The sequence below is a fragment of the Hemiscyllium ocellatum genome, chromosome 11 (genome assembly GCF_020745735.1).
Source record: "Hemiscyllium ocellatum isolate sHemOce1 chromosome 11, sHemOce1.pat.X.cur, whole genome shotgun sequence".
Classification (NCBI taxonomy): Eukaryota; Metazoa; Chordata; class Chondrichthyes; order Orectolobiformes; family Hemiscylliidae; genus Hemiscyllium; species Hemiscyllium ocellatum.
In genome coordinates this window covers 20,052,464-20,318,283 of record NC_083411.1, presented here as the reverse complement: position 1 = coordinate 20,318,283, position 265,820 = coordinate 20,052,464, and the positions used below count along the sequence as shown (strand labels likewise).

The following is a 265,820-nucleotide window of genomic DNA, read 5'->3' as shown; positions in this document are numbered from 1 at the left end:
TTCATACTCACTGTCCTGGTTTTTGTGTCATGCTGATGGAAGTTGATGAATATGATGATCTATAAAATAGAATAATACTCATAATACACCATTAACATGAGTATTTGTCTTTGAATATAGGTTATCAATAATAATATGTAAATCAACAAATCTTTACAATATTAATTATGTATGCTTTCTCGATAATCCTCAGGACAGAGTTAGCATAAGCACAAACTTGGCGAAAGTGAGTACTGCAGATGCTGGAGATTAGAGTCGAGGGTGTAGTACTGGAAAAACACAGCAGGCCGAGGAGCAGGAAAATTGACATTTCCGGCAAAGCCCTTCAACAGGAATGATGCTGGGAGCCTCGGGGGTGGAGAGATAAATGGGAGGGCGGTGGGGCTTGGAGAAAGGTAGCTGAGAGTGCAATAGGTGGATGGAGGTGGAGGTAAAGGTGATAGTTCAAAGGGGAGGGTGGAGCGGATAGGTGGGAAGGAAGATGGACAGGTAAGACATATCATGAGGACGGTGCTGAGCTGGAAGGTTGGAACTAGGATCAGGTGGAGGGAGGGGAAATGAGGAAACTGGTGAAATCCACATTGATATCATGGGGTTGGAGGGTCCAGAGGCATACCTGCACTCACACCTCCCCCCTCACCTCCGTCCAAGCCCCCAAAGGAGCCTTCCACATCCATCAAAGTTTTACCTGCACCTCCACATTTACTGTAATCTGTTGCTCCAGATGTGGTCTCCTCTACATTGGGGAGACAGGACATCTACTTGCAGAACACTTCAGAGAACACCTCCAAGACACCCACACCAAACAACTCCACCCCCCGTTCCCAAACACTTCAACTCCCCCTCCCACTCCACCTAGGACACGCAGGTTATGGGGCTCCTCCATCCCCACTCCCTTTCCACTCGATGCCTGGAGGAAGAGCGTGTCTTCTTCCACTCGGGGCCCTCCAACTCCATGGTGTCGATGTGTATTTCACCGGTTTCCTCATTTTCCCTCCCCCCACCTTATCCCAGTTCCAACATTCCAGCTCAGCACCGTCCTTATGACCTGTCCCACCTGTCCATCTTCCTTCCCACTGATCTGCTCCACCCTCCCGTCTGATCTATTACCATTACCCCCATCTCAACCTAACTATCGCAGTCTCAGCTAACTTCCCCCCAGCCCCAACCCCCCTCCAATTTATCTCTCCACTTCTTCAGCTCACAAGCCTCATTCCTGATGAAGGACTTTTGCCTGAAATGTCGATTTTCCTGCTCCTCGGATGCTTTTCCAGCACTGCCCTCTTGACTATAAGCACCAGCTTGAACTAACGGTTGTCTAGGGTGGCAAAGGTTTGGGCTGGAATGATGACAAAATACTGTCAGCCTTTGTTAAAAAGGAGAATTGAAAGTTGGCTGGATTTCTATCAATGAACAAACAGCAAACATGTTTCTACAGTCCAATGCATCAGGTAATTCATACTAAACAGAAGGGATTGTGATCACTGCTCTAGCTGTTTTTCCTTTTAGAAATAGCAGTATTACTTTATTTTGATCCCGACTTCAATAGTCTTTCAAAATGAGTTGTGGCATCAACTGGGCTATCCAGCGTGGTCATTGTCAGCATGCCTTAGTGTGTCAGCATCCTTTGATTAGATAAACCAAACTACCATAGATGCTGGAGATCTGAACTAAAGACAAAATGCTGAAGAAATTCGGTAGGTTTGACAGCACCCATCGAGAAAGAAACAGGGTTCACATTTCAAGTCTGATAAGGTTTCTGCATAAGCAAAGTACTGACTCTGTTTCTTTCTCCACAAATACTATCAGGCCTGCTGAGTTTCTCCAGCACTTTGTGATTTTTATCCCATATTTAAATACATATTGAGGCATCTTGCAATCACAGTCAATGCACTTTAGAAAAGCAGTTAATGTAATGCAAATTACATACACATGGCCATAAAACCTAATTCTAATTTTAATTCTACAATACTCTCATTGCTAATAATTTGCACTGTCTGGAATTAGCTTTTTGATTGTCTTTGTTGCTAAACTCAGTTGAGTAATTTATTTCTCTTCCACAATAGAAGTAATGGAATAGAAGGGAACTGAGTAGAGAGAGTGCAATATTTCAGAACAGGAGAGAACAGTGCTACTGGATTTAATAACATACAGAAGTGAAATGGAAATATTTAAAATTAAGTTTTTGACAAAATGTTCAAAGTTTAGCAACTCACAATATTTGTAAACTTATAACATTAAAGAATGCTTTTCTATTTTGAATGATTACTAGCTTGGCACAGTACTGATGGAGTGTGGCAATTTGATACTATATTTTTAGATTTCCTATTAAATGACAATTAAAGCTGTGTACTATAATTTAGCTTAACCACTATATTAAAAGTTGTGGTGTACAGAGCTGCCAATATATATGCATTTACTTGCATGTTAATGTAGTATAATATATTTCATTATTGATATTCTAGCTATAACATTCTTTATTATCTCAATGTCTGCAAAAATATTATTTTGTTTTAACTCTTTATGCTGTTTGTCTATTCAGCACATAAAGGAAATAATCAAATGTTGTTTAATCAAAAATATCAGTTCCACATTTTCAACCACTGAGATGTGTGGAGTATAACAGTTACTCTGGTGAACAGTGGTGAGGGACTGTGGTGCCACTGAACAACAGGCAGGACAATATTACCTGTGAGTAATTCATTTTGAAAGTTAATTATCTTTTTCTGTGTGTTTTAGGGGTGGAGAGGGGTACAGATAGCTGAAGTTTCGCCTAAGGTGATAAATGCTCTCATTTCACTGACTCTGCCTGAGTGGTGCATGTCAATGGTAAGGATTGTAAAATATCCAATCTGATATTCAGTAGCAATACAATGAAACACACTGAAACTGCAGCTCAGAGTTTAATTTGGATTGACTGGTATAAAACTGGCCTACTTGTCCATCTTCCTTCCCACCTTTCCACTCCACCTTCCCCTCTGACCAGCGCTCCCCTATCACCATCACCTGCTACCTGCATCGACCTATTGCCTTCTCAGCTACGTTCCCTGCAGCCCCACCCCAATCCTCCTATTTATGTCTCAGTCCGTTTCTCCCCACAACTTCACTGATGAAGGGCTTATGCCCGAAACATCGATTCTCCTGTTCCCCTGATGCTGCTTGACCTGCTGTGCTTTTCTAGGGCCACACTTTTTGACACTGATCTCCAGCATCTGCAGTCCTCACTTCCTCCTGGTATAAATCTAGTCAAGTGAACATCACATCAAAGAACATCCAAATGCCTTATTAGCTGGAACCACTTTAAAAATTTTCATTGAGTCTTTTAAATGGCTTGACAAGTGGTTTGTCATTCCTTTCAGAATTTGACCAGTTTATTTGGACCTCACTGGAAATAATGATTGTAGAATACTGATGGATTAGAGACTCACATAGTAAACTGAACACTTGATTTTGATACTGGTGTGAGTTTCTTAGACATGCTGAGGCCTTGCTGAAAATGAAGTCTTATTGACTATTCACTCTTTGTGACATTCTCAGTATAGATTTGCATCATTGACAATGGATTGACTTTCATCAAGATTATTAGAGAAAAGATATTCTGCACCATGTTTCTCAGGAGCATCTTGAATACTTGAATATTTGCTTTGAGGTGGGCGCTTCCAATTGTTTATGGCAGTCATGTTGCTCTGGCAACGTTTCTTTCACATTAATGTGTGGTCTGAAGATTTTGAGAGTGATGCTGGAGGCATCACCATTCTTTCTATCAAATGGCTGATAGGGAATCTATCCTGCTGTTACTGTTTGCCATTGACATATGCTGCCATGATTTGCAACGTGACAATCAATCTGTTTGGCTATATCAAAAAACACATCCCAAAAAAGCATTGTGCAATGCTCCAAAATCTGTTTCTCTGATGTTGTTGCTCCATCCTTTTGTCCATAATGTTGGAGTGATTTAGTATGCTAATTTAAATATAATGTGTCTTTTATGTACATTGAAAATACGTTGCTGTGTCCGAGATGTTTTGTTTGTTGAATTTATGGTCAGCACATTGTGTCTGCAGGTGCAACTATTTCTGTTGGGCAAACTCAACTTTTTTTTTGACATTTGGGGGCTGGGTTTTAAATCTCTTGCTGGTGTATGTGCTTCATTAAGCATACTGCACGATTGATTGCACTGCTGCACATTCAGAGCTGTGTGAGGTTTCATTATGAAGCACCAGTCGTGCTTATTGCATTTGACTTGGCTCCAACGAGCATCTGGGTCGCTTTAGGCGAAAGTGGGGTCAGCTGATGCTGGAGAGTTAGAGTCGAAATGTATGGCACTGGAAAAGCACAGCAGGTCAGGCAACATCCAAGGAACAGGAATGCTGAAGGGCTCATACCCGAAACGTCGACTCCACTCCTCAGATGCTGCCTGGCCTGCTGTGCTTTTCCAGTGCCATACTTTTCAACATGTGTTGCTTTATGTTGAATCATGGAGGTGGTGGCTGATTTTTCTAATTGGTCAATACATTTTCCCATTACTCTGAAACAGTCATCTAATTGCTCCTTTCTAGGAAGGTTTTGGCAATTTTAAGTGTTCAGTGTTTACCCTATCCATTGTGGTGCACATTTTTTTAGATTAGATTCCTCACAGTGTGGAAACAGGCCATTTGGCCCAATCAGTCCACACCAACCCTCTGAAGAGTAACCCACCCAGACCCATTTCCCTCCATTTACCCCTGACTAATGGACTAACCTACACACCATGGACAATTTAGCATGGCCAGTTCACCTGACCTGCACATCTTTGGACTGTGAGAAAACCGGAGCACCCAGAGGAAACCCACACAGACACGGGGAGAATGTGCAAACTCCACACAGACAGTGGCCCGAGGCAGGAATCTATCCTGGATTCCTGGCACTGTAAGGCAGCAGTGTTCACCACTGAGCAACCGTGCCAACCCTTGACGTATTCTGGATGAATGTCACCGCAGGAAGGTGCAGGTCATTGTTTCTCTTGTGGTTGTTGAGTGAGTGACTGACGAGTTGCCTTTAGATTAGCATTTGTCATTAGCCACATGTCTCCTGATTTTTATAAGATCATAGAAGCATGGACAGCAAAGGACAATCCCATATGGTCCATCATGTCCACTCCAACTGATATACCCACCTGGAATAGTCCCACTATCCTGATTCTGCCCTGTAAGCTTGTTGGTGTTTGCGCTACAAATTCTTACCCAAATTCTTTCTAAACTTTAAGTGGGATTCTACCTCTCCAACTTTTCAGGCTGTACATTCCAGGTGCCCATCTCACTCTGGGTGAAAACTCACGTAATATCTCCAAATCTGCAGCACACACAAAATGGATGGAAGGGTGAGCTGTGACGAGGATGCAGAGGTGCTTCAGTTTGATTCGGACAAGTTGAGTGAATGAGTAAATACATGGCAGACAAAGTATAATGTGGATAAATGTGAGGTTATCCACTCCGGTCTCAAAAGCAGGAAAGCAGATTAGTATCTGAATGGTGACAGGTGGGTAAAGGCAAGAATGGTTCTTATACACCCAGTCACTGAAAGTAAGTACGCAAGTGCAGTAGGCAGCTAAGAGAGAAAATGGGATATTGACCTTCATAGCGAAAGGTTTTGAATACTAGAGGAGGGATGTCTTACTACAATTATACAGGGCTTTAGTTAGACACTGCCTGAAGTATTGTGTGCAGTTTCGGGAAGAATGGTTTGGGCTATGGAGAGAACATGTCAAAGTTTTATCAGACTGGTTCCTATGTGAAGGGACACTGCAACGGTTAGAACTGTATTCTCAGCGTTTAGAAGAAAGTAGGTGTTTTCAAAGAAACTTCGAAATCCAACAGGACCAGACAGGATAAACACAGGAAGGATATTCCTAATGACTGAGGAGACCAGAACAAGGGGTCACATTTTAAGGATACGGGGTAGGCCATTTAGGACTGACATGGGGAGAAATGTTTTCAGCCAGGGAGTGCAGACACTGTGGAATTCTCTGCCACAGAAAGCAATTGAGGTCAAAACATTGAATATTTACAAAAAGGAGTTAGATATTGTTCTTAGGGCTAAAGGAGTCAAAATGTTTGAGTAAAGCAGGAACAAGATACTGAGTGGGATGGTCAAACATGATTATATTGATTGGAGAAGCAGGATCAAAGGGCCAAATAGCCTGCTCTTATTTTGTGGTTTCTATATTTCTAACCAAACACATATTACCAAGATGGTAAAACTAGCAAGGAAGAAATGATTAAGAACATGTGCAAACACATAAACATGATGAAGTGTACTGGTGACCTGTTAAAAGCTATGTGATCTAACTTTCCATTTAATTAATTTCATACCTTTTGTGGACAGTTTAAGGCAATCTGAAGGTTTTTGAACCATTAACATTATCTGTCTTGAAAAGGCTGGATAACATACCCTCAAAGGTGAAAATTGACAGAGGATCTAATGCAACACATTACTACCACACAGGTAAGAATTACAACCCATGAATTACAAATTACAACCCATAAAAGGTAGAGTCACAGTGGTCAATCCATAATTCTGCAGAGTCACAGAGTCACAGTACAGTGCCAACACACAAGCTTATTGTGGTTTCTCAAAATCTTCTATCTGGTAGATACCAGCAGTTCAGCAGTAGCAGGATTACCAGTTGGCACAAATCTCTATACAGTCACAATTTATGAGATAGGACCCATACCCATTGTGGTAGGACAGAGCACACATGACACAATCAAAATAGTTGAGGATGGAGAGGTTCTTAAGGTAGATGTGTTGCACTTTGTCCAAAACCAGTGTAAACAGTTGTAATCAGCAACTGCCAAAAATGAATAATTCTCAGAGTTGTTAGAAACCATTATCTAGGGATCAGTTGACAGTATTAAAGAAATTCTTGAGAACATTGGATCATTGCAGCCATATAAAAATGAACTTGGTGTATTATGACAAGTAATTGTTGAGACAAACATGTCCTAATTCCAGAAGCATTACACTAGAAACCCATGACATGTTACACCAAGGACATATAGCTATTGAATGCAAAAGATGGCTAGTACATATGCCATTGTATATGTTATGGACCAGGCCAGACCTCCTCAAAACAATTCAAGAACATAGCCCAGCCCCTAACTTTGCTAGTTGTTTTAATCAGGTGTAACGTGGATGTTCCAGGTGGCATGCAGTTGGTCAAACCACTTAGCTTTAAGTGAAACAGAATTTATTTACAAGATTACTGAATAAAACACAAACAAAAGAGAACAGAATACCAAATAACAACCTATCCAAAAACCCAACAGAGTATCCCAGCTTAATGATGCTGTTCACAATACTTGCAACAATCCCCATAAACACCCTTTGGCACAAAATGTAAAATCAAACCCAGGGTCTTACAGGAGAGATGGGAGAGAGAGAGAGAGAGAGAAAGAGAGGACCAGCATGGATCTGCTTCTTGGGTCCAGCAGCTTCACAACTACCTGACTGCTTTCAGTGAACAGCCAAACTTTTTCCTGAGACAGTATCTGTTAGGTATGGCCCTAAAACCCATCAAAATTAGAATTTTCAGAGTCTGTGTCTTTTACAACCTCTCTGAAAAAGAAACCAAGACAATATAACCTTGTTAAAGGAGCAGCATCATTAGATTTGAATCAGAACATGTAATGATTCGTGAATGTGTGTGAGGCTTCAAACATATCAATCCCAATGGCAGAGGAAGCCTCCAATCCACATGATGTTCCTTGTGCTACGTGGTTGAAAATAGCAACAGATTTATTCACAGAGTATAAGGAAGATCAGAATTTGTGATGAATTGCATCTCCAAATGCAAAGAGTACAACTGTAGTTGACACTAAGGCCACTATTTTCAGTTTACTCGGTGCCTGAGGACAGCACAGCTCAATGTTGAACTATGTATAATCAGTGGGGAGTGACCCATAATATATGGTCACTCTACTATGTGTGCTGAAATATCCAGGCTGAACATGTAATACATCCCATCAAATCAAACATTTTTAAGTGTTGAGCACTGAAACACTGGTCAGTCCCATTGTCACAATGAGCAAGCTTAAGAGAACAATGAAATTGCATATTGGGCAGGGAGTGAGTCAGAAATGCAAATATCAACACTTGGATAACAGCAACACTTTCTCGATTATGCTCCAAGCCTACATTATGCCAGGTTGCCACTAATCATGCTGTATTGTAAAGAAACAGAAGCCAGCTCAGGCCAATGACTGGTGCACCTAATAAACACACGTGAGTGAGGATTCTGAGTGACAGCAAACAGCAGCACAACAACCAAGCTGTCAACCAAGAGCAATCAGGTTGTTGGTAAAATTCGAGAATCCATCATTAAGGATGAGGTTTCTAAATTCTTGAAAGAGCAGAGTCTGATTAGAACAAGTCAACATGGATTTAGTAAGGGGAGGTCGTGTCTGACAAACCTGTTGGAATTCTTTGAAGAGGTGACAAGTAGGTTAGACCAGGGAAACCCAGTCGATGTGGTCTATCTAGACATCCAAAAGGCCTTTGATAAGGTGCCACACGAGAGGCTGCTGAGCAAGGTAAGGGCCCATGGTGTTCGAGGTGAGCTACTGGTATGGATTGAGGATTGGCTGTCTGACAGAAGGCAGAGAGTTGGGATAAAAGGTTCTTTTTCAGAATGGTAGCCGGTGACAAGCGGTGTCCCGCAGGGTTCGGTGTTGGGGCCGCAGCTGTTCACATTATATATTAATGATCTGGATGAAGGGACTGGGGGCATTCCAGCGAAGTTTGCTGATGATATAAAGTTAGGTGGACAGGCAGGTAGTACTGAGGAAGTGGGGAGGCTGCAGAAGGATCTAGACAGTTTGGGAGAGTGGTCCAGGAAATGGCTGATGGAATTCAACGTGAGCAAATGCGAGGTCTTGCACTTTGGAAAAGAGAATAAAAGCATAGATTACTTTCTAAACGGTGAGAAAATTCATAAAGCCAAGGTACAAAGGGATCTGGGAGTGCTAGTCCAGGATTCTCTAAAGGTAAACATGCAGGTTGAGTCCGTGATTAAGAAAGCGGATGCAATGTTGTCATTTATCTCAAGAGGGTTGAAATATAAAAGCACTGTTGTGCTACTGAAACTTTATAAAGCTCTGGTTAGGCCCCATTTGGAGTACTGTGTCCAGTACTGTGTCAGGAAGGACATACTGACACTGGAGCATGTCCAGCAGAGATTCACACGGACGATCCCTGGAATGGTAGGTCTAACATATGAGAATGAGGATCCTGGGATTGTATTCACTGGAGTTTAGAAGATTAAGGGGAGATTTAATAGAAACTTACAAGATAATACATGGCTTGGAAAGGGTGGACGCTAGGAAATTGTTTCCATTAGACAAGGAGACTAGGACCCGTGGACACAGCCTTAGAATTAGAGGGGGTCAATTCAGAACAGAAATGCGGAGACATTTTTTTAGATTAGATTAGATTACTTACAGTGTGGAAATAGACCCTTTGGCCCAACAAGTCCACACTGACCCGCCAAACCGCAACCCACCCATACCCTTACATTTACCCTTTACCTAACTCTACGGGCAATTTAGCATGGCCAATTCACCTGACCCGCACATCTTTGGACTGTGGGAGGAAACCGGAGCACCCGGAGGAAACCCACGCAGACACGGGGAGAATGTGCAAACTCCACACAGTCAGTCGCCTGAGGCGGGAATTGAACCTGGCTCTCTGGCGCTGTGAGACAGCAGTGCTAACCACTGTGCCGCCGTGCCGCCCAGAGAGTGGTGGGCCTGTGGAATTCATTGCTGCAGAGTGCAGTGGAGCCCGGGACGCTAAGTGTCTTCAAGGCAGAGATTGATAAATTCTTGATGTCACAAGGAATTAAGGGCTACGGGGAGAATGCTGGTAAGTGGAATTGAAATGCCCATCAGCCATGATTGAATGGCGGAGTGGACTCGATGGGCCGAATGGCCTTACTTCCGCTGCTATGTCTTATGGCCTTATGGTCTTATCTGGTGACCTTTAAGCGCAATTGGATAGGTACATGGATAGGTGCTTAAGCTAGGACAAATGTTCGGCACAACATCATAGGCCGAAGAGCCTTTTCTGTGCTGTATTGTTCTATGTTCTATGTTCTATGTAATATTATCCTAGATACTCAAAAGTCAGTGACTGCAATAAAAGTAGGAAGGTTACATAAGACACTGGAATGCTGTGAACTGTTTTGAGCCCCTTTTCTCAGAAAAGATACACTGCTATTCAAGGCAATCCAAAGAATGTTCACTAGTTGATACTAGGTATGGAGGAATTGCTTTATGAGGAGAGGTGGAGTATATTGAGCTCAGATGAATTAGAATTTAGAAAAATTAGTGCTGCTTTTATTGAATCCTGTCAGATTTTTAGGGGACTTGACAGGGCATATGCACTTTCCTCTTGTGGGAGAGACCAGGACCAGAAAGCATAATCTCTGAATAAAGGGTTGAACATTTAAGAAAAGGATGAGGAGAAAGAGGAGATGTGCACCACTGTGGCTCACAGTGCCAAGGGCCTGAGTTCAATTCCAGCCTCAGGCGACTGTCTGCATGGAGTTTGCACATTCCCGCCATGTCTGTATGGGTTTTATCCAGGTGCTCCGGTATCCTCCCACAGCCCAAAGATGGACAGGTTAGGTGGATTGGCCATGCTAAATTGTTCCATAGTGTGCAGTTAGGTGGATTAGCCATGGGAAATGCTGTGTCATGGGGGTGTTCTTTGGAGGGTCAGTGTGGAATTGATGGGCCAAATGGCCTGCTTCCACCCTGTCGAGATTCTGTTTTTCCAATTTCTTCTCTCAGAGAGTAGTGAATCTGTGAAATTCTTTGCCACAGAGAGCTGTTGAGGCTGAGTGAAGTGCTGTTTCTCAGTGATGTTAAGGGCAGACCTGGTCAAATTTGGGTTGAACTATACTAATGTTCCATGCATTGTATGCCAAACTAAATTCAGGTTTCATCTTCCCTCCCAGGCAAACGTAAAAAACTATCCAGAGATTTACTTTGAAGAAAAGCAGACAAGTTCTTTCTCGTTGGCTTGCTCAATATTTGTACCTCAATATACACAACACAGATCACCTTTTCTTTTCCTTTATTTATTCATAGGATGAAGGCATCACTGCTGATTTCCAGCTCATCACTAATTGCCTGGAGGGCAGTTAAGAGTGGGCCACATTGCTGTAGGTCTGGAGTCACATGTAAACCAGACCTGATGAAGATGGCAGATCTCCTTCCTTAAAGAGCAGGAATTAACTAGATGTTTTTTCTTTCTTTTTCAACAATCAGCAATAAATTCTTAATCATCATCAGACACTTAATTCCAGTTTTTATTGAATTCAAATTCCACCATCTGGCTGCGGCCAGATTTAAACCCAGGTTCCCACACTGGGTGTCTGAATGTACATCTCAGTGGTAGTACCACGAGGCTGTCACCTCCCTGTATCTATCGCAGTGCTGTCTGTTAAGCCTCTCCACCCTGTAAATTGTGCCCTTCCCTGTGGTGAGGTTGATGGCAGAGAAGGCATTTAATCAGGAGAGAGGGTTACAATTCAAGACCTACCACCCTCCCATCTCCACCGTGATGATGTTCGTGGCAAACAGGCACATGGACATCCTTGATGACCTGGCCCCAGTTGTTTCTAGGTTCCAGAAATGGCTACACTTCGAAATAATTATTGTTTGCAGAATTCCTGGATGCTTGCTGAGACTGTTTAAAAAAAACTGTGTGAGATGCAAGATCTTCACTTGCAAACTATTTTTCCACTGTGACGGCCAAGAAAAAGCAGTTATCAACAGGCTGTAATGCTTTAATGGCACTTAGTGAGAAATAGTTTGAAATTTCACAATTGTATATTTAATATCTAATGGTTTTAATACATACTATTAATCTTCATGAAAGAGAAAGGACATGTATTCAAAACATAGCTCATTTTGTTTTGAAAACTCACCATGAGGTACAAACGTTGATACGTTTACTACCAAGTGGCAAATAGAAAAAATGCTTCAAACTGATTTTCATAAACACAGTACAGCATTTTGCATCTGAATAATTAAAATGATTTTGTCCAGAAATGTTCTAGTAAACTACATTGACTTGTAAAATTCAGGTTAGTGTTAAACACATGAACAAGAAGCAGGAGGAGGTCATTCAGCCCCTTGTGTCTGCTCTCATCACTTCTAAGACTTTGCCCTGGTAACCTTTCACAATATTGCTTAAAAGGAATATAACAAACTGCTTTAAAAATATTCGGGTGGCAATTGTGGGTGCCAATCAAGTGAACTGCTTTGTCCTGGATGGTGTCAAGCTTCTTGAGTGTTTTGGAGCTGCAACCTTCCAGACAAGTGTGGAGTATTCCATCACACTCCTGCCTTGTGTCTTGTAGATGTGGACAGGCTTTGGGGGGGGTCAGGAAGTGTGTTACTCACAACAGTATTCCTAGATTCTGACCTGCTTTTGTAGCCACTGTGTTTATGCGATAGCGGGGATTCAGTGATGGTAACGTTATTGAATAACAAGGGGCAGTGATTAGATTGTCTCTTATTAGAGATGGTCATTGCCAGGTATTTGTGTGGTGTGAATGTTACTTATAATTTGTCAGCCCAAGCATGGATATTGCTCAGATCTTATTGCATTTGATCACGGACTGCTTCAGTATTTGAGGAGTCATGAATGGTGCTGAACATTGCACAATCATAGGTGAACATTTCCACTTCTGGCCTTTTGATAGAGGCAGCTGAAAATGGTTGAGCCTAGGATACTACTCTAAGGAACTCCTGCAAAGGTGTCTTGGAGCTGAGATGACTGACCTCTAACAATCACAATGATCTTCCTAAGTACAAGGTATGATTCCAATCAGCAAAGAGTTTTCCCCCTCATACCCATGAATTCCAGTTTTACAGGCACGCCTTGATGCCATCCTCAGTTGAACGCAGCTTGATGTCAAGGGCTGTTACTCTCACCTCACCTCAGAAATTCAGTTCTTTAGTCCATGTTTGAATCAAGGCTGCAATGAGGTCCAAAGCCGAGTGGCCCTTGTACAACCCAAAACTGGGCATCGCTGAGCAGGTTATTGCTGAGCAGGTGCTGCTTGGTTGCACAGTTGGTGACACCTTCCATCATTTTACTGATAATCGAGAGTAAACTGATAGGGCGATAATTAACTGAGTTGGATTTGTTCTGATTTTTACATACAGGACATCCTGGGCAATTTTCCACACTGTTGTGTAGATGCCCATGTTATAACTGTATTGGTAGAGTTTGGCTAGGGGAGTGGCAAGTTCCGGAGACAAGTCTTCAGTACTATTGCCAGAATGCTGTCAGAGCATCCAATGCATCCAACCATTTCTTGATATCACGTAGAGTGGATCGAATTGTCTAAAGCCTGGTGTGGGTGATGCTGGGGACCATTGGAGGAGGTCAAGATGGATCATCCACTCGGCACTTGTGGCTGAAGATTGCTGCAAGTGCTTCAGCCTTATTTTTTGCACTTTATTACAGTCACCCATAAAACATAATGGTGCATTGTGTAATGACCATGTTTTATATTTGAATTATGGACTAAATTTACCACATCTACATGGGATTCAGATATAAATTCCACGTGCATATAACTGCTTTGTTCCTGTCACTCGTGTGACTCTTGCATAGACCTAATTCAATATATGAAAATACTACAACATCAACAATTTGTCTTTCTATATCACCCTCTCAGCATACCAACATGTTTCAAGGCACTTCACAGGAATGTTACTAAACAAAATTTGACACTGAGGAGTCATTAATGTAGATGATCAAATGTTTGGTCAAAGAGGCACATTTCTTGGAATGTCTTAAAGGGGAATGGAAAGGAGGAAAGGTGAAGAGGTTTCGAAAAGAATTGAAGGTTGTAGGGGCCTAGGTGCTTGAACATTGGACTGAGTAATATTGGAAATATGGAATCAACCCTAATCTGATGAGCATTTAGGTCTTGGAAGATTGTCGTGCTGGAGGAGATAACAGAAATAGGGGAGACATGAGGCCATCAAGGGATGGGCATTTCGTAATTGGGGAGTTTTGATTCTAGAAGCCAAACAAGTGAATAGGCAGATGGAAGATGGATGAACAGAACCTGATGAATTGTGGAAGAAAGCAGAAGAGTTTCAGATAATTTTACATTTACGGGTGGTAGCCCCTGAGAGGCTGACCTGATGTCCATTGGTTTAGTCCAATGTAGAGTTAATAGTTTCAGAGAAAGGATTCAGAAGCAGGGAAACTGCTAAGTGGGTAGGGTGGGGAAATGTTTTGGAGGTGAAAATCAACAATGGTGGTGGTGAAGCAGATTTTCAATCAGAAGTGCATCTCAAGGTCAAAGACAACACTGGAATTGCATATAATCTCATTGTTTACCTACCCTTTGCATATGTCTCTTTCTCTGGGCTCCATCTCCATCTATCTATTCACTTCTTCTTATCTCAATCCTTCTGCAAACTGTGGCTTCAGCTGAAGCACCACATTTTCCTAACTGCTAACAGTTCTGATGAAGACTTTCTTCCCACAGATGCAACCAGACCAGCTGAGTTTCTCCAATAATTTCTGTTTATGTTGCACTTAGTCTTGTTTGGCCTCAGACAGTAGCTAGGGAGAGGACTGGAGTTTATGACACAGGAATGGAGTGTCTGTTGGGGAAATGAAGGTGATAACTTGAGTCTTCTCACTATTTAGTTGGAGACAATCCATCTGGTAACTGATGTTGGAGAAATAGTGTGACAAGTTTAAAACCATGAAAAATTTGAGCTGCGTATGATTGTGATAATGAGTATGGTGGCACATTGCAGATTTCCATTCATGTAAGTGGTAAACTCAATGTTGAACTGCAGTTATGTCAATATAGATATATGTTAATCTTCATCTTGCATCATGATATCATGTGAACACTGAAGTAAATTGAGAAAAATGGACTTGTCTAAATGTTCTATCCTTTCTGTTTCTGGCGTTCTGTTGCTGATTCCCATTCCTATGATTTATATCACATGTTGGCAATGGAATTCCACAGAAATGTTGCTTTTTTTGAATTAGCACCAGCAGTGACCAATGGGACACCAGGGGTTGGGAAGGAACTCTGCTATTCCAGCAATTTTCTGAAACGTCTTTGTGCAGGGTGAACAAAACAATGGTTATCAGGGGATTGTAATGTTTCCAGGAACAGACAGATGGTTGAGGTAAGGTGTATTGAATCTGTGGATGTCTGGTAGTGGACTCAACTTAAAAAACAGTAATCCTGTAAACATTGGCAGGGAGAAATTGCATAGGCTTCTACCCCACAGATCTGATGCAAACTTTACCAACCCATGAAAGGGGCTGCTTTCCGATCTTGGATTCTTTTTGTTTTCTGTAAGTACTATTAATCCTCAAATGTAATCCAACACCAGAATATTCAATCATTGTCAGATATCCACAATTTGATTCCTTCCTTTCCTCTGAACTACTCATATTCACTTACATATGCATGTTTTGTAAACCATTATCCTTGTTCAACCTCCAACCTCAAGCCTACTTTAATACAATTTTCCTTTTTTTTTCTGCTTTATCAATGCTATACTGGCCACTGGTTCCAAATGCATCAAATTCATCATGGTCTTCGTCCTCACTATATCCCATGTGTTGAAAACACCAATGAATTCAACTCAGTCTCTTCCTTGACCTCAACACCCATTTTTTTTGATACCTTCTCTTCTTATAACGTATATGAGTTCAACAAACAAAATTGAATGTCACTTAACCAATACTTAATTTGTCTTGTCTCTGTCCTGCTGTTTCCAACCTTTAGAAAGATAAAAGAGGATGCATTTATTTGGGAGTAGGTTAGCTGAATATACACAGAGCATGAGTCAGACCTATTTTGAGAGTAAAAAAAAATGTCATGTCTTAGGATATAGAACAACAAAAATATAATTAAAAGAAAATGTATCCAAAAATCACAAAGTAATATGTTATTATACAGTCCATGGGTCGAACTTTACTGTAATGATTACATTGTAAGGGTGTGAATAATTTGTGTTCCTGGTACTTTTTTGTGTTAATCAAAGTTATAAATATCAATGTTTAGAACGCAAACTTTGTTTCTTTGTTCATTGGATGTGAGCATCCCAATTGCCCTTGACAAAAATCATTCAACCATAAGACATAGGAACAGAAGTTAGGCCGTTCAGCCCATCAAGTCTGCTCCAATCACGACTGATAAGTTTCTCTTTCCCATTCTCCAGCCTTTAGTCTGTAACCCTTGATCCCTTTGACAATCAAAAACCTATCAATCTCAATCTTTAATACACTCAATGACCTGGTCTCCCACATGCTTCTGTGGAAATGGATTCCATAAATTCACCATTCCCTGGCTGAAGAAGTTTCTCCTTATCTCCATTCTATAAGGTCTTCCCTTTACTCTTAGGCTGTGCCTTCGGGCCGTAGTCTCCTTTATCAATGGAAACATCTTCCCAACATCTACCTTGTCCAAGCTATTCAGTATTCTGTATGTTTCAATTAGATCCCACCCCCCCCCATCCTTCCAAACTCCATCAAGTATCTACCCAGAGTCCTCAAACATTCCGCATCTGTCAAGCTTTTCATTCCCTGGACTATTCTCATGAACTTCCTTTGAGCCTCCTCTGGACAAGGTGGTGGTAAGTCATCTTCTTGAACATAGGAGTACATGGTATAGGTACACCTACAGTGCTATTAGAGTGGGAATTCCTAAAAAGCTTCATCTAACAATAGTGAAGGTGCAGTGACATAGTTACAATTCAGGATGGTGAGTGACTTAAAGGATTAAGTGGTGGTGTCCCCATTTGCCTGCTACCCTTGTTCATCTCAGTGGTGGAACCCATGGTTTGGAAGGCATAATCATGGGAGCTTTGGTGAGTTGCTACAATGCATCATGAAAATAGTGCACACTGTTGCCTCGGTGGTGGGGCAAGTGAAGTTGAAGATGATGGATGGAGTATACTTTAAGTGAATTGCTTTGTTTCAAATGGTGTTAAAATTTCTTGGCTGGAGCTGCAGTCACCAACAGCACCACCATCACAGTGTCCTCAATGGCACAGGAACATTTACCTCCCATGGAACAATTGATTACTTCTGTCCAAACTTTTTACTACATGCTTCAGTCTGATACCAAACTGATTATTTAATGAGTTGTTTTTAAAAGAATCAACTTCTGAGACTTTTTCCATGCTTTCTTGTGTGGCATTCTCCTGCAAGATAAACAAACTAAACCCAACAGTTCCTGCATTGGTTTATTATGAACACATGGTTTTAGTTCTGAACTGGATTGCTTATGCATTCTTTTCAATAGTTAAAAAAGGGTCTCACATCCTCCCCCTGCCTCGTGACCCAACTCTCTTCTCAAATTCATTTCAATGGGTCTTTCATCATGATTTATGTCTCTCTCTAATCTTTGTAATTTTTCTCTCAATTCTCTCTGATGCATAAAACTCTTTCCAAGTCGGGAGATTCAGTACTGCACATTAATGTTTTTATTAATGGCCTCATCAGTAGTCCATGTAAGGGTTGAGTTACATATTTTAACTTTGAAATGCATCCAAGCATTTGGCTCACATTATTTATAGCAACTTCAATCAAAATATGTTGCTAACGCATTTCTAACGCATGTTTAGAATTGAACAGTTGTTATAAGATTGTAGTGAAACTACAGGAACAAGACATTTGACTAAACACCTGTAACCCTTGTCTTTGTTTTCTGTCCTGCAGTTTTGTTTCCAGATTTAAACAATCTCGATTACTTCAAAAATTTCTTTCGCTTGCTGAGGGCAGTGATAATGCCAGGTACAACTTGCCAGAACAGATTTCTGCAGACTTTTTTTGTTAAGTTAGCTCAGATGAAAACTTCTTGGATGATAATCTGACATTAGAGTTCACATAACTGAAACTTGATTGATTACATTTCATAGATGCTATCCTTAAGTCCTTTTAAGACTGCAGCTATCATATGCCACAGAGTTTATCCTGACCACCTTAAATCAGTTTCATAACTGGATGTTGTCCTGAGTTGGTACTTGTGGAGTGAGAAGAAAAGGTTTTTTGAATGTATACACGAAGCATTCCAACAACAAGATGCAGCCTCAGATAATTAGAAAACAGGAGCAAATGTCTCAAACATTGGAAGAGCATGATTGTTAGCAGCACATGCAGGGGCACTTGGTGATGCTGGAGAGTGGGGAATGCCAAATGCAAAAGATACATTGGAATATTGTTGTAAACGTGAAGGAGCTCAGCGCTCCTTTGAAAGGAAGGACAGGTCAAATTAAGAGGAAACAAAAAGTTACGAATCTCATTCAGGTGTATAAGCAGCAGCATGCACAGAGCACAGTCCGCAAACGAAGTGGCGGAATGCTACTCTCTCATTTGGAAAGAGGCATCTTGCCGTTTGTCCATTTTAATTTATGCCAGCTTTCTTCGGGCACAACCAGCACTCAGTCTCTACCCTGTCCTCCTTGGAGTGGGATCAGATCTAAGACCTGCCTCTTTTGCAGGACTGTTCAGAACAAAGGAGAAAGATTACAGGCAGGGGGGGTTCAGATTTAATTGCTTTACAGAGAGAGAGAGGTAAATAGTTTTAATTGCTACTAGAATGGCGTCATATTCTGTATAGACAATAACATGCAGTTTCAGTAAATACACATATCATTACCTTGACGAGTTTTTTTTTGACTTCACGGGTGGATAATGTTGCATCGACTTATTCCGACTGTAACAATCCCAACGTGTCTCCAAATGTCACACTTGGTGTCTGCTTTATAGCCTTGACCTCCCACTCAGGAGTGCAGCTTGCCTCGACACTGTTTTCATTCGAATCCTATTAATTTATTAACTGGATAAAGTTTGTGTTATAAATAACTGCCTGCTTCAGAGCAACTGAAGAGTTTTGAAGAGCCAGAAGAGATGCAGAGATTATCCTGGCACTCAGTGAAATGACTGAGGACAATCCACAAAGATTAATCAAGCGTATTACATTGTTGCAATGTTATGTATGCCACACAGTGTGTGAAACCTGGACAGGTTTCAATGACAGTGCAGAAAGAGAGATTTATATCAAGGATACTTTGCCCTTTGGTTGAACCAGACAAGGACATATATTTAAAACATATGGTTTTTGTCTACTGGTTAGGTAACTCACTGAAAGGTTAGGCAGCATGTTCCTTGGATGCTGCCTAACCTGCTGTGCTTTAACCAGCAGCACATTTTCAGCTCTGATCTCCAGCGTCTGCAGACCTCACTTTTTAACTCACTGAAAGATCTTGCATCTTTAATCTTGCCTGTTTATTTCATGAGGAGGGCTGCACTGTTGGAGCTGCATCTTTCTGGTGAAGTATTAAACCAGGCGGTGCCATCCGAACACTAAAGTGGATGGAAAAGTGCCCATGATATTTATCTCAGGGGACTTCTCCAGCAATATCTTGTCCAATCCTTGCCCCTCAACCAACTTTTGTGTTTTTTTTAATCATTCTAAACTTTTACTGTCTATTTCATGTAAAACTCACAGCTCTAAGATCAGCAATCAGTAATTTGACTAAAAACAATGAAAGCAAAACACTGTGGGTGCTGAAAATCCAACAAAAAACATGGAAAATGCTGGAGAAACTCAGCAGGTCTGCAAGCATCTGCGGCGAGAGACATGGAGTTAATGATTCAAATCCAGTCATGATTCTTGACTCTAAGCCCTAATTCTGAGAGTCATACAGTTATAGTCGTAGAGATGTTGGTAGGTTGGTAAAAGGGCACTGTTGGTATGATCAGCAAGTTTGCAGATGACATGAAGATCGGTGGAGTAGCAGAAAGCATAAGGGACTGTCAAAGAATACAGGAGAATATAGATAGCCTGGAGAGTTGGACGGAGGAGTAGCAGATGGAGTTCAATCCAGGCAAATGTGAGGTGATGCATTTTGGCAAGCCTAATTCTAGAGCAAATTATACAATGAACAGAAGATCCTTAGAGAAAGTTGATGGGCAGAGAGATCTGGGATTGCAGGTCCATTGTACCCTGAAGGTTGCTGCACAGGTGGATAGAGTGGTCAAGAAGGCATATGGTATGCTTGTCTTCATTGGATGGGGTATTGTGTATAAGAGCTAGCAGATCATGTTAAAATTGTACACGACATTGTTTCGGCTGCATTTAGAATACTGTGTGCTGTTCTGGTCGCCACATTACCAAAAGGATGTGGATGCTTTCGAGAGGGTGCAGAGATGGTTTACGAGGATGTTGCCTGGTTTGCAAGGTGCTAGCTATGAAGAGAGGTTGAGTAGGATAGGTTTGTTTTCATTAGAAAAAAAGGAGATTGAGGGGGGATCTCATGAAGGGTATAGGCAGGGTAGATAGACATAAGCTTTGTCCCGGAGGAAGGATTCAATAACGAGAGGTCACGCTGTCAAGGTGAGAGGTGAAAAGTTTAAGGGGGATACACAGAGGGTGGTAGGTGCCTGGAATGTGTTGCCAGCAGATGTGGTAGAGGCAGGCACAGTAAATTCATTTAAGATGCATCTGGGCAAATACATGAGTAGGTGGGGAGCAGAGGGATACAGATGCTTAGGAATTGGGCGACAGGTTTAGACAGTTGATTTGGATCGGCTCAGGCTTCGAGGGCCGAAGGGCCTGTTTCTGGGCTGTAAATTTTTTTTGTTCTCTTTGTTCTATGTATTACACAGAAACAGACACTTTGGTCCAACCAGATTATCCCACCCAATCTAGTCCCACCTGCCAGCACCCAGCTCATATTCCTCCAAACCCTTCCTATTCATATACCCATCCAAAGGCCAGAATAGCCTCCTCTTGTTTTTTTGGCTGTATGTCACATAATCCTGAAGGGTAGATAATTTTAATCCAACTGTTTAGAATGGTTATGACTCTAGAGAAATTGAGTCTTGAATCCAGTTCTTTTGGCCCAGAAATAGAGACACTACCTCTGCACTTAAAGAGCTCCCAATCCTAATACAGAACACAGAACAGTACAGTACAGGTACAGATCACTAGGCCCATCTACTCTGTGTCGACCATAATGCTGTTCTAACCTAATCCCATCTGCCTCCACGTGGTCCATTTCCCTCTATTCGCTGCCTGTTCATGTGTTTGTCTAAATGCCTCTGAAACATTGCTATTGTATCTGCCACCTCCCTTGGCAGTGTGTTCCAGGCAACTACCATCCTTTCTGCAAAACAAAACTTGCCTCATATATCTCCTTTAAACTTTCCCCCTCTCGTTTTAAACCTATGCCCAGTAGTATTTGACATTTCCACCTTGGGAAAGTGACTCCCACTATTGACCATATCCATGCCTCTCATAATTTTATATGCCCTATGAGTTCACCTCTCAGCCTCTGGCAAAAAATATCCAAGTTTGTCCAACTTCTCCTTATAGGTAATATGTTCCATTCCAGACAATATCCTGGTAAATACTTTTGAACCCTTTCCGAAGCCTCCACATCCTTCCTAAAGTGTGGCAACCAGAAGTGCACACAATACTCCAAATCTGGCTTTACTAAAGTTTTACACAGCTGCAACATGACTTGCTAAATTTTATACACAAAGCCCTGACATGCAGTACGTCTTCTTTCCCATCTTATCCACCTGTATTATTATCTTCAGGGAACAGTGTTCTTGCACCCCAGCATCCTCCTGTATATCAATGCTCCTAAGGGTCCTGTCACTTACTGTATACTTTCCTCTTGCATTTGACCTCCCAAAATGCATCACCTCACACTTGTCCGGATAAAACTCCAGCTGCCATTTCTTCACCCAACTTTCTAACTGGTCTATATCTTGCTGTATCTTTTGACAACTTTCCCCACTAACTACAATATCAACAATTTCTGTGTCATCTGCAAATTTACTAATCAGATCACTGGCATTTTGTATCCATATTGTTTATTTAATTATAAACAACAGAGATCCAAGCACTGATCCTTGAGGAACATCGCTGGTCACAGACCTTCAGTTAGAAAACACGCTTTCACAACCACTCTCTGTCTTTCTGACCAAGTCAACCTTGTGGGCAAAAATAAGGACCGTAGATGCTGGAAAACAGACTCTAGATTAGAGTGGTGCTGGAAAAGCACAGCAGGTCAGGTAGCATCCAAGGAGCAAGAAAATTGACGTTTCGGGCATTCCTGATGAAAGGCTTTTGCTCGAAACGTTGATTTTCTTGCTCCTCGGATGCTGCCTGACCTGCTGTGCTTTTCCAGCACCACTCTAATCAAATCAATGTTGTATCCAACCTGCCAACCCACCATGGATCCCATGTGATTTAATCTTCTGGGCCAGCCTATCATGAAGGACTTTGCCAAATGCTGTAGCAAAACCCCTGTCGACAATATCAACTGCCAGACCATCATCAATTAACTTTGTTATTTTGTCAAAAAGCTTATCAAATTTGCAAGGCAACATCTTCCCTACAAAAAGCTACACCAACTATCCCTAAAGAGTCCATTCTTTTCCAAATGTAAGTAAATCTTGTCCCTAAGAATCTTCTCCAATGATTTCCCTGCCAATGATCTAAGGTTCACCAGTCTATAGTTTCCTGGGATTATCACTGCTGCCCTTCTTAAACAAAGGAACAACATTGACTATTCTCCAGTCCTCTGGGACCTCACCTGTGGCTAAAGAGGATACAAAGATCTCTGTCAATTCCCCCACAATCTTGTCGCCTTTGGTGTCATGGGAGACATTAATACATTGAAAAAGAAATCTCCATCTCCTTGGAGAACGTATATGGGAGCAAAGCTTTAAACAATTTGAGGGTCAGATATCACTTTTGGGAATTCTTAACTCATGTCTGGACCGTAAAGGCAGTTCTCCACAATCAGTGATACCGTCCATCCCAACAGGTGCAACCTAACAGGAAAGATACTTTCATATTCTCAATTCATGTGATTCAGACAGAGGAGAGAGTATTGGAACATGGAGAATCTTAGATTTGGCAAAGAGTAGATTCACACCCATGATATAAGCTGAATGTAATGTTGCAATTGTCCTTCTGTCAAATTAGAGAGAGATGACTGGTAGTGGTTTTACCTGAGGTTCACCATGCCTCAGACAAAGGGTTGAGATGGAGAGTCCTTCATGGTAAATACAGCCAATTATCCTCAGCTTTGTTGACTTTTGAAAGTATCTGGCAGAGAAGGCAATGCTCACCCCATATTTGTTCCTGTTTATCTATTGATTCTTATCTATTGATAGGTTACATGGGGAAACAGATGGAGCACAAATATTCATCTGCTACATTTTATGTTCATAGTTTGTATGTGTAAGTAATTGCCAGTGTTGAAAAAGACATATTTTCATATCTTCTTACCAGGAGACATTTCTTCGAAAATGGGGTATGAAGATTAGACTGAAATTTCAGTAACAGCATTAATCATTTTGCATTCCATCTTTACCCTGACTCAAGTAGCTAATGGACTGGGTCTCTAACATTATATTATCTGATGGACGAATGGGTGATATATGCAGTAGCCTCAGTAAAGTGCCTCCATGAATTTTTGCAAGCTAATGTTTCACCTAATTATAGAAAGTCAAACAGTGTTCAAGCAGACCTTCCATTGTCACATGCAAAGTCAGGCAGTCTTTGGCATTGGTGAGATGGATCTCTAAATTAGAATTTGTTGATTCAGTCATGAGGTACAAGGTGTCCTTAGAAGCTTTGATATGTGATTTTATGCCTGACAATGCTACAGCTTAAAAATAAAACCCAGACAATTTATGTCTTGTTCAAAAAAATTCAAAAACTGGGACAGATACAAAGGGAATAGACAAGTATGAAGGAGAAATATTGTAACTACAAAGCTTCTATTTAATTGAATTGTAAATAATAAAAGTTTGAATTACAGACAGTTAATATCAGAAAATATACAACAAGGCAGTCATAGTTCAGATGAAACATTAGTCACTTCTATGTTATATAATACTTTATTTAGGTCTAACATATTGGTAAGTACCACTTATCTGATGTTTTATCAGCTTGCTCCAGTTGCTATCATGGCAGCTAGAAATAACTATGGTTGTGCTTTCTCATTTACTTGAATAGTTCAAGAGGAATTGAGGTTGGCCACTTGAGCACTTAGTAGGGGTGTAGCCCATCTGCACCTGTCTCTCTGAAAGGTAAGCTGCCAGTGACTCCATGATTCTTTTTGTTTCCTCTTCCATTGTGGGAAAAGTCAGCTCTAGGAGGGATATGGTTTCCTGACGGTGACGTTAGTCAGGCACCACCCAATGCTATAACACCTTCAACAGATCAATGTGTTTCCATTTCAGTTAGTCTCAATTGGGTTCAGTTAATTCCAAGCAGGCAATAGTAGAGATACTGCGTCTGATATTAGCAAATGGAAAATATAACCAAGCCTCACAATATTGATGATAATTGAATCAAGCACAAGAAAGGATAAAAGTTTTTTTTATTTAAAACTCTTTGAAATATTTAATCTATCTAACATGAATATATTTTTGCTTTAATATTCAGAAATATATTATCTTTGATTAAGGATGAGAGGATAGATATTTTCATCAAGGTGACCATGATGGGTAAATCATTTTATCCATTTGTTCAGACTAACGTGTTTCCTCTAACTAAGCCTCTTGTTTCACAATCCCGAGCATGAGATGAATGGAGCTCAAAAAGAGACAGATGGTGCTTGTTCTATCTCTAATTAGCAATGATTTTTCTTAATCCTCTTAGTGCATCTCTGTAAGCTCCTCCACTCATATGCTAACTCAATGCTTGACAGTTCTGTAATTGTTCAAGTCATTTATTCTGAGATTGGTACATTAATGAATTGGTCGGAAAATATTCCTCTGGCTTTTGATGAACAATGTATGTACTATAAGGGCACCATATGTCAAATAATGGAATGAAACTAAAGCAATTTAGCAGGCAAAGAGATTTTATATGCTCATATTTAATGCAGGCATTCTAACATCACACAGTGTCATTTCAAGGCCAAAAAGAATCAATTATTTCCATTTCTTCAGCCGACAGAATAAATCACTTCTGGCTCATTTCTCTAACTGTCAGAAGGATTAATAATAGGTTTCAAACTTAGTTTTCTGGATTCTGCCAAATATTTTGTGGATGCTTTCCCTTTTATAGTGAGATTTTCATCTAGTTTACTTCACCTGCCAAATCTTACTCCTGGAGGTAAGTGTACAACAAGCCAGGGTCCTCTTGCTGTCCACCAAATGAAATTCAGAAACAATTCTCCTCATGAAGAACACCTTCAGGATAAAGCATTGAAGTTGAATTTAATAAATATATGGAATTAAGAATCTAATAATGGCTATGAATTCATTGGAAAAGCCTAGCTGGTTCTCTCATGTACTTTAGAGAAGAAACTGCCATTCTTACCTCATATGAACACTATGTGACTCTAGACCCACGGCAATGTGGATGACTGTAATGACCCTCTGGTATGGACAATAAATGCTAGCATAGCCAGCAATATCTTCACCACCTTCTGCATGAAAAAGTTTCCCCTCAGGTCTCTTTCACATCTTTTCTATATCACCTTAAACCTATGCCCTCTAGCTTTGGACTCCCATATTCTGGGAAACTACTTTGGCTGTGACTTTATAAACCTCATTAAGGTCACTTCTTAGTCTCTGATGCTCCAGGGAATAAAGAGACCTGAGTCTATTCAGCCTTTACCTACAGCTCAAGCCCTCCAATCCCAGCAACATAATTTTAAATCTTTTCTGAATCCTTTCAAGTTTAATAATATCTTTCCTATAGCATGGTGACCAAAACTGTCTGCAGTATTCTAAGAGTGGCCTCACCAATGTCCTGTACAACCACAACATGACATCCCAACTCCTATACTCAGTACAATAGACAATAGACAATAGGTGCAGGAGTAGGCTATTCTTCCCTTCGAGCCTGCACCACCATTCAATATGATCATGGCTGATCATTCTTAATTAGTATCCTGTTCCTGCCTTATCTCCATAACCCTTGATTCCACTGTCCTCGAGAGCTCTATCCAACTCTTTCTTAAATGAATCCAGAGACTGGGCCTCCACTGCCCTCTGGAGCGGAGCATTCCACACAGCCACCACTCTCTGGGTGAAGAAGTTTCTCCTCATCTCTGTCCTAAATGGTCTACTGCATATTTTTAAGTTGTGTCCTTTGGTTCAGCACTCACCGATCAGTGGAAACATGTTTCCTGCCTCCAGAGTGTCCAATCCTTTAATAATCTTATATGTCTCAATCAGATCCCCTCTCAGTCTTCTAAACTCAAGGGTATACAAGCCCAGTCGCTCCAGTCTTTCAGCGTAAGGTAGTCCCGCCATTCCAGGAATTGAACTCGTGAACCTACGCAGCACTACCTCAATAGCCAGAATGTCTTTCCTCAAATTTGGAGACCAGAACTGCACACAATACTCCAGGTGTGGTCTCACCAGGGCACTGTACCGTTGCAGAAGAACCTCTTTGCTTCTATACTCAATCCCTCTTGTTATGAAGGCCAGCATGCTATTAGCCTTCTTCACTACCTGCTGTACCTGCATGCTTACCTTCATTGACTGGTGTACAAGAACACTAAGATTTCTTTGTACTGCCCCTTTACCTAAATTGATTCCATTTAGGTAGTAATCTGCCTTCCTGTTCTTGCCACCAAAGTGAATAACCATACATTTATCCACATTAAACTGCATCTGCCATGCATCTGACCACTCACCTAACTTGTCCAGGTCACCTTGTAATCTCCTAACATCCTCCTCACATTTCACCCTGCCACCCAGCTTAGTATCATCAGCAAATTTTCTAATGTTATTACTAATACCATCTTCTATATCATTAATATATATTGTACAAAGCTGCGGTCTCAGCACTGATCCCTGCAGTACCCCACTGGTCACTGCCTGCCAGTGGGAGCCGTTTATCACTACTCTTTGTTTCCTGTCAGTCAACCAACTTTCAATCCAAGTTAGTACTTTGCCCCAGTACCATGTGCCCTAATTTTGCTCACTAACCTCCTATGTGGGACTTTATCAAAAGCTTTCTGAAAGTCCAGGTACACTACATCTACAGGATCTCCCTCATCCCTCTTCAGAGTTACATCCTCAAACAATTCCAATGAGGTCAAGCTTGCCAATGCTACCCTATCTACCTACGGCTCTACTTTCAAAGAACTATGATCATGCTTCCCTAGGCCTCTTTGTTTGGCAACATGCCCCAGGGCTTGGCCATTAAGCTTGTATTTTCAAATAACTCTGTTGGACTATAACCTTGTGTCATGTGAGTTTTAACTTTGTTCACCCCAGTCACCTCCACATCATTAACATACCATCAAGAAAGTTGCAAACATCTCCTACCCTTTGTGTGTAGAAGTGCTTCCTAACATCTATCCTGAACAGTCTGGCCCTGGTTCTCCGAAGGATCTTTTCCATGCTGTTCATCTCTATGGCTTTATGTCCCCGATGTTCTTGAATCTCCAATCAGTGAAAATAGTTTGTCTTGATTTATTCTGTATTTTCCTGTTAATATCTTGAAGCCTTCAAATAGATCACCTCATAACTTTCTAAATTTGAAAGAAAATAGGCCTGATTTATATAGTCTCTCTTTATAACTAAACCCCTGAAGTCCAGGTATTTTTCTTGTCCACCCACATTGTATTATCTCCAAGGCAAATATATCCTTCCATACCTGTGGTGCCCAGATCTACTCCAAGTGAGATCTACCCAGAGTTTTGTGTAATTGTAATATAACTCCTATATCCTTGTACTCCAGTCCTCTAGACATAAAGACCACCCATTAGCTTCCTTGATTATTTTCTGCATCTGTTTATGATATTTTGAAGATCTATGCATCTGAACCTCAAAGTGTCTTTGGATATCTATTATATTTGAATTCATACGATTTGGAAAGTGTCCTGATCTAAATTTTCTTGGTCCAAAATAGGTAACCTCACATTTGCTTACATTGAATTCCATCTGATACAGTTTTGTCCATTCACTTAACATATCAATATCCCTTTGTCTACACGATCTAAAATGCCACCTAACTTTGTGTTACCAGCAAATTAGGACAAATGATTTTCTATTTGATTTGTTTTATTGTAGTCACATGTACCTAAGTACAGTGAAAAGTTTGTTTTGCAGGCAGTACAGGCTGATCAGAAAAAACAAGGACATACAGATAATAATAGTGAGGCAAACAAGGTCATGACTGCGCAGGATGTGCACAAAAGCAAGGTCAACATTAGATTTGAAATTAGACAGGTCCATTCAGAAACCTAATGACAGCAGGGAAGAAGCTGTTCTTGATCCTGCTGATGCACGAGTTCAAGCTTCTGTATCTTCTGCCTGGAGGAAGAGATAGTAAGAGAGATTACTGGGATGGGCGGGGTCTTTGATGATGTAGGCTGCCTTTCTGAGGCAATGGGAAGTATAGATGGAGTCAATGGATAGAAGGTTGGCTTTCCTGGTGGTCTGAACTGTACACTCAACTTCCTGTAATTTCTGTGCCATGATTTATTAATAGTTATTAATAGATCATGTGAATAATTGAGGCCCTAACACTGATCTCAACTGGACATAACAGGTCACAGCCTGCCAATTTGGGTACCCACCCATTAGCTCTACTTTCTGTTGCCTGACACTCAACCAAGTTGCCAAGCTTGTCAGTATTTTGCCCTCAATCCCATGGGTTTATACCTGAGTTAACAGTTTTTTTTTATGTGGGACTTTATTAAGTGCTTTCTGGAAATCGATGTACACAACATTCACAGACATTCCCCTGTCCATAACTGTTGACACTTTTTCCAAACATTCACTGAGTTTTGTCAGGCATGGCCTATTTGTCATGAATCCATGCTGGCTCTCCATGATTCACTGAAAAGGTATTCAATTGCCCAGTCCTTGGGTTATGGACTCCAACAATTTCCCTCGGTTTCCTCTTTTGCATTCCTTAACAAGTGGAGTAATGTGCAATTTTACAATCCAGAAGGGTGACTGCTCCATCTACAGATGGTGTATTTGAAAGATTATAGTTAGGGCATCTATAATGTGCTCCTATACTTATTTTAATACCTGGGATGGGAATATCGGGTACTGGAGTTTTGTCACTGTTTAATCAATTACTTTCATAATTACCAATGCTTTAATTCTGTTATTATTCAGTATGTCTGTTATTTCCCCATAGTCATTATCAGTATCCTCACTTTCAGTTTTTATTGGGCCAATATTGTTCCTGACCCACTTTCACTTTATGCAGCTATAACATTTTTTATTGATAGCGAGTTTTGAGAAAATTTGTAGCTCAGGTTGAGGTTCTGAACGTAGGCTTGCTTGTTGAGCTGGAAGGTTCAATTTCAGACGTTTCATCACCGTACAAGGTAACGTCTTCAGTGGGCCTCCAGTTAGGGCTTCGTCCAGATGCTCACTGAAGATATGACCTAATATGGTGACAAAATGCCTGAAATTGAACCTTCCAGCTCAGCAAGCGAACCCACATCCATTTCTTATTGATTTTGATGTCCCTAGCAATTTTCATTTCATTATCCCTTTCAGTGTTTTTAAAAAACTGCTTTGTGGCTCTTTGCTGGTCTTTGTATCTTTCCCATTCTGCAGGACTCATGCTGGTATTTTTTTGCATTTTTGGAAGCTCGTTCTTTTGTTTCATGATGTCTCTATCTCTTTAGATTTCCATCACTGTAGTTTCTGTGAAGTGGAGCTTTTCCCTCCCTGGTTTTGTGTTATTTTCCATGTTTCTTTAAACATGCTCCTCTATTCTTCAGTTATTTTACACATTAGCAGATATTTCCACTTTACTGTGGACAGTCTGTCTCATTGCAGTAAAATTAAACCTTAAACAGCAGTAGCTGATTCATGCTTTTTGCTTTCAACTGCTACATTGAACTTAATCATGTTATGATCTCTATTTGAAAAATGTTCACGCACAATTAGGTTACTAATCGAATTGGCTCCTTACTGTGTTCAGTTCTGGTCACCACAGAATAGATAATTGGATTGCACTGGAGGGGGTGCAGAGGAGATTCACCAGAATGTTGCCTGGGATGCAGTAGTTTAGTTATGAAGATTGGCTCGATAAGCTTGGGTTGTTTTCTTTAGAGCAGAGAAGGCTGATTGAATTGTATAAGATTATGACAAGCATGGGCATGGTGAATATAAAGTAGCTCTTTCCCTGAGTTGAATGGGGCATAATTTTAAGGTGAAAGGTAGGATGTTTAGGGGGCATTTGAGGAAAAATGTTTTTACCCAAAGGACAGTGGGAATATGATGTGTACTGCCTGGAAGGGTAGTTTAGATTAGATTTCGTGCAGTATGGAAACAGGCCCTTCAACCCAACAATTCCACAGAATAACCCACCCAGACCCATTCCCCAACCCTACATTTATCCCTGACTAATGCACCTAACACAATGGGCAATTTAGCATGGCCAATTCACCTATTCTGCACATCCTTGTGGACTGTGGGAGGAAACACAGGGAGAATGTGCAAACTCCACACAGACAGTCGCCCGAGGCCAGAATCGAACCCGGGGGTCCCTGGTGCTGTGAGGCAGCAGTGCTAACCACTGAGCCATCATGTCACTCAGTTGAAGTGGGAAACCTCACAACCTTTAACCACTGCTTAGACGAGTGACTGAAATGTCCTAACATTCAGGGCTATGAACCAAGTTCTGGATGGTGGGACCAGTGTAGATTTTGAGGAGATTTTGTCGCTGCTAAAAGAGCCTCTTCTGAGCTGTATGATTCTATGATTCTGTGACTTTAACTTCAGAAGGATATGGGCAATTCATTAGATGGAGCAAACAAGAAATTTAATGCAGGAGTGTGTGAAATGATTCATTTCAGTAAGAAGATCTTAGAGAGACAAAATAAAGGGAAATTCAAAAGGGAATGCAAGAGCAGAGGGTACCTGGGTCTGGATTTAGTTATAATTGTGGTAAGAAGAGGCAAGCAATATTCACCTTTCATCATTGGCCTTTAATGTCTGAGACTTTCATGGAGTAAAAATGCTTTAAAGGAAGAATATTACTGATCTAAAATGGCTTCTGTGTTGACTTGATAAGCTCAGGAAAGTCACATGGTATATATGAAACCAGCTGCATTAGAATGACCACTTCAAACATGATACACTGAAACTCAGTAAGGCATCAAGATTTTTGCATCTCTTTCGTTACTCACTGATGAATTCACAAAGTGGAGATGAAAAGCTGCCTACAACCCTCCTTTTTGAAATTAAACAATGACACAACACCGTCATCCAGAAAGCATATCAACAGCAGTCTTTGAGCAAAACAGCAGAGAGAAAGCTCACAGTAAGCATACCTGAAAGCTCTTCTTTCCCTTTCTCTGTCAATAACAGAAGCAAGGAAACGTAGAGAAACTACCATAAGCTGAGAAAGCAAGGTTATCTGCTCACTCCTGAGAAAACAGGACAACAGTAAAATGGTTCAGGCTTCATTATTGCAACTCAAGTATTTTAAAACTTTAAACTGCAACTGCCTTTACTGTCCCCCCAAGACACTTTCTCCCTTCTTTTTAAACTTATCTCCTGTGTTCCTGTCTGTTTGACATCACACGATATTGTTGTTTTTGTCTTTTTACTCAAGTTATTCTCTATATGAAATTTTCATCCAAACATGATACCTGCATGGTAAAGAGGATTGCCAGCAAACAATGGAGGTTTAAATAGAAATGAGCCGCTTCCTCACCTGCTAGTACCAACATGCATAAATCATTGAACATGATATGATATGTTGAAAGATTTATTAATAAAGCCTGTAGCATCCTGGGCTTTATCAGTAGGGAATAGAGAACAAAAGCAAGGAGGTTATGTTAATGTGTATGAAAACAATCACTGGCTTGATCTCAGCCAGTGCTGAGTTTTGTTTACCACACCTTAAGAATTACAAGAATATTTTCAGAGGTAAGAAACATAAGTTATGTTGACAAAAATACAAGACTGTGGATGTTGGAAATCTGAAATAAAAACAGGAAGCACTGGAGAAATTCAGCAGGTCAGGCAGAAATATAGCCATCTTATGGCATTATCACTCCAAGGTTCCTTCAAAGTCCTTGTTTTCATTTGCTTGTCTTCTTGGAACTGATGTATTTCAGTCACTTATGTTCCAGAATGACTTTCTGACCTTTTGTTTTAGAAACCTCCTCACAGCACCAAACCACATTTATACACTTCTCTTTTAAAACAATGGAAGTTCCAAAAAAAGAGGTGATTTACTTAGTACTCCTTTCATCACAAAGGCATCTGGTAATGTGGTCCAAAAAGTGACCAATGTTTTGATTCTTTGAACCAATAATATGTTGTTTTTCACCATAAAAACATGTGCGATGTATTGTGGACTCACATACAGGGTTTTAAAGCTGAGGCCCAAGGAGATTTATGTCCCGTTGATCCAGTGACTAGCCATTTACTGTTTTGTGGCAGATGTGCCATGCATGTTACTGTCCTATACACATGCTGGGTGGTTATTTACAATCTGGTGATTGTATGATATTTCAAAAGATTAATTGCAGACTGTGTTACATTCTGGCCTATCTTTGATGGGAAATTTTGATACTTTTTTCAAAGCTCAGTCCTTCTGCCAAAAAAAATCATATATTTCATTTCTGAGGATTTGTTTTAAATGCCCTTGACTGTCATTCCATACTTTCTCGAGAGTTTTAAGCTATTGGGGTTTTCAGGAAAATCCCTCCTATTGGCTAGGTTGCAGGTATGGGCGAGAAGAAAGACAAGTTTGGGTGGAAGATACAATGGAAAAGGGTTGGGGGATTGGGGAGAAGAAGCCTTAATATTTTCTTGTGGAAGCCAGAGGGATACTCTTCCACTTTCACAGGGAATCTGGGTTTTAGATTGTTCAACTTTGGATATAAGTAAGAATGGGATGGGCTGTTTTCACTGCTGTGAACATACACTATCTGTATTTGCATGAAAGATAACTATTTGAACAACAAAGGTAATGGAAAGCTCCTCAAATTCAAGGAAATAAACTGGAGCCGAAGTTGACATATGCATTGGAAGGGGAGATGCAAAATAAGAGAATCGGTAAGTTTATCCTTCTTAAAAATGTGGCTCAATTCCACATTTCCATGAATTCCCATGAATTCAATGGCAGGACTGGGTTCTTTGTGTGGATAGAATATTGTTAAAAATCACACAACACTAGGTTATAGTCCAACAGCTTTATTTAGAATCACTAGGTTTCAGAGCACAGCTCTTACAACCATCTGTTGTGCGATTTTTAACTTTCTCCACCCCAGCCCAACAGCAGCATCTCCAAGTCGTGGATAGAATATGTTGTCTATGGATAATGGGTCATGGAAACAAAGATGATGAGTCTTTAATCAATCTGTTGAAGTATGCATAGAAAGGAAATTAATTCAAGCAATACTTTAATCTCTTTATCTGAATAAGTAAATCAACAGATCATTCTAAATTTATAACCCACACAGCCTAGATGAAGAAAAGTAGCAGATGTAGTGGAAAAGCACCAGCTGCAGGTTCACATCAAACTCATACTCTTTCCTTAACTGAGATAATATTACTGTTAATTTATTATCAAAGTCCTGGAACTCCATCCTGAACAGTGCTGTGGAAATATGTACAGCAAATGAACTCCAGTAGTTCGTGAAGATGACTCACTACCAACCTCTCAAAGGTGATTAGTGTAGCGAATGCTGGTCCAAGCATGCCCACTTCCCATGAGCATATCAAAAGGAATAGATGGACAGCCTACATTAGTTTGAAAGTAAATCTTTAAGTTGTTGGGCCAATTGTTATTTGTTTTAAACCATTTTGTTGAATAGACAGGATAGAAAAGAGACAATTGCAGTTCCCTTTTAAATTTGGTATTCTTGCTTCTGGTCCTGCTTAATGCAAGACAAAATCTATGGCAGCGTGTCTGTTTTCTTCAGCAATTGCCAAGTTTTGAATTACCAAGCTACTGTTTTTCTCATTTGTACTTTACTGATGACTTTTTTTTAATAAACTCATACCAGCTGAAGAATGGTTGAATTGAGAATAGAATATATTCTATTCCAGAAAGTATATATCATCATTTTGCTTTCATTACTTCAATTCCCCAAAGCCACTTGGCCCACACTCCTTAGCTGCTGGCCTTCCTCCCATTTATTCAATTGCTTGTAGAAGAAATCGGGATACAGCATCAATCAGCAGGGGCCATGAGAGTCAGCATACATCCACCATTATAGATTTCATACCATTTAAGGTAAAGATAATTGAACACTTCTTGACAGGCTGTGGCTGGAGGAAGCAGAGAGTTTGGTAATGTTTTGCCAAGGGCAGGATAGTGCCTGAGCATCTATATTGCTGGTCTAACCTCCGTATGATGGTTCACATCAATGGAAGATTTTACGCTCCCTCTCTGTCTGAAGGTGGCAAATCTCTGAGATATTGCCTTCCCTCCCTGTACTGGGAGACACAGGAAGAGGAACATGCTGATAATTGAGAGGAGGAGGGGAAAGCACAGAGACTTTTGGCAGAATCTCATTGGTGTCTGAACTAAGTGGGCTATGGCAAGATGTGGTAGAATTCAATAAAAATTCTAGCAAGACTTCATCTGTTAAGTGTTGCTGTCTGGGCAGCGATGAGTTGCTAATTAAGCTCAATGATAGTTTTTTTTGTTAAATGCCCAACTCACATCATTAGTATTCAGTTTTCTCTGTTACTAAGTTAGCCATTGAGAAGACTCAATTTGGAAACTAGAGTAGGGGAAAGTGAGGACTGCAGATGCTGGAGATCAGGATCAATAAGTGTGGTGCTGGAAAAGCACAGCCAGTCAGGTAGCATCTGAGGAGCAGGAGAGTTGATGTTTTGAGCATAAGCTGTTCATCACCTAATGAACTGCTTATGCTCAAAATGTCAAGTCTCCTGCTCCTCAATACTGTCTGACCGGCTGTGCTTTTCCAGCGCCACACTTTTTAACTTGAATGGCCTGCCTCTGATTTTATTTTCTGTGAAAATTCAGTAAAAGCATGGGTTCTTTGTGTGGATAGAATATTGTTAAAAATCACACAACACTAGGTTATTAGATTAGATTAGACTTACAGTGTGGAAACAGGCCCTTCAGCCCAACAAGTCCACACCGACCCACCGAAGCGCAACCCACCCATACCCCTACATTTACCCCTTACCTAACACTACGGGCAATTTAGCTTGGCCAATTCACCTGACCCGCACATCTTTGTGACTGTGGGAGGAAACCGGAGCACCCGGAGGAAACCCACGCAGACACGGGGCGAACGTGCAAACTCCACACAGTCAGTCGCCTGAGTCGGGAATTGAACCCAGGTCTACAGGCGCTGTGAGGCAGCAGTGCTAACCACTGTGCCACCGTGCCGCCCAACAGCTTTATTTAGAATCACTAGGTTTCAGAATATATAGTCCAACAGCTTTATTTAGAATCACTAGGTTTCAGAACACAGCTCCTACAACAACTTGACTAACTGGTGTTGAGTGATTTTTAACTTTCTCCACCCCAGCCCAACAGCAGCATCTATGCTTATGCTCAAAATGTCAAGTCTCCTGCTCCTCAATGCTGTCTGACCTGCTGTGCTTTTCCAGCGCCACACTTTTTAACTTGGAAACCAGAGTGACTATCTGACAGATTTAGGTTGCTACTTGCCACAAATGACCTCTGTGTTGGACTCTGGGCTCCAACATATCAGGGCACGCTCCTTGGGCACCGGCCAAGTGGACCCCATGCCCATGGACATTGGCATAAGAAAGGTTAGAAACCATGTGGCATATCTTCAGTCCACTTATAGGAACCTTCAGCACTTCAATGTTTGCACTTTGGGCTGCACCAGCCACTATCATTGAAATGCTGCAGCAAAGATGCTCTGCTCAGGTCACACATCCAGTTCATGGGCTGGAACAGGCTGTATCTCCAGGTTCTTCACTTACTTTCATAACATTCACTTACTTTGACCAAACTGTATGCTCACAGCATCCCTGCCTTGTGTTGCCTTGCCTTGTCTTTTTGCAAAGTAAAATCCAAAATAATTGCGGATGCTGGAAGTCAGGAACAAAAAGTTAAATTACTGGGAAAGCTCAGCAGCATCTGTGGACAGAATGCAGAATTAAGGTTTTGGTTCCGGTAATACTTCCCTGGTTCTGAGGAAGGATCGCTGGATGAAACGTTAACTCTGATTTCACTCCACAGATGCTGTCTGACCCGATGAGCTTTTCCAGCAATTTCCATTTTTGTCCTTGGCTTTTTGCACTTTGCTGTCTGAGTTAGATGTACCAGGCTCAAATTACTTCTGTTTCTCCTTGCCATTTAGTGCAGACACAAAACCACAGGGAAAGGAGCAAGTAGAGGTTGATGGTAAAGCAAAGCTGAACCTTATTGCAAACATTTTATTGATGGAAAAATCTCAAGGAGATTAAGGAATGGTGGTTGAGTTTGGTGGCAGTTTAGAGGTGTCTATTGAGGGGATTTAGGATTCCTGCAGTGACTTGTCTCTGTTGTGGAATAGTGTTATTGACAGGGATTGTATTGGATGGCAGTGGGAGTCTTTAGATGTGTGAGCTTGCTGGGCGAATTTTCTCTCTGACTGAAAGTGAGTAACAGTGTCATCTGCCTTAAAGGCTGGGAAATGTTCAAGTGAAACATGGTTAGATTAGGACCCAGCCTTTCTGCTTCTCACTGAGAGACCTGGCAACTCATTCAATGATGTTACAGACAACCTGCTACAAAAAAGCCTTACTTTTATACAATAGAATATTTTCCTAAACAACAGCGTTATGACACATGAAGTTGAACCATGTAAAAATCTTGCAACTAGTGCCTACTTCCTGTTCGTCACATTTCCTATCATCTGACTGTAAAAATGTTCTCTCATATAAACTCTTCTTAGATTTCAGTCTGCCAACACTAGATGGAGTTACTGCTTCCCCCAAATCAAAACTAGAGTAGCCAATCCCTCCAAATACTATTGTAGATATTTGACAAAGGGTCAGTTAGACTCAAAACGTCTGCTCTTTTCTCTCCTTACAGATGCTGATGACCTGCTGAGATTTTCCAGCATTTTCTCTTTTGATTAACTCAATATTGTTTACTTTTAATATCTCCATTTGCCTTCAGTTAAGCATTTTTTTTCAAAGCAATGATTAAATATTTTCCATTGTCATGGGACAGCTTTGTAACATGTATATATATTTGTTCTGCTGAATTGTTTCTGTCTTAAACAATTGTTTACTCATATTTTGGTCCACATTTCCCGACTGGAGTTCCAATGTGCCAAAGGGTATAGACTGCCGACCAACCCCTCTGCTCCCCTTCCCCTCTCATCAGTTCTAGAATTTGCCACTTTGTTTGTATTGCCTTTAGCCTACTCTATTTCCCATTCTGCACCTCCTTAGTCATTCACCTGTCAGCAAGACCATTTTTCTCCAGTGCAAACAAGAAACGTCCCTTTCTGTTAGCCAATCTCAAGGTTCCTCCTTTGTACTATTAAATGTCAGGACCCTAATCACTTAAATATGTGCAGTGCAAATTGACTTATTTCTTATTTATAAAATTAACTTGGGAGGTCAAGCACTGCAAATTTAATAGTTTTTATTAGAGATCACAAGATCTTGCAATTCAACACAGGAATGACACATATCCCCTTTCAAAGCTCACCTCTACTTATATTGGTTTTCTCACACCAAGGAGGTGATTGCTGATCACTGCCACTGAGGAGTCCCACCACTGGAGGGCCTGTGTGACACACAGGACTGCTAGTGAACAACATGCATTGCAGGCATGCGGGAAAGCTCATGATTGAAGCAACAGGACAGACAGACGAGGCTATCTCCTCAGAAGCTGCAGCGACAGAGGAGTTGTCCAAAGCCTAAACACCAAGCAAGCAACAGGGCAAAAGGGTAAGTGTATGGCTTCATCACAAAGAGTGCTGTTCAGTGAAACTCTCGCTTCATACATTTGCTTTTAGATAAAGGACATGAAAGAATGGAAAGTATTATTTATGTTCAAGCTAGGTTTAATGAATATGCTTCACATAAGACTTTTAACATCAGATGGTTGTAAGACTGACTCTTGTGTTTCTGTTTGGTTGGATTCTTAGAATAAAACAGTTTCTGTTTGAAGTAGATAACATTGTAGAGATAAATATCAGACATGTTGCACTCTGAAAGTAACAAAGACGTTCGCCTCAGTTGTCCACCATGTTGATCAATACCGATTGTTCTTCTGCGTCAGGGTATGGATGGTGTGTGACATGCTTTGTTGTGGGTTACTAGTGTTTGGGAAAGAATATTGAGTTGCTACACTTTTGTCTTTTGGATTTAATAAAGAATGCTTTAATGGTTAGTGCTCAGCCTCTCACCAAGTAGCCATTTGGTGAAGTGCAATTTTACATCCAGTGTTCTTTCACTTTGACAACAATTATTAAATTCGTATCAGTTTCATATTTTTCCACGATTGCTTTCTGATTCAGCTATTTCATTGTTTGGCATTTAATTTTGCTAGATTTTGGAGATTCTCACTTTTCAAAAAAATATTTTGATTGCCAGTTTGAATGTGACCTAATGAAAACTGACCGTGGTATTTTGTGACTCTGTGTAAAACAGATAATGCAGAATTTTCATTGACTTCAATGGAAGTATAAAATTGGGAGCGATGTAACATGGGCTGCTAAATCCCCCGTCAGCAGTTTGCCACGGTTGTATGACATTGAGATCTATCTCATTGGGATTCCCCATTGATTCTTCAAGATTATCAAGTTTAAACTGCAAAATAGAGAGTCCCAGATTCCACACTCCTGGTTGATGTTGAGTTAGCTGATTGCAATCGTGGTCGTGACAGGGATACTATAATTGGTCTACACAGGTTTGAAGTGGAAGAAAAATGAACTGCCAAGATTAAAAGCAGACCTGAGGGGCTGAATGGTCTTCCTCATTGTACGATTCCATAATTAATATCATTGACACTGCCCCTCCAACTTACTAGATGATGCCCATACATGGAAAGTATCTATGATACTCTCTGCTTGACAATTGGTTACTTATATCGAACATGATAAATGGTTACTCAGGTAAGTGGAAATACACACAAATCAATCAGCATTAATGGATGTTTTAAGGAGCAGAGAGAATTGCAAAGGATAAACAATAATCCTTCTTTGATTGTTTGTTAAGGATCATATCAAGAGTGCAACAGCTTTCACTTAATTGTTGATAATACATGAACACACACTGTAATGGCGACCTTTAAACCCTACACAACATTCAGCACCAATAGTCAGAAATTAATGCCAGTGGGAAATATGTTACTTCAACCTGTTCAATTCAGAGTGTTTTTGACCCCTTGATTATTGAGTTTCACAAATTCTGAAATAGTTAGGATGCACACCATGGATGGTTCTGTCACCACTTGATTTATATATTTGACAGCCTGGTTGATATCTTCCATTTCTGCAGTCCTGTGTTAAAGAGTCAGATAGTCACACAGCACGGAAACAGACCTTTCAGCTCAGCTTGTCCATGAAGACCAGGTTTCCTAAACTGAGCTAGTCCCATTTGCCTGCATTTGGCCCATATCCCTCCAAACCCTTCCTATCCACCTACAAATGTCATTTGAATGTTGTAATTGTACTCACCTTTCCTACCCCTGTCTGGCAGCTCGTTTCATATCCTCACTAACCTCTTTGTGAAAAGGTTACCCCTCAGGTCACTATTTGCCTGTTACATCCTTTTCCTCTCACCTTAAACCTGTGCACTCTATTTTTGGATACTCCAACGCTGGAGAAAATACCTTGGCTATTCACTTTTTGTATGCCCGACTATAAACCTCTATAAAGTCACATCTCAACCTCCAGCACTCCAGGCGAGACTATCCAGAGAAATCGTGAACGAAGTGGTAAAACGATGGGATTGAAGTTCTGGGCAAGGCAATATTAAAGCAGACAAGTTGATGTATTTGGAGCCATTCATGACAGGTTGCTATAACCTTTGTGGCAAAATATTGTCACAGCAATTTCATCACATGAGACCCTTCCCAGTATGCTTTTACTTGCTGGTACGGTCGAACTAAAAACAAGTGGAGAAAGGGAAAGCAACTACAGGTATAGTTCAACAAGGGAAAGGAAGCACTCTGGCAGGGCAGTTAGAGAGGATGATGAGCAGACAGAGGGGTTCGAGTCTTTCACACACATGGTCTTAGTGGTGAAATTGGCTGAGAGGAATATCCAGACTTTGAAATCTGCTGTTGAAGTAAACAGATCATTTTTTCAATTTACGAGTCCTTTATGTTACATATTATTATCAATGTTTCAAATAAATTTAATCCACAGTAAAAAGCTTAGCCTTAATTGCATCCTTTCCTGCCTTCTGCTTAAACAGACCAATAGCGAAAAATCAAATAATTGGAATTGTAATTATTTATCTTTCAGACTCTGCTTGAACAGTCTCTTTCATATTGTTCTTTAATATATTTTATAATAGATATTTCATAGAAAGTTATTTTATTGTCCTGTTCACCTGATAATGGCTCTGAGAGTACTTTGTCAATCAAATGCCCAACACTTGGGTAGCCTAATGTGCCTTTAGTATTAGACTATAAATCTTCCATTTGTTTTGAGGTTGTGTATCAGATGCCTTGATTGTTCACTTGACATTTTAATTACTAATTTTATAATCAGGTTTCAGAGCATAAAATCAGAAGAGTAGGAACAGAAGTCGGCCATTTACCCCATCAATTTCACTCCACCATTCAATGACATCATGGTGGATCTGAAAATCCTCAATTCTGCTTCCTTGCTGTTGTCCATAACTTTGATTCCTTTACTGATTGCAAATTTGTTTCTCTCTGCCTTAAAGATACTTAAAGGCTCACCTTCAATACTCCTCTCCAGCAAGTAATGCCAGATTCTCCACCCTCTGAGAGAAAAAAAATGTCCTCCTCATATCTGTCTTACACCTTACTTCTGACAGAAGTCACCTGATGAAGGAACAGCGCTCCAAAGGCCTGTGATTTCAAATAAACCCATTGGACTATAACCTGGTGTCGTGTGACTTCTGAATTTGTCCACCCCAGTCCAACACTGGCACCTTCACATCATCCTTATTCTGATATTATGTATCCTGCTTGTAGAGTCTTCCATAAAAGGAAGCAACCTCTTGTTATCTTCCCTGCCAAGGCCCCTACAATTAATACATATTTCAATGAGGTGACCTCACAATCTCCTAAACTCCAATGAGTAAAGGCCCAACTTGCTCAACTATTTGTCATAAGGCAGACCTGCCATTTCCAAGTTCAATCAGTGACAATGCTGTCACTTTAATAAGGTTATATTGCCCTTGGGTTTTTTTTAAGAGAGGTTGTCAAGGCAGAGGTGCGGAAATGTCTGGAAAGACTCTAGGTTAACAATGGCAGGGGAGTGGCCAGATCTCCCAATTCTTTTTCTCTATTTTGGCTTAGTTGTAGCAGAAAAGCTGCAGAAAAGCAGAAAACATGCTCCAACAGATGATTCTTGACTGGCTTCTGTCTCTGAAATCAGTCCTGCCTGTAAGAACCTGTGTTTGAATTGACCTTTCCCAAGGGATGTTACTGGAATAGGAACAGCTCCAAGCCAACTGCAGCGATTCAAGAAGGCAGTTCACCACCTCCTATCAAGGGCAAATAGAGATGGGCTACCAATGCTGGCCAACCGGTAATGCCCAAATCCCACAAATGAATGAAAAGAAAATTTAAAATTAAGTTGCTGTTTTGGGTCGGTTGAATTTTCCAATAGTTAAGCTATTCTAGATTTCATTTTCTTTTGTTCGTTTTTCAACTGTTTTGCTTTGTTTAAAGCCGAGTGGTTAGGCCAGTTGCATCACACCCTGAATATCCACCTCACATCTGCCTTTAAAATAAGAAAAGTTAGGGTCTTCTTAAAAATATTTTGAGGGGGGTCTGGCTTGGTCAACAACAGATCTAATGAGCCTACTCCAGACTGCCTCAATATCAGTGCATCTTTCCTTAGATAAAGGGAGTAAAACTGTTCACAGTATTCCATCTGTGACCTTGCATAATTTTAGCAAGACTTCCCTTTGTACACCATTCCCTTCGAAATAAAGAACAACAGCCCATTTTCCCTCCCTATTACCTGCTGGTCTTTTTGTGATGGAATCCCCAAACCTTTTGTGCTGCAGCTTTTCTATTCTTCCTGCCAAAATGCACAATCTCACATTTTCCCATAATATGTTCCATCTGCAAAAATTTTCCACACTCACTTCATCTTTCTATATTCTGCTGGAGAATCTATATGCCATCTGCACTACTTGCCTTCCCATTTTCTTTTATGCCTTCCAAAAACATAGCTATAATACATTCACTTCCATCATACAAGTCATTAATATGTATTGTAAATAACTGTGGCCCCAGCACTAACAACTGCGGCATTCCAATAGTACTGTGTTGCCATCCTGAGAATTCTCCTTTTATCCTAACTCTGTCTTATATTAGTTAGTCAATCCTCCATTCAAGCTAATTTACTACCCTAACACCATGTACTTTCATCTTATTAAGTAGCATTATGTGTGGTGCCTTAACAAATACATTTTTTGAAATCCAGATGTAATACATCTACTGGATATCCTTTATCTATCCCACTTGATACCTCCTCAAAGATCTGTAATAATTTGTCAGGCATGATTTCCCTGTAATCATACACATACAGCATACAGACTTTGCTTGATTATGCTGTGTTTCTAAATGCTCGGCTATTAAATCCTTTGAAGATCAGTTTAATACATATCCAATGACAGATAATAAGCCAACTGGCCTATAGTTACTTGTTTATGTCTCTCTCTCTCTTTTTTAATAAGAGTATTAAATTGTTGCTTGGTTGTGGTCTTTCAAGGTTGTTTGCTTTATGCATTTAGAAACAGTCTGAGATGCAGCTCACTCTTGTCTATGTAAAACAGGACAGCTCTATTTATAAAGGGTAAAGCAAAAAACTGCCAATGCTGCAGATCGGAGACAAAAACAGAATTTACTGGTGAATCTCAACTGCTCTGATAGCATCTGTAGGTTGGAAACAGAGTTTATGTTTTGAGTCCAATGATTCTTCATCGGAACCCTTCAGAAGAGTGGCTGGATTCAAAATGCCGATTCTGCTTTCTTCTCACATTTATAAAGGAAATGGATGGACTTGTGCATTTGGGGTTATCTCAATGTCATGATAGTCAATCACATTGAGCTCATTGAACAAAATAATTGTGGAACATAGCTCAAAAGCTCCTGGAAGTAATGAGTTCTCATGTCCGTGTAGGCAGTCAGTGAAAGATTAATTATGTGAGACTTGTGTCTGATGGATATTGAGGAAGTTAGCTGCTTGTCTATTGAAAAAGCAGGTTGATAGTGCACAAACATGTCCTTAAAGATTAAAGACAAATGTAGAGTGAATCGTAATAAAAATAGAAAGTACTGAGATACTCATTTGATCTGACATCATCTAGACAAAAAGAGTTAATATTTGGAATCCAATATGGTTCTTTTGCAAGAGCTAAAAAAAATGGAGATATCATCTTTGCTGGTGACACAAAAGTTGGTGAAGTTGTGGATAGTGTGGGTGGCTGGTGACCAGTGGTGTTCCACAGGGATCGGTTCTGGGACCTCTGCTCTTTGTGATTTTTAAAAATGACTTGGATGAAGGAGTGGATGGATAAGTTAGTAAATTTTACAATGACACGAAGATTGGTGGAGTGGTGGGTTCTGTGGAGGACTGTTGTAGTTTGCAACAGGACATTGCAGGATGCAGAGTTGGACTGATAGGTAGCAGATGGAGTTCAACCTGGAAAAGTGTGAAGTGATTCATTTTGGAAGGTTGAATTTAAATGCAGAATACTGGGTTAAAGGCAGGATTTTTGGCAGTGTGGAGAAACAGAGACAACAGTATATGGGCTTTCATTAGCGGGGGGACTGAGTTTAAGAGCTGCAAGGTTATGCTGCAGCTCTATAGAGTCCTGGTTAGACCATAGTTGGAATATTGTATTCGGTTCTGGTTGCCTCATTATAGGAAAGATGTGGAAGCTTTAGAAAGGGGGCAGAAGGGGTTTACCAGGATGCTGCCTGGACTGGAGGGCATGTATTATGAAGAAAGTTTGAGGGAGCTAGGGCTTTTCTCATTGGAGCAAAGGTGGATGAGAAGGTGACTTGATAGAGGAGTACAAGTTGTTGAGAGTCATAGATGGAGTGGATAGCCAGAGACATTTTCCTTGGGCAGAATTATCTATCACATGGAGACATAATTTGAAGATACATGGAGGAAGGTTTAGGGAAGATGTCAGAGGCAGGTTCTTTACTCAGAGAGTGGTGGGTACATGAAATGCACTGGCAGCAGTGGTAATAGAGTCAGAGACATCAGGGACATTTAAGCAACTCTTGAATAGGCACATGGAAGTTAGTACAATGAAGAGTATGTAGGTTAGTCTGACCTTAGAATTTGATAAAAAAAAACGGCACATCATTGAGGGCCAAAGGCCCTGTACTGTGCTGCACTGTTCCATGTTATATATTCTATGTTTTCCCATGTTATATTTGTTTTAATTTAATGGTCTATCAGTGTTGGATAGAATAGGGAATATAGCATAATGTACATCTTAGTATGTTCGTTATATTATTTTGGCAATTCTATGTTTTCCCATGTTATATTTGTTTTAATTTAATGGTCTATCAGTGTTGGATAGAATAGGGAATATAGCATAATGTACATCTTAGTATGTTCGTTATATTATTTTGGCAATTCATGTTCTAATTCTCTTGCCCTAGACCATTCTACTACTGGAAACAGTCTGTTTTTAGTCTGAAGGAGATGAACTAACAATGCACACATGAACTACCCTGGACACTTTACAGTTCTAATTTCAAATAATTGGCAGAAGGACACATTCCAAAGTTTCTCAGGGTGATTTAATCACAATGAATTATGAAGAGCCTGATTAGGAAAGAATAAGGAAGACTGTTGCCTAGAAGAGAGGCCAATATCTTGGACCATTGATTTAAAGTAGTTGGTGGAAGGATTTTACAGAATTGAGGAGTAACATTTCACCCAAAGTGTGGTGGAGGTCTGGACTCAAAGATTAAAATGGTGGTAGAGGCAGAAACTCTCACTATTTTAAATATTAGAAATGCCATAACCTTTAGGTTTAAAAGCCAAGAGGTAGATGGCACTTTTTTTTTAGTTGACACAAAAAATGATGGGCTAAATAACCTCTTATGCTGTGAATCCCTATGATTGGATACTTTATTGCCACAGTTGTATGTTATTATATCCATCAATGATGTGTGCACTGCCTTTTTATTTAAACAACCTAAATTTGTGTTGGTGTCTTGCTGACCAGGATGGAAAAGATAAAGAATATGGTTTGATCAACATCACAATGCACTGTTTTTTTTCCACTGTGCAAAGTCCGAAGCTTGTTATGTCTATGCTTTGCCAGACTACTGTTTGCAAACTCTGACCGTACTTTCTGTAAGGTTGCAGAATTACATAAATATGGCAAATATTATTCAAGCAATCTAAACTCATCCGTCCAAAAGATGTCGAAGGGCTGCAATCATAGTTTCCCTTTGCTTATTGAATAGTTCCAGGGCTCTTGTTTCTATATTCTATCTGAAAGTCCAGATAAATTGGTCACTTTTTAATTGCAGAAAACTCATAACTAAAGTCGTAGGATTGTTCGTTATGAGTTTAAAATTGTTCTTGTTCTCTGCTCTCCCAATTCAGCCCGTAGCCATTTTGCAGATCTACCCTTTCCATCTCATCTCCATTGTTTGATACCTGTTTGTCCCTCAGAGTGTAAAACCTAGTTCTTTCCATTATTTTCCCATGAATCAGATCTTTGATACTTGGGATAAACCCTGTCGCTTTTCTCAGAGATGCATCATGTATGTTCATTTTTCTCCGTGGTTTTGTGATCAGACGTAACACTTAAGATTGAATTTGACCAGAGGACTATACAGCTTGAACATTCAGGAGAGAATGAAGTTATTATTCAAAAAGAAAAACTGTGCAAGGTTACAGGGAGAAGGTAGGATTAGTTCACAAAGCCAGCATACATACAACAGGCCAAATGGACTCCTACTGTGCTGCAATGATTCTGTAATTTTGTCTGGCTCATGCTACGTACTGGATGACCTTCACCTCACACTAATCACAGGAATGTTCAAGGACCTTTCCTTGCTCTGGTTGTGTGAGTCTTACATGGATTGAACTGTGGCACCTGGATTTAACTCTGTCTAATAGTTAAAGAGTTAAAAGATATAACGAAACTAGAACCAGGCTACATAATGAAAGTGGAAGCAGGTCTTTGTGATGGAGAGATTAGGTGGAATTTAAAGAGAGGCTGTGAGGCATGTCATTTGTCATTACAGGCACTGATGTATCCACTGAGAATTTCTAGATGTCGCATGGGGATTAGTTCCCGAATTGACAGTGGGAATCCTATCACTGGGATTCTTGAATTCTCATGGATATTTATTCCCAGGACTTGCCCCAGTGTGATGGAGAACGTGTCCTAAGAGCTCCCACTCAGTCAGACATCAATAGCTGTCCATTAAGGATAATACGACCGGCACCGGTGCCCACTGCTGGTAATTCACTTCTGCCTGGAATCACTGGAGAAAGTTAAGTGAGAGCAGGGTGGGGCCCGTGAGAGAGGGTCACCAGCAGTAAAGGGGAGGAGGTAGGGCAAGGTGAGAGCATGGGATCTGAGGAAGTGGCTTTCAAATGCCTGTCGCTTAATAAGTCCCCCTCTTCTGATACTGGTTCCCTCATTCAAGCCTTTTATTAGCCCCACAAATCTGTCAGCAAAGCTGATGGGGTCCCAGGGTGATCTCAGTACTTAGTGAATCCACCCTGTTAGTCAATGGTTGAGTGCCACAAGAGTTGCTGTCACAGACTTAATCAGAGTGAAGCAGGAATGCAATGCGATCACCTCTGTATTGATCATTCAGACAACACTCTCCTACACATTCTGAAACAGAGGGGGCACTGATCTCTGCCCAACAGCATTGAATACATTCTGGCATTCATCACTTTTGCAGAGTAAGAGATTTAATTAGGTGACACCATTTCTTATTAAACAGATGCTCATTCAAAATGGGATATGAACTTGGATTCTTAAGGCTAAAGGGATCAAAGGGTATGAGATTAAAACAGGAATAGGATACTGAGTTAGATAATCAACTATGATAATGTTGAACGGCAGCATGGTTTGATGGGCTGAATCGCCTCCTTCTGTCCTTTTTTTGATTTGCTGAGCAGACAATGTACGAGTGACAAACTCCAGGCCGAGTCAGCCTTAGGAGTGGAAATGATTACCATATAATATTACAGCCAGTAGCATATTCTAAAAAAAAGGCCAGAACCTTTATAGGATTAAAACATGATACGTCCCAGATTGGAATTCACTTGGCTCATTGTGTTTGTGCTGGCTCTGTGAAAGAGCCACTGAATTAACCGCATGGCCCTGTTCTTTCCCCACATTCCTGCAAATGTTTCCTTTTCTATTGAATTCTCATTTGCCAATAGCTCTTTAATCAGTCCCACCATCCTTTCACACAATGCATTCCAGGTCATAACAACACAGCGCATGAAAAAATTATCTCCTTCTCTCATCCTTTCACCAACCATTTTAAACATGTCCTCTGACTACCGACTAACCTGTCAATGAAAACAGTTTCTTCTTATTTACCCAACAACATACCTTTACATATTTTGAACTCTCTATTGAGCCTTTTGCTTTCTTTAGTTTAAGGAGAACAATCCCACCTTTTCCAGTCTCGAATGTAAATAAAGGCCCTCATCCCTATTCTAGTCTCATAAAAAATTTGTGTGCACTCTCCAAGACCTGGTTATTTATCCTAAAGTGTGGTGCTTGAACAAAGAACTCTAGCTGAGATCTCATTTGTGTTTTATAAAATTTGCATATCATTTCCTTGCTCTGTATTCCACCCCGATGCTTATAAAGCCAAGGCTCTTATATCAGTCCTCTACAAGTCAATTTATTTTCCCCACTCTTCAGTCTTTCTTTCCAAACACTGCACTGCATCTCTCTGTACTAAAATTCATTGAAATGTTCCCATCTATTTCACTTGTCTGTTTTTTTTCAAAACATTGAGTAACCTGAGTGAACAGTGAAAGTTTGAGGGGCTGGATCATATGGGGTGCCACAGTCCATACTTTTGTGTTGGGTTGCCAACTGTGTTTGGATGTATTCATGGACGTTTAATCACTTGACCTACCTTCATGCTCCCAGCTATTAGTTGATGATTATAAACATCTTTGCCAACTTTAAGTATATTTAAGTTGTCATTGGACAAGCATATGAACATACATGGAATAGTGTAGGTTAGATGGGCTTCAGATTGGTATGACAGGTCGGTGCAACATCGAGGGCCAAAGGGCCTGTACTGTGCTGTAATGTTCTATGTTCTATATATCCCTGTGACACGCTATTTTGCTCCATCAATTGGAAAGCAAAATTTCTCATTACACACAAGGCATGAACATTAACTGCAGACCAAGCAGTTTCTTTGTTCCCACCAATATCCAATATCATTTGCCTGGTAAAGAGAAATGTTCTAAGAGAATGACAAAAAAAAAATTAATGTTGCCATGACCTTTTTAAATACACTTATGGGATGTGGGCTTCCTTGCTGAAAAATGCATTGGTGGAAAAACGCAGCAGGTGAAGCAGCACCCAAGGAGCAGGAGAATCGATGTTTCGGGCATAAGCCCTTCTTCAGGAATGTGGGCTTCCTTGGCCAAACCCAGCCATAGTTGCCCTGGAGAAGGTGTTAGTGAGCTGCCTTCTTGAACCACGGTGATGCCTGTGCTGTGGGTAGACCCATAATGCCATTAGGGAGGGAATTCCAGGATTTTGAACCAATGAAATTGAAGGAATAGTGATATCTTTCCAAGTCTTTCTCCACAGTCTCACAGACCAATGTCCTGAAGGTTGATTTTCAATTCCTGGAGACTCCAGGTTGGCACCTCTACTCCCAAGGCCACCTCACAATCCTGTAAATGGCCTCCCACCCAGGTAATCCTGACAGCGGAGCTCATTGCTTTTAGACAAGACTTCCAGTATTAAATTATCAATCAGGTAGCTGGCAGCTTTGAAGTGTTAACAGAGCAAGCTGGGAGAGGTTTACTACAGAAAGCATCACCTTGATAAGGAGGCCAGGTAAAACTATCATCAAGGATGAAATAGTAAGACCTCTAAGTAGAAATTGTCCCATTGGGCAGACGCAGCTTAGGTTAATGAAGGGCAGGTCGTGCTTGACTAATTTTACTGGAATTCTATGAAGATATTATGAATGTGGAGAACAATGGGGACTGATGTGGTGTATCTGGATTTCCTGATTTTTGCTGCACAAAAAGCTGCTGCATAAGGTAAAGGTGCACGATGGTATGCGCAATGTATTAGCTTGGATAGAAGATTAGCTATATAACAGGAAGCAAAGAGTGCGGATAAAACAGTGTTTTTCTGGCTGGCAATCAGTAACTACTGGTGTGCCTAATGATTATAAATGTGAACCTCCATTTTGGTTTGTATAACAGTAAAAAAGATTATTATTTGAATGGTGAAAAATTGTAGCATTCTGGTATGCAGAGGGATCTGGGAGTCCTAGTCCATGAATTGCTGAAGGTTGGTCTGCAGGTACAACAGGTAATTAAGAAGGCCAATGGAACTTTGTCCTTCATTGCTAAAGAGATTGAGTTTAAAAGCAGGGAGGTTATGTTGCAGCTGTACAGGGTGTTGGTGAGGCCATACCCGGAGTACTGTGTGCAGTTTTGATCTCCTTACTTGAGAAAGGATGTACTGGCAGGAGACAGAGTGCAGAGAGGTTCACTAGATTCATTCCGGAGTCAAGGGGATTGGTTTATGAGGAGAGCCCGAGTAGACTGGGATTATATTCATTGGAATTTAGAAAAATGAAGGGTATCTTATAAAAACACATAAAATAATGAAGGGAATAGTTAAAATAGAAGTAGGGAGGTAGTTTCCACTGGCAGGTGAAACTAGAACAAGGGGGCACAAACTCAAACTAAGGGGCCCATAGGTGCCGACCGGACCTTCCAGTCACCTCCCATTATAATTCCCCTTCCCACTCCCTTTCCGACATGACCATCTTTGACCCCCTCGATTGCCACAATGAACCAAACCACAAATTGGGGGAACAACACTTCATCTTCCACCTGTGCAGTCTACAGCCTGGAGGACTCAACATTGAGTTCTCCAATTTCAAATAAACTCCCTTCCCTTCTTCCAACTCCCTTCCCAGCCCCTCCTCATCCATTCCAATCCTCCCAACCACCAACTGGATTCATTCCTCCCATCAACCAACCAGGTCATACCCTCTACCTGTCTTCACTGATTCCCCACCTCACTAACCTGGGTCCCCTCACTACCTTTATCTGAGCTCCCCCTTACACCCACCCCCAGCCCTGAAGAAGGGTGAAACCTGAAACATCAACTTCTCCACCTCCTGATGCTTCCTGCCTTGCTGTGTTCTTCCAGCCCCCTGCTTTCTACCTTGGACTCCAGCATTTGCAGTTTATTTTTGTCTCTAACAAAAATAAGGATGAGCAGATTTAGCACTGAATTGAGCTGTAACTTCTTGCCCCAAAGAGTTGTGAATCCCTGCTCAGTAAAGTGGTTGAGGTTTCCTCATTGCATGTTTTTAAAGCTTAGATAGATCATTTTTGAACAGTCAAGGAATTATGGGTTATGGTGAGAGGGCAAGTAAGTGGAGCTGATGCCACAAGAAGATCAGCCATGATCTTATTGAATGACAGAACAGGCTTGAAGGGCCGGATGGCCTACTGCTGATCCTGGTTCTTATGTTCTTACATTCCTACTTTCTTCAGACTAAACCATTCTGACACCATAATCGTTTGTGGTGTTTACATCAATTCAACCAAATATTAAGCTTTTCAGTCTCTCTCAAACCCAGATACAACATGTACCAGAGGGGAAGACCTGAAATATTTGGTTTCTGTCACACTTTCACTTAATCTACATTCCCTACAATTGATGGAGGCATTAAAATTTAACCTAAGTGCAGTATATATTTTCCTTTGATTTTTCATGAGTCATTTTTCTGGATCCCAGCATTCAAAGACAAGAAAGAGTGCTGAGAGCAGGTAGATGTTGGAGATTGATGCTTGCTCCTTTTGGATCAAGGGGACTGCCAATGAGAAAGTAAGTTGAAAATGCCAATCTTGGCCAATCACAGGAGTAAGGGGTTGGAGGTCATTGAGAAACATGGAAAACAGGAACAGGAGGAGGCCATTTGATCCTTCCTCATTACTGGAGGCTGATGGCCCAACTGGGGTTGGAAGGGAAAGAGGAAGATCAGTGGCCAATTCTTTATAAGTTGACTTTTCATGAGGTGATGCACAACCAAGGGTCCGACATTGGATCATGAAGTCAAATATAATTCACAGGAAAGTTAGAGGGAAAGACTTGCATTTATATAGCACCCATCACAATCGAGTGCTGGCCCAAAGTGTCATATAGCCAATGAAGTACTGTTGTAGTAAATTCACCTCCATTATGTAACAAAATTGCGCACCAATTTGCACACAAATAACTATTTGGAAGTAACCAGCCAATCCATCCCAGTAATGTTGGTTGATGAATAAATATTAGCTGAGACACCAGGGAGAATTCCATTGCTGTTCTTTGAAACTGTGATATGGGACTTTTTGCATCTATCAGAAAGAGAAGAAAGTCATCCTCAACTCTACAACAGTAAACTCGATTTTGTCCTCAAATTGTCTACCTATAACCTTCTTACTCTGCAACAACAGTGCTATCATGTGAACCATAATGACAGCACCAGTTTACAACTATTTACACACGTTCATTAACATCTTGCTGATGGCTTTTTTCTTTCCTTCCAGGGTTTCGCTGATTGGTTTGTATTGGGTGTGGTCAGAATGGCTACAGCAGGTCCACCATGGTATCACTTGGACATTAGCCGAGCTCAAGCTGAGGAACTGCTCGCCAAAGCTGGAATGGATGGGAGCTTCCTGGTGAGAGGCAGCGAGTCAGTGGTTGGAGCGTATGCACTTTGTCTGCTGTGAGTATTACTGAGCCTATTGGTGAAAGTACTAATGGTGATACAGGAAACTTCCAAAACAAATATTCTGATGTCTTGGCATCCCCACTTTGGATTTAGCATGTGAGGATTGGTGATGTTCATGTGGGGCTGATGAGTTGACCTCTGTTGTCTTTAGTTTATTTTGAAGTATGAGACTAAGGAAAAGCAAACTAGAAATGCAGGAGGAACCTTTAACTGAAAGAATGGTTTGGGTGATGAGACAAGAGATCTTTGTGGGTTTCGAGAACAAACTGAATACAATTTGCCAACAAATGGAGAAACATCAGGTGATCACTTTGGATGGATGGGATTGAAGAGGTCATGTCTACAATTGTTACTCAAGTTGTTGGAGTAGAAACTTGAGATGAGAAAATTGATTGGATATTTATTTATTCATTCAATGGATGTCAATTTTACAGTTTGGGCCAAACTGTAGCAGTATACTGGCGATCTGAACAGCTGCAGCCTATGTGGCATCATATTCCCACATTTTTCTTTAAAAACAGATGCAGTGAATAGATGTAATAATGTGAATAATTTATCAGTTAACAATTAGTGATTGTGCAGTGTAAATGCCATTCAGTTGATTGAGCAACACAGGGTGGCCTGGTGACTCAGTGGTTAGCACTGCTGCCTCACAGCGCCAGGGACCTGGGTTCAATCCCAACCTTGGGTGACTGTCTGTGTAGAGTTTGCACATTTCCCTGTGTCTGTGTGGGTTTCCTCTTGGTGCTCTGGTTTCTTCCTACAATCCAAAATGTGCAGGTCAGGTGAATTGGCTATGCTAAATTGTCTCTCGTAGTGATAGGTGCATTAGTTGTTCATCCCCAAATGCCCTGGATGATGTAGTGGTGAGCTCCCCTAGAGCAGAATCTTTGGTTTCCTTTGCGTGCTCCGCTCGGTGGTCAAAAAGTGCAGAGACACCCAAACTCTCTCTTCAGGATATCTTCTTCCTATCAGCAGTTGAGAGGATACTTCTGGGTCTTTCTCCACAATCCAGGAGAGAGAGAGAGAGAGGTTTCAGTGGTATGAGTTAACATGGGAGAGGGGGGTTTACAATGTGTCAGAAGCTCAGCAGAGGTGTCCCCTTGCTGACAGCTCCTTGCCCATTGCCCATGCCTTCAATCAGCTACTGAGTGTGTTTTATTGACACATCCCTCCCTCCTCTCTCAGGCAATGTGCTCCACATTGTTTGGTCAGTCATGCAGACCACTTATCATTAGACCCGCCTGGAGCTGGGTTACTCCCAGCAATGGCAGGAAGACATCATTAAGTAACAACTTAGAGATGACGTAAGAGACCATTTACAGGTCTCAATCAGCATTGAGCTGGAAGGGAATCTACTCAGAATGTAATTCTAGTAAAATCAAAATGGTAGTGTGGTTCAGGCACACCCTCCCATACCATCTCATGAAACTGCTTTCTCACCTCCAGCTATGCCACCACTGGGAGCTCAAGATTCAAGACGCCCTTCCTTTACATTCAGCAGTATGTCCTTTACCCAGCATGCCCCTAGCTTTCAAAATTATTGCCTTTTATGTGTTCCACTTTCATAGGGAGAGGGGTTTTCAGGTGTGTTGTAAGGGTGGCACAGTGGTCCAGTGGTTAGCAGTGCTGCCTCACAAAACCAGGAACCCGGGTTTGTTCCTACCCTCGGGCACCTGTCTGTTTGGAGCTTCCATGTTACCCTCATGTCTGCATAGGTTTCCTTCGGATGTTCCAGTTTCCTTCCAGAGTCAAAAGATGTGCAAGTTCGGTGTATTGGCCATGCTAAAGTGTCCAGAGATATGAGGCTAGGTGGATTAGCCATGGAAAATGTAGGGATAGGGCTGGGTCTGGGTGGGATACTCTTTATGGGGGTGGTGGTGGTTCAATGTGCTGAATGGTCTGCTTTCATACTGTAGGGATTCTCTGATCTTTCTTTCAATACCTCATCTTCGCACTTTTGAAATCAATTTATTTTCAATCATTCACACAGTGCAGATGTTGCTGATAGAGCATTTATTCAAATCTTGTTGTGGTTGCAACAGATTGCAATACTGGACAAGAAATGTTCTAGGTGAAACATTGTTTGATAGAATTTAATGGAATTTTGCAGTTGGTTATTGTGGTGGTTAGGTTGAACATGCATGAAATTGCAAATGTTCTTTAACAAAAGGACAGTCTATTGCATAAAAGAAAAATAGTAAATTTATACTACTTTTTTATTTAGTATTTATGAAAATGATGGATTGGAAGATCTTAACACTTGTATCAAAACAGAGTTTCAATCTGCTTCCAAGGAATATCCTTTCACAGGTGCTCTATCCCAGAGAGATAGCACTCCTATCTGCTACCTTTATTTTCTTGGTTGATTGACTATTTCCAGTTCTCCTCCTTGGAATGATGAGGTAGCTTTACAATTTGAAATTCCTATTCAAACTCTCATAACTTGGAGTCTTCTCCAACTAAATCCCTTCAATTACAGTGACTGATCTCCTGAAATAGAAACTTGATTCTTCTGCTATGACTGAGGAAGATTCTCTTCTAAACTGAACTCCTGAGTCATCCACAACAAGCTTTCTTGGACTCTTCATGTGGATGGACTGGTTACAAAGACCCAACAACATCTCTTCTTCCTCAGGTAGCTGAGGAAATTTGGCCTGATGGTGAATATCCTTGCCAACTTTTATGGGTGCGCCATCGAAAGCATTCTGCCTGGATGTATCACTATCTGGTTATGTAACTGTGCCATTCAAGATCGGAGACGATTACAGAGTGTGGTGAACTCTGCCCAGACAATCACCAAAGCTGACCTCTCATCTATAGAATCCATCTACCAGGCCCGCTGTCAAGGAAAGGCCATCAGCATTTTCAAAGATTCATCCCACCCTGGAAATGTTTTTCTACAACCTCTACCATTGGAGAGAAGGTACAGAAGCCTGAACTGGTTTCATAACAGTTTCTACCCCGCTGTTGTTAGAATACTGAATGGACTCACAAACTCTTAACATTCGTCTGTACCTGTGTTTTTGTTTTTGCCGGTTTACCTGTTATTTACTATCTATGCTACTTAACTCTTGATCAGCCTGTATTGCTCACTAGACAAAGCTTTTCACTGTGCCTCAGTACACGTGACAATAAATTCAATTCAATTCAATTCAACTCAATGCAATTCATTTTAATTTAATTCAGTTCAGAACCAAAGTCAAAACTAACCTAATAGTCCCGATCTGTTCTCTTCATTGCAAATGCAGCAAAGTAAACATTCCATAAATTAAGACCACATGCATCCAACTGAGCACTTAATATGCTTTCTTGGAAATAAAGTATTTAGGCCACTGTTCCACAAGACTTTCTGACCTGTTTAAAAAAGCAGTTACCTTTACAGAACTGAAACCAAAATCCATCCATCTTTTAAATAATAGATTCCCAATGGTCACATACATTATACACATTTATTACAATCCCTAATTGTACCTGCAAAGTTGGTGGTGAGCTAAAGTCTTAACAACTGAGTGGTTTGCTATGCCATGTCAAGGGACAATTGATGGTCATTAATCCCTGATTGTGAACGTAAACCCTGGAGTCACAGAACAACCACACCAAGTAAGGGTAGCAGATATCATTCATTGAAAAGAGACAAGAGAATCAGACAAGCTTTTGTAAATATCTGATAGCTTTTTTTCTTTATTCATTCAGAAGATGAGGGTCTCACTGGCTAGGCAGCATTTAATACCCATCCCATGGCAGTTAAGAGTCAACCACATTGCTGAGGGTTTGGAGTCACATGAAGGCCAGACCGGGAAAGGATGTCAGTTTCCTTCCCTCAAGGACATTAGTGAACCAAATGGGGTTTTTCCAGACATTCAGCAATGGAGTCATGGTCATCATTAGATCCTTAATTACAGATATTTATTGAATTCAAAATCCACCATCTGCCATGACGTGATTCAAGCCTGGGTTCCCAGAACATTATCTGGGTCTCTGGATTAACAGTCCAACAAAAATACTTTAAGACCATCACCTTCCCGTTAAATACTCACCATTACTGATAATAGTATTTTATTAACATTGTGGTAAATTTAAGCTCATGACTCTACTCTAAGCCTCTAGATGACCAGGACCATAACACAACTTATAGAATCATGGAGCCACACAGCACAGAAACAAACCTTTTTGTCCAACCAGTCCATGCTGAACATCAGCCCAAACTAAACTAGTCCTATCTGCCTGCTCCTGGACCATATCCCACTAAATCTTTCCTATTGATGTTCTTATCCGAATGTCTTTTTAACATAATTGTACCTAAATCCACCACTTCCTCACAAAGTTCATTCCACACATAAAACATCCTCTGCATAAAAAGAAATTCCCTCTCATGTCTTTTTAAAATCTCTCTCATCTCACCTTAAAAATGTGGTACCTGGTCTTGAAACTCCCCCATTCTAAAAAAAAGACAACTACCATTAACTCTATCTATACTTGTCATTATCTTAAAAATTTCTATAAGTAGGCACGGTGTTCAGTGGTTATGGTTAAGGTGCTCATGGTCCTTTAGGATGGCACAGTGGTGCAGTTGATTCATGTTTCATCATGTAGTTTAGGATTCATGCTTGTGCTGTTGTACACAAAAGGCTCTGGACTTAGAAACTGAAGGAAGAACACAACACGGTGGCACAGTGGTTAGCACTGCTGCCTCACAGCACCAGAGACCAGGGTTCGATTCCAGCCTTGAGCAACTGTCTGTGTGGAGTTTGCACGTTCTCCCTGTGTCTGCGTGGGTTTTCTCCAGGTGGTCGCGTTTCCTCCCACAGTCCAAAGATGTGAGTTTCGGTAGATTGGCCATGCTAAATTGCCCATTGTGTTCGGTGCATTAGTCAGAGGGAAATAGGTCCGGGTGGGTTACTCTTCGGAGGGTCAGTGTGGACTTATTGGGCCAAAGGGTTGGGAATCTTAAAAAAAAACTGCTCTCGGCTATTATCTCCATTTGGGATACAAACTGCACATAGTGTTTGCCATTGTTATTTCCTTATTTATTTACGTTGTCCTTGATAGTGACTAGCTAAGGCAGCCCTGACTATGTTCTCCTACATTATTTCAAATTTTTCATCATAATATTCCACAATCTATCAGCAGCAGTTTCACTGTTTTAGATTACTTACAGTGTGGAAACAGGCCCTTCGGCCAAACAAGTCCACACCGACCCGCCGGAGCGCAACCCACCCATTCCGCTACATTTACCCCTTTACCCAACACTACAGGCAATTTAGCATGGCCAATTCACCTGGCCTGCACATCTCTGGACTGTGGGAGGAAACCCACGCAGACACGGGGAGAATGTGCAAACTCCACACAGTCAGTCGCCTGAGTCGGGAATTGAGCCCGGGTCTCTTGTGCTGAGAGGCAGCAGTGCTAACCACTGTGTCACTGTGCCATGTTCTTCCTTCAGTTTCTAAGTCCAGAGCCTTTTGTGTACAACAGCACAAGCACGAGTCCTAAACTACATGATGAAACATGAATCAACTGCATCTTTGTGTATTTTAATGATATAATGAACATACAATTAGCAATCAGCATCAGCTCACTTAGATCATCATTCTATAAGACGTCGGAACACAAGGAGGAGATTCAGCCCATCAAGTTCACTCCACCATTCAATGAGGTCGTGGCTGATCTGATAATCCTCTAGTCCACGTTCCTCATTTTTCCCCATCGCCCTTAATTTCCTTACCATTTGACTTTTCCACTTTGAATATGGCACAATGACCCTGCCTCAACAGCCCTCTGCAGTAAAGAATTCCAGAGATTCAATTTCCTCTGAGATAAGAAATTCCTCCTCACGTCTGCCTTAAATGAGTTACCCCTTATTCTGAGACTATGCCTTCTGGTCCTAGACTCTTCCAAAAGAGGAAACAACCTTGCTGCATATACCCTTTCATGTCCCTTTAGAATCCCTTAAGACCATATTTTAACAGTCTTATAAACTATCTCAAACCCCGAGTCTTGGCTATTTCACCCTCCTCCAAAAGGCTTTCTGTTCCTGTCATCACAGTCCCTTCAGTTCAGCATGCCATCATCTGCAGGTGTCAATTGTGGTAGTTTATCATATTATTTTTCAACCCCCTTGCATACCACACCCTTTGCAATTCTAGGGTCTGTGCTTTGCCTGGATTTTTTAAAGTTTCAAGTTGAAGAAAGACTTAGCTGTTGGAAATCCACATTTCCTAGTCTCAATTATGATTCTGAATTCTTCTGCCATTACAGTGTGGCCCTAAGTTGTAGCCTGAGCTGAGATCAGCTACGCACAGTGCAAAGATCGAAACTGAGTAATCAAGCCCTTAACTTGTTTTAAGGAGTTTTTGCAAAGTTGAGCTGAACTACATTAATAATTATTTGATTTAATCCTCTCAAACAGTAACAGCAATGGTCAGATTAGAGTCGTAGAGCTAGACAGCATGGAAACAAACTCTTTGGTCTAAGTTGTCCATGTCGACTAAGTTTTCCAAAGTAAGTGAGTCCCCTTTGTCTGCATTTGGTCCATATCCCTCTAAACCTTTCTTATTCATATGCCTATCCAAATGTCTTTTAAATGTTGTAACTGTATCGGACTCCATCAACTCTTCAGGTAGTTCATTTCACACAAAAACCACCCTCTGTGTGAAAACATTTTATTTTTTGCAAACTCACGAAAATAAGACAAGTCTTTCTAATTTCCCATATTTGTTGTGGTCAAAAGTTTTTTTTTTGGATGCAAGCACCAGTTGCTGCTGCTGGGAAATTGAGAGTTACAGGAAATCCAAAGAAATATTTTCTTTGGGAAATTGTAAACTGTAAGTCCCGCTATCTAACCAGAGTAGTAATTGTGCATGCTGTACAGTATTTTTCTCAGTGGAGACAGTACACCAACACAGTTTTGAACACTCAATGGTATTGAACATTGACTGCTTTTTGGGCCTAATACTTCCTGTATATAACAGAGATTGTCAGCGATGATAACACTTTGCATTTCCTCAAACAATTGTCAGCAACAGCTTCTAACTGTTGATCAGTTCCTTTTTATCACTAATTTGAATAAACCTCAAGCAGGCACAATTTTTTCATTCTCCCCAATAACAATAATCAATTCAAGCTTGTCAAATGCATTATGTAATCATTGTAGAAATTTTAATTGCGATCCAAGCTGTTGCATTGGGAAACCAGAGCAGTCCACCTGTGCTCAGTAAGATTCCAAAGACTGCACATCGACAAGCAGAAATATTAACCTATACAACTGGAAAACTCTTTACTTAGAATAGTATCTTTGGACTTTTACATTGATGAGACATGGCTTCAGTATATTTCATCTGAAAGACAGCATCTCCAACAACTTTCAAGCTTCAATATAAGTCTAGATCGAGATGTGAAAGTGCTCTTAACTAAGCTGTGGGGATTGTTTAGAGTACAAAGGAAGTCAAACGACTGCAAGTATTTCACTCACAGTTGAATGGAAAGGATGTGGTCATTTTAAAATGTGTTGAATGTTGCTTCCATTTAACTGTTTCCACGCTGGCACCTAGAATTGGTATGTCTTTGCTAAAAGTTTCCATTTCTCTTGCAATTGGTTAGTACTGTCATAAGAATCATTTACTCAGTAATTGGTATTTTAGATCGGCATTAAAAACATACAGGCAAGAGATTATTTATTTAGATTATGTTTTCAGATTATTTATTTACATTAAAACATAAATTGAATGCACAAATTGCATTCTTGCAAATGATACAGTTCCTCAGTATTTTTGTACTTTTTTTTGTCTCTTAACTGACAAGATTAAAGTAAAATTAAAGTGAGAGGCATAGATCAAAGCAACTTCGACATTGCAATTTAAAGACAAGTCTGGCTTTTTGTCTTGGAAGTACTTTGCATTTGGTTTAAATTACAGTTGAGCTGATCTCTCAAACCGCAGTCATATTGTGTTGGAAGAGAATGGAGAGTAAATGATATCAAATTGACTTGCAACTGAATTAGAAGCACAAGATTAAATCAATGTTTAGCACACTTGGTGGAGATCTCAGATAGCTTTTTCAGATGCTGTGTTTTTATTTAAAACACAAGTTCAGATCTGAAGCAAGAAAGGGTGGAGTGCACAGAACATTGACAAGGCAATTTCGGCCAACTTTGTCTTGCTGTTCTCCTTGGATTTACAAACAGCAATGATATAATTTAACTGGTTAACTTACCATAAACCAGTTAGTGACATAATCATAATTTTAGCCGAATCCTTTTTACAACCATTAAAAGTTTTTTGTTCCATTGCAGCTATAATAGTTGCAATAGTACAAAGATATCATGAGTCACAGATTTGATAACATGGCAGCTGAATTATTTGAATAGACTGCAGTTCTGAGAACTTGACCAAACCCATCCTCATGAATAGAATGATGCTCCTTTAATGGATAAGATCATAAGACCATAAGACATAGGAGCAGACATTTGGCCATTCAGTCCATCAAGTCCGCTCCGTCATTCAATCATGGCTGATAATCATTTCTCAAACCCATTCTCCAACTTTCTGCCCATGACCTTTCATCCCTTTGACAATCAATAATCTATCTACCTCCATCTTAATTATACTCAATGACCTGGCCTCCACAGCCTTCTGCGGCAGTGAATTCCATAGATTCACCATTGTCTGGCTGAAGAAGTTTCTTTTCGTCTCTGTTTTAAAGGGTTTTCCCATACTCTAAGGTTGTGCCCTCAGGCTTAATCTCTCCTTCTAATGGAAATATCTTCCCAATGTCCACTCTGTCCAGGCTGTTCAATATTCTGCAAGTTTCAATTATACACCTTCTAATCCTTCTAAATTCCATCAAATATAGATCCAGAGTCCTCAACCATTCCTCATATGTTAAGCCTTTCATTGCTGGAACCCTTCTTATGAACCTCCTCTGGACCTGTTCCAGGGCCAATACATGCTTCCTGAGATATGGGGCCCAAAATTGCTAACAGTACTCCCAATGCAGTCTGACCAGAACCTTACAGAGCCTCAGTAGACTATCCCTGCTTTTATATTCTAGTCATCTCAAAATAAATGCTAACAGTGTATTTGCCTTGCTAACTGTCAACTCAATTGGCAAGTTTACCTGAGAGAAACCTAGACTAGGATTCCCAAGTCCCTTTGCACTTCATTTTTCTGAATTTTCTCCCCATTTAGGAAATATTCCACGCCTTGATTCTTCCTATCAAACTGCATTACCTCACACTTTCCCACATTGTACTCCATCTGCCACTTTTTTGCCCCAATTTCCGAACATATTCAAATCTTTCTTCAGCCTCCCCACCTCCTCAATACTACCTCTCCCTCTGCTGTCTTTGTATCATCTGCAAACTTTACAAGAATGACCTGAGTTCCTTCATCTAGATTGTTAATGTATAAAGTGAAAAGTTTGTGGTCCCAAAACTGAATCCTGTAGAACACTACTTGCACTGAATGCATCCTGAGAAGGACCCTTTTTATCCCCGCTTCTACCCATGTTAGCACCTTGCCTCTAACACCATGAGCACTTATCTTACGGAGCAGTCTCCTGTGCGGCACCTTGTTGAAGGCTTTTTGGAACTCCAGTTAGATTATATCCATTGGCTCTGTTTGGCCTAACCTGCTCATTACCTCCTCAAAGAATTCTAACAGATTTGTCAGGCATGACTGCCCCTTGATCAAACCATGCAGGCTTTGCCCTATTTTACCTTGCACTTCCAAGTACTCAGAAATCTCATCCTTCACCATGGACTCCAAAATCTTACCAACATAACTGATGCTTGTTTACAAAGTTGTTTCTCAACTTCCCACTGACTACTGGGGGTCTTTAGTTCAATCCCAATGAGGTAATCATCCCTTTCTTACTTCTCAGTTCCACCCACGTAACTTCCCTTGATGTATTCCCAGGAATATCTTCCCTAAGTACAGCTGTAATGTTATTTTTAATCAAAAATGCAACACAGCCCTTTCTTGCCCCCTTCTTATTCTTCCTATTCCATTTATATAACGGACTTAGATAGGAGGTATGGTTAATAAGTTTATAGATAACACCAAATTGGAGATGTAGTGGACAGTGAAGAAAGTTATCTCTGAGTATAGTGGGGCGTTGATCAGATGGGCCAATGGGCAGATGGAGTGGCAGATGGGAATTTAATTTAGATAAATGTGAGGTGCTGCATTTGGAAAGGTAAATCAATGCAGGACCTTTACACTTAATAGTAAGGTCCTGGGGAGTGCTGATGAACAAAGGGACCTTGGAGCGCAGGTTCATAGTTCCTTGAAAGTGGAGTCCAATGTAGATAGGATAGTGAAGAAGGCATTTGGTATACTTGCCTTTATTGTTCAGTGCATTGAGTATAGGAGTTAGGAGGTCATATTCTGGCTGTACAGGACATTGGTTAGACCACTTTTGGAATACTGCATGCAGTTTGGGTCTCCATGCTACATGAAGGACATTGTGATACTTGAAAGGGTTCAGAAAAGATTTACAAGGATGTTGTCAGGTTTGGAGGGTTTGAGCTATAGGGAGAGGTTGAATAGGCTAGGGCTGTATTTCCTGGAGTGTTGGAGGCTGAGGGGTGACCATAGAGGTTAATAAAAACATGAGGCGCATGGATAGGTTGAATAGACAAATTCTTTTCCCTAGGGTGGGAGAGTCCAAAACTTGATAGCATAGGTTTAGGGTGAGAGGAGAAAGACTTAATAGGGAACTAAGGGGCATCTTTTTTCATGCAGAAGCTGGTGATGTATGGAATGAGCTGCTAGAGGAAGTGATGGAGGCTGGTACAATTACAGCATTTAAAGCATCTGGATGGGTATATGATTAGGAAGGATTTGGAGGAAATGGACCAAATGCCGACAAATGGGATTAGATTAATTTAGAATATCTGGTCGGCATGGACGAGTTGGACTGAAGGGTTTGTTTCCGTGCTGTACCTCTCTATGACTCTATTAGACCGATGTGTTTATTTTCTCCCTTGGACTTGGGCCATCTACAAAAATAAGCTGCATTTTACGAGTTTCTAATGAAGTTATATGTTCCAAACACTTTCATGGGTGCATTATCAAACACATTTTGCAACTAGCCAGCTAAGACAAATTTGTGAAGGAGATAGTATTTAAATACCAGAAAGGTTCAGTAAGGCAAACTCCCAAGTTGAAACATCTTATTCTGATTTCTCCTACAAGGACAGAGTCACAACAGCACTGTCTGTGTTGCTTTCTACATATATTTTCAGAATATAGAACAGTATAGCAATAGGACAGGCCCTTCAGCCCACCCTGTCTGTACCAACCATGATGCAATTCTGTAGTAATCCCCTCTGCACCTTCCTCTATTTTCGTGTGTCAGTCTAAACATCTCATAAATGTTGCTCTTGTACCTGCTTTTATCACCTCCACTGGATGTGTTTCAGACATCTACTATCCTCTAGCATAAAAAAAATTGTTTTGCACATCTACTTTAAATTCTACCCCTCTCACTTTAAATCTTTTTCTCCTAGTATTTGACATTTCCACCCTGGGATAAAGACTCTAACTATCCACCCTCACCATGTCTCTGATAATTTTATGTATTTCTATCAGGTTGCTCGTCAGTCTCCAATACTCTAATGAAAACAATCCAAGTTTTTTCAAGCTCTCCTTACAGCTAATACACTCCAATTCAAGCAACATCCTGGTAAACCTCTTTTGCATCTTCTCCTAAGCCTCCATATCCTTCCTATAGTGTGATGACCAGAATTACATACAATACTCCAAATGTGGCCAAAGTTTTACACAGCTGCAACATGACTTGCCAACCTTTCTACTCAATGCCCTGACCAATAAGGTAAGAGTGCTGTATGCCTTCCTTACCACCTTTATCCACTTGTGTTGTTACTTTCAGGGAACTTTGGACTTACACTCCAAGGTCCCTTTATTTGTCAATGCTACCCTGCCATTTACATATAGTTTCCTCTAGGATTTGACCTCCAGAAATGCATCACCTCACACTTGTCCAGATTAAACTCCATGTGCCATTTCTCCACCCAAATTTCCAACTGTTCTAGACCCTACAGCATCTTTTGACAACCTTCCTCGCTATCTGCAATCTTACTCATTTCCATATTGTCTGCAAACTTACTGAACAGACCATCTACATTTTCATCCAAATCATTTGTAACTATCATCATTTGAATCTTATAATCTATGTTGATGAAAATAATTGATATGAAATGGAACACTTTTCAATAATTAATTACACAAGAAATAAAACAAAGTCAATTCACCAATTGGAGGATAAGGTATTTTCCTGAGGAAAACCAAAAGTTCCCTGTAGGAGTAGGAAAAATTGTTGCCTTTTGTTAACAAGAACTCATTGGATTCAGGGATTTCAGAAGCATTCAAGTGGATTGGATAGCTACAAATGTGATACCACTGAGCTGATCAGGAGGATTTAAACTAGTAAGGTGGGGGTGTGGGACCCAGGGAGATAGTGAGGTAAGAGATCAGTCTGAGACTGGTACACTTGAGAATCAAACAGTCTGGGCAAGCAGGGACAAGATACGACTAATAAATTAAACTGCATTTATTTCAATGGAAGGGGCCTAACAGAGAAGGCAGATAAACTCAGGGCATGGTGAGGAACATGGGACTGGGATTTTAGATTTTATTCCCTACAGTGTGGAAATAGGCCCTTCGGCCCAACAAGTCCACACTGATCCTCCGGAGAGCAACCCACCAAGACCTATTCCCCTACCTTTATCCCTGACTAATGCACCTAACACTATGGGCAATTTAGCATGGCTAATTCACTTAACCTGCACATCTTTGGATTGTGGGAGGAAACTGGAGCATCCGGACGAAACCCACGCAGACACAGGGAGAATGTGCAAACTCCGCACAGACAGTCATCCAAGGCTGGAATTGAACCTGGGATGGTGGTGCTGTAAGTCAGCAGTGCTAACCACTGAGCCACCATGCCGCCTCAATTACAGAAACATGGCTCATTCCTCAAAGCCAATTAAGGGACAATTAACCCATATCCAAAAGAAATTGGATTGAATCTGCTTAAATGTATTCCTTACAGAGGTCCTGACAGCACAGAGATGGAGTATGTTTCTAATCTACAAGAGGGCAACAGATATGAACCCAAGTTGAAAGGTCAAAGGCAATATCTAACATTAGCGCAGTGTAAGCTTTAACGGAGCCCACTAGAGTGGGCAAGGTGACAGACAAGCTTGCATAACTACAGACAGAGTCATGCAGTTTCTTCCTGCAAGTGAGAAAAGTGATTCCTCTTTAGTCAGTAGTGAGAATGCAGGGAATCTACCTGCTGGTTAAAGGGTTATTATTGGGTCACTAAAAAGGCCATTATCTCTAAACTCACAGGGATTTAGTGGTGGCTCAGGGAATCTTTTGAACTGGGACAGGGTGCCCCAAGTTAGATTTCCACTCCGGGGTGGGGATGGGGGGGGGGGCAGCGGTGGTAAGAGAAGGGGTATTTGTAGTCAGGTTGGGTGACCCAAGAAACACTGTGGAGGACACCAGGTGCATGACCAGGCTAACCCAACTTGACACAACAGTTGTCTTTTGAGGATGTGCAAAACAACCTCCACAAATCAGCCCTCATCTAAAGCAACAATTCACCTCCCCCAGACACTGCCATCTTAAGCCCCCTCCCTCCATCATTGCCTTTCATACCTTCCTTGCTGATCTACACATCTGTTCCCACCCTCGAGGCAACATCTTGACACCAAGAACAGCAATGTAAGAATCCTACTCATTGACTACAGTTCAGCCTTCAACACTATTACCCCTCATGACTGATTACTCAACTTAGTGATCTCAGACTAAGCCCCACGCTCTGCAACTGGATCCTCAGTCTCCTGACTCACAGGTCTCAATCAGTGAAGATTGGGGACAATATTTCATCTCTCTAACACTTAACACTGGAGCACACCAGGTGCTCAGCTCCCTACTATACTCACTGTATATCCATGACTGCGTTGCCAAATACCAGACTAATGCCATTTACAATTTCGTCGCCATCTGAGATTCGACCACCATAGTCGATCAAATCTCAGATGGCAACAAAACAGACTACACACAGGAGATGGAAGACCTGGAGATATGGTGCACTGAGAGCAACCTAGCTCTTAGTGCTAGCAAAACCAAGGAACTTATTATTGGCTTTCAGAGGGATGTTACTTATGCCCCCTTCACATTAACAGCACAGAGGTAGAACAAGTGGAGAGTGTCAAGCTTCTGGAGTGGTTATCCACAGGTTTTCATGGACTCTTCATGTGGATGCACTGGTTACAAAGGCCAAACAATGTCTCTTCTTCCTCAGGCAGCTGAGAAAATTTGGCATCACGGCGAATACCCTTGCCAACTTTTATAGGTGAGCCATCGAGAGCACTCTGTCTGGATGTATCACTACCCGGTATGGCAACTGTACCATTCAAGATCAGAGACTATTACAGAGAGGGGTGAACTCAGCCTGGATAATCACAAAGGCCAACCTCCCATCTCTCGAATCCATCTACCTAGCCCACTGTCAAGCAAAAGCTGCCAGCATTCTCAAAGATCCATCCCACCCTGGCAATGCTTTACTACAAACTTTACCATTGGGGAGAAGGTACAGAAGCCTGAAAACACTCACCAACTGGTTTCAAAACAGTTTCTACCCTACTGTTGTTAAAATACTGAATGAATTCACAAACTCCTAGCATTCGCCTGTTTTTGCTGCTGTTTATCTACTATTTACTTATTTGTGCTATTTAACTCTGTGATCAGCCTGTATTGCTTGCAAGACAAAGCTTTTCACTGCGCCTCAGCACACGTGACAATAAATTCAATTCAATTCAATATACTCTTGTAGTCACTCCCTTTTCCCCTTATAGTCTCATATGTGACAACAAAACCTAATTCTACTTCTGACTCTGTGACTGGCCTGACACAGCCCAGTTCAATGCCTGATTGCACTTGAGTTGGCTGTTCTCCGTAAAGGGACATGGGTTCCCAAGCAGTTTTTCCACAAGTCCATTGAATCAAATAACCCCCTATATTTTGATAAAGTCAGTCTTGGGATGTGGGCATCACTGGCTGAGCCAGCATTAATTGCCCATCCCTAATTAACCTGAGAAAGTGGTGGTGAGCTATCTGTGAAACTACTGCCCAGGATTTTAAAATATGTCCCAGGACTTCACAAGTTAATGATGTACCAATATCTTTCCTTCCAGTTGCAATCCACAGTAAATTTAGAACTCATGTTACTCCCCAAGAATTAATATTTCTTTATCTCTCATCTTTTGTACCTTGGAATGTTGAATTTGAATCTTTATTCTGTATCTCACCAAAAGATGCTGTGACTTGGTAAACTGCCCTCCCACTGGAACAGAATGCTTCTAAACCTTACATCATGATGTTTCATTGTAGAATTCTTCAGCTCTTCCTCATCCAGAAAGAGTGATGGTCCCTTTAAGCTGAGGAACACAGTCAAGTCTCTTCTGATTGAAATACTGATAAATTGAGTAATTTATTTTTTTCTCCAATAATTTGCATTAATTGAATTCATTCATTCGGGGGCGGCACGGTGGCTCAGTGGTTAGCACTGCTACCTCACAGCACCAAGGACCAGGCTTCAATTCCAGCCTTGGGCGACTGTCTGTGTGGAGTTTCCATATTCTCCCTGTGTCTGCGTGGGTTTCCTCCCACAGTTCAAAGATATGCAGATCAGGTGAATTGGCCATAGTGTCAGGAACACTAGTCAGAGGGAAATGGGTCTGAGTGGGTTACTCTTCGGAAGGTAGGTGTGGACTTGTTGGGCTGAAGGGCCTGTTTCCACATTGTAGGGAATCAATCAAAAATCATCTTGAATATGAACTTGTTTTAACTTCAAAAGTGTATTACCGTTAAGGGCAGCTTCCCCATTTATGCTGATAATAGAACCAAGGAAAAAGATTAGGAAGAGCAGAGAAGAGAGTAACTAAGAGTGAGGTGAGGTAAACAAGAGGGAATTGGATTGTCTCCTGGAAAGGATGAACTTGCAGAGTTATGGGGAGGAGGTAGGGAATTGCATTAGTTACATTGTCCCCCAGAATGCCAACACAGATATAATGGACTGAGTGACCTCCTTCTATGCTGTAACAATTCTGTATACTTAGCTTTACCTGGTCTGCCCGCACATTGGTCTCATGACCATCACTGTACACAGTAAAAGGGTTCGCCCATCAGCAAGTCAGATATGGAATCACAGAAGTGTACAGAACACAATGGGGCCACTTAACCTGATCTGGCTCTTTGGTAAAGTTAAACAATATGTTCACTGCTCTTGCACCACCTCCACTGCTCCCCTGCTCTTTCCCCATCACCTTCTAAATGTTTTCCGTTTAAGTTTATATTAGTTTTCTTTTAAATGTTGTTACTGACACTACTTTCACTATCAATTCAGGCAGTGCACAACAATTCACAATATAAAGGAAACCTTTGTTGTGTCACCTCTGGTTCTTAAGGCAAAGCACATGCTCAGTAGTTATTATTAGAGTAAAGGCTTGGTTAACCTTTACCTTACAAGAGAGAAACTTTAAACCCTATAACCTACTTATCAAAGAACCTGCTGACTGCCATCTTCTATTATTATTCACTGTCACAGAAACTTTTGTTCATGTTTTGTTCAAGTCCATCAACACTTCCTTTGCTTTCTTCCAAGAGGATGTGTACAAAGCCATAAAGCCGTATGGTCATGTCCTACCTTAATAAAGTAACCTACTCAAACATTACCCATGTCCTTTTGTCCACTTTGTAGCTCTCCATGTATTCTCCAGTTCCCTATCAGATGAAAAATCTTTGAGCAATCCTGACTGTACACCCTGGGACTCTCCCCAGCTTTCAATTTGATTACTCCCTCCTTATCTTTAAAATCATCTTCAGCGCCTATTTCTTCAAACATATATTTGGTTAACTTTTCTTTCTCAACCTGACATCTGTTTTTCCTCTTTGAAATGCCTAAGGTTACTGAACACATTGAAGAAGTTTTATCAATGCAAATGATGTTATTAATTTGGTTAAATAAAGTTGCAAGGGCTGTGCAAATTAAATCAAAGTGGAAAGCCCCTTTTATCCAAAGGAAGTTAGAATCTGCATTCATTCAAAGCCTTAGCAAATGCACATGAATTCTCAAAATGTTTTACAATAAATAGATTACTTTTGACATCACTATTATTATTATGTAGAGGATCCCATTAGCCAGTTTGTAAAAATGAATTAATAATGAGTGCCATCCTGTAATCTTGACTGGATGTCGTAAGATTCACACAGTTCGACAATGCCACAAACATGAAATTCTAGTCAGTGAACAAACCTTGTTTTCCTTGTCAAGGTCAGATAAAAATCTTAATCTGAAATCCTGAGAAAGAAAAGTGGACTCAGAATACTGTGAGAATTTCCTGTTCTGCTTCAGAAGAAAAGGGCAAACGTTTTGGGATTGAAATTCTATTGCACTTTCATTCAGGCAAAAAGAAATCTGCAAATGATTTTCAACACAGACACTGCCAAAATCTTCAGAATCAGAGAAAGTTGGCTTCATTTAAATGAAGGCAATAGATTTCTGGTTCGTTAATAGTATACATTAAGAGCACTTCTGAAGTCTTTGATGTTCTGAGATTGAAAATCAAAATGACAAGCCTGGGGCCTGAGATTTGGTGTGCTTACTCTCCTGAAAAGATCAAGAAAACTCATCCAATGACTCCTAAATCATTAAATAAATAAAGTATTTTTATAAACTTCCCAGATCATCCATACAATTAGCGTAGGCTGAATTGCATACATCATAGTGCACCACGATACACCACAAGAATGGGCCCAGGAAACCCTCTGACTGAGAATCTTTACTTCCAACCCGGCTTCCCCCAGCCTTTTTTGAACTGCATGGTGACTCCACCCAGAACAAAGCATCTCTTACACTTCAGGGGAAGACCCAACCAGAAATAATCGTCTTTATTCAGTATCCTTCAATGGCATTTTGAAAATGATTGTCTCATTATTAATGTCATGAGAGGAACTGAATTATCCACAACACCCAGCTAATACTGAAGAGGATTGGCTATCCCCAGGGATGGGACGAAACTACCAGGTTGAGAAAAGTACTCAATTAGTTGTGATTTTTAGTACGAATTAAGCTATGTGAAAATCATTTTCGCACTGCACATTCTCTGGAGCAGAATCCATCTGTAAAAACTGCTCTCAGATCTCAGTTAGAAAGGTAAGAGGAGCTATAAGCCGTTAAGGTGTTGTTTTTGGATCTCTGCTAATTCAAAGCAGGGTGGGTGGGTTGTGGTAGGCGAGGATAGGATGGGGGAGTAGACATGATTCTTTACAATGGATACCAGGAAACTTTCCGGTCTGCAGCAGACAGCACATTTAATATCTACCATTCTTTTCGTAAAGACCATATGAATTGGGGACAAGAATAGGCCATTTGTTCCCTGTAATCCCTTTAACCCTATGAATTATATCACAGAATCCGCACAGTGTGGAAACAGACTATTTGGCCCAACGAATCCACACTGATCATCCGAAAAGTAATGCGCCCAGAACCATTCCCCTACCCTATTATTCTACATTTCCCCTGACTAGCCTACGTACCCCTGAACACTATGGACAATCTTTTAGCATGGCCAATTCACCTAACCTGCTTGACTTTGGACTGTGGGAAGAAACTGGAACACCCAGAGGAAACCCACGCAGATACGAGGAGAGTGTGCAAACTCCACACAGTCGCCTGAGGCTGGAATAAAATCTGGGTCCCTGGCACTGTGAGGCAGCAGTGCTAATCACTGAGCCACCATGCCGTCAAATCTCCTTTTAAAATTATTCAAAGTTTTGGCCTCAACAGCTTCTGCGGCAGAGAGTTCCCCAGGCTTACAACTCTCTGGGTGAAGAAATTTCTCCTCTCAATCCTAAATGGCCTAAATCATATCCTTAAACGGTGACCCTTGGTTCCGCACTCTCCAGATGACCAGAAACATTCTTCTTGCACTCATCCTGTCAATCCTGTTAGACTTTTATAGGCTGCTAAGACATTCCTCCTGCTCTCCACTCCCATCATTCTTTTAAACTCCTGTGAATATAATCCTTATTAATCCAATCTTTCTTCACCTGTCAGTCTTGCCAACTCAGGAATCAGTCAAGGTTCAATGGTGTATTCCGTTTATTTTGTTCTTTTTTTAATTTCAAAAATATACTTTATTCATAAAATAATTTGATGGCCTGTACAGTTGGTCATGCCATACAAATGTAAACATTTACAAACAGAGATCAGAATTTATCATTTTTATATACAGATCTGTACATTTTTCAAACATATGTCCATATATTGAGCTGAGGCGTCAGCAGAGCCCAAATGACTGTGTGGGCCCCCTGTTCTTTGTTAGGCAGGCAGATGTTACACTGTGGGCTTTCCCCACCGCGCCTTGGCGGCAGCTGCCCCAAGCTTCAGCGCGTCCCTCAACACATAGTCCTGGACCTTGGAATGTGCCAGTCTGCAACATTCAGTTGGGGTCAACTCCTTCAGCTAGAAGATCAACAGGTTTCGGACCACCCAGAGAGCGTCCTTCACCGAGTTGATGATCCTCCAGGCGCAGTTGATGTTCGTCTCGGTGTGTGTCCCGGGGAACAGGCCGTAGAGCACGGAGTCCCGCTTCACGGCGCTGCTCGGGACGAACCTCAACAAACACCACTGCATTCCTCTCCAGACTTCCTCTGCATAGGCACATTCCAGAAGGAGGTGTGTGACAGTCTCGTCCCCCCCGCAGTCACTTCGAGGGCAGCATGCGGTGCGGCAGAGAGTCTGGGCATGCATAAACGATCTCACAGGCAAAGCCCTTCTCACCACCAGCCAAGTCATGTCTTGGTGCTTGTTGGAAAGTTCTGGCGATGAGGCATTTTGCCAAATGGCTTTGACAGTCTGCTCAGGGAACCGTTCGATAGGATCCGTCCTCTCTTTTTCCCGAAGGATCTCAAGGACACTACGTGCTGACCACTTCCTGATGTACTTGTGGTCAAAGGTGTTTTTCTTCATAAACTTCTCCACGTAGGACAGGTGATACAGAACCGTCCAACTACTCGGAGCGTTCCGCGGCAGTGAGGCCAGGCCCATCCTTCGCAACACCGGGGACAGGTAGAACCTCAGTACGTAGTGACACTTGGTGTTTGCGTACCGGGGATCCACGCACAGCTTGATGCAGCCACACACAAAGGTGGCAATCAGGGTGAGGGTGGCATTGGGTATATTTCTTCCCCCGTTGCCCAGATCTTTGTACATCGAGTCCCTTTGGACCCAGTCCATCTTTGATCTCCATATAAACTGGAAGATGGCCTGGGTGACTGCAGCGGCACAGCTTCTGGGAATAGTCCAGACCTGTGCCACGTATAATAGCAATGACCAGTTTTTTCCCCCGATGGAGAGCGACCGTAGCTTCCATCTGCTTAGTTTCTGCCTCACTTTGCTGGTACGCTCCTCCCAAGACTTGGCGCACGCCCCAGCGCCCCCGAACCAAATGCCCAGCACCTTCAGGTGGTCGGTCCTGACAGTGAAGGGATCGAGGATTGGTCGGCCCAGTTCCCAAAGAGCATGGCCTCGCTCTTGCCTCGGTTTACCTTGGCCCCCGAGGCTCATTCGAACTGGTCACATATGCACATGAGTCTGCGAACGGACAGTGGATCCGAGCAGAAAACGGCGACGTCATCCATGTACAGGGAGGCCTTAACCTGCAGGTCCCTGCTGCCAGGAATAGTCACCCCTCTCAGGCTCGCATCCTTCCTGATGGACTCGACAAATGGCTCTATGCAGCACACAAACAAGGCAGGAGAGAGAGGGCAGCCCTGCCTGACTCCAGATCTGACTGGGAAGCTATCTGATTCCCACCCATTGATTGAGACTGCACTGACAATGTTGGTGTAGAGCAGTCTGATCCAATTGCAGATTCCCTCCCCAAAGCCCATTTTGGAGAGAACATCTCTCATATACCTGTGTGATTTCCTGTCAAAGGCTTTCTCATGGTCCAGGCTGATGACGCAGGTGTCCACCCCACTGTCCTGCACGTAGGTGATCGTGTCCCTGAGGAGTGCGAGACTCTCAGCGATCTTCCTGCCCGGTACAGCACAGGTTTGGTCGGAGTGAATCACCGACCCCAGAGCAGACCTGACCCGGTTGGCGATTACCTTTGACAGAATTTTGTAATCCGCATTCAACAGTGAGATTGGTCTCCAATTTTTGAGTTCCTTCCTCTCCCCCTTCCGCTTGTAGATGAGGGTGATGATGCCTTTCCTCATGGATTCACTCATGGTACCTGTCCGAAGCAGACTGACATACACCTCCAGCAGGTCCTGGCCAATCAAGTCCCACAGAGCGGAATAGAGCTCGACCGGTAAGCCGTCGCTTCCGGGAGTTTTATTCTTTTCGAAGGACTCGAGCACCTTGGTCAGCTCATCCAGAGATAGCGGCTGGTCCAGCCTCTCTCCTGTTCTGTCGTTTAAGACCTCCGTGTTGGAGGACAGAAACGACTGGGAGGCCGCACTGTCGGTCAGCTTCGTGTCATACAGACTGGCATAGAAGGATTTACTGATCCTCATGACGTCAGCCTGAGATGACGTTATCGAACCGTCTTCTTCCTTCAGGCTGCTGAGCAGAGAGCTCTCTTTGTGCACCTTCTGGAAGAAGAAACGTGAGCATGTCTCGTCCTGCTCCACCAGCAGACCCTGGACGGAAGATTATTTTGGAGGCCTCCGAGGCAAAGAGCGAGGCTTGCTGGCCCTTCACCTCTTTGAGGTCCTCCGTGACATTGACTTCCATCGTCTGCAGCAGGAGCAGGTTCTGCATACTTTCCTGGAGCTGGGACAGTTTTCCCCGCCTCTCTCTCATCTCCCGAATACCTTTGAGGATGAAGAACTTCTTGATGTTCCCTTTTACTGTTTCCCACCAGTCCGCTGGAGACTCAAAGAGGGGCTTCACGGTTCTCCAACCTCTTGAGCTCCTCAATGTTTCCTGGGGTCAACAGCTTTGTGTTCAGCTTCCGCGTTCTCTTACCTGCCCGCTGCTCGTCCTGTAGGTGACAGTAGGCCAGCAGGAGGCAGTGGTCAGACAAGAACACCGTTTATTTTGCTCTTGTGTAAAGGTGGAGGAAGAAGCCACTATGTTCTCTCTGAATACAGTGAAATACAAAAAGTGTGAAAGTGACTTTAACAGGTCATCCTACAGTACCACTGACTGCACAAATGTGTAACTTTCGGGTTATCCTACTGTCTATAGAGGAAGTCACCACTAGGGCAAAGTCTGGTTGACATGTGAGCAGGGCACATTACGTTGGTGAATGCGCCTTATCCTGATTGTTTTTATTCTGTCAATGTATTGTTGCCTCAGTCATACAGCGCTATGGTCAAATCAAAAGCCAGCAGCTGTGCTGCAAAGGCCATCCTCCCACCGAGCAATCCCCATGTGAAACATGATAGAGCAGACCATTGGGGTCCTGTAAGAAAGGCTCTGCTGACTGTATCATTCTGGAAGAGGCCTGATGTATTTGTTGGAGTCAGAGTGTCATGATTCTTGTGGTGGTCTGGTGTATCCTTCAATATCCTGGGTGGGAGGTTTGCTAGATTTCTTCAGGAACATTTAAACCAGTTTGGCAGGGGGATAGGAACTGGAGCTATGGTTCATAGGATGGGGTGAGCAGGCAAATACAGCAAGCAGACAGTCTGTGAGGAAGGATAGGCAGTTGATAGGGCAAAGTTGCAGACAGTGCAATGGGTTAAACAAGAAGTGTCAGGAAAAAGGGTGATGAACTTCGAGAATGGTTCAGTACTTGGAGCTACGATGTTGTGGCCATTACGGGTATCACAGTGTCAGCAATGGTTGTTGGATGTTCTGGTGTTTAGATTTTTTCAAAAGGAATAGGGAGAGATGTAAAAGAGGTGGGGGAATGGCATTGATGATCAGGGAGAAAGGGAGGGCATCGAGGAGGGTTTGTCTACTGAGTCAGTATGGATGGAAGTCAGAAAAAGGAAAGGAAAAGTTACTTTATTGCAAATTTTCTGTGGACCCAGCCCAAGAGCAGCACAGACATGGAGGAGCAGATAGGGAGACAGATTTTGGAAAGGTGCAGAAGTGACAGGTTTGTTGTCATAGGTGACTTCAACTTCCCTAATATTGATTGGAACCTCCTTAGTGTGGATAGTTTGGATGGAGCAGATTTTTCAGGTGTGTCCAAAAAGGATTCCTGACTTAAAATGTAGATAGCCTGACGGGAAGAGAGGCCATATTGGATTTGGTGCTTGACAACGAATGAGGTCAGGTGTCAGATCTCTCGGTAAGAGAGCATTTCGGTAATAGTGATCACAACTCCCTGACCTTAACGATAGTCATGGAGAAGGGTAGGAGCTGGCGATATGGGGAAGTATGTAAGCGGGGGAGGGGGAATTACAATGCTATTAGGCAGTAACTGTGAAGCATAAATTAGGAACAGATATTCTCAGGGAAATGCATGTCCGAAATGTGGAGGCTTTTCAGGGAGCACTTGCTGCAAGTGATGGATAGATTTGTCCCACGAGGCAAGGAAGGGATGGTAGGGTGAAGGAACCTTGAGTGATAAGGGATGTGGAACATCTAGTCAAGAGGAAGAAGCAAGTTTACTTAAGGCTGAATAGGCAAGGATCAGACAGGGCTTTGGAGGGTTGCAAGGTAGCCAGGAAGGAACTGAAGAATGGAGTAGGAGAGCTAGAAGGGGGCATGAAAAAGCCTTAGCAGGTAGGATTAAGGAAACCCAAAGTCATTCTACACTTATGTGAGGAACAAGAGGATGGCCAGAGCGAGGTTAGGGCTGATCATTATAGTGAAGGGAACTTGTGCCTGGAGTCGGGGCGGTAGGGGACATCCTTAGTGAGTACTTTGCTTCCGTATTCACTACTGAGAGGGACTTTGTCATTTGTGAGGACAGCATAAAACAAGCTGATTAGCTTGAAAAGGCTGATTTTAAGAAGAGAATGTGCTGAATACTTTGGAATTCATAAGGATAGATAAATCCCCTGGGCCAGATGGAATATACCCAAGGTTACTATGGGAAGCAAAGGAAGAAATTGCCACACCTTTGGCGCTGATCCTCACTGTCCACTGGAGTAGTGCCAGATGGTTGGAAAGTGACGAATGTTATTCCCTTGTTCAAGAAAGGGAATAGGGATAATCCTGGGAATTATAGACCAGTCAGTCTTGCATTTGTTGTGGGCAAATTATTGAAGAGGATTCTGAGAGACAGAGTTTATGATTACTTGGAAAGCCATAGTTTTATTACAGATATCAGCGTGGTTTTGTGAGAGGCAAGTCATGCCTCACAAACCTTATTGAATTATTTGAGGATGTCACAAAACACATTGATGAAAAGAGAGTGGTGGCTGTGGTGTATATGGATCTTAGTAAAGCATTTGATAGGTTTCCACATGATAAGCTTATTCAGAAAGTAAGAAGGCATGGAATACAGGGGAATGTGGCTATCTGGATATAGAATTGGCTGGCCATAGAAGACAGAGGATGGGAGTAGATAGAATGCATTCAGCCTAGAGCTCCGTGACCAGTGGTGTTCCACAGGGATCAGTTCTGAGATGTCTGCTCTTTATGATTTTCATCATGGTTTGGATGAAGAAATGGAAGAATGGGTTAGTAAGACTTCCCATGACATGAAGGTTGGTGGAGTTGTGGATAGTGGGGAGGACTGTTGTAGGTTGCAACGGGACATTGACAGGATGCAGCACTGGGCTGAGAAGTGGTAGATGGAATTCAACCTGGAAAAGTGTGAAATTATTCATTTTGGAAGGTTGAATTTGAATGCAAATTACAGCGTTAAAGACATGATTCTTGGCAGTCTGGAGGAACAGAGGGATCTTGGGGTCCATGTCGATAGATCCCTCAAAGTTGCCACCCAAGTAAATAGGATTGCGGTATGTTGGCTTTCATTAGCAGAGGATTGAGTTTATGAGCTGTGAGGTTATGCTGCAGCTCTATAAATCCCTGGTTAGACCACAATTGGACTATTGTGTTCTGTTCTGTTTGCCTCATTATAGGAAGGATGTGGGAGCTTTAAAAAAGGTGCAGAGAAGATTTACCAGATTGCTGACTGGGCTGGAGGGCATGTCTTATGAAGAAAGATTGAGGGACCTTGGGCTTTTTTCACTGGAGCAAAGAAGGACGAAAGGTGACTTAATAGAAGTGTACAAGATGATGAGAGGCATAATTAGAGTGGTTAGCCAGAGACCTTTTCTCAGGGGATGAAATGACTATCACAAGGAGGCAAAATCTTAAGGTGTTTGGAAGAAGGTTTAGGGGAGATGTCAGAGGTGGTTTCTTTACACAGAAAGTAGTGGGTGTGTGGAATGCAGTGGTAATGGAGGCAGATACATTGAGGACATTAAAGCCCCTCTTGGATAGGCACATGGATGATTGTGAAATGAAGGGCTTGTTGGTTAGTTTGATCTTAGAGTAGGATAAAAGGTCAGCACAACATCAAGGGTCAAAGGGCCTACACGATGCTGTACTGTTCTACGTTCTATGTTTTAAAACCTCACGATCAAGAGGGCACTACCCTTATCACCAAAAATCTGGAAGCATTTCAGGAGAAAGGGAAGGGAAAGGGCAGTGGCAGCTGGCATATTCATGTTCAGTTAGTTGTTCATGATGCCTTAATTCAACAATAGTTTCCAGGAACATGATCCTAAATATCATTATACAGTAGGCTTAGACTTTAGCATCCCTCTTCATTGGAACACTGCAATGTCCTATAATACCACAGGTGGCACGATGGTTAGCACTGCTGCTTCACAGCACCGGGACCTGTGTTCAATTCCCACCACAGGCAACTGTCTGTGTGAAGTTTGCACATTCTCCCTGTGTCAGTATGGGTTTCCACTGGATATCCTGGTTTCTTCCCACAGTCCCAAAATGTGCAAGTCAGATGAATTGGCCATGCTAAATTGCCTGTAGTGTTAGGTGGATTAGTCAGGGGTAAACATAGGGGAACGGGTCTGGGTGGGTTGCTCTTCAGAGGGTTGGTATGGACTTGTTGGGCTGAAGGCTTGTTTCCACGCTTTAGGTAATCTAATCCTCTCTGTTATAATACTGGAAGAAAGGCCACCCCAAAATATAACTTCTAACTTTGCTATATCCAACTAACCAGAAAAATTTCCACACAAAACTCAACAAATATCCCTTTTGTATTCATTGAGCATCTGATATCTTTCACTGGAACACCACACTGACCACTGACACAATGCTATCCTACTGGTTACAGCAGGTTGCAAATGTTTCGTTTGACAACCTCAAGTAACTTGCAGTCAATATCAGTCTGTATAATCTCAGTTTAGGGCCAACTGCAAGAACACTGCTAGAGAGGCAGTGCTGGAGGGGCAGTGCTGGAGGAGCATTGCTGAGAAGACAAATGCTGTCCCGCTGGCGAGGTCAGAAGACTTGAATACTATGGAGATCCTGCCCTTTCCCTGATGCCTGCCCAACCTTCGTAACCTGCTGAAGGCCAGTCTACTGGACTGTGATGAAATGTTGAAAGCTCCCTGAAGCACCAGCAATCTGAGCCTGCAAGGCAACACGTTGAGAGTTCATGTCTCCCGTGTGAGTTCTCACTGCAACACTTGGAGATTGTGTCGAATCTTTGACTATCATACTGTGTGTCATGTTCTCACAAGTGTTTCCGGGGAATTGATAACATTCCAAGTCTGGAAAAGATGGGCTCAAATCTTTGTGCAAAACCCTTAGCTAACTGGGAACTATGCTGTTCCAAACTCCTTGATAGTGAAAGCATGCTTTCTGGTTGATCTTGCTTGTTATTTATTCAGTCACTGGGTAGTTGATGTCATTGACTATATATTGCCCTTCCCTAATTACCCTTAAGGAGCTTTGATGATGAATTGTTTTCTTGAGCCACTACAATATCTGGGGCACTGTGGCATCTACAAAACTATTGGCAGAAGCGTGGGGATGTTTCAGGATTTCAACCTGTTAATAATGAAAGGATGGCAATATCATTCCAAGTCAGGATGATGTGTGATTTTGAAGGCAACCTACAGGATGTGGTATACCTCACGTCTGCTACCCATACCTTTATAGGTGGTAGAAAGGTCTGGAAAGTACTATCAAAGGAACCTTGGTGAGTTGCTGCACTGTATTTTATCTACAGTACACACATCACTATGCATCAGTTGTTTATAGGGTAGTGGATGTGAAGCTGATCAAGCAGCCTGCTTTGTCCCAGATGGTGTCGAGCTTCTTCAGTGTTATTGGAGCTGCACTCATCCAGGCAAATTAGAAGTATTCCCTTCTGCAAACATCAGTGCATATTCCCACTTCTGGTCCGAGCATAACAGGAAGGTCATTGATAAAGCAAATGAAGCTACCAAAACCACCAGCATCTCATTGTGTTTTCACATCAGAAGTCTCGTGAACGTTCCCCCATTATAACGTCATAATGATAAGGGAGTTTTTGGTACGAGTGGTGCTTGATTGAAACTGGAGGGGATGTGGTGAATTAGCAGTTCAAGTCTGTAAGGCCAATGGTGCAGTTGTGACGAAAGTGTTGTGTACAGTTGCATTCACTGACCTTAACCACATGAATGATATTAATTAACATTTTGCAAAAGTATATAGAGTCATAGAGTCATAGAGATGTACAGAATGGAAACAGAGCCTTTGGTCCAACCCATCCATGCTGACCAGATATCCCAACCTAATCTAATCCCACCTGGCAGCCCACGGCCCATATTCCTCCAAACCCTTCCTATTCATATATCCATCCAAACGCTTTTTAAATGTTGCAATTGTACCAGCCTACACCACTACAGCTCATTCCATACATGTACCACCCTCTTCCTTGGAGTTCAGCTGCTGTCATTGAGCACAAAAGCTATTCCCACCCATTGCTTTTATAATGCCTGACTGGAGAGTGTGCTAGGCACCTGAGGAAAAATGCCTTCTCTCCTCCTGTCCTCCACTGTGACCTCCATCAAAGACTCTTGGGAATGCTCTCCTGCCAGTTTCAACTCTTTTCTACACGTATCAACTCTTTTAAAAGAAACAAAAGCTGCACCAGCTAAAATGGACCTTGCATTTAGACGGGACAGGCTTGCTTCAAATACAGCAGGCTGGCTTTAATGGTAGCAGCCTTTCAGCAAAGGCTCCAAGCTGCTGAGGTCTACATGCATTCCACAGCACATCGACCAATGTGGGTTGGAAGCCACTATCATTTAAATTAATAAGCAGAATGAAATATCGATGTTGAAGGGCATGCGTTGTGATCCCTTTGCCTGATTACCAGCCTTATCCAAGTGTTCCCCTTCATAACTTTTACAGTTAATGGGATGGAAATTAATGAAAAATAATGATAGATGATAGATGAACAGTACTAGCAAATATTAGTTCATTCTAAAGATCTAGCCATTTGTGTTGAAGAACAGTACACTGAATTGTGACAAATTGCAGGACAATTTGTCTCCACTTTTAGCCTCAGCAACATTGACAGAAATTACGATCTCTCCCCACTGGAGAGCAAGGAGTGCCAGGAAATTGTTGGATTTACAGCATTAATAAAAAAAAACACATTGTTGTAACCATTTAGGACTGTTAATTCATGCCATAAGGAGGTTGTCAATAATGTGATGTATGACCGTGACACAACACTTGAAGGTTCTGAAGGGAATCAAGGTGAGATGTCACCCCAACAGCAAGTGAATTATTTCCAGATATTATTTACCTATTATGACATTGTGTCATTTTTAGATTAGATTCCCTACAGTGTGGAAACAGGCCCTTCAGCCCAACAAGTCCACACCAACCCTCCAAAGGGTAACCCACCCAGGCCCATTTTCCTCTGACTAATGCGCCTCACACTATGGGCAATTTAGCATGGCCAACTCACCTGACCTGCACATCTTTGGGTTATAGGAGGAAACCCACACAGACACAGGGAGAATGTGCAAACTCCACACAGACAGTCACCCAAGGTTGGAATTGAACCCAGGACCTTAGCACTGTGAGGCAGCAGTGCTAATAAATGAGCCACTCTGTCACCCTTACCAAAGGTTAAAGTGTCATGGGAAATTAAAGCAACAAATGATAAAAACTCCGAGGGTGCTGTTACAGATGAAACAGATGTTTTTGGCAATGGAGTCATCCCATTTACACGTGGTCTCTTTGGGATGACAACTGTGACATATGCAGCCAAAAGGCATATTAAGAGGGATATTAGGAGGTTCTGAACCAAATCCAGTAACACACTCAGGATTCTGCTAATTGAAATACAGAGGTCTGCCATATCTTAGAATACAGCTGATAATTGATAAGGTAGCCCAACAAAGGAATATGGAAGGCTAGATCTGTCTTTGAAGTTGACATTTCCCAAATATCTTCACTGGTTGGGTGATACTAATTAGATGAGCTGGGGCAGTTTGTCAGTGCTCTCACTGGTAATTGAGGTGCTTCTTTCTAATTAAACCCCTGTAGAATCTGTGTGCACACTGAGAGGCCACAAAGCCCTGTCTTGACAATCTGCTGCTAAGTCTAGGTTTGATAAGATGGCAATGTCCATAAGACACGACATGCCACGTTCTGACAAAGTGAAACAAAAGTAGATTTTCACACTGTTTACCTCACTGTCACCAGAAGGGCAAAGCCTGGCAGTCTCTTTAAACATATGCAATAGTGAACTAGGTAACCCTGCTCTGATATACTGTGTTAATTCACAAACAAAATATTCTTGGTTTCTGCATATATCCCACAGTTACTGCAGATGCTTATAAGTTTCGTTCAAACTCATTTAAAACTTTGTTGAAAACTTTAACTATAATAGCAAGAAAATAAGATCATTAACTTTAAGTGAATTATTAGAAGAAACGTTTATCAGTTAATAGGGAATAATCAGCTCTCGCAGCTCATTCAATTCTGGAACCCAATCCTGTTATTATTTATTATTAAACCAACTTGCTGCCACATTATGCTGTAAGCATAATGGCATTCATAGAAGCCCTATGGTGTGGAAATGGGCCATTCAGCCCATCAGATGCACACTGAGCTTCCCACGATTATCCCACACAGACCAACCCAATCCCTGTAACCCTGCATTTTCTGTGGATAATCCTCCAAGCCTGCTCATCCCTGGATAATATACTATAGCCAATCCAGCTAATCTGCACATCTATGGACTGTGGGAGGAAGCTGGAGCACCTGGTGGCAACCCATGCAGGCACAGGAAGAATGTGCAAATTCTACACAGACACTCGCCCGGGGCTGGAATCAAACCCTGGTTCCTGGCACTGTGAGGCAGCAGTGCTAACCACTGAGACACCCTGCCAACCTGTAGCTGGACTGTTAATCCAAAGGCCCAGGTAATGTTCTGGGGACCTGGGTTCAAATCCCAAGCAGCATATGGTGGAATTTGAATTCAGTAAAAAATCTGGAATCCAGAGTCTAATGATGATCATGAATCCATTGACAATTGTTGAAAAAAACCATCTTATTTACTAATGTCCTTTCGGAAAGGAAGCTGCCTTTCTTACCTTTTCTGGCCTACATGTCACTCCAGATTCAAAGCAATGTGATTGACTCTTAACTGCCCTCTGGGCCATTAGAGATGGGCAATAAATGCTAGCCTAGCCAGTAAAGCTGTCATCCTGCGAATGATTTTTTAAAAAAAATCAGAATAAATACATTATGTCGACCATATGAATTTCAACAATTTCCCATTAATATGTTGAGACACTGTGCCAATTGGCAAATGGAGTCATGACCCTCCCTTAAGGCACTTCCCAATGTAAGTGATTAAAACACAGAGCACAGATTGTATGTCTTGGAAACTCATCTGTAATTGTCAATCATGTTTGATTCTGAAAGACAACCTTATCATCTTTTGCTCCAGTGTGGACTCTGAAAGTAACAACAGTTTATTTTGGAGTCACATATCATGACTTATTTTCAGACTCTGCTCTCGTGACTGTAGCAAAGACCACTGTGAAAATCCAATTTTACGTGTAACATTCTGGCTGAAGTTGCAAATTATGAGTTTCTGGATGTTTATAAATTAGAAATAAGTGTAAACTGCTTTTGAAAAATGCAGAGATTCCTTTGCACTTTCTACTGAAATCCATTTTGTTTGGTATTTTCATATTATTTTTATATCATTGAATAAAACTCATTCCATCCCCCCAATTTAAGGGATTAGTGCATACCAAAGAGACAGAGGTTATGCAGCACACTTTTTTTTCCCATCGATTAGTTTTAATTGATTGTGATTTCAACTTGCTGCAGTAAATACCATGCATGTACTACCCTCTGCACCAATAGACCCTATGCATTTAAGGTGTGTCAGCCCTATTTTGTTCAATGTAAAATTCAATAATTAAAGTGATCAGGTGTTCAGTAGAAAAGGCAGGAAAGCAGAATTGAGGATTATTAGATCAACTGTGATTGCATTGGATGGTGGAGCCATAGGATAGGCCAAAAGGCTTTCTTCTCCTATTATGCCTTATGGTCTTAGGTAAAGACGTTAATAGCAAATGGGCATATTAACTGAGACATTATCTTGCACATCTTGTTGATTTTCAGCAAATGCTAGTCTTCCTTTGCTTTCAATAACCCACGTCAATAATATATCCACTTCAAAAATATTTCATTGGCTATAAAAACAAAGTACTGCATTTCTGAAATTTCTTTCTCTCTCAAAAGGATGGTGCAACTAGGAACTAGATTGCTGTCTATAGTGCATTGCAGAGAAAGCAACGGGGGAAAAAGACGAAAAATAAATTCAAAGAGGTTTCTTTCCCATCGTCTGAAAACAAAACAACATGAAATGGAAGCTTCCCTGATGCAATCTGATATTTAACCAAAGCATGCATCTGCTCTGATAATCAGCGTGGTTTTCTTATTATTTTTATGTGTGGCTGGGACCGTGTCTCTACTTTCAAGAGAATGTGTCATTTTCCTAAAATAACTGTACTATCATTTGAGGAGACATATCATTTTTGATGAGAAATAAGAAAAAATGTGCAACACATCAAAAAATATATTAATTACACAGGAAGTGGATTGCAGTTGAGTAATCCGAGCAGACATCATAACAGAAAGATCTTGGCCAACAGTTATATAGTTGATTTTTGTTTTGAAGGGCTGGATGATGATTTAATAGCTTCCTTTACCTCTTACCCCTTTATTTGAAACAATTTATTGGCAATTCCACTATTTGCTATTCTGATCAGATCTTTCTGAACTTAAGCTTAAGAGCAATGTAGCACAGATGCTGGAAACCAGAAACAAAAATAGCAAATTATGAAAATGCTGAGCAGGTCAGGCATCATCTGTGGAGAGAAGAATCGTTATGTTTCGGGTTGATTTTCTGTTCTGTTTCAGAAAGATTATATATTGTTCCTTTGATAGAGCAATACATTTACTGAGATTGGGGTGGTCTGGTAGTTCAGTGGTTAGCACTGCTGCTTCATAGCACCAGGGACCCAGGTTCGATTCCAGCCTCGGGTGACTGTCTGTGTGTGGTTTGCACATTCTCCCTTTGTCTGCGTGGGTTTCCTCCGGGTGCTGTGCATGTTAGGTGAATTGGCCATGCTAAGTTGCCCATCGTGTTCAGGGGTGTGTAGGTTACATGCCTTAGTCAGGAGCAAATGGAGTGTAATGGGGAATGGTTTTAGGTGGGTGACTCTGCGGAGGGTCAGTGTGGATATGTTGGGCTAGTGGGCCTGTTTCCACACTGCAAGGATTCTAATTCTAATTCTGACATTAATTCTATCTGCCAGTACAGGTTCAAATAATGTAAAGCACATTGAAGAAGGATGCAGCATCCATTCTTTGAACTTTGTTTCTATAGAGACAGCTGTTGAGTGAGATTTCTCAATGGAATAATGTCAGATGTGACAGAATTGAGACAGATTGGGAAAGTGTGTCCACTGTGTAAGGCTTTCTGATCAATGTAATTAAAGTAAGCTTTGTACAATATTGCAAGGACAAATGACCACAATGAAATTGCAAAATTATTAAAAGTAGACATGGTATTCAGATATGATTAAGGACCGAAGCTTGGGCTAAGGTCCAGTAGTGCAAAATCAAACCAGGTTCTCTTGAAGCCAAAGTAGTTGAAGTCAGATGGCACATTGAAATGAAATGGGTTATTATCTTGCTTTAGGTCTTAGATTTAATATAATGGATTGAGATACTTTTATTCATGGAAACTGGAAGATGCAGGTACAGTTCATATCCAATCCTAATGGAGCATCATTCACTAGTTTTGGTCCCTATTATTTATTGGTCAAATTTCAGCAAACTTTTTCGGTAATTCTACGTCTGTGCAGAGGTATGTTAGCAGCACCCACAAATTTGTTCCACTTGACTCTTCTACAAAAGAGAAGATGCAAGCTTGAAAAAGAGGAAGACAAAAAGAAAGATAACTGACTTGGAGAAGGCAAAGAGAAGGCAGAGACATTTTGGTGTATAGTGTTTGAAATCAACTTCATAACTCAGAGTTGAAAGGACTGCACTGCCTGTCTCTTTTACATGCTGATCCTTTTCAGTAAGTTAAAGTCACTTTTATCATAGCTAATCAACAGTACCATGTCTGTTCTTTCCATACAGGTATCTAAAACAAGTTTATACATACAGAATTTTGCAAGATGAGGAAGGGTTTCTGGCTGTACAGGTAAGTTGAATGTCATAGCACATTTAAAATAACACACTTCACTTTTTTCTTATTCAGCACGTAGTATTCAGTTTGCCTCTGTTTTGTGTATTTTTATTTAAATCATTCACAGAAAGAAGGTATGGTTCGCAAGACCAACATTTATTGACCTTGAGAAGATAATGATGAGGTGTCTTTTTGAGCTCTATTATGAAAGGACACCCACGGTCCTATTAGAAAGGGAGTCCCAGGAATTTGACCTAGGGACAGTATGACCAGACTAAGAATTACTAGCTTTCTTTTCCTTCTCGGTAGTGCTGTTAAAGTTATATGGCACATTGCTGTGATGCATCTTGTAGCTGATACACATTGCACCACAATGGCAGAGGGAGTGAATGTTGAATATGGTGAATACGCTGCTGATCAAGCAAGCTGATTTGCCATCAGTCGTGCTGAGCTCTTCGAATACTGATAAATCTGTTACTTGATGCAAATATTCAGCCCTGAACCACCTTTATATCCACCCACCTTTATTTATGTGATCTGTCCAGTTAAGTTTCTTATCAATGGTGATGGTGGGGAAGTCACTGTGAAGACAACTGTGCTGAAAATCAAAGTGAGGGGTCTTGACCTACTCTTATTGGGGATGGTCATTCTGTGGCATTTTGCATACTATTTAGTACTTAGCATCCAAGCCAGAATGATGTCAATGTTGTTGTGGTTCTATGTTTGTTCAACACAAACTTACCAATCCTACATCAGGACCAAATCTAGATTTTGTATTTGTGAAGATATTTTGAAGGGCTACCCAGCAAATATGCTCACAAGAAAGGTTCACCTACTATTTTTAACAGAAATGCCAACTATACCCCCTCACACAACATACAACCAGCAAGTCTATGCAGTGGCTGGGAGTCACATGTTCTACATCCTGGTACTTGCTTATTATCATATTCCCTCTTAAAGTGTTAAAATAACTCATCTTTTAGCAAGTGGGCACAAACATTTATACAGGCATCAGTATAGATGTGTTTTATGTAAAACTGGAAATAAAGAGCAGGACGTCTCAAGTACATAAATAAATACCATTTGATATATTTGGATGGCAACAAATTAGTTTCTTGCAGATAAGAGATGCAAATTATTAGAAAAATAATCATTTTGACGAGCAAGTTCTTTTGGAATTAACATTATTGCTTGCTTACAGTATTTATTTCCACATGCAGGTCTATAAGCATTTGCCCTTAAATATCATCTTTACAAGTCTGCCATGCTGACCAAAAACCCAAATTTCCTCAGAATGGATTTCACTAGAATTCACATTGCATGGTGTTGATCAGTCTTCAATTTCACCTGCAAAATTGTGAAAAATATAGCACAGAATGAGGCCATTCACACCATCATGCCTTTGCCAGCTCTTTGAAAGTATTATTTGAATTTAATGACACGAAGATTGGTGGAGTGGCAGAAAGCATAAGGGACTTTCAGAGAATACAGGAGGATAGTACTTCATACAGAGAGTGGTGGACGTTTGGAATGAGTTGCCAGCAGAGGTGGTAGAGGCAGACACAGTAGATTCATTTAAGATACGTCTGGACAGATGTGTGAGTAGGTGGGGAACAGAGGGATACAGATGCTGAGGAATTGATCGACAGGTTTAGATAGTACATTAGGATCGGCTCAGGCTTGGAGGGCCGAAAGGCATGTTCCTGGGCTGTAAATTTTCTTTGTTCTTTGGTCATTTTAAAATTCTTCAATTAATCCCACTGTCCTACTTTTTAACCATAACCTTTGTTTTATTTTAAGGTATGTATCCATTTTAATTTTAAGCCTTGTTGGCTCTGTTACCTGATTCCCTGCCTATCCTTAAGTGTATTTTGTGGTTTTGCCAAGTGCAGTGCCTTTGGCATGCAAGTCTTTTAAGGAGATAGTAAGCAACAAGAATCCTTGCATACATCCCACATGTGACACCCAGGGAATGTATTCCCCCTGTCTTTGTCTAGATCTGTCTGAAAACTTGTGTCTCACGTTTGAGATGTGTAGTCACTCCAAATACTCTTTTCATCACTGCTGTTCTAAAAGGAAGATGTTAGCTAGCATCAGTAATATCACAAGACTATAAAATAATTGCTCAATGGAACTCAGCAAATTCAAATGTCAAATTGATAATTAAAGTGTCTTCACGTAGGCTTGTACTTGCATCTGAGGCTCAAATTGAACATTCCACTTGAAACTGCTGCTGATATCTAGTTGCTTTGCATCAGACAGAAAGATGCAAGGGGAGTCAAACTCAACTTGCATGGTAGAGAAAACTAACAATAATGAATAAGCAGCCTATTATATACCGTCTCTGCTTTACTTCCATCAGGAAAAGAAAGTTCAGAGGAACGGAAGGCAGACTTATGATTCCTTTTCACATGTTTTTCAACTTCTCCACCATTATGTGATTTGTTGTGTTTGGTACGTCCTTGTGGAACTATAGTGTCCACAGTGGGTTGAGGCAACTAGGCAATAATGTGATAGATAATAATATATTGGACAGACAACCATTTGAAGATAAGGCAGGCATTGACAACTATTTTTTGATTCCCTGCTCAATGCAAGAGAAAGCTGAAGAGAGATACAATTCGGATGTCTAAATATTTCCAAACTCCTTAAGAGAAATTGGCAAATCAAGCCCAGCCATCATGCAACATGATCTAGGAGAGACCATGTGATTGAAGCTTTCAATCCAGAAGGCTCAAGAATTGTTTTGAATAACATACCTTGTATAGAAGCTGATGAATATATATAATCCACATCCAGGAGATGTTGAAAAGTGAAAACACTTCAGGAAGAATTGGATATTTGAGTGAATATATTTTTTGATTGGCCACAAAGTCTTTTCAGAGCTTGTACCTCCCCAAGTTCAGTGGAATATTTTAGGTAGAAACATTATCCAAACACATATGTTTTTGGTTGTTTGAACTTATATATTAATTAGACATTCAGGAATAGACTAGTATTGCTGTTTGCTTTAAGGTCTGTGTTTAATACTGGAGACATGTTTCACATTGATCTGAGAAAATTAGCCAGTCTACGGTCAGGATTTTTCACTGATTTCAAATTACTGCCTTTAATGGGCAAATATTTGCGGGCACACAGAGATAATTCTACCCAAACCAATGGTTATGGTCACCTGCTCAGACACAGTGTTGTTCACTGGAGTCTTGAAAGTAGGAAGATTTCTCCGGGGCAGCATCAACAGCTTCAACAAGGCATTTTCTTTTAAGATTAGATTACTTACAGTGTAGAAACAGGCCCTTTGACCCAACAAGTCCACACCGACCCTCCGAAGAGCGACCCACCCAGACCCATTCCCCTACATTTACCCCTTCACCTAACCTGCACATATTTGGACTGTGGGAGGAAACCAGAGCACCCAGAGGAAACCCATGCAAACACGGGGAGAATGTGCAAACTCTACACAGGCAGTTGCCTGAGGCGCGAATTGAACCCAGGTCTCTGGCGCTGTGAGGCAGCAGTACTAACCACTATGCCACCATGTGTTGATTCAATCCAGCCTCAAAGCTAACTTAAAACCAGGAACTGAAATGAATATTCCTGGCTATATTATGTAGTATCATGACACACAGTGCATTTTCCCATTAATACAACAAAAAAAATCCAAATTTTTTGAAGTGTTTTGAAACATTTTTAATTTCAGTTTTGTACCCCTGGGCTGAGGAGCAGAAAACCAGCTCCCAATTCCTCCTCAAAATGGTGCAAGTCTGGATGTCAAAAGGCTGAATAAAATAGCTTTTAGTCAGCTAATGTACTGTCCCAGTCTGTGATCTGGGTAGATGCTCATTGACCAGTTTTGTACACAAAGAACAGGTCAAGCAACATTAGGATGCACAGTATCCCAACAAAAAGGAAGCCCTTTTAACAGGGAGAGGAAACTTATTTTCCGTTTCATTCTGCTTTCAAGCCAATTATTCTTTTTTGTACGCCAGCTCAGCAAGAAATTTCAAAACACGACAATCCAAACCTTCTTTGGGATTTTAAGACTTTAGCTTGGCTAGGACTTTTTTAAATTACAGAAATGCTTAGTCACCACAGTTTTCAGTCCACTCCCATCCCATCCATGTATGGCACTGCCTTTGCTGCAGTTTGGCAGTGGACAGATGCCAGGTGGCACCTATAGCACTGCTGTGCTGATTAAATTCAAACATTAGAACATGCAACTACCATCTAGAACCAAGCAGTGAACAAATAAACACCAGTGATTCTCAGAAACTTAATTATAAAGTCATAATCAAAGGGATGTACAGCACGGAAACAGACCCTTCGGTCTAACACTTCCATGCTGATCAGTTATCCCAACCCAATCTAGTTCCACTTGCCAACACCCGGCCTCTATCCCTTCAAACCCTTCCTATTCATATACCCACTCAGATTAATTTTAAATGTTGCAATTGTACTACCCTCCGCCATTTCCTCCGGCAGCTTATTCCATACACATACCACCCTCTGAGTGAAAACGTTGCCCCTTAGATCTCTTTTATATCTTTCCCTCTCAACCTAAACCTATGCCCTCTAGTTCTGGACTCCCCCACCCCAGTGAAGAGACATTGTCTATTTATCCTACCCATGCCCCTCGTGATTTTATAAATCTCTAAAAGGTCGCCCTTTAGCCTCTGATGCTCCAGCGAAAACATCCCCAGCCTATCCAACCTCTCCCTTTAGCTCAAACTCTCCTTTCCTCGTAACATCCTTGTAAATCTTTTCTGACCATTTTCAAGTTTCACAACATCTTTCCAAAGGACGGAGACTAGAATTGCACACAATATTCCAACATGGCCTAACCAATGCCCTGTATAGTCACAACATGACTTCCAAACTCCTGTACTCAATACTCTGACCAATAAAGAAAAACATAGCAAAGGCCTTCTTCACTATCCTATAAAACTGCTACTCTACTTTCAAGGAGCGATGAACCTGCACTCCAAGATCTCTTTGTTCAGTGACACTCTCTTGGACCTTACCATTAAGTGTGTAAGTCCTGTTAAGATTTGCTTTTCCAAAATGCAGCACCTTGCATTCATCTAAATTAAACTTCATCTGCCACTTCTCAGCCCATTGGCCCATCTGATCAAGATCCCATTGTAATCTGAGGTAACCTCCTTCATTGTCCACTACACTTCCAACTTTAGTGGCATCTGCAAACTTACTACCTCTTATGCTCACATCCAAACATTTATATAATTGATGAAATGTGTGGACCCAGCACTGATCCTTGTGGCACTCCACTGATCATAGACCTCCTGTCTTCCAACTTTGAGCCAGTTCTGTATCCAAATAGCTAGTTCTCCCTGTATGCCATAAGATCTAATCTTGCTAACCAGATTTTCATGGGGAACCTTGTCGAACGCCTTACTAAAGTCCTTAATAGATCACGACTACCACTCTGCCCTCATCAATCCTCTTTGTTACTTCTTCAAAAAATTCAATCAAGTTTGTGGGAAATGATTGCCCATGCACAAAGGCATGTTAACTATCCTTAATCAGCCCTTGCCTTTCCAAATGCATGTACTTCCTGTCCCTCAGGATTCTCTCCAACAACTTGCCCACCACCGACGTCAGGTTCACTGGTCAATCGCTCCCTGGCTTATCCTTACCACATTTCTTAAACAGTGGCACCACATCAGTCAACCTTCAATCTTCTGGCACCTCACTTGTGACTAGCAATGATACAAATGTCTCAGCAAGAGGCCCAGCATTCACTTCCCTAGCTTCCCTTGGAGACCTAGGGTACACCTGATGAGTTTCTGGGGATTTATCCACTTTTATGCATTTCAAGACATCCAGCACTTCCTCCTCTGTAATATGAGCAATTTTCAAGATGTCACCATCTAGTTCGCTGCATTCTTTATCTTCCATGTCCTTTTCCACAGTAAATACTGATGCAAAATACTTATTTAGTATGTCCCCCATTTTCTGCGGCTCCGCACAATGGCCGCCTTGCTGATCTGTGAGGGGCCCTATTTTCTCCCTAATTACCCTTTTGTCCTTAAGGTATTTGTAAAAACTCTTTGGATTCTCCTGAGCTCTTTATGCCAAAGCCGTCTCATGTCCCCTTTTTGTCCTCCTGATTTCCTTCTTAAGTATACTCATCCTGCCTTAATTCTCTTCTAAGGATTCACTTGATCTGTCTTGTCTATACCTGACATATGCTTCCTTCTTTTTCTTCACCAAACCCTCAACTTCTCGAGTCATCTAGAATTCCCTACACCAACTTTTAGATCTGGTCTTTCTTTTCTATCAGTATTTGAAAACTTTGTTTTGAATTAGATGTCATATCTATTCCAGAAAACCTATTTGATGGGCGACACAGTGGCACAGTGGTTAGCACTGCTGCCTCACAGCGCCAGAGACCCGGGTGCAATTCCCGCCTCAAATGACTGACTGTGTGGAGTTTGCACATTCTCCCCTTGTCTGTTTCCTCCGGGTGTTCCAGTTTCCTCCCACAGTCCAAAAATGTGCAGGTTCGGTGAATTGATCATGCTATATTGCCCTTGGTGTTAGGTGTGGGGGAATGGGTGTGGGTCGGTTGCTCTTCGGAGGGTCAGTGTGGATTTGTTGGGCCGAAGGGCCTGTTTCCTCACTGTAAGTAATCTAATCTAATCTAAATACTATATTTACTTCAGAAGGCTTTTTGAATTTGAACCAAATGTCAATCACATGGTATGCATTATATATCAGCATCTTCATTTATAAGCAGTAGTGGCTTCTAGCATCTGATATCTGGTGTGTTAAAAAACAGGACAAGACACTGAATAAACTTTCCCTACTGCACACTCAAACGACTTCATCTCAAGTGCAGAATTCTGTAGAAGTAGAATAACACTCCATCTCTCACCTGTGAATAAGCACTGCCAATATTTAACTACTGAGTGAATCTTCCTGTAGCCTAACAATACATTTTGACTCCTACTTCAGTCAGGCATGACCTACTAAATCAGGTTCATGTTTCTGTCTGTCTGACATCTCCCAGCAGTTTCACTTGTGATTTCTTTGAATGTGATTGCCAATTTAGCAGGCTTCATTACCCATACCCATGGTTTCTAATATTTATAGAAATAGAACAGGCAGGAGAAGGGAAGATAGTTTCATCATGCCACTGAGGATCTGAGTCAAACTCTGATCTCAGCTGAAGTGTGAAAGAGTAAAACTTTAATTCCCTGCTGTCTTCTTCCATTAAAAGTATGTTTCCATCTGAATTTGTTTTTAGTCTCTCATCTCCAGTGCCTGCCTTTGTTGTGAACATTCCTTAGCACAGCTCTGCCTTTTCGGTGATAACAATGCAGCCACTTGACAGATGCATTTCCTACCAAGATTTTAAGGTTTGTTTTTACACAACCAAGTGTTGATGTGCCCACAGAGCCTGATGTATTTCCTCTCAGATCAAACAGTGAACATCAACCGAGCCACTTTGCTACTTGCTGACTTTATTGAAGATTCATAAAATTAAATGCTCATTTTTACTTAAAGGCAACTGCTCCAGAAATTATAGCATTGTCTGTGTAAAATATATGTGTAATTATAAATTATTAATTGTCAACGGTTTAAGGAAAACTTCAAATTTTACACCCAAAGAAAACTGCAATTGCAGGACTCCTCTTTGCAGGGAGGGCTGGTTCCACCCAATAGGTTTTATTGTGAGTGTAGGTTTGCTCGCTGAGCAGGAAGGTTCATTTTCAGATGTTTCGTCACTGTACTAGATAATATCTTCAGTGAACCTCTAGACGAAGCTTTGTCCAGAGGCTCACTGAAGATGTTACCTAGTATGGTGACGAAACATCTGAAAATGAACCTCCCAGCTCAGCGAGCAACCTACACCAGTACCTCAACCTGAGCTACAAACTTTCTCAAAACTCTCTAGGTTTTTTTGTGATTACAATGAGTCCAGTAATGCAAGGCATTGCAAAAGTTATTCTGCAAAATGTGTATTGCTGTTGTTTCAGTTTCAAGCAAAGTCTAAAACTTGAATAATTGATCAAAGGCATGGAAATGTGTCTGGTGGCTTTATACAATGATTTCTTAGTTGAAGCTGTTGACGAACAATAACTTACCCTTACATTCCACCATGCCTGCTGATGATTGTTTCAAAATTCTTAAATGGGCCAGGCAGTGTCAGCTTTGTTGGAAATGAGATGAGAGGGATGGATAGAGCAGTTTTAGGGAGATTTTTGAACAGAGGGAGAGGTAGTGAGGCAATTTTCACAGAATTACAATATTGTTATAAGGGAGAAGGAGGCCATTCAAACCCTTATGTCTGCTTTAGTTATCTAAATGAACACTTCACCCAGCCATGTTCTTACAATCTTTCATGATTTCCTATTAAGTCCTGATCTCTTTTGAATGCTTCAATTGAACCTACATCCAGTAGACTTTCAGCAAGTGCATCTCAGTTTTGAATCAATTGCTTTGTGAAAGAATTATTCCCCATGTCAGTTTTGCTTCAGTTACCAGTTATTTCAAGTCTGCGTTTTGTTGTTAATCCTCCTTTCATGATTGAGAACATTTGTTCCTGATCTGCTCTGTCCAAACTTCTAATGATTTTGAACACATCTATCAAATTTCCTCTCGGTCTCTGAGGAGAAAGTGAGGACTGCAGATGCTGGTGATCAAAGTCGAAGAGTGTGGTGCTGGAAAAGCACACCGATCAGGCAGCATCAGAAAAGCAGGAGAGTTGATGTTTTGGGCCTAAGCCCTTCATCAGGAAGGACAATAGTCCCAATGTCTACAACTTGTCTTCATAACTGAAGTTCCTCACACTTAGAATCATTCTTCATCAATCTGTTCTTCATGCTTTCCAATGTCTTCACATCTTTCCCAAAGTGAGGTAGCCAGAACCTGATGTAAAACTCCAGTAGAGGCTGAACTGATGTCTTAGACAACACACTTCAACATGACCTTCTCACCCTATACTCTTATTCAGTGCAGCTCACATGCTGTGCATTGATTTGAGGATCACAAGCTCAGGGTCAGGGGTTTCTACCAGGTCTCTTCAGGTGCCTAAACAGGCTGATGTTAACCCACAGATGTTGGGCCGAAGGACCTGTTTCCACACTGTTGGGAATCTAATCTAATCTAATCCAAAAGAGACAGGATTTCTTTTATCATTATTTTATGGGATGTGGGTGTCTGACTGGACCATGCTCAGTTGCTCCTGAGAAGGTGATGGTGAACCACCTTCTTGAACCGCTGCAGTTCATTGCTAGCGATGGACCCACCTTGCCATGAGAGAGGGAACTGCAGGATTTTGACCCAGTGACACTGAAGGAACAGTGATATATTTCTGAATTAGAATAATGAATGCTTTGGTGGGGAACGTACAGCTAGTTCCCATGTTCCCATGTATTTGCTGCTTGCATCCTTCTAAATGGTTGTAGTTTTGGAAGATGTTGTCAAAGGAATTTTAGTAAATATTTTTGGTGCATTTTGTAAATGGAACCTCCGTAGGAGGTCAAGATGGATCATCTGCTTGGCACTTCTGGCTGACGATTGTTGCGAATATTTCAGCCTTATCTATTGAACTGATGTTCTGCGCCTCTTCCATCATTTAGCGCAGAGATATTTGTGGAGCCTCCTCCTTCAGTGAATTGTTTAGTTGTCCACCACCATTCATGACTGGATGTGGTAGCACAGCAGAGCTTAGGTCTGATCCATTGTTGTGGAATTGTCTGTCTCTCACTTGCTGCCTATGCTAGGTGGCACACAAGCAGTCCTGCTTGGTAGCTTCAGCAGGTTGACACCTCATTTTTAGATATGCCTAATCCTGTTCCTGTTATGCCCTCCTGAACTCTTTATTGTACCAGAATTGATCCACTGCATTGATACTGATGGTAAAGAGCATACGCCAGGCTATGATGTCACATATTGTGATTGAGTATATTTCTATAGTTGCTAATGGCCCTCATGATTATCTACTGCTGAGTTACTATATCTGTTCAAATCTAACCCGTTTAACGTGATGATAGTGCCACACAACATGGTGGAGGGTGTCTCCAATGTCAAAACAGAACTGTACCTTCACAAGGACAATATGATGGTCACTCCGTCTGTCCCATGACATATTTTGACAATTTAAACAAAAAACTTGTTTCAGGTTGTGTTCAATATGCTTACTTCGTAGTTTAAGGTGTTACAGCACTAAATCCAATCCTGACATTTTAAAAAAATTATTACCATAATATTTGCATTTACTCAAATCAATACAGTATGTGACTTAACAACCTGAAAATTTGAAAACAAAATTGACTGAATGTTGTACCTTTTAGCACCCTAAAAAAAAGACTTTTTAAAAATTTGTGGGATGGATGCATAGTTGACTGGGCCATTACTGGTGAGACAGGTGGATTTTCCCAACGGTTGACTATGTTTTTTTTGTCGTCATTAGACTTTTAATCCAGATTTTTATAAAATTCAAATTCCATCATCTGCCATGGCAGGATTCAAAATCCAGTCCCTGGGAACATGACTTAGTTCTCTGGATTAATAGGCTGGTACTCATACCACTAAGGTCAACACTGCCCCTTTTAATTCCTGCTTATCTTATTTTCTCTACTTACAGTTTTTTGACCAAGCGTTAATGGAGGCAGATTGTTAAACTCTCAGCTTTTGCTGTACTACAGGTGGAGTGATGAGTTCCATAGAATCAGAGAACCACAGACAGATGATGTGCAGTGAATTTAATTTGAGAGTCACCGAGCTTTAGGTGAGATTGAGAAATTGGGAGCTTCATGGTGACCTTAGCTAGTATTGGAGTTGAGTCCGCTCTGTTGGCATGACTGTGTATTGAAAACTAGCCATCTATCCAACTGGGCTACCTGACCTCTATAAACAGCTGATAGATGATCACTAACAGAAGGAAATTGCAATTAGGTAGTATCTTATCACATCGTCAGGACATTTCTTGAGGCTTCATTAGCAAAGAATTATTCTTGAAATTCAGCGATTGTTAAAATGCAAGCAAATGTGACTGCCATTTGGGCACAGCGAGCTCCCACAACTGAGGTGACTGACCCAAAAATCATTTCTTGTTGACGCAGGTTATTGAGCAGGCTCAGAGATGAGTCATAGAGTCATAGAGATGTATAGCATGGAAACAGACCCTACGGTCCAACCCATCCATGCCAACCAGATATCCCAACCCAAACTAGGCCCACCTGCCAGCACTTGGCCAATATCCCTCTAAACTCTTCCTATTCATATACCCATCTAGATACCTTTTAAATTTTGCAGTTGTTCCAGCCTCCACCACATCCTCTGGCAGCTCATTCCATACACGTACCATCCTCTGTGTGGAAAAGTTGCCCCTCAGGTCTCTTTTATATCTTTCCCCTCTCACCCTAAACCAATGCCCTCTAGTTCTGGACTTCCCAACCCCAGGGAAAAGACTTTATCTATTTATCCTATCCATGCCAGTCATAATTTTGTAAACCTCTATAAGGTCACCCCTCAGCCTCCGAAGCTCTAGGGAAAACAGACCCAGCCTGTTAAGCCTCTGCCTATAGCTCAAATCCTCCAACCCTGGCAACATCCTTGTAAATCTTTTCTGAACCCTTTCACAACTAGAAATGTGGTTAATAAACCTGGATGAGAAAGCTAGCACCAGTGCAGGTGACTATGGATTGTTGTAAAAACCCCATCTTGTTCATGATTGCCCTTAAGGAAAGGAAATCTGCCTTCCTGATCAGCTCTGGCTTTTGTAGTACTCCTAGCCCAAAGCGATGTGGTTGACTCTGAAACTGTTCTCTGAAATGGTTGAGCAATCCATTCAGCTGTCATAAAGGCCTTATCAACGACCTTATCAACGTCAATTCAGAATAGGCAATGACTGCTGGCCTAGCCAGTGACGCTAATATTCTAGGGCTCTAACAACAAAAGATGTAAATGGTAAACAGTGGATTGTTGCGATTTACTTTTTTTTAATTCCCTGGCTTTTTGTGCAGAATAGGTTGATCTGTGAAATGCATAGTTGCACTTAAAAGTAACTGCAAAAGCTTACAACTAGGTCAAACATCTTTCCACTGTTCACAAGTGCAATATAAAATTAACATTGTGGTTTCATACAATTTCTCTCCTGATTTGTTGAGTTGAAATGTGGTCAGGATCTTCATTTTATTTCTCCGTTGCTATATTTTGTTAATTTTTGAGCTGCAGTATTTTGTTGAAGTGATATTTTTAGTTGAGGATATTTGCATTTCACTTTGTTGTTGCAGTTTAGGGTTAGTAGTTTATCAATGTGCTGTGCCATTTCCTGCTAGAAAGCTCCAGCACAGAGAGTGACTATTCAGGAGATGTTCAAATCAACTGAACCCTCGTAATGAAGTAAGGGAGACCAAGATTATTGCCAACACTTCTGAAAGGAAACAAAGATTGCCCCAAAGATAGAGGATTAAAATTTGATTGTTTTGGAAAGGGGTGCAATTTTCCCTGCCTCAGATGGTAAAAAGGGGAAATGGTTAGGCAAGTTGTGATATCAAGTGGTTGATCTCTGGAAGCCATGCATTGGGCTTTGCATCAAGCCCCTTGATAACACCTTTCCACACCATATTATCTCCACAGGAAGAGAAGGGAAAAGAAAAAGGCCTCCCATGTTGCTGTTGGGTCTCCTAAGGATTAAGTCTCCATCAATGATTTTCATAACACGGAGGCTGCCGGACTCTTACTGGCTGGCACCTTCTGGGAAGCTGGGACACCACTAACGAGACCTGTGATTGGCCAAAATGTTCACTAAATCTCTCCAGGTTCTCAACAAGCAATGTTTGATTGAGTTTTCGTGGTGATGGGGCGAGACAAATTAGTTTTTTACTTTGCAGGCCCACCTCCACACTTCACCTCAAACAGGGAAAATTGTGGCTGCTATCATTTTAATTTTTGATAAATTATGTCCTTCTCTAATTTTGATCCAGTTTTAGTTGTTGCAACTGTCTACTGGTGTTTCCCTTATCTAATCATTTATCGTATGTGATTTAGGAAGTGTTTTTTTGGCCAACATTTATTTCACTGTCAGGCCGCTTGTGTATACAAGTTTTCCTTTACCTTTCTAGCCACTTCAGCAGAAATCTGAAGGATTTAGAATCAACTTTAGCACTGATCTAAAGGAGCTCTTCACCTTGTGGCTGTAATCAGTTCTGGACCTGAAACATTATTCACCCCAAAATTTCACTTGCCCTAACTCTGTACTCTGCTGTGCCCCTGCCTCCTTTTATCGATGATATAGAGGAGCCAGTGTTGGACTGGGGAGGACAAAGTTAAAACTCACGCAACACTCAGGTTATAGTCCAACAGGTTTATTTGGAAGCATTAGCTCTCAGAGCACTGTTCCTTCATCAGGTAGCTGTGGAGCAGCGCCCCTAAAGCTAGTGTTTCCAAATAAATCTGTTGGACTATAACCCAGTGTTGTGTGATTTTTATCTTTTTATTTCACCATTGATAAAGGAGCCTTCAACTGCCTCAGACCCATTTTCAGGAATTCACTCTGAATTCATCTTAAGCCCATAAGACCATAAGAAATAGGAACAGGAGTAGGCCATTTGACCCCTCAGGAATGCTCCACCATTCAGTAAGATCATGGATGTTGTAACCTCCCGCAGGTCCACTTTCCCTCCCTCTTCCTGGAACCTTTGATTGCCTACTGATTCTCCTGAATAAGAATCTATTGATTTCAGTCTTAAAAGTACACAAGGACCCAGCCCCCACAGTTCTCTATGGCAACGAGTTCCAAAGACTCACAACTCTCTAAGAGCGGAAACTTATCCTCATCACAGACTTGAATTGGTGCACCTTTATTCTGAGACCATGTCCTCTGATCCTAGACTCTGCCATGAGGGGAAATATACCCTCAGAATTTACTCAGTAAGCCTTCACAAATCCAATATATTTCAATGCCTCATCTTTCAATAAGGGAACCAAAACAGCTCACAGTACTTGAGATATGGTCTCACCAGCACCTAGTATATTTGCAGTAAGACTTCTCTACTCTTAAACTCCAAGGTCCTTGAAGTAAAGCCAAAATTCCACGAGCCTTTCTGATTATCTTCTTCATCTGTGTATCAGCTCTCTGTGCTTCATGGGCAATAACACCAAGTCCTTATGGGTTACAGCTTTCTACAGTATTTTTTTCTCTATTTAAGTAATATCCTGTTCCTATGTTCTCCCTTCCAAAATGAACAACTTTGTATTTTCCCACATTATACTCAATTTGCCAACTTTTTGTCCATTTATCTAACCTATCATTATCTCTCTAAACTGTTGGTATCCCTCTCACAATCTACCTTTCTACATATTTTCTGTTGTTTGCAAATTTGGTTAAACTGCATTCACTTCCTCCCTCCAAGTTATTAATACATATTGTAAGTAGGTGTGGTTCCAGCACTGACTCCTGTGGAACTCGACTGGTCCTAGGTCACCACCCAGAAAATTTCCCCACCTGCTGTTTCCTGTCCATGAGTCAATTCTTAAAACATGCTAATATACTGTCTCCGGCACCATGGATACTTACCTAATGACTTAATCTTTTGTGAGATACCTTGTCAAACGCATTCTGAGAATCTAAATACAACATATAGAGATTTATAAAATCATGAGGGGCATGGATAGGATAAATAGACAAGGTTTTTTCCCTGATGTGGGGAGACCAGAACTGGAGGGCACAGGTTTAAGGTGAGAGGAAAAAAATTAAAAGATACCTAAGGGACAACTTTTCCATGCAGAGGGTGGTGCACGTATGGAATGAGCGGCCAGAGGAAGTGGTGGAGGCTGGTACAATATAAAGGAAGCAGGAAATATGTTAAACAAGGAATTGAGAGGGCAAAAATGAGCCATGAAATTTCCTTAGCAAGTAGGATTAAGGAGAATCCCAAAGCACTTTTTCTGTGTATTTGGAGCATAGCAAAGGAAAATGTAGGACCACTGAAGGACAAATTAGGGAAATTATATATGGATCCAGGGGAAGTGGGTGAGGTCTTTAATGAGTACTTCACATTGGTAGTCACCATGGAGGAGGACATGGATGATGGTGAGATTGTGAAGGGGGATATTGATGTTCTAGGGCATGTCACTAGTTAGATAAGGGGTAGTTGAGTGTCTTGAAAACTTTAAAGTGGATATGTCCCATAGTCTTTTGGGAATATTCCCAAAATATTAAGAGAGACATGGGTGGAGATTGCTGCGGCCTTGACAGAAATCTTTGTATCCTCTTTAGCCACAGGTGAGGCTCCAGAAAATTGGAGAATAGCCAGTGATGTTCTTGTTTTTAAGAAGGGCTACAGAAATAATCCAGGAAATTATGGGCCAATTTATGTCAGTAGAAAGGAAATTATTGGAGAAGATTCTTAGGCATTTGATTTACTCACACTTGGAAAAGGATGGATTTATTAGGGATAATTAACACGGCTTTGTGTGGAGAGGTATTGTTTCACAAACTTGTTTGAGACTATTTTAAAGAAGTGACAAAGAGGATTGATGAGGATAGGGTAATGGATTTTATATACGTGGACTTTATGTATGTAGAAAACATTTGACAAGGTCCCTCATGGTGGTCTAGTCCAGAAGATTAACATACATGGGATCCACAATTAATTGGAAAGAAAATTGGCTTGATCAGAGAAGACAAAAGGTAATTGTGGAAGGGTGTTTTTCTGACTTGAGGTGTGTGACCACTGGAGTTCTGCAACAATCAATGCTGGGATTTCTGTTGTTTGACATGTATCTGAAGAATTTGAATGAAAATGTAAATGATTTGATTAGTAAGCTTACAGATGAAACAAAAATTGGTGGAGTTGTGGACAGGAAGAAGAGTTGTCAAAGATCACAGCAGGATATAGATCAGCTGTAAAGTTGGGCAGGAAAATGACAAGAGGGAGTTTAATCCAGACAAATGTGAGGTGATGCATTTTGTGAGGTCAAATGAAAGAGAGAAATATGCAGTTAATGGCAGGACCCTTTAGATGATTGATATACAGAGAGATCCTGGAGTGCAAGTCCATAGTTCCCTGGAAGTAGCAACACAAGTAGATAGGATGGTAAAGTAGGTGTACGGTATGCTTGCTGGCATTGAGTAGAAAGGTTGCAAGCAATGTTGGAGCTGCATAGGACTTTAGTTGGGCTTCATTTGGAGAAACATGTGCAGATGTGGCTGCCACACCATAGGAAGAAGGTACAGGCTTCAGAAAGAATGCAAAGTGCTTTATCAGGGTGTTGCCTAGATTGGAGTGTCTTAGTTATAAGGAGAGGTTAGATAAACTTGAATTGTTTTCATTGGAACAGCAGAAGCTGCCAAGTGAACCTGATAGAAGTAGCTAAAATTTTGAAAGGCATGGATATGGTATCATTTTCCCAGAGTAGAAATGTCAAATACTAGAGGCACAGTTTTAAGGTGAGAGGGGGAAAGTTTAAAGGAGATGTGGAGGACGGGAAAAATTTCTGGCTGTAAGAGCTGCTCCTTTTTTTTGAGGTATTTTAGGTGCTGGAGGTGATTTCCTCAAATTACAGGAGCAGCAATCACTGTTTTATATGCTGTTGCATTGTTTTGGAACTTTGGAAAAAAAAGTCAAAACAACAGCAGTTTTAAAAGGGAGAAGAACAGACAAAGGAAGCACATAGTGAGGACAGTGCAGGAGAGAGAGAGAGAGAGAGAGAAAACCTGCACAGTTACTGCCTTTGCTGTATCACTGGACATCGGAGTGCATCTGGGAAAATTAACAAACAGTGAAATTCACAACTAATCTTGGAGGAACCGGTTTGGGCGAAGTTCACAGCACAGAATCAGATAAATTAATTGTTGTTTTAAGTCTGTCCAAGAGAAAGGCTGTATTAGTGAGCACAGTGGGTTCTTTCTTGATTATATATTTTTGGAAATAAGTCTCTTGATTAAACTTAAATTATAAACCATAGCTACTAATTTAAACTGGTGCAATGTTTTGTAGAGGAATAAGATAGTGTTATTTTCTGGGTCTGTAGATTGTGAAGGAGCAAAAATGGCCTTTGCAGTGATATGTACTTCTTGTCAGATGTGGGAGTTTAAAGAGAGTTTAAGGGTTACTGCGGATTATATCTGCCATAAATGCTGTTGGATGCGAATCTTACCACATCGAGTGGATTGGATGCAGACAGACAGATAGAAGCGATGAGGAATTTGCAACAGCAACAGTATGTGATGGATGGCAGTTATAGGAAGGGGGAAAAGTCTCAGATACAGTCACATAGATGGGTTAACTTCAGGAAGGGTGAGAGAAGTCGGCACCTAGGGCAGGAGTCTTTTGTGGATATACCCATTTCAAACAGGTATGCTGTTTTGGAAAATGTAGGGGGTGATAGATAGCACGAACAGCCACGTTTCTAGCACTGAGACTGGCTCTAATGCAACGAGGGGTACGTCGGCTTCCACGAGATCAATTGTGTTAGGGGATTCTGTAGTCAGAGGTACAGACAGATGTTTCTATGGCCAGCAGAGAAAAAGCAGAATGGTGTATTGTTTCCCTGGTGCCAGGATCAAGGATGTCTCAGAGAGGGTGCAGAATGTTCTCAAGGGGGAGAGGGGCCAGCAAGAGGTCATTGTCCGCATTGGAACCAACAATATAGGAAGGGAAAAGGTTGAGATTCCGAAGAGGGATTACAGAGAGTTAGGCAGACATTTAAAAAGGAGGTCCTCAAGGATAGTAATATCTGGATTACTCTCAGTGTTACGAGCTAGTGAGGGCAGGAATAGGAGGATAGAGCAGATGAATGCATGGCTGAGGAGCTAGTGTATGGGAGAAGGATTCACATTTTTGGATCATTGGAATCTCTTTTGAGGTAGAAGTGACTTGTACAAGAAGAACGGATTGCATCTAAATTAGAAGGGGAGTAATATACTGGCAGGGAAATTTGCTAGAACTGCTTGGGAGAATTTAAACTAGTAAGGTGGAAGGGTGGGACCCAGGGAGATAGTGAGGAAAGAGATCAATCTGAGACTGGTACTGTTGAGAATAGAAGCGAGTCAAACAGTCAGGGACAAGGTAGGACCAATAAATTAAACTGCATTTATTTCGATGCAAGGGGCCTAACAGGGAAGGCAGATGAACTCAGGGCATGGTTAGGAACATGGGATTGGGATATCATAGCAATTACAGAAACATGGCTCAGGGATGGGCAGGATACAATTGCTGCAGGAAGGACAGAGAGGGAGGCAAGAGAGGAGGGGGAGTGGCATTTTTGATAAGGGATAGCATTACAGCTATGCTGAGGGAGGATATTCCTGGAAATACACCCAGGGAAGTTATTTGGGTGGAAATGAGAAATAAGAAAGGGATGATACCCTCATTGGGATTGTATTATAGACCCCATAATAGTCAGAGGCAAATTGAGAAGCAAATTTGTAAGGAGCTCTCAGCTATTTGTAAGAATAATAGGGTGATTATGGTAGAGGATTTAAAATTTCTAAACATTGATTGGGACTGTCATAGTGTTAAAGGTTTAGATGGAGAGGAACTTCTTAAGTACGTACAAGACAATTTTCTGATTCAGTTTGTGGATGTACCTACTAGAGAAGGTGCAAAACTTGACCTACTCTTGGGAAATAAGGCAGGGCAGGTGACTGAGGTGACAGTGGGGGAACACTTTGGAGCCAGCGACCATAATTCTATTAATTTTAAAATAGTGATGGAAAAGGACAGACCAGGTCTAAAAGTTGAAGTTCTAAATTGGAGAAAGGCCAATTTTGACAGTATTAGGCAAGAACTTTCAAAAGCTGATTGGAGGCAGATGTTCACAGGTAAAGGGACGGCTGGAAAATGGGAAGCCTTCAGAAATGAGATGACTTTTTTATGTAATTTTTTTATGTTCTATGTTTAACTTCTTTGCCATTTCCTTGTTCCCCAAGACTATCTTCCAAATTCATTTTTGAAGGGATCTATGTACACTTTGACCTCTCTGTTCCTTTCTACATATTTAAAGAAACTTTTATTATCAGTTTTTAGAGTTCTCACCAGTTTGCCCCCCTAGCTTATTTTCTCTGTCTTTTTTTAAAATCATTTTCATCCTCCTTTGCTGGATTCTGAATTTATCCCAGTCTGCTGGGCTATCTTTGAATTTAATCTATGCGTCCTCTGCATGAGTAGTCATGGTTGGTTTATCCCACTTTTTGAATTTTGTTTCCATACTGGGATATATTTTTATTGAGACTCATGAATTACCTCCTTAAATGTTTGCCACTATTTGTTCAGTCATTCTTGCTGATCTATCCACCTAGTTCACTTTAGTTAACTCTCTTCCCATTTCATTTCAATTCCCTTGATTTAAGCTAATCACAGTTGTTTACAACATAGGTTTCCCATTCTCAAACTGAATATTAATTACTTCCTAGTGGTTCTTTTACTCAGAGGTCATTCATTAAACCTATCTCATTGCTGATTACCGCATTCAAGATAACTGGTTCCCTGGTTGGTTCCATGATATATTGTTTTAAGAAACTATCCCTCATAGACTCTATGACTTTTTTTGTTATAGCTACCCTTTCCAATCCAATTGACATGAAGATTAAAATCACCCTTGACTATTGTTCCATGATTTTTACCTGCCCCTATTACTTATTGATTTGTAACCTTTCCTACAGAGTGGCTACTGTTTAGGGGTCTGTACACTACCCCTATCAATGTCTTCTTTCCCTTCTGTTTTAGTGCCTCCACTCAAATGGGCTCTACATGTCCTCATTTCATTTCTTATTAACAGTGTTATCCCATCACTGTTTTTATCCCTCCTATCTCTTCAAAAAGTCAAATATCCATGAATGTTAGGCTCCCAAGTCTGGTCTTCTTATAACCATGTTTCTGTAATGGCTATGAGATTGTATTCATGTAATTTGATTTGCACTGTCAGTTTATCTACCTTATTCCAAATGTTTCAGGTATTACAATACAAAACCTTTATGTTTGTTCTATTATTGCATTTCCCTACACTTTAGGGTTCCTTGATACAACATGGCATTCACACATTCCATCCCTTATTTTTATTTTCTGGTAACAGTCAACCCCATCATTAACTTATAATTCTGCACTCTCCTTCACGTTTGGCATTCTAATATTCCATACACACTCCCTGCCCCCTTCCCTGCACACTGTTGTGTTTACAACCCTATCTACAACTTTAAATATATGATTTGCCTCAGGAAAAAAATGAGGGGAGCATCTCATAGAAACCTACCAAATTCTAACAGGGCTCGACAGGGTACACACAGAAAGGATGTTCCCGATGACCAGGGAGTCCAGAATTGGCTAAGGAGGTGGGGTAGGCTGTTTCGGACTGAGATGAGAGTGGTGAGCCTGTAGAATTCTCTGCCACAGGAAATAGAAATTATTTTCAAGGAAGAGTTAGATATCATTCTTAGGGCAAAGGGGATCCAGGAGTGTAGGGATAAAGCAGAAGCAGAGTATTCATTTGGATGATCAAGCATGATCGTATTGAAGAGCAGAGCAGGCTTGAGGGGCTGAAAGACTTCCTCCTGCCCCTATTTTCTGCATATCTATGTTTCTAAGTATTTTACACTTGGCATCAGGTTGACACACCAGCATCTCTTTCCAGAATCCCTCTGCCGTGTGATCTCTTACACCACAAGTGATATAGGTGACTGGAGATATTTGAGTATTAGTCCTTTACTGTAAATAAATATTAAGGGTGAAAGAGAATATGAGTCTGTCTGTTTTTGCCCCATTCCCCTCAGATGTTTCAGGCTAGCCCTGTCACAGCAGGTGGCTTACAGGACATGGCTAATTTCCAGGTCATAATTTGGAGGTGCCGGTGTTGGACTGGGGAGGACAAAGTTTTAAAAAAATCACACAACACCAGGTTATAACACTGCTATTAAGACTAGTAAAAATTTTTACTGGTCTTAGTAGCAGTGTTGCTCAGGTGAATTCATCAGAAGGAAGTTTTGAACTGGAATTTTGCCTTTGTCACACTAATTAGATACATCAGCCTCGAGATTTGGATTTACGAGCCTGAAATTTAACATTATTAGATTGCAGTCAAATGCTGGAAAGTTTATCATCTCACCTAAAGTAAACTTTCTTCATGTGCCACATGCCTTTGATTAACTAGGATTTTTATGTGTGAAGTACAGGTTACCTTTTAAGGTAACTGTTCTGTATGACATTACAAAGACCACAATAGTTCAGTCAGCACAATGCATTTTAGAGTAGAGTAAAGTTCATCTGTTGACAGTGACCACATCCTGGTGACTTCGCTGTTTAGAGAGACCTCAGATAGCATGAGAATGGACTGAAATGGGCTGAACCTGTGAGTTTCAAAACTATGGAGGAGATTCTCTTGTAACTGACTCTGTCACACGGAAGTGGTAATAGGAGAGTGTGTGAGTCCATCATCTGCCCAATGGGACAATAGAAAGTCTCTTCACTTTTTGCGATTGAGCCATGCGAGAATAATTCCGGAGAATAGGCAGCACTGGTTAAAGGCTGAGAGTTAAGTTAACAAGATTTCATGTATTGTCAAAAAGTGTGGTGCTAGAAAAGTGCAGCCGGCCAGGCAGCATCCGAGGAGCAGGAGAGTCGATGGTTTGAGCATAAACTTTTCATCAGGAATGCCGCCTGACCAGCTGTGCTTTTCCAGCGCTACACTTTTTGACTCTGATCTCCAGCAGCTGCAGTCCTCACTTTCTCTAAGGTATCATTTATTGCATTTTAGCAGCTAGTTACAGATGACATTGATGTGATGACATTGGTACAGAGCCATAGCCGAAGATCAAATGACAGGTCTCAGTTCTTTGAGATCCTGGCTATTCTACCCAGCACTCCAAGTAACATCAATATTGGGGGCAATGCTTATAGCACTCTGTAGCATTAATTCTTCCAAACTCATACTCAACATCTTCCTGCAAGCTTTTTGTTCATAATTTTAATTCTTATTTTGTGTATATAATTACCTTTACCACTATCCTATGTCCCCACAAGTCTGTAACTTTACAAATTCAGGTAATCTGGAGGTTTCTCTCTTCTCCTTGAACATATTCTCTTTGGACTAAGAGAGCTTGTAGCTTTCTGGGTGGAAAACCATTGACTTTCTTCTTCTTTCTGGCTGTCTGAAATCTGGAGGAGCCTTCCTTTATAAAGTTCTCCATTGGCTTTCAGGCCTATTCTACCATTCAGTCAAATCCTGGCTGAAACAAACAGAGAAACTCAGCAGGTCTGGCAGCATCTGTGGAGAAAGACAACGAGTTAACGTTTTGAGTCCCGTGACATTTCTTCAGAACTAACAGTAGTTAGTTAAAGGAAGTATAAATGCCACAGATACAGAGACAAAGGGATGGGTGATAAGGTCACAGAATCCTGACACTGTAGAAGCAAGCCATTCGGACTGTCAAGTCTACACTGACCCTCTGAAGAGCATCCCACCCAGACCCACTCCATCCCTGTAATGCTGCATTTCCCATGGCTAATCCACCTAATTTGTACATCCCCAGACACTATGGGCAAGTTAGTATTGCCAATCCACCGAACCTACACATCTTTGGACTGTGGGAGAAAAACAGCATATCTGGAGGAAGCCCATGCAGATACAGGGAGAATGTACAAACTCCGCACAGACAGAGTGGAATTGAACCTGTGCTCCCAGTGTTATGAGGCAGCAGTGCTAGCCACTGAGCCACCATACCACCCCAGGCTGTGTGCAAAGGAAAGAAAAGCTGATAATAGGGACAATGAGTAGGCGAAAATGTGATGGCTGTGCTGAAAACAGCGTAAGTCATGACATGGCCTGGGGTGTGTGTGGGTAAAGGGCGTAGAAGAAGGTGTTCAGGTTCTAAAATTATTGAACTCAGTGTTGAGTCCTGAAATTGAGTCTCCTGAGCATACTAGTATCTACCTTTTATCTGTCAAACCATTGTTCTCTCTCTCTTTGGTCTCCATCTCCACCTAACCATTCACTCCTTTACTCCCCAAAAACCCCACCTTCAGTATAAATACCACCCTTTCCTAGCTACTATCAGCTCTGAAGAACGGTCACTGGTCTCAAAGCATTAGCTCTGTCTTCTCTTCATAGCTGCCGCCAGACCTGTTGAGTTTCTCCAGCAGCTTCTGTTTCTGTTTCAGATTTCCAGCATTCGCAGTTACTTGTTTTATTTAATGTTAACGGTTATAGAGTCATAGAGTCATAGAGATGTACAGCATGGAAACAGACTGTACGGTCCAACCTCATGCTGATCAGATATCCCAACCCAATCTAGTCCCACCTGGCAGCACCTGGCCCATATCCGTCCAAACCCTTCCTATTCATATACCCATCCAAATGCCTCTTAAATGTTGCAATTGTACCAGCCTCCCCCACATCCTCTGGCAGCTCATACCATACATGTACCACCCTCTGCGTGAAAAAGTTGCCCTGTAGATCTCTTTTATATCTTTCCCCTCTCACCATAAGCCGATGTGCTCTAGTTCTGGACTCTCCGATCCCAGAGAAAAGACTTTGCCTATTTATCCTATCCATGCCCCTCATAATTTTATAAACCTCTATAAGGTCACCCCTCAGCCTCCGATGCTCCAGGGAAAATAGCCCCAGCCTGTTCAGCCTCTCCCTGTAGCTCAGATCTTCCAACCCTGGCAACATCCTTGTAAATCTTTTCTGAACCCTTTCATGTTTCACAACATCTTTCCGATAGGAAGGAGACCAGAATTGCATGCAATATTCCAACAGTGGCCTAACCAATGTCCTGTACAGCCGCAACATGACCTCCCAACGCCTGTACTCAATACTCTGACCAATAAATGAAAGCATATCAAACGCCTTCTTCACTATCCTATCTACCCGCGACTCCACTTTCAAGGAGTTATGAACCTGCACCATTAAGTGTATAAGTCCTGCTAAGATTTGCTTTCCCAAAATGCAGCACCTCGCATTTAGCTGAATTAAACTCCATCTGCCACTTCTCAGCCCATTGGCCCATCTGGTCAAGATCCTGTTGTAATCTGAGGTAACCCTCTTCGCTGTCCACTACACCTCCAATTTTGGTGTCATCTGCAAACTTACTAACTGTACCTCTTATGCTCGCATCCAAATCATTTATGTAAATGACAAAAAGTAGAGGGCCCAGCACTGATCCTTGTGGCACTCCACTGGTCACAGGCCTCCAGTCTGATAAACAACCCTCCACCAACACCCTATGTCTTCTACCTTTGAGCCAGTTCTGTATCCAAATGGCTAGTTCTCCCTGTATTCCATGAGATCTAACCTTGCTAATCAGTCTCCCATGGGGAACCTTGTCGAACGCCTTACTGAAGTCCATATAGATCACATCTACTGCTCTGCCCTCATCAATCTTCTTTGTTGATCTGTTTGTGGTCTCAGCTCCACTTTCCTGTCGGCCCTGAAAACATTCTTGTCCATCAAAACTCTCTCTAACGCAGCCTTGAATAAATTTAAAGAGCTAACCTCTTCTCCCTTCTGCAGTAGAGAATTTCACACTCATAATGGCCCTCTGAGAGAAAATCTTTCTCTTCACGTCTATCTTAAATGGGAGACCTCTTATTCATATCTATGTCCCTAATTTAATATCCTCCATAAAAGGAACCATCCTTCTGGTAACCACCTTACCCAAGCACCTCACAATCTTATGTGTTTCCACCAGATCACTTGTCATTCTGCTAAACTCTGGCGTATTAAGGCTTAATTTATTTAATCTTTCTTCACAAGATAAGCCCACAGGGTTGGGTTTCAACAGCTTCAAAAACAGTAGTACTTTTTTTGTTTCAAAATAAAGAGATCAAACTATACGCAGTAACCCAAACATGGTCACACTGACACTCTGCAGAACTTCAGTGAAACTTTCTTACATCTTTTCCATTTCCCTTTGCAATAAGTGGCAACATTCTATTTGCCTCTGAATGACTCACTGTATGTGTATCATAACTTTGTGTTTCACGCGCCAGGTCACTCTGTACTCCTGAGTTCTCTAACCTCTCACCATTAAATTAACACTGTATAATGCTTTTCAATTCCTCCTGCCAAAAGTTCACATTTCCCTACATTATCGACTCATAGAGTCATAGAGCTGTACAGAATGGAAGCAGACTCTTTGGTCCAACTTATTCATGCTGACCGGATATTCTAAATTAATCTAGTCCCATTTGCCAGCACTTGGCATATGTCCTTCTATATCTTTCCTGTTCATGTACCCATCTAGCTGCCTTTTAAATATTGTAATTGTACTAGCCTCTACCATTTCCTCCAGCAGCTCGTTCCATATACGCACCACCCTCTGCATGAAAATGTTCCCCCTAGATCCCTTATAAAACCTTTCCCCTCTTACCTTAAACCTATGCCCTCTAGTTTTGGCTCCCCTACCCTTGGAAAAAGACCCTGGCTATGCACACTCTCCATGCCCTCCATGATTTTATAAGTAAACCTCTGTAGAGTCACCACTCAGCCTCCAACGTTCTAGGGTAAATAACCTCAGCCTATTCAGCCTCCCCCTACAGCTCAAATCCTCCATTTTCCAAACTTCTGACATGTAATTGTTTGTCCCTATCCCTTTCTTGTTATCTTTCTATCTACTCTTAATAACTTGATAGATTCCCACTTTGTTTTTGGTGTCATTGGTAAATTTAACCATCATACATTCTGCTGTTATTACTGTGATAGTTGAGGTCCCAGTACTCATCTTGACCTGAGATTCAAGAAGACCCCTTGACAGGTTCTGAAGGGCAAGGAGGGATGAGCAACAAATGCTGACTTTCCCACAATATTCACATAAAAAAAAGAACAAAAATCCCTCCAGAATCAGACTTTCTGCAAGATTGCTGTACCATTTGTTATTCATTAACTAATAAACTCAATGGAACCAATAAGTATCCTTAGTGACACATTGTAATTATATTACAGACTGAAAAGGGTGTCCCAGTGAGGAAATTCTCATGTCTCACCGATCTAATGTTAAACTATCAGCAACCCTTTCAAGGGCTGGTCACACCGCTACAATATCCAGTGGAGAGAGAAAATGAAAAAGAGATGATGGATGATTTTTCAGGTAATTTTTCATAAACTTGACTGATGTTTGGGTCTAGTTTGATTTGTCAGCACGAGTGCTGTTGATGCTATCAATGCGATATTTGACTTGTATTGCAGTCAGCCCTGTATCAGTAACTCGCAGATTTAATACAAGCAAGATACAAAGTAATATTCCTTCAGTATGATTCAATGAAACTCTCATCCTTGACACTGGTATCGGATAAATTAGTCACAGGATAAAGTCAGCAGACTTTTCATAGGGTATGCATGAGATTGGGCACCAAACAGCTGCTGAGAAAATACAACTTAGTGAAACTCTAGGTATAGCACACAGTTTTGGTCTTATTGCTGATCTCCATAATTTGAACTTGCCTGTAAGTGCAAAATAAAACAGCTGCAAGCTTTGCAAATACTAAATGCATAACAAATTTTATGAAATCGTAATTGTGGGCTCTATGTTTCCAATTGGACTGGAGATGTGGAATGCACCGGTTGACGCACAAGGGCATGTTGTAGGATTGCTCAAGGCCTGAGGGAGAGGGCACGCATGTTCTTAGACTGGGTACTAGCAGTCTGACTGGTCTAGGATCAGAGTGCAAAAATGCTTGAGTGCACTTACTCTCTCTCTCGTGAAAGAATTTGCAATATCAATGTTGCCAACATATTGGTAAGTCCTGAGAAAGTGTTCCAGAAAATCTCAGATGAGTTTCAGAGATCCTCCACATAATCACAACAGCAAGGGAAGATGGAATAAGGGACGACACTTGACTAATGCAAGAAATAAAGGCCTGTTTACTCCATCAACTGTCCATTGTTAAGAAGGAAGTCAATTCAAACATCTAACCAATAAAATGCCATGTAACCTCTTTAATGAACAAACACAGGTATTCAAGTGAGTCAGCCCATTCATCAGCATTAGGTAATCATTTCTAGCACAACCTTTAACTGATATACCAGTTTTGTCTCTATGTTACGTGCAGGCTGATCTGATATTTAACTCAGAACTTCGGTTATTTAAAGATTTACTCAACCAGCATTGTTATCACACACCTCTGGATCTTCAACCCAAGCCTCCAGGTCTAGAGGTAGGGTTATTACCTCTGCACCACCACACAACTCCGGAATTGTCAGCTCACAGGATCTTTACCATCTGGACACACAACTGATAATTATTCCTCCAACACCCACTATTTAGTAGAACAGCAGTTGTTACAAATCTGATGGGAGAAATGCCCTAAGAATTAAGTCCCATTACTCCATGAGCCACACAATAATGTAAATGCTTCGTTCATTCACTAAAATGGCTGAATTGTTTCGCTTTATTCCTATCCTCCAGAATAAAAAAGACTTCACAACATTTCTTTGATAAACTTAAGAATAACTGGCTTATTGTAAACAAAGCTTATTCTTTAAACAATTGGCAAAACCATTAACAACTAAACTATCATCTGAAATTAAACAATATTCCCTAATTCCAAACAATTAGATTCACATGACAAGCAAGATATATGGTACTGCAGAGATGGTATAGTTTTTATAAGAAGGGCGCAAAAGGGGGAAAAAAAAGACCCTGTGGGCCAATGATCAAACTCAAATGATAAAATTGGACGATTTTTCACTGTTTCCTGACTTTCCTGCTGAAGAGGTTGAAATGCTGACCATTGTGGAGGGATTGAAAGTCTTTAGATCAGCTTTCAGTTCAGGTGAAAGGTCAGTTAAACTTAGGTCTATGAACAGAAATAACAGCTCAGCTTTCGGAATTTATCACATCTTCAGATGCTGATATTTGGAATTTTCTCAACTTCTCAGAAATATTTCAGTGAGAGAGAATTCTGCTGCTTATGCTGCTTTTGGACTTTTCTGACTTTTTCCTAGGGTGAGAGAGATTTGCTAACTCCAAACTTGGGAGGCCTTTGACTTTTACTGACGCAACCAGGTGCCCTGGAAAGACAGAAAACAATCCACACTAGTATTGCTTGGCAACTTTTAATACATAAGCCCTGTCTACTCCAATTGCGTTTGTCCAGCAACGAAGGCAATGAAGACCAATTCTTACTTCACAAAACCTTTGCTTGTCTCCTTTGCAAAGTTACTTCAACTTTCAGTAATGATCAGTTTCAAGTAAGCCCTTCAAAACATCCCTTCAAAACCTTAGAAACCCGTTTTTAAAATCTGGAACACATGAGCAGTTCCATATTCCAGTACTTCATGGGCCTCATCTCTAAATATGAATTCTCAAGCAGGAGAATTCCTATTCACTCATTGGCTTGTAGCCATTTTAATTTTCATGTTGGTCAGATGCCAAGTAATTCCCTTGAGAGAAACACTTCTGATATCTGAAACGTGCAACCACTATATAGTTGAGATTGATACTTGGAAATTTCTGAAGATGAAATTTAAAGAATTGGTTTTTAGAACTGTGAGATAGGTAGTGGGTAAGTATACAATGGAAATATAAGACAGTTCCATATAACATTGTTTATTTTTCTTGTAAAATAAATTCAGTTGATAGTTTAGCTTCATGTGCGCTATAAGTATGCCATTGATAGTTAGTGAAAGTTTCATCATCTCTGTTGCTGAGATAACAATCCAACTCCAGATTTATTAATTGAATTCACCTTCCATCAGTGGGCATAATGGAGTATGAACCCATGCCCCAAGCCATTAGCCTTAGCCCCTAGAAAATGTTGAATGTCTAGTAACATTACCACTGTGCCCTGTCTCCTTCATTACATGTAACAGTCTCAGAGGTTATACAGATGTCTTCTTATTTGTAGATGGTGAGGATGAGAAACCAGCCTTGCCTCCTCGTCCATTGAGTACCTCCATCACTTCACCAGAAGCAAAAAACACCTTAAGTCAACAGCTACAGGAACGTTTACAGGAGGGGTCTTTGAAAAGGTAATGTTGTGAGACATGGGTGTTTAAATATCCACGTACTAACTGGAACAGAGAGGGAGCAAATAAAGAAAAAGGGGATGATGTACTTGGAATGTATAACGGACAATGTGACATTTGTGGTTCTATAAGGGCAGGTGTGTAGTTAAATTTGGTTATGAGTAACAAAATAAGTCAGATATTGAGTTATGTGTGTGGATATTTCAGCAAAGTAATGATTACAGGACATTAATGTTTGCATGATAATAAAATATCAGCGACAAAAGGAGCAACAAACATACAACACTTGCGTTTATATGGTATCTTTAATATGGAACCACAAGAGCATGATCAAATAAGATGTAATACCCAGCCATATCAAAAAAATATTAGGACAGATTGCCATAAGCTTTGATCAAGTCACAGAATTATTACAGTGCAGAAGGAGGCCATTTGGCCCATCGTGCCTGTATCAGCTCTATTATCTAGATTCAATCTTCTCTGTTTCCTGTATCCCTGAACATCACCACTGTCCAAATGACTAAGTACTGCTGTTTGAATGCCTTAATTGAAACTGCCTGCAACATATTGTAAGATAATGCATTTCATAACTATCAATATTGTTAGTGAAGATTTTTTGCACATCGCCTCTGCTTCGTTTGCACATCACTTTAAATCTATGCTGTCTCCTTCCTGTTTGCTTACAAGCCGAAACAGTTACACCCTATCTACTTTGTCCAGCTTCATAGGTTTAAGGAGCATCTTAATAGAGGAAATGAGGTAGAGAATCGGTGAAGTTCAGGAAAGGAAATCCAGAGCATAGAGTGTGCTAGCTGAAGTCAGGACTATGAATGAAAGAGTGGTTATAATTAAGGATGTAAGAGTTGGGGCAGAGCAGATATCACAAAGGACTGGAGGACTACAGGAATTTACAAGAATAGGGAGTAGGGAGGCCATGGAGTGATTTGAAAACAAAGATGAATATTTTAAAATTGAGATATCGCTTAAACACGAGCCAGTGTGTGTCAGCAAGCACACTGGGAATGGGATTTGGCATGGAGAAGAACGTTTGGATAACCTTCAGTTTAGAGAGAATATTGAGTTTGGTCCGTGCAGTTGAGGTTGGTCACTGATCCTAGAATCCCTACAGTGTGGAACCAGACCATTTGAGTCCACATCGACCTTCCAAAGAGTATCCCCACCTGGACTTACGCAACTAGCCTATCCCTGTAACACTGCATTTCCCATGGTTAATCCATCTAATCTGCACATCTTTGAACTGTGGGAGGAAATCAAAGCACCGGAGGAAATCCACACAGACGTGGAGAGGTTGTGCCAACACCATACAGACAGTTGCCTGAAGCTCAATTGAACTCTAGCCCCTGATGCTATGAGGCAGTAGCGCTAACTACTGTGCTGCCCATGATGAAATGCCCAAATCCCAGTAATAGCATTGCCTTGGCTGTTCAGGGAATTCTGGCTGAATGTTTGGTCTGCCCAGCAAGATATTAGTTATATTGAGGCTCCTGGCCCTTTTGAGGATGAGATGGGCCTCTCAGAGCTAATGGCTAATTGGAGGGCTGGGGGTTGTTTAATCTCAGCAGCGCCACTAAGAAGAGTGGTCACTGCCAGGATTACACCCAAGTGAGAAGAGTCTGTGATGATAACCAGGACAAGGTGCAGAAGCATGATTACATACAGTGATAAACCTTGGGGGGATGGACAATAAAAGAGTAGGGAGTGTAGAAATTGAGTTGTGTGGTTCTACTGGGTAATACTGCAGGACTGGAAAATGACCAGTGTCTTACCTATTTTCAAATAAAGAGATGGAAATAATAGAGATCATTCAAAATCAGTGAGTTTAATAGATGCAATGGAGATAATTTTAACATCTCTAGATCATGATGCAATATTAAGATATATACATAATTAGAAGCATTCAATATCTCAGAAAGGAAGATATGTTTGGCAAACCTAACTGAGTTCCTTCAGGAGGGGGAGGCCATGGTTGACAGGGGAAATGCATTTTTGCTGGTGTACATGGACTTTAAGATAACCTTTGAAAAGGTATCTCACAGACACTACTGAAGTAAATTAGGTACTAAGGAGGTTGAAGAAAAGATAAAGTCACCATCGTCCAGCTCTCTCATTGGGGTGAGGAGACTGGTGGTGGTTTAACTTGAAGGTCACCATACCTTAGGTAAATGGACAGATTGAGAAGGAACATTTTTCCTGGTAACCTCAACCTCTATAGGAATTGAACTCATGCTGTTGGTATGACTTTGCAAGCCAGCCATCAGCCAACTGAGCTAACTAACCTCCTGCTAAGGCAATAGAAGGGAGATGCTAGAGGAAATAGTGATAACTTTTATCACCAACAATTATAAGTGACAAAGAACTGGCAGCCTGTTTTACATTTCCACTAATTTTTTTTCAGCTTTAATAGTGTCAAGCCAGTGAAATGTCAACTAAATGTTACAGCCAAGAAACTGAAGGAACAGGAGGAGTATAATGTTAAGCATGGTGGCAGAGTTAACTTTTCAAGAGGATCTGGAATTGAAGACAAAAGTGTTAATTCAGAGAAAATCTAAGGTGGGAGGGAAGACAGGGAAGAATGCAGGTCAGGAAGCAAAATTTAATATTAACAAGACAATTTGATGTTGACGGTGACAGATCGGGCACCAGCAATAAGCATACTGAAGAAAGTGTTAATTTTTGATTATTCATGTGATGCTGCATTACTGGCTAACCCAATGTTAGTTACCCATGAAGCTGCCTTCTTAAACTGTTATAGTCTTTAGTGTGTAGGCACACACAATGCCGTTAGCCAGAGAGTTCCAAGATGTTGACCTCTGCTAACAGTGAAGGACTTGTGAAATATTTCAAGTCAAGTTGGTATGTGATTTCGAGGGGAAATTGCAGGTAGTGTGTCTCATGCATTTGCTGCCCATGTCCTTTGAGGTGCTAGAGCTTGCAGATTTACCAATGAAGAAGATGCAACCCCGTCCATGGTGAAACAGAAGAAAATTCAGTTGCTAGATGTTCTTCAAATTTAGATGGAGGAGGTGTTGGGTATGTTGTTTATACTTTAGGTTGAAAAGACACCAGGACCAGATAAGATGAATCCAAGAAGACTGAAGCAGTAAGAGTCAAAATTGTGAGGCAATGGCAAGAATTTTTCCATCATCTTTAGACTCAGCGATGATGGCAGAAGACTGGAGAATTGTAACCATTATGAACTTGATCAAAGAGGCAGTAGCATAAGCCACTGTAGATCAGTCAGTCCAAATTCAGAGACTGAGAAACAATAATTCAGGACAAAGTTAATAGTTGAGCAAAAGAAGGTTAATTAAGGAGAAGCAGCATGCATTTTTTTTCATAGAAAATCAGGTTTAACTAACTTGCTGAAGCTTTTTGAAGATGGATTGGAAAGGATTGATTATGGCAATGCTGTTAAGATAGTCTACATGGACTTTCAGAAGACATTTGATGCAGTACTGCATCATGACCAACAGGCTTATGAGCAAAGTTAGAGCTTATTGAATAAAAGGGATTTTAGCAACAAGGATACATAATCGGCAAAGCGAAAACAAACAGAGAGAAATGGTAATGGCTATTTTCTTGGGCTCGGAGAAGGTTTGCAATGGAGTTCTCTATGGATCTGTATTTGGACTCCTGATTTTTTTTTACATATATTAATGATCTAGATCTTGGTGTAAGGGCACAATTTCAAAATTTGCAACGGATAAAGAAATTTGCAAATATTATAAACCATGAGTGGACAGTTTGCAATGTCAAAAGGATTAAGACAAGTTGGTGGAGTCTATAGAAAGGTTTCAGGTGAAGTTCAGTATGGAGAACAGGGAGATGATTGATCTTGGTCAGGAGAACATGAGAAACAATGTACAATAAGTGGTACAACTCAAAAGGGAGTGCTGGAGTAGACAGCCCTGGGTATATATGAGCAGGAAGTTATTAAGGCTGGTGGCACAGATTGAAAGAGCAGTTAATAAAAGATACAATATTCAAGGCTTTGTTCTTCAGGACAGTGTACAACAAAAAGGAAGTTATGATCAACTTGTATAAGACACTAGTTCGGCCTCAGCTGAAACAGTTCTGGGCACTGCACTTTGGAAACATGTGAAAGAATTGGGGAGTGTGCAGAAGACATTTCTGAGAATGGCTCCAGGCTTGAGGAATTTCAGTAATGAAGATAGATTGGAGAAGTTGGGACTACTCTGGAGAACAGATGGCTGCCATTAATAAAGAAGCAGAATTGATATGAAGAGAATGTTTTTCACGGAATGGTTTGTTAGGGTCTGGAATGGTTTGCCATGCAGTATGGAGAAGGCAGTGAATTGATGATTTCACAGGGGCATTCAGACTATTATTTAGGAAGGAATCTGTTCTGATGAAGTGTCACCAGACTAGAAAAGTTAACTCTGCTTTTCTCCCAATAAGATGCTGCCAGACCTGCTGAGTTTCGCCAGCAATTTTGATTTTTGTTTCAGATCTCCAGCATCTGCAGTTCTTTGTTTTATTTGGGAAGGAAGATATTCAGGGTTACAGGAAAAAGCAGGAGAATGGCAGATAATGAGATGTTCATTTGAAGAGTCAGTGCAGATATGATGGGTTCCCTTCTGCACTGTGAGAATTGTGTAATTTTGTGAAATGTGCGAGTTGTTTCGATATCTGAGGACACACAAATTGAGCTGAAAATTGTGCTTTCATCGCCACTTCTGACCTTTTAGTTGAGTTCATTGATGAAGCAACTGAAGATAGTCAGGCCGAGGAGACTGCCCTGAGAAAATTGAAAGTCATTAATGGTGCAATGGTAGTGCCCCTATCTTTGATCCAGAAGCTCAATTCCTACCAGTACCAGAGATGTTTACTAATATGTCTGAACAGGTTGTTTTGTTTTTAAAAAAAGAAATGCCCCAAGAGCTGAACACTGACTGAGTTGGAGCAAAGGGACCTTGGTGATAAATAAAATGCAGGGTTTGAAACTCAAACCTTGGTTTAGCAGGATCTATTTGTTTTTTATTAGGAGAAAGTGAGGACTGCAGATGCTGGAGAACAGAGTCGAGAGAGTGTTGTTGGAAATGCACAGCAAATCAGGCAGCATCTGAGAAGCAGGAGAATCGACGTTTTGGGCATAAGCCCTTCATCAGGAAGGGCTTGTACCCGAACTGTTGATTGTCCTACTCCCCAGATGCTGCTTGCCCAGTTGTGTTTTTCCAGCACCAAAACCTTGGTCTTTATTAGTCTGACTCAGATGGAGCATGTGGTAAGAATAACGTTCAAATTAACAACAAGGAAGAAGAGTACTTGGTCTGTAAAGGAATCAAAGGCTTTGATCTTTCTGAAGTGTATGGGCGCATTACCCATTTCACAATGTCAATCAAAACAAAACTCAGTAAATTAAAATGAATTTTTATACTGATGCACTTATACTGTCAGGTATCTTGAATTGATTCACACTGAGCAGCTTTTGGACTAGATTACATCTGAACATTTACTGACTATAAATGCTTGAATAACTAATGATCTTTGGAATGTGACAATGTTGAAAATACTTAATAAGTAGTCTAAGCTTTTGAGGGTATGTGAATGTATTTTGTGCAGTAATACAATTGCCTTATTTACTACAGTGAGTGTGCTGCTTTGCTGAGTGATTACTTGAAGATGAGTCTTCATAAAGACCTTGATGCTATTGGTGCAGGGAACATAGCACTGGTACATCTCAACAAGACCATTATGAAGTTATGCAAAGACCTGGACAGGTAAGTTTCAGACCCTGCCTAGGCACTCGCATCCTTTTATATTATGGGAGTAGTGCTATGGATCAGACCAGTACTCCTCAGAATATTTTAAGAAGGCATCCTAGACCCTAAATTTTTTTTTATTTTAAAGGCAAATTTAACTTATTGTGTTATAGATGTAATTCCCTTGGTCAAACTACTGTACATTAAACAAAATACAATACATTTAAACATTATAGTTAAAATAAATCACAAGAAAGAAGAACTTAGAATAACTTAACACTATTGGAAAACTTGCCAGAATAAAAGATAAAGTAACTATTACTAATTAACAGTTCTAATATCGCATACATACACCCCTTGGCAAAAAGGCAAATTCAGAAAAAATGACTTGTCTGACAAATAACCCAGCAGCAGAGAGAAACTTCAGTTTCTTACAGTAACCAAAAGAGGGAAAAATAGTTTTGACTTTTTCAAGCCCACAACAGCAATTGCTTAAATCTAAACCTAAAAATAAAAACAAAAGACTGGTCTGAAGAAATCCTGGTCACACCCATCTAGGCTGCTTCTATTGTTCCAACTTTTCAAAAAAACACCGAGGTCCCACAAGCTGTTTACTTCAGTGGTTTTGGTAGACTGCTCTAAACCTCTGGCTTACAACATCTCTTTAAAAAAGAAAGCAAGGACAAAATAACCTCTTAAAGCCACAGAACCGTCACAGTAGTAAACACCAAAATAAGATTATCCATTGAATTGAAGAGACAGATCCAAACATAAAGCAAGTTTCAAATATCCTAAAATAAATTTGAAAAGCAGCAAATTCTTTATGCTAACATAAATATAGAAAATTCTGGCAATGCGTGGATAGTTCATCAGTGCCTAAAAAGTAAAAAAGATAGACTATTTATTTTGAGGTATAACAACATTATGTTCCAACAATGATTCTCTGCGTGAGCTAACAGCCAGTCTTCTGTTTCCTTTTAGACTGCTATAATCAGAATCAGGGTGTCATTACAGCACAAAAAAAGACCATCATGGACTATTGATTCCTACTGTTTATTACCAAGATCAGTACACTTAACAGACTGACTCTTGATCTGCATAACAACATAATAGACCATAAGAATTTCAGAAAAAGCAGCAGAAGTTGACCTTTTGACCCATCGATCCTGCTGTGTCTTGCAAAGATCAGAGTTTCATCTGATTGTGACCTTCACACCATTTTCCTGTCAACACGCTCATTACTTTTGATTCCCATCCAAAGCAACATTCTGTTTCACTCGACTTTGAATATATTCACTGACCTAGCCTCTATTCCTGGGTTAGTGAATCCTGTCCTGTGAGGAACCCCTAAACCCTCTCTTACTCGGGAACATAACTTTGGGTCACCTGTTAGGAAATGGAACAAATTGGCAAAGTTTGTCCAGAAGCTTGTTGCAAAAAGTTCAAAAATTAAAAACACACAGAGACTATTCCTTCTACTGTCTGTCTTAGATAGGAGACTCCTTATTTTGAAACTTAGTCCCCTAAATCTCATTTACCTCATTAGATGAAAACTCCCCTCATCATCAACCTTGCCAGGCACCCCTCAAGATCTTATATGTTTCATTAAGATCACTTCTAATTCTTCTAAACTACAATGAGTATAGGGTGAATCTGCTCTTTTTCCTTCAAACAAGAACACCTTAGTCCCAACAATCATTCTCTGAATTGCATCTGCTGTAAGTATATTCCCACTGAAATAAGCAAATCAAAACCAAATGTAGTTCGCCGAACTGGTTTTCAGTCTTGCTCTATGCAGTTGTTACAAACTTCCCTACCTTTATACACCTTTTCCCACTTGCATTAAAGGAATTTGATTTCTTAAGAATTTGCTGTATCTCTATGCTAAGGTTTTGTAACTTGGCCTCTGAACTACAGCATTCTGTAGTCTAGCAGAATTAGATTACTTACAGTGTGGAAACAGGCCCTTCTGCCCAACAAGTCCACACCAACCCTCCGAAGAGTAACCCACCCAGACCCATTTCCCTCTGACTGATGTACCTAAATGTGGGCAATTTAGCATGCCCAATTCACCTGACCTGTACATCTTTGGACTGTGGGAGAAAACCAGGGCACCCGGAGGAAACCCACACAGACACGGGGAGAATGTGCAAACTCCACGCAGACAATCACCCGAGGCTGGAATCGAACATGGGACCCTGATGCTGTGAGGCAGCAGTGCTGATCATTGAGCCACCGTGCTGCCCTTGGCCCATCTTGGAATATCTTGGACCATCTTTTCCAGCATGTCCTTTTAGTCAGAGTTATTACGTACGACTTTCAAATTTGTCAGAGAGACATGATGATTGATGAAACCACAACGTTGTCTTACCAGATATTTATGTTCCAATTAAGCTCATAAGACCATAAGATATAAGAGCAGAATTGGGCCAATTGAGTCTGCTTCATCATTCGATCATGATTGATATATTTCTCCATCCCACTTGCCTGCCTTCTCCCCATAATCCTTGATCCCCTTACTGAACGGGGAGGAGATGGCCTTGTAGTATTATCACTGAACTGTTAATCCAGAGACCCAGGTAACGCTCTGGGGACCTGGGTTCAAATCACGCCATGGTAGATGGTGGAATCTGAATTCAATATTAAAAAAAATATTGAATTAAGAATCTTTTAATGACCATGAATCCATTGACGATTGTTAGAAAAGTCCCATCTGGTTCACTCATGCCCTTTAGGGAAGGAAGCTACCAACGTGTTAGCCCAGAATCAAGCAATGTGGTTGACAGCCCTCTGGATAATTAAGGACAGGCAATAAATGCTGGAATATCCTGTGACACTCTCATCTTGTGAATGTATGACTGAATAAAACAAACATAAAGAAATTAATTGAGGACTAATTTAAAAAAGGCATTGGCTCATTTGGTATTGAAGATAACTTGCTTCCACTATGGTTCAATTGATCTGAGGTAGCTGATAAGTCCAATGCCCGACCTGAAGACTCTACCACAGGTGATGCTGGATAGATTGGCTGGATAGGCTGTTTGGAGAGTTTCTGTACTCCCTCCAACATTTTGACTTTGCTCGTGTAACTTTCCATCAAGGTCTCTTGACAGATTTGGTGCTTTCCAGATATCTCCATTTTACCCAGCTTCAAGACAGGGAATCCCATGATTTGATACTAATGTTGATCACTTTAGGGGAACTTTGAAAGCATCCCCAATTGTTAAATGCTTCAGAGATTCAAGTTCAGGATGAACCTTTTAGAATGGACTAATTACGATTTTGTTCCTCTATCTGTTTCAACTCACTGTCAGTTTCTCTCACCAGGGAGATAGATCTGGTGTACAGCAACCTTGAGGCAATAGTGCAAGTGTTTGGTGGGAATACCCATTTCAACACAGCCAAAAAAGAGGTAAGGTACGAATGGCACTCAAAAACAATGACCTGAAGTTCAATTCCAAATATAATTTTTCCATTCAGTTTTTACTCTTTTAAATGCTGGGGCTGTGATCGGGGTGCTGACAGATTTTTCTGTCCTCAGCATCTCCCCCACGCACCCCCCCCCACCAAACCCACCCCCCACCAGTCACATGTACATTGTTTGCCTGTGACACTTCTGCACTGTCCAGGATACACTGCCTTTCACATGCAGCACAGTTCCATGTGAGTACCAATAGACAACCTAGAATCTTTGGAAAGAAAGTAGATTGGTTGCAGAAAGAGGATTGATTATCATTTCATTGAGACATGCACCTTGAGTTGACCCTGAGGAAATTTGATGCAACATGATGAGAAAATGGGGCTGACATTAACTCAGTCCCACTTTGTGTAATGTAACTGGAAAAGCTGTGCAATTGTCATATAAGCGAAATTTCTGCTGAACTTCCAGTGAAGCTACTCCAGTGGCGTAGGAGCATCAGTCCTGATCTTCGGAAGTGTTGTGTCCATTACATTTCTTGCATTTGTCTAGTTGAGACAATAGACACTGGAGCTGTCTGTGAAACACTTGCATCCAATGATCAAAAGTTACTGCTGGGTTTCTTTGTACATGAAGTGTAATGCTTGTGCACAGGCTCCATCATCAAATGTTGAAATGTTCAGATTAATATGTAAGATATTTCCATACAATTTCTAACCACGTTCTGAACAAGTCTTCAGGGTCCTGAAAACATCAAGGTTTATGATAGAAGTGCAGGGGTTACTGCTATGGCCTTATTGACTGTGGCAATGTCAAGGTCACTGAATGAATAACAACAATTAACACAAAATCTGTGTGCCATGAGGTTTTACAAATCCAACTTTCCTGCTCTTATTAGCAGTCCAAATTTAAATGCAATTAAAAAAGACAAGATGACAAAACAATTTGGATGTATAAAAATTTTAAATCAATATTTTTAGTTGCTAATTTTGAGAATAGTTGCTAAATTTGAAAGCAAACTACTGTAGATGCTGGCTACGCTATACAGGCCAGGGCAGTATCTATTCAGAGTTAATGTTTCAGCGCAGATCACACTTTTCTTCTTATATCTCTCTTATATTAAGCTTTATTTTGTACCTGTTCTCAGGATGTTGGTAATTTATTTTATTACTATTTATTCCCAGTCTAAAACTAGAGGGCATAGATTTGATGAGAGCGAAGAGATAAAAAAAAAAGGGTCCAGTGGGGAAATGTTTTCATACAGAGTGGTGAGTGTCTGGAATGGGCTGTTGGTTGTGGTGGTGGAGTCGAATACATTTTTGTCATAGAAGACATATTTGAATAGATACATGGATGGGATAGGTATGGAGGGACATGGAACAAACACAGGCAAATGGGACTAGATTAATTGTGAAAACTGGGTGACATGGGCAAATTGGCCAAAGGGCCTGTTTCCACACTGTCACCCTCGATGACTCAGTCCTTCAAAGGCACTTCTGATAGTGATAATTCTTCAAGAAGAGTGTCTGAGTTTGGAGCCATGCACATAATATGGGCGTGAAGAATGCAAATTAGTCAGAACTGGCAGATCAGTTGGAGCAGAAAATTGGAGTCAAGTGTGGTAAAATTTGAGGCCATTCATCTTATGAAAATCATGACGACTTGGATTGACAGATTTAGGAGGTGAGGTTTAAAGAATTCTTGGAGTTCAGATGCATCAAGAACTATATTCAAATTGACTGTTGGAATAGATTCAAGGGTCTAATTATGTTCTTATAGTACTTTCTTCCTTTAATGTGAAGGATATTGGTTTGTTAGAATGATTTGAGGTTTCACATCAATTTGTCAACGTTTACTTCTGGGTTGTTGTCCATGACATGATCATGCCCTGTTGTTGATTAAATTAGACGAAAAATCTTGGAAGCCAAAGTTTTTTTATGTCCAATGTTTAATAACTCATGTTTCAATTTTCACAGGAGCCTCTCAGTCCAAGTGGTTCTAATGAACTGGAAATCCTCATCAGTAAAATTAAAAATCTGGGCAATATGCTGCCGAACATGGAAGAAAGGGTACTGTTTCCATATCTGATTTGAGACTGTATTGGGGCTGGTGTATTGTTTCGTGGGCTAGTATATTAAACTTTCATCTTTTATATCCAGTCAAATGAAAGGTTCTTCTCTCTTCAGGCTGTACGAAGTAAGAAATGAACTTGAGTGCATACAGTCTGATTCCTATTTCTGTTCACATTTCAGCAACATCTTGCAATTACATAATGTCTTTAATGGAGGATCAGGATATAAAAATTCTTTAGAAAGGTGTGAGAAACATTGGCTAAAATAAAGTGAGCTTAAGATGTGTGACCAATCACTCAGGAAAAGGTGTGAATTTGTAAGGAGGAAAGGGTGGAGTTTGGGGGGGGGGAGCAGAATGGCTCAGATGAGAAATTCTAGATGAAGAATATGATTTACCTGGTTGAAGGTATGACTGCCATTGATGCATGAATCTCCAATAGAAGCAGGTTCAAAGGCCAATGACTTACTCCTGCTCCTATTTTCTGTGATAGGGCAAAAGGAGGAAGGGATGCATATGAGGTAGTGGGCAGAGATCAGGAGCTCAGAATTAGATGTAGGGTTGTCGATGATGAAAATAGAGGTCATAGTGGCAGAGCAAGACAGAATCAGCAATGTTGATACCAATGTGCTGTCTCATATGGACAGGCCACAACAATGCGATATTAAGAAGCAGTTGTGTTGCAGTGGGACATTGTAGATTTTATTCAAAATGGCAACTTCTTTAAAGGATCTCTATCAATGTAGGAAATGGTTTAAGAAATCATTCTTCATATTTGGGAAATGAAAAGAACCAGAAAATATAGTTATCAGTTTATATCCCAGTTAGGTAGTCAATAACTCATTTTGATATTTATTGTATCTCATTATAGTTTTGTAAGCAAGTTGGAAAGGAAATGATTTTCCATGATGTTATGTCATGAAGATGGTGCTGCTTTAAGAATCAAACAGATTTTTGACTTAAATTCCACAGATTCACAACCCTTTGAGAGACAAGATTCCTCCTTGTCTCAGTTTGAAACATGATCTCTTGTTCCAGTATTCTAATTTGACCAACAAGGGGAACTATCCTTTCTACAGCTACTTTAATTTGATTCGTTATTGTCACATGTACCGAGGTACAGTGAAAAATTTTGTTTTGTGTGCAGTACATGCAGATTGTGCCATGCAAAGTGCATTAGGGAAATAGAACAGAGCAAAGAATACAATGTTATGGCTGCAGAGAAAGTGAACGAGGAGAGAGATCAACATTAAATTAAAAATTTGAAAGGTCCATTCAGGAGTCTATTAACAGTGGGGAAGAAACTGTTCTTGAATCTGTGTGTGTTTTAAGTTTTTGTGTCTTCCACCTGAGGGAAGAGGTTTGAAGAGATAATAACCAGGGTGGGATGGGCCTTTTATTATATTGGCAGAGTTCTTGAAGCAGTGAGCATAGATGGAGTCAGTGGATAGAAGATTGGCTTGTGTGATGTACTGGACTGTTTTCTCAACTCTCTGTAGATTCTTATGGTTTTGGGCAAAGCGGTTGCCAGACCAAGCCATGATGCATCCAGATAGGATACTTTCTATTGTGCATCTATACAAATTGATCATAGTCTTTGTGCACATGCCAAATTTCCTTAGCCTCCTGAGAAAGTAGACATATTGTTGTGCTTTCCTGACCATAGCATCAACGTCAATCTTCCTTAGCATCTTTTTTTACCTCAGTTGAATCTCCTCTCATCCTTCCAGCATGAGAAGGGAGGGAATCCTGCTGGGACTCTACAAACATGGACACCAGTTCCATGTGATCTCACATCACTATGACATGGCTGTTTACCCACCCACCCTATTGCAATCCTCAGTGTAAAAGTATAATGAGCCCTTTACCTTCCATGGCTTCTGATGGCACAGCTAAGCTGGCACATCTCGATTTCTTGGGTGGGGTGGCAGGAAAACCAAAGATAAATGTTCCTGTGATTGGAATCATGTGACTAGGGGACCCACAGGCAGCTGGGAGAGATTTAACTTGCTTTGCTGGCAAAGTTCTTGCACCACTGTAGGACAAGATATAAATAGCTACATTTTGGATATGTTGCAGTTGATGAAGTTTATAAGAAAAATGTTCCTGATGAAAACTTTCTCGTATCACATGTAGGCTGGACTGGATGGGGCAGGAAGGTTCCCTTGTACAAGGACATTTGTGAGTCAGAAGGTCTTCCAACATACAGACATGTTTCACAGCCAAATACATTGCCTTCCTGGGCAGAATTTAAGCTTGCAACCTTTAAGTTGCTATCACAGTTCTCTGACCACTGGACATTGTATCCTGTCACTGATAGGGAATGTCCAAAATGAACATTGAGGAACCAAGGGTTATCTTGGAGCTGGGTGAAGTCATATGATTGATTTCTGAAATGTTATTCTGTTAGCATTCCTTCCTTGCACTGTCCACCAATTTCAATTTACATGGAACCTTTAGAATGTCCTTCCCATATTCTTTCGCTCTTTAACAATACCAGCAAATTGTCACTGCTTATACATCATTGCCAAAATATGAAAAGATACAGATGATCTATTTGTATTCTCAAGACAAAGTTCAGGTGGGCTTCATTCAGTGTACTTTTGTTTATTGACAGGTGTTGAAGGGGTTGCAGCTTATGATGATCACAAACGGGGTGGAATTACCTGTTCACTTAACATCTCCTGAAAACAATGGCAGGAATGCATCCAAACCCATCCCAATCCAGAGCTTCGAGGTAAAAGAGAAAAAGCTTTCTTTTTTTTAAGCAAATGTAAGTTCTAATGCATAAGTTTTTATCATGGAAGAAATTGAAGCTATGAGGAATGGAGTATTTCTCTCCTGTTATTCCATCAAGCTTGGATCAGGTGTGAAGCAAGGCTGTTTAGAAGAAAATCTCTTCATGTAAAAGCAGCTTGTAACATATTGCCTGCTTGTCTCTACCCTTCTCCCAATGCTATTCAGTGTCTCTGCTGTTCGCGGATAGGACAGACAGGTTACATCTCATGGTCCCTGATTTTACTCCAGTCTATTACTCCAAATTATCAAAATTTTACTCCAATTCTTTGCTCTGGTATTTGTCCATGGGAAGAGTTACAGAAACCTTTCAGCATGTCTTCAATGTAACATGGCTACAATCTTGAACTCATGCAATCATGAGTGGGCCTCGGCATAATGAGCACATGCACTACTATGCTGTGGACATTTCAAAGTCTCTTTTTATGCGGAGGATGATCATTTACCCTATTGAACTCTCTTACCCTAAAAGGTACAAAACTTTGGCAGAGTTAAAACATCACAAGGCCACTGGTCTGTGCACAACTAATCTTTTTTTTTCTTTTGTGAGTTCAGGATGTGTACACCATCAGCCTGTATAAACCTTTCTGTTGACCATTATCCTGAATCTCTCTTCACATTATGCTCAAAGCAGAGGTCACTGGATGTTGAGCAGAAGTGGGAGCCCCAACTGATTTTCATGCTGCCTAAACTTCAGTTACTAATTCTGGCTGAGATCAACTAATTCATCATAATGCATCAATCAAATCCAATCCTTCTCAGGACGACATGAGCAATGCAATTTTTGTCACAAAATCAGCAAATGAGACAAAGAAGGATCTTAATGGCCATGTGAAATGAGCTTGCTCAGCTAACACTATCTGTTTCTTCTTACATTTTAGGTAAAGTTTGGAAAGACTCAGAAATATACATTGAGTGTTGATGTGGATGGGGGAAAACTTCAAATCTCAAAGAAAGCCGCCGGATCACCCGAGGAATCTATTTCAAATGATAAGAGTAAGGAGAATCGGTTATTGATCAAGCCCAGTATCGGTCCTCAACAACAAACACACAAATCACTGGAAAGTTCAGATGTTCTGCAGCATCTGTGGAGAGTAATCAGAGTTAAGGTTTCAGGTCGAGTGATCCTTCCTCAGAACTGGAATATCCCAGGATCTAGTCTTCATTTGTGGCTGCAGTCTATGCACTTCTTACTTAGCATTTTTATCATCTTAAAAATACTTAAGGGAAAATTCAAAGCATCAAGGTTTTAAGTTAATAGCAAATTATTACATATGCTGGAATCTAAACTGAAAGCAAAAAGTGCTGGAAATCACAGCAAGTCAGACAGCATCTATGGAAACCAAGCAAGCTCATGTTTCCAGTCTAGGTCACTTTTCATCGGAGCTGAAGTGAATGTTGACAGGGCGGTATTTATACAATAGTGGGACAGAAGGGATTGGAGTGCTGGGGGGAGAAAGGATGTTGATAGTTCAAAACGTGATCTGAATGTGAGAAAGGCAGAACTGTGGTGGGTCCACCTGCCAGATTGGAAAGAACAGACAGTCCCACTGGGGTGGGGGGAGGAGACCAAAGGTGACAGAGAATGTAACAAGTAAAGCTAAAAGGAAGGGAAGGAATGGGTTCACAATTTGGAAGTGTTAAACTCAATATTGAGCACAGATGGTTGTAAACTACCTAGTTCCGCAGAAAGAAGTTATGTTCATCCGTCCTTAACCTATTCATTCTGATAGCCCTATGTTGAGTCATATCATTTTTTACAATTATTGTTTCAGTTTACCCAGACATCTGTTTCACACATTAATCTCTATGTGAAAGCAGAATTTTTGATATCAACTTGAAACCATAATTTCTTGTTTTACTCTCGGAATTTATTTTAATATTTTGAGTTAGGTTGCTCTATACCTGTAATGATCTAATACTATATACCTCTATAAGATCTCCTGTCAGAGATTTATGTTCTAGGCTGGAGAGATGAAGCACCTTCAGATTTCCTTTCTAAGTCTGACCTGTAAGCTGCTGATAAATATGGAGCATTGACTTTCCTCTTAAATCTCTTTGCTTTACAGTTTTGCAATTGGTTAAATATCAGAGCACACCAAACACACTACAGATTGTGACTGACAAAGAAAATCAGAAAAATCAGCAGAGGGATTTCATTTTTGAAAACGCAAGGGTAAGTTATGAGCATAACCGACTTGTGTTGAATAGGGGCTCAGTTGCTTGCACTCTACTCTTTACATCATAACACATAAATGCTCATGTACCCAAGGAATGCTGCCCTGTCAGAGGTGTAACCTTTCAGAGAAATGTTCAAATCAGGATCCACTTGCCTGCTAGGGTGCATGTAAGAGATTTGGCAACATGGTTATGCAGAAGAGCTGAACAAAAAACAAAATATTTTGGATACTGGGAATCTGAAACGTAAGCAGAAATTGCTAGTGAAACACAGAAGGTATGGCAGCATTCTGGAGAAAAGGCAGAAGAGAGTTCTGAAGAAGGATCACTGGACCTGAAACATTGACTCTACTTTCTCTCCACAGATGCAGCTAGACCTGTGCGTTTCTCCAGCAATTTCTGTTCTTTTATGCAGAAGATTCCCCTGATTGAGATGTAAATCTCAATCAACATCACCAAAACAGATCACATTACAGTCTCTGGGAATTTGCTGTGTGTATATCAGTTGTTGTGTTTCCTAAATTATCATAGCAACTGCAAATCAAAAATCTGTTATTAACTGTAGTGTATTTTGAGACATCAGGTGCCTGTGAAAAGCTCTGTAGCAGCGTAAGGTGGCATGGTGGCACAGTGGTTAGCACTGCTGCCTCACAGCGCCAGGGACCTGGGTTCAATTCCCGACTCAGGCGACTGTCTGTGTGGAGTTTGCACGTTCTCCCCATGTCTGCGTGGGTTTCCTCCGGGTGCTCCGGTTTCCTCCCACAGTCACAAAGATGTGTGGGTTAGGTGAATTGGCCATGCTAAATTGCCCGTAGTGTTAGGTAAGGGGTATATGTAGGGATATGGGTGGGTTGCGCTTCGGCGGGTCGGTGTGGACTTGTTGGGCCGAAGGGCCTGTTTCCACACTGTAAGTAATCTAATCTAAGGTTTTTTTTCTGGTTATTTGCATAAATAGAATATTTTAAAAATTCATTATCAAATAGAAGAAGTCATTGCTAAATAGTTGGAGACTTCTTTCCATTTCAGGCAACTTGTGCTCACATTGTTCATTTACAATGGCATTCAAAACAATCTTAAAAGTTGTAGAATGATAATTGCAGCATTTTCCATAACCAATATTCATCAGCAACCAATAAATGTCTATATTTACTATAGTGTAGCTGTGTCCTGTATTATCCACAGGATGCAGAGCAGCACATTGTCAAGCTTTGTGAAGCCTCTCAGGACTTCCAGCAACCAAAGGGTCAAGGGGACAGTTTATAGGAATACCATCAATTGTAAATCATGTTGAAGAGCTGCATTGCACCTGCCCCTGACAGGTGTAACTTCAGTGAGGGAGGATATGTAAAATAGGTGAGGACTACACTTGGAATGTTGTGTACACTTTTGGTCTCCGTATCTCAGAAGCATATTTTCACAGAGGAAGTTTAACTTAGATAAATGTGAAGTATTGCATTTGGTAAGGCAAATCAGGGCAGGAATTAGACAATTAATGGTAGGGCCCTTGGAATTGTTGCTGAACAAAGAGACCATGAGGTTCAGGTTCAAAGTTCGTTGAAGGTGAAGTCACAGGTAGATAGGGCAGTGAAGAAGGTGTTTGGTGTTTTTGCTTTTATTGGTCAGTGCATTGAGTATAGGAGTTGGGAGATCATGTTTCAGCTGTACAGGACATTAGTTAGACCACTTTTGGACTGCTGCACTGAATTCCCTGCTATAGAAAGATGTTGTGAAACTTGAAAAGGTTCGGAAAAGACTGACAAGAATGTTGCCAGGGTTGGAGGATTTGAGGGATAGGGAGAGGTTGAATAGGTGAGGGCTGTTTTCCCTGGAGTGTTGGAGGCTGAGGGATGACCTTAAAGAGGTTTGTAAAATCATGAGGGGCACAGATCAGGTAAATACACAAGGTTTTTTCTCTGGGTTGGGTACTCCAAAACTAGATAGTATAGGTTTAGAGTGAGAGGGGAAAGAGACCCAAAGGGCAACTTTTTCACACAGAGGGTGGTGTGTATGTGGAATGAGCTGCCAGAGGAAGTGGTGGAGGTTTGTATAATTACAGCAATTAAAAGGCATCTGATGGGTACATGAATAGGAAGGGTTTGGAGCAATATGGACCAAATGCTGGCAAATGGAACCAGATTAATTTAGGATCTCTGGCTGGCATGAATGAGTTGGTCCAATGTGTCCGTTTCCGAGCTGTGCAACTTTATGACTCTGACTGTTCCCAGGATGGAGGGTGTGGAGGAGAAATTAGGTAAACTGGCCCTGTATTCTCAAGAGTTTTTAAGACTGAGAAGAGATCTCATTGAAACCTGCAAAATTCTTAGAAGAACATACAGGTAAGATGTTTCCCCTGGTTTGGAAATCAAAAACCATGGGTCAGAAATTAAAACTATGGGGGATAATACTTAGGTCCAAGATGAAACCATTTTATTTTAGTCAGAGTTCTGAATTTTGGTGTTCAGTCTATGGAAATCCAATCTTTGAGTATGCTGAAGTAGAGATTGATAGATTTCTGATTACCAATGGCATAAAGAGTTATTGGGATAAGGTGGCAAAATGGCATTGAAGTGATTGATTAGACATGATCATACCATAGTGGAGCAGGCTGAATGAGCTGAATAACTTAGTACAGTTCCTATGTTCTTGATATGTTGTGGCCATTATTATTTCTCCGGTGAGTATGAAGCTGACTTGTGCATTTCATAAAGGTGGTCATCGTTTTTGCTGCTCTTGTGGATTATGCAAAAGTTTTTATCATTCTAATAGTGACACTCCTGGATCTTTTCCCTGCAGAAGCGTGAAGCTTTCTGTCAGCTCCTTCAGCTTATGAAGAACATACACTCTCAGCAGGATGAACCAGACATGATATCCATCTTTATTGGAACCTGGAACATGGGTAAGTTATTGAAGGATTGTGCACACCTAGAAAAACACTGTACCAGGGAATTATACTGTATGTGCAATGGGCTGCATGCATTCCTAAGGATGGCGTTCCTGGATCAGTTCCTAGACCAGTCTAATCTATGTGCAAGCTGCTTGCACATGAAGGCAAATACTCCTTGCCAGTATTATGAACAGTGTAGAGACAACAGGATGGTTTTCTGTTTATTTTCTACTTCCATACTAACCACAGAAAGAAAGAAGTCTTTTCACCTCTTGAATGCTGTGTTCCTCAAATGCATGCACAAGACCAATTTACTCATAAGTTTAACAAAAGAAACAGTAAATCTATATTTTTCATTATGTAGAATGCTTTTGCAACAGCATCCACTCTTACATTCATAAGAGTCATGCATACAAGTAAAGATGATTGTGAAAGAAGTAGGTTTTTATAAAGTTCATAAAGTCGCTATGGCTCTTGTCTTACAAAATGGAAGTTGAAAGTATTCCTGCCTGATTTTTGGATCACTGAAGAAAATACAGGTTGGAAGTTCCTGGTAGCACACTTCTTGCAACAGCACATTTCTCTTCTATTCAAAGTAATAGCTGAGTTCTCTGTTGTAAAGATCAGGCTTCATTCTACAAGCCTTATGTAAAAGGCTAGCCCACTACTTTATTTTTTCACAGACACTATGCAAGGCTCTTCCTTAGGTATGTGGAATCTCTTGCTTCTGTGATTGCTTTGTCTGACTGAGAAGATACTTATGAAATTGTTTGTCAAGATATGTGTTCATTAATATTTCTTATCACAAGCTGGCTTCTGTCAAGGGCTGTGCTATCAATTCTCCTACTGTCCACATGAATGTTTCCTTGGAAACATTAACACTGGCACACAGTGGGGTGTGATTCTCAGTCTTTGCATTTTCTTGCGCGAGAATGCTTTAGCCTCACCCTAGCCTCACCTTTAGCCAGAATAAAAAAACCTGGCTATTTTTATTCTGCTGTCATCAAGTCTGTGTGATTATTATGCATTAGTTTTTTTAGGCATTGACAATATCAGCTGTTAAATCTGTAGGGAAAATCTGTCACATTTTTAATGTGTTCTCAAAGATGTGTTCCAAAGTAGTCATTTACATTGTTCGCCTCTTGTCCAAAAAAGCCAGCTATTTCCATCCTTGTGAAATTCCATTTTTATCCCCAGACAATGAGAGAGACCACTTGATCCTCTTCACTCCATCTTGTCACAATACAGATTGTCAATGTTTTGCATGGGTGTATCGGAGGGAGCAGGATCTAATCAGGCAGCAAGTTTGTTTCTTTTAGAAATAGAAAATACTTTAATAATTCCATAGGCGTAAACTTTTTTTTTTAAAATGAGAAACCTTTTATTTATATTCATTCATGGGATGTGGCATTGCTGGAATCCATTTGGCGCAGATATACGTACAATGCTGTTAGGGAGTGAGTTCAGAGATAATGAAGGCACAGAAATATATTTCTAAGTCAAGATGGTGACTGATTTGGAGGGGAACATTCAGGTGGTGACGTTTCCATGTACCTACTGTCCTTGTCCTTTCAGTTGGCAGTAATCATGGATTTACAAGGTGCTGTCTAAAATGCCATGGTAAGTTTTGCAATGCATTTAGTAGAAGGGTACACACCATTTCTATTGAGCATTGATGGTTCTGGATAAGATACCAATCAAGTATGTTGCTTTGTCTTCAGTGATGTCAAGTTTCTTGAGTGTTGTTGGAGCTGACTCAACTAGGCAAGTCCAACAATACTGCAACAATTTTCTGATACTGGTTTGAGTCACCTATAAACGGTTAAGACGTTTTACCATTCTCAACATCAGGGCGACATGCTACTGGAACTCAAATGTCAGCATTTGTGCAACTTAGATTTAGCTACAAATTTGGGTAGGTTTCAGGTCAACACTATCAGTGAGAATGGAAAATTGCACTCAAGTGATATTTTTAAAAGGATGGAGAAAATTGAAGAGGAGTTTTGCAGTTGGCGACAAAAAAAACTTTGATATACCATCTCAGCCCAATTTCTGCCTTTTTCATGCAGAAATTGAACTAAGATAGTAAATCAGAGCTTTTGTCACCAATTGCAAAACTCCTCTTCAATTATCTCCATCCTTTTAAAAATATCACTTGAGTGTGGAAAATTAATCTGAAAAATCAAATGACCAAGACATTAATGGAAGATCTTTTGAAATACTTAACAGGTGCTGCTAATCCTCCAAAAAGCATTGCTTCTTGGCTAATGTCAAAGGGCCTTGGACGTACAAGAGATGAAACAACAGCCACTATACCCCATGATATCTATGTGATTGGCACCCAGGAGAACTCGCTAGGTGACAAGGAATGGGTGGATTTCCTGAGAGCCGGAATAAAAGATGTAACAGAATTGGACTTCAAAGTGGTAAGGACCGAAATTTCAGGGACGATAACTTTCATAGCAGAACAAAAATGTGTCAGTTTATATAATAGGAATCTGTGAGTAATAACACATTGTATACTATCACCTGTTTGTATTTTAATTTGGCAGTCAAATTGGAAAACAGTTGGTGGTAGTGAAATATAAGCAGATCATAGAGTCACAGAGTCAGAGAGATGTACAGCATGGAAACAGACCCTTCAGTCCAACCTATCCATGCCAACCAGATATCCCAACCCAATTAGTCCCACCTGCCATAAATGAAGGCCAGCACAATTATCAAACTGAATTAAATTAGTGGGCTTCCTTGAGGTTTCTATTTACAGATACAAAAGAGAATTTGTATTAAATGCAGAGAGATAGGATGTGAAGTGCCAAGAAATCTGAACAAGTGCTTAATTGACAAGAACTCATTCTAAACAAGCAGATTAGTAGTTGACATCAAATTGATAATCCTCATTTAATAGGATATCGGAAACAAACGTGCTGTATTGGCCCGCTTGGCAGGGTGATATTGGCAGGCACTGCTCATGGGCTGATCCATAATTCTAAATCCTACAAAGGTGAGGCCAATCCAGAAATGGATAATGTCCTCTGCTTCTGACTTCTGACATTCCCATCACCTTGATGCGATCAAAATTCAACAAAAATACCATTTTAAATTCAAAATCGTCACACATCATGCCAATTTATTTTTTATTTTGTTAATATTTCACAAGAGGTGACTGCTCTGTAAATTTGTGAAATTTTATCCTTTCAGAGCTTCGTTAGTGACTGGTACAATCATAGTTACATTGGTATATCCACCTAGTAGCAGCAAAAGGCATGCATCAGTATAGAAACTAGGAAAAGGAAGAGGCCATTTACCCCTTCAAACATGGTCTGTCATTCAATCTGATCATGGTTGATCCTTTATCTCAATACCATAATCTTGCTTTCTCTCCATATCTCTTGATGCCTTTAATATATATTTTAAAAATCTATCTCTTCCTTGAATATGCTCAGTGATCTGGCCTCAATAGGTAGCACATTCCACAGGTTGACCACTCTCTGAGTGAAGAAATGTTCCCTCATCTCAGTCACAAATGGCCTATGTTGTATTCTGAGACTGTGACCCCCGATTCTAGACTCTCCAACCAGGGGAAACATCTTCTCTGCCCAAGATCTATTAAAATTTTATATGTTTCAATCTTTTTTCCTTCTCATTTTTCTACACACTAGTGAACACAGACCAAGCGGAATCAAGTTATCCTGCCATTCTGAGTATCAGCCTCATAAACATGAAGTATTTTTGGTAATTTCCACCAATTAGAATCATATTTGTGGATGATAGTTTGTAATTTAGTTGTATCATTCCAGCAATAATTGTATTTATGATATTTGAGTAGGTGGAATATTGTTGACTTACTGTCACATAACTGATCTGAAGTTGATCTGAGTCAATGGAAAGAGGCTGGAATTTACTGAAATGTGTACTGGATTACCCAGTTGCTATTCTCTCTGTTACGTTGCTGTGCCACTCAATAATGTATCTGTATTATAGATTGCCACACATTCATTATGGAGTATTAAAATTGCAGTGTTGATCAAACCAGACCATGAGAACCGAATCAGTCACATCAACATGTCCAGTGTTAAAACAGGCATAGCAAATACGTTCGGTAAGTCATTGTATTGTAGAAAATGCCCTGAGATGAACGGGTTGATGGGAAAGTATTCTTTTCTGGAAGTAAAATTAGAAGTGAGCTGGAGTGAAATGGGAATAAAGTGAAAAGACTGAAATGATGATACACACTTCACTAATCACAATTTATCAGAGTGCTTTTTTATTATATCAAAATAACTATGTAAAGTTGGATAGTCATTCCTGCAATTTCCACAGCTGTTCTTTTCAATCCCCATTTTAACTTTGATGGAAAATGAGTGGAAAGCCCTGGTGGAGCTTATTGGTAATGTCACTAAACTGGGAATCCGAAGCCCAGGCTGATGCTCTTGGTCATGAGTTCAAAATGTTAAAATTTAATTTCAATTCATAAACCTGAAATTAATCTCTTGTCTAATGTCCATATTTGCTGCCTGTTTTCAAAAACATTAGATAAAACTCATTGGGTTAGATATTTATCTGATCAAAATCATGAGTAAAAAGAGAGACCTTGATCCAGCCCAAAATTAAGCTTTGGGTCTTGTTGAAATACCTGTATTCTGGAAAAAGCTGTGATCCACACAAGCAGCTTGTTCTTTCGATATTTGGTATTGAACTGATGGTCTGTAACACAGAACGCCAATTTTTTTCTCTCGGGAAAGGAAAGTGGAAATGATGTTAAAAAAAAAGCCTGTTCTGCATTTCCAACACAGTTTCATTTTCTGTGACTACTTAGCCAAAACCTACTTTTTTTTTGTCTTGTTTTACTTTTCTCTGCAGGTAATAAAGGTGCAGTTGGGGTTTCATTCTTATTTAATGGAACATCCCTGGGTTTTGTCAACTGCCATTTGACATCTGGTAGTGAAAAAGTCCTCAGGTACATGCATTCATTTACTTAAACAAGTAAACAAAGTCAGACCATGTTCTGCAATCTTGAAACATAAGGTGGGACTTTCAAAGGTAACTGCATACCATTAATTTCCTGTTTATTAGTTAATGGATGGAAAAGAAATCACAGGCTGTGGTGCAATATTTCCTCACATGTGCTCCTGGTGTGTGGTAGATCCGGTTAAAGTGTAAATTGCCTCCTGTTTTTCAGCTGAATGAAATGTCGCCGTGCTGACTAAGTCTGTGAATGCCCATATTCTTAAAGGACAGCGTGTCTGAATATAAACGGTGTCTACTGGTGTCAGAAGGGTTGGTTCTTATTTCTCGAAATGAGATGCAGTATCCATATAAACAGCATTCTCCAATACACATCTCAGACATCTGAGTGTTGCATAACATAAATTTAACTTTTTCTATACATAATCCTGTTCACAGTGAAATTTATCTTAAATTTTGCAGCTCATTCAACTGCGCTGTGTTTTAAGTGATAAATAGTCTTTGCTATGGAACCAGAATGTAGGTTTTCAATATGGACAGACTTGCAAGATGAAAACATGAAAAAGATGTCTGATCTTTTTTTCCCCGGATCAATAAAAGACTCACATAAACAAGCTAGACAGGAACCATTGTCTAAATTTTTCTTACTGTGTTGAAGTACCTGATGTCTGTTGTTTCTGTCATCACACCGAGGCCAAACACTCAGTGCAGGGGAAGAATGAATGGGTGATGCAGGTGGCAGTACCACTCTGGGCCACTTTCTCATAAAGCAATAGCATTCAGTTAGCTTTATTACCAATGCAACAGAGTGCTTCAGCATGGAGAAAGCTGTAAAATCGACTTAAATCTTCCAAACTTGGCACCAGAATTGCATTCGATTGGGCACTTCTGATCCAGGAAATTTACCTTATTTTCAAAATTGGTTGTAAAGTAAGAACAGAAATAGCTCGGTATACCAGTGTGGCACGCAAGGCAATTTCAGCATCAGGCCTCATCATTCTAACAGCATCAAGTCAGGGAAAACTGGATATATCATCTGGTTCTTACCTGAAGCCTCCAGGAAATTTGAGTGAGGGAAAGGGAAGGACTGCAAGTAGTTGCCACCAAACTGGAGATACTTTGCATCTCTCAGAGTGACAATAATTTAAACCAAAGATTTCATGGGGCATTTTCATGTCTTTGGCACAAGTTGAATTTCTTAGCTTATGTTTCTGAGACGGAGATGCCTTGGCTGTAATCTTCCATCATCTTTTGTTTTAGGCGAAACCAGAATTACTTGGACATACTCCGTTTGTTATCACTGGGGGATAAGCAGCTCAGCTCATTTGATATTGCTCTGCGCTTCACCCATATCTTCTGGTTCGGAGATCTTAATTATCGTCTGGATATGGATATCCAGGTACAGATCATTTTTTGCTGCTTCATTGGAATCCGTATTTCAGGAAAATAAGACTTTTTAGGACTAAGTGTAAAAGCCAATTCTCTATTTTTTGTTTTCTTGTAATTTGACCTACCTGAATTCTCAGCTTATCCCTTGGCTCTCTTCTTCCAGAAATCTATTTTCTTTACACTTGTGCCAATTTTCAGAGTTATTGCCTACCTAATTAATTAGTCAATCCAAACTCACATGTGTATCTAATTCAAGTTGGGGAGTCACAAATTATTTAGTTGAAAGGTTTCATGCAGTCTAATGAAGAGCATTAGTTCCAATACGTCATATAAACAGAATGGATATAGTGGACATACAATCAATGATAGTGAAGATTTACCAGTCCAGCATTTAGATAGATTCAATGGCATTCTCTCTATCTTAGGCAGAAAATTACATTAAGCAAAAGCTAGCAGCCCTAAATAGCTTCCTACCTCACATCCCCCCGCCCCCCCCCCCCTCCACACACACACACACACACACACACACACACACCATACTCTTCTGTTCTCATAACTGCCTGTTTACAGACTTTATCTTTAGGAGACTTATGGATGTCTCAATCTGGTCACTCAGTCAATTACATTTTTCCATTCAATCTTCCAGTTATGAGATATGAATACCCAAGGTTTCTTTCCCTATTCAGCCAGGGCTGGCATTTGAAATGACCTGATTACTTATCATGTAAAATTATCTTATTTATTTAATGGGCATATGACTTGATTTATTCAGGCCTAGGACTGTCACCCTGAACACCTGTGCCTGAAGGAGCAATGGAACCTAAGTAAAAACTGTCTGGCGAACAATGAGCACTTGACTGTGCTGTGTCTTTGTTATATCCAGTAAAGACTACAGGGTGCCTTGAAAATAAATGGAGATAATCCTTTGGGCTCCACAGGTTCATCATTTCCATTGGTATTACTAAAGCTATCATTTCAGCATTTCTGTAAAATTCTCAGAACTGCTATAACTTCCAACTATATTATTAAAATTACCATTTTCCTGTGGGTCTAAAGGGTTGGGCCTTCTTGCTGGCATCAGTAGAAGTCACGCTAATTGGCAGCTGGTGTGAAGCCTATAGTGGAAAGAATGGGGAATTCCTTTCATTTTGATAGTGTATAGCATATTCATCCATGATCTCCTTTCAGAAAATAGATTGATGAAAACTCCTGGTGAAACTGCTTACGTCTATATTTTAGCGCCCAAGATGGCAAACTGATGGAATTCCAATTTAATTGACATTGGAGAGGGGCCTTAATAGGGACTTTAATTGGCCTATATGGTCACCCTTAAATTGTAAACTAGATTGTGCCAAAACAATCAAGTGGTAGAAATATGCATTGTAGCATACCAATTGGTTACTGGAAATTACCATCTTTCCCATTTTCAGCCCTGTCTCCACAGCACCATTTGTCTACTGCTGTCTGTGAAAATTAGCCAGTGGATGAGATTTGAAAGTGGATGAAATAATTACGATGGGAGGGTCAAGAAATTAAAGCATAAGTTGATCATTTGGAGAGACTCAATGGCTGATAATGCAATGCTGAAAAGCTTCAAATAATTCAAATACTTTATCATTCAGGATATTTTAAGTCACATCAGCAAAAAGGAATTTGAGCCATTATTGAGTGTAGACCAACTGAACCTGGAGCAAGACAAAAGAAAGGTGTTTCTGAAATTCTGTAAGTAAATTTCCGATGATTCCAAATGTATTAATTTTTTCCATGTCATTGTAAAATACATAAACTACCACTATGGCATAAATTGCATTTATACTAATTCTTCGGGTTTTCTGGAGAGTTTCCACCAAAGTTACAGGAAATGTTCAGTAGAACTCAACACCAACCCTTCAACAACCTCCAGATGTTAGGTCCACATATGTCCTATTGACATTTGGTGGCAGCATAGTCAGATATTTTGTTGACAAAGAGTGGTATTTAATGGATTAATTCATCATGTCAAACAGCACCACATCACAAAATTATATTTTTTTCCCAGGGAAAAATATTTTTGAAGTGCTAATGCCACTAAAATTGGAAAATTACAATAAAACTGTTAAGCCTGAAGATTGTGGTAGTATGAAATTCAGTTGGGTTCCAAAAGCTGGATAAAATATTTGATTCCTTTTTGATTTTTTTCATGGGATATGAGCATCGCTGATTTGGTCAGCATTTGCTGTTCATCCCTGGTTTGCCAGAGGGTAGTTAAAAGTCAACCACATTGCTATGGGTCTGGAGTCACATGTAGGGTCGACCAGGAAAGGAAGGCAGATTTCATTGTGAAAAATGCAAAATATGGTGGAAATCTGAAACAAAGACAGAAAATGCTGGAAAAACTCATCAAGGCAGATCACATCTGTGGAGAGCAAAACAAAATTAGTGTTTCAAGGCTGTTCTGGGGAAAAGTCACGGTGGACTCAAAATGTTCACTCTCTTTCTCTCTCGCTACAGATGTTGCAAGATATGCTGAGTTTCTCCAGCTTCTCTGTTCTTGTGGTCAACTTCCTTCCTTAAAGGTCATTAACAAACCAGATGGGTGTTCTTGCCACAATTAGAATAGAATCCCTACAGTGTGAAAACAGGCCCTTTGGCCTAACAAGTCCACACTGACCCTCCAAAGAGTATCTCATCCAGACCCATTCCCCTATTACTGTACATTTACCTCTGATTATTGCACCTAGCCTACACATCCCTGAACACTATTTGCAATTTAGCACTGTCAATCCTCCTAACCTGCACATCTTTGGAATGTGAGAGGAAACTGGAGCATCTGAAGGAAACTCAAGTAGACACGGGGAGAATTTGCAAACTCCACACAGACAGTCATCCGAGGCTGGAATCGAACCTGGGTCCCTGGTGCTGTGAGGTAGCAGTGTGGACCACTGAGCAACTGTACTGCCCTAGATTGAAGTTGACTCTGGTTATGTGGCTGTCTTGCAGCTATCCTTATATTCCAGATATTGTATTCATATTCAAATTTCACCATCTGCCATGGTGATATTCCAACCCATAACCTGGGATCTTGGATTGCCCATGCAATAACATTCCATTCATCACCACCATTGTGCCTACTCCAGCATTCAGTAAGATGATGGTTGATCAGGTTGTGGTTTCACCTCCATTTACTTGTCTGTCCTGTCACCCTTGACTCCCTTGTCTGTCATTCACTGCAGAAGGAATAGCAGATATTGAAGGCCATTCAATTTTCCCTTGGCATTATGGTGGTGTGCAGGGATCAGGTCGAAGCCGAAACACTATCCCTATCATTCTTACAAAAGGCTCTAAACTTGTGACACGGTGTTCTCAAATTTTCTTTTCCATATCTCTCAGATGAGGAAGAAATCACGTTTCCTCCTACTTATCGATACGAGCGAAATACCAGAGACATCTACTCATGGCAAAAACATAAAACCACTGGGGTAAGGATCATCAAGCTGATTATTTTCTCATTTTCTCCTTTGTGAGAAAGTGTGAGAAAATGATGGAAAGGTCTTAGAGGTATCATGAAGATTGCTAGGACTCCCAAAAGCATAAGAAATAAAATAATTGAGGTTGACAAACAGACTGCCCTTCCACAATACGATGGGACTGCAGAGACCTAGCTACAAACTGAGCATGATAAAGGGCCACATATCAAATCTTTAGAAAGGAAAGAGAAATTGAGAAAGGATGTAAGTAATAGCTATATTGATAAAATACTTAATGAAAGCTGTAGAAAGAAAAGATTTTGATAAGGGTGATCAGGCACTGGAAACACCATTAGAGTTAAGGAACAGCTAGGGATGCAAGACTCTGGTAGGAATTGTCTACAGATCACCTAATAGCAATTATGCAGTGGGGAAGAGATGGTGAGGATGATTCCATGAGTGAATAAGAATGCAGTGTAGTTCAATAGGTAATTTAAACTTTAACATTGAATGGGAGAAGTACATGATGAGGGCAATTAATGTCTAAAATGTGATAGGGATAGTTTTGTTGAACAATTTTAACCTAATTCCTTGTCCATCACCTACCGCATCTTAACGATGGAGAGAACTAAGGGATCAGATCATCTTTAACCCCTGTGTGATTTTAATTTGCATTAAAAAGTGTTGTTCTTGAGTGTTGTTTTACAAGAGAATAGACATGGACATGATAGGAATATCTTGGAAATAGTTGTTCTTGGTAAGCAGTGGTCTTGGTATGTTTGAGTGTGACAAGGGAGGCTAGAGCATTTGTGTAATATATATACATACTTATTTTTGAGTTTGAATTTCAACTAGTGGTATGTAGGTTTTGGTCTGTAACCTGAAGGTGTTATATTATTAACTTGTAAGATTTTATGAAGCTATGACTTTAAAAAATAAAATACGATAGTTTTTGAAGGCTTTTGCAAACTTGTTGACATTGGGAAAATTCCCATAAGTGAACCAAGTGATCGGTGTATTCATTGGACTTTAGTTAGAAATTAGACTTTAGTTAGGAGGATCCGGAATTGTAGATTTTTTTTACTTAAAGGAAGCACCAACACTTTGTTTCCTTCTTATGTCAAACAGTTACTCCTGAAGAAAGGGAATTGATTAGAACTGTTAAGCAATAGGCTACCTTAGTTAGGAGTTTTGTTTACAATTTCTAGACCTTAGAAATGTTTGGGTAAAATACTGAAGGAGTTACTTGAAGCTGAGAAAGTTTAATCTCAGTTGTGTGAATACTCAAAAAAGAGGCTAGCAGATTTTCAAAAACAGAAATTGAAGCATCTATTCAGTTAAACCCTATAGATGTCATAAGGGAATTCTCTCTGGTATTTGAGTCCTGTAAAGGCTGTGTTGAAATGAATGCGATTATATATTATCATGTCTTTCAAAATCTTCAAACTTGTGCTATATGAAAATAATTTGGTATATTGTATTCTTTTATCAATTTCTCTTAGAGTCATAAAGTCACAGAGATGTACAGCACAGAAACAGATCCTTTGATCCAACTCATCCATGCCGATCAGATATCCCAACCCATTCTAGTCCCACCTGCCAGCACCTGGCCCATATCTTTCAAACCCTTCCTATTCATATACTCATCCATATGACTTTTAAATGTTGCAATCATACTAGCCTCCACTACTTCCTCTGGCAGCTCATTCCATACACAAACCATCTTCTGCGTGAAAAAGTTGCCCCAAAGGTCCTTTTTATATCTTTCTGCTCTCACTCTAAACCTATGCCCTCTAGTTCTGGACTCCCCCAACCCCAGGGAAAAGACTTTGTCTATTTATCCTATTCATGTCCCTATAAGATCACCCCTCAGCCTCCGACGCTCCAGGGAAAACAGCCCCAGCCTGTTCAACCTCTCCCTACAGCTCAAATCCTCCAACTCTGGCAACATCCTTATCAATCTTTTCTGAACCCTTCCAAGTTTCACAACATTCTTCCAATAGGAAGGAGACCAGAATTGCATACAATATTCCAAAATTGGCCAAACCAATGCCCATGTTACAGCCGCAACATGACCACCTAACTCCTATACTCAACACTCTGACCAATAAAGGAATGCATACCAAACGCCACCTTCACTATCCTATCTATCTGCGACACCACTTTCAAGGAGCTATGAACTTGCACTCCAATATCTCTTTGATCAGCAACACTCCCAGGACCTTACCATTAAGTGTATAAGTCCTACTAAGATTTGCTTTCCCAAAATGCAGCACCTCTCATTTATCTAAATTCAACTCCATCTGCCACTTCTCAGCCCATTGGCCCATCTGATCAAGATCCCATTGTAATCAGAGGTAACCTTGGTCGCTGTCTGCTACACCTCCAAATGTGGTGTCATCTGCAAACTTACTAACTATATCTCTTATGCTCACATCCGAATAAATATAAATGAAGAAAAGTAATGGACCCAGCACTGATTCTTGTGGCACTCCACTGATCACAGACCTCCAGTCTGCATAATCCAATTCTATTTTATTGTTAACATCAGATCTGAAACATTGTGTGTTTATATTTCAGTAAAAGACCACCTTGTTAAAAACAAAAAAAAATCCATGAAGCCAGATTTCAGTCTGTGTTCAGAGTTTTCCAGTAATAACATGAGCTGAAATTGTAACAAGTCTCAGACTACAGATTAAAGTTTAAGCAAGACAATCTTTTCTAACATAAGGAATGAATTATCCATAGTAGATTGTTAATGGGTAAAATAAAAACCAATAGTACAAAAGCAAAATATATTCCTGAAAGGCAAAGATTCCACTTGTGTAATCTAGCAACCAGAATTAGTAAGCGAGGTCAGGAAGAGCATTTATTAACAGTCTTAACAAAAGCAAAACTAATGCATCCAGCAAGTTGTGAGATCTATGAATAGAAGAAACAGTTTCTGAACATAAGGGTAAAGGACATTGAAGTTAGCAGCAAAGGTGTTTGTAAATATATTAAGAGAAAGAGATTCAGGGAAGGTACAAAGAGCTAATTTAAGGTTGAAGTCTGCCTGACCATAATGAACTATATGGAAGTTGGAGACTTGCTTACATGAGTATTAAACAAGGAGAAATAGAAGAAACCTAAAAATAAGTCAAAGGGAAGGACTATCTAGATCTAATATGAATAAGGAAAACAGTAATGGGACTTAAGGCAGAAAATCTCTTAAGACCTTGTGGTTTCCAATCCAGAACATGAGAAAAATTAGGTGAGGGAAGTACAGATGCATTAATCGTAATTTTTCAAAGCTTTCTAGATCTTTGAAATGTGTTTTTAGTTAGAAAATTGCAAATATACCTCCATCATTTAAAAATAGTGAGAAGGAGGAAGGAAGCAACTTCAGACTCAAAAGTTTGACATCATTTGAAGCCACATTCAAGCTTATTATTCATATCTTTGTTCATTGTTTTTAATTATAGATACGAATAAATGTTCCTTCTTGGTGTGATAGAGTCCTGTGGAAATCTTACCCAGAGACATATAATCAATGTACCTCATATGGTGAGTATAATCATTTATCATTGAAATAAATGGATACTTTGCAGCTTAGGGCAAGGATATTTCCATGGTATCCTGGCCATTACTGTGCTGGTGAACAAAGACATGTCACTTATGAAGTTTTTGGAAATATTTTGCATCAACTTTCCAAACTTGAATAATTTTGTTATTCATTCTCAGGCCAGCTGATACAGAGCTGAAAATGTGTTGCTGGAAAAGCGCAGCAGGTCAGGTAGCATCCAAGGAACAGGAAATTCGACGTTTTGGGCATAAGCCCTTCTTCCTGTTCCTTGGATGCTGCCTGACCTGCTGTGCTTTTCCAGCAACACATTTTCAGCTCTGATCTCCAGCATCTGCAGACCTCACTTTCTCCAGCTGATACTGAGAAAATATTTTACAAATTTTTATCACATCTAATATTTAAAATAAGCAAACTTAATCGATGTTTTAGACGAGACAGAGGAGGAAGCAAAAGTCACATTACTGGTATCACAGCTGTGTTGAGGGAGGTCACCTCAGTGGCATCTTGCAGTGAGGCATTATGGGCAGAGCTGAAAAATAGGACGGGTACAATCACAATGTTGGGATTGGAATTCAGACTTCCCAGCTGCCAGTGGGTGATAGAGGAAGAGATATGTCATCAGATTCTGGAAAGATGTGAAACTGACAGTGTTGTTGTGGTGGATGATTTTAACTTACCCCATATTAACTGGGACTCCCTTAGCACCAGGGGTTTGGATGGAGAACAATTTGTTAGGTGAAAAAGTTTTTTGGAACAATAGTAAATAGTTCAAAGAAGGAGGCAGCCATACTGGACCTGACATTGGGAAACGAGCCTGACCGGGTGATCAAAGTTTTAGTGGGGGAGCATTTTGGAAATAGAACATAGAACAGTACAGCACAGTACAGTCCCTTCAGCCCTCAATGTTGTGCCAACATATTATCCTACTCTAAGATCAAAGTGCTCTACATATCCTTCATTGCACTATCTTCCATGTGCCTATCCAAGAGTTGCTCAAATATCCCAAATGTCTCTGGCTCTACTACTATTGCTGGCAGTGCATTCCATGCACCCACCACTCTCTGTGTAAATAACCCACTTCTGGATCTCCCCTAACCCTTCCTTCAACCACCTTAAAATCATGCTCCCTCATGATAGCCATTTTCACCCTGGGAAAAAGTCTCTGGTATCCACAATATCTATGCCTCTCATAATCTTGTACACCTTTATCAAGTCACCTCTCACCCTTTTTCACTCCAATGAGAAAAGCCCAAGCTCCCTCAATCTTTCTTCCTAAAGATACTGTGGGAGGCAAGGAAGGAAATAGCTGGGGCCTCAACAAATATCTTTGCATCCTCTTTGGCCACAGTCAAGGTTCCACAGGACTGGAGAATGGCCAATGTTGTTCCTTTGTTGAAGAAGGGAAATAGGTATAATCCAGATAATTGTAGGTAGGAGGGCCTGACATCAGTGATGGGGAACCTATTGGAGAAGATACTACAAGACAGGACTTATTTACATTTGGAAGGAAATGAAATTGTTAGTGAAAGGAAGCATAGTTTTGTACAGGGAAAGTCATGTCTCACCAACTTGATTGAGTTTTTTAAGAAGGTGACAAGAATAACTGATGAGGGAAGATCAGTGGATGTTGTCTACATGGACTTCAGTCAGGCATTTAATAAGGTATCTCATAGCAAGCTGATACCAAAGGTAGAGTCTCATGGAACTAGGATGAGCCATCCAGATCAATACAAAATTTGCTTGGTCAGAGAAGTGAGAGTAACGGTGGATAGGTACTTTTCAAAATAGAAATCAGTAACTAGCGGTGTTGGCAGGGATCAATGTTAGGTCGTGAATGCAATTTTAATAACTACAAGTGGAGGACATGTCCATCACCCAAACTCTTCAGGGAAATCACGATTATTTGCAGAAATAGCAAACAGTAGTATATAAGGAGATTATTGTTGTGTGTTTTGGGAATGTCAACTATTACCAGACTGCATTTGGGATAATTTGCTGTCATCAAGTGTGTCTTAATGAGAAGAGGCATTGTAGTTTGTTACACTGTTAGCAATCAGATACAAATTACATTCATAAGATGGACATTATTACTATGACTAAATTAAATTCTACAATAGAGATCCTAAAGGAATTAAAGCTTTTCTATATAAAGGTAATTGGTTTACTGGGCTAATTATCTTTGTCTTGAAACTCTCTGAAGCATTCTCAAGTTCCTCAGTGGAACACCAACCACATCTCACCTGATGAGAGGTTTGTTTAGACCCTAGCCTGTGACCTCCTTGTGCACTCCCTTTGAATGTCATAGGAAGGGTGGAAGATTTGTTTAATTCCTTTCAGTGGAATAGAAAACAGAACTTTGTACTGGATGGAATGATAGTAACTCTGTTTCTACCACAACTTTCACCCATGTTACAGGGCTTTTCCCACTTTCTGTCCCACCTTTTGTTCATAGTTTGAAACTAGCACCATTTTAGATCATCACATCGGATGGACATCAAAAGGAAATTGGTTTTACTTGACGAAAGGATTTTGCGGAACCATCTTAGCAATGTTTTAATGAACACAATTAGTTCAGATTTTTGTGGAGTAGAAGGAGCTTGAATGGGATACCTGCTGAACTACGTCCGAGAAAATTCCCCTTGCCTGCCTTCTTTTTGTGATGGAGGTGGTGGAATGGGATAGATCCAGTCCACAATGTCCAGAGGTAGCAATGTCATGGGTAATGGCCAAGCAGCAGGCTGGAATGTGTTCATACATTTACTGGGATGTTGGTCTGGTTTTCAACATGAGTTTCAGGTCCTTAAACCCTCCCCTACTCACTTCTACCTGACATGACCCCTCATATTTCCCATGAATCCTTTGTGCCTCCTCATCTTAAGTGTGCTTCACTGCCAATCATCCAATATCTACGATGGGTAAACCTTATAAGCCATGACATTGGAAGATAGACTAAAATTTCAACTATTAATTCAGCTCTCCCTGAAGCAAACTGACTGACAACAAACTCAAATTCATAAGGATGCCTGCCTTGAAGAAGTTTTCCTCTCCTCTCTATCTCTCCATGCTTCAGGCTCACTGCCTTTATTCCTGATGAAGGGCTTTTGCCCGAAACGTCGATTTTGCTGCTCCTTGGATGCTGCCTGAACTGCTGTGCTCTCCAGCACTACTAATCCAGAATCCTCGAATTCATAAAACTCATTCAAAAAATGTAAACCCTTTCAAGTAGTCAACCTGTTGTGAAACAATAAATCAATCAATTCACTAATTGCATCAAAAACAAATAACACTTGAATTCCCTCTTTAGCCACCAGGTAAAATGTGAGGTAAGTGGTTCTGGACTTTTGGGACTCAACCAACCATTCAGCACGTGTTCAATTGTATTAACCTTGGGAAATATAAGGAGCTGACAAGGGGTGTGTGTGCGTGTGTGCGTGTGTGTGTGTGTGTGCGTGTGTGTGTGTGTGTGTGTGTGTGTGTGTGTGTGTGTGTGTGTGTGTGTTACAGATACCTTTATCCCATACAAGTGAAAGTTGCAAGATGTGAGAATGGGGGTAAGAATTCAAGAATCTGGTCCTAACCACGATTTTTAGAAAGCAGTTGAAAGTTCAAGGTATTATTTTCCTCTTTTTTAAAGGTGTGTGCCACTCATCACTACTTACTGTGGTACAATAATGACAGAATTGTGCCAGATCACCTGTCTCAGAAGAAGCAAGAGTATGATAATTCATTTTCACATTTTCATGCTATTTCATTTTTCTGCAGGTTGCACTGATGACATTATGACCAGCGACCATTCACCTGTCTTTTCCACATTTGAAATTGGGGTAACTTCCCAGTTTGTGTCTAAAAAAGGTAAAAAGAGCAACGTACTGCAAAAAACATGTTCATCAGTTCGAGGGTGGGGAGAGCGCGTGGGGGGGAGTGATTCCTGAATCATTCTGCAAGTGATATTGAACAGTGTGAATTGATTAGAGTGGGTTGTTACTGCAAATTGTCCACTGATCTTTCATCTTCTGCATTTGGCTGTGAACCTAGATCAAGGTGAATGAATTAAAGTCTCCTTGTCTGAGGTCAGGTTAAGCAGCACGGGCAGCAGCGTACACATAAGTCCAGAGGCAACGAAAATTGCTAGTTATTGCTTAAAGATTGTCATTGGCACATTAGGGAGATGAGCATTATGGGAATACAACAAGGCTGCAATAAACAATACATTCTCCACTTGGTCCATTGTTGAGATGGAGCAGAGAGATCTCGAAATTTCACAGGAGAGCTGCCCTTTACCTTCTCTTTCCCAGCCCTTTTTATATGTCTGCTCGAACTTCCACTGCCCAAGCTACAATCTCCCAACCCAACCCAATCCAAATAGCTAGTAAAAAGCAGCCATTGAGTGCAAGTCAGACAAGGTTCTATTACTGGATACTGTGTGCCATTCTCCTGAAATCAGGCAAAGATATTGTCATGCTTAAACTGTATAGACGTGAGCAACAAATGTGGTTGTGGGTATTGAGTAATAAAATAATAAGATGTTAAGGGAAATTAAATTTGTGTTTGATTGAAGCTATGACACTTTGAGGTTTCATAATTATTTGCTTGCAAAATTATAAAGGAATTTACAAAGGAGAGAATGATTTTAGGGAAGTACAAATTAAAATTAGGAAACTATGAGTGAAGTCAGTGAGTCATTCAAATTACCAATTGGAGCTTTTGAAAAATGCTGTGCATAAATGTAAAAGCAACTTCTAGGCTTGTTCCTACAGAAACAAAGTAATGAGTATTATTGTGAGAGGGTGGTAGAGAGACATCCATTTAAAAAACATGGCTATAATTGTGGAGCTAAGTAAATTTAGGTGCTTCCTGAAAGTTTGTGTTTTCTTTTTATTTTATAATTGACCATAGCTTGGGCTAGGAGTATATAACACTGACATTGTTTCATTTTCCAGCAATGACATATATCAACTTAGTGAGTACGCACGCACACACACACATACATATACATGCACACACACACAGGCACACATATACACTGACGCACATGCATGCAAACACACTACTCAAAGGCTAGTCTGCATAAGGTATGATATGCACTCATATATTGGTGAGTTTGGTTTAGAGACACTATAAAATGCAGGTTATTGTTGCCGCTGACTTTTTCTCGTTTACAATTAATTATACTTATGTTGTTTGCAGGTCCTGGTAACAGCTCTGGGCAGGCCTGCATTGAGTTTGAACTCATTGAAGCCATTGTGAAGACAACATGCAAAACAAAATTTTTCATTGAATTTCACTCAAGCTGTCTGGAAGGTTTGGGATATTCAATACTCACATTGCAACCAATTATAGGGTGATACCTCCCAATTAAATGTCCCCAATATTGGTTAGATATAAAAACGCCACTGTAGCATTGACATCCACAGGACAAGACCGTTTTGAATTCCTTACTTTGGTAATGTTAAACAATTTGTTTATAATACACGTAGCGATAGGTTCATTACAATTGGCCACAATGTCTTTGAATAAAAAAAGGAAAATTTCACATCCATGCATATATCAGTGACTGATTACTTTGCATTACTGACTGAAACACTGTGAGTGGGAAGCACATGTAAATTTCAGGTCAGCACTGGTTGTAAAACACTTTGCCCAAAGGGTCCAAGATCATGCATGAGCAATAGTAACTTGGAGGGGCAGTGGGTGGTTTTCTGATGAACGGCTTATGCCCAAAATGTCGACATTCCTGCTCCTTTGATGCTGCTTGACCTGTTGTGCCATACTTTTTGACTCTGACCTCCAGCATCTGCAATCCTCACTTTCTCTCAGTTTTGTATACTGAAGGTTTTGCTTTTGACTCGTGGAGTTAATGATTGAAGCAGCTTGAGTCAATATTTAAATATTTATATATAGTTAAAGAAAAACGTGATAGTGATGGGAAAACAATGCAGCATGTCAAATCAGACTTATTGTCTGTGGGTATGCAGCATATATACCAACATAGCCTGGTTGTGTAAATTCATATGATTATAATTCATGCACAATCCAGAATGGGCATTGGTGGTCTGGCCACCCTCTCTACCCTGTTTCTTTGTATTGACTTCAGTTGACCTTTGAATAATGGGCAGCTGAATTACTGTCACACATTTCACATCCCGAACAAATTTCACCCCTCAATGCATTTCTGCGCCAGATTGTTTGAAGAACAGCCAGAAAATATGGAACAAAAACATCAAAAGGAACAAAATTCCATCAATACAGGAAGGGAGAATGAAGATAATCATTCAAGGACAAATGTTCTTACTCATAATTTACTCTTCCACTAAATAGGATTCACAATAATACATGGCACAAGTTTATTATAATAGTATTTATTTGGAGTAATAACACATTTAATAGCAGCACTTAAGATAATAAAACTTGCAGGATTTTAATGGGAAATTTTAAACACATTGCAGTAAGGAGATTGGTTATTCAGGCTGATCAGAGTTTAATTGAGACCCAACTTATTGATTGACACTCTCATTTTGTTCCTTGTTTAAAATTAATTTCCTTCTTTATAATAACTTTAAATCAAACCAGTTATTTTTTTCTGTAAATTATCACATCTCCCATTTAATTTCACTCCCTAACTTTGTGATATTTATGAGAGGTGACAGGCGTCTCACCCACAGCCCAGGGTGCTGACAAAAGCCCCATGACTTTCAGGAAAGGTGTACCCACTCACAGCAGAGTTGCTAGTTGGAAAACTCCTATCTCATCCACTGCACTCCCCTTCCTCCACCCACCACACTCATTCTGGGGGAGGGTATTCAATTCCATTCAAAGGAACAAAGACAGCTTTTCTAGCTGTTCTGTGCCTGTGTCATATCAGTTGTTATTACTCCTATACTGGGTGAACAAATCTGCTGTAAATCTTTGCCATTGTTTACTGATCTCCTGTTTCTGTAAATGACCGTAACGGGTTTATCAGGTGGAAGATTGGTAAGTGGAGATCCCAGCAGCTTCCAATCTCAACTGCAGTTAAAAGAAATACAGAAGATAGGAGCAAGACTGGGCCATTTGACTCAGTCCTGCTCCACCATTCAATATGATCAATAAATGTGAACAAGGTTTCTGACTGTCTGCAATCGTTGACTTCTGGACTTAACACCAATCGAACAATTGGTGCAGAATCCTTACAGTCAAATGAAGAGCGCAATTTGTTCTGTAAACAGTAACTAACAATTTTAATACCATTATTGTGGCTTATTTGTTTTTGTGCCTCAGTGATATCTTGTGCAGGAATCAAATTTCTAGCTGGACAAAGATAATGCGCAAGGTATTGTCAAACCTGACTCTACCTTTTCAATGTAGACATGGCAATGCAAGGACAATAGGAAAAATTTGCACTCAGTGTAGATGAAAATCTCTGTTTGAAATTACAACAAAGATATTCACAGGCGAACAGAAAAGTACACATTTTGAAAACAATAATGCTCACTTTTCCAAAATTCACTTTTTTTTGACAGAATTTAAGAAAAGTTTGGATAATGCTTTGCAGATTTGTATTAAACATGGATTCCTGAGAGTTCAGTGGTCTGCACACCAGTTGCCAATGGTAGGTCACTGTTTTAGCCTGATGAAAGATGATAACTAAAATATATAATATTTATTTTATACATAATACAACAGTCATTTACTGTAAACTCAACCAGGTCTTTATGTTTCGATCTGAACAGTGAGAAATGCTATTTGGTTATTTGATCAATATCTAGAGCAAACAAAACGGCACGGTGGCACAGTGGTTAGCATTGCTGCCTCACAGCGCCCGAGACCCGGGTTCAATTCCCGACTCAGGCGACTGACTGTGTGGAGTTTGCACGTTCTCCCCGTGTCTGCGTGGGTTTCCTCCGGGTGCTCCGGTTTCCTCCCACAGTCCAAAGATGTGCGGGTCAGGTGAATTGGCCATGCTAAATTGCCCGTAGTGTTAGGTAAGGGGTAACTGTAAGGGTATGGGTGGGTTGTGCTTCGGCGGGTCGGTGGGCCTGTTTCCACACTATAAGTAATCTAAAAAGCTTAGTTAGTTAGGATTCAATCCTTGCCCTTAACTGGTCTCAGCCAAGGTTGTGTTAGAAGCAACACAGGAACCTTAGTGTCACTAATCAGTAAAGACCTCTATTGGGAATCCAGAAGGATAAACTATCCTACCATTTTCCCATCCTAATAGTTTCGTGTCAGGCTAGTCACCTGGGATTAATACATCAAAGACAGACAGGAAAAACTTACTTTTCTTGACTGCTACATTTGGAAATAAACTGGACATGTGTAAGAGTGAATGAGCTTTGTATTTGTATGCAGAAGCTCAAAGTTATCTCAGATTTAAACATGCCCAAGTGTACATAGACCTTTTAAAAAAAAAGTTGACTCTATCTAATTTTCATTTGGGGAGCAGGTTATTGTCCAAGGTGAGCACAATGTTGGCTTTAATGGGATGAACCTAAATATTGTTTCAAAACAGACTAAATTTAGTTTTCAATGAGTGGTCATTCATTCCTTATAGAATTGGGGCTGACAATACACTCTTGAAATCATGGAATCTCCACAATGTGCAAGCAGATCATTTGGCCTATCGAGTCCAAAATGACTCTCCAAAGAGCATTCCATCCAGAACCAACCCTGCACCCTACCCCTGTAACCTTGCATTTCCTACGGCCAATCCACCTAACCTACACATCCCTAGATGCCCTGGGTAATTTACCATGGCCAATCCATCAAACCTGAACATCTTTGGACTGTGGGAGCAAACCAGACCATCCCGGAGGAAACCCACTCAGACCCAGGGAGAATATGAAAACTGAACACAGACAGTCTCCAAAGGGTATAATCGAACCTGATGCCTGGTGCTGTGAGGCAGCAGTGTTAACCACTGAGCCACCATGCCGCCCCACTAATGAAGGAACACAGAGATGTAGGACCTGTAGAACAACAAGAACACGCTGTGCACCAGTTTCTGGCAATTCACAGGAACGTCTTTCCCTTGTGTTTCAGGTTCATTAATGCTCCAGCTGACTGAATCAACCACCATACAAATTCCCTTTTTAGACACTCACCATCCTGACTTGGATATATATATCATCATCCCTTCAGTGTCGCTGGGTCAAAATCCAGGAAGCCCCACTATGATTGCATTGTTAGTCTGTCTAGAACATTGTGAGTCTGTGAGTCTGTCCACTGCACATAGATTGCAGTGGTACAAGAAAGAAATAAATGCTGACCTAGCTCAAGATACCCATGTCCCACAGGTGAATAAAAAAGTTCTGATAATTCCCACAATTTGATGGAAGACATGGGAGGCCTCTTTGAAGCCATTTCTAAGCCAGGAGGACTTGCTGCAGTTCACTCTCCTGACTAATGTTTCCCAAATATGTATGACAGCCGTCAATCAAATACTTTGAGCATTAGGTACAGGATGGCACAATGGTTCAGTGGTTAGCATTGCTGCCTCACAGTGCCAGGGACCCAGTTTAAATTTCCACTCAGGGCGACTGTCTGTGTGGAGTTTGCACATTCTCCCCGTGTCTGCATGGGTTTCTTCTGGGTGCTGTGGTTTCCTCCCACAATCCAAAGATGCGCAGATTAGGTGAATTGGCTATGCTAAATTTCCCATTGTGTTCAGGGACATGTAGGTCAGGTGCATTAGTCAGGGTAAATGTAGAGTAGTAGGGGAATGGATCCGGGTGGGTTACTTTTTGAAGGGTCGGTATGGACTTGTTGGGCCAAAGGGCCTGTATCCACACTCTAGGGATTCTTTATATCTATGATGGGTCTGATCCAGTGTAACATTCCCAATAAGGTGTCTCATCAAGGACATTCAAACTAGGTATATCATAAATCTAATGCAGAATAAAATTGTTGAACTACTCTCTCAAGAACACTAGGATCAAATAGGGTTAAATGTGGAATAAAACCTCCTATCTTCTGATGCATCCATTTATGTGAACATGACTCCAATACTCTTAAAATCCTTTAAATTAATCACTATCATTTAGAAATTGGTGTGCCTTATGATACACAGTATTCTAATTCTGACTTCACCAAAGCATAATTTAACCTTTTGATTTATAATGAAAAGCTGTTGATAGAGACATTGACCCGAAGCAAAGATTTTCCAAATCCTGGTTAATATATCATTACTAATTTAAACTCACTGAACTCTTTGCCATGTCTCATTATTCACTGTTGTTGCTTTTAGTTGTCTCCAATTCTGTCTGATATTGAGTACTTACAAGACCAACACCTCCTGCTGACCATAAAATCCACAGATGGATACGAATCCTATGGTAAGTTAAAACCAAGTTCCAACTAGCCTTTAAAGACAGTAAAAGTATAAATTAATGAGGGAAAGATGTGCTTAAGCAACCTTCTATCAATAGCAACTGACGACAAAATAATTGAAGGACCAAGGAAAAGTAACTCACTGAAGCCTGTGGTCCAGACATGTGTTCAAACTGTGATTTTGATTTTCTTTTTCCAATCCTAATATTTATGTCTTGCCTGTCTTCATATGTCTGTCTGTTTGTAAAGGCAGAATGTCTAAGGGGAAGAATTTAAGGTGTAGAGTTATAATTCAGCAATTCATACTTCCTACTTGCAAACAACCAATTTGAAACGTATCTGATTCAATATTGATACTTTTCAGGTATGTTGTTGTCTTAACCAGGTGTTAGGCCCTTGAATAGACCAATTAGGAGACCAGACGGTACATTTTTAATGAACCTTCTGGGGAATGGAGATGCCCTAAGCAGGATTATGTTGCATGTTCAATGCACATCACCCATCTTGAGTGCATTGTACTCCAGCAACCCATCCTGCTTTGTCCTGTCCCCATTAAATCAGGAGTAACTGCTGCGAAGTTACCTCCAAACAATGCTCTAAAGCAAAACAAAAGTCAAAAGTAACAGAAGAATGCTGATAATAACAGTACAGAAATCTCTCATAATACTACTGAAGGCCATAAATCAATCCAACATGAACTTCAATTACACTGTTGTAAGGCTGATCTCTGCTGTGTTCTCACTTCTCACTCTTTGGCAGGAGAGTGTTGTATTGCACTGAAGTCCCTCATTGGAAACACACCACAGATGTTTGAGACAGGTTTGTCTCACCTGGGAGATGAGTCGGGCTCTATCCGTGTTACGATGAGGGTCGTTGTTCCTGCTGAACGCAAAAGAACTCGGGAACGTCTTTATGGTGAGTTCCTCAGACATCGGAGTTCCCAGTACAATAAAATGACACAGTAATATGTACAGAAGCACATTACCTCTTTGTTATGGTCTCAAAATTTAATACATCACCTACACAGTAAGCAATGATTGGACAACAATGCAACTTGCAATACCATTAAAAATATCCGCAAAGTGGTCCAGGAGGTAATGTGCCTAATTGTCTTTCCCTCTATCGAAGTTTGGGGTCTCCATCTGGCATCTCCTTCTTACCAAATGCTGACTGAAAGTTATTTTTTCAGCCTTTGGTGGGAGATTGCTGGCATGAACTCAGTCACATTACTTGTTGGTACTCTCATAATGTTGTCCTCAGATATTTTCTTCCTTCCAAAACAAAAGTGGTTTGGATCAGAAATTGGCTAGCGCAAAGAAGACAGGGGCTGGTGGTTGATGGGAAATGTTCATCCTGGTGTTCAGTTATTAGTGGTGTACCGCAAGGATCTGTTTTGGGGCCACAGCTGGTTGTCATTTTGAGAAATGACATGGATGAGGGTGTAGAAAAATGGGTTAGGAAATTTGTGGATGGCACTAAAGTCAGTGGAGTTGTGGATAGTGCTGAAGGACGTTGCTGATTACAGAGAGACATAGACTTGCTGCAGAGCTGAGCTCAAAGGTGGTAAATGGAGTTTAATGCAGAAAAGTATGAGGTAATACACTTTGGAAGGAGTAATAGGAATAAAGAGTATTGGGCTAATGGTAAGATTCTTGGTAGTGTGGAAGAGCAGAGAGATCTCGGTGTCCATGTACATCCATCCCTGAAAGTTGCCACACAGATCGATAGGGTTGTTAAGAAAGAGTACGGTGTGTTAGGTTTTATTGGTAAAGGGATTGAGTTTTGGAGTCACGAGCTAATGCTGCAGCTGTACAAAACTGTGGTGCGGCCGAACTTGGAGTATTGTGTATAGTTCTGGTCACTGCAATATAGGAAGAATGTGGAAGCTTTGGAAAGGGTTCAAAGGAGATTTACTAGGATGTTGCCTGGTATGGAGGGAAGGCTATATGAGGAAAGGCTGAGGAACTTAAGGCTGTTTTCGTTAGAGAGAAGAATGTTGAGAGGTTACTTAATTGAGACATATAAGATAATCAGAGGGTTAGAAAGGATGGTCACTGAGAGCCTTTTTTCTTGGATGGTGATGGCTAGCCCAAGGGAAATAGCTATAAATTGAGGGGTGATAGATAGATAGATAGATAGATGTCACAGGTGGTTTCTTTACTCAAAGAGTACTAGGGGCATAGAACACACTGCCTGCAACTGTAGTAGACTCGCCTATCTTAAGGACTTTTAAATGGAATAGTGTAGGTTAGATGGGCTTCAGATTGGTTCCGCAGGTCGGCACAAGATTGAGGGCCAAAGAATCTGTCATGTTTTATGTCTATGTCTAAAAACATCTTGGATATCTTTGTTCTTGATTAAATTCACACAACATATAAATTAGCAAAAGTTCTATTTTTGTAAAATGTTATCGTTCAAGCATAAATTTTCAAAAACTTTTGCAAATTGGTTGACTATTTAGTGCATTTGCAACCTACTAACATTTCTTCATTTTATTTCTAACAGAATGGATTAGTTCAGAGAGAGATGGCATCCGGTCCCTGAAAGATAAGTCGATATCTTCCAAACCAATCCAGCACAACCCTGGGTAGGTAACATTGGAACAGGCTTGTGGGATAGGTGCTGGAAAATTGTTGAATTTCCAGTTTTGCATTTATAACGTGCATTTTTCCCTGGAAAATTGGAGGCTGAGAGGTGACCTTATCGAGGTTTATAAGATCATGAGGGACATGCAGATGGTGAGTAGCCAAGATCTTTTTCCCAAGGTGTGGGGAGTTCAAAACTAGGTTTAAGGTGAGAGTGGAAAGATTTAAAAGGGACCTGAGGGCTAGCTTTTTCATGCCGAGGGTGGTGGGTGTGTGGAACGAGCATCTGGATCGGCACATGATTAAGAAGGGTTTAGGGGGATATGGGCCAAATGCTGACAAATGGGACTAGAACAGTTTACGATATCTGGTCAGAGAAGACGATTTGGACTGAAGGGTCTGTTTCCGTGCTGTATAACTCTTAAGTCCATTTTTAATAGTCTCCTGTTTCTATTCATAGCGTTTCTTTTATTTAACCTTTTTTTTCTATATCAACCTGTTCTGGAGCAGGCGGGACATGAAACCAGGCCTCTCGGCCCAGAGAGTAGGGGCAGTATTAGTGCGCCACAAGAGGACCCCTACCCCCGAGAACGTTTTTTTCTTCTTCACTGGAATCAGTGACTTGATTGGGTACACTTCCATTAGCGTTCTCACATTCATGTAGCTTGTTCAAGCAGTCTTTCTTCATCCGTGAGGCAGGATTGTAATTATTGGAAACTATTCAAACTTGTAAGACCTCATACTTTCTAGACTCATACAGACTTAGAACCCAGTAGGATGCCATTTGACCTATTGAGTCTTTGAAGGTGCAATCATGCTTCGTCCTGCATCCTCACTTTTTTTCCATTTCCCTATAATTACCTCATCCTTGAGTAGCTATCCAATTCCCTTCTCAAATCACTTATGGAATCAAGTACAACTGCATTTTCAGGTGCTTTCAATGTCCTGCCTATACTCTGATTGAAAAAATATCTTATCAACTCTCCTCTCGATTGTGTTGGGACATCTGGTCAGGATGGACGAGTTGGACGAAGGTCTGTTTCCGTGTTGCGCATCTCTATGACTCTATAACTCTGGACCTTTGCCAATATATCTTAATCTGTTTATTCACCCACTCACCAGAGTTTTTCTTGGTCCACTGTATGAAACTCATCTTATTATCTTAAAACCTCAATCTGGTCTCTTCATTTACTATTGTGGGCCAGTGCAGATGTTGAGGGCACTGACTTCAAATTTGGGCTTTCCCTTTCAGGACAGAGATCAGGGGAAATGGCCTCTTGTGTGACTTTGGAACTCTGCCTCGGAAGATGGTGGAGACAGGAGCCATTGAATATTTTAAAAGTGGAGATGGGTATATTATTTTAGGGAAGGTTAATCAAAGGTAGAATTTCAAGCATGAACAGATAAGCCATAGCCTCATTGAATTTTGGAGCAGGTTTTAAGGGCTAAATGGTCTACTTCTGATCCTAGTTTCTATGCAAATATGTTCTTCATCAAACACAGAAATTATTAGAAATGTAGCGTGGACCAGATAGCATTTCAAAAAGAGAGGGATTAATATTTCAAAAGTAAGCCTTCATCAGAACATGAAAACGAGGCAATTAATACCATCTTTGGCCATCCTGGTAGACACATTAAAAATAACAATGGAATTTTGGAAAATCAGGAAGTTTATTCCTAACCCACAGCAGATCCAAGCATAATACAGAGAATGGTGGAAAATTTGGAAATCATTAGTGTCAAACATACTATATTTTGTCTGTATATATTATGCAGGAAGAACATTCCTGATAACCAGGAAGTCCAGAAACAGGAGTCACAGTCTAAGGATATGGGATAAACCATTCAGGACTGAGATGAAGTGTATTTTTTTCACCCAGAGAGTGGTGAGCCTGTGGAATTCTCTGCTACAGTAAACAGTTGAGCCCAAAACATTGAATGTTTTCTAAATATAGCTTCTGGGAATAAGGGGATCAAAGGGTATAGAGAGAAAGTGGGATCAGGGTACTGAGTTGCATGATCATGTTTTATGGCAGAGCACATTTGATGGACCAAATGGCTTACTCCTGCTCCTATTTTCTATGTTCCTCTTATACATCTTACCTTAAATATATCTCAAAATATTAATAGACAATAGACAATAGGTGCAGGAGTAGACCATTCTACCCTTCGAGCCAGCACCACCATTCATTATGATCATGGCTGATCATCCTCAATCAGTGTCCTGTTCCTGCCTTATCCCCATAACCCTTGATTCCACTATCCTTAACAGCTCTATCCAACTCTTTCCTGAAAGTATCCAGAGACTTGGCCTCCACTGCCCTCTGGGGTAGAGCATTCCATACACTCACCACTCTCTGGGTGAAGAAGTTTCTCCTCAACTCTGCTCTAAGTGGCCTACCGCTTATTTTTAAACTGTGTCCTCTGGTTCGGGACTCACCCATCAGCAGCAACATGCTCCCTGCCTCCAGAGTGTCCAATCCTTTAATAATCTTATACGTCTCAATCAGATCCCCTCTCAGTCTTCTAAACCCAAGCATTTACAAGCCCAGTCGCTCCAATCTTTCAGCGTAAGATAGTCCCACCATTCCGGGAATTGACCTCGTAATTCCTGGAATTGACCTTGTAAGAATTTTCTGAAAGAATCTTGCATTTAAATGATTGAACAGTGCATGGTTCTGCTGCCTTCCTCCCTGGTTATACCAATCTTGCTGTTACATGTTGCAAACACTTCAGTGAGTGTGAATAGCATTACTGTTTTTAAAAAAAATCATTTGAGACTCAAACAACTGAAGATTACCTCCGTTCCTGCTTAAATCTATCAATTTAATAAACAGAACAGATACCCAAAACATCACCCTCTTGCCCTTCTTTAGATGCAGAATTTTGCTTGCACGGCCAGTTTTATTTCGAAATGAACTGTTAAACTGGTCCTCACATTGCAATTTGAAACGTTTTCAAACTGTGAGGACAGTGATGCTATCATTTCTTAAAAGACCATTAGCATTGAATGCTCCTTGGCATTTGTGATCCACAGTGGCACACTGATGCCTGTCTGACGTCTCTCACACAAGTTCCTGACCTCAGCCATTGGGAAGTGGCACTGAATGGACAAAGGAAGAGAAAGAAAGATCCAGCGACTAGTCGCAGATGCCTCTGACACATCTCCATATTGATACAGAGAACTGGACGAATCAGGGGCCAAGGAATGAAGGAAAAACAATTTGCAAAAAAGATTATTTAAAATAAAAATAATTTTCTTACATTCCATTCCCTCACCTCCTTTGCAGCTAGTGACTGATTCTGAACAGGGTTTCCCAGCTGCCAGTAGCTTTTTCTTTGTGCCATCTGGATACCATACAACAAAGCAAGCTATTAGTTATGTAACATGCAGATGCTGAGCACCTGTAGGGTACTTAATGATAGGGCCAACATCAGCGAAGCCTGATCTCTCTTTCCTAGTATTTCTACTTGCAGCAGCAATTCAGGGCAGGGACCCCAGCTGGTATTATTCTCTCCTTTTCTTACTACACATGCAAGCAGACAATTTGTAACTGGCTGAACGCTTTTTAACTGAAATCAGAAAGCTCAAGAGAAGCAAGGAATCAGAATGTATTTTTTGCGCTGATTCATAAGGAATCTTGTGGGGGAGTCTTGAGGGACTTATGAGGGATTGGAATGTTTTTTTGGCAACAAACTATGATGGTTTGAACTGGAAAAAAGTCACTATAAAGAAGAATGCTACAATATAAAGCTAGCAGAACTATTTGGTAGCATTTATGCTTTGAGCTCATGTGAGGGACGACCAGGATTTTGGTAGCACTGAAACTGAAAGAATATTTTTCATGGTTTTTTAACATTTGTCTGTTACTCCACAGAGGCAGTGAGAAAAAATGTGGTCAGAATTCAGCGTTCTCTGAAGTCATCAGCTCCATGTTTTCCAATTGGCCTGATGATGGCCCTCACCCTGGGAGTACTGGTGTGGGAATTAAAGGGAAAGGCAATGAAGAGGTCATTCAATCAAGGTATGTCAACCCATCATCACACCTGAGGTTAGGCTGAAAGGGAACTCTTACCTTCTTCTCATATACACCAGGAAATCTGGGTTCAAGACCCACCTACTCCAGTGGTGTGCAATAACATCTCTGAACAAGTTAATTAAAAAACATCTACACTCGCAGAAAGACAACCCTTTATGGACTGTTATGAATCCAGCATGCAACCAATTTGAGATCTCCTGCCCTATGATAGCATAAAAAAACCAAAAGAATTATGGATGCTGAAATCAGAAACAGAAACATGTTTTTCCCCTTGTCCAGTCGCTTCCCACTTACATCTTCAATTCTCTGACACTTTACGTCAGTTCCAGAATTTCCAGTTTGCGGGCTCCAGCCACCTCCCCTTCACTATGGAAGTGCCAGCCCTTTACACGTCCACCCCCCATTAGGATCGTCTGAGTGCTCTCTGCTTCTTCCTGGAACAAAGGCTTGAACTCGCCCCACCCACCAGCACACTCCTCCGCAGGGCTGAGCTTCTCCTTCTCTTTTAACTCCTTTCATTTTCTTCAGGTCAGAAAGGTGGCCGGGGTACGATTCTTCCTGCTCCTCGGATGCTGCCTGACCTGCTGTGCTTTTCCAGCACCACTCTAATCTAGACTCTGGTTTACAGCATCTGCAGCCCTTGTTTTTACTCACATAGGCCCCAGTTATGTCTGCCTCTTTGTGGTATAAGTGGAACATTGCTTGTTGTAGTTCTACTCCTGTCCCCACCCACAGTCTTTCTCCAATATATCCAGCAATGGAAATATTTATGAATTTTGATTCCAATTCCCACCCTGACCTCATCTTTACCTGGTCCATCTCTGAGTCTTGAGATGAAAATGTGTGGCTGGAAAAGCACAGCAGGTCAGGCAGCATCCAAGGAACAGGAGATTCAACGTTTCGGGCATAAGCCCTGAAGAAGGGCTTATGCCCGAAACGTTGAATCTCCTGTTCCTTGGATGCTGCCTGACCTGCTGCACTTTTCCAGCCACACATTTCCAGCTCTGATCTCCAACATCTGCAGACCTCACTTTCTCCATCTCTGAGTCCTCCCTTTCTTCTTTGACGTTTCTATTTCCATTTCTGAGGATAGACTAGCTACCAATATCCATGACAAACCAAGTGATTCCCACAGTTACCTTGACTATACATTCTCACCCTGTTTCCCGTAAAGACTCTATTCCATTCTCCTAGTTCTTCTAACTCCGTTGCATCTGTTTTAAAGTCAACTTCAACAAGAGGGCATCCGAAACGTCCAACTTTTCCCTCAATCGAGCATTCCCCAGTACCATGGTCAACAAGAGTCTCAACCAGGTCCAACCCATCCCCCGCACTTCCGCCCTCACTCAATCTCTCTCCCACAGCAGCGGTACGGTCCTCCGTGTCCTCACCTACCATCCCAACTGAATTCACATCCAAAGGATCATTTCAGCCATTTCAGCCACCTCCAGTGAGATGCCATAAACAGGCACATATTCATCTCCCTTCCCTTACCAGCCTTCTGCAGGAAACATTCCTTCCAGAATCCGCTAGTCCACTCCTCCTTCAACCCAACACAGCCCCTCCACTCATGGCATCTATCTAGCACTGAGAGAAGGTGTAAAACCTGCCCATTTACTTCATCCCTCCTCAATGTCCAAGGACACACACACAGCTTCCAGGTGAAGCAGCTCTTTACCTGTACCTCACTCAATCTCCCATTTATCTTTACCTTTGTTTTTGGACAGACTCTGCAACCTCTCACCCCGACAACTTACGCTCACAGTCCCCAACCCCCAATTCCCTGCAGTCACAGTTCCTGCCCCAACCCTGACACCTCACCCTCACAGGTCCTGCCCTCTCCCTGAGCCTTATCATCGCAGGTCCTTCCCTCTCCCTAACTCCCTACCCTCACAAATCCTGCCCTCTTTCTCACTCCGTACCCTCACAGGTCCTGTCCCCTCCCTCACTCCCTACCCTCACAGGTCCTGCCCCCTCCCTCACTCTCTACCCTCACAGATCCTGTCCCAACCCTGACCCTTACCCTAGCAGGTCCTGCCCTCTCCCTCACTCCCTACCCTCACAGATCCTGCCCTCTCCCTGACCCTTACCCTTGCAGATCCTGTCCTCTCCCTCATTCCCTACCCTCACAGGTCCTGTCCTCTCCCTCACTCCCTACCCTCACTGGTTCTGCCCTCCCCCTCACTCCCTACCCTCACAGGTCCTGTCCTCTCCCTCACTCCCTACATTCACAGATCCTGCCCTCTCCCTCACTCCCTACCCTCACAGGTCCTTTACTCTCCCTCACTCCCTACCCTCACAGATCCTGCCCTCTCCCTCATTACCTTCCCTCACAGGTCCTGTCCTCTCCCCCACTCCCTACCCTCACAGATCCTGTCCTCTCCCTCACTCTCTACCCTCACAGGTCCTGTCCTCTCCCTCAATCCCAACCCTCACAGGTCCTGTCCTCTCCCTCACTCTCCACCCTCACAGATCCTGCCCTCTCCCTCACTCCCTACCCTCACAGGTCCTGCCCTCTCCCTCACTCCCTACCCTCACAGGTCCTGTCCTCTCCCTCACTCTCTACCCTCACAGGTCCTGTCCACTCCTTCAAACCCTACCCTCACAGATCCTGCCCTCTCCCTCACTCCCCACCCTCACAGGTCCTGTCCTATCCCTCACTCTCTACTCTCACAGGTCCTGTCCTCTCCCCCACACCCTACCCTCACAGGTCCTGTCCTCTCCCTCACTCTCCACCCTCACAGATCCTGCCCTCTCCCTCACTCCCTACCCTCACAGGTCCTGCCCTCTCCCTCACTCCCTACCCTCACAGATCCTGTCCTCTCCCTCACTCCTACCCTCACAGTTACTGTCCTCTCCCTCACCCCCTACCCTCACAGATCCTGCCCTCTCCCTGACCCTTACCCTCGCAGATCCTGTCCTCTCCCTCATTCCCTACCCTCACAGGTCCTGTCCTCTCCCTCACTCCCTAAATTCACAGATCCTGCCCTCTCCCTCACTCCCTACCCTCACGGGTCCTGTACTCTCTCTCACTCCCTACCCTCACAGATCCTGCCCTCTCCCTCACTCCCTTCTCTCACAGGTCCTGTCCTCTCCCTCACTCCCTACCCTCAGAGTTCCTGTCCTCTCCCTCACTCCCTACCCTCACAGATCCTGCCCTCTCCCTCATTACCTTCCCTCACAGGTCCTGTCCTCTCCCCCACTCCCTACCCTCACAGGTCCTGTCCTCTCCCTCAATCCCTACCCTCACAGATCCTGCCCTCTCCCTCACTCCCCACCCTCACGGGTCCTGTCCTATCCCTCACTCTCTACCCTCACAGGTCCTGCCCTCTCCCTCACTCCCTACCCTCACAGATCCTGTCCTCTCCCTCACTCCTACCCTCACAGTTCCTGTCCTCTCCCTCACTCCCTACTCTCACAGATCCTGTCCTCTCCCTCACTCCCTACCCTCACAGATCCTGCCCTCTCCCTCACTCCCTACTCTCACAGGTCCTGTCCTCTCCCTCACTCCCTACCCTCACGGGACCTGCCCTCTCCCTCACTCCCTACCCTCACAGGTCCTGCCCTCTCCCTCACTCCCTACCTTCACAGATCCTGTCCTCTCCCTCACTCCTACCCTCACAGTTCCCGTCCTCTCCCTCACTCCCTACCCTCACAAGTCCTGTCCTCTCCCTCACTCCCTACCCTCACAAGTCCTGTCCTCTCCCTCACTCCTACCCTCACAAGTCCTGTCCTCTCCCTCACTCCTACCCTCACAGGTCCTGCCCTCTCCCTCACTCCCTACCCTCAGAGATCCTGTCCTCTCCCTCACTCCCTACCCTCACAGGTCCTGCCCTCTCCCTCACTCCCTACCCTCACAGATCCTGTCCTCTCCCTCACTCCCTACCCTCACAGATCCTGCCCTCTTCCTCACCCCCTACCCTCACAGGTCCTGTACTCTCCCTCACTCCCTACAATCACAGATCCTGCCCTCTCCCTGACCCTTACCCTCACAGATCCTGTCCTCTCCCTCATTCCCTACCCTCACAGATCCTGTCCTCTCCCTCACTCCCTACCCTCACAGATCCTGCCCTCTTCCTCACCCCCTACCCTCACAGGTCCTGTACTCTCCCTCACTCCCTACAATCACAGATCCTGCCCTCTCCCTGACCCTTACCCTCACAGATCCTGTCCTCTCCCTCACTCCCTACCCTCACTGGTTCTGCCCTTCCCCTCACTCCCTACTCTCACAAGTCCTGTCCTCTCCCTCACTCCCTACATTCACAGATCCTGCCCTCTCCCTCACTCCCTACCCTCACAGGTCCTGTACTCTCCCTCACTCCCTACCCTCACAAATCCTGCCCTCTCCCTGACCCTTACCCTCACAGATCCTGCCCTCTCCCTCACTCCCTTCACTCACAGGACCTGTCCTCTCCCTCACTCCCTACCCTCACAGGTCCGGTCCTCTCCCTCACTCCCTACCCTCACTGATCCTGTCCTCTCCCTCACTCTCTACCCTCACAGGTCCTGGCCTCTCCCTCACTCCCTACCCACACAGATCCGGTCCTCTCCCTCACTCCCTACCCTCACAGATCCTGCCCTCTCCCTCACTCCCCACCCTCACAGATCCTGCCCTCTCCCTTACTCCCTTCCCTCACAGGTCCTGTCCTCTCCCCCACTCCCTACCCTCACAGGTCCTGTCCTCTCCCTCACTCTCTACCCTCACAGGTCCTGTCCTATCCCTCACTCTGTACTCTCACAGGTCCTGTCCTCTCCCTCACTCCCTACCCTCACAGATCCTGTCCTCTCCCTCACTCCCTACCCTCACAGATCCTGCCCTCTCCCTGACCCTTACCCTCAGAGGTCCTGCCCTCTCCCTCACTCCCTACCCTCACAGGTCCTGTCTTCTCCCTCACCCCCTACCCTCACAGATCCTGCCCTCTCCCTCACTCCCTACTCTCACAGGTCCTGTCCTCTCCCTCACCCCTTACCCTCACAGATCCTGTCCTCTCCCTCATTCCCTACCCTCACAGATCCTGTCCTCTCCCTCACTCCCTACCCTCACAGATCCTGCCCTCTTCCTCACCCCCTACCCTCACAGGTCCTGTACCCTCCCTCACTCCCTACAATCACAGATCCTGCCCTCTCCCTGACCCTTACCCTCACAGATCCTGTCCTCTCCCTCACTCCCTACCCTCACTGGTTCTGCCCTTCCCCTCACTCCCTACTCTCACAAGTCCTGTCCTCTCCCTCACTCCCTACATTCACAGATCCTGCCCTCTCCCTCACTCCCTACCCTCACAGATCCTGTACTCTCCCTCACTCCCTACCCTCACAGATCCTGCCCTCTCCCTCACTCCCTTCACTCACAGGACCTGTCCTCTCCCTCACTCCCTACCCTCACAGGTCCTGGCCTCTCCCTCACTCCCTACCCACACAGATCCTGTCCTCTCCCTCACTCTCTACCCTCACAGGTCCTGGCCTCTCCCTCACTCCCTACCCACACAGATCCGGTCCTCTCCCTCACTCCCTACCCTCACAGATCCTGCCCTCTCCCTCACTCCCCACCCTCACAGATCCTGCCCTCTCCCTTACTCCCTTCCCTCACAGGTCCTGTCCTCTCCCCCACTCCCTACCCTCACAGGTCCTGTCCTCTCCCTCACTCTCTACCCTCACAGGTCCTGTCCTATCCCTCACTCTCTACTCTCACAGGTCCTGTCCTCTCCCTCACTCCCTACCCTCACAGATCCTGTCCTCTCCCTCACTCCCTACCCTCACAGATCCTGCCCTCTCCCTGACCCTTACCCTCAGAGGTCCTGCCCTCTCCCTCACTCCCTACCCTCACAGGTCCTGTCTTCTCCCTCACCCCCTACCCTCACAGATCCTGCCCTCTCCCTCACTCCCTACTCTCACAGGTCCTGTCCTCTCCCTCACCCCCTACCCTCACAGATCCTGCCCTCTCCCTCACTCCCTACTCTCACAGGTCCTGCCCTCTCCCTCACTCCCTACCCTCACAGTTCCTGTCCTCTCCCTCACTCCCTACTCTCACAGATCCTGCCCTCTCCCTCACTCCCTACCCTCACAGGTCCTGCACTCTGCCTCACTCCCTACCCTCACAGATCCTGCCCTCTTCCTCACTCCCTACCCTCACAGTTCCTGTCCTCTCCCTCACTCCCTACCCTCACAGATCCTGCCCTCTTCCTCACTCCCTACCCTCACAAGTCCTGCCCTCTTCCTCACTCCCTACCCTCACAGGTCCTGCCCTCTCCCTCACTCCCTATACTCACAGATCCTGTCTTCTCCCTCACTCCGTACCCTCACAGCTCCTGTCCTCTCCCTCACTCCCTACCCTCACAGATCCTGCCCTCTTCCTCACTCCCTACCCTCACAAGTCCTGTCCTCTCCCTCACTCCCTACCCTCATAGATCCTGTCCTCTCCCTCACTCCCTACCCTCACAGGTCCTGCCCTCTCCCTCACTCCCTACCCTCACAGATCCTGCCCTCTTCCTCACTCCCTACCCTCACAGGTCCTGTCCTCTCCCTCACTCCCTACCCTCACAGATCCTGCCCTCTTCCTCACTCCCTACCCTCACAAGTCCTGTCCTCTCCCTCACTCCCTACCCTCATAGATCCTGTCCTCTCCCTCACTCCCTACCCTCACAGGTCCTGCCCTCTCCCTCACTCCCTACCCTCACAGATCCTGTCCTCTCCATCACTCCCTACCCTCACAGATCCTGCCCTCTCCCTCATTCCCAACTCTCACAGGTCCTGTCCTCTCCCTCACTCCCTACCCTCACAGGTCCTGTCCTCTCCTTCACTCCCTACCCTCACAGGTCCTGTCCTCTCTCTCACTCCCTACCCTCACAGTTCCTGTCGTCTCCCTCACTCCCTACCCTCACAGGTCCTGTCCTCTCCCTCACTCCCTACCCTCACAGTTCCTGTCCTCTCCCTCACTCCCTACCCTCACAGATCCTGCCCTCTCCCTCACTCCCTACCCTCACAAGTCCTGTCCTCTCCCTCACTCCCTACCCTCACAGATCCTGTCCTATCCCTCACTCTCTACTCTCACAGATCCTGTCCTCTCCCTCACTCCCTACCCTCACAGATCCTGCCCTCTCCCTGACCCTTACCCTCAGAGGTCCTGCCCTCTCCCTCACTCCCTACCCTCACAGGTCCTGTCTTCTCCCTCACTCCCTACCCTCACAGATCCTGCCCTCTCCCTGACCCTTACCCTCAGAGGTCCTGCCCTCTCCCTCACTCCCTACCCTCACAGGTCCTGTCTTCTCCCTCACTCTCTACCCTCACAGATCCTGTCCTCTCCCTCACTCCTACCCTCACAGTTCCTGTCCTCTCCCTCACTCCCTACTCTCACAGATCCTGTCCTCTCCCTCACTCCCTACCCTCACAGGTCCTGTCCTCTCCCTCATTCCCTACTCTCACAGGTCCTGTCCTCTCCCTCACTCCCTACCCTCACAGGTCCTGTCCTCTCCCTCACTCCCTACCCTCACAGGTCCTGTCCTCTCCTTCACTCCCTACCCTCACAGGTCCTGCCCTCTCCCTCACTCCCTACCCTCACAAGTCCTGTACTCTCCCTCACTCCCTACCCTCACAGATCCTGCCCTCTCCCTCACTCCCTTCCCTCACAGGTCCTGTCCTCTCCCTCACTCCCTACCCTCAGAGTTCCTGTCCTCTCCCTCACTCCCTACCCTCACAGATCCTGCCCTCTCCCTCATTCCCTTCCCTCACAGGTCCTGCCCTCTCCCCCACTCCCTACCCTCATAGGTCCTGTCCTCTCCCTCACTCTCTACCCTCACAGGTCCTGCCCTCTCCCTCACTCCCTACCCTCACAGATCCTGTCCTCTCCCTCACTCCCTACCCTCACAGGTCCTGCCCTCTCCCTCACTCCCTACCCTCACAGATCCTGTCCTCTCCCTCACTCTCCACTCTTACAGTGTTGTGTCATTTAAAAAATGGAGTGCTGATGAGATGGAAGGTGCAGGGGACTGGCACCTTGTCCTGTCATTGTTCCAGCTCCTGGGATGAAAGCCAACATGGAATAAAAGAATCTTTATGCTCTCTCTATGATTTTTTAAAATAATGATTTGGGACAATGTTGACTCAATTGTTTTGAGGGCGTAAGTTCATAATAAAAACACTGGCAATGAATTCTCTGCTGTAATTCCATTTTCCCGACTAGCTAAGGAAAACTGGAACTATTATTGAATTACTTTCACCACATCTCCAATATGTTGTTGGAATAACGTGACCTTTACTGCACTTTGTCTGCACTGAGAGTTTTTGCTCAGCGTCTGAATTAGAAAATGTTTCATTATTCAATATTGATGTCCCACACAACGCAGCGAGACCAGAAATGTTACTTAATAAACAAAAGGTTAAAAGGTGGAAAAGCTGTCTGAAAGAATCAAAATGATTGCTTGGTGTTGGCTTTAGTATTCTCTCATTCACTCTGTGCTCACCACAGGAGGGAGCGGAGTGAATGTAAAAGAGGAGAAATCTGAAGTCAAAGAGTTTTGCCAAAGTGTCTTGCAACAATTATGAAGAGGATTCTGTTTTTAGCTTGTGTATAATAAAACTAGGAGAAAGTGAGGACCGCAGATGCTGGAGATCAGAGCTGAAAATGTGTTGCTGGAAAAGCGCAGCAGGTCAGGCAGCATCCAAGGAGCAGGAGAATCGACGTTTCAGGCATAAGCCCTTCTTCAGAAATGTGACCATAGCAACACGACGGCTGGAGGAAGAGCGCCTCATCTTCCGCCTAGGGACCCTCGAACCACAAGGGATGAACTCAGATTTCTCCAGTTTCCTCATTTCCCCTCCCCCCACCTTGTGTCAGTCAAATTCCTCAAACTCAGCACCGCCTTCCTAACCTGCAATCTTCTTCCTGACCTCTCTGCCCCCAACCCCCACTCTGGCCTATCACTCTCACCTTGACCTCCTTCCACCTATCGCATTTCCAACACTATAATAAAACTATGTTGCTGGTTAAAGCACAGCAGGTTAGGCAACATCCAAGGAACAGGAAATTCGACGTTTCGGGCCAGAGCCCTTCATCAGGAATGAGGCTCATTCCTGATGAAGGGCTCTGGCCTGAAACGTTGAATTTCCTGTTCCTTGGATGTTGCCTAACCTGCTGTGCTTTAACCAGCAACACATTTTCAGCTCTGATCTCCAACATCTGCAGACCTCACTTTTTACACTATAATAAAACTACTCAGACTATAGGCTTGAAAGGTTAATATGTAACCTTTTATTAAACTGATCTTGAACTGGAGAGACAGAATTGTGTTTTGAGTGAAAGATCTTTATATGGAGCACCTGAGACTGAACTGAATAGATCTTAGAGGTATCTACAACTGAATTAAAACTAAACCACAGAGGGCTTCCCTGCACTTGTGTATTGTGCTGTTTACAGCATGCTGACAGAAATTCAGACAACTTGGGCAAGAATATTCTTCCAACTTCAGATCAAAAGATCACTTTTATTTTGGATGATGTTAAAATTTGTTCAGTCTTCTTTCTCTTTCTCTAAAGGTAATGACGTGTGCTGGGCTCTGATACGTTTCCATTTAAAAAAAATAATTTTCTGTGTCACCTGAGTCAATGCGCAGTACCATTATATTTGTTTGCACAGCCACAGTATAGAAGCAATCACAGAATCCCTACACTATGAAAAGAGGCCATTCAAACCATCGACCTTCTGAAGACCATCCCACTCAGACCTAGCCGTCTACCCTGTCCAGGTAACCCTGCATTTCCCATGACGAATCTATCTAACTGCACATTCTTGGACTGTAAGTCCAGTGTGAACAAACTCAAACACTGGTATCCCACAAGGATGTGTCTTCAGCCCCCTACTGTACTCCCTGTACATCCATGATTGTGTGGCCAAATTCCATATGAATGCCATTGACAAGCTTGCTGGTGATACCACTGTGGTAGGCCAGTTATCAAACAATGATGAGTCAAAATACAGGAAGGAGATCGACAGCTTGGTGTCATGGTGCAATCATAACAATCTCTCTCTCAATGTTGGCAAAACAAAAGAATTGATCATTGACTTCAAGAAGAAAGGGGGAGGACATACCCCAATCTACATCAACAGAGCTGATGTGGAGAGAGTCGAGACTGTCAAGTTCCTAGGAGTGATGATACCCGACCGTCTGTCCTGGACCCCCATGTAGATGCAACGGTCAAGAGTTGAGGTGACTCCTGGCCAAGGAGTCTCTAGGGTCTTTCAAGGAGAAGTTGAAATGTGGCAATTGAGGACAGTAGCAGCAAATTTCAGCGGGTACTCTTAATTTTATATTCTATGTCCTGAATAAGTAGCACTGAGGAGTGGTTTCCTTATGTGGCTTTGGAAGAGTAGTGACACTACATCTGGGGAGTAATTTTGAATTGAGATGTAATAGAGTTTTCCACAATGATAATGAGAATCCCTTTATGGACAGCTAGTCTTTTGTCCTGGATTCAAAACTATCTCATACTGAGGGTAAATGATAAGCTTGTACACTGAAGATGACACACATAATCTAAGTTGTACCTTTATTATTTTGTTTTTTTAGGATGAAACAAAATATTCCTGCCGACGATGATTCCTATTTGAACAGTTTCAACAACCCAGCCTACTTTGTACTTGAAGGAGTTCCTTTCCCCCAGTCTGGAACAGGCAGTCAGGAAAATTCAGTGTCAAAAACTATTCCCAGGAATATGCCACAACCTTTTCCTCCAACAGTGGCGGAAAAACCGAGAGACCCCTCCTTCCGACACTTGAACAGTGAAGGAGGCTCCTTAGACCACGAAGGTCTGCGCGGCTCTTACGATCAGTCCCAGCACACTTTCCCCAAAGTAGGGGAGGTTGAAATGCAGAACAACCCACTTTATGCCAGTTCTGCTGATGTATGGGGTAAAACTCACCAGCCTGTGCCATCCAAAACTAACCAAGAGTGGCACAAGGCTGCAACGACAACCAGGGATTCCCAGGAATTCAAAGCGCCTACCACAGCACCTAGGAGCTTCTCCAGGGCTCAGCTGGCAGGCAAGAGTGGGCCTCAGGCATCACTGATCAATGAGGTCCGAGACAAACTCTCTGAAAGAAAACTGGACGACTTCCATTCGACAAAATCACTGAGCAGCAAAGACCGCCAAGTCAACAAATATGAACTCCCCCTTCCTGTTCGAGAACGGCCAGCAGTGAGTCCTCGGTTACCAGCCAGAAACAAAGTAACAGCAGAGTTTCAACCTCGGCCTACACGAACGGATGTACCTCCACCACTACCTGTCAAGAGCAGAACAATGGAGGCTGGGGTACGTACTTAAAACAATAAAACATTGCGGTGTGAACCATGGAATAGTTTGTTTCACCCACAACGGTGTCATTTGAGAAGCTACATTTGGAACACAGAAGTAACATGATTTCCAAACGTCTTAGTGGAAAAATGTATTGCCCAGTAAGCTACTAAAATGTACAGAGCAAATAATTTGAGGATCAATTCCCAATTTGTGATGAGTTGGATGATCTCAAGGTTAGCAGTGAGAGCATAACAATTGAAATGTGTGCCCCTGAGCTAAAGAGGGAAATATTACCTGATTGTCCTTGATCATTGTACATGACTACCTCTGTGGACAGTGTATGCATGAATAACAGGGAATCTGCATGTTTGTTTCATTGCATAATAACACACTTTTCAATTAGATGTACTTAATTTACTCCTTTTTAGCTTAAACTTATGGGGTTTGTCCCAGCTATTCTGTTGAGAACAGACATCAACCGCAGATTGGAGGTAGCACTCTTACCCTAAGCCTAGGGCTTGTGGGTTCAAGCCTCACTCCTGAGATTTGAATACAAAATCTAAGCTTACACTCCAGTGCAGTACTGAGTGCTGCACTTTAAGCGTGGGTGGGAAATTACAGCTTGGTTCCTGCCCAGGACAAAAGTTGGCAGCCAGCTGACTGAACAGTTAGAAGCTTGACCAGCAACACACATTGGGCCAAACACACTCCGCGTTGAGTTTACGTCTTTCACTGGAAGCTGCATCTATACTTGGGGGCTGCCAGAGACAACCATTTTAAAGAGGCGGTTTGTGATGTTATCTTCTCTAGGGGTGCCTCAATGGGCAAGAGGTCCACTTCAATGATAGCCCCTTCATTCCTGTTATTTTTAGCACTTTTTAAAAAAGAAATTGTGAATCCTACTCGCACCTGACTACCATGTTATGGCATTGGCAGTGTAACACTGGGTGATTTGAGCTTTTACCATGCTCAATTGACCCTGAATTATTTAGCTACATGGGGGTTCAGTTAGCTCAGTTGGCTGGATAATATAATCTGATGCAGTCCTGTTCAATGTCCATACTGGCTGTGAGCTGTACCATGTCACCTTAACTCATGCTGATGGAGGTACTTACTTTCAATCTGAATGTACCAACTGGGTCTTCTCCAATGAATAGAGATGCCGATGGTCATTTATGGGTTGTGACTCGATACCATTTATTTTCATATTATAGCCCAGGCTACTGGTTTAACTGCCCATCCTATACATTATAGGGATGAACATGAGTGTGAGTGGGAACCATCCTCTCTACATTATGCACACTCCCCTCCCCCCACCCCTCCACCACCCAAATCAGAAGAAGTGATGGCTTAGTGATATTATCGCTGGGCTGTTAATCCAGCAATCCAGGAAATGTTCTGGGGACCTGAGTTCAAATTATGCCACAACAGATGGTGGAATTTGAATTCTCTAAAAAAAATCTTGGATCAAGAGTCTAATGATGACCATCGTATGTTGGAAAAGCCCATTTGATTCACTGATATCTTTTAGGGAAGGAAATTACTATCCTTACCTGTTTGGCCCACATGTGACTCCAGACCCACATCAATGTAGTTGACCCTGAACTGGGCAAGTAGGGATGGGCGATAAATGCTGGTCTAGCCAGCAATCCCCCTGAATGAATAAAACAAGTCACATTTGGAAGGCAGAAGTAACATCCAGCCTTTTAAATTAGATATTAAGTCAAAACCTGTCATTGTTATTATGGAGGGTAATGTTTCCAAAGTGGTTAATGTGAATGTCACATTGACTCCTCTCATTTTATTGATATCATATACAGTCTGTGCCTGGAGACACTGTGTTCCGTTCCAACTTTCAAAGCAAACTGATGAACCTATATTAGCACCCTAACATATTAGTAGTTCCAGCTAACCAAAGGTTTTTCAATACTACCATGCAATAAATCTTTGTGTTATAAGACTATAAGTTGTAGGAGCGGATGGTAGCCCATTCAGCCCATCGGATGTGTTCCACTATTCAATGAGATCATGTTTGATCTGATGGTCTTCAAATCCATCTCACTGCCTTTTCCCATAACTCTTGATGGGTGACTTCTCATCCTGAAATTATGCCCTGTGGCCCGAGGTGCTCCCAGAAGAGCAAACAACCTTTCATTATTGACTCTGTCAAGTCCCCTAAGAATCTTGTGTATATCTAAGAACTGTGGCAATTCTATAGATATTCCACTGTGGTGTATTCTCTCCCACTAATCACTAGATAGGCCCAAGGGCAAAACAAAAACAAAGGAGGTAAAAACGAGGACTGCAGATTAGAGTGGTGTTGGGAAAGCACAGCAGGCCAGGCAGCATCAAGGAGCAGGCGAATAGACGTTTCGGGCAAAAGGAATAGAGGCAGGGAGCCTGCAGGGTAGAGAGATAAATGAGAGGGAGGTAGGGGTGGGGAGAAAGTAGCATAGAGTACAATAGGTGAATGGGGGTAGGGATGAAGGTAATAGGTCAGAGAGGTGGGTGGAGTGGATAGGTGGAAAGGAAGATAGGCAGGTAGGACAGGTCATGGGGACAGTGCTGAGCTGGAAGTTAGGAACTGAGGTAAGGTGGGAGTGGAGAAATGTGAAAACTGGTGAAGACAACATTGATGCCCTGGGGTTGAAGTGTTCCGAGGCAGAAGATGAGGCGTTCTTCCTCCAGGCATTGAGTGGTGAGGGAGCGGCGGTGGAGGTGGCCCAGGACCTGCATGTCCTCGGCAGAGTGGGAGGGGGAGTTGAAATGGTGGGCCACAAGGCGGTGGGGATAATTGGTGCGGGTGTCCCGGAGATGTTCCCTAAAGCGCTCTGCGAGGAGGCGTCCAGTGTCCCCAATGTAGGGGAGACCACATCGGGAGCAACGGATACAATAAATGACATTGGTGGATGTGCAGGTAAAACTTTGATGGATGTGGAAGGCTCCTTTGGGGCCTTGGATAGAGGTGAGAGAGGAGGTGTGAGTGCAGGTTTTGCAATTCCTGCGGTGGGAGGGGAAGGTGCCAGGAAGGGAGGGTGGGTTATTGGAGGGTGTGGACTTGACTAGTTAGTCACAGAAGGAACGGTCTTTGCAGAAAGTGAAAAGGGGTAGGGAGGGAAATATATCTCTGGTGGTGGGGTCCGTTTGGAGGTGGCAGAAATGTTGGTGGATGATGCGGTTAATGCGAAGGTTGGTAGGGTGGAAGGTGAGCACCAGGGGTTTCTGTCCTTGTTAGGTTGGAAGGGTGGGGTTCGAGGGCGGAGGTGCGGGTTGTGGACGAGATGCGCTGGAGGGCATCTTTAACCACGCGGGAAGGGAAATTGCAGTCACTCATCTACCGACATTTCCGCCACCTCCAAACGGACCCCACCACCAGAGATATATTTCCCTCCCCACCCCTTTCCGCTTTCCACAAAGACCATTCCCTCCATGACTAACTGGTCAGGTCCAAGCCCCCACAACAACGGATGAGAGACCACAATTTCTCCAGCATCTACAATCCTCACTTTCATCCAGCCAACTGAACTAACCATCCCTCTGGGTATGAAAATGCGTGCTCTAAACATTCATAACAACTACTGCACATGCACTCCAAATGTAGTTCCATTTTTATAGATGCAAGAAATAGTAATGTAATGATGAAAATTATAATCTTTCTGTATCTTCAAAAGATAAAATATTTTTCTCTATCTTTTAGAACTTTGACAATCGTAGCAACTCAAGTTCTCTGTCTGAGTTCCTGAAGCATTTGGGTTTGGAAAAATATGAAGCAGGTTTGGTTGAGAACGGATGGGATAAATTGGAATACTGGAGGTAATTACAGCAAAAGAACACCTAAATAATATGAATAATTGTCTGCTTATTTGTATTTACACAAATAAATCCAAGTGGTTATTATGGTGGTGAGTGTTGTAATGTTCCCAGGGAAAGGGAGGAGGTGGGAGCTTGGAGAGAAAGGGAAGTGCTGTAGTGACGGATGATTCAAGCCACTTCCTTTCACTATCAGCAAACTGAGTGGCACTCTAGTACAGATTGGTGTGATATTGAGGATTCAGGTTCAACTCAGTTGTAGTGGGCATCCATAGCCAAAAACTAGATGCATGGCTGGCATGGTGCACAGATCCAGGGACCCAGGTTCACTTCCAGCATTATCTGTGTGGAGTTTGCACATTCTGCCCATATCTGCATGAGTTTCCTTTGGGTGCTCCAGTTTCCTCCCAAAGTCTAAAAGGCATGGAGGGTAGGTGGATTGTCCATGCTAAATTGTCCATAGTGTCCAGGGATGTACAAACCAGGTGTGTTAACTGTGGTAAATGTGAGGTTATGGAATAGGGTGGAGGTCTGGGTGGAATGCTCTTTGGAGGGTAGATGCAAACTTATTGGGCCAAATGGCCTCTTCCCACAGTGTAGGGATTCTAACTACTTTATAAAGCAGCACAAATTGGCTGTAAATTAGCAAATTGATTAATGTACTGTCATTTCCCTGTAGAGTTTTGATCCCTTCCAGCAAATGTTCAGGCTGTGTCCCTGCCCTTTCCCTGTGCCCTCATCTAATTACTGCAGCAGCTTGTGAGAATTCTCAGGATCCTCGAGAAATTCTGATTAATGCATCTCCCTATTGCCAGCAATTTTCATATCTGATGCTAACAGCTATGAATCCCAATTTAGGTCTAACACAGGCCTAAGGATGTTGAATTTCAAATGGAGCAAATACTGTCCCAGTTGACCAACAGATTCCCGTGGGTCATTACAACCCAATCAGACTTGGTCTGTGTCTTTTCCATCCAACAACCCTGGCACTGCCCCTCTAGTCTGGATTGGCATCCTATCAGAACCCCTGGAGATGCACTGGGGACACTGATTACTGTTGTGCCTCTACAAACACATCACTGTGATCCTTGAAAAATGATGTGTGATACATGATAGATTTTACAAGAGGTTGATTTAGCGCACCTAGCTGATGAAAGTGATAATTATAATGATTTTAACTGAGTGCTAAATTACTGCTGTTAAGAGTCTAATGTCTTTTTTCTTCACCTTCACGTTCAGTGGCATTGCTGAAGAGGATTTGCTGGAGGCTGGCATCATTGATCCCATTCACAGGAAGTTGCTTCTGGAAATAGCGTCCCAACACAAGCCTTGACGAGCAACCCAGGCAAGAAAGACAGCAGACTACATAAATGTACTTTATCGTTTCTCTCAATTCAGAAATGATTCTTAAACTGAACAAAAACGAATATTGTGTAAATATCAAATCAGAGCATATTCTGATAGTTCTTTGATATGTTTGGAAGGGGTTAACATTCAATCAAGCTTCCAGCATCACTCTGGCCAAGAGACCAGGAGGAAAACAGCAATGACCGCACTGCGTTTGGAATTGTCCCTTTCGTCACTTCTGTAAATCCTTTACCACACACAGATGATAGCTAGGGATCAGAATCAGGGATGTAATCTGGAAGTCAAGCTTCCCAAGCTAGGAATGGAATCCAATGTTGGCAGATCTTAACACCTAGTAATTCAATGGTTTTACTTCCATTTTTCAAGCTCAGGTACACAATCTAATACGGCTGACAAGAACTGCACCCTCAATACAAGCCAGAAGCTTCAAATGAGTATGGACCAAGCAACAGAAAATGAAGCCAAGGGCACATGCCTGAAATAGACCCTTTGCATAAGAAACTGAGGAGTCTAAGACCTACCTATCCAGGGTCTCCTCTGGAAAATTGGTTTACTTTGGACACAGTGAGCACTGGGTTAGCTGTGTTCAGGAAATCCTGGTTTGCAAATAACCTGTGCAGTAGTAAATGGTGGGGCTACTGAAGGCTGCTGTCAAAAAGATAAACCTTTTAAGAAAAAAAAACACACTTTCTTGACTATAGATGAACTGGAGGAAAGAAACTGGACAAATTGTATTTTTTATGCTGTGCCTAAGCTTTCCTGGGCTTCCTGTTGATTTCACAACAACTTCATCAGAATCCTTTTGTTGCTCATCAACATCACTCCAACTCCATATAAAAGTATAGGGAAGGTGGTTTTCCTTCATTTATATCTGTGCGCTGTAAGTTTATGGCCAAAAGCAGAGGCATAACTGGAACCAGTCGTACTTCTGGTGTTTTCTGATTTTTTTTAAAAAAAAAGCTTCTCCTCACAAAGACTTGAATCTTTATCTTTGAAAATATTTTAATGAAAACTTGGAAAATGTCCGTGATTGCCTTTCCCTAAATGTTGCACTGGAAGTGTTTGAAAACATAAAGTTTTGATGGCTCCGAAATTTAATTTTCATAAAGAGAGAAGATGTTAACAAAGGGATGTGGAGTAAGTTTAGAGTTTCCTGAGGATCCTACTTATTCTCATTGATTTTCCTTTGTACAATTAAGTAGTCGCAAATTTCTCAGGTTTAGTGAGACCACTATTGGAGTATGATACAGCTTTCATCTTTTTACCTGAGAAGAGAAGAACTGCTCCGTAGGAGGCACAACAAAGGGTCACTCGGCATGATTCCTAGAATGCACCAACAGTCTCTGGAAGCCAAGGTGCCTTCATTGAAAGATTTTAAGTCTCTGAAAGATGATGAAAGGGTAACTTGGGAAAGGCTGTTCTCAAGTTCAATGAAAATGGGCTGAAAGTTGGGAGGAATGGTGAATTGGTAGGAGGTGCTCTTTGCCTTACTGCCAAAATGCCATATTGCCTGTGTTGGTAAAGTTGGCATCCCACCTGCCCACAAAATGAATGGGTTAAATCACTTAAAAGAGGTCTATTTCCTGTTTCTGGCTGGCCTTAGAGAGACTGCTGCCATGAGTAGAGACCTACCAAATAAACCCTAGTGACGTTCTAGTGCATACCCATGGATGTCGCAGGGCCCTCTATTTTGGGTAGTCTTCAGCCTGTGGAAGAGCCCCAATGGGCATGTTCATTGGTGATGGCATCTCAATGCACTTGCTAACCACTGCACTCCTCTAACCGTCCCATTCCTCTCTGACTCTGGTCACCAGGCTCCACTTCCTCCAACCACACTTGCATTTCTACATTGGTGCCCCAGCATTGATGCACCCTATTTGTGCATCCTGACCAGTGCCCACCGCTGAGTAGCAAGCCATCAGCCCTGAGATTGGGCCAGCTCTTCTTGTGCTGTGTCTCCACCCTGACCCCAGACCCTGCAGAAACCTCTTAATTAGCTGCTGCTGGGGATTGCTGTTGATTAAAGCAGGGTCAGCAGAGGCACTTTGTCATCTCATACACAGTTCAATGAGGCATCACCCCTGGCTGGAGAGCCGAGAACACAGGGACACTGTCACTGGACAAGGCGTTCACCAGTTCAGACTGAGAGGAGGAGGAAACTCTTCACTTGCTGAGTTGCCACCATTTGAAATTTTCTATGCAGAGGACTCAGCATTTGAGTACATTCTAGGCTGAGATTGGTAGACTTCTGGAGCTGAGGGAAAAGTGGAGATGTGGTCAATAATAAACTGTTATCTTATTGATGGTGTCACGGCAGTGTGGCCCAGTATTGCTCCTATTTATTGTGTTATGCTTGTTTTATGTTCAGAAATTCTTGGTGTCAATTGCTAATAAAAGATTGACAGAAATTTGAATGTAAACCTTAGACTAATCTAGCTTTTCTTGTTCAAGCACAATCTAACAGTTTTCTAATTCTAACATTTTAATTTTGGCCGTGATCTCTCTTGAGGCTTCCCAGTTTTTTTTAGGTCTAATACAGTGGGCAAACAAGGCAGTAGGAAATAGGAACAGGCCCATCAAGCCTGCTCCACCCATCAAGATCCAACATACCTCACCTCCACTTTCCTGCCCTTACTCCGAAAGCCTTGATTCCTTATCGTTCTAGAATCTATCTATCTCAGCCACAGTGTCTTTGATATGAATGTGACTGGTTTCAAATTGATCGATTCTTCAGTAAAGATGGGCTATGGTAAATTCCTCCAACTCTTCTGGCATAGTAATCGCGGAGAATAAATTGCACCCTCTTTCTAGATCCCATCTGAGACTCTTGTCATTGAAATTAATGGATAAGACATTGAAGGGATTTAAAATAGGCAGAATGGACCAGACAGAGTTAAAATCAGGTGTTCTAGCTGTCCAGATACTTTAGAGAAACGACACTGGATTTGAAAGACAAAAAAAACCTGTGAATATGTGATCTGCCTGTATTGCTCGCAAGACAAAGCTTTTCACTATGCCTCAGTACATGTGACAATAAATTCAATTCATTACAATTCACACCATTGCATAAACACAAAAGTGAGGAAAGCAGCGCATTCAGGAAAGGAATCCTTTGACTTCCATGGTTGCTGCAAATTTATGTTTCATTTTCTGAATTTATTACATTAATGTAGATTACCTTCAAGTTCTGAGAGGGTTAAATTGAATTACACAATGGACCATCATGCTACATAGGTAAGACCTACACCAAACAACAATGCCTTACTTATCATGAGCTTGAAAAGTGGTAACTTCATGATGGCGATTTTGACAACATTTTTGTAAACATGTGCTGCCATGTCAGCATGTGCATATGAACAATAATGCATTTCATTGCTAGAATCTTATTGAGACAATACTACTCTAAAAAAGCTTGTTATTATTGATTGTTGCACACTGTATAGGCTTTTCAGAATGTTTGATTTTAATATATATTATGGAATGAAACCTTACTTGAGATTTGTTATTAATAGCAGTCCACAGATCAGTTTGATTTCATCATTTCTTTAGACATTTTTAATTGACATATTGCTTGGAGTTCTGAGATGTTATGACATGAGGTGAACCCCTCTGTTACTTAAACAAAACACCCAGCAAAGCTCACCTTACCTGTTAAAATATGAATGACAGAGAACTCCCAAATTCCTCTATTTAAAGAAAAAAATATCAATTTTTTTCTTAACTCTAAAACTGAACATGAAACAACAACTATTTACAATTCTAAGCCTACTTTCTCTTCAATGTTTCTTATCTACCTCCGTCCCTATAATAATGTACTGTTCTAATCAAAACCCCTATTACAATTACATCAACTTAATTTCAAAACCACATAGTGGCTGTCGTTCTTGCTGTCTGTCTTCCTCTGGCTGAAGATTCCTTGGGTCATCTTCAGTCTTTTGCTACAAAGATGTCTCATATGAAAAAGGTGACTTTGATATAAAGTTAAAAATCATGCAACATCAGGTTATAGTCTAACAGGGTTAATTGGAAGCACTAGCTTTCGGAGCGCTGCACCTTCACCAGGTAGTTGACGAGTATAAGATCATAGGACACAGAAATGCCCTACTATCTTAAACTCTACAACCAGCTGACACAGGAGCAGCAATCCAAAAGCTTGTGTTTCCAATTAAACCTGTTGGACTATAATCTAGTGTTGTGTGATTTTTAACTCTGTACACCCCGGTCCAACACTGGCACCTCCAAATCATGAATACCTTTGATAGAGAGTGCTTTGAATGACAGTCTCTCTCAATGGCAGGGACTCTGTCTGACTTCTAAAACGTTTGCTTTTCTTATACCCAAACATCAGATCATCTCATTGGTTCAATGTTGACAAAAACAATGAATTCAAACTTGATTGAGTTTTAGTATCCTGGGGCATAATTTAAACTGATTGGTTAAATTCAAATTGTTGTCAAAACAGCAGCCAACTCAGATATCTATTTCACAGTGAAATGTTAAATATTTTCAATTGTCCAATATACTCTGAGACTGCTAGTTAGTCATATGATAGGTGCTTGTCAGCTGTCAGTGCAAAACAGCATTCACTCTTTCTTAATAGTACTGTACATTCCTTCAACTTCATAACCAAAATGCATATAAGTATGTTGGGATTAAAAAATACTTTTTGAGAACATGAAGCTCCAGCTTGCTTGAATATCTCACATGGTCAGTTAGGGTCAAACAATCTTCTTCAACAAATGGTTAACCAATATTTCCTTAAGGACGCAATTGGAAACTGACACATTTGGCTAAAGCGATCAAGGGAAATGGGGGAAAGTAGGATTGGGGTATTCAGCTTGATGTACAGAGTGTGATTACTATCATTTTTGCATTGATGTTTGTGGGACGTGAGATAAAATTAATGCCCCACTTCACCCCAAAGGTATTTAAAATAGACAGGAATGTGTGGGTGTATGTTTAGTTATCCTCAACCAGAGAGTAATTGACCTCTTGAATCCCAACGTCTATCCTCACCTACAAGGCACAAGTCAGCAGTGTGATGAAGTATTCCCCACTTGCCCAGATGGGTATAGCTCCAACAACAGTCAAGAAGCCTGACACCATGAAGACAAATCAACCAGCTTGATTGGCACCACATGCACAAACATCCATTCCTTCCACCACTAATGCTCAGGGCAGCAGTCTGTACTATCCACTGCAGAAATTCACCAAAGATTCTCAGACAGCACCTTTGAAACCGACGATCACTTCCATTTAGAAGGACAAGGGATGCCAAGATGGAGGACAGGAAAACTTTCTGGCTGTAAGAGCTGCTCCCTTTTTGAGGTATTTTAGGTGCTGGAGGTGATTTCCTTGAACTCCAGGAGCAGCAATTACTGTTTTATTTGCTGTTGCATTGTTTTGGAATTTTGGGAATAAAAAGTCAAAACAATAGCAGTTTTAAAAGGGAGAAGAACAGACAAAGGAAGCACATGGTGAAGACAGTGCAGGAGAGAGAGAGAGAGGGAAAACTTGCACAGTTACTGCCTTTGCTGTTTGAATTCATGTATCGCTGGACAATGGAGTGTGTCTGGGAAAATTAACAAACATTAAAATTCACAACTGATCTTGGATGGAGGAAATTCTGAGAGAAAGGCAAGGACTGATTCGGGATATTCAACATGGCTTTGTGCATAGGAAATCATGTCTCACAAACTTGATTGAGCTTTTTGAAGAAGTAACAAAGAGGATTGATGAGGGCAGAGCAGTGGATGTGATCTATATGGACTTCAGTAAGGCGTTCGACAAGGTTCCCCATGGGAGACTGATTAGCAAGGTTAGATCTCATGGAATACAGGGAGAACTAACCATTTGGACACAGAACTGGCTCAAAGGTAGAAGACAGAGGGGTGGTGGTGGAGGGTTGCTTTACAGACTGGAGGCCTGTGACCAGTGGAGTGCCACAAGGATCGGTGCTGAGTACTCTACTTTTTGTCATTTACATAAATGATTTTGATGCGAGCATAAGAGGTATATTTAGTAAATTTGTAGGTGACACCAAAATTAGAGGTGCAGTAGGCAGTGAAGAGGATTACCTCAGATTACAACAGAATTTTGATCTGATAAGCCAAGAGCAGAGAAGTGGCAGATGCAGTTTAATTCAGATAAATGCAAGGTGCTGCATTTTGGGAAAGCAAATCTTAGCAGGACTTATACACTTAATGGTAAGGTCCTAGGGAGTGTTGCTGAATAAAGAGACCTTGGAGTGCAGGTTCATAGCTTCTTGAAAGTAGAGTCGCAGGTGGATAGGATATTGAAGAAAGCATTTGGTATGCTTTCTTTTATTGGTCAGAGTATTGAGTACAAGAGTTGGGAGATCATGTTGCGGCTGTACAGGACATTGGTTAGGCCACTGTTGGAATATTGCGTGCAATTCTGGTCTCCTTTCTATTAGAAAGATGTTGTGAAACCTGAAAGGGCTCAGAAAAGATTTACAACAATGTTGCCAGGGTTGGAGGATTTGAGTTATAGGGAGAACCTGAACAGGCTGGGGCTGTTTTCCCTGAAGCATCGGAGGCTGAGGGGTGACTTTATAGAGGTTTACAAAATTATGAGGGGCATGGATAGGATAAATAGACAAAGTCTTTTCCCTGGGGTCGGGGAATCCAGAACTAGAGGGCATAGGTTTAGAGTGAGGGGGGAAAGATATAAACGAGATCTAAAGGGCAACTTTTTCACACAGAGGGTGGTATGTGTATAGAATGAGCTGCCAGAGGAAGTGATGGAGGCTGGTACAATTGCAACATTTAAGAGGCATTTAGATGGATATATGAACAGGAAGGTGTTGGAGAGATATGGGCAGGATGTTGGCAGGTGGGACTAGATTGGGTTGGGATATCTGATCGGCATGGACGAGTTGGACCAAATGATCTGTTTCCATGCTGTACATCTCTATGACTCTGTGACTCTATGACACCACAACCTTCAAAGTGCCCTCCAAACCACTCACCATCCTGACTCAAAAGTATATGGCTGGGACAAAATCCTGGGATTCTCTCCTGAATGACATTGTGGGATAGACCATAGCAGGTGGACTGCAGCAGTTCAAGAAAGCAACTCACCACCACCTTCTCAAGGGCAACTACGGATGGGCAATAAATGCCGGCCAGCCAGTAATGCCGACAGAAAATGGCTGAGGCTAAAACAATGTGTTTTGAAGAAGGAGGTAGATTTAACTCTTTTGGCTAAATGGATCAAGGGAAATGGGGGAGAGTAGGGTCAGGGTATTGAGCTTGATGATCAGCCATGATCATATTGAATGGTGGAGCAGGCTCAAGAAGTTGAATCGCCGACTCTAGCTCTTATTGTCTATGTTTCTACATATTTGAACTGTGGGCAGAGAAGCCTAAGGGCAGCATATCTATTCCTAGGCCATTGAGGTACTTTAATAACCAGTTAAAGGCTCATCAAAGACCTTATCCTACTGCCATTGTTTGAAGCCCAAACCACATAAATGGCAGTCTAATATACCCTGTTTGGTTCCATGTCAGCTCAGTGAGAGGGCCAATTCTGATCAGTGTCCTGTGCCCCACAGAGGGCTCACACAACACTGAGGGGGTCCCCTGCTGGCCTCCATAACAACCCTTTCCCTTTATCACAGCCTGCCTGACTGGCTCCAATAGCCACTCATAATAAGCCTCCCTTGCTGGATACTGCTCTGGGTTCCCTGCAGTACCAGCATAGGCCACCTCGCTTCTGGTGGGCACTGCTGAGACTGAAGGACAGATGGCTATCTGATTGGGCAGCAGCTCTTGGAGGCAGACCCATTGCCTCGAAGATACAGAAACCTTGTTAGAAGGCAGCACATTCCTCACAGGCATTTAATTGTCTCGAGACTCTTGGTATTGACCTGACCGGAGTTTCCAGCTGGTCATTGGAGTCACTGTCACCACATTCACTTCAGCCATGTGTGTGCCACTTTTCACCTCATTGCAACAGAGAATACTTTGTAAATACTTCAATGGCTGCAAGGTCCTTGTGAGCAGGAGGTCGATGACAGGTGAAGCAGATTCCAATGTCTAAAGGGGGTTCCTCTCCAACCTCAAAGCGGGGTGACACGGTGGCTCAGCGATTTGCAGTGCTGCCTCACAATGCCAGGGAGCAGGATTCTATTCCAGCTTCGACCAACTGTCTGCGTGGAGTTTGCTCCAGATGTTCTGGTTTCCTCCCACAATCCAAAGATGCACAGGTCAGGTGAGCTGGCCATGCTAATTTACCCATAGTATTAAGTGTATTAGTCAGGAGTAAATATCGGGTACGGGAATCAGTCTGGGTGGATTTCCTTTTGGAGGGTTGGTGTGGACTTGTTGAGTCAAAGGGCCTGTTTCCATACTGTAGGGAATCGAATCTTATCAAACCATCCGTGGGTGACTCCAAGGTCTCTGGTGTGCCTCAGCACCTCCTGTCTCACTGATTGAGGCTTCAGACCTCAGATTAGACCAACACCATCTTGAATCCACCTACTGACCAGAATTGGGCACGCTGCCAATTGGGAACTACCTCCAGGGGAGCAGCTGAGCTGATCCTACTGACGGCAAGTGCAGGGATAGGAACCACTACCTTCCCTTCACCCTTAGCTTCAGATAGTGGGGTCCTGAAGCCTACAGTAAAATCCAGCAAAACGATTTGAGAGATTGTCTAAAGTGGCCCCATGTCATTATGGAGTTTCGAAGAGTAACTAGTGATTCGATTGAAACATATTGAATGCTCAGGGAGTTTGGGAGACTGTGTAGCTGAACATTCTAGAACTATAGGTTCCAGGCTCTAAATGGGGTCTGCATGATGGCTTGGTGGCTAGCATTGCAGTCTCACAGCGCCAGGGATCTGGGTTTGATTCCAGCCTCGGGTGTCTGTCTTTGTGGAGTTTGCACGTTCTCCCCGTGTCTGCGTGAGCTTCCTCCAGGTGCTCTGGTTTATCTCCCACAACCCAAAAGATATACAGGTCAGGTGGATTGGCCAAGCTAAATTACCCTGTAGTATCAGGTGCATGAGTCAGAGGGGGATGGGTCTATGTGGACTGGTGGGGCTGAATTTCTCCACAAGGGATCAATCATTTCATGAAAGGCACTACATAAAAACTTCATCTAATCGGCAGTAAAGTATATTTAAAGCATTCAAAAGTCATTTGGGAACATCAACACTAACTCTACTCCTGCTGCCATTCAGCAGGTTTAATTTCAGATTTTCAGCATCCACAGTTTTTGGCCTTTATTGGATTATCAAAGAAAAAGATGTTTCATGTCCAACAGAACTGATGACCTAAACATAAACTGGCATTTTAGCAAGAACAGAATGATGTAGAGATAGGCACTTAACGGATCCAACAATCTGTTAGTGGATTAAATGAGCATCAAAGATCAAGTAATATAAAAGATTGTGAGTGACGCAATAAAGTGTTATTAGGACAACAGGAAATGTAACTACTGGAGCAAAAATGTTGAAGAGATGCATAGAAATGAAAAAGAAGATATGAAAAAATAGCAGGAATAAAAACTACAAGTGAAATAAATAAGATCAACATTAAACTTATCACTGTGAAAGTTTCAACAAAGACTGTAAATTCAGTGCAGAGATGAGTTGAAGAGTGCAGAATGCCAGGATCTTCCGACATAGCAGAAGAGGCAACATTTGCAATGATTGTAAAATAAATCCTGCACTTATTACTGAAATTTTGCTATGGACGGATTTAGTTGTTTGTTTGAAGTTAATCCAAGGATGACCCAGTTCACTATCAGACTGCATCAAACATTTGTTCTCAAAGCTGTTTAAAAAGGCGACAATATTTTTCGACCACAAGAGGGCGTTCTGACGTGAAATAGAAACCTGGAGGTTTGCAATTTCACAAATTCTTTTTGGTGATTTGAGCATTGTTGCCAAGGTCTGCTTCCATTGCCAATCCCTAATTGACTTTGAATTGATTGACTTGCTAGTGGACCATCTCTAGTAGCTGAGTAGTTTAAATGTTGACAGATGAATTTGAACTGGTGAAAGTAAAAGCTCTATTCAAGTCAATGTGACTGGCAGGTGTGGGAACAGAGGGCTAATCCTTGTTATATTTTTGGCTACGTGACAGTTTTGAAGAGCTTCATGGAGGTGTTTGGTCTGAAAGGTGCAATGAGATTTCCCACCACATTATTTTGTATTTCTCTCATTAACTATCTACGCTTGGTCACTGTTTGCTTGATTCTGCCACTTGCTGCTGCCAGAATATCCCAGAATAGACAGTCAACCCTGGGCCTGCACAAGCACTATCAGTCTGGAGATGCCCAGCACATTGATTGGCAGGGAATGAGAAAATGGTGCCTTGCTTTGCAGACAGCAATCTGGAGGTCCTGGTGCATGGGGTGAACCATCTGCTTCCTCCACGATGGGCAGGGGAGGCCACAGCACCAAACCCTGCCAACCTCGGAACCAAGATCAATGCTGTCTCAGACATCTGATGTCATGCACAGCTGTGTAGGAAGAAGGTCAATGACATTCTCCACTCTGCCATGTGCTCACTGCTACTACGCACTCACTGTATCTCTGCTATTGCATAAGCCTCCCACCAAGGCTCATGCTTTACCAATCATGCTACTGGCCTGCAACATCTTCCCTCACTCGCTCCCACCCACTCTAACACTGAAAGAACAATGACGGGTAATGGGCTGCCAGAACTTTGATCATTCACCTGCCATGAGGAACATTACCTGTCCAAGTCTTTGGTCTTCAGATGTTGTCCTGTGCCAACACCCGGACTGAAGTATGTCTCCCTTGACTTGATGGAGGACTGCTGGCAGCCATGATAAACTTTACTGGTTTTGTATCTTTGCTCAGAGTGAGTGAGCACTAAGAGAGCAAGTGAAAAGGCCTGGCGTGGAACCTGGTCCAGTCTATCAGCTGAGTGCCTGTCCCTGCGTGTGTAATGTTCCAGCTGCAGCATTTCAAAGTTAATTGCTGATGTGGTATAAGGTGCAGCTTTAAAGTGTAGGAACATCCTGTGAGTTGGTCAGTGAGGTGTAGTGAGGGTCCTGAGAAGCTGTCAGATGTCAGATGCCAGCTCCATGGCAGCACGGTGGATCAGTGGTTACCACAGCTGCCTCACAGCTCCAGGGACCCGAGTTCGATTCCCATCTCGGGTGATTGTCTGTGTGGAGTTTGCACATTCTCTGTGTGGATGTGCTCCAGTTTCCTCCCACAAATCAGGTGAATTGGCCATGCTAAATTGCCCATGGTGTTAGGTACATTAGTTGGGGTAAACATAGTGTTGGAAATTGGTCTGGGTGGGTTACTCTTCAAAGGGTTGGTGAGGACTTGTTGGGCTAAGTGGCCTGTTTTTATACTGGAGCAAATCTAATCTAAATAAGTCCATGAATGTGGCATACATACAGTTAATACATTGGACCATGCCCTGAAATGCTGCTGCCTGGTGTCTAAGATGACAGTCTGGAGTCATCAGTTATCTTTTCAGACTTTCAGGTCAGGAATAGTCAATGTCTGGTTTCCTCACAGTGGGTTGTAGGATAAGAAGCTGGATGTTAACAAATCAAGATTCAGTGCTAAATAAGGCTATTAACAAGCAGTGATCGCCATTAATATGCATCTCATTGTTGTCTAATGAGAAGCTCATCTCAATGTCTGGAATGTAATTGGAAAATGCAGCTAGTTGCTCCCAACATTAAGACAGGCGTCACTGGACTTTTCATGGAATTCTCTTGGATTTCTCATTGTGGCCCATGTCATTCAAGCTGGTAACATTTCCACCCAGAGTTTTCATCTCTGGATTTTGAGTTTGAATGCAGCCTGGATAAACAGAGCAGGTGTTGCCAGTATTGTGTCAGTTAAAAAAAGATGGTGTAGGACTTGGGACCTTAATTCAGCATGTCTTTGGGTTCATGACTACACAAGCAGAGAGGAGGTTTTCACTTGCCAGCGGTTTGGGAATCCAATAGCTCATGGTGAATCCTGAGGCCTGCGTGTGCCCACATGCTGTGGAGTTGAACTTTGACCTTTTAGCACAGTCTAGTTCCCTACCTTGAAGTCATCCTGATTGTTAAGTGGTGAACACTGCAAAGAAGGCCACGTTCTGACCACAGCAGGAATCCTTGAAGGAAGGATTATATTGCAAGGGGAGTCTGATCTCCGATATGAGCGATGGGGAGAATTCACACACCAGAGCAGCTGAGCTGCTGTGCCTAATGGTGGGGGCCAAGAAGGAGAATTCCTCATCCTCCGGGCTAGAGTGCATGGTGTACAGCTTCCTTAATAAGATTATTCTCACTCTGCTTTAGCTACTGGATTTCCAATGCAAGTTAAACTTGCAAAGTGGGTTTTATCTTTGGCTTCTAGTGTCATTATTATATTGAAAATGCCACGCTGCTTTCTGGGAGCAGTAAAGTTCCCTGCTCCTAGATCTACATCAGAAAAGTTTGGGAGCTGTGTCCAATCCTATTCAGTCCACCATTTTACGATTCTCTAAGTAAGGATAGAAACATTAAAAATACGAGCAAGAGTCAGCCATATGACTTTCTGAGATTACTCCACCATTCATTATAGTCATGGCTGATTATTCAGCTCAATACTCTAATCCTGCACTCCCTCAAATCCCTTGACCCCTTTAGTCATAATAGCTATATCTACCTCCTTCTTGAATACACATAATATTTTAGCTTCAATCACTTCCTGTGATAGTGAATACCACAGGCTCACCACTTTCTGGGTGAAGAGATTTCAGTCAAGCAGAACTATTTCTACAGTAAAATGTAGTCAGTGGAGGAAGAGCTGCATAATATGAATGATGTGTAATGTTAATCCCAGACTCCAAATAAACAATATCAAGGTGTGCTTGATGGGTGCTATATGCAGTCATTTCCATCCTCGCACTGTTTGTCAATGCAGCCTGTAGTTCTGTCATCCATGAATATTACTAAGTGCATCCAATTTCCCACTTTCAAGAAATGGTTTGAACAAAGACAATGACCTTTTAACCTGATGATGATTATTTATGCTGCACATTTGCTGAACCTGTCATGTGCTCTTCATTGTCTCATCAGCACTGCCTCTTGGTGACAGCAGTAGCACAGCTCACAGGGAATAGTCTTAATTGGATGACTGTCAGTGTAAGAAAATAAGAAATAAAAACAGAAATAGAAAGCACCATTCCCCAATCCTACTCTATCACCCTGTACAATCACAGCTGAACTTGCTCTTCCCATATACGCCTTGATTCCCTGAGAAACCCTGAACACCGTCACTCTTCTGGGGTTGAGAATTTCAAAGATTCACAAGTCTACAAAAGGAGACATTTCTTCACATCTCAAAAAACAATTTATTACCCTGAGGCTGTGCCCCTTCGGTTTAGATTCTCCAACTAGAGGTGTCAGACCTTCAGCAGCCAGTCTATCAAGGTGACTAAATGATATATGTTGCATTGACGCCACCTCTCACTCTTCTACACTGGAGGGAATATAGGCCTTTTCTACCACTCATCTGCATGTTCAGAGGTTGAGCGGCAAGAATGGTGAAAAGTGATATGCATTCCAGTTTAGAAAAGAAATATCAGCATCCAGTACTCTTAGCATAAGTGAATTATGCAGTAATATACTTTATGCTATGCTTTGGCATAATCCTTCTCCTGGCATAGTTAAATATACTCCTTAATATTTCTGGCCTGTGAGTTCTACATATACACACTATGTGGCATGATGTTGTTGGCTCCTTACCCTTGAGTAAGGCTCTGTCACTCCTGATGGGTTGTAACTATTAAATACAGTTCCCTCGTGCAGTGTCTAAGGTCTCTCTCCTTAGAAACTTCTTTCAGTCTGATACCTTCTCTCACCCTCTCTTACAGATTCAGAGGTACATCTGCAGTTGTATCATCATCAATTGCAAATTCTGTTATAGTACCAAAGCTTCATGTACACAATAATTTGCCTTAATTATTCCTGCAGAAATGCATGCTGCATTCCATTTTCAATGTTGTGAGCTTCCTGCTTGGCATTAGCAATTAGTTCCAAATTTTCCAAAGTTTAGGGCGTACAATGTGAGAAGCAAACTTGCAGATAGCATCAACAAGGCAAACACTAAAATCATTGAAAAATCAATTGGATTGCTATAATGGAGATATTAGAAGTGATTTAGATAACTGAATCAAGATGAATTGAACAGCCTGCTGCATTTGTTATTAATTCACTATCATGTTATAGAGTCAGAGAGGTGTTGTGACCCTAAGGTTAAATCAATACCAGTCAGCTCTCTTTAATGAGAGAACAGCTGTAGAATCATAGAGGCAAAAGTGAGGACTGCAGATGTTGGAGATCAGAGTCTAGATTTTGAGTGATGCTGGAAAAACACAGCAGGTCAGGCAGCATCCGAGGTGCAGGCAAAGCCCTTCATCAGGAATGAAGGCAGGGAGCCTCCAAGGTCGAGACATAAATGGGAGGGGAGGGGTGGGGTTGGGGAGAAGGTAGTCAAATGTACAATAGGTGAATGGGGGTGGGGATGAAGGTGATAGGTCAGAGAGGAGGGTAGAGTGGCGAGGTGAGAAGGAAGATTGGCAGGTAGGACAGGTCATGTGGATGGTGATGAGCTGGAAGGTTGGAACTGGGGTGAGGTGGGGGAAGGGGCAATGAGGAAACTGGTGAAGTCCACATTGATGTCCTGGGGTTGAAGTGTTCCGAGGCAGAAGATGAGGTGTTCTTCCTCCAGGCGTCGGGTGATGATGGAGTGGCAGTGGAGGAGGCTCAGGACCTGCATGTCCTCGGCAGAGTAGGAGGGAGAGTTGAAATGTTGGGCCACTGGGTGGTGGGGTTGGTTTGTGCGGGTGTCCCGGAGATGTTCCCTAAAGCACTGCGCTAGAAGGTGTCCTGTCTCCACAATGTAAAGGAGACCACATCGGGAGCAACGGATACAATAAATGACATGTTGGAAGTGCAGATGAAACTTTGATGGATGTGGAAGACACCTTTGTGGCCTTGGACGAGGTGAGGGGGGAGATGTGCGCACAGGTTTTGCAATTCCTGCAGTGGCAGGGGAAAGTGCTAGGAGGGGAGGGTGGGTTGTTGGGGTGTGTGGACCTGACCAGGTAGTCACGGAGGGAACAGTCTTTGCGGAAAGTGGAAAGGGATAGGGAGGGAAATATATCCCTGGTGGTGGGGTTTGTTCGGAGGTGGTGGAAATGTTGGCGGATAATGCAGTTTATACAAATGTTGGTGGGGTGGAAGGTGAGGACTAGGGAGGTTCTGTCGTTGTTGCATTTGGAGGGGTGGAGTTTGAGGGTGGAGGTGCATGACATGGGAAGGGAAATTGCGGTCTTTAAAGAAGGAGGCCAGCTGATGAGTTTTGTGGTGGAACTGGTCCTCCTGGGAGCAGATACCGTGGAAGTGGAGGAATTGGGAATATGGGATAGTATTTTGCAGGAGGTAGGGTGGGAACAGGTGTAATCCAGGTAGCTGCAGGAGTCGGTGGGTTTATAAAAAATGTCAGTGTCAAGTAGGTCATCATTGACGGAGAAAGAGAGGTCCAGGAAGGGGAGGGAGGTGTCAGAGATGGTCCAGGTGAATTTAAGGTCAGGGTGGAATGTGTTGGTGGAGTTGATGAACTGCTCAACCTCCTCGCAAAAGCATGAGGTGGCGCTGATGCAGTCATCAATGTAGCAGAAGAAGAGGTAGGGAGTGGTGCCGGTGTAACTACGGAAGATGGACTGGTCTATGTGGCCGACAAAGAGACAGACATAGCTGGGGCCTATGCCGGTGCCCATGGCTACCTGTTTGGTCTGCAGGAAGTGAGGGGATTCGAAGGAGAAATTGTAAAGGGTGAGGACCAGTTCAGCCAAACAAATGAGAGTGTCAGTAGAAGGGTACTGTTGGGGATGTTGGGAGATGAAGAAATGGAGGGCTTGGAGGCCCTGGTCATGGCAGATGGAGGTGTAGAGGAATTGGATGTCATGGTGAAGATGAGGCATTGGGGGCAGGGGAAACGGAAGTCTTTGAGGAGGTGGAGGGCGTCTGTGTTGTCTCGAACGTATGTAGGGAGTTCTGGACAAGGGGGGATAGGACAGTATCGAGGTAGGTGGAGATGAGTTCAGTGGGGCAGGAGCAGGCTGAGACAATGGGTCAGCTAGGGTGGTCAGGCTTGTAGATCTTGGGAAGGAGGTAGAATCGGGCAGTGCGGGGTTCCCGGACTATGAGGTTGGAAGCTGTGGGTGGGAGATCTCCTGAGGTGATGAGGTTCTGTGTGGTCTGGGAGATAATGGTTTGGTGATGGGGGGGGGGGGGTGGGTGGGATTATGGTCAAGGGGGCGGTAGGAAGAGGTGTCTTCGAGTTGGCATCTGGCTTCAGCGGTGTAGAGGTTAGTGCACCAAACTTTGTCCGCTGGTTTGGTGGTGAGGTCGGGATTGGAGCAGAGGGAGTGGATGGATGCGTGTTGTGAGGGTGAGAGGTCGGAGTGGGGGAGAGGGGTAGACAGGTTGAGGCAGTTAATGTCTCGGTGGCAGTTGGAAATGAAGAGGTCGAGGGTGGGTAATAGGCCAGCACGGTGTGTCCAGGTGGATGCAGTGTGGTGGAGGTGAGTGAAAGGGTCCTCTGAAAGTGGGTGGGAGTCCTGATTGTAAAAGTAAGCACAGAGGTGGAAGTGGCGGAAGAGGTGTTTGACATTACGATGCGTATTGAATTCATTGATGTGTGGACAGAGGGGGATAAAGGTAAGGGCTTTGCTGAGGACTGATTGTTCTTCCTCAGAGAGGGAGAGATCTGAGGGACTGGTGAAAACTCGGCAGGGCTGGAGCTAGGACCTGGTGTAGGTGTGGAGCTGGGAGTGGGGGCAGAGCCTGTAACTGGAGTGGGCGTGGTTGTAGGGAAATGGGGTGGAGTCATGAGCAGGGGTGATGTTCCCCTTAAGGTTCTGGGGGCGGGGATGGTGACAGTGGGATCTGTGGGGGTGGGGGAAACGTGTCAGCAGTGTGCAGGTGAGTGACATTGGTGGGTGAGGAAGTGGTGGCGAACACGGCAGTGGGTGGGCGGGAGTCGCTGAGCATGTGACGTCAGCAATGACGTGAGGGGTGGAAGTGATATCATGCCTGGTATATGTGAAATTGTGAGGCGTGCAAGTGGCTGCGGAAGTGGTCACGATGGGGGTGGAAGTGACGTCATCGATCGCTGTGGGGATGGTAGCTGTACCAGCCTCATGGCTAATGGTGGCCGAGTTGTTCTGGAGGGCCGGGGAACCTTCTGGAATGTCTGAGGAATGCTGATTATGGAGGTGGGTATATAAATATTTGTTGTACTCAGTTTTTGATGGAAACAGACCCTTCGGTCCAATTAGCCCATAGCAGCCGTGTTCCCAAACGAAACTATCCCCACTTGCCTGCAAATCTGTCCTACTCATTTATTTATCCTAATGTTTTTTAAATGTTGTTGTAATTGTACCTGCATCGACCACTTCTCTGCAGTTAATTCCACACAATCTGTGTAAAAAAGTTGCCCCTCATGTTGTTTTTTAAAACTTAGTCCTCTCACCTTAAAAATATGTCCCTTAGTTTTGAAATCCCCCATCTCAGGGAAAAGACCCTTGCTACTCACCTTATCGATGCCCCTCATGATTTTATAAATATCTATAAGGTCACCTCTCAACCTCCTATACTCCAGTGAAAAACGTCCCAGCCTATCCATTAATTTTTATAGCTCAAATCCTCCATTCCCAGCAAAATCCTGGTAAATCTCAAGAATTTAATAATATCCTTTCAATAGCTGGGTGACCAGAACTGCCCCACAGCCCTCCTGAAGAGGCCTCACCAACACCCTGCAAGACCTCAACATGACATCCCAACTCCAATACTCAAAGGCCTCAGCAATGAGGTAAGCATGCTAAATGCCTTCTTAACCACCCTGTCTATCTGTGATGCAAATTCCGAAAAAATTATGTATTGAACCCCTAGGTTACTCTGTTCTACAGCACTGCTCAAGTCCCTCCCATTAATTGTATAGGTCCTCCCTTGTTTGTTTTGCCAAAATGCAATACCTCACATTTATCCAAATTAAACCCCAAAAGCCACTCCTCAGCCCATTGACCCAATTGTAATCTTTGTATTCTTAGATAACCTTCTTCACAGTCCATTATACCACCAATTTTGGTGCCATCTGCAAACTTACTAACCGTACCTCTTATATTCTCATGCAAATTATTTATATAAATGACAAGCAGGAGTGAACCCAGTATTGATCCCTGTGGAACGCCAGTGATCACAAGCCTCCAGTCCGAAAAACAGTTCTCGACCACCACCCTCTGTCTCCTAACGTAACTTCTAAACCTATAACCACCATAATTTAAAAGGACAAGGGCATCAGATACATGGACCCCACCACTTACAAATTCACCTCCAAGCCCCACACCATCTTGACTCGGATGTATACTACCATTCCTTTCATATTATTGGATCAAAATCCTGGAATTCCCTCCTGATGGCACCTGTAGCACATATCTATAATAGATCATGAAAGCAGCTCACCATTGATTTTAAGAAGTTCATGACCGCAGTTACCTAATGTAGGCAATTGGCAATTTGTAAGCAATTTTAGAGTCATAGAGTCATAGAGATGTTCAGCGTGGAAACAGACCCTTCGGTCCAACCCGTCCATGCCAACCAGATATCCCAACCCAATCTAGGCCAGTACCAGGCCAATATCCCTCCAAACCCTTCCTATTCATATACCCATCTAAATGCCTTTTAAATGTTGCAGTTTTTGAGTTTATTAGGAAGCAGTACTTTTGATATGATACATTAGTTATGTTTACAAATGTCACAATTGGGGAGGTTCATTGATACCAGAAGAAAAATGACTGTGGGTGTGGAACGTTTTGATCTCATTAAAGGGATGGGGACACTATCCTACTCTTTAGCCGAGGTGTTAGGGAACTCTTCCCTGGTTGTTCATATGGCCAGTCCTCCATCTGCCTGATTAGGGCTGCTCTTTGAAGACCACCCAATGACAACAGCTGCCTACAAGGTCTGCTTGACAAGGACTCCCTAAGAGGAACTCCCCGCTACACCCGAACACTTCTTGCTATATCATAAACTGCCTCCATATTATATTCCTAGGGGCAGTTTATTTTCTCTGTGTCAAACAATTTGCCTGAAGACTTTTGATCAATGGCCATTCATGAACATTGTCTCCCATCTGCCTTCATCTGAGGGTTAGATTACCATTCTTCCTAAGAACAAAGCTTTCTTATTTTTGAAAACAACATACTGATAATAGGAATTGCTTGAGAAACTCAACAAATCTGGCTGTATCTGTGGAGAGAAAACTGAATTAATGTTTTCAGCCCAGTGACTCTTCATCGGAATTGATAGCAGTTAAGAGAAAATGGTATCTGTGGTGACGATGGGAATGGGGGTTTTTGGTTTGAGGGGGAAAGGTAAGTGGATAGATGGTGACGGAATCTTGAGCATGGGAGATATGAAAGTAATAGGTAAACAAGGGGATTATCGATAGTAAGCCAAGACAGAACATAAACTGAATAAGTGATATTGAGGACTAAGAGCAGAAGAGAACAGGGAGGCTGTGCTGGAATCATTCCTTGTCATAACAAGACCTGGGTATGGTGGTTGGAATGATCGGACTCTAGTTATTAAACTCAATATTGATTCTCAGGGCCAAACTCAGGTCCTGTCAGATTTTAAGGGATCACAATACCCAACACAACCACCTTCTCAGGGGCAGCTAGGGATGGGCAAATCATATTGGCTCCGACAGCAACATGCACATCCCATGAATGAACAAAAACAACTTATCGGTCAAAACAGATCTTGTAGGACTCAGATAAGAAGGAATGAATTGTTATGATGTGCTTGAGAAATAGATTGATTTTAGATTTACGGTTTCTGTTCCACCACATGTGCATGAATGATCCTATTCGTTCATAATCTTCGAAGGGTAGCCATCTGAAAACACGTTGATAGAGAATAAAACGAGTTAGTGTTAGACCAAGGTTAGTTGAAGACATATAGCTTGCTATTGCACTGACATGTGTGACAGTGCTGCCACCCTGTGATCTAGCAGCTGGGCTGAAGTAATTAAAGAACACATCAGGCAACATCAGTGGATAGAAAACAAAGTTAATGTTTCAAGTTCAGTTTGAGGGTTTAAGCGATAGGGAGAGGCTGGATAGGCTAGGGCTGTTTTCCCTGGCACATCAGAGGCTGAGGGGTGACCTTATAGAGGTTTATAAATTCATAAGGGGCCATGAATAGGGTAGGTAGACAAGGCATTTTCACTGAGATGGTGAATTCCAGAACTAGACGGCATAGGTTTAGGGTGAGAGGGAAAAGATTTAAAAAGGTCCTAAGGGGCAATATTTTCATGCAAGGGTGCTGTGTGAATAGAATAAGCTGTCAGAGGAAGTAGTGGAGGCTTGTACAATTGCAACATTTAAAAGGCATCTGGATGGTTATATGAATAGAAAGGGTTTAGAGGGATATGGGCCAAGTGCTGGCAAATGGGACTAGATTAGGTTGGGATATCTAGTTAGCATGGATGTATTGTCCCAAAGAGTCTGTTTCCGTGCTATACATCTCGATGGCTTTATGACTCAATGACCCTTCTTCAGAACTGAATAAAATGGTTCTGAAACAGGGTCACATGACTCAGAACACTAAATCTATTTTCACTCCACACATGCTGCCCGACCTGCTGAGTTTCTTTTTATCTGCATCAGATTTCCAGCACCTGAAGTTCTTTGTTTTATTTTAATTAAAGAGCATCCTGTTGTTATGGGTAGGCAGAGCATTGTCAAAGCTTGTTGTGTATTGTGAAAGATTCAGGACTTGTCAGGAACAGGAGGGTGGCATTCCCCTGAAGCAAGTAACACATTTTATTATGCATCTTCCTGGGTTGTCTGCAGCAAATAAATCATACCAGCAAATTCATTATTTCAACCTCTGCTAATTACCATCCTCATTTCTGTGTTAACAATGGCACTTCAATATTGTAATAAATTAATGCTCTTTCCACTCGTATTGCTAATAAACACTGAAATTAATATTGCAATGCTCAGCAGCAGTCATTCAATCTGCATAAAATATTACTTCTTTCTTGCAGTCAGATTTTTCTAGATGGCTTGTAAAACTGATTTCAATTTCATTAACTTTTACTGTAATTTAGTTTTAGCAAAAAAAGCATGAATACAATAAGTTACTGAAGAATTAACCAAAGTCCCTTGAAGAATATATCATGATTCATTTACTTAAAATGTAGGCAGCATGGTGGCTAATTGGTTAGCACTGCTGCCTCACAGTGCCAGGGATCTGGGTTCGATTCCATCCTCAGGTGATTGTGTGGAGTTCCGCAATCTCCCTGTGTCTGCATGGATTTCCTTAGGGTGCTCCAGTTTCCTCCTGTGGTCCAAATATGTGCAGGTTAGGTTGAGTGACCATGGGAATTGCAGGGTTGCAAGGTTAGGATGGGGGTTTTGGTCTGGGTGGAATGCTCTTCAGCAGGTTAGTGTGAACTCAATGGACCAAATGGCCTACTTCCACATTGAAGGGATTCTATGAAACTCTTGACAGTAGAAAATGCCTTAACGTAGAAAATGTTGCACATACTGAGCATGAATACAGCAACTGTGTGCCAAGAGACAGAGGGCAGAAATGATTATGCACCCTCTGGTTAGTTTTGTGGGGGATGGAGGAGTTGTATTTAACCAGACACAGTTGTACCAGGTTGTGCCCTGATCACTTTCCTGCTTCCAGTACAATGCAGCCCATGGTGGGAAGGGGAATCATCAATAGTTCTCCTGCCTCATTGTCATTTGAGGCCTTTACTGGACAATTAAAGCCCACTTAAGGGCTTTACCCTACTGGCACTGTGTTAACCCAACAATGTGCAGAGTGTTCACCATGAGGGCAACTTGAAAAGAAAGCTGGTACAAATAAGAGGTTTTCCGTTAAAGTCAGAGAAGAGGAAGGATCTTTTTTCTGCTCTTTGGAAGCATCTTGCTCAGAGAATGGAGGAGGCAGAGTCATAAATATTTAGCAGGCTGAATTAGATAGATTCTTAACTAATAAATTAGCGGAGGTGATAGGTGGAAAGGTAGAGTTGGGGTCAAGAACAGGTCAATCATATTGAATGGCAGAAGAGGCTTGAAGAGCCAAATGTTAAAGTTAATGAATGGTTTAGCCATCAAGCAACATTTATGGATGGTGTTGAACTTCCTGATTGGAACTGGCATCACATTCATCCAGGCAAAGAGCAAGGATTGCTGTCCTGGCTTGAGCCTTCTAATCGGTGGGAAGGAATTAGGTGCTGGATTAATTGTAACAAATACTCAGTTTTTCTTCAAACTGTAAGAGGTACATCTTTACAATTACTTTGGTGCAATCTATCTTCTCTTATCCTATTCTCACCTCGCAGCCACAATTGGATCTGCCTTCACCACACAATGACCCAATGATATCATTGCGAGACTATTAATCCAGACACCTCGTTTATTCTATGGAGCTAGGCTCAAATCCTGCCCTGGCCATCAGTGGAAGTTGAATTAAATAAAAATCTGGAATTAAGAGTCTAATGATGCCCATGAAACCATTGCCAGTTGTTGGAAAAACCAACCTGGTCCATGAATGTACTTTAGGGAAGGAAATCTACCATCCTTATCTGGTCTGGCCTGTCTCTTAAGTATTAACTGCCTTAAGTCCTTAAGGCTCAAGTCCTGTGAACAATTTTCTCCAATCTAGCAGTTCAGACCCTTGATAATTTTGATCGTTCCTCAACTCACTTCTCTCCAGGAGGGACAGTTTCCTCTAATTTATCTAGTAACTCAATTCCCCTCATCCTTGACCCATTTTTGGAAACCTTTTCTGATCCCTCACTAATTCCATCATATTCACATTTTAATGGCAGGCTACGTGATAACAGGGCCTTGTGTTTGGGGTAGGGGCTAGGGCATAGGAGACTTCAGGCCTTCAAATTATTTCCTACAGCTACCTGGACTATACATCCTCACACCCTGCTTCCTGCCAAGACTCCATTCCATTCTCTTAGTTCCTCTGTCTCTGTTGCATATGTTCCGACGAAGCCAACTTTGACAAGGCAACCTTCAAAATATCCATCTTCTTCCTTAACTGAGGATTCCTAGCACCATTATTGACAGGACCCTCAACCGGGTCTGAACCATCTCCCAGACTTCCCTCTCTTCGTCCAGCAACAGCGATAGGTTTCCCCTTGTCCTTACCTACCATCCCACCAGCATTCACATCCAGAAAATTATCAGCCACCATTTCTGCCACCTCCAGCAAATTGCTACCACCAGACACATATTCCCTTCTCCTCCCTTGTCCATGTTCCACAGGGATTGTCCCCTCTGGGATATCCTAGTCCATCCTTCCTCCCATTACCCTCCCACAGCCCCATGGCACCTTCCACTGCAATTGCCACAGGTGTAACACTTGCCCATTTACCTTCACCCTCCTCACAATGAAAGGGCACAAACATACTTTCCAGGTAAAGCAATATTTTCCTGTACTTCTTACAATCTAATCTACTGCATTTGCTGCTCACAATATGGTCTCCTCTACATTGGGACTGAAGTGGAGACTGCTTGACCGCTTCGCAGAATGTCTATGTTCCGGCCGCAAAAAACACACTGAGCTTCCAGTTGCCTGCCACTTGAGCACACCACCCTGTTCCCTGGCCAGCATCACTGTCTCAGACCTGCTGCAGTGCTCCAGTGAAGCTCAGTGCAAGCTGGAAGAACAGCACCTCATTTTCTACTTGGGGACCTTGCAGCCCTCTGGACTCAATATGAAGTTTTAGGGCCTGAACTCTCCCATGTCCTAGCCCCCAACCCCTCAGTCCAGGCCTTGTTATCACATTGTCTGCTATTACACACTACCTATTGTTGGCAAAAGTGAGGACTGCAGATGCTGGAGATCAGAGTCGAGAGTGTGGTGCTGGAAAAGCACCACTGGTCAGGCGGCATTTGAGGAGCAGGAGATTTGACATTTCAGACAAAAGCCCTTCATCCGGAAAGCCTATTATTGGCTTCCAATGATCTCCATTAACAGCTAGTCACCCTCCCAGCCAGATCACTATCACCTCCTTTGTCTGTCCAACTGTTCTTTTCTCTCTTTGAGCTCTATCCCCACATACCATTTACTCCTTTACACCCTCTCCCCACACTATCTTCTGTATATAAACCAACTTTTTCCTAGCTACCATCAGTTCCGAGGATCACTGGACCCAAAACTTTAACTCTGATTTTTCTTCACAGATGCTACCAGAGCTTGTGAGCTTTTCCTGCAACATCTGTTTTTGTCAGCATGAACTAGTTGGACCAAAAGGTCTGTTTACCTGCTGTATGACTCTATGACACTCTGGTTGCTCACTCATTAGAAACAGATGACTAGTGGTGGTTTAACCTGAGGGTCACCACATCTTGGGCAAGGGGAGATGTTGAGAATGACAGTCTTTCATAGTAACCATAATCATTGTGGGAATTCAACCACGCTTTTGGTATAACCCTGCATCACAAACCCTCCCCTGCGTCTGAGGACAATTAAAAGATTACAGCCAGTGCCACAATGATGTTCACTTTTACTTCCTGCATACCCCTTGTTGCAACTCATTGGCTTTTTTGTGTCTTATCAGTTTTAAGCATAGGCACCACCTCTTTATCAGCTGTGGTCTGACAAATGTTTACGAACCTTTGGAAAACAACAAGTTTAGAAGATGAAATTATTCACATTTTACATGGTGGCACATTGGCTCAGTGGTTAGCACTGTTACCTCACAGCACCCGGGTCCCAGCTTCGATTCCAGCCTCGGTTGACTGTCTGTGTGGAGTTTGCACATTCTCCCCGTATCTGCAGGGTTTCCTTCGGGTCCTCTGGTTTTCTCCCACAATCCAAGGATGTGCAGGTCAGGTGAATTGGCCATGTTAAATTGCTCATAGTGTTAGATGCATTAGTCAGAGGGAAATGGGTCTGGATGGGTTACTCTTCGGAAGGTCAACATGGCTGAAGGGTCTGTTTCCACACTGAAGGGAATCTAATCTTATTAAGTATTCAGAAACAAGAGTTCATGATTTGAAACATTGATAGTGAATCATTTGACATAAATAGTAATAGTTTGTACCTCAGAAAATTCGTCTGGAGCTTCTGGAGAAGGACAGAATTGTTCACGCAGTGAGCAAGGATAAATGAAGAGCTGAGACCAATTGAATAACTTGCTGGAATAGTTTAGATATTCCGGTTTGGAAGCAATTCTCATGTTTCAAGAAGTTAGCTGGTCCAGCTCACTTCAACAAGCCATGTTTGCACATTGTCTGGACTATTTCTCCATTATTTAATCTATACTGAGAAAATTTTCAGTTGAACAACTACTGTCTCTGTAAAGTGAATTGCATATAAACGTAAGGATGTAAGCTAATATTATAAACTATTATTCAGTAAGGACTATCAAAAAATAATTTTTAAAATTAATTTGGAATTAAATATTCAGCACAAAAATAAGAAAGCTCAAGAATCTTAACAGCCAAACTTTAATAAATATTTAAAGACACTGCCAAAAATTGTTGGAACAAGGTTTAGTTAAACAACACATGAAAGAGGAATTTTTACAGTGATGCAATCTGATCAAAGATTCCACAAAAAGAAACGTTCAAATTAGTTATTATTAGTTCTCATTTTCATCCATCTACCTCTGTATCTAAGGTGTCAACTACAGTTCACTGATCGCATTCTTGCGTCTCAGTCATAAGGTTGTTGTTTGAAATCCCACTCAAGAGACCTGAGAACATAATTCAGGCTGTCACTCCAGAACAGTGCTAAGGGATTGCTATATTGTTTGCTTAACTTAACTGTAAGGGGCATGATTAAGAAGTTTGCAGAAGAAATCAAAACTCTGTTTGATAACAAGAAAGAAAGCTGTAGACTGCAAGAAGATATCAATGGTCCAGCCAGATGGTCAGAAAAGTGGCAAATGTAATTCAATGTGGAGAAGTGTGATCATATACTTGGAAAAGGCAAATAAGCCAAGGGTATGCAGAAGAGATGGAAGTATTCATTCATCCATAGAAGGACCTCATTTGCAGACAGACAGGAGACATTCCTACATTAGGCAAGGCAGAGATCAGGTGAGCAGGGAAGTTATGTTAGAGATGGAAAAAACAGTAAGTTAAACCTCAACTAACATTTCTGAGCATCATACTACAGAAAGTATGTGACTGCACAAGAGATGGTAAAAGGAAATATTTCCTGAAATGAGGAACTTTAATTACAAGAAAAGGAATATCCAAAGTCTCGGGCAGTTTCGTCTGGAACAGAAGACAATGAGGGAAGATTTAGCAAACAGATCTCCTCTGCTTCTTCTGTCTTTTTATTTCCCATTTCCTTCTTTTTTTCCCAATTTGTTTCCCTTTTGGTGTGTTCCTCTGATGCAGAGTGGGCTGGAGGCATGGAGCGTAGTGGACTAAAGGCCTGAGTGATGTGGGGACAGCCAGCAGGCTGGATATCTGAGTGATGCAGGACCATTGTTGGACTGGGAACCGTTTTGGGCAGTCAGTGGCTTGTGAGCCCAGTCAGGCCATGTGTGGAAGTCCATTGCCTGGATGTGCTACAGACCCTTTATGGAGAGTCTGTAATAGTTATCTTTTTAACTTTACTTCTTATTTTTCAAATGTTAACCATGAAGAACTGCAAAGTAATGTAACTTTTTTTTCCCTATTTCTCTTCCTTGTATCTAAGATTTGTACCTAGGTGCTTTGTACCTAAGATGGTGTCATGTGGGGTGACATTGTAAACGTTTCACTATATTCCTGTACTTCTGTACTTGACAATAAAGGATATTCTTGGGGTGGCACAGTGGTTAGCACTGCTGCCTCACCGCATCAGGGTCATAGGTTCGATTCCACCCTCGGGCAACTGTCTGTGTGGAGTTTGCATGTTCTCCCCATATCTGTGTGGCTTTCCTCCCACAATCCAAGGATGTGCAGGTCAGGTGAATTGGCCATGCTAAGTTGTCCATAGCGTTAGGGAAATGGGTCTGGGCGGGTTACTCTTTGAGGGTCAGTGTGGACTGGTTAGGCCGAAGGGCCTGTTTCCACAATGTAGGGAATCTAATCTATTCTAAAATTATGAGGGCCCTAGATAAATAGAATGGCTATGAAGAACATGTCTCCATGAGGTATTGATTTGATGTGTGATGTACTATGTGTAACTTACATAATTTTCAATATCATTCAGTTTTGATTTATGATTGTTGTATATGAACTAGTGGCATTTGGATTTTCTGTGTGTTGAAGGGATTTACTGATTAACTTGTAAATATTTCAGTAGCTATGGTGATTTATTTGAAAAAGATAGTCTGAGTGACAGTTTTGGAGAGTAATGAGATTATTTTTACACAGGTAGATTTTACTAGGGAGCAAGAAAAGACAAAGTCAACAGAGTAATAAAAGCTACAGATGCTGGAAATCCAAAATAAAATAAAAATATAAAGTGCTGGAGAAACTCAACAAGTCTGATAGCATTTACAGAACATAGAACATTACAACACAGTACAGGCCCTTCGGCCCTCGATGTTGCGCCGTCCTGTCATACTAATCTGAAGCCCTTCCCACCTACACTATTCCATATATGTCCATATGCCTGTCCAATGACGACTTAAATGCACTTAGACTTGGCGAATCTACTATCTTGGCAGGCAAAGCATTCCATACCGTTACTACTCTCTGGGAAGACAATCAGAGTTAATATTTTAAGTCTAATGTGACTCTCCTTCAGGGATTCTTTCCCACCACCCCTCCTCATAGAAAGCCAGCAATTGGCATTGATCTTGGTGCAGTCTAAGGCTGTTGACCATTTTTCCTGCTATCCCATCTCGGTTCTGCACTGATTCAGGAATGGCCTTAGATCTGGACATTGCTTGATTATGGCTTTGCCGTTTGTTTCTGCGTCATTAGTGCTGAGATTGTAGGATTTCAGCTCTGTGAACCCATCCTTTAAAAATGACCACATGGACGTCTTGTTTCTGGTTCAGAGGATTGGAGGAGATACAAACTGGATTTGATGTCATGCAGATACTCTGGAAGAGGATGCCCCATTGCGGAGTTGTGCACACAAAAAAAGTGTGCTTGGGGGCTCCAGCAATGTGTTTAATGTTTAAAAATAAGGATTAACAAATAAATCATCCCTCCAATCCTCACTCTCAAGCCCGCATCCATGCCGCCTAATGCCTTTCATCCAGCCCAAACCTCCACACACTCCACGTCCACCTATGCCCCTGTACTGCCCCCACTCAATTTTGGCCCTTATGTCCACTTAGTGCATATGCTTGTCAATTCAGGCTACCACCTACAACTAGACGAAAGTGAGGACTGCAGATGCTGGACATCAGAGTCAAGATTAGTGGTACTGGAAAAGCACAGCAGGTCATTCCTGATGAAGGGCTTATGCACAAAGCATTGATTTACTGCTCCTATCTGACCTGCTGTGTTTTTCCAGCACCTCTCTAATCTTGACTACCACCTACAACTTGCAGTCCTTTCACCCAACCTGCCAACTCATCTAATATCCACCATGAGCAGACCTAAGGACTCATGCATAGATTATATAAAAAAAAACTATTAAGCAAAATAAGTGCATTACTGTTTCACTCATTAATTAAAAAAACAAATGTAGCACATTTAACTGTGGCATCACCTCAATAACAGCCTTATAAAACATTTCATTCAAAATAGAAGTAACATTGGAATTCAAATTCTCAAATTAATTCTGAAATCACTTATAACTTTTAATCAAACTAGGAAATAGAAACCATCTCACTGAGATGATGGATCATGATGAAATCAGTGTTTCTACAGTAATTAAGTAACAGAAGCAGTCAGGCTAATGTCAACAGATATTAAAAATGGCAAGCAAACTTTTTGTTTATCTCCCCATTTTTCAAAACTTAAAAGGCAATGAATGTTCGAGGCTTTATAATCTTGATCGGTCCCTTGGACGGCTTTGATAGTCCGAATGAGTTTATGTACCTTTAAGCAATTACAAGCAGCACCTGATCTCACCAAAGGGGTACGTTAACACTCCAAAATAATCCTCTGGCTATCTCAGTGAATCCATAAGATTATCTGGTTTAATCCTCACATTTCCATCTTCTGGCATTTATCCCTGTAAAACCACACAGGAATGGAGATAGCAGATAGGAACATAGGAAAATGAGTAGGCCCTTCAGCCCATCAAGCCTGCTTCCCCATTTGATATGATCATGGATTATTGAACACATCAAAGCCTTTTCACAGTTTCACCATTGGTCATCAAACATTTATCAACCATTACTTTAACTATACTCAAAGACTGGGTTTCCACTGACATCTGGGTCAGAGAACTTCGCAGGGACACCACCCACTGAGTAATGAAATGTTTTATTTTTAAATTGTGATCCCTGATTCTGTACCCTCCAATCAGGGAAAATATCTTACTGGCATCTTTCCTTTTAAACATATTGTGGAGGTGCTGGTGTTGGACTGGATTGAATAAGGTCAAAAATCACACAATACCAGGTTATAGCACAAAGGGCTTGTTTGAAAACACTAGCTGGTGTCGTGCGATTTTTGACCTTTATAGGTTAGTCCCACCATTCTGGAGACAATTCTGGTGAACCTTTGTTGCACTCCCTCTATGACAGTAATATCATTCCTAAGATAAGGAGATCAAAACTGGATACATTTCAGGGTTACATGCAATTGAAACAAAACTTCATTATTACTTTACTCGAACCCTAATGATTTAAATGGCAAGCTGTCTTCATAAACCATGATTTGGAGATGCCGGTGTTGGACTGAGGTGGACAAAGTTAAAAATCACACAATACCAGTTTATAGTCCAACAGGTTTAATTGGAAGCACTAGCTTTCGGAGAGCCACTCTTTCATCAGGTGGTTGAAGGAGCAGTGCTCCGAAAGCTAGTGCTTCCAATTAAACCTGTTGGACTATAACCTGGTGTTGTGTGATTTTTAATTTCATCAACCATGCAGCATGAATCCAGAGCCAATTCCATTCCTGCCCATTACCCCCAAACAAATCAGAAATGCTGTGTTCACAGGGCAAGATTTTTGAGGAATTCCACTATTTTCCCATGTTGGAAAGTCCCCCCGATATACTGAAAATCTGGGGCCCTTTCTTCATACGTTCACTTGTGCTTTTGAGGCAAGTGTTCATGAATGGAACAATTACCTTTTTTTCTTCTTGTCTACCAAAGACAATTATAATTCCTTCTCACAGCTGAGCTTAGCTTATTGCAATTAACCCTGTCATTTAGTTATCCAAATCTTTCCACGTATTTCTGCTGCACCTAATACAGTTCTGAAATAAAACTGGTGGTGATCTTAAGGACGAGATAACATGCAAAAATATATTGCACAACAACAGAATTAGTGAATTGGCACTAAATGACTCATGGATAAATACAGACTTCTGCAAAATACAAATAAAAGTAATTGAGCTTTTCATGTGTCATTTATAATTACATCGCAACTCAGACAGCTTCACAATACCTGCTTTCTGAATTATCAAAACGACTTTCGTATCAGCGCTTTGGCCCAATTTGACAAAAGAAATTGCAATGTTTTTTGCACTGTGTTCTTCACTTCCAATTCTATCTCTGTAAGTGTTATTTGAAATGGTTCCCTAATGTTAACATAACCATAGTGTCAAATTGGCAATCATTTCGAACCCAAGAAATCAACTTCTAAAAGGATAAGTACATATTTACTGTATGGTAAGATTATTCATACTTAGATTGAGAAACAAAATATTACATTTCTCAGCTAGAACTACTTGAAAATTGTCTCTTAGCACTGAAGCCGAAAGGAAAGATGCCTTGTATCTGAATACCCACATACTGTTCAATACACATCATGCAATCAGAGTCATTAAAAACTATTTGAACACACAGTACAGTAGGAAAAGACTACATTTTCACATTTCAGCAGTATGAGGACCATTCGAAAATGTGATGCAAATATGAAATGCAATTAATATAGAAACGGTGGAGGAATGCAGTAAGTATCCCTGCCGTGGTGATTTGGGGAAGCAGGCTGGCATTGGATAAGATGAGTGCCATAGAGTCATAGAGATGTACAGCATGGAAACAGACCCTTTGGACCAACTCGTCTGTGCCGACCAGATATTCCGACCCAATCTAGTTCCACCTGCCAGCACCCGGCCCATATCCCTCCAAATCTTCCTATTCATATACCCATCCCATAGGGGCATGGCATGTAGTTAATGAGACAAGTGTTGGATGATACATAACCAGACTTGCTAGACATCACGGAGATAAACTCTAACTGAAATTTGACAAAAAATGATACTTAGTCAAAATATAGTAAGATTCAGGCTGATGGAGCAATCTTTGGTGAAGGTTCGGTGAGTCTTGCACTAGATCTCGATGGAGTTAGATGTTTCACCTATCTCCTTGTGGTTGTTACCGTGCCAAACCAATTGATCGTAATTGCATCTATTTCTATCTTGCAATAAGCCATACCTTGTTATTTAGAGCAAGTGCTTCTTCTTCTTGTTCTGACTGCCATGTGTTTTATCACCTGTCAATGATAATTAGATAGACCCTTAGAGTTGGCATAGAAAGGAGCATTGCTGGCTGCAGATTACATCAACCTCTAGCCATCAGTGCTTGCTACCCAAAGTCCAATACAGTACGGTAATACAATTGACACCAATACTGAAATATCTTACAGTAACAACAGGACTGAGAATTTATTTGACCCAGAACAGAGAAGTTTGAAGACAAATGATTTTACCACTTTAGGAATATTATCATTTTATGAAATTACAGGCAGCCAGTCAACTACTGAGACACAGAAAATGATAGTCTGTTGCTGTGATGGGAGCAGCAACTGGGTCAAAGTAGCAATTGGGAAGGAAACGTATCACCTCAGGTGTATCAGCAGCTGGGAAGATAATGTGAGCTCAGAAAAGCATGAACACTAATCCAGGTATGACACAGGTCTTTGAGAAGAAGGCTCTGTGGCAACAATTAGGAACTCTGGGAGTAATATTAGAGACCCTTCAGGGCTTGACACCCCTCCAATAAATGGTGTCAAAGACCAGGCTGAGAAGAGGTGAAATGGCTGCTCACTTTTCAAAGTGTCACCGAAATTATGAATAGACTCTCCAAAGCCTAGCTGGAGTGGACAAAGCAAGAATCAGAAATTAATTTATGCTGAGAGGACAACACCAGAAAACTCACATCAGTTTAATTAAGGACAAAGAACAACCAATTCATAAGGCTTGAAGAAAGAGGTCGTCAGAAGAGGTAGTTACGAGCACCTTAAGACTTTCAGAATATTTGGACACGCAGGATTTAAACCATCATTTCAGTAGAGATTTAATAAGGCCACAATCAAAGACGTTTATATTAAAAACTTATGCGAATAGTTGTGCACTGTGTTTTTGGTCATGAAAGGCAGAAAAATGTTAATTTCCTCTGGGAAGAAGAGGAAATCTTCACTGTGTTTGCAGAAGGAAGAAAAATCTTATACAATGCAGGCAGGATAGAGGAGAATTTGAGGTCTATGACTATTGTATCATTATTCAAAAAGGGTAGGTGGGATAGACCAAGTAAAATTATAGCCCAATCTCTCTGACCTCACTGATGGACACTGATGGATTACTGGAACCGATGCTAAGAGATAGGATTACCTGTCACTTACAAAGGCACTGATTAATTGTGAATAGGCAGCATGGTTTTGTTAAAGGGAAGGCCATGTTTTATAAACATCATTTAATATTTTGAGCAATTAACAAGGAGAATTGATGAGGATAATGAAATGGATGTTGTCTGTATCAATTTCAGTAAGACATTTGGCAAGGTCCCACTGGTCAGAAATATTAAAGCCCATAAGATGCAGGGAAATGTGACTAGTTGGATCCAAAATTTGTTCGATGGGGATAAACAAAGGGTAATTTTTTTTGCAAATACAAAATAGTTCTGAGTAGTCTTCCACAAGGCTCAAGACTTGGTCCCTTCCTATTTGTGGTAGGAATGATATTAATGATTTAGACTTAAATGTGGAAGGCATGATTGGGAAATCTGCAGACTCCATAAAAATTGGGAAGATTGGTTCCACTGAATAGTGGAACAAACAGCATTGTGTTCAATACCAGAGCTTAGTGACGCTTAAGATATCTACCTATGGGGTACATTCTTTCTGGTCAAGATAACATGGCTTGACAGACTAGGACAGACATTTGTATGTAATTGTATTTCAGTACAAACACCCCATTTTCGACACACAAGAAATGGCATGCATTATTAATATATTTTTAGTTACATAAGTTACCAACTATATACACTACCTTTCTGATACCTTAGTAGTTCATTATCTCCATCATATATTACACACAAAAATTTTAAGCCATCTCTAGATGGGACTCATGTCTTATGCTGTTGCTAGCTGTTGATCTGGGTGATGGTGCTTCACTCAGGGATGTTGTTCCTGTGCCATTTGTTGCTGCCGTTGCTATTCTATTTCTGTTGCTGGGTTGCTGTGGACCTAATGTGTGATATGTGTCCTGTGCAGATGGTGCATTCACTTCTTCCTGGAATTGAAGTGTTTACAATGTCCGCCTTGAGTTCTTTTTTTGCTCTTCTGAGAGATTTATGTGGGCTATATTTTGAACAGTTTCTTCCCAACAACAATTTTTTTCCCAATAGTCGAGAATTATGTTTGTTCAGGTTTGCTGAACAAATCCATCACGATTGCATAATTCTGCAGTTGATCACGAAAGAATTCCCACTTTTGCCCAGTCATTTGAACAGGAGCTATTAGTGGGAATACCTGCAGCCATTTTAACTTAAGAAGTGCTTTCACAAAGACCTTCATTTTTTTCCCTTTCTCAACAACACTGTAAATGTATGTCTCCACCACGTCCTCTGGCAGCTTATTCCATACACGCACACCCTCTGTGTGAAAAGGTCCCTTTTATAACATTCCCCACTCATCCTAAACCTATGCCCTCTAGTTCTAGACTCCCCCACCCCAGGGAAATGACCTTGTCTGTTTATCTTATCCATGCCCCTCATGATTTTATAAACCTCTATAACCCCTCAGCCTCCAATGTTTAGAGAAATCAGACCCACCCTATTCAGCTTCTCTCTATAGCTTAAATCCTCCAATCCTGGCAAAATGTTTGTAAATCTTTTCTGAAACCTTTCAAGTTTCACAACATCTTTCCGATAGGAAGGAGACCAGAATTGCACGCAATGTTCCAACAGAGGCCTAACCAATGTCTTGTACAGTGACAAGACATTGTCACTGACCTCTCCACCCCCACCCCACTCCGGCCTATCACCCTCACCTTGACCTCCTTCCACCTATCACATCTCCATCGCCCCTCCCCCAAGTCCCTCCTCCCTACCTTTTATCTTAGCCTGCCTGGCACCCTCTCCTCATTCCTGATGAAGGGCTCTGGCTCGAAACGTCGAATTTCCTGTTCCTTGGATGCTGCCTGACCTGCTGTGCTTTAACCAGCAACACATTTTCAGCTCTTGTACAGTTGTGTCATGACCTCCTAACTCCTGTACTCAGTGCACTGACCAATAAAAGAATGCATACCAAATGCCTTCTTCACTATCCTATCTAGCTGCGACTCTACTTTCAAGGAACTGTGACAGCTCTCGGCTCTGCGGCTGTGCTTTTTATTTATTCTGGATACTCATCACTTCCGACACCAGGCTAAAACACAGCAGTGTGTTCAGCACAAAGCCTTTGTTGAAAGGACATTCTAATTTGTCTGTCTGCAGGAAGCCTGCTTTGTGGTAGAGCTTACATGACCGTGACGCAAATCCATTTCAATACTAAACAAAGAAAATGGCTGTTGACTTCAGAATTATAGCAATGATTCACCCGGAGAATGGTGAGCCTGTGGAAATCTCACCAAAGGGAGCAATTGAGGCCAAAGCATTGAATATTTTCAAGAAGGAGTTAGGCGTGGCTCTTACCATCAAAGGTATGGGGCAAAAGTGGGAACAGGGACTGAGTTGGATGATCAGTATTGACTGTATTGAATGGTGGAACAGGCTTGAAAGCTGCATAGCTTACTTTTGCTCCTATTTTCTATGTTTCTATGTCTATGTTTCTATGTTTCCATGGTTTGGTTGAGTGGTTAGTTAATGCCAAATGGTATTTGATCTAGAAAACTATGAAGTTACATATTTGAGAAAGATAAGCAAAATAAAGGAATACACAATAAATAGGTGCATACTGAGAGGGGAAAGGAAATGACAGATCTTTAGGTGCATGCCCATAGGTCCCTGAAGATGGTAGAACAGTTGGTTTAAGAAAATATTTGGGATGCTTTTCTTCACTGGGAGAAGTATTGACTACAAAAGCGGGGACATCCTGCAGGAAATATGTAAGAAAGTGCTTAGGGCATGGCATGAATTCTGGGGATGCTTACCATGGTTACCATGTTACAGGAAGAGCCTAATTGCTCTTGACAGAAAACAGAGCAGATTTACAAGAATGTTGCCAAGGCCTGAAAATTGCAGATAAGAGGAAAGATTAGTTAGGCAAGTGTTATTTTCCTTAAAAAGAAGAGGCTGAGGGGAGAATTGGTTGAGGTTTAAAGTGGAATGAGGGGATTGGATAGAGAAGATTGGGAAGACCTGGGAGTCAAGTTTTAAAGAGACTGGTGGAAAGCTTGAAGGGGAACAAAGGGAAAAATATTTTCAGTCAGTGAGTAGTGGCTGTTTTGGGTGTTTTGGAGGTTTAGACAGAAATCTAGAACTTATTTTAAATGAATCTTGATTTGTACCAGAAATGTTGTAAGCTACAAGCCAGCAGACCAGACATTAGAAGGTGGAAATCAGCCTGGGTGACTAGTTCAGCACAGACAGAATGATCTGAATGAACTTTTTTTGTGCCATAACACCTCTATGGCTCTAACATTTCTTGTCAGATTAGCTTTGGAACTTACTCTGATGGTTTCCAATAAATGTATGAGTGGAAGCTTGCTTTGTAGTTAGTTTGCTGTCCATTTTGAAACTGTTCCAATTTATTTATATGTGGAACTTCAAATAATTTACACATTGCAACAAGTGGGAGTATCTCCTGATAATTTCCTCTTTTCCATACAGAGTAAGTTGACACACAAACTATTTATTCTCCAAAGCTCTACACAGTTTTTTTTTTCTCTTCAATACTGTTTCTGTCATATCTTTCCAATGACAATGCTGTCATTTTTATTCTTACCATGTTGTTAGTCGAAGGAATGATGTTACCAGTGAGAGAGTCTTTAGAGAGGCATTGTCAATGATCAGATTTACGTTAACTTGATTAGCAGTTTTGTGAATCATTTCTCTTTTTACAGAAAGGAGGTACAGAGCAAAGACATCCCTCACTAAAATGAGATACCACACTCTCCCACACCCCTTCCCTTTTAGCCCAAGGTGCAGATGTTTCAGCTTTTGTACTATTGTGGAGAATTTTGAATGAAGATCCCATATAGACATACTTCGACAGTTAAGCTCCCCAGTAGGCCTAAGGGAAGACATGGCTGGCTGATTGCCCACCGATCATAATAAGAGTGGGTCAAAACGTAGTTGTCTGCCCAGCCACTTAATATTTTGGACTTGCTTCATCACCCAACCCAGTGCCTGCAAATAACTGCTCTAGAATCCAGAAGGCCTGTAGTGTGGCCAAACCAAAAGTGGTTCAAAACTTTTCTCAAAATCGCATCCCTTGACCCACCAAACCCAAGTCTGACTGCCTGTTTCAGGTTGAGATCTCAAAGGTCTCCTTTATTCTGAATTATTTCTGGAAAGAATGGAAGGAGGATAAGGCACATGAAAACTTAATGAGATAAAAGTGTATGTTTTTGAAATTAAGTTGGTGTAATTTAATAAGTTTTATTGGAACAGCATATTGTTGTGGAGTTGGAGGCAGGTAATAAGCAGTTCAGAGAAAGGGGAGCATAGAGTTGTGAATAGTTGTTGTTTAATGTTCACTTTTAGAGTCAAAGAATAAACAAATTTTATTTTCTTTATATGGGAGAAGGGAAAACCATTTTGCCTACAGACCACTTGCTTACAGAAACCATGTTAGTCCCTAGCTAAAAGAGGGAGTACCTACAATTCCATCGATGCCTCAGATTAGCTATGCAGGGGAACCTTGATTATCTGAATAACACAGGCGGGAAGTATTTTGTTCAGATAATCGAATGCCAGATAATGCAGTTTAGCCAAGCATCTGGATCTTGTAATCTTGTTTGGATAATCGAGGTTCCTCTGTACTCACAAATGAACCATTTCCTCATCGGAGGAGCATATTATCTAAATGACTCACTAATGGGATTCGCTAACTCACTATTACACTGTCTCTCCAGAAGCCCCAAAGGTTCTCTCTGCCTCCCCAGGAATCCAGCTCCCGCAGACTAGATGTCACCAAGATGCTCAATATGGGTGACCACAGCCCTATAGGACTATTTGTAGACAGGATACTCCTATTTACTTTATCAATGCCTTTAGATTAGCAAACCTCCTGTTGCTATTGTTTAACTGACCGATACTGCTTGGCCTGCAGTATTGTTTTGCCCATTTCAATAATGTCTAATTATCAACTGTAATCAGAACTGTATTGTCTTGTAATTAATATTGATCTCTTGTAATCCTATAAAACTATATGTGTCTGTACTTCAGGAAAGAGGCTGAGACACATCTGTGCAGAGTGGCCATTCTGTACCTGTGTGGTCAATTTCTCTTCCCACAATATTGTGAAATAAATCGGTGTGTGTCAATTTCACAACATCCGTGTACAAGTTTTATTCACAATTGGACAACTCTCTGACACTTTAAGTCGTGGAATTTGAGAATTCTCCACCACTCATGGTTTAACAGATTATGAGACGAGGTGAGCTTTTCTGGGTGTTTGGTTTAATTAGCAGAAGGGTTCACCATTGTGTCATAACAGCAAATATGAATGAAATATACTGTCCTGATGAAGAAAATTCCAAAAATTGGTCCATTTTTGATCAATCACAATGCCGTAAATATTGTACAAATATCTGCACACATTCTCTTTATAAAATAACATGTCACCATGAGACTGAATATCTTTGTAGTTATCCTTTGCTGGTGCATTTTGTTCAACTGGGAGGAAAATGTTCTTCTTGCAAATTTAAACTCTTGATATTTAAAGCCAGTGGTTATTTCTAGCAAATGGATTTATAAAAAGTGAATCATCTAAATATTTCACCTCTACATCTGCTGTACATCAGCAGCTAATGGAGTGCACATGAGAGAGAAGAGAGTGAGAGAGGTTTTATCTTAGTTGACAGCCTTAGGGGCTTTTTAAAGTCCTGTTTACTGATCCAGACATAGTAAGAGCATGTAAGTGAAAATGAGATTAGTATATTTAAATTGGGAAAGATGTAGTTGATCAGGTGAGTCAGAAAGAACACAGCAATTATCAAATAATGGATAATTGAGGAATGATGCAGACATGATGGGTCTGTGATAATGCTATTTTTTATTGGTCTGAGAGATTGATTTACAAAAGTGAAAATTGACATTGGCAAATAAATTTATTTCTGTGATCAAAGCGTGACTCTCCTTATTGTGGCTGATATGAAGACACCAGAGGCTTTTCCGAATAGTGTTGTAGGTAAATCACAAGTTATCATTAATTCAACTACATAAGGAATCCCACAGACAATCGAGTCCTGAAACAATGATTTAAACTGTATTTCATGGAGCAACCAAAATAAAACCCCTCAAGTAAGCAAGCTAAGCTTCGCAACTCAACTGGCTATTATCTGACTGATGGTGGAATTTAGCTACCAACAGTGTCTGTCTCCGATGTCCAGGATTAATCTTTGTGCAGTGCTATTCTTCAAAGTTTTGCTGATGAAGAATTCTGGCGTTGAATTCTTATGCAGATTCTTGTCCTTTGGATCTATGGTGTGACATTAGTGATGATCTTTTAGATTCTTTCCTCCAAAATATTGAATACACTTCTGGAGTCCTTGAGTGTGCACTCTTCTGATCAGAAGAGACACCTTTGGTCCTTGTTACATTTGGTCTCAACTGTCTGCTTAAGGAGCAAGCCTGTCTTGCAATTAGCACCTTAAATTATCCAGCAAGGTGGTCATTTCCCCATGTGGTATGAGGCATCCAGTTATCAAGCAGGTATCAAAACAGTTTGGTTTACGTAGCCTCAAGTCCTTCTTTCCCCAGGCATGACTCATTGCTTTCAATCTCCTAAGTAACAGTTTGTCTTTGTCCTTTAACAGCTTATTCCAGGTGGAGTTATTGCTGATCCCTTTATGTGTAAGCGCGATGTTTTTGATTATTTCAATCCATGAACAGTTTTTTTTTAGAATTCCTAAAACAGGCCCTTCGGCCCAACAAGTCCTTACCAACCCAAAAAGTAACCCATCCAGACCCATTCCCCTCCCCTATTATCCTACATTTACCCCTGACTAAGGCACCTAACCTACACATCCCTAAACACTACGGGCAATTTAGCATGGCCAGTTCATCTAACCTGCACATCTTTGGATTGTGTGAGGAAACCAGAGGACCCAGAGGAAACCTGCACAGATACATGGAGAGGGTGCAAACTCCACACAGATAGTCGCCCAAGGCTGGAATTGAACCCAGGTTCCTGGTGCTTGAGGCAGCAGTGCTATCCACTGAGCCACCCTTAGTTGTTCAAATTCTGGATTTTCTAATATCACAATAATTTGGCATTCTCTTCTATGGGACTGCAAAGAAAGCTAGACTCTCTCTCTCTCCTCCATGCCAAACTCCACTGTCCCCTTGTAACCTGTGAGACTTCCCGAAGGTCCCATCATCTAACTTTCTCCTTATTTGGAAACTGATAAGCTGCCAAAGGAACATTCCTACATCCATTGTTCACCTCCTGGCAGCCACACTTTAGCATCTTCTCCTCCAAGTGCGGGGAACAGGGTAAGAGGTTGAGGTAGTGTTGCTCCTGAACTTAAAACATTTAAAAGAGACACAGGATTCTAAATAACTCAGATTGTAACATAGGCCAGTAACTTATAGTATCAAAGAATCATACAGTATAGAAAAAGCCCTTTTGTACTTTCAGGCAGCATGGTGACTCAGTGGTTAGGGTTGAAAAGTGTGGTGCTGGAAAAGCACAGCAGGTCAGGCAGCATCCGAAGTGCAGGAGAGTCGACATTTCGGGCATTAGTCCTTCATCAGGAATGTGGAGAGGGAAGAGGGATGAGAGATAAATAGGAGGAGGGTGGGGGTGGGGGTGGAGGTGGGGCTGGGGGAAGGTTGCTGGGAAGACGATAGGTGGATACAGGTGGGAGGTAATTGTGATAGGTCGGTGGAACAATAGATGGGAAGAAAGGTGGACAGGTAGGTCAGTTCAAGAGGGTGGTGCCAGGTTGGAGGGTTGGATCTAGGATGAGGTGGGTGGGAGGGGAGATTTAGAAACTAGTGAAATCAATGTTGATGCTGCATGGTTGGAGGGTCCCAAGGGGGAAGATGAAGCATATTTTCTCCAGGTGTCAGGTGGCTTAGATTTGGCAGTGGAGGAGGCCCAGGACTTGTATGTCCTTGGTGAAGTGGGAGGGGAAGTTGAAGTGGTCAGCCACAGGGCGGTGGGGTTGACTGGTGCTGGTGTCCCAGAGATGTTCATTGAAACGTTTTGCGAGTTGGCATCCTGTCTCCCCAATGTAGACAAGAGCACATCAAGAGCAATGGATGAGGTGTTTGAATGAGGAGGAAAATCTCTGCTGAATGTGGGGCCTTGGATGGGGGTGAGGGGAGGGAGTTGTGGGCACAGGTTTTATACCTCCTGTGGTGGCAAGGGAGGTGCCAGGAGTGCAGGGTGGGTTGGTGAAGAGCATGGATCTAACAAGAGAGTCATGGAGGGAATGATCTCTGTGGAATGTTGATAGGAGTTGGGAGGGACATACATCTCTGGTGGTGAAGTCTGACTGTAGGTGGCATAAACGACAGAGGTTAATGCGGAGATTAGTGGGGTGGAAGGTAAGTATCGGGGTAGGTTCTATATTTGCAGTGGTTGGAGGGATGGGGTTTGAGCTTCGAGGTGCAGGAAGTGGAGGAGGTGGGCTGGATGGCATTATTGATCATTTGGGAGGGGAAATTGTGGTCCCTGAAGTAGGAGGACATCTGGGTTGTCCTGGAGTGGAATTGTTCCTCTCAGAGGAGAAATGGTAGAGGCAGAAGAATTGGGAGTAACAGATCATACGTTTGGGTGGGGGCAGGTGGCAGGAGGTGTAGTCAAGGTAGCTGTGAGAGTCACTGAATTTGTAATACATGTCCGTGTTGAGTCGGTCATTGGAGATGGAAATAAAGATAACCAAGAGGGGGAGCAAGTTATCTGAGATGAACTTGAGGTCATGGTGGAAGATGTTGGTGAAGTTGATGAACTGTTGAACCTCCTCGCAGACGCCGATATAATCATCAATGTTGCGGAGGAAAAGGTGAGGGATGGTGCTGGTGTAACTGCAGAAGATGGACTGTTCCATGACAAAGAGGCAAGCATTGCTAGGATCCATGCGAGTGCCTATGGTCTGAAGGAAGTGGGAGGATTGGAAGGAGAAGTTGTTGAGGATAAGAACCAGTTCTGCCAATTGCATGAGTGTGTCAGTGGAGGGGGAATGGTTAGGTCAGTGGGAGAGGAAGAAACAGAGGGCTTTTAGGCCTTCACCATGAGGGATAGATGTGTTCAGGGACTGGATGTCCATGGTGAAGATGAGATGGTTAGGACTGCTGCCTCACAGCACCAGGGACCTGAGTTCAATTCCAGCCTTGGGTAACTGTGTACAATCTGCTCCCTGTATCTGTGTGGGTTTCATTTGGGTGTTCTGGTCCAACAGTCCAAAGATGTGTAGGTTAGTTGGATTGGCCATGGGAAATTGCCGATAGTGTCCAGCGATGTGCAGGGTAGATGGATTAGCCTTGGGAAGTGCAAGGTTACAGGGATGGGGTGAATTTGGGAAGGATGCTCTTCAGAGGGTCAGTATGGACTTGATGAGCCAAATCTCCTGCTGCCACACTGTGGGGATTCTGAGCCTTGGCTGCTAAATAAGACCATAAGACATAGGAGTGGAAATAAGGCCATTCGGCCCATCGAGTCCACTCCACCATTCAATCATGGCTGATGGCATTTCAACTCCACTTACCCGCGCCTTTTCACAATTTTGGGATAAGCAGTCCCAGAAGTGGATGCCAGTTCTTCATGCTTGTATTAGATCCTGAAAGACTATTCAACTCATTCCAATCCATTCCAACCCCCCACGTCCCCCACTCACCCTCGTTTCTGTACCCACCTTCCTCTCCAAATCGTTCTTCTCTTGCATGCACAATCATCCTTATAAAATTATTTTTTAATCTGTTTCAACTAGGTGGAAGATGTGCACTTTAACTAAGTCAGCTATGAAAAAAAAACATTATTTCTAGTTCTTGCGCCAATTACCTACAATATGTGTCTTCCACACAGTGACCTCCCTGTCAGTGGAAACGCTTTCTCCTCATTCAGTCTATCAAAATCGATCATTTGAATCGCTCTGCATTAGGACTGACCTGAGATCATCACTCGTATCAACAAGATTTTAGCATTTGCATTCCCACCGTTTGAAGGAACACTGTCTAATGATTTTTCAACGTTAGTCACTTCATTAGCAATGACAGAGCACCAATGCTGCATCAGAAAAATTGTCTCTTAAATGTGAAAGGGATATTAATTTATTTTTATATCACTTTTATGACTGTATCACTGCTACTTTCTGTTTCCAAAGGAAGACAGCTGACAATTGAAATCAAATAGGATCGGAAAGGGGTCAGTACCAAAAGTGACAGATCAGAGGCTGAGACTAGGGAGGAATCTTGGTCATTGGGATTTTGTAATCAGCTTGGCATACCATTGATGAAATTGTCACAACATAAAGAAAAAGAAAATGCAGCCAGCAGGAATTGGGATGAAGAAAATGGTGCAGGAATAAGAGGCACAGTTCCCTGTCAGTGGTCTGCAGTCTGGTGGGGGGTGGGCACAATCTTTCCCAGAAAGCCTTTCTGTTGCCCGCTCATCCACCACTGAGTTGTCCTCAATTTCATGGCAAGTAGTGAGACCCATTTTAGGCCGCTGAAAGGATGCTCCTTGCCTTGCAGCAATTCTGTGCCTAGCAGGAGGAGTTCCGGGACAGGGTGGAGAGGAATGTCGGGCAGAGCACTCCACTCAAGCTTTATTCAGGAAAAGATGGAGCTGGTGGTTGTGGAGGGAAGAGGGAGAGGAACACCTCTTTAAGGTTTTTGCAAAGATCTGTAGCTTGGGTTGTGGATAAGGTAATTGGTTAACTTGCTGAGCTGCTGGGTTATTGTGCAGTACCTAACTGGGTAACACCACCAGTAACAATGGTCTGTGGTAATACCTGTTGTCTGAGGCATTCATGGAGGGAGTGGAGTTGTTCATGGGTAACACTCTGTCGGTTAGCAACGGACTCCCATCATCAGGACACATACAGCGTGTTGCGCCAGTACATCTTTATTCACTACCTCAGGAGCACCTCGAGTAATGAATCCCTTTCCACTTCCCATTGTCGATTTCCTATCCCTTCTGAGTTTCTGCTTTCCGATGCTGAATGTCCTGTACTCAGTAAAGATTGATGTTTTTAATCCTTCTGTGCTGCCATCTTAATGCATTTCAGGCATGGCATAATGTGGAGCTCTTCTTCCATTGCCTTCACCTGCATGCCCATTTCTTTGGACAAGTGTCCTCTCCCTGCCCCACAGATCCCTTCACTCACCTCCAACACTTTCCCTCCGTCCAGATCCCTTCCTTTGGCTGTTTATCTGCACTTGACCTGTTCATCGAGTTCAGGCAGACAACTCTTAATCCGAAATCACGAAATCCAAAAAGATCCAAAATCTGAAGGTTTCTTAGTGAAGTTTTATTTCTCATTAACAATGTTGTTTGGCGTGCAAACAGTTAACCCAACTGCATACCCACTTGATGCGTGTCACTCAGATGCAACATTGTGGGGGGGAGGGGGGCATGGCCCAGCACTGGCAGGCCTCAATTCTATTTCAGGGCCCATTTTACTCGCTGTGCGTCTGCTCTTTGGTAAGGTTTATTAAAATTTCACCATCAAACTGTCACTTATTCTGAAATTTGAAAAATTCTAAATTCTGAAAACCAGCTGGTCCCGAGCATTTTGTGCACCTGTACAATCGATGTGACATTGGTTGGCTCAATTTCTTTGCCCCCTCACCCATTCCAACCTATCCTCCTGTGAACTAATTGTACTCCATATTCTCAGATCCAACCCTGACTTAGTAATTAAACCTACCGCCAAGGGTGTTGTTGTCTGTCGAATAACCTCTATGTTGCAGAAGATGAGTGCAAGCACTCAGGCACCTCCTCCCATCTCCTGTCGACCATGACCCCACCATTCCCCAACAGGCCATTGTGTCCACATGCTCATGAAGCTCATTTCACCCAACCAACTGCCTTCAAGCTTAAAGCCACTCAAACCTGCACACCCTGTTTCTACCTCCTTCTGAAATTCCACAAACAGACCTATAGTTTTCTGCCTGCTCCTGCCCACAGAACCCAACTCTTCCTGCCTCGACTGGATTGTATCTCCCCTAATCCAGTCCCTTCCCACTTCCACCCGTGATTCATCTGACATGTTACATCTGTTTCAGAATTTCCAGTTTGGGGGCACTGGTTGCCTCCTCTTTATCATTGGTCATGCAATCTTTTACATGGCCACCCCCCATCAGGGTGGTCTCAGCGCTCTCTGTTTCTTCCTGGAAAGAAAGGCCTGATCCGTTCCTATTCACCACCACCGTCCTTCCCTTGGCTGAGCTCATCCTCACTTTGGACAGCTTCTCCTTTAACTCCTCTCATTTTCTTCTGCTGAAAGGGGCGGCCATGGGTAGCCACATGAGCCCCAATTATGCCAGACCTTTGTGGGTTATGTAGAACATTCTTTGCTTCAGTTCCATTTCAGCCTTCACTCACAACACTTTCTCCAGTATGTTGGTGATATTATCGGTACTGCTTCCCTCTCTTGTCCAGAATTAGAAAAATAGATCAATTTCACATCCAATTTCTTTTCTGCTCTTACCTTCATCTGGTCCACTTCTGACTTCTCCCTTCCCTTCCTTGGCATCTATGTTTCCATTTCTGAGAATACACTGGCCACCAATATCACTACAAACCCACTGACTCCCACAGTCAACATGAATGGCCGCTATGTGTCCCCACACCTTGTTTCCTGTAAGGACTCCCATCCATTCTTCTAGTTCCTCTGTCTCTGTTGCATCTGTTCTAATAACGGGGCCTCCAAAATGTGCATCTTCCTCCTCAACTGAGGATTCCACAGCACAGTGGTTAACAGGGCCCTCAGCCATGTGTCTGACACATTTTCTGCACCTCAGCCCTCACCTCACTCTCCCCACTCACAATGGCAATGGGGACCCCCTTGTCCTTACTTACCATCTGATCAGCATCTACTTCCAGAAGATCATTCACTGCCTTTTCCATCATCTCCAGCAAGATGCCACCATCAGAGAAACCCGCAGCCCAGAGTGGTGTCAAACGGCAGGGGCCCAGTGCGGAGCATGGCAGCAGGGGCCCAGTGCGGAGCATGGCAGCAGGGGCCCAGTGCGGAGCATGGCAGCAGGGGCCCAGGTGAGGCATAGTGGCAGGGGCCCAGTGCAGTGTGTGGCAGCAGAGGCCCAGTGTGGAGCATAGAGGCAGGTGGCTCAGTGTGGAGCATGGTGGCAGGAGCCCAGTGTGGAGAGTGGCAGCAGGGGCCCAGTGTGGAGCGTGGCAGCAGGGGCCCAGTGCAGTGTGTGGCAGCAGAGGCCCAGTGTGGAGCATAGAGGCAGGTGGCTCAGTGTGGAGCATGGTGGCAGGAGCCCAGTGTGGAGCATGGCAGCAGGGGCCCAGTGTGGAGTGTGACACGGGGGTGGGGGGGCGGCGTGGGGGGCAGGGGGGTAGGTGGGCAGTGTGACAGTGATGGGTCAGTGCGGAGAGTGAGGGCAGGGTCCAAGTGCGGACAGTGGCAGTGGGGGGGGGGGTCAGTGTAGAGCGTGACAGCAGCAACAGTCAGACCGCGTGGAGGCCCCCACTGCTGGTTTGTTTTGGACTGTTTTGGAAAGACACTGTGATGTCTGTCTTGTTAACTTTGCTTATTGTTTTTCTGACCTATGTTTGTACTATGTATAGCTGAAAAATGTGTCGCTGGAAAAGCGCAGCAGGTCAGACAGCATCCGAGGAGCAGGAGAATCGACCTTTCGGGGATAAGCCTTTCTTCAGGAATGAAGATTCCTGAAGAAGGGCTCATGCCCGAAACGTCAATTCTCCTGCTCTTTGGATGCTGCCTGACCTACTGCGCTTTTCCAGCAACACATTTTTCAGCTCTGATCTCCAGCATCTGCAGTCCTCACTTTCCACTGTGTATAGCTGTCATGTAACTTTTCACTGAACTCATCTGAGTACCTGTGACAATAAAGCTAATTCAATTCAATTCAATCATCCCTGGCCCTCTCTTGTCAGTTTTCCACAAGGGCTATTCTCTCTGGAATACCGTGGTCCACTCCGCTCTTACTCCCAACATCCCCTACAACCCCACAACACCTTCTCCTACAACCACAGAAAGTGTAACACCTTTGCATTTACTTCCCCCCACCTTATTCAAGGCCCCACCTGAAGCAGCTCTTTACCTACACTTATAGAGTCATAGAGTCATAACACAGAAACAAACCCTTTGATACAACTTGTCCATGCTGACCAGATACCTTAAATTAATCTAGTCCCATCTACCAGCACCCAGCCCACAAGCCTCCAAATCCTTCCTGTTCATATACCCACCCAGATGCACTTTAAATGTTGCAGTTGTACTCGCCTCTGTCAGCTCATTCCATACATGCACCACCACCTGTGTGAATAAGTTGGCCAACAGGTCCGTTCTAAATCTTTCCCCTCTCATCCTAAACCTATACCCTCTCATTTTGGACCTTCCTACCCCTACCCTGCCAGGGAAAAGATCTTGTCTGTTTATCCTATCCATGCCCCTCATGATTTTATAAACCTATATAATGTCACCTCTTAACCTTCGAATCTCCAGAGAAAACAGCCCCAGCCTATTCAGCCTCTCCCTGTAGCTCAAATCCTCCAACCCTGGCAACATCCTTGTAAATCTTCTTTGATAACCTTTCAAGTTTCACAACATACATTCTATAGGAGGAAGACCAGAATTGAACACAGTATTTCAGTAGTGGCCTAACCACCGTCCTGTACAGTCTCTACTACATTGGGGAGATGAAGCGCAAACTGGGTGACCACTTCACGGAGCATCTACATTCTGTAAAAGACCCTGTGCTTCTAGTTGTTGACACTTCAATATATTACTGTGTTCCCTGACCAACTCAGCCTCTGTTTCAGGCTTGCTGCAGTGCTCCAGCGAAGCTCAATGCAACCTAGAAGATCAACCCCTCATTTTCTGATTGGGAACCCTGCAACCTTTTGGACTCAATATTATGTTCAACAATTTTAGGGCCTGTGCACTTTCTCCCATGTTCTTATTCCAACCACCACGCATCAGGCCTTGGGCTGTTGTCATAAACAGCCAAGGTTAATCACTAATAGTTCCCATTACCGGCTATTCATTCTCCCAGTCTGACCTTTATCCAGTCTATTGTTTGCCCAACTAATTTTCTCACTCTCTGGACTCCACCTCCAAGGTCCATCTCTATGTATTATCTCCTCCACCTCCATCACCCCACTCCCAACCCCATACTGCATCATCAGCATATATACCAACATTTTCCCAGCTACAATTAGTTCTGAAGAAGTCTCACTGGACTCAAAATGTTAACTCTGCTTTTTCTCCACTGATGTCGCTAGAACTGCTGAGTTTCTGAACATATTTTGAAACTTTAAATGGCCCCTTTTGATAGCAGGTGTCCACACTCCACAAAGGCCTGCCATTTCCTCCTCAGATACTCCATTCCAACTTGCCGTTGCCATCACTCCCCTCACCATCAACCCAGCGCCTCCCTTCCCAAGACACTCACTCCCACATCCATCTGGGGTCCAGAATTTAGAATCTGGAGAATACCAGGGCTCCCACTGCTTCTGGTGATGTTGCTCAGAATGCAGAGCTGCCTGTCAGTTGGAACCAACAGCCAGTAGCTCACGGACACAGGCTCTCTGTCCAGCTGTCAGCAATTCATTGACACATAATCAGGTTGGGCTCCCAGCACTGGCTTGGAGACACTGAGGTCTGCAGATGCTGGAGATCAGAGTTGAGAGTGTGTTGCTAGAGGTCAGGCAGCATCCGAGGAGCAGGAAAACTGGCGTTCCAGGATCTCTGGCTTTCCAGCTCACCACTGAGACCACCACACCACTGCCCACATTAAATTCAGTCAGCCTAATGGAACATGTTACGTGGAAGATGTACAGTGCAGCTCTCCCTTGTTAATGCACGGGACTGTCAGTCCAAATATTTAGTGTTCACTGATGTTGGAAATATCAGCTATGCAGAACCATCAAAGAGAGTGAACAGTCTGATCATTTTCTAGAATAAAATTTATTGATTTCCCTTATTTGTTGGTACACTTGCTGATAGCGGTCAAGTGACCCAGACTGAATTTGACTTTTGCTTAAATACCTGAGGAATCAGAGGAGAAGCAGCAGGAAGTATCAGAGGACTGTGGGATCTCTCTCACTCTCTCTCGTGCACGTGCTCTCTGTCGCTCTCTCTCTCTTCCCTCCCCAACTCTCTCCTGGTTAAAATTTGGGAACCTGATTAAGTCAACACTAATAGAGTCAGGCAATGTTTTAGTACCTTGCTAATCTCGAGAAGTTGATGTGCTATTATTTTCCAAGGACCTGGAACGAAGTTGATTTCAACGCAAACTGAAGCTATATTTAAACAATCTTTCATTAATACACAGCTATAACAAGATGCTCAATGAACCGTTAAGAGTCATCAACCTCTGTCCTTTATTTAACAAATCATTGATTGGGAAATATATTTTACCCTTTATTTTGCAAAGTATTAACTCTGCAGAACCATAGTTGTTTTGTGCATATATGAATGCATTTGTTTGGGATTAAAAGGAGTCTTTGTTCTAAATATGGTTTATAGCTTAGATGCTACAGAGGAACCTTGATTATTCAAACGACACGGGCGGGGAGTATTTTGTTGGATAATCGAATATTTAGATATTGACTGTTCGGATAATTGAGGTTCCTTTGTATCCAATTTTGCAACTTGCTTTAAGAATAGGTTTTTGTATTGTAGTAAATGGATTATTTCAGGTTTATTGAAGACGACTAGAGAAAGTTGCTTTTATTCTGGTAAGCAGAATGAAAAGGAAACAATTGGCCATTTTACTGATTAATTTTAAACAAACATACAAAAGGTGTCCTGATGAAGGGCTTATGCCCAAAACATCGATTCTCCTGCTCCTCAGACCTGCAGTGCTTTTCGAGTGCCACACAGTTGACTCGACAAAAGGTGTGACTAGTAGTGAAAAGGAGCTTGACTATCAGTGCATTCTTCCTGATAGGGTCATAACCATGATGAATTGGCAGCTCACTTCCACGACTTCAATGCAGGCTTGATTCAAACATGGACAAAAGAGCTGAGTTCCAAAGGTGAGGTGAGAGTGACTGCCCTTAACTTTAAGGCTGCATTTGACAAAGTGTGGCATCAGCAGCCTAGCAAAATTCAAGTAAATATGAATCAGGAGGAAAACTCTTTGTGGGTTAAAGTCATACCTGGACCAAAGGAAGGTGATTGTAGATGTTGGAGGTCAGACAGCTCAGCTCCAGGACATCTCTGTACAGGTTCCTGAGGCATAAATAGGGATGATCTCATTGCCATTACAGAAACATGGTGATGAGGTGACCAAGACTAAGAAAGAAAGAAAGACTAAAAAAGGATAGGCAAGATGGAAAGATGATATGGAACTGCACTGATAATACAAGTTAGGACAAATACCTTAGGAAGGGAGAATCTTAGATCTGAAGAACAATGTGTAGAATCAGTTTGGGTGGAGCTAAGAAACAGCAAGGGACAGCAGACATTGATTTGAGTCATTTGTATGCTGCCAAATAGTTGTGGTAGTTTAGTGTATGGTATAAATTAAGGAGATGAGAGAAGCTTGGAGCGTGTGCAATACAGTAATCATGGGTGACTGCAATCTATGTGCAGACTGAATAACTAAAGCTGGAGAGGAAGAGTTTCTGGAGTGTTTTAAAGATGGTTTTCTTGAGCTGACTAGAGAGCAGGCTGTTTTAGACTTGGTATTATGTCATGAGAAAAGGTTAATATGCAATCTTGTTGTAAAAGAATGAGTGAACACAATGTTTTGCACTGTGTTTGAAAATGGGGTATTTCATTCTGAAGCAGGTTTGTTAGATCTGAATAAAGGAATATATGAAGGCATCAGATGCAAATTGGCTCAGGTGGATTGGGAAAATATGTAAAAAGTCATGACTGCACATCAGCAATGGATAGTCTTTTAAGAATTATTATATGACTTACTGCAACAGTGCTGGTGTTACGCTGTGTGACCCTTTGATCAACTCCATATTCCTTGCAAAAGCTCAAAAATTGTCAGTTTACCGTGGCTGAAAAAAGGAAGTTCAGAACTATATAAGATTTAAAAAGAAGGCATATAAAGTTGCCTGAATCGCAGTAATCCTGAAGATTTGAATGTTTTTCAAATGCAGCAAATGAGGATGAGGAAACTAATAAGGGAGAATTGAAAATGAATGTAATCTAGCCTATAACAGGTTCTGGATGTATGTAAAAAGGAAACAGTAGCTAAAATGCAATTGAGTCCATTTCAGGCAGAAACAGGATAATGAGGAATTATGAAACAGCAGAGAAGATAAATGATTAACTTTGTCTGTTTTCTCGAAATAAGGTGCAAGAAATCCCCAGAACTAGAGATGCAGTTGGTTAGGGAGATTCAGGAGTCAAATGAGAATCAGTAAGAAGATTCTACTGGAGGAGTTAATGGGGCTGAAAATTAATACATTCCTGGAATCTGACAATGTTCAAAGCAAAATAATGAAGAAGGTGACCATAAAGATAATTAGCGCAATGGTGATTATCAAGGAAAAGTCTTAGAGCTACAAATCTGTTAAACTTACATCAGTAGCAGGGAAATTGCTAGAATCTATCATAAATAATGGAATAAATACACACCCAAACTATGATAATATGTTTCAGCATAGTCAACATGCATTTGCAAACAGGAAATTGTATTTGATAGGTTTGTTGGAGTTTTCTGAGAATAAGATTGATGAAGGAGGACTAATGGATGTAGTACACATCGGCTTTCAGAAGGCTTTTGGTAAGGACCCTCACAGGAGGCTAGTTCAGTGGTTAGCACTGTCGCCTCACAGCACCAGGGACCTGGGTTCAATTCCCACCTCGGGCAATTGTCTGTGTGGAGTTTGCACATTCTCCCCGTGTCTGTGTGGGTTTCTTCCAGGTGCTCCGGTTTCCTCCCACTGTCCAAAGATGTGCAGGTTAGGTGAATTGGCCATGCTAAGTTGCCCATAGTGTTAGGTGCATTAGTCAGGAGTAAATGTAGGGGAATGGGTCCGGGTGGGTTGCTCTTCGGAGGGTCGGTGCGGACCTGTTGGGCAGAAGGGCATGTTTCCACACTGTAGCGAATCTAATCTAATCTAATCATGAATAGAAGGTAATGTATTGACATGGATTAGTGATGGGTCAGCAGACAGAAGAGAAACAGTAGGCAATTTAAAATAAGGGGGATTCCACTTAGGTCGAAGAAGAGGAAAAACGTCATTACTCAGAGGGTTGTGAAGCTTTGGAATTTTCTGCAACAAAGCATTGTGGAAAGTCAGTCTTTGAGTATATGTAAGGTAGAGATTGATAGGTTTATTATTAACAATGACAGACAGGATTATGAGAATGGGGTAGGTAAAATGCATTGAAGGATTTGATTAGCCATGATCGTGTTGCACAGTGGGGCAGTCTCGATAGGCTGAGAAACCTCCTCCAGTTTCTAAACTGTCCAAATTAAGGAGAGACGAAAGTTGCTGAGGATAAGTATTTTGAGAAAAATCAAGGAATTAGTGAACGGATGAATGAATGGTAAAGGAGAGCTGTTTATTCTGTTTATTCTTTTTATTGTGCCATAATTTTGTGTGAAATTGACTGAGCATGGAAGCATTGGGTTGTTGCAAAGTTAGACCAAGAAATCCTTTTGATAGTGACAGCACTGCTCTACAATACATTGCACAGCCTCACAACCTGGCTGTAATCACACAGAATTCTCCTGGGCTTCGCAACGTACAAAATTCAAGGTATTGACCACACATCCCCAAGAAGAGAGCTTTGTTTTCTGTGTTTTTCTTGGAGAATTGCAGCATCCACATACAGGATCAAATGGATTAGATTAGATTAGATTCCCTACAGTGTGGAAGCAGGCCCTTCAGCCCAACAAGTCCACACCGACCTTCTGAAGAGCAACCCACCTTCCGCTGACTAAGGCACCCAATGCTATGGACAATTTAGCATGGCCAATTCATCTGACCTGCACATCTTTGGACACTGGGAGGAAACCGGAGCACCTGGAGGAAATCTACGCAGACACGGGGAGAATGTGCAAACTCCAATCAAACCAATTTTGCTCTTTGGGATCTGATTTGTTCAATATTATCATCAGCTGAGATCATAACAACTTAACCAAGATTAGTTCATTCACTCACAATTCTTGTATGAACATTTGAAAATCATGCTGTTTGCAAATAAAATAAATAAAGTGAAAAAAAAATTCTAATTTCCAGTTCTTTGAAGAGAATGCGAGCTGCACATCACCCAGGTTTATATAGGAAAACACTGCTTTGGAACCAGCACTAATTGGTCGGTCTTTTGACTCCCATTGGAGTTGTACGTCAGGTTTTCTGGTGAACGTTGTTTTCTAGCTGGAAAAAAATTACCTCCTTCTTCATTTCTGACCCCCATGTCACTTTTGTGTTACCTTTTTTGGGTCAGGAAGGCCTTGGGTATTAAATGGAACACACCTCTTCCAAGGACAATCTTCCCATTGTGAGGAAATGCACCTCCTTACAGAGTTTGTGAAGCTAGCTGAGGATTCTGGCATGTTCTGAAAAGTGTTAGGTATTTCCATATTTTCAGTCATTAGCCAGGACAGTAAAATCAAACTAGGATCTCTTTGCCATGGTCCATCAGCTAAGAGTACTGCCTCATGATGATGCCGTTTTGTTGGAAAGTTGATTGAGTGAGACATGACTGGAAAATTGCTTACATGCAATAGTTATGAAATATCTTGCAATTTTTTTTAAAAAGCTAGGTATCTACCTTTTAGTGGAGCTTGAAATTTTTAAAAATCCATGATTTATGGAAAGCTTGGATGCATTACTGAGTGTGCTTGTGTCAAATAATCTCAATTTCTTCCCTTGCTCTCTCAGAGATGTTTGCATATTGCTGAGATATAATGCCATTTGTTGGTATTTACCCTCCAGTACCTTATTCCAGCATCCATTATTCATTTGTCAGCCTTAGCTGTCAATGTCTGTGGGTTGTATAACGGTGGAAATTGCACAGTCTTCACTCATGCGTTGAGACTTCCAACTGAGGTCAGTATAGGAGTAGAATTATTTTTTTTTAAAAAAATCTTATCTTGGCTCAAACTGAACAAATTGACCCACTATCCCGCTGAGTTCAATAAGTGCATCTCATGTTTGTGACTAAAAACAGAAAATTCTGGAGAAGCTCTGCAAATCTGGCACCAGCGCTAATATTTCGAGTCCAATGTGACCTTTGTATTCTGTTTCTCTCTCCACTGGTGCTGCCAGGTCTGCTAAGTTTCTCCAGCAAATTCTGATTCAATTCATGTTTCCAGTATTAACAGAATTTTTACATTCATTCCTGTTTAGGAATGAATTTCCTTTTCATAGCTCTCCTAGTTTTGTTTTAACTGAATTGAAAGAGGTAGGTGATTTTGCCAATTGCCTACTTCACGCTATGATCGAAAACAAAATTTAGCCTCCTGCTATGTGATTCCTGAATTATCTGGCTAATATAGTCAGATATCAGAATTTGCAATTTTTAAAAAAATGAATACAAGTATTGTATACTTCAAATGTTTTCCTCAAATTCAAAAGGACAATTTATTCCATTAAATGCCTAGATTTTTCATAGTTCAAGTAGCTCAGTTTAAATACTTTGACTCAGCCATTGCAATCCACAGCTACATTTCTTGACAATAAACAGGACACACACATGTTGCAGTGACATTTAAATGTTCATTGGTATCTCAACATGAAAAAGATAGGTTCAAGGATCAGATAGCAACCCTTCCATTCAGCTCTCTAAAGAGGCTTGCTTCAATGAAAGTTTCAATTTTGGCATGAAAATGGGAGTTGCATTTTGACATGACTCAAACCTGGATGACTTGAGCAGATCTAGTCAGAGGCCAATGTGTCATCATTGTAGTTTATTGAAATCTGGTGTCAACACTGACTGCTTTTAACATTTTCCTATTTCATTGCAACATACAAAAGGTTTGATATCTTCCCACAGCAGTCAATCAGTTCTGTCTTTCTACCACATTTTGGTCACATTTAAAAGGAGCAGTCATACATTTCATTTCCCTGTCCTCAGTTAAAGAACCAGCCTCCACTTCTCTCTGGGGTAAATAATTCCACTGTCTAATGAGTCTCTAAGCTAACATGTCTCCTCACCTTCAGGTCAAATGGCAGACTCCTTATGTTTAAGCTGTGTCTCCGAGCTCTAATCTCTCCTATTAGGAACGACATCCTCTCAGCTTTCACCCTGTCATGTCTCCTTAGGATCTTATATGTTTCAATGAGATCATTTCCCATTTTTCCAATGGATACACGTCCAACATGTCCATCACTGCTTATAGGATAATGCCTTCATTTCAGGGCAATAGTTGGATGATGTTATAGAGTCATAGAGCTGTACAGCACAGAACGAGACCCTTTGGTCCAACTCATCCATGCCAACAGGCATCCTACATTAATCTAGTCCCATTTGCCAGCATTTGGCCCATATCTCTTTAAACCTTTCATAATAAGGTACCCAGTTAGATGTCTTTTAAATGGTGTCATTGTACCAGCCTCCACCACTTCTTCTGGCAGCTCATCCCATATATGCACCACTCTCTGGATGAAAATATTGCCCCATCGGTCCCTTTTAATTCTTGCCCCTCTCACCTTAAACCTATGTCCTCTAGTTTTGAACTCTGCTGCCCTGGGGGAAAAGACTTTGGCTATTCACACCATCCATGCCCCTCATGATTTTAAGATTGTCTCAATGTAATATCCTTTCTTGAGTAAGAAGATCAAAACTGTATACAGAACTCAAGCTAATGTTTCTCTAATGCCCTGCTCAACTGCAACAAATCTTTAATGCCTTTATATTCCATCATCCTTGCAATAAATGACAATATTTAATTTGCCTCCCTAATTTCCTGCTGTACCTATATTTAACATTTGTGATTTGTACAGAATGCCCAGATCCATCTGTAGTTCTTGAGTTCCATAATCTCTCTCCATTTAAACAGTTTTATGCTCTTTAACTCTTCTTGTCAAAGTATTGTAATAAAAAAGTTACGTTTATTTTGTGTCTTTAATGCTGGAAAGCATCCTAAGGCCTTAGACATTGTAGTTATCTACCAAAAGTTGTGACTGATCCACAAATGAGATACTAGACCAAGTAACTAAAAACTGAGCCAAAGAAATATATTTTAATAAGTGCCTTTGGGAAAGAAAGAGATAAAAGTGAAGGCTAATGGTTAGGGAAGAGACAATAAGGCTTGATGAAACAATGAAAATCAGGGAGGCTCAAGAGGCCAAAGATTAGATTACTTACAGTGTGGAAACAGGCCCTTCAGCCCAACAAGTCCACACCGACCTGCCGAAGCGCAACCCACCCATACCCCTATATTTACCCCTTACCCAACACTACGGGCAATTTAACACATCTTTGGACTGTGGGAGGAAACCAGAGTACCCGGAGGAAACCCACGCAGACACGGGGACAAAGTGCAATCTCCACACAGTTAGAACCCGGGTCTCTGGCGCTGTGAGGCAGCAGTGCTAACCACTGTGTCACCGTGCCGCCCACAAAGCTGGAGGAGCACAGAGATCTTGAAGGATTGGAGGCTTCAAAATTAAAGAGATAGTGCAGCGCAAGGTAAAATTATGGAATGATTTGCAAGCAAGGAATTGACAATGACATCTCAACTTCTCTCAATTAGGAAAAAAAGTAAATCAATCGTGAATTGCTGTCCAGGCTCTATGCTTAAAAGTACACGCAGGGATTCGGCTGAGTGAAGGAAGTATACAGCTCATATAAGTCTTGCCGCCTAGGCTTGCCCACTTACCTGAAGCATGTTAGGTGAGGTACTGTACGATCCTCCCTTGAATGTACTTCAGTTCAACATGAATTGGAAGCTTCTAAGGGAAAAAGAAATAAAAAAAGAGAGAAAATTGCAAATGGTGGTCAAAATGAATAACTAGTGCTTGAGGGACTTGAAGTTCAATGAAGGACAGGCCTATTGTCCTAGTAATTCCAATCTATTTCATGTTGTACTTTGCTCTATAAAACAATGTCATTGAAAAACCTATTAAATATTTAGATTCATGAAAGGTGGGTTTACAGTAATTTTCTCAGTTTCTAGCTTAATCGATTTTCATAGTCAAAGCACATTCTGAAGGATATAACTCCCATCTGAAGAACACAAACATTCATGAATATTGGATTTCCATTTTATAGTTCTGTTAATCACCAGGATATTAAACCAAGGTCATCAATTTGCCTTTATGAAATCATTATCTGCATCATTTTTTTTTCCCAATGTTAAGATATCTTCCTTTTCAGTATCAATAGAAAAGCCTAACTTTTGAGATTTTATTCATGGTGAATTGATAAGAATCCAAATGAAAGAAATGGGCCCAGAGGTTAAAATTGAGGATGAGACACAGATCTGTCAAAACTTCATTGGAAGTCCAAAGGGCTGAATGGATACTATAATATTCCTAAGAGATCTGTGGCAGAAGTGTACATTTTTTGACAGTCAGAATTAATAACAATGCCTGCTAAAATATAATTACTTTCCTGCCTGAAGCATTAGTCAAGCAACAAATGATGAAAATTCACCCACTGGAACTGCCAATCTTTTAAAAATCAGAGAGACTGAACAGCATAGCAGGGATCTGGTTATAAATTGAAATTGCACTAATGAGATGAGAATCTGTTCTCAAACCAGGAAGTGCTAGAAAAATTCAGCAGATTTGACAGCACCTGTGAAGAGAGAGAAACAGAGTTAATGATTCACATACAATATGACTCATTCCCAGAGTTCCTGCTAGATCTGTTGAACTTTTCTAGAACTTCCACTTTGATTTTTGTCGTCCAGCTTCCGCAGTACCGAAGTCTCTCTGGCTTAAAATGGAGAGCCATGCAGCTGTGAAAATGACCTGGAGTATCTTGGCCCAATGGTGTCTGCACATGGACTGTCCCTGAGGCTGCTTGCTCCTTATCCATAAGTAGGGCTTTTTAATCCATCTGACATAGCAGGAGGAATAGGCCACTCAGCCCATCAAGTTTGCTCTGCTATTCAGTACGATCATGGCTAATCTGACAATTCTCAACTCAAGTTTCCTTATCCCCATAACCTTTGATTCCATTACTGATTAAAAATCTGTGTCTCATCCTCTTCAACTCTGTGCCACTGATGCAGTACTTGAAGATGGACAGAAATGTGAAGCCATAGTGACAGACCTACAGCAATTACAGCCAGCAGTATTGCTATGATCATCAAAAGTGAACTAAACAAAAGAAAAATGCAGTTTTCTGCAGTTCTCTGGATTCATAAGCTGACTAGGTTTTCTTGATCACAGTAAAGCATGTGGCACCAAAGACACTGGACATGCAGAAAATTTGATTTCAAAGGTCAATCCAGATTCCAAAGGCAAAAAATACAGATGGCCAAAAAAGTGGTACAACACAACCACACTGGCAGAATGTGTGCAAATGCAAACGTATCAATGAGGTTCAGAGTCAACTAAGCAAAAGGCAAATTTCAGAAGATGTTCAAGCTTTCCATATTGCTAGTGTATACCAGTACTATCATATCTCCTGAAAAGAGAGCACAACAACAATAATTGCTAAAATTGATAGGGGAGCTAGTGCCAACACATTACCATTATGTTGGATGATTACCTCTCAGAGGAAAGTAGCAATAGCCAAATTTGTTGCTCCATGTCTGAGGAAACTAAATGTAATATCTCCAAGTTTGCAGAAGACACAATGTTGGGTGGGAGAGTGGGCTGTGAGGAAGGTGCAAAAGTGCTTCAGTCTGATTTGGACAAGCTGAATAAATAGGAAAATGCATGGTAGATGAAGTATATTGTGGGTACCTGTGAGGTTATCCATTTTGATGGCTTAAACAAGAAGGCAGACTATTATCTGAATGGCAGTAGAATGGGAAAGGAGGAGGTGGATTCAGACCTTGTACACCAGTCACTGAGAGTAAATATGCAGGTGCAGCAGGTGATGAAGAAATGTATGTTGGCCTTCATAGCAAAGGAATTTGAGTATAGGAGCATGGATGGCTTGCTGAGATTGTGCAGGGACTTGGAGAGACCACGCCTGGAGTATTGTGTACAATTTTGATCTTCTTATCTGAGGAAGGATGTTCTGCTATTGAGGGAGTGCAATGAAGGTTTACCAGACTGATTCATGGGATAGCACAACTGATATCTGGTCAGACACTGAATCAATTAGGACTGCATTCACTGGGGTTTGAAAAAATGAGGGGTGGGTCTGACAGAAAATGACAAAATTCTAACAGGACTAGACTAGAGTAAATGCAAGAATGATGTGCTGATGACTAAGGACTCCTGAACTAGAGATTGCAGTCTTTGGACATGGGGTTGGCCATTTAGAGCAGAGATGAAGGGAAATTTCTTCATCAAGAGAGTAGTGAGTCTGTGAATTCTCTGTCACAGAAAGCAGTTGAGGCCAAAGCATTGAATTTTTTGAAGTAGTTTGATATAGTTCTTAGGGATAAAGGGATCAAACAGTATGGAGAGGAAGCAGGAACACTGTACTGAATTGGGTGATCAGCCAGGGAAATATTGAAAGGCAGGGCAGGTTCACGGGGCTGAATAGACTACTCCTTCTAATTTTGTACATTTCTATGTTTCGATGGTGCAGCTTTAAAGAGACCATCTTACATAATGGGGGATCACCAATGATATACATTTCGAGAATCGCAATGCCAAAACACAAGCTCCTTTTGGCCTCCCAAAAACTTCGATCTGATAGATACCAACAGTTCAATGGTGGCAGGGCTATCGGTCTGCACAAGACCAGTCTCTTCATAATTCGTGGTATGACTGTGCAACAACTGCCAGAGGTAGTGGTCGATGCAGGTACAGTTACAACATTTAAATGACAATTGAACAGTTACGTGAATAGGAAAGGTTTCAAATGGATATGAGCCAAATGTAGACAAATGGGACTAGTTTAGTTTGGTTGGCATAGAAGAGTTGGACAGAAGGGTCAGTTTCTGTGCTGTATGACTCTATATGTATCACAACACCCCTTTATTTATATCTGTACAGAGCAGGTTCATAAACACAGCCCTTCAATCCTCTCTCTTCACATGCTTCAGAGTCCTCAATTATACTATTATAAGTTACATGAATCTTGTTGTTCTACTTCTACCCCCAAATTTCTCTCTTAGTGTACATTATTCTTGTTTATTCTTCTTCTCCATTATGTTTGTAATAATTTACACTGTTATTACAAGTATCATTGTTATCACCATTGTTGCCATCACCCACAACTCAGTGGTATGAAACTGACTGGACATCCCAATCTGATTCACTTGTGTTCAACACTAGGTGTTGACATAACGTTGTGCCATAACGTGTTGACATAACGTTTGGGGCGGCACGGTGGCACAGTGGTTAGCACTGCTGCCTCACAGCGCCAGGGACCTGGGTTCAATTCCCGCCTCAGGCGACTGACTGTGTGGAGTTTGCACGTTCTCCCCGTGTCTGCGTGGGTTTCCTCCGGGTGCTCCGGTTTCCTCCCACAGTCCAAAGATGTGCGGGTCAGGTGAATTGGCCATGCTAAATTACCCGTAGTGTTAGGTAAGGGGTATATGTAGGGGTATGGGTGGGTTGTCGCTTCGGCGGGTCGGTGTGGACTTGTTGGGCCGAAGGGCCTGTTTCCACACTGTAAGTAATCTAATCTAATCTAATCCTCACTCTACACTGTTGTTGACTTCTTTGGAGGTGATGGCCTAGTGGTATTATCACTGGACTGTTAATCTAGAGATTCACATGATTTTTGGGGACCTGGATTCAAATCTTGATATGTCAGATGGTGGAATTTGGACTTAATAAAAATCTGTAATTATGAGTCCTAATTACCATGAAACCATTGTCAATTGTCAGGAAAAAACTCATCTAGTTCACCATCCTTGAGGGAAAGAAATTGCCATCTTTACCTAGTCTGGCAATCATGTGACTCTAGACCCACAGCAATGTCGTTGACTTTTAACTGTACTCTGGGTAATTATAGATGGCCTAGCCAGTGACACCCTCAGCCTGCAAATGAATTAAGAAAAAAACATTGATATCAGCATGGCTGACCTGTACTTTGAGGTAATCAGATTCTCCCTTATTGCCTCACATAATGTCAATGCCTTGTTGTTCCTCTTAAGTTTCGTTTCAGGAGATTTCTGACAATATAAGATCTTAGTTGATCTGTTTGCTTAATGCATGTGCATTCTGATACATGACCACTTTTTCTGCCCTTACTTTAAATTTGAAAGAATTTTCACCCTGTGTCTCGAGTTGTACCATCTTGCTGCTTTTCATTGTGGCTTTTCTCTGGTTGTTTTAGCTTCCTGTGGTCTTTAGAGGTTATCTTTGGCCTGAGGTTATAATATTAAACTGATAGATCTGTATTTAACCTCCACTCCATTAACAATCCCCCTGGTGCTTTTATTCAATGGTGCTGTTCTGGAACATCATCAGGATTATTTCATTATGGAATCTTATGCAACAGTGACTTCACTGTCTTAATTGTTCTTTCTGCATTTTCATTTGACTGAGGATGGAATGGAAACTTTGTCACCTGATTGATGTCTGCATCCAAACTGAACTTCCTAAAATTCTCTTTCATGGATTTAGATCTATTGGCCAATAATTCTTCCAGGAATTCATGTGTTGCAGAGATCTTTTTCAGTACTCTAATCTCTGAGTCCACTGTAAGTGAATGAAGTCTTACCAATTCAGTCCACTTCAATAATAGTCATCTAGGAGTAAATATGTCTTCCCTCTAAAATCAGAAAAAAATCTGTTGCTTGACTTTCCCATGGCCTTTCCCGAAACCTTGATGAAATTGTTGGGTCTCTAGGCACTTGGCTGTGTAAGGCACACTGTTGGAGAAAATGTAATCCTGTATGTTTTTCAAAATGTCTGGATACTACATTGATTGTTGTGGTGTTGCCCTGCACTTTATGAGATCTAAATGAATTCAGTGCAGCTCCTGTAAGATTTCTCTTTGTATCACCTTTGCTATAACCTTTCTCTGTTCATACACCAAAAGACCTTCCAATATTGTCAAGTGTTGTGTCTGGTCCTGGTGCACGTTCAGCGCTTGCTGGTGAACTACATTCCAATATACTTTGAAGTTGTCTCATCCTTGTGTGCCCTTTGACACTTAGTTTGTCAATAGAATATTGGTTTTTGCTGTAAAGTAAAAGTCAACTTCAACAAGAATAAGATCCTCCTTTTCTACTTAATCCATGATTCAATCTTCAAGAATATCACTGCTATTGTGTTTTAGCTGGAGCATAAATTGTTCTGTTGTTGTCGGTCATGGCTTACCAGAATGTTGTATGTGTAGAGGCATTTTTGAGATTTCTCCCAATCCAAATAATAGCTCAAATGTGAGTTACCTTGACCTGGAGTTTCATTCTATGAGGTTATCTGTGAATCTGTATATTAGAACATAGAACATTACAGCGCAGTACAGGCTTTTTGGCCCTCGATGTTGTGCCAACCTGTGGAACCAATCTGAAGCCCATCTATCCTACACTATTCCATTCACATCCATATGTCTATCAAATGACCATTTAAATGCCCTTAAAGTTGGCGAGTCTACTACTGTTGCAGGCAGTGCATTCCACACCTCCACTACTCCCTGAATAAAGAAAGTACCTTTGACATCTGTTCTATATCTATCACTCCTATATCTATGTCCTCTTGTCCTAGTTATCACCATCTGAGGAAAAAGGTTCTCCCTGTCCACCCTATCTAACCATCTGATTATCTTATATGTCTCAATTAAGTCGCCTCTCAACCTTCTTCTCTCTCATGAAAACAGCCTCATCCTTCAGCCTTTCCTCATAAGACCTTTTCTCCATATCAGGCAACATCTGAGTAAATCTCCTCTGATCCTTTCCAAAGCTTCCACATCCTTCCTATAATGTGGTGACCAGAACATACTCCAAATGGGGCTGGACCAGAGTTTTATACAGCTGCAACATGCTCTCATGGCTCCGAAACTCATTCCCTCTACTAATAAAAGCTAACACACAGTATGCTTTCTTAACAACCCTCTCAACCTGGGTGACAACTTTCAGGAATCTATGTACCTGGTCACCGAGAAATGTCTGCTCATCTACAATACCAAAAATCTTACCATTAACTCAGTACTCTGCATTCCAGTTACTCCGACCAAAGTGAATCACCTTGCACTTTACCGCATTAAACTCCATTGGCCACCTCTCAGCCCAGCTCTGCAGCTCAATGTTTCTCTGTAATCTACAAGATCCTTCGTCATTATTCACAACTCTACTGACCTTAGTGTTATCCACAAATTTACGAACCCATCCTTCTATGCCCTCATTCTGAACATTTATAAAAATGACAAACAACAGTGCACCCAAAACAGATCCTTGCGGTACCAACTAGTAACTGAACTCCAGGATGAATATTTCCCATCAACCACCACCCTCTGTCATCTTTCAGCAAGCCAACTTCTGATCCAAACCACTAAATCACCCTCAATCCGATGTCTCTATATTTTCTGCAATAGCCTACCATGAGGAACCTTATCAAATGCCTTACTGAAACCCATATACACCACATCAACTGCTTTACCCTTATCCACCTGTTTAGTCACCTTCTCAAAGAACTTAATAAAGTTTGTGAGGCACAACTTACCCTTCAGAAAACCATGTTGACTGTCCCTAATCAACTTATCCCTTTCTAGCTGATTATAAATCCTACCTCTTATAACCTTTGTCAACACTTTGCCCATTACCGAAGTAAGGCTCATGGGTCTATAATTTCCAGGATTGTCTCTACTCCTCTTTGTGAACAAGGGAACAACATTTTCTATTCTCCAGTCTTCTGGCACTATTTCTGTAGACAATGATGACATAAAGATCAAAGCCAAAGGCTTGGCAATCTCCTCCCTGGCTTCCCAGAGAATCCCACAATAAATCCCATCTGGCCCAGGGGATGTTTCTATTTTTACACTTTTCAGAATTCTAACACCTCCTCCTTATGCACCTCAATCCCATCTGGTCTAGTAGCCTGTTTCTCAGTATCCTCCTCAACCACATTGTCTTTTTCCAGTGTGAATACTGACGAAAAGTATTCATTTAACACTTCCCCTATATCCTCTGACTCCACGCACAACTTCCTACTACTATCCTTGTTTGGCCCTAAACTTACTCTCGTCTTTCTTTTATTCCTGATATACCTATAGAAAGCTTTAGGGTTTTCCTTGATCCTATCAGTCAATGACTTCTCATGTCACCTTCTGGCTCTTCTTAGCTCTCTCTTTAGTTCTTCCCTGGCTAACTTGTAACTCTCAAGCGCCCTAACTGAGCCATCATATCTCATCCTAACATAAGCCTTCTTCTTCCTCTTGACAAAAGATTCAACTTCCTCAGTAAACCACGGCTCCACACTTGACAACTTCCTCCCTGCCTGACCGGTACATACTTATCAAGGACTCTCAGTAGCTGGTCCTTGCATAAGTTCCACATTTCAATTGTGCAATTGTGCATATTATCAGGTAACTGCTTACATTTCTGAGGTTGTGGCATTTTACCACACTATTGATCACCTAGTCTTGTTCTGGGGGCTGGTTTGGCCTTTGGCCAAATATCCTTTGGTACTATATGCTTTCCAGATGTGAATTTCTGGTATGAAAAAAATCAAGGAGATTGACACTAGCTGTTGATGCTCACTTGAAGAGTGGTTATGCACACAATGGACCAAATTGCCTCTTTCTGCACCATGACAATCCTGTGATTCTGTGAGGTGTCGCAATCTACATTTATGTTGCACTTTGCTGACCATAATAATTTTCACTTGCAACCAAAGTACATAATCAATGCTGGCCTGTCGCCATGACTTCATGCTGACATCCATCTCCCACCAAGGTATCAATGGTATGATCCTTTTATTCTTGCCCAGAGGATCATACTGGAAGGTTTTGATTAGAGTAAAGCTGATTACATATTCAATTAGGCAGCATCCAAGAAGCAGGAGAATCGACATTTTTGGGCATCAGCCCTTCTTCAGGAAAGGCTCCTGAAGAAGGGCTTTCCTGAAGGAGGGCTCATGCCCAAAACGTTGATTCTCCTGCTCCTTGGATGCTGCCTGACCTGCTGTGCTTTTCCAGCAACACATTTTCAGCTCTAATCTCCAGCATCTGCAGTCCTCACTTTCTCCTCTACTTATTCAATTAGCCTCTCTGCAAGTTCTTTTTCAGAGAAATTGTGCTCAGGCCTTTGCTGCAGCATCTGGCGATACAGTGGTCAATAGACTCAAGGGTTTTCTCTCTGTGTGACAAGCTGACTTCTTTTAATCTAGGAGTTGATTCATATCTTGAGTTGGTCTTCAAGTTGCCTCTGGATCTTCTCTGGTCATTTTTTACTGTCTTCAGAAAGGCTGTGAAGCTTCTCCCTGCCAAAAACAGGCAATATTTTAAGACAGGAATAAACTGCAGATGCTGGAAATCATAAACAAAAAAATTGAAAGTGCTGAAAATTATAAAGAAGGATCACTGGACCCAAAATGTTCAGTCCATTTTCTCTCTACAGGTACTGTCAGAACTGCTGTATTTTCCAGCAATTGCAACATTTCAAGATATATCTTCTCAGGGGGATTTATGGCTTGATCTGAAAAGTAAACTTTGTATGTAGTTGTGGTTCAGTGAAGATGTCACATGCTGACTAATCAAATGCCTGCCTTCCATTTCATGTTAAAGATCTATGGATTTTTTTTTGTGGCATTGTATTGAGTGCTCGGGTTATTTGCTCCTTGTTTTTACTTGGTTCACTGTTCTGTACCTGTGTATTAGTGAAGGATGAACTTCTAGAGAACTGGATTATGTACAGTTGTGTGAATAAAAGAGTTTGCAGGAACATACTGGAGTTAGACAGTAGCTACACTTATGTAAGGAGTAACCAGTACCAGGCCATAATCTACCTACAGAGACAAGAGCTGCAATCTCCTCAGTGCAGAACAGAGTACTAAATCATGAGCCTCATGGCAACACAAACTAATTGCCACAATGGAATTAAAATGGAATTGCATTAAGATATTAATTTTACGTCTTATCTGTCTATCCACATACCAAACATCACGGCTACAAAATGGGGAATCCTTCTCGATCCTTCATCAGAGTTTTTATGTAACTTGTTTCAAAGTTTGGAAGATGAATATCCCCCAGAGTTCTTTTTGTGTGGAGTGCTCTACTCAGTATCTCTCTCTAATGGCCCAGCTCAGGAAAAGGCATCTGCCTTGATTTCAGTCATTCCTCACAGTGAAACTGGGATGAAGACTATTAGGATACATTCTGTGCTGAGGTCCCAATTCTAAAAAATACAAAAATTTGTTGGACAAGAAAATGCCATTTGACCCAAAAAGCCATTGCCATTTAATAGTCAAATACGACATATCCCTTATATTTCAAGATCCCACAATCGCATTTATTTCATTAAAATATATTGAGTTGCCTCTTGATCTAAATTATTTTGTTTTTTCTTTCTTGTTCTTATAATCTCCTCTACACTTCACTTCCCTTCTCAATTCTAACTTCTTAACTTCTGTTTCTCAGACCTGAACACTTCACTACAGTCAGGGATGCTTTTATTTTCTGTACATTTATTAATATTTCCCCTTCATCTCATTTCTTTTACCTAGATGGAGCTAGTTTGTTTGATCGCCAGTTGCTCGTCACTGAGATACGTCAATATTTGGAACGCAGAACTTTCCTAAGTTCAATGATGACAATAATTCAGCAGCATTTAATTAGTGCTGAAGCTCTATGAGAAATCCTAAGGTTGTAAAATGCAATGTGGAAGTACAAGACTTTATTTCAACTTGTATAGACAGTGCGCCATAATTCTGAAGTGGAGGCAGGATAACAGTAAATGACGTTGAGTTTTATGTATTTCTTTTCCCATGCAATACACTAATTGAGGTTTATCTGATTCACCACCACAACTGGTTAGTTAGCAACTGCACTACTGAGAGAACTCACTGTCATTAAGTTTGAAGAGAGTACAGGCCCTTTGCTCCCTAGACATATGGAATGCTGCCTTACCTCTGGAAGTCTATTACCTGACCACCAGGAAGTGTGCACAACAGCAGACAGGGTTGCCTGATTGTTCATTTTGTTTTTCACTGCTTTGTGGGGATCTATAATCCCCTCTTTCAAGGACAGCAAAACCTTTCAGTCATTTTAGCGATGTAATTGCAATTACTAATGTCACATTAAAACACTTTTAGACAACACTAAATTTTGTGAAAGGCTTGAATTAAGCAGATGTCACCTGTATTGAGCTGTAGTATGCATCTCAATTCTGCATGCAATTTATTTCTTCATGTTGTAACCTTATTTAAATTCCATTCAGATTTTCACTTACATCTCATCGGAGCTCATACCCAGAGGATTGTATGACCTACTTACAATTATAATGGAGACTTTAAAGTTTTGTCATACTATTAACAAAATAGTCATGTGCTTTAGTAATAGTTTGAAACGACATCACTTTTGTGATGAACTACTTCTGCTTGCTTGAAAATATTAAGTATGCCGTTAGAAGTTGCAATTGAATTTGTAATGTATGTATTTGCCTTTCTAGACTCATGGATGAACAAAGTATTTTTGGGTCTTTATTTAGCAAATAAACGGTACTTCAGAAATCCAATTGATAATGCATTTTATATTCTCTGTTATTCATTATTGATCTGCAAAACTGATCAAGAGGGGACAACAACCAGGAAGAAATATTTATATATACTGATATACATATAGATAGATAGAAATCAGCATTATGAACAAAGGAAAATAAATAATTTTTATCATACCAAAGGGGTAAAAGCACTATGATGTTTTAAATGCCAGGAATCTATTTTAATTTCATTAAGAGCTGAAGCTGGTAGGTTGAGGAGAAACATAAAGCAAAAGAAGCCACAATCATGATATGAAGTGAATAAAAAATTTCACCTTGGGCTGAAAGTATTGTTATGGACAGATAAGGTGGAGCTCTGTTTTTAAATACGAAAGACACCAATGCTGTGCTATGGACACTGTTGGCCAGTATTGCAAAGGAGACAAGTGATGTGAAATGCAAACTGAGAAACAGCTGATTAACTTTAACTTAATAAAGGACACAATCTTCATCATTGTGTCAACTTCTGACTTGGTTATCTTGCAAAGAAGTTCTGTAATCATTTTATGTCACATATAATCCTGTTATAATTGGAATATCTAAGAAACCAATATGATTATCGGGTTTGTAAATATATAACCCAAATTAGGAAGTCAGTCTCTCTGGGTTCTATATTCCATTCTGTCCGTTGTATAATAAGCCCATTGTCTTGTTTGCAGCAGAAACCATTTTTGGCCTCAGTATCATTTGAGAATATAACACTGCCTCATTTGGTCATGTAATAGCAGATGTGATAAGTCCCACAGAGATCAATACCTTTTAAAAGAAAGGAATTCTCATGAATTCCACAGAAAGAAAGAAATTTCACTTTTTAAAACTTTTACTTTGCAAAACCAATTGGTGGCAACGTAATTCAAATTTTAATTAATTGACCAAGGATCTTTCAAATTAAGAAATTAAATTTTGCTTGAAAAAATTGATACAATAAAGGTACATCTCATGTAGTTACAAACACTCAGATCTCACACAAATGTGCAACCATTGTCTTGATTATGGATCAAAACACCAAAGTACTGTGGACATTCTTAGCTTTTAATTCCAAAAGGTGCTTTCCTTTTAAAAGAAGGCTGCTACTGGCTGAAAACGGGACTGTGGCTGTAAATTCAGTGCTGTCTGGGGGAGCCATGGAATATCATACTTGTTAAGTGTCAGGACAATCTTAGAGTGATCACACAGGAAGACACCATAAGGGGTGACTATCTCCTCCCATTCAGCAGAAAGCTAAACCTTGAATACATTTTCTGTGTGTTTCCCTTTCAGATGTATACTAAAGAAGTAGTTAGAAAGCCTATTGCATCTGTAGTTTACATGTGCTAATGGGAGAGGTTCTGCTGATAGGAGAAGGTCAAGTAGTCAACCAGCAGAAGACAACTAAAAAATCAATAAAGGTGGAGAAGTTGAAATATGAGTGTAAGCTAGCTAATAGAATAAAAATACTATTGCATTAGAGGCAAGTTTCTGATGAAAAGCTTATGCTTGAGACATTAACTCTCCTGCTCCTGGGATGTTGCCTGACCTGCTGTGCTTCTCCAGCGCCACACTTTTGACTCTGATCTCCAGCATCTGCTGTCCTCACTTTCTCCAAAAGGGAGGAGATGTCCTAATGGCTTTAGCACTGGACTTTTAATCCAGACAGCCAGATAATAGTCTGAGGAACCCAGGCTTGAACCCCACCATGGCAGATGATGAAATTTGTATTCAATAAGAATCTGGAATTAAATAGTCTAATAATGACCCTGAATCGATTGTTGGAAAATTCCATCTGGTTCACTAATATCTTTTCGGGAAGGAAACTGCCAACCTTACCTGGTCTGGCCGATATGTGACTCCTGACTGTTAGCTGCCCTCTGGGTGATTAGGCCAGCAATGCCTTCATCCTGTGAATGAATAAAGAAACAAAAGACTTGTTTCAGACTATTACCCAGAGCACCTTTAGTCTTAAAGGGTAATTGAATAGAAGAAAATACAATATTTCCCCAGTACGTGGGACATCTCAGATGGCATTGTAGCCTTCTCTTCAAAGAGTGGATGACATTAAACTGAGAATTTCCCAGATTATTTTACTTAAAATCAGCCTCATAATATCTCCAATATCCACATGGCTAAGAATATACAATTAATTTATGTTCAAAAAGATTGGTAACAAGACACCACAGTAACCTGGAAATTATCTTTGTTTGTAATAGCAGATGAACATTGAACACATTTGTATAATTTTCTTCTTTTCATTAAGTTATTGGAGGAGTTAGTTTATTTATAATAAGTAGTGAAGCAGCAGACAGCAAACTATTATTGAAATTCACTGAATATTCAATCATCAATGTTTAGCAAGAGTAAACAAAAGTTTTAACAGATCAATGAGTCAGTTACCCATATTTTCACCAAGGGAATTGCAGAAGTCATCAGTCATGCAAGAGTTCAGATAAAAGGAAGAAATAAAGTTGATTATATTGCTCACAACAGAAAATGAGTCATAAGTGGCAGAAGTCATAAAAATGAAGCAACACATTCTGACAATGTTGAGCTGTATGTGTTTACCACACTTGTATTGTTTCTGCATGAAGCCATATTCATTCACTGTGAGCAATGCATTACCATTCACACTGGATGGAATTGTTATACCTTTCACTTCACGTTCAGCCTTAAAATTGTCATTCCCTTACAAAGGCTTTGTATCGACCACATAATCCATCTTGGCTGGGCTGGCATTTCATCTTGACAGACCCACATTGGCAAGCAGCAGCTCTTGAGCCCTTCAGATTTTTGTGTTACAGTAAATGAATATGAGGCAAGAGTTTTACCAAATGAGCTACAGTTTGACACTTGCTCAGAGGGAATAATAAAGGACAAGAAATACAAGTCAATAAAGTCATTTTCCTGAAATTTATGTTAAGTATTACAGATGTGAGCTCAATTCCCTATACAAGCCCAAGGAATGCAATGATAATGTTATTAGAGATCGTTATACATGTAAATATCAAAAGATGATCAGTCCTTGTTGATCGTAAGTCCTCTTTGACCAAATAAGTTCCTTCCAATGACAGCAATTATTATTTTGCTTGCTGTTCAAATTTTATTGAAATGTTTTTGGTTGTTATGTTGATAGGACTTTATTGTCTTGTATCTATTGTCCTTTATTATCCCCTCTGAGCAAATGTCAATCTGTAGCCATTTGGTAAAATTCTTGCCTCATACTCACTTTAGAACCTAAGCACAAAAATTGATGCTAACATTCCTGTGCAGTGCTGAGGGAGTGTTGTGCTGTTGGAGATACTAACTCTTTGGATGAGAAGTTAAACTGTCTGCCCTTTTTGAGGTGGGATAGGAATGGATGGGACAGGTTATTATTTTTAAGAAAATGCAGAACATCTAGAAGATCAATATTTGTTTCTTATTCAATATAATTAAAATTAGATTATTTTATGACATTATAAAATTGCTGTTTGTAGGAGCATGCTGTATGCAAATTGGCTGCTACACATCCTCCACTTCAAAAGTACCCAATTAGCTGTAAAGTGCTTTGAGGCATTGTTGATCACAAAAGGTGCAATTATAAATGCAAGCATCTCCATTTTAATTGGAAATGCTCAGTAGTGCATAAAGTCCTGATCTCATACTGTCTCTTACCATCGGTTTTAAAAATTCTTTGAATATTCAGAGCTACTCAGAATGGTTATCTGGATCAAATTCTTCTGGTTGATTCACTTTTCACTAATTAACTTTATATTGTAGCAGACAATCCTTAATTGGTGTTATGGATCAGACCAGATTCCCTCAAACCTTTCAAGAAAATAGACCAGCCCCGAACTTTGCTGGTTGTTTTAAGCAGGTGCTCCAGGAGGGTTGCAGTTGGTCAAACAACTTAGTTTTAAATAAAACAGAATTTATGTACAAGATTACTGAATGAAACACAAACAAAAGAGAATAGAAGACAAAATAACTTAATCTATCTGAAAACCCAACAGATCATCCCAATGATGCTGCTCCCATTACTTGCAACAATCCCCATAAACACCCCTTGGCACAAAAGTTAATTCAAACCCAGGTCTTACAGGAGAGATGTCAGAGAGAGAGAGAGAGAGAGAGAGAGAGAGAGAGAGGGGGGGGGGGGGGGGGGGGATCTGCATGGACCTGTTTTTTTGGGTCCATCAGCTTCACAACTGCCTGACTGCTTTCAATGAACAGCCAGACTGCCCAAACTGAATCAAACCAGAGGAAAGCTGAGCTGGGAGAACAGGCCACTCTCCTTTCATTGTACATGTGATTTTTTTTTAAACCTGAAAGCCTTTTGCCTGAGATATAATCTGAGAGCTATAATCAAACTGGCCCTAAAATCCATCCTAGCCCAGACTTTTCGGAAACTGTGTTTTACGACCTCCAAGAACAGCATAACCTTGTTAAAGGAGCATCATCATCACATAGATAGTTTATTTTGATCAGCCATCCAGAAAAGCAAGGTTAGCACATCACAGTTCAACAATTTAATAAGCTTATTAAAAAGTAGGCCTGGTTATGTTAATTCAAGTACACAGGTAAACTTGTTCACCTCTGGTCCATTTCTATCAAATCTGTGTTCTTATACATTACACTTGGATCTGACAGCTGAACATTTAAGCCAATGAGGAACAAATTTTTGAGAGCAGGTTTTTGGACATCATGGCAAATAAATGATGCAAATCAGAAGAAAATCAATGAGATTAAAGCAGGAAGCAAGGTAAATAGATGTGAGACATTTCTTATACTAGCATCAATGTTCTAAATATTAAATTAGAGTCTTTTGTTTAGCATTATTATAAAAAAACATTGTGGACATTAAGTGTACAGGCTATGTGCAATCATGGGTCAGAGGGTGGTGTGTATATGGAATTAGTTTGCAGAGGAAGTGGCGAAGGCTGGAACAATTGCAGCATTTAAAAGACATCAGGATGAGTATATGAACAGGAAGGATTCAGAGGGATAATGATGGATAAATTAATCTTTAGATTAATTTAGGATATCTGGTAATCATGGAGGGTCTGTCTCCATGTTGTACAACTCTGTGACTCTATGACTTTATGTAATATATGGTTCTAAATGTTAATCATACATAGGCTAATTCAGAAAGGATTCCAGGTTTGAAGACATCGTGCCAGCAAGAGAGCGTGAATCAGCAGTATAGGGAAATTGCTTAGTCACTCTCAGGATTATAAAGATGAGATGATATAAAACACATGTTTTCTTGTACTGATAGGACCAGGTGAGAAAGCTGTGGTTTGTCTCCCTTTTCTTTATCTAAAAGGTAGTTAATTCATCTTTATTGAGAGAATCAGTTCAGCTCAGTTGGCTGGATTGTTGGTTTGTAGAGCAGTATGTTGCCAACAGCATGGGTTCAATTCCCATCACTGGTTTAAGGTTACCATGAAGGACTCTCCTTCTTGACATCTTCCCTTGCCTGAGGTCTGGTGGCCCTCAGTTAAATCACCACCAGTCGCTTCTCTATAATGAGAGAGTGGCCCAGTGCTCTGGTAAGACTATGGCAACACAACGCTGTGTGTTAAAGTTGCCCCTTAGGTCCATTTCAAATCCTTTTCCTTTCACCTTAGAGCTATGCCCTCTGGTTTTGGACTCCCCTGGAAAAAGTACCTTGGCTATTCATCCTATCCATACCTCTCATGAATTTATCAAGCTCTATATTTCCCTCAGCCTATTGAGCCTCTCCCTGTAGTTCAAAATCTCCAGCTCTGGCAATAGCTTTATACATCTTTTCAAACCCTTTCTAGTTTAACAACATCTTTCCAATAGCAGAGAGACCAGAAGGGAATGCAATATTCCAAACAAAGCCTAACCAATGTCCTGTACAACTGCAACATGAACTCTCAACTCTTATGGTCAATGCACTGAACAACAAAGGCAAGCATATCAAATGCCTTCTTCACTATCCTATCTTCCTGAGACTCTACTTTCAAGAAACTATGAACCTGCACTCCAAGGTCTCTTGTTCAGCAACCCTCCCTAGGACCTTACCATTAAGTATACAAGTCCTGCCCTAATTTGCACTATCAAAACACAATATCTCACTTTTATCTAAATTAAAGTCCATCTGCCACTCCTTGGCCCACTGTCCAGCTGATCAAAGTCCCTATATCTCCTATATTCACATCCAAATCATTTACATAAATGACAAAAAGTAGAGGACCTAGCACTGATCCTTGCAGTACACTCTTGGAGTGAGCAATGCTCCATCACCACCCTCTGTCTTCTACTTTCAAGCCAATTTATTAGCCAAATAGCTGGCCCTCCCTCAGTTCCATGTGACTTAACCTTGCTAACCAGTCTACCATGCAGAACCTTACTGAATGCTGGCTGAATTCATATAGACAATGTCCAACACTCTGCCTTCATCAATTTTCTTTGTTACTTTTTCAAAAGACTCAATTAAGTTAGTGGGACATGACTTCCCATGTACAAAGCCATTTATGGGAGCCTATTGTCCTTCTATTGTTTGTGTAAGAAATCCTATCAATTCAAACTTATATGAGAAAACATCCCATTTTTATAATGACTGTCCAGCATTTTCCTTACATTTCAGCTACTCACTCCCATTTATTGTGATGCTTACTCCAAAAATTTTAAACTTTAGGGAGGATATGTGGGTCCAGAGCAAATTTATAAAAATGGTTCCTGAGGTGAAGGATCTTAGTTGCAATTATTTTCTAATCGACCTGTTTAGAAATGTCAAGAGACACCTTTGGATTAGGTTAGGACTTGAAACCTGACTCAGAGGTAAGGACACTACCACAAGAGCCCAGAGGGTTTTAGTTACAAGGTCAAGTTTGACAAGCAGGGATAATTCGCTTTGGAGTAAATGAGATTGAGTGACATTTAATACAATTGTAAAAGATGATGCAGGTTTAGATATTTGTTCCACTTTGTCTCTGTGTGGTAGTGCACAGTAGGGATTCTATGATATGTGTCATGAAGCATCTGACCAGATTGATTAAGAATATTTGACTGTTCCCCATTTGAATATGTTACAGGGACAGAGTTTTACATTTTTGAGTAGGATTCAGTGGGTATATGAAGAACAGCTTTTTTTTAATATAGTGAGCTGTACTGAACAGAAGGTCATTAAAGTTTAAGGACAGAAGATAATCCCTCAACAGGAAATCGGATACTGATGAGGATATGAAAATTTCTAGAGTATGGGGAAATACAGCGACAGAATGGGATTAATTGGCTTGCTCTGGGGGAGTGTATGAACCTGCTGGACTGAAAAGTCTCCTTCTGTGCTGAAATTACACAATGACTACATAGGTGAAGAGAGAATGATTACACTAATAGCATGGCAGCATTGACTATGAGTCACATCAGGAGACCATAGCAAAAATAAAGTCAATGGGGATCAGTGGAAATCTCTCCACTGCTTGGAGTCATACTTGGTATAAAGGAAGATGGTTGTGATTGTTGGAGTTCAGTTGTCTCAGTTCCAGAACATATCTGCGGAAGTTCCTCAGAACAGTGTCCTAGACCAACAAGCCTCAGCTGCTTCGCTAATGATCTTCCCTCCATCATAAGACTAGAAATATGGATGTTCGGTGATCTGTGCCATTTTGCACTCATCAGTGAAACAGTCTCTGTCCATATGTTGCAAGATTCTGACAACATACAGGCATGGGCAGAGAAATAGATAGTAATAGTTGCTCCACACAGGGGCCAGGCAATGACCATCTCCAACAAAAGAAAATCTAATAAATTCCCCCTCATATTCAATGTCATTACCATAATTGAAACAACACGATCAATATCCTAGGTATTACTATTTACCAGAAACAGAACCAGACCAGCCATATAATTACGGTGACTACAGGAGGAGGTCATAGAATGGGAATCCTGAAGTGGTTAACTCACCTCCTGACTTCTCAAAGCCAAAGCCAGGATGTTGTGGAACCTGGACTTGCCAAAATGAGCAACTCCTTCAACAGACGAGAAGCCCAACACCAGCCAGGACACTTGATATCAAGGCAGCATTGACTGAGAGCTGCATCAGGAGGCCTGAGCAAAACTGAAGTCATTGTGAATCAGGGGACATCTCTCCCAATTTCCACCTTCAACATTCACTCGCTCCGACAGTAAGTGGCAGCAATATGTACCATTTACAAAATGAATCGCAGCATCTCACGAAGGCTCCTTTAACAGTACTATCCAAACATGTGATCACAACTACCTCGACAGTCAAGAGCAGCAGAGACTTAAGATCACACCACCTACGTGTTCCTAGCCACTCACCATTTGATTTGGAAATATATTGTTGTTCCTTCAGTGTCACTGGCTCAAAATTCAGGAACTCCCTCCCAAACAGATATGCGGGTGCACCTACACTGCAATAACTGCAGTTCAAGGAGGCAGCTCTCTACCATCTCTCTGGGATGGGGATAAATACTATCCCAGTCAGTGATGCACACAAGCTGCGACCAAGTCAATAACTTGCAAATGACCTGACTCAGGATTCCCTCCATGGTGGAATAGCACTTTGAAAATATTAAAGTTATGCTTTTTTATTGCAATGGTTTTGCTTAACTCATTTTGATGATGCAAGTACATTCTAAGCCAAGGACGTGAAGTCAATGTAAGAGGTAGATTCACAGAAAATTGATGAGTTTATCATTTTTTCATAAGAATCATGATTTTTAAAAATAATAACTATTAGAACTATATGGATTTTTAAATTAAAAAATCCCAGTGTTTTGCCTCGGTCCTTGGAATAAATAAGCCAGTTTGAGTAATTTAGCATATATGAGGATTATGGAAAAGAGCAAAGAGTGGGTGTGAAAGAGAAGCGAGAGCGTTCTTTGACCCATACAGCTCATTACCAAAATTGCAGCCTAATTGCTGCCAAGGTAATTGTTTTCAGCAAGGATGAATGCTATTCATTCTCAGGATTCAAAGGCCTGCTCTTCCAACCTTGATACTGGTTACATGTTTGTTCCAGTAAGATAGTGAATTTCAGTGATGTGTTTTTTAGTTCGTTGTCCTTCAATCATTTTATTTATTTCCCAGCAGCTGTCTGCTTAATTCCAATATCTCCACAGTACTTGGCATATAACAAGCACTTTCACTGCCCTATCAGTTATAATTCCCTCAGACAATACATGTTATTTAATCATCTGTATTCACATCCCTAATGATCAGGTTTTGCAATTAGTTCTCTCTGGGTTCTTACTTATAAATGCCTAAATTTGGCATTCCACACTTTTCTGAGTATGGGATTGTCCTAATCTGTCATTTGGACTATGTCAAAGAAATATTTCAGTGTGTCATTTATTTCTAAGAAGCATGGTATAAACTCTACAAATCATGATTCATAACAGCTACAAAATGAAGAACAAGATTACATCACAATGACAAGACAGCAAGCTCATTTTCTGTTGATGCTACGCAAAGTAACTCTCTGTATTTTCTAGGTTGTCCATGTAGCAATTGACTACTTTTGAAACCACCCTGCAGGGCACTTCCACGCATGTAATTTCTGTTGCTCCTGATGTGGTCAGCTCTACATTGGGGAGACAGGATGCTTACTCGCGGAGTGCTTCAGAAAACAACTCAGGGATACCTGCACCAACCAACCTCTGCACCCCATGGCCGAACACTTCAACTCCCCCTCCCACTCCGCTAAGGACATGCAGGTCCTGGGTGTCCTACATCATCACTCCCTAACCACCCACCTGGAAGAAGAATGTGACATCTTCCACCTCGGGACCCTTCAATCTCACTGCATCAATGTGGATTTCACCAGTTTCCTCATTTCCCTTCCCTCCGTTTTATCCCAGTTCCAACCTTCCAGCTCAGCATGGCCCTCCTGACCTGTCTTACCTGTCCATTTTCCTTGCCACCAATTTATTTCACCCTCCACTATGACTTATCACCTTCACCCCAACCTCCATCCACCTATTGCAGTCTCAGTTACCTTCCCTCCCCCACCCCCACCCCATTTATTTCACCAGCCTTACTGCTCGCAGCCTCATTCCTGATGAAGGGCTCTTGCCCGAAACATTGACTCTCCTGCTCCTTGAATGCTGCCTGACCTGCTGTGTTTTTCCAGCACCACACTCTCGGCTCTAATCTCCAGCATCTGCAGTCCTCACTTTCAGCTAGAGCTCTGACATTACCCATACGATTGTTGGCTGACTACCATCATTTGTGTTAAAAAAAACATTGGCAGGAGTGGGGTACAATCTCACAGGAGTTGAAATCTCAACTTGCTGCTAAGTTCTTATGCTTTCCTGAAGAAGGGCTTATGCCCGAAACGTTGAATTTCCTGTACCTTGAATGCTGCCTGACCTGCTGCGCTTTTCCAGAAACACATTTTCAACTTTGTGATTTTTGGTTGATTCTTGATCTAGGAAGGAGCCGCATGCATAATATTCTAATTGGAGCTAGCTGATGAAGTTTGAACACTTCCTCCACCCCCAAAAGTACTTTTTCTTTGGTTCATTACTACCTGCAGTTCCTGTTATGTGAGTTTTTCTGGCAGTTATGTAGTTAACTTAGTGTTGCACTGCATGCCCAGCATTGTGCCAGTCACAGATAATGGTAATGCATTGTGATAGGCTAGTTAAATCACTGGTATATGAGCAAATGCTGAAGATGATGGTGGGGTAATGTGATTGGTTAAGTGTAAACTAGGGAACTAGTGTGGCAGATGATGATTAGTTTAAAATGTCAAAGCAAGCCAGTATGATTGGCTATGCTAATGTTATCCAACAAGCACGGGAACAACAACTGTATAAACTGCAGACCCTCCCCTTCACTGTTTTGATCACACAGCATTGCCCTTTGATGTGAAGGGCACTGCTTGTCACAGGCCACTCGAGTGTTTTCCTATCTTCCTGGTGGTGGAAATTAAATAAAGATTTGTGCACTTTGTGTCTCTCACTGCGTCTCACACCTGCACACACGCACCATAAAAAAAGAAAAAAAAGAAAAGAAAAAAAAGAAGAAGAAAAAAGAAAAAAATGAAAAAAATAAACTGGAGGGTTGGAGGTTCTGTTCACTCTGAGAGCTGGCTCTGAGGAAGTTGGATCAGTGTGTGTGCGTGCAAAGACTTTCCCCCTTGAAGGTGTCTGAGGGGAAGGGGACTATCCCTAGACTAGCTGCCCCACATTGAGAGTGAGAGTGAGAGAAAAAAATAAACAGGAGATCCTCCCCTTCACTGTTTGATCACACAGCATTAAAAAAAATTAAAAAAAATAAACTGCAGACCCTCCCCTTCACTGTTTTGATCAGACAGCATTAAAAAAAGAGAAAAAAAAACTGCAGACCCTCCCCTTCACTGTTTTGATCACACAGCATTGCCCTTCCTATCTTCCTGGTGGTGGAAATTGAATAAAGATTCGTGCACTTTGTGTCTCTCACTGTGTCTCACACCCGCACACATACACCATGGGTGCTGGGGAAAAAAATAAGCACTACCGCAGTTAGGCGGTAGTGTAGAAAAAAAAAGAAGAATAAAAAGAAACAGCAGTGTTGATCACACAGCATTGCGCTGTGAGGTGAAGGGCACTGCTTGTCACTGGACCACTCGGACGTTTTCCCTGTCAAGAGTTTAATCATTGTGAGTGCATGCGTGTTCAAGGACTCTCCTCCTTGAAGGTGTAAGAGGGGAAGGGGACAATCCCTGGACAATAAAGAAAAAAAAAACTGCAGACCCTCCCCTTCACTGTTTGATCACACAGCATTGCCTTTTGATGTGAAGGGCACTGCTTGTCACAGGCCACTCGGGTGTTTTCCTTTCTTCCTGGTGGTGGAAATTGAATAAAGATTTGTGCACCATGTGTCTCTCACTGTGTCTCACACCTGCAAACACACACCCCATGGGTGCTGGGGAAAAAATAAGCACTACCGCAGTTAGTAGGTAGTGTGGGGGTTAATTAAAAAAAAGAAAAAAAGATAGAAAAGAAATAAACTGCAGAAGACCCTCTCCTTAACTGTTATGATCACACAGCATTGCCCTTTGATGTGAAGGGCACTGCTTGTCACTGGCCGCCCAAGAGATTTTCTATCATCCTGGTGGTGGAAATTGAATAAAGATTCATGCACTTTGTGTCTCTCACTGTGTCTCACACCTGCACACATACAAACAAAGAAAAGAGAAAAAAAATGTATAAATAAATATATAACCGGGAGTCACTGGCCAGTTGGGGAAAAAAAAATAAACTGCAGAAGAGACATCCTCGTGGGTCTGTTCCTGGGTCTGGCCAAATTGGCCATAAATAGGTCCAAGCAGTGGGCCGTGGACGGGGTCGTTGGGGCGGACTGCCTGCCCCTCTTCCGCGGTTACATTAGAGCTCTGGTGTCTCTGGAAAAGGAGCACCTGGTGTCCACCAACACCCTGGAGTTGTTCAGGGAGAGTGTGCGCCGCAGGGAGTAGAGTGCATTATTTCCCCCTCCAACGCTATTTTGATTTAAACCCTGCCCTCCCCTTCACTGTTTGACCACACAGCATTGCCCTTTGATGTGAAGGGCACTGCTTGTCACAGGCCACTCGGGTGTTTCCTTTCTTCCTGGTGGTAGATATTTGAATAAAGATTCATGCACCTTGTGTCTCTCACTGTGTCTCACACCTGCACACAAGCAACATGGGTGCTGGGGAAAACATAAGCACTAACACAGTTAGGCAGCAATGTTGGGTGGAAAAAAAATAAATTGCAGAAGAACAACGAACTTGTGGGGAGTCAGGGAAGATATTTGCTGACTCCCACAGCTTTGATTTTGCAAGATTAAAGTTTAATTTCGTGAAAGATTTTCTGCATCTCCTGGTAATTTTTTTATAGAACATTGAGTGATTTTTTTTCACAACACTGTCCATCAACCACAGACAGTTCAAAATGTTGTAAGCGCAAAGTAAAGATATCTCCACTGTGGATGGGAAAGCTCAATGGAGGCTTGGGTCATGGACTTAGAGCAGAATTTAATACTGGTGACGATATGGAAACTGGGCTGAAAATGTGTTGCTGGTTAAAGCACAGCAGGTCAGGCAGCATCCAAGGAACAGGAAATTCAACGTTTCGGGCCAGAGCCCTTCATCAGGAATGATGATGAATGAATCCTGATGAAGGGCTCTAGCCCGAGACGTTGAATTTCCTGTTCCTTGGATGCTGCCTGACCTGCTGTGCTTTAACCAGCAACACATTTTCAGCTCTGATCTCCAGCATCTGCAGACCTCACTTTTTACTCGACGATATGGAAAGGCAATTACTCAGCATGGAAGCACAATCACAACAATCCCAATCACTTTTCAACCATTAACTTCCTTATCTGAGAAATTGCACCTTGTTTTGTTTTCAACTGGAATATTTTGATTTATCTCTATTATTCATTCCACAATGCAATTATTCTGCAGCTATATATTAGCATTGAGAATGCTTATAGTAAAATAAAGATCATACTTTGGTCAAAAAGGTTAATTTTTTCCAAATACCCATAAAACTTATGTGTGTCTGTTTGTGAGTCATATTTCAGTGAGGACATCATTCCTTCAGAATAACAATAGTTTCTCATTTCATTGAACTTATCCTCATGATGTTTCAGCCACAATAAGGTGGAGGTGAATTTATGTAACCATCTTTGGGGTACAAAGTTAAAAATCACACAACACCAGGTTATAGTCCAACAGGTTTAATTGGAAGCACAATAGCTTTCAGAGCATCGCTCCTTCATCAGGTGGTAATGGCGTCGCTCCGAAAGCTAGTGTGCTTCCAATTAAACCTGTTGGATTATAACCTGGTGTTGTGTGATTTTTAACTTTGTACACCCTAGTCCAACACCTGCATCTCCAAATCATCTTTGGGGTAGGCATTTAGGGACAGACAATCATGCATTGGAACAAGTTTAATCAAATGACTGCTCACTTGCTCTGTTAATCCTCACTCATTTTGTGGCTGCTTGAAAACTCATAACACCTATCTTGGCTTTTTGGGTTTTTCTCCCTCAACCAGAGTTTAAAGGCTCAATGTCCTTCTGTTTTGTCTCGTTGTTTAGTGTAGGTACAAAGACAGGTAACTTGTGTTTGCCAGCAGTGATCACTCAACAGGGTAGACAAGTGGTTGCATGCCAACATTCTACGTCAATCTCACAACTACACCACATGCCATTCACGTATGTAGCAAACACACTGCATGTGCACCAACCAAATGGCCACATCTGAATGTCTAAGACATGCCAAAAAAGACAACCTTCATTTGGAGGTCCTGCCATGGTAAGCCAAGGGCACCATCCAATACACATCCAGGGACCTACACAGTCAGTTGTCTGGTTGGGATGGTCATGCTCAGGGGTCTGTATTATGAGAGGCCATGGTGAGTCTTGCAGGTTCAGTGCAACAATTCAGGGAAACACAGGAACTCAGGCAAGGAACTACGTACAAATCAGTCAGGCTTCTGAGCAGTCATCAGTTGGGACTGTCTGTCCAAGTTAGTCAGGAGAGTAGGTCTTGGTCAGCTTGTGGTTCAACTCAATGAAAGTCAAGGACATTTATCAGGGTCCATACTGGTGGTGGGAAAGTGGGGAAGTCAATCCTAGGAATTGGAGGGATGCTGGGATGCAGAAGGGTTAACTGAAAAGGGGGATATCAAGGACTTTGGGAGCTACTTTGCTGCCCCTTTCCTTGGGAGTTCTTGTGTCCATGTTTGTTTCAAGGTCTCTATACCTTATAAATGTGGTTACTTTGAGAGAAGAGCCATTGTCTGCAGCCATGGCTGATGAGTCCATTACACAACTCCCTGACTGAGTTGCAATGCAAATGTAGTAGACCTCAGGGCTATGCTGAAGCAGACAATAAGTTTGCATTATGTAAATGCTTTGATCATTGCAAGGCTTTCTTGTATGTGATGATCCCATACTGAACAATGAGAGGATGTTTGATGACCACGTGCATTGGGGAAAGAGAAATGCAACAGGGTTGTGAGATGGGATAAGGTTAAGGAGAGGTAAGGTGTGTTGCTTGATTCTTAAATAGCAAAAGATAGGAGACTGAGCATTTGGCTGTGTACAGAAGTGCCAGTCATTTCATCTACATGCCCTAGGAAGCATTGCTCCCCCACCACATGCACTGTAAGGTCAGATCAGGACCGCCAATGCTTTACTGAATACACAGTCTTATTGTCAATCTAGCCCTATTCTGAGACTGGTTCTAGGCTCTCCCATTAGGACAAACATCCTCTCAGGGTTTACCCTGTCAAGATCTATAAGAATCTGATATGTTTCAATGAGATCACCCATTACCTTTTTTGTATGTGGGATGAGGGTTTTCTGGCTGAGCCGGCATTTATTGCACAGAGGGCAGTTAAGAGTCAACCACATTACCAAACCAGGTAAGGATGGCAGTTTCCTTCCCCATAAGATGTTAATGAAACAGATAGGATGTTGCAACAATTGCCAATGGGTCCTTGGTCATCATTAGACTGTTATTTCTAGATTTTATTCATTGAATTCAAAATCCACCATCTGCCATTTTGGGATTCAAACCCCTGTCTCCAGCTCGTGGGTTTCCTCCGGGTGCTCCGGTTTCCTCCCACAGTCCAAAGATGTGCGGGTCAGGTGAATTGGCCATGCTAAATTGCCCGTAGTGTTAGGTAAGGGGTAATGCAGGGGTATGGGTGGGTTTCGCTTCGGCGGGTCGGTGTGGACTTGTTGGGCCGAAGGGCCTGTTTCCACACTGTAAGTCTAATCTAATTACTTGATTAATAGTCCAACGATAATATCACGAGGTCATCACCTTCCCGCTTACCTTTTCTGAGCCTTTCCCTTTTCTGAATTTTAGTGGAGTCCCAACCTATTTAGCCTTTGTTCATAAGACAATCCCTCTGTACCTTGATGTAACTTCTCTGAACTACCTTCAATACGGTTTTTTTAAAAATTAGGTGCCCAAAACTGCTAATACACCATATATGTTCTCATCAGTACCTTGTACAGCTGCAGTAAGACTTTCCTTCTCTTAACTTCTAATCCCTTGAAATAAGGACCAACATTCCTCCTGACTACCAGCTGCACCTATGTGCCATTATGCTTTGTTTCATGCACAATACCCCCAAGTCCCTTTGTGTTGCAGCTTTCTGCAGTTCTACTCTATTTACATAATACTGTTTTTTGCTCTCCTTTCCGACGTGAACAACTTCATATTTTCCTAAATTATACACTATTTGCCAACTTTTTGCCCATTTACTTAAACTACCCATAACATTCAAAACACAGACTGCAAATGGTTTGGAATCTTCTGAAGCTAACTTCTCTTTTTAGAATTAGACATTAAAGGCTCACAAAAGATGGCCACGCCTTGACCTGACTTGACTTGACCACATTGTCTCAGAAGGACAAGAGTCCACCTTCCAGACTAAAATGTGTCAGCATCCATATATTGAATCATTCAAAAGGTGTTTTCTGGCTGTATTGGCCTGTTTAGAATAAAATATAGTGTTGTCTCAGATCCCTAAGTTGAACATTTTCACACAAAGACTTTAGTTGTGGCTAATTCATTTAAACCACATTTGGAAGGGAGACATGAAGGATGCCATAAGGTCAGGCAGCCATCTTGGCTTCCCTTTACATAGATGTTTTATGTGTTGTCTAACGCAGCACTGAATGACAACTATTGAGACAGCAACAGAAAGAGCCACAATGCTTACATCGTCAAGATCTAGAAACTGCAGCTTCATAGAGTCAACAAGCCTAATCCTTTTCAAGTATACTAAACAAAAACAGACCTTCCGGTAATGAATCTACAAGGAACTTACATCATGATTTTTTGGAAAATCAGCTCCTTGAGGCAATCCTGCAGAAATTCGAAAATATCACCCCAGCTACTGAAGTCACTCTAATTCTTGAGTGAAGACCTCTTTTTCATCAACACTGAACAATCTTTCCTTTTAGCTATTCAGTGTGAGTTGTCTATTATTAATTAATTTATCACTTGCAAAAGACAATCCAATGATTTTCCTTGACTTCATGTGAGTGTCTATGTGTGAGTGAGCAATGCGACATTAGATTTTCTGGGTGAACAAGTAAATACAGAATCCTCTTTATCGAAATGAATACCGAGCTTGCTGTTGGCATTTCAAATTGACCATACACTCATGGATCATTAAACATCAGTAGGCCATTCAACCCATTGAGCCTACTCAACCATTTGGTATGATCATTGATGACCTCAGCTTGGCAACAATTCCACACCCTGTCCCATCTCCATAATCCCTCTGATAACTCATCACTATTTAAAAATCTGTCTGTTGCACACACCCCAATCCACCAACGATCACACTCCATCCACCTTATATACACATCAAGACAAACACTTGCAAATTCTTACAATGATACTGTGGTTTTCTGTTAATCATTATGCTCCTGCTATTCTGAATAGGTAAATTGAGGAGCATTTAATTACTATTTTCCAACTGGTTCATAGAAATTTTTGGAATGCAAATAATCATTTCCATAAGGATTGGCCCATCAGTTGGTTCACTGATCATCACAGTGATTTTAATAATAAGCCCTCTTATGGGATAATTGTTCTCCTGAAAAAATACCCTGAGAGCATTATTTACTTTTCTTGATGTTCATGTATCTGTAACAAACTCATCATTTCAAAACAATCCAATTTAATCGCTGAGATTGGTAGATGGAAGATACTGCAGCTGTGAAATTAGTGCATGGCGCTGATGGCAACTGTTTATTTTTAAGGTGTTTTATTGGCTTGAACTGAAATGATATGATTTTGCCTCAGCTATCTTTTTAAACAGATCAGTTTAATTTTCTGTTGA

At 41.7% G+C, this 265,820-nt stretch overlaps 1 protein-coding gene across 1 annotated transcript; it reads left to right on the top strand.

Annotated features, from left to right (window-relative positions):
* Window positions 1–37,837: 37,837 nt before the first annotated feature.
* Window positions 37,838–183,031, top strand: LOC132820378 (phosphatidylinositol 3,4,5-trisphosphate 5-phosphatase 2-like). Its single transcript, XM_060832448.1, has 29 exons — window positions 37,838–37,932; window positions 51,969–52,147; window positions 85,820–85,883; window positions 111,780–111,924; window positions 114,683–114,806; window positions 120,434–120,565; window positions 123,875–123,959; window positions 125,942–126,034; window positions 128,653–128,772; window positions 129,713–129,827; window positions 130,901–131,007; window positions 133,803–133,905; window positions 136,123–136,319; window positions 137,878–137,995; window positions 138,757–138,853; window positions 140,122–140,260; window positions 141,873–141,972; window positions 143,620–143,708; window positions 147,161–147,242; window positions 151,024–151,113; window positions 152,449–152,562; window positions 154,761–154,849; window positions 157,484–157,571; window positions 158,326–158,481; window positions 160,072–160,153; window positions 164,030–164,176; window positions 174,751–175,492; window positions 179,175–179,290; window positions 180,527–183,031. The coding sequence occupies exons 2-29, from the start codon at window positions 52,005–52,007 to the stop codon at window positions 180,618–180,620; spliced, it is 3,771 nt and encodes a 1,256-aa protein (XP_060688431.1). The 5' UTR covers window positions 37,838–37,932; window positions 51,969–52,004; the 3' UTR covers window positions 180,621–183,031.
* Window positions 183,032–265,820: the final 82,789 nt, after the last annotated feature.

Bases quoted from the DNA above. Each gene is read 5' to 3' on its own strand.
- LOC132820378 (XM_060832448.1), top strand. From the start codon at position 52,005: ATGGCTACAGCAGGTCCACCATGGTATCACTTGGACATTAGCCGAGCT. The intron at 111,925-114,682 runs GTAATTTTTCAT...TCTTATTTGTAG, and splicing joins GATGATGGATGATTTTTCAG to ATGGTGAGGATGAGAAACCA. The intron at 128,773-129,712 runs GTAAAAGAGAAA...CTTACATTTTAG, and splicing joins TCCCAATCCAGAGCTTCGAG to GTAAAGTTTGGAAAGACTCA.